The following is a 235,295-nucleotide window of genomic DNA, read 5'->3' on the forward strand; positions in this document are numbered from 1 at the left end:
CCTCCCTTGAATCTTCCTATAGCCCTGAAGATGGACCTTTGCTAACCCTTAATGCTAATGGTTGTGATATTGAATTCATGATCGACACTGTGTCATTGCTTCCCACTAATCTTGTAAATGCCTTTGACTTTCAAATCTCAGACAATGTTGAAACCCTAGAAGATTTTGATGGTTCCCCTAACTATTACGCACACACTGTCCTTCTGAGAGTGGTGTGGAAAAGTTGTATCTTGCTCTCTTTTCACATTTTTGTTACTGATAGGTTACTATCAGTAGAGATCTCCTCTGTCCTCTACATATTACTATTGAATGTCACGACAAAGGTATCCTAATTCAGGATCCACACCATTTTGTTCAATGCGTCAACTCCAAACCAAAGCTCCCTCAATGGTGGTCTCTTGGTTTGGATCCTCACTCTTTTAAATCTCCTTTACATAATCTCCCTCACCTCCACATTACTTTAGTTTATACCCTCTCTGGGACTGACCACAGCCTTTAACAATACTTTTTGAACAAGTTGATCAAACCACCCATAATATTCAGATGCTCAAAGTTTGTGAGAAGATTTGTAGCTCGGGTGCTTGTTGTTGTGGTTCTGTTCGCCGAGCTGAGAATTTGTGTTGCAGACATTTTGTCCCCTGTCTAGGTGACATCCTCAGTGCTTGGGAGCCTCCTGTGAAGCGCTTCTGTGATGTTTCTACTGGCATTTATAGTGGTTTGTCTCTGCCGCTTCCGGTTGTCAGTTCCAGCTGTCCGCTGCAGTGACCGGTATATTGGGTCCAGGTCGATGTGTTTGTTGATAGAATCTGTGGATGAGTACCATGCCTCTAGGAATTCCCTGGCTGTTCTCTGTTTGGCTTGTCCTATAACAGTAGTGTTCTCCCAGTCGAACTCATGTTTCTTGTCATCTGCGTGTGTGGCTACTAAGGATAGCTGGTCATGTCGTTTTGTGGCTAGTTGGTGTTCATGGATACGGATCGTTAGCTGTCTTCCTGTTTGTCCTATGTAGTGTTTTGTGCAGTCCTTGCATGGGATTTTGTACACCACGTTGGCTTTGTTCATACTGGGTATTGGGTCCTTTGTCCTGGTGAGTTATTGTCTGAGAGTGGCTGTTAGTTTGTGTGCTGTTATGAGTCGTAGTGGTCGTAGTAGTCTGGCTGTCAGCTCAGAAATGTTCTTGATGTATGGTAACATGGCTAGTCCCGGCATGGTGGCACAGTGGTTAGCACTCCTGCCTCACAGCGCCAGAGATGCGGGTTCAATTCCCGCCTCCACTGTGTGGAGTTTGCACATTCTCCACGTGTCTGTGTGCATTTCCTCCGGGTGCTCCAGTTTCCTCCCACAGTCCAAAAATGTGCAGGTTAGGTGAATTGGCCATGCTAAATTGCCCGTAGTCTTAGGTGAAGGAGTAAAGGTAGGGGAATGGGTCTGGGTGAGTTGCACTTCAGCGGGTCAGTGTAGACTTGTTTGGGCCGAAGGGCCTCTTTCCCCACTAAGTAATCTAATCTAAAAATGTCCTCATTCTGTTGTCTTTCCCTTCGGCATCTGTTGATCAAATTGTGGGGGTATCCGTTTTTGGCGAATACATTGTAGAGGTATAGAGGAAGAAGAACACCTCTACAGTGTATTCGCCAAAAAGAAGGGCTCATGCCCGAAACATCGATTCTCCTGCTCCTTGGATGCTGCCTGACCTGCTGTGCTTTTCCAGCAACACATTTTCAGCTCTGATCTCCAGCATCTGCAGTCCTCACTTTCTCCTTCCTAGAATTCCACCCATCTTTATTCCTATTAAACCTAATTCCACTACCTCCTCTAAACCCCAATATCCCATGAAGCTAGAAACTAAAGCTGGTGTTTAACCTGTTATTGACTCTTTCTTACAGCAAGGCATCCTAGTCACATGCCATTCTCCCATCAGTACACCCATTTTTCTGAATCCTGAACCTGAACGTCCTGAATGACGACTTGATCAAGATCTTCGTGAAGTAAATAAAATTGTTGAGCCCTTTCACCATCTCTTTGCCAATCCTGCTACTATCCTCAGCCAAGTCCCAGCAAATGCCAAGATTTTTACTACGGTTGATCTCAAAAATGCATTGTTTTGCATTCCGTTGCATCCAGATAACCAGTACCTTTTTGCCTTCACTTTTAAGGGCCATCAATGTACATGGACCTGCCTACCTCAAGAGTTTGTTCATTTGCCCACACCTTTTTCAGAGACCCTTCACACCCAACTTGAATCACTTGAATTTCCTGGAGGCTCTCCCATAGTTCAATACATTGATGACCTCCTTCTCGGTAGCCTTGATGAATCTTCCACACTGACTCCACTACGTTACTGAACCATCTCCATCAATGTGGAGATGTTGTACCCCCCAGTAAGGTTAAGACAAATCAGAAAGAAGTCAAATTCCTAGGTACTCTTATCTCTGAATCTGATCGATGCTTGACACCTGAATGTATTGATCCTATTCTTTCTATTGCTCCTCCAACCACTCCTAAACACGAGGTTGTTTTTAGGTCTTGTCAATTATTGCCGACAATGGATTCCCAATTGTGCCCTTCTAACTTGGAAATTATCTCCCTTGTCCTCGTCTAATGCCCCTCAACAATATGACCTCACTCCTGAACAACTACAAGCCTTTACAGAACTTAAAGCATCCTCTCTTCAGTTTCTGCGTTCGGCCAACCTTTGAATGATCATCACTTCCTCCTTTATGTTGCTATCCTTGAAAACAGTGCTACAGCTGTTTGCAACCAGCAACATGGCTCCTTATGGTGCGCTGTTGCCTATTATTCCACCAAACTTGACCCTGTTCCTCAAGGTATGCCTTTTTGCACCCAGGTTCTCCCAGCCATCCATACCATAGTATTGGCTGCCTCCAATATAAGGACTGCAGATGTTGAAGATCAGAGTCGAGAGTGTGGTGCTGGAAAAGCACAGCAGGTCAGGCAGCATCTAAGCAGCAGGAGAATTGACATTTCGGGCATAATTCTGATGAAGGGCTTATGCCTGAAATGTCGATTCTCCTGCTCCTTGGATGCTGCCTGACCTGCTTTGCCTTTCCAACACCACACTCTTGACTCTGTCTCCAATGTAACTTTACATCAAACCGTGGAAGTCTGTACCTCCCATTCTGCGGTATCTTTGCTTACCTCTGAACATACTCAACACATCGCTGTGGCCCGTCTCAGTCACAATGAGATCTCGTTGCTTCAGAATCTGCTTCTCTCTTTTAAATATTGCTCTAACGTTAACCCTGCCTCATTTTTGCAGAAGGGACCTCTTGAATTCCCCCAATCCTCCCTATGACTGTGTTGTTATAAATGACCTTGTAACTAGGCCACGTCCTGATCTTACAGATCAGGCTCTTGTTAACCTAAATTTTATGCTTTTTGTTGATGGCTCTTCTTCTGTCTCTCCAGACGGCAAACGCAAGTCAGGATGTGCGATTGTCACTTTGTCTCAAATGATAGAAGCTTATTACATAGCTCCACCCTCTTCTGCCCAACAAGCCGAGCTCCTTGCTCTCACCCATGCCTGTATACTTGCTGAAGGGAAGTCAGCTAATATCTACACTGACTCTCGCTACACCTTTGGATGTGCCCATGATTTTGGTCAACTCTGGCAACAGTGCAGCTTTCTTACCTCATCAGGAACCCCTATCCTCAATGCTACCTACATTGCTAACCTCCTCTGCGCTATTCAACTTCCCTCTCAATTGGCAATTATGAAATGTTCCGCTCACTCCTCTGATGCTTCTGATGTCATGAAAGGCAACCATGCTGCTGACACGGCTGTTAAGAAGGCAGCTTTTGAACAAAGAGATATGGTCACTCAAATGATGAACAGGAAACCAAAGGAAGATCCTCCTTTTTCCTTCTCTGATACCCCGACCATGCCTGACCTAGCGCGAATATGGACCCATCAGGGGGATGATTCTAATGAGGGAAAATAAGATGGATGAACCACGTTGTTATGTAAGTACTTTTACTGAACTTTGGGTTACGCTGGTAGGACAGATATGTCTGCTGGATTCATTTTTGCCTATTCTAGTTGATTATGTTCATACACGTGTATGTAGGTATGGAGGGAATGGTGAACAGAATTCTCCAAACTTGGTGAAATCCCCCCTGCAAAAAAAAGCAAAACAAGCAGCTGCAAATTGCCTAATTTGTCAAAAGCATAATCCAGGAAAGGAGTAAAGTGTCCACCTGATGAAACTCCCTTACCAAGTGCACCTTTTGATACCATTGTTATAAGTATTGCTTAGTGATAATTGATGTATTTAGGAGATGGATTGAAGCTTATCCCTGAACTGCAAAAACTACCTGTAAAGTTCTACTAAGGGAAATGATACCTGGGTTTGGTATACCAGTAATGGTCTCTTCCAATAAGCCCCCACTTCTGTGCGGAGCTAAACAAAGAACTACGTAGAGATGGAGTATGAATCAGAGATTCCAATTGTGCCAACTGTCCCCAAGCAGTGGGAATCGAAGATAGAGCCAATGATACTTTTAAAAAGCCAGCTAAGCAAGTTGGTAGAGGAAATGGGCCTTAATTGGCTGCAAGTACTCCCAATTGCCCTTTTTAATATGACAACCATGACCCAGAAATAGACGGGATTATCAGTGGCTGAACTAGTATATGGGAAGCTCCTAAGGACTCCCTGGTCTGCACCATTGATGGTCCAACATTCTATTGATGTGCATGTCATGGCAGAACAAATGCACAGGTACCTGATTAAACTAACCAAAGCATTGCAGTCTTATCATCAACAGGTCAAAGAAGCCTATCGGGTACCAGGGAATGAAGAAGAAAGAGCTCCAATGTTTAAAGACATCAGCCCTGATGAATACATACCATTGAAAGACTTTAATTCGGAAAAATTGGGCCCTTGCTGGAAAGGTCTTTATCAAGTTCTTCCGACAACGTAGACTGCAGTAAAAGTAGAAGGACGTTCAATATGGGTCTACAAAGGACATTGCAAGCATGTATCACCCTGGTATTAGTATGAGTGCAATCATCCGATGAAAACCCAATCCAAGTACATGCGCCCAGACGTAATCTGCCCATCTGTAATATTTCAGACTGGCTAAACCTCCAATGTGATTGTATAGACGGAATTTGTGTCAATGCTAATGAATCAAATGGAGAAGTGACGAAGGTGGTATGTACATTTGTTGGTATGAACAATGTCACAGGAATTAATTTTAACAATCTAAATGCTACTTTGGAGGATGCCACATGCAGAAACAATGAGACCGTTAAAATGCCATTGATGACTCTTCCCCCTATACCGACGACAATATCATCACCTACTACCATCACTATCATTGACGTTGGTACTACCTCTCATGACAAGACAACCCCGATGATCACGAAACAGCAGAAATTAACAACACTCACTCTGCTAACCACTACCCATTTTGTTACCTCTACTGTGATTCTGAACACTACCCGGATACCGTGAGAACACTAACGTGTTCCACTTGTTACCCCAATGCCACTTGCAGAAACAAAACCAACAATTTAGGTGTAGAATGCCAATGTAATCACAGCTACACTGGCAACGGCATTGGTGCTTCGGGATGCTCCAATGACGATGATTGTATTATTTTCCCCACTGCTTCTCCTAAAGATAGAATTTGTCAACTCCATGTAACTCGTACCAATACTGTTGGAAGCTATGAATGCAGCTGCTTAGCTGAAACTCGTTTAAGCTATTCATATTGCACCTCCAAACATCACTTTTGACATTATTGTCACCCTCACAACACATCTATGCCAATTGTCATGAGATGGCATGATTCCATAACTTCATCCAATCCATCAACTGAAAATTGTTATTTTGAAATGTTTGTCTGTTCCTCTCCCAAAATGAACCATACGAATTGCAGTATTGAACACACAGTATCAAAATCACAGAACCCTGCAGCATCTATTGATCTTAAACTGTCAACCTATATCTTCTCAACAGAACCTTCTCCTATCCGAACTATCACTACTGGCAGAAATACTTTTTGTACATGTTCTGCAATCAGTAGCTACTTTAGTTAACAAGACAAGCTGGAAAGGTGAAAAAAGACCAAAAGTAATATGCACCCCTAATCCCCCTTCTTTTGCCAATGGTTTCTTTATTCAAGCTGAACACCCCAATCGATGTGTTGTCTGCTCACTCTTCCATCATTCTGATATACAATGTATGAATAAGACTCACTCACTTATGCAACTCCTCACCTGCGATGACAAAACCCATTTGGTAGAAGCGTGTCTCTATGTGAAGTGCACTAACAAACCTAAAGAATTCAACTTTAATGTTGTTCCACTGTTAGAATGGTGCATTATAAGAACTTCTGGTACCCACAACATGGGGCAAGTGAAGTATGTACTTTGTAAAAATGTTATAAAAGACACTGGTTGTACTCCTACTCTCCACTTGGATAACTGAACTTTTGATAACACCCACTGTTTACAAGATTCACCCTTGCTCTGAGTGGACTCATCATTCACCCACAGATTTGCATCCTCAGCCTTCATTGGCAATGCAAAAACAAGGCTGACCCATATTTACCCAATGACTGGTATGGGCTTTGTACTTTAGTGCTTTTTACCCTCCACCATAAAATACCTAAGGTATGGAATGGAAAGCCCACAAATATGTGAATCGTTATGGGACAAAAATTAGGGAAAAACAAAATGAGACTTGCATAACTTCTTTCATCAACAAACCTGGTGGTCCAGACTGATGGGAAGCCTTATTCCTGGTTGGATGTTGAGATGGTCCTAGATCAGATAGGTGACCTTGCATACAACATTGAAAACCTTCCCAACTCAACTGCTAACGCATTGAAACTAATGAACAAAGAACTCCAGGAGACCCAGATGATGATGCTTTAGAATCAATTAGTGCTAGATTTTCTCCTTGTTAAAGAAGGAGGTGCTTGTTCTGTCATTGGTCTACAATGCTGCACTTACATAGATGACTTCTCTAAAGTAATTGTATCTATGACACAGGTATCATTAACTAAACGGGTTAAGACACAGGGGAGATACCTGCCCCACCATCGTCCGACTCGTGGAAGGAGTCCTATCTGCTGGCTATGGTCACTGTGCAGATGGTTCATGTGGAACGCATTTTAATCCTCGGTCTCATCCGAAGAATATACATTGTTGTCCACTTATACATGAAATGGACTGTGCATTGCTTTTAGCCTAAGCCAAAGAGGAATCTTGTTAATCAATCTTTGTTCACTCCTGTACCTCCATGTTTGAACTTTTATGTCTAAATCAGGTATCTTTCCAACTCTGCTCCTCTGGACGATGACTCGCCAGAAGGGGCGCTTGACTTCTTAAAAATATAAATGGACTGAATGGACTAATTGTCCTTGTATACGCTGTATTGTTATTGTGAAATGATAAAAGGAGGGAATGAAAAAGCTGGTAGCCTTACACATCTGCTAAGAGATGCGAGAAAGCACTTGACCATGGTGGGGGGGGGTCAGAATTCTTCTTCAGAAGAATTAAGGACGTCTGTTCTTAGTGTCAATGAATCGGTGTAAATAAAGTGATAACATTTATTCACTTGTGGAATGTGTGGCAGTACTTCCTTCTCACCTTGGGGGCTGAAGGCGTGCATATTTTACAGTTGGATATCAGATAACTAAATTTCTGGCTAATATTGAAAACTCTAAACAAAACTCATACTCAATAGGAAAAGAACTTGTAAATTAATAAGCTAAGTGGAATATTCACATAATAGAACAATCCTGATACATTTTCATGTATACCATACTAAGCAGATTTTAATTTATGAAGCTCAGCTCCCTAATGTTGACTGTTCTGGAACATGAATATCTCATTACCAATACAAGCTAGGAAAACACGAAGGCTGAAACTGACACCTAAGAAAGTTGGAAGATGTTATGTGTGAGAGGGAGAAAACATTCTTCTGTAAATTACATTCACAGACTGAAGGGCTCAAGGGTCACTGAAAGAGAGAGTAAGACAGGACAGAAACTGGTGGAAAGATGAACTCTTTGCGATCTGATTTGAATGAACATTAACTTGTCAGGGATTGAATATTTGTGTGTTGTTCCCTCGAGCTCAAGATCTGGAAATGTTATGAATTTAATTTTCATTCTGGGAATCCAAGATGAATTTTAAATAAAAGGTTATTTTGTAGGACAATGGAACTGGTCATGTTGGCTGAGCAAGGTTACCTCATGACCTTTTCCACATAGTTTAGACTAGTCTTCTGTTATGATGCACTAGCCAAAGTAATTGACCATTTGGGTAAAAACAATGACTGTAGATGCTGGAAACCAGAGTCTAGATTAGAATGGTGCTGGAAAAGCACAGCTCTAATTGACTATTTGGCCTGGCTTGATCAAGATTTTGCATTTTGATGTGCATGCAGCTTAATTAGGTTAAAAACAATGAGTGCAGATGCTGGAAACCAGATTCTAGATTAGTGGTGCTGGAAGAGCACAGCAGTTCAGGCAGCATCCAAGCTGCTCCTTGGATGCTGCCTGAACTGCTGTGCTTTTCCTGCACCACTAATCCAGAATGCAGCTTAATTAGTTAAGCATAGTCAGATCTGTCAATGATTTCTCTTCCTCTGCAAACTTTTGCCATTTATTGCTGCTTATCTGATTAAGGACATGTGGCATTTTAAAATTATAATACCAAATTCTGTATAAAGACAGCTTGTTTGCAAAAATAAGGAGTAGCCTGAGAGAGAGCTCTTAGGGGTAAGAGCTAACCTGCTAATGGTTTTAGCACCTTAGTTCAAGCCTGGCTTATTGGTATCTATGTTATAGTGTAACATTGACGTCATTGGTAAATAAAGGTAATAATTTGTATTCCAGACTACTACAGAGTATGATCCCCAGGAAGAACCAAGAGAGGCTTACAGGTTGGGTCCATCAGGGATTCCCTGAGTCATCTCGAATTGGTACTTTAACAAGGCCAGGTCATTTGAGTATATTTAAGACTGCAATAGATAGATTCTGGAGTATCAACAGTTATGGAGAGAAAACAGGAGAACAGGATTGAGAAACTTATCAGCCATGATCGAATGGCAGAGCAGACTCAATGGAATTAACGGCCTACTTTCTGCTCTTATGATCTTCAGCTCTCCCTTCACCTGTACCCATCTTCTGGGTATTTCTTAATAAGTATTATCCATGGTTAGCCTTCACTTGTCTCAACCCAAAATTCATTTTCTTTTAGTTGTTTTTAACCACTTTGTTTTAAAGTGAGTTTCTGGATTGAATATGTGTCGGCACCATATCATTCAAAGTATTTTCTTGCTCTTACGGCCTCAATAACCATTTTGTCAAGTACATGTACATGTCTGAAACCTTTCTTCAGTGCATTTTCACCCCACATTCACCCATGTTTAATATTTCAGATGTAACAATCACCGCTGCAAATTTACACCAGCATCCCAAGATCATGCCACACATTTGGGACGCTATGGGCTCTATTGGCTAACTGATTTCAGGTTATTTCTGGCTCAGTTTCTCCTTCCATAATCTTTTTCAGAAGCATGACAATGATACACTCATCATACCATTGTATATTTCTACATTTCCAGTATAGATCCCACCACCTACGATCCTAACTTATTCATTCATAAGTCACATTCTAAAATATTCCAGTGCCATAGTGACAATACATATTTAAGATTGCTTCTTTCCAGCTTTCAACATAAAGCCAATTAAACTTCAACTTCCATGATATCTTGCTTTAGGCACCACTGTTGACTTTTGGGGGAGGGGAGGAGTCATGATCACAGTCACCCAATTGAGGCAGTTGAAAATTTGTAACCATTATCTGATAATTATTAAGTTTGTTAAGAAGCAGAAGTTGATATAATAAATTAATCAGCAAAATTAATTTTAAAAAAAGTGTAACAATTGGGATGACTCACTGATGCCAGAGAACAGGCCAAAGTCATGGAATGTGCTGATCTTGTTAAGTTGTGAAGGAAACTTCCTGCTTTTTACCTGAAGCTTTAGGAACTTTTTTCTGGGTCATGTTCCATCTGGAGAAGACGACTTTCTGAAGACTGCTTGATGAGGTTGCTCAATGAGGGCTACTTGATGAGGACTATCCTCTGCCCCTAAGCATTTATTGATATCCAACATTTCCAAGGGCAGGTAGCTGACAATATATCAATCTGTTCTCTGAATCCATTTTGTCAAAGACAATGATGTCAGATGTCATGTTGTCTGCTTGGCCACCTTCATTTGAGGTTAGTTTTATTCGTTCTCAGAACAAAACATTATTTTCAAAAACATTGTACTCAAAATAGTATGGTACCCAACAAATCTTTTATTTATGTGATACACACTAGTTGCTACAGTAACACAATTAATTGAGATCTCATGCCACATATGAAATGCTAATAATTAAATACTAGGAATACCCATGTTTAAAGAGAACCCACATTTTCAACAACTATCAACATTTTGGGGGTTCCCATTGATCAGAAACTGAACTGGACAAGCCACCTAAGTAGTGTGGCCACAACAGTAGGTCAGACATGAGGTAAGTAGCTCACCTTCTCATGTCTTAAAGCCCAATATCATTTATAAGGCACAAGCCAGAAGTGTGATGCAATTCTCTGCACTTGCCTGATTGAGTGCAACTTCAATACTTTGGTTCTGAAGGAAGAGAGGATGGTTCAACTGCAAATGTTTTGAGGTCTATAACATCATCCTGTTGAGTCAACTTGATTAATTCTCCTGGCCAAAATTGCGGTTGACCTTGTGACAGTGAGAAGAACATTAGTTTTTCTCACTCAGGGTGAGATTGATGGAGTCACCTACAAACATGATGTGTTTGTCCAATTGAATTGACATCATTGGTTTCCCTGACAAAGTGCCTGTAAGTCAGGCTGCCTACTAACAGGCCTTCAACTGCAAGGCCGTGGTCGTCTCTGGATAAAAAGGTGCGTTTGTTTCATCAAACTCATGTGAAGACACCAAACCATAAATCTGATAAGCAGACTGGGTTGAGCTCTTGACTGAGACAAGTTTCATAGCTGTAGAAGCACAAATAATGATGCCAGTCTCACTGTCAACAGGGACCCAAATAGTATGATGCTTGAAGAATACATCTGAATAGGGTGACTAATGGGTTTGTACAATGAGTACAGCTAATTCCAATACAATATCAGCAGATTCCTCATTCCTTTCAACCAAGCGTCTACAACACTATTAATGTTGTCATCATCATTCAAGATAACAACTATCTTAAAAAGCTTTAGCCATGTTTTGGTGGTCTTTTTCTAACAAGAAGTTAGTTATTGGGAAAATGCTTACTGATCGGCTCACTTGCTTAAATGTAACATCAATGCAACATTTCCTGATGACAATGGCAAGGCTGAGATCTTAAAGGTTAATGTCAACATGGAACCTGTTCATGGTTAAAGCTTAGATGATAGTTGCCAAGCTCTAAGAAGTGGGCACCCTTAGCCTACAAACCGTACTGGAGGCAAATTATCAACTGCATTGAAGTGAGCAATGCTCATGAATACATGGAGTTGCATGATACAATGGGACAATTCACCACCTATTCCAGTGTCAGGTCCATAGTTTTAAAAAAAATTTTGGCAGAGACCTCAAGATGTCTCATCTTTTTCTGTACCTCTGAATTCACAGAGACTGATTTTTAATTCTACCATGCAAAACTATGGAAGGGGACAAGAATCTATGTGTAAATTAAGTTTAGACACCAAGGCTCAAATTAATTGACTGTCTTGATTTTGTATAAACACCAAGCTCAGTGCCATCAATGCTACAATACACTGCAATAATGTGAACTAACTAGAGGCTAATGTTTGTACTAGTGCCATACTTACGAATTTACAATGAAGAGCATAAAAACGTTCCAATACTGGTACAAGTGTAAGCTGTCTTCAGATTGCATACACCACAATCACGATACCGAGTGTTGTTAAAAGTTTAATGCAACCACCAAAAAAGCAAATTAAAAACATCAATAATAATAACGATACAAGATGTACTTATTGGGGAACCCGGGGTTCCTAGCCACTTGTGGGCAATAAACTTATGGTGCCAGCTCTATTTCCTTCCTAAAGTTGTTCTTTAAGATTCTTTAACGAAGCTTTTTAAGAGTAAGCCCCGATTTGTCCTTTTGAAGTTGTCAAAATAAATGTTCCAGATTTCCCTCGTCAATAAATTAAATGAGTACGTTGTTGAGATTTAGGTTTTACCTTTCGGCTGGGGATAAAGATCATGTTTTAGAAATTCATCATTAGTGTTCGAGTTTGACGTTATGTTTTCACAGGAATATACTGGTTTATAGTAATTGGTTGGGGGGGGGGGGGGGCAATGGGAACCAGACCTGAACTGAACACCTAACGTCCACCTCATCCGGCCACAAATTTCCATTATCACCCAACACGTCCATTTATTCTTTTCCCGTGCGTCAGCCATTGGCATCATCGCGTAACAAGCCGGCCCTCAAAGCTTAAAGTTTTCACCTTTACACGATTTATCGTGATTATGTTTCAGTGTACAGTGACCAAAACACTGCGCTTATTCCTAACTGTAAAATAATCGAAAATTGTGAAAAACTTCAACAGGTGAGACAGCATCTAGGACAGAAAAAGAGGTTAGCATTTCGGGCCTGAGGCCTGCCGCCCCCTACTCCCTTGAATGGGTTCAGTCGCAGCTGCGAACATGTTCAATTCCACGATCAAACACTTTTTGTTGAACATTTTCAGCGGCGGGTCTGGTGCCTGATGACGAAGGCTATTCCACGTGTGGGCTGACTGTTTTGGCGGTTAGGCGGCCGCGCGCGCCAATAACGGCCGCCCTCGTTCGAATTCAAACCGTCTCCAGCCCGAGCAACGAGACAGCCAGCTGGAAGGATTCTCGCGCCTTCACAGCGGGCGGTGGGGGGGAAAAAAATCCCTTTGATCGAGGAAGGGGGGCGGGAACATCCTGTTGCTCTGGGACCGGGGGGGGAGGGAGGGAGGGGTAGAACTGGGGTGGCGGCGCAAGCGCGTGGATTAAAACCCCGCCCCCTTTGGGCTTTGGATGTTGAGTACCCGCGGACGTTGTTGGACTGGGCCTAAACGGTAAAAAGTGGCTGGCCGGTAGAATCCAGTCCGTTATTTAGAGACTCATTATTGCTGCACGTATCTACATTTTCAATGTAGGGTGAGTATTCCCCGAGCTGCTTCAAGGTTTTTGATCGGGTTTCACTGGCACTCGATGTATTAACCTGCTTTATTCCACCTCAGTCAATCTGTTGAAAAAGTTTTGCGTTGCATCCCCTTGTTTCTGAAGTTGCGCATTAGATGGCAAAAGTAACTGCATTTGCAATTTGTTGAAACTTTTCATATTCACGTTTAGGATCTGGAGTGCACGTTGTGTTGCATAAATAAATTCAGTACGAATCTTCAAAAGGGATTCTGAATTCTTGAGAGGAGACAAACATTGTGGAGAGAGAGAGAGAGAGATGGAAGGGGCTGGGGACTGACTAAATTCCTCTTACAAAGAGCAGCATAGTGTCACTGAACTTGCTCCTCACAATTCTATTTACAGTATATGGCGTGCAGTAGACATGCTGAAATTGAAGGAATGTATAAAAATTGTGTTCATTGATGAATCCTTAATTGTGAAAGTAATGCTGCATGATTCAAATATCACTTTTTAACATTTAAACTCCCTAATAGTTTTTAAGCAGTAGGATGTGTAGTTTCAACCTCTGGTGTAAAATTCCATCAACACATTACTCTTAACTACACCATGCAAAGTATGTTGCCTTTTTAAAAAATTTTGATATGGTAGATGTCAAATTATGGGAGGTTAAGAATTAGACTTAATGCTACTGATAACAGCCACAACTTGTATTTATGGAATTCGATAGTACTGAGGAGAACCCTCAGAATACTTAATTTTCACCAACAAAAATTATTGTAAGAATCTACATGTTTCACTTCCCAGCACTTGGCTTGTAGTCTTGAATGTTATGGCATTTCAAGTTTTCATCCAAGTACTTTTAACAGTTGTGAAATTTCTTGCTACAACTACTCTCATAGACAGTGTGTTTCACATTCTTACCGTACTCTAGGTGAAAAGATTTTGCCTCAAGCTGAGCTGATCCAGCACCTCTCTTGTTGCTAAATTACACTATTCTAGGTATGTCCTGGTGAATCTCTAAAGCTCCTCTAGTGCAATCACATCCTTCCTGTAGCCTGCGACCACAACTGTACTCAGTACTTGAAATGTGACCTAACTAAAGATATATACGAGTGTTCTATAAGCAGCTCTTAACTACTCGATTATACTACCTTGTTGCCTTCTGGGGGACCTGTGGACAAGCACTCATGATACCTCTGAGCTTCCAAATGTCCTGCCATTCATTCCATAATCCCATGTCATGTTACTGTTTACAAAGTGCATCATTTCACATTCATCAGGGTTAAATTCCATCTGCCACTAATCTGCCTTCTGTCCTGTAACCTAAGACCACCTTCTTAACTGTTAACCACCTGGTTAATTTTCATGTCATCCACAAACTAACTTATCTCCCCATGTTTTTCTTTAATGTTGTTTTTCTTCATACATATGGTACAAACAATGTGAGACCCAGCATAGGTCCCTGTGGTCCCACTGGATGCTGGTCCTCAGTCACTAACAGCTGCTTACCATCTTCAATATCAGTTGTCTTATTCTCAGCTTCTCACCTGTTCACCTCCTCAAAATTATTACCTCATTTGTTGGGCATGACCTCCCTCCCTCAAAGTAGTTACAGTACTGGCTAACTCTGATCAAACTATACGTGTTTAAATAGAGATTAGTTCTCCCCTTCAGAACTTTCTCAAATAGTTTTTCTTCTACTGTGAGACTAACTGCTCTGTAATTCCCTGGCTTATCTCAAACATCACTCATGAAAAGTGGAACCACATGAGTTACCTTCCAGTCCTCTGGTACCTCCTCTGTGGCTGGAGGCTAATTAAAAATTTGGGTCAGGGCTGCTGTAATTTCTTCCCTTGTCTCTAACAGCAGCATGAGATATAACCTGGTATTTGTCCATCTTTAAACCTGCTATAACCTCCAATAATGTTTTGCTGCTTATGTCAGACTGCTCCAGACCTCTCAGTTCTTAATCCTGAATTTTGTACCAACATTCTAATTCTCCTGAATAAAGCCTGATGTGAACTACTCATCTAACACTCTACCAGTGTCTTCTTGCTCCACACACTGATCGCTCCTTTGGCCCCTAATCAGTCCTCCTCTTTCTCTGCTTATCCACTTTCCCTTGATCTACCAATAGAAAGTTTAGGGAGAATCCCAAGATATTGTTATCAGTGTTTTTTTTTCATGCTTTGAGTTACTTTCTCTCCCCATCCCTATGCATTCTATGCAGCACTAGTGCCTTTTTGATTTGCTACCTTTGTGCTGTTAAGTCTCTTTCCTTTCTTGTTCAGTCAGAGATGTACAGCATGGAAACAGACCCTTCGGTCCAACCCAATTTAGTCCCACCTGCCAGCACCCAGCCCATATCCCTCCAAACCCTTCCTATTCATATACCCATCCAAATGCCTCTTAAATGTTGCAATTGTACCAGCCTCCACCATTTCCTCTGGCAGCTCATTCCATACACTTACCACCCTGTGTGTGAAACTGTTGCCCCTTAGGTCTCTTTTATATCTTTCCCCTCTCACCCTAAACCTATGCTCTCTAGTTCTGGACTCCCTGACCCCAGGGAAAAGACTTTGTCTACTTACCCTATCCATGCCCCTCATAATTTTGTAAACCTCTATAATGTCACCCCTCAGCCTCCGATGCTCCAGGGAAAACAGCCCCGGGGGACGGCACGGTGGCTCTGTGGTTAGCACTGCTGCCTCTCAGCGCCAGGGACCCGGGTTCAATTCCTGGTGCGGGCGACTGTCTGCGTGGAATTTGCAAATTCTCCCAGTGTCTGCGTGGGTTTAATCCAGGTGCTCTGATTTTCTCCCCACAGTCCAAAGACATGCAGGTTAGTTGAATTGGCTGTGATAAATTACCCATAGTGTTGGGTGCATTAGTCAGGGAGAAAGGACTGCAGATGCTGGAGATCAGAGCTGAAAATGTGTTGCTGGAAAAGCGCAGCAGGTCAGGCAGCAACCAAGACAGCATTCCTGAAGAAGGGCTCATGCCCGAAATGTCGATTCTTCTGCTCCTTGGAGGCTGCCTGCGCTTTTTCAGCAACACATTTTCAGCTCTGCATTAGTCAGGGGTAAATATAGTTTAGGGAATGGGTCTGGGTGGGTTGCTCTTCAGAGGGTTGGTGTGGACTTGTTGGGCCGAAAGACCTGTTTCCACACTGTAGGGAATCTAATCTTTAAAAAAAAAAGCCTGTTCAGCCTCTCCCTATTGTTCAAATCCTCCAACTCTGGCAACATCCTTGTAAATCTTTACTGAGCCCTTTCAAATTTCACAACATCTTTCCGATATGAAGGAGACCAGAATTGCACGCAGCATTCCAACAGTGGCCTAACCAATGTCCTGTACAGCTGCAATATGACCTCCCAACTCTTGTACTCAATACTCTGACCAATAAAGGAAAGCATACCAAACGCCACCTTCACTATCCTATCTACAGTTAGTAAGTTTGCAGATGATACCAAAATTGGAGGTGTAGTGGACACTTTCAAGGAGCTATGAACCTGCACTCCAAGGTCTCTGTTCAGCAACACTCCCGAGGACCTTACCATTAAGTGTATGCGTCCTGTTAAGATTTGTTTTCCCAAAATGCAGCACCTCGCATTTATCTGAATTAAACTCCATCTGCCACTTCTCAGCCCATTCGCTGTCCACAACACCTCTAATTTTGGTGTCATCTGCAAGCTTACTAACTGTACCTCTTATGCTTGCATCCAAATCATTTATGTTAATGACAAAAAGTAGTGGACCCAGTACCGATCCTTGTGGCACTCCACTGGTCACAGGTTGCAGTCTGAAAAACAACTCTCCACCACCACCCTCTGTCTTCTATCTTTTGAGCCAGTTCTGTATCCAAATGGCTAGTACTCCTTGTGTTCCGTGAGATCTACCTTGCTAATCAGTCTCCCATAGGGAACCTTGTCAAATGCCTTACTGAAGTCCATATCGATCACGTCTACTACTCTGCCCTCATCAATCCTCTTTGTTACTTCCTCAAAAAACTCAATCAAGTTTGTGAGACATGATTACCCATGTTGACTATCCCTAATCAGTCCTTGCCTTTCCAAATACATGTACATCCTGTCCCTCAGGATTCCCTCCAACAACTTGCCCACCACCGATGTCAAGCTCACTAGTCTATAGTTCCCTGGCTTGTCCTTACCACACTTGTTAAATAGTGGCACCACGTTAGCCAACCTCCAATCTTCTGGCACCTCACCTGTGACTATCTATGATACAAATATCTCAGCAAGAGGCCCAGCAATCACTTCTCTAGCTTCCCACAGAGTTCTGGGGTACACCTGATCAGGTCCTGGGGATTTATCCACCTTTGTGTTTCAAGACATCCAGCACTTTCTCCCCTGTAATTTGGACATTTTGCAAGGTGTCACTATCTACTTCCCTACAGTGTATATCTTCCATATCCTTTTCCACAGTAAATACTGATGCAAAATATTCATTTAGTATCTCCCCCATTTTCTGTGGCTCCACACAAAGGCTGCCTTGCTGATATTTGAGGGGCCCTATTCTCTCCCTAATTACCCTTTTGTCCTTAATATATTTGTAAAAACCCTTTGGATTCTCCTTACCCCTATTTGCCAAAGTTATCTCATGTCCCCTTTTTGCCCTCCTTATTTCCCTCTTAACTATACTCCTACTGCCTTTATACTCTTCTAAGGGTTCACTTGATCTATCCTGTCTATACCTTACACATTCTTCCTTCTTTTTCTTAACCAAACCCTCAATTTCTTTAGTCATCCAGCATTCCCAATACCTACTAACCTTTCCTTTCACCCTGACAGGAATATACTTTCTGTGGATTCTTGTTCTCTAATTTCTGAAGGCTTCCCATTTCCAGCCGTCCCTTTACCTGCGAAGTCTGCCTCCAATCAGCTTTTGCAAGTTCTTGTCTAATACTGTCAAAATTGGTGTTTCTCCAAATAGAACTTCAGCTTTTAGATCTGGTCTATTCTTTTCTATCGCTATTTTAAATCCAGTAGAATTATGGTCACTGGACCCAAAGTGCTCCCCCACTGACACCTCAGTCACCTGCCCTGCCTTACTTCCCAAGAGGAGGTCAGGTTTTGCATCTTCTCTCGTAGGTACATCCATATACTGAATCAGAAAATGTTCTTGTACACACTTAACAAATTCCTCCCCATCTAAACCCTTAACACAATGGCAGTTCCAGTCTATGTTTGGAAAGTTAAAATCCCCCTACCGTAATCACCCTATTATTCTTACAGATAGCTGAGATCTCCTTACAAGTTTGTTTCTCAATTTCCCTCTGACTATTAGGAGGTCTATAATACAATCCTAATAAGGTAATCATCCCTTTCTTATTTCTCAGTTCCACCCAAGTAACTTCCCTGGATGTATTTCCAGGAATATCTTCCCTCAGCACAGCTGTAATGCTATCCCTTATCAAAAATGCCACTCCCCCTCCTCTCTTGCCTCCCTTTCTCTCCTTCCTGTTGCATTTGTATTCTGGAGCATTAAGCTGCCAGTCCTGTCCATCCCTGAGCCATGTCTCTGTAATTGCTATGATATCCCAGTCCCATGTTCCTAACCATACCCTGAGTTCATCTGCGTTCCCTGTTAAGCCCCTTGTATTGAAATAAATGCAGTTTAATTTATTAGTCCTACCTTGTCCCTGCGTGCCCTGACTGCTTGACTCTCTTCTGTTCTCAACTGTATCAGTCTCAGATTGACCTCTTTCCTCACAATCTCCCTAAATCCCATCCCCCCACCTTACTGGTTTAAATCCTCCCAAGCACCTCTAGCAAATTTCCCTGCCAGTATATTAGTCCCCTTCCAATTTAAGTGCAATCCATCCTCCTTGTAGAAGTCACTTCTACCCCAAAAGAGATTCCAAAGATCCAAAAATATGAATCCTTCTCCCATACACCAGCTCCTCAGCAGTGCGTCCATCTGCTCTATCCTCCTGTTCCTGCCCTCACTAGCGAGTAGCACCAGGAGTATTCCAGATATTACTACTCTCGAGGACCTCCCTTTTTAAATTCCTGCATAATAGTCGAATCTCCCTTTGGACACTCAACCTTTTCCCTTCCTATGTCATTGGTTCCAGTGTGGACAATGACATCTTGCTGGTCCCTCTTCCTCTGTGAGAACATTCTGCATCCTCTCTGAGACATCCTTGATCCTGGCACTAGGGAAGCAACACACTGTTCTGATTTTTTGCTGTTGGCCACAGAAACGTCTGTCTATACCTCGGACTAGAGAATCTCCTAACACAATTGATCTCTTGGAACCCGATGTACCCCTCGTTGCATTAGAGCCGGTCTCAATACCAGATACTTGGCTGTTCGTGCTACATTCCCCTGAGAATCCATCACCCCCTACATTTTCCAAAACAGCATCCTTGTTTGAAATGGGTATAGCCACAGAAGGCTCCTGCACTACCTCTCTTACCTTTCCTGGAGTTAACCTATCTATGTGATGGTGTCTGAGACTTTTCCCCCTTCCTATACTTGCCGTCCATCACATACTGTTGTTGTTGTCAATTCCTCATTGCTTCCAACTGTCTGTCCAACCGATCCATTCGATCTGATAAGATCCTTAACCAACAGCATTTATGGCAGATATAATCTGCTATAACCCTTAAACTCTCTTTTAAACTCACTCCCACATCTGACAAGAAGCACATATCACTCTACGAAAGGCCATTTTTGCTTCTTCACAATCTACAGACCCAGAAAATAACACCGTCTTATTCCTCTAAAAACTCTGCCCCAGGTGAAATTAATAGTTATGGTTTATATTTTAAGTTTGATCAAGAGACATATCTCCAAAAACATATAATCAAGAAAGAACCCATCTACTCACTACTGCAGACTTTCTGCAGATCACTCTTAAAACAACAATTAACTTCGCTGCTTCTGTGCTGTGAACTTCACCCAACAGTTCCTCCAAGATCAATTGTGAATTTCACTGTTTAATTTTCCCAGATGCACTCTGATGTCCAGCGATACATGAATTGAAACAGCAAAGGCAGTGCCAGTTTCTTTCCCTCTTTCTCTCCTGCACTGACCTCATCATGTGCTTCCTTTGTCTGTCCTTGTCCCTTTTTAAAACTGCTGTTGTTTTGACTTTTTTTTATTCTCCAAAGTTCCAAAACAATGCAACAGCATATAAAACAGTAATTGTTGCTCCTGAAATTTGAGGAAATCACCTCCAGCGCCTAAAATACTTCAAAAAAGGAGCAGCTGTTACAGCCAGAAAGTTTTCCCATCCTGAATATTTATAGATAGTCAGGGTCCTCTGAGCTTGTGACGACTATATTTCATTCTCTTGCCAATTTCATTTTGAATGCCTCAGCGATCAGCTGTAGATGTATCCGAAGTGGCTGTTCCCAGTCTAATTTGGTCAGATTCTGCTTTATTTTAATGCAGTCTTAAAAGTCCTACCACCAAATGCAAAACATCCTTCTCTCTTTTTTTAAAACAACCTTTTAAAATGTACGGTGTTGAAGTAGCTTGTATTAAAATGCTGTCCCACTACCGCCTTGAAGACTTTTCTGACCTTGTTCTCTGGAATTCACGTTAGCATTGAATTGTCCCTTGTTGACCTTCTCCATGTTGATGTAAAAGCTCTCCCAAATATATTTCAAGCAATAGGCCCCCTGTAAGCTCTTGATGCTATGGATATCCCAATTAATGTTGGGGAAGTTGAAATCCTGAACATAATTACACTATTATTGTTTTTACATATCTCACTAAATTGCATATCTGTTCCTCTATTGCTGGCTAAGTGGGGCTAAAACACATGTCAAGCAGTGTGACTGAACCCTTTTTTAAAAAAAGTTTTAAATTGTACCCTCAGTCTCATTTGAAAACCCTTCCAAAATTATCATCCCTCCTTACTACAGTAGCTGACTCATTGATAATGTGACACTACCTCATTTATACCCTACCCTGTCCTGCTTGAAGATCCGATATCCTGAAATGTTGAGTCGTCAGCTCTTCTCCCTCAACCAAGTCTGTGATGGCAATGCCACTACAATTCCACATCCTTAACTAATCTGTCTTTCATATAATACTCTTAGTGTTGATACTAAGAACTTAAGAACTAGGAACAGGAGTAGGCCGTCAGGCCCTTCGAGCCTGCTCTGCCATTCAGTAAGATCATGGCTGACCTTTTCGTGGCCTCAGCTCCACTTACCTGCTCTCTCACCATAACCCTTAATTTTTTGAACAGTAAAAGGAATTATTTTGGCTTTAAAAACATTAACTGAGGAAGCCTTAACCACTTAGCAGGGAATTCTATCAAGTCGCAGTCTTCTAGGTGAAGACATTCCTTCTCAATTCGGTCCTAAATCTGCTCCCCCTGATCTTGAGGCTGTGCCCTCTTGTCCTAGTTTTATGTAGAAGTAGAGAGGCTGTTTCTGCTACTATCTGATCTATTCCCTTCATAATTTTATGTTTCTAAAAAATCCCCCCCCCCCGATTCTAAATTCCCATGAATATAATCCTAGTGTACTCGATCTCTCCTCATAAGCCAACTCCCTCAACTCCAGAATCAATCTAGTCCACCTCCTCGGGTGGCAGTACATCCTTTCTCAAGGAGACCAAACCTGCACATGCTACTCCAGGTATGGCCTCACCAGAAGTCCACAGCCGCAACATAATTTCTCCGCTTTTAAATTCAATCCCTTCAGCAATGAAGGTCAAATTTCCATATGCTTTCTTAATAACCTGTTATACCTGCAAACCAACCTTCTGTGATTCATACGTAAGGGCATCCAGGTCCCTCTGCACAGCAACATGCTACAATTTCTTACCATTTAAGTAATGTCCTTTTTACTGTTACTCCTACTAAAATGGATGACTTCACATTTATTAACATTGTACTCCATTTGCCAGACCTTTACCCTGTTCAAAGTTTCAGTCCTCTGCACACTTTGCTCTGCCACTCATCTTAGTGTCATTGGCAAACTTTGACACACTGCATGTGGTTTCCCCCAACTCCAAATCATTTATGTAAATTATGAATAATTGTGGTCCCATCACTGATCTTTGAGGCACATCGCTAGTTGCTGCCAACCAGAATGCGATTGCTGTCCACCATTTATTTCCACTCTTTGGTGAACCAACAGAAAGCAATCCTCTATCCATGCTAATATGTTGCCCGTAATGCCTTGTATCTTTATCTTAAGGCCATCCAGCCTCCCTTTATTTCCTTGAAACTTAGCATGAGCTCCTTCTGTCCTTGTCACTTTCCTAGAATAGGCTGTATTTGTATTAGGAAAAAAACTTTGTGTAAACTCTTCAACATGATGCTGTCACAAGTTATTCATTGTGTTTTGCTTCAACTGAGGTGGGAAATGGGGTGACAGCATTGGCGTAGATATTGTCGTCCTGTTTCCCGCCTCAGTCGAAGCAAAATGCTCAGAGACACAGTATAGTTTTACCTACTTCATCTTTATTCCAGGCCCTGGAGGGAGGGAGAACAATTGTCCATGAGTTCTCCGTCTTCTCTCTCAAGCAGCAGTTTCTTAATTAATTATATCGTCATTTTACAAGGAGGAGCATTCAGATAAGGCAACATACATGTTGATTGGGTAACCATTACAATCAGCAAGTGTCAGTAGTAAAGATTAAGCCATCTGTTGTTACACAATGAATAATTGGCTTCACATAATAAATACTTTTCACCTTGTTAACCCATTACCCTTTCCTACAGCACCCCATTGTTAACTACAAGTTCTAATCTGATCTGAGTCATGCTCAGCGGAACCTCTTATTTCACAAAACTCAAACTTGACTCTTTCCCTACCTGCTCATACACTATACACATTCCCACAACAAAGTAAGACTCCCCAAACGACTATTCTAAAAATATTGGTATTAACCAAGGTCTTGGAAGTGGGAATGTTGAAAAAAATGAAGTGTGGCATTTATGTAGATACCTCCGTACATTACAGCCAATGAATGATTGACTGAAATTTAGTTGTAGGCATGCAATTTGTGAGCAGCATGCTGTCTTCACAAGATTGTTGTAATATTCAGGTCATTTTCACTCGGGAAACAAATGAAAATGAAGTAATTACTTAAAGCATGAGAATAAATTTGGCTGGTTAAAGTCATGAACCTATCGTGAGTGAGGTATAATGCATGCTGTATGTGGCTATTGTAATGTTTGTTATATCTATCTCCTATTGGTAACCTGCACTTGCAGAGTGTCTGTCTGTATGAAGAATTTCAATTGTATTCCAAATTGTTAGGTTTTCAGGCAACACAACTACTGATGGGATGTGAGGAAGATAGAAGGTTGTGTTTATAGAAATGGGCAAGATAAATGAAATTTTAAGTTCACGCCTGCATTTGTGGGAAATGGGAGGGAAGTAAATGAGAAATCAACCTCCTCAAAACTATTTGCTTCAATAATCTGCATTGTGTGTAATATGTTCTATTATGCTGAATTTGTTTTGTATTGTATGGGCAATTGGTCTTTTTTTTTTGTCTTAGAACTGATTTCTTTCTTGTAAATGTTGGACCGGCCATAACGGCATGTGGCACTTGTTGCATCATTAAGTCTGAAGGTTGAGAGTTGGAGACTCATATAACCAAGGTGTATAGTTTGTTATTGCTAGGGAATTCAGATTTTCTAAATGGTGTTAGCCGGAGTTTGGCTTCAGTTCTGTAAAGGTTAAATTTTTGAGGTCAGCAAATAATTTGGAAAAGTGACTGAAATACATCACTTTCTGAAAATGTGCCTAGTCCTGTACCTCTGATGTTTATTGAAGTGTTTTAAGTTGAGTTTATGACAGAAAAACAAGTGATACATCACTGGTAATCTGGTTTGAGTTCATTTCAGAAGAATCCAGTTTTTGTTTCAGCAGGAAAAATAAGGATTTCAGTCTAGGAGAGCAAACTTTAACCGATCTGCTAGACTGAAATGAAGTGTCCATGTGATGAGAGTTTGTGTAAGAGATGTTCAAGTTGTCAGAACTGGAAAGAAGGCTCTGGTCATTTCAGCATCTGAAAGAGGAAAACTGTTAAGAGATCATGTGGGTCGGAGTAGAAAACACTGTGGTGGCACAGTGGCTTAATGGTTAGCACAGCCTCTCAGTGCCACAGACCCACGTTCGATTCCAGCCTCCGGCAACTCTATATGGAGTTTGCGCATACTCCTGTGTGTGTGCGTGGGTTTCCTCTTCATGCTCTGGTTTCCTCCCACAGTCCAAAGGTTAGGTGAATTGGCTGTGCTAAATTGCTTACTCATGGAGTGCTTCAGAGAACATCTCCGGGGCACCCACACCAACCAGCCCCACCGTCATGTGGTTGAACACTTCACTTCCCCCTCCTACTGTGCCAAGGACAGCAGGTCCTGGGTCTCCTCCATCGCCACTCCCTAACCACCTGACACCTGGAGGAAGAATGTCTCATCTTCTGCCTCAGGACCCTCCAACGCCCTGGCATCAAAGTGGATTTCACCAGTTTCCTCATTTTCCCTCCCCCGACCTTATCCCCAGTTCCAAACTTCCAGCTCAGCACTGCCTTCATGACCTGGTACTACCTGCCTGTCTTCCTTCCGACCTATCCGCTCCACCCTCCCCTCCGACCTATTGTCGTTAGCCCCACCTTCATCCACCCATTGCCCCCTCAGCTACCTTCACCGCCCTCCTCCCATTTATCTCTTCACCCCGAAGCTCCCAGCCTCATTGCTGATGAAGGGCTTTTGCTTGAAACGCTGATTTCCTGCTCCTCCGGTGCTGCTTGACCTGCTGTGCTTTTCCAGCACCCCACACTCGACTCAGTGCCAAATTGTCCAGAGTGGTCAGGGATGTGTAGGCTAGGTGCATTAGGGAAAATGTAGAGTATTAGGGGAATGGGTCTGAGTGGGTTACTCTTCGGAGGTTTGATGTGGACTCATTGGGCCAAATGGCCAGTTTCCACACAGTTGGGATTCTATGAAATGCTGCTGATCTGTACTATAGATTCCTGCGCATCAGTGAGAATCAAATATGTCATCAGGTTACAGACTGGAGAGAATAAGAATAATGAGACAGTGGCTTTTCACAGTCCAGATGTTAACAGGAATAGCTTGTGTACAAGGTAGAGAGGGAACAACATTCTTTAAACTTTAACCAAGAGAACTTTTATTTTAGCCAATATGTAGAAAACCCAATAAATGAGAGGGTGGTTATGTCCTAATACTCAGCAATAGGCCTAGGCTGATGGTAGACTGGTGCTTGAGATCCTTACAGACTTGAAGCAACTGCAACACGCCAACTTCTGTGAACAACCAAAATTTTATTAGACAAGTTCAGTGCAAGCTTTCTGGAGAAGTCCTTTAATAGACTTCATAATGCTTGCGAAGCCATGTCAAGGGATTTTTCTGAACAAAGGAAACAGTCTGTCCTTGTACAAAATCTTTACATCGCAGCCAGTAATGCCCACAAGATAACCCCCAACCATTCCCTCACAGTCACATGCCACTCAATGCAGTGACCTAATCATCTCCAGAAACAATGTAATTTAAGTCATCCCTTAATGGTCAAATCTATTGTGAATCATTTTTTAAAATTATAGGGAGCAATCAAAATTCCAACTCCAATGTTTATTGATTTTTTTTTTGAATAGGAGATGATGACAATGTAAATTCACTCTGAATAACTAAGAAATGGCTGTGCAAATGGCTCTGAATGGCAAGAGGTGGAAATGTAAATTCCTCATTCTACCTGTAAGACAGACTTTTCCCCCCCAGCCTCAGGACATCCAATTTCCTGCAGGTCAGCAGATCAAATTAGCCCTGAACATCTCTCGAGTCTTTGGAGATGGTGACTAAACTTAGTGAGATTTAGGATTATTATGGAAAGGTGTAATATGGGGGTTATGAATATAAATTTCTGAACAAGGGAAGGCTAATTTTACCAAAATGATATGATTTGGCACAAGTGGACTGCAAATAGCTACTTGTACACTAAAAACTGTCAGTAGTGGGAGACATTCAAGGAGCAAATAGTGAGCATGCCGGGCAGTGCTCTTTCCTATAAAGACAAAGGGCATAGGCTGAAGACTCCAGGATGTCAAGAGGCTGAAAGGTTGGCATTAAGAAAAGGGAAGCTTATGGCAGGTAGAAGGCCTAATAGAATCTGTAAAGTTCTTATACTGTAGGGGGAGCTTGCAAAAATTAGGAAAGCAAAAATGAAGCATTGGCTGGTAGAATGAAGGGAAACCTGAAGGGATGTTTTTTGAATTCCATAAAGAGCAAGAGAATGATTAGGAACCTTTTAAAGGCCATAGAGGTAATCTTTTATGTGCACATTAAGTTTTGCATCAGTCTTCACAATGAAAACTGACATCGGTATAGACATCAGGGTGGAGGACTGTGCAATGTTAGAAATCAACACTCTGGAAGTACGAGCTGATATATGCCTCAAGTGGATAATTAGGCTCCTGCTAAATGTATCCCATGCTGTACAGGGAAGCAGTGGAGATGATGTCGGGCCCTGGCAGTAATTTTCAAATCCCCTCTGGCCACAGGTGAGTTGGCAGAGGGCTGTGAATTTTGTCCTATTATTTTATTTTAAATAGAAAGGGAGTAAGGGGTCAGTGAGGAAATTGCAGGCCAATCAGTCTTGGTGGTGGGTAAGTTACAAAAGGAAGTCTGTTGAATAGTATACATGTGCTCTTGGAAAAAGACAGATTAATCGGGCGTAGTCAGTATGGATTTAAGGGAGTCCTGTTTGACAACTTAAGTCAGCTTTTTTGAAAAAGTAACCAAGAATGTTAATCAGCATTTCTCGTGTATGTAGACTTCAGCAAGGCTTTTCATAAGGTTCTTTATGCAGACCAGTCAAGAATTAACCCGTGGGATTCAAGGTAGTGTGCCTGGTTGGATCTGAAATTAGATGAGGTAGGAAGTAGAGGGAGTTGGTAGAGGGATTTTTCTTAGACTTAGAAGTCTATTTCCAGTGGGGTGCAGCAGGGCTTAGTGCTTGTTTATGCTTGATCATTTATGATTTGGACTTAACCTCTGCATTTATGATCAATAATGACACACCAGTTGGTAGTGTGGGAGGATAGTTAATAGCAGCAGAGGATATCAATTAACTCGTCATTTGGGCAGAGCAGTGGCAAATATAATCCAACCTTGAGAAATGAAGTATTAACTTGGGGAAGTCTAACAAGGCAAAGAATTATATTGAATGATATACCTGACAAAGTACTGAAAATCAAAACGACTTTGTACATATGTACAGACCCATGAAGCTACCAGAGTGGTAGAAAAGCTTGTTCAGAAGTCAAGAGGTAATTGCCTTTATTCACTGAGGCATAGAATACAAGGGCATGGTGGTTATTCTAAAACTGCCTTGGGCTGTAACTGGAGTTCTGTATGCTGTTCTGACCACAACATTGTTGGTAGGATGAGATTGCATGAGAGAGGGTGCAGAGATTACCAGAATGCCACCTAGACTGAGTCTGTGCTGAGGGAAGATCGGATAGGCTGGTGGTGTTTTCCTCTTTGGAGCCGTAAAGTTTGTGAGGGCACCTGGGAGAGGTGCACAAGATTGAGGGGCTTAAGGTGGATTAAAAAAACAGGGACGTTACCTTTTGCATTAGTAGAGGGGTCAGTAGCCAGAGAGTATAGATTTTAAGGTTAAGGAAGGCTAAGAGGACAATTGACGAGACATTCAGTCACTGAGGGTGGTGAAAGTCTGGAACTCCTTGCCAGAAAGGATGGTTGAGTTAGAATCTCTCTATGGTATTCAGATAGTCACCTTCGCCTCTAAGACTGCAGACCATGAGCTCAAAAATGGGATTTAGTGTAAGTCAGATCTTTGTGTCTAGACTGACAATGAGGTTGAATGGACTGCTTTTGAGTTATAAATGTTTGAATTTACATTTAAAGTAGGAATGATATTCCTCTGGATGGAGTAAGTTGTTGCAATGAGGGGAAAAGACAAGATGATGAAGCCTGAGGCACGTGTTGCCAGAGGATTTTTTTTAAACAAAAACTAATTCCCTAAAAATACTAATAATGAATGTATCAAGGTTTACATCAGATACTTGCATGAAAGGCAATTAATATAAACTGCTGTAATTAATTAGTGCAGGTAGCAAAAGAATGATTGATCCTCTTTTTTTTAATTTTGAGTCGATTATTCCAGCATTTGTATAAAATGCAACCACTTCTTTGAGGTTATTTTGCCAAGTACAATGCTGTGACTTTGATTCTTGCAGTCAGTTTTTGAAAGTTGTATGGAATAACTGAACACAACAATATGAAGTTATTCTTGTTGCCTAGTCTTTTGAACCTTGATTGTGATTGACCAGGGGTCCAACTTGCTTCATTTCGTTTTAAAACGAAACAAAAACTTAATTTGAAGTTGAGTCAGTCATTTCAGCCTCTGGCTTGCTCAGTCATTCAACAAGATCATGGCTGGCCACTTATTTCACCCCGATTTCTCATTCTATTCCTATTAATTTTTTGGCCCCTCAGGGAATTTGAAGAGTTATTAATCTTGGCTTTTTTGAGTACCCACCACTGAACATTTGCAGCTCTGAATAAAGAAGTCTGAAGATTTGCAACCCTTTGAGTGAAGGAATATGTCTTCAATTACCTGTTTGCGTTATCCTAAAACTTGAGCCCTAGTTCAAATATTTCCATTAGGCAACTAGCTCTTCAATATCTCGTCTGTCAATGTTTCTAAGATATCTGGTATATCATTGACATTTTAGAGTCCTTGCACAGGAGATGGTAGTTTGGCTCAACGAATCCAAGATGGTGATCTGTTGACTAATCTGTTCTAATCTCCACTCTATCTTGTAGCCCCCTAGGTTTACATCTCATGTGCCCATCTGGTTTCCTTTTGAAATAATGCATTATCTTCTCCTTCCACCTGTTTTAGGCAATGTATTTAGGTCATTCAATATTTGTAACTTAAAAAGTTGTTCTGCTTTTTATTATGCTCCACATTTTATGAACTTATTATGCTGTTACTGTGCAGTTACAATACGATTGGTGTTTGTCACGTACTTGATGCAGCCCTTAAGCCAAACACACTGGGTAATATGGGCATATGAATTTCAGCGTTCCTGTGTGGAAACCTGTCCAAGGTCTTCTGAAAGCCCAAATAGATCACGTACACTTGCTCACCATTATCTATGTAGTTTGTTACCTCAAAGAATTCTAACAGATTTGTCAGACATGACCACTTCTTGGTGAAACCTTCTGACTCTGCCCTATTTTACCATGCACTTTCAAGTAAACTCTTTTGTTTGTTTTTAATTTACTTTTATTTTGTCAATCAATATGTTCAGAGATGTTATGACACACCACTGATGTAGACAGGACTTGAACATATGTCAGGGTTAGGGACAAGAAGGGCCTTCCAGCCTATGCACCTGGTATTCCCAGGCGCACTCCCATCCAACTACTAACCAGGCTAAAGTGTGCTTAGCTTCCAAGGTCAGACTAGAATGGTCATACTTTGCAATATAATCCATTGTAATGGACTCTCAAATCTTAGTAATGGCTGAGGTCAGGCTAATCAACCAATAGTTTAATGTCTCTGTCTCCCTCCCGTAGATTGCATTCGCCATTCTCCAGTTGCTGGCACCCTTTCTGACTCCATTTGATTCCTGAAAGTTTAGCACGAAATCCTCTACAATCTTCTTCAGAACTTCTGGAGTGTCATCCATCTGGTTCAAGTGATGTACCCACCTGATCTTTCCGCTTCCCCAGTACCTTCTCCTTAGTGGTGGTCCTCGGCCGCTCTATTGTTATGAAGTTCTAGTGTCTTCCCTGTGAATTCTAATGCCAAGTATCTATTAAGTTCTTCTGCTACTTCTTTGTTCCTCATTCATTCCTTCTCCAGTCTCATTTTCCACCAGTCCAATATCCCCTCTTCCTTCCTTCTCTTTTACTTTATATATAATTTTTTTTAAAAAAAGCCTTGCAATTTTCTTTTATATTACTGGCAATGACAGCTATACAGTGGTCCAGGCATTTAACTGAGATATGACCCAGAAGTAACCTGCCTGGTATTAATATTTTCCTAATCAACTTGTTCAGAAGTGCTGCTTCCCAACTTTTGGAGTAGGTAGGACTTGAACCCAGGCTTCCTGGCCTGAACAGCTATCTCTATCATTTCCCTATGAGCCCAATAAGCCTGGTTTTAAATTTTATAGCAGGCAGGTTAACTGTTAATGGTCATTCATGATTATCTGGTCCATTCTCCATCAGCCTCTCTACCAATTAGAATCTATTTGCCAACCAATCAGCGCACTTTCTCCATGTAATATAAATGTTGGTTTTTCTCCTTAATGAGTGCAACAAAAGCTTTGTCACATAGGTTATTCAAAGTTTTTCTAGCAATAAATCAAATTTGTAGTACTGTAATGACTTATCCATGTATTACCAAATGTGTATTCAAGGTGATCTGTGCTTCAATCCTAAAAGGAATTTGTGTTGGTATTGTTCATATTTTGAATATGACGTTTTTTTCCTCTCTTAATCTAAAGCCTTTTTTTTTAAACTAACAATTTATCTGTAAAATGGCACATCAAATAGTATGGCAGTTCTAAAGAAATGCATATCGCAGCGCTTGAATCATTGATGTTCCGACTTGAATATGTATTTTGTGGCAGAACCAAGTTTGAACCGGAATAGTCATGATGTATTCAAGTTGCTTGTTTTACTAAAATTTATTTACTTAAATCTTTTTTGTAGCTGTAGATCAAACGCTTGTAAAATGGAAAGTGTCAGAAATCTGGAGGATGAAACATTTCCAAGCTTTCTGTTGCAATCTGAGAGGGGCAATAGCAGCGAAATGCTAGAAAATGTCACTGTCTCATCAAATTTTGGACTGCCTATGGCTGCTTCAACAGTTGCTAAAGATAAATCTGATTCCGGGAAGAGGTGAGCTACATAACTTTGTGCATTTATTTTTTCTTCATTCAGAGAATTCTAATCGAAGAGCTGACAACACTCCAGTAAAAATGCTCCTGACATTCCAGAAGATTTGGGAACTTTTGAGTCTTGTCATTGATGAATCTTTGGCTATCATTTCAGGTGGCTCACAAAGTGGATTGCAGCACATTCAAGAAGATGCTTAAGATTTGTAGGAGAGCTATATTTCTTGGTAGAACTTGTCCTGAGGTCAAGGCTGAGGGTACCAAGTATTGAGTTGACACAGTGGAACCTTAGTCTTTTGAGTCAATGCTGTGTGAAATAATGCACAGGATGGCAACACCTTTTTTGGGAATTAAATGCTGCAAGTGTGATTCCGATTAACTTTTTACCTTTTGAGATTGTGCAATAGCAGTTTAAGCAAATTTAATTTTTATTTTGTAATTTCTTGTAGACCACCAGATGTTCAATCTTCATACTTGGAAGAAGGAAGGTTTTCTACAGTAGATGCACATCCATCTAATGTTTCGAACTCTGAAACCTGTCAAAAGTTTGCACTTAGTTTTAAAGATGAGTTGTAAGTATTTGGTAATTTTCCAGTTTTGGGAAACATTAACTGTAGAAGATGATGTTGTGTTGATGATAGAGAAACAGTTAGGTTTTTAAGGGCTATCTTAAAATGAGAGTAGAGATGTTTAGTAATGGGATGCCAGAGCTTGGAGCATATTTTAAATGTTTAAAGGATCTGGTGAATTGAAATCTAACATCTCAAGATAGGAGAGATGGAAAGTTGGGAACGTCAGGAGCTGGAAAATTTCCAAATGAGATTGAGGGTGTATTAGCAAGCCCTTTTAGAAAATCTCTTAATCAGGTAGAGTCAGTGATTTTTTAAAAAAAAAATTATTTTATTATTGAAAGGAACATCAAAAAGTTGTTAGTCCTCCTTTTTGAGGATATAGCATGCACGGTGAATAAAGGGGACCAAAATAGAGGTGGTGTATTTTGAAAATTCATTCCGTCAATAAGGTGTACATTAACTTATCTTGTGTAGTAACTTTTTAAATTGTTTTGGTAGTTACATGTTAGAATGAATTGACTGACAGGAGATGAATTCAAGATGTTTTGATTATTTTAAGTTGGCAAATTTTAATAACTAGAATGCTGGAACCTCAACTACTGCATTTTCTGTTAAAGTTCTATCTTTTTTTTTCTCAACATGTTTAATGACTCATACAGTTATGATTGTCTCCTGTCAACTCTGAGAGAGGCCAATATTTCCCTTATTCTTAAAGGGAAGGTCCCGGAGGTCTGTGCTTCATACAGGCCCATTTCGCTTTTAAATGTGGACTTTAAAATCCTCTCTTGCGTTAAGGTTGGAGACTGTTACCTTCTATTGTTAGAGGATCAGATGGGCTTCATTAAGGGCCTTAGATCCTCCAATAATGTTAGGAGGCTGCTTAATGTAATTCAAGCATGTCAACAAAAGTCAATATAGGGATTGGTGATTTCTCTAGATACAGAGAAGGCATTTGGCAGAGTTGACTAACCATACTTTTTCTATACTCTGGAGTGGTTTGGCTTCGGTCAAGTCTTTGAGGTGTGTAAAGGTTCTCTACAGTGAACCTCTCACTGTGGTTATCGCCAATGGGGTGCAATCCAGCAATTTTAACACTTACGTTTTAGGGACAGCCAGCAGAGCTGTCCCCTTTCGCCACTTTTTTACATTGGTGATTGAACCATTGGTGGAGGCCAGTCATCGGGATCCCAGTATATCTGCTCCAGAAGTGGGGTCAAAATTATCTAAGATTACGTGGATGATGTCCTAATCTCGTCTTTTTTTTGTCAAATCCAGCAGTTTCAGTGTCTTGCCTGATACAATGCATCAGTGCATCTGGCACCTTTTTCGGGGTATAAGTTTAATCTTGCAAAATCAGAGGCTATGCCTATGGGTGGCCTTATGAATGTGCTAGGTCTTGATGGTGAATATCGATTCCCATTTAAGTGGTCATAGTGGGGTTTGTACATTTGGGCATATTTATACTACAGTTCTGGATTTGCTGTTCAAAGCTAATTTTGTTCAATTAATTCACAAAATTAAACAAGACCTTCAAAGATGGGAGGCGCTTAATAAGATTCATATTCTTTCCCTTTTTGTTATACCCTATATTGATGCTCCCCCTGATTTTCAATAAGCAAACATTCAGGAGACTGAATGGCTGGCTGGTTTAGCTCTTTTATTTGGCATTGTCAGCATCCCCCTCATTAAATTAGCTAAACGGCAAATGCCTCTCAGACTGGGGGAAGTGGATCTCCCAGACATTAAAAGCTACCAACTATGCTCACATCTATCCCACGTGAGTGATTTGGGCTTGTGGGAACCCTCCTTTCAATATGATTAGATATCGAAACCTCCCAGACAAAGTGCCCCCTTACTAGCTTGCTGTTTTTGGACAAAATGAGGATAGTTAGGGAATATTGCCATAACATAATAGTTGAAAATGTGTTGCTGGAAAAGCGCAGCAGGTCAGGCAGCATCCAAGGAGCAGGAGAATCGATGTTTCTGCCATGAGCCCTTCTTCAGGAATGCCTGAAGAAGGGCTCATGCCCGAAACGTTGATTCTCCTGCTCCTTGGATGCTGCCTGACCTGCGCTTTTCCAGTAACACATTTTCAGCTCTGATCGCCAGCATCTGCAGTCCTCACTTTGTTCGAGAAGATTATAACCTAATAGTTATCAATACTGTTGAAATATGGAGGGCAATTCAGCAGAGGGAAGGCAATATTGGTAAAACATCTTCTCTTACACCTATAATGGGTATGCTGGGTTTTCAACCGGGGATGATAAATTCAGGATTCAAACATTCGGCACTAGGGGTGTGTCTTGCATGGATGATTTACTTGAGGGTGACACAATGAAGTTCTTTGATCAGTTAGCACGGAAATAAGAGCTATCTAATAGGGACCTCATTGGCTTTGTTTTTAAGTTCGGGATTTTATTTGAAAAAGACTAAAATTTGACTAAACCCTACAAATCTGACAGAGGAGGGAGCTCCGTGCTAAGAGTACACTTTCAGTCAACACTTTACCTCATCATTTGGGGGGTGCCCCCTCAGACAAGTTAGATAGACTCTGCAGGGTGTGGGGGAAGTGAGCTGGGTGTTGAGGTCTCAGAGGCGTGGGAGGATATTTGGGAAAACACAAGAAAGATATCAATTTGCAATAGGACCCATGCTTTACAGCTTGAAGGTTCTCCACAGGGTCCACTTGGCTCTGGACTGTTTGTTAAAATTTAAGCCAGGAGTATTTTCAAAATGTCCCAAGTGCACGGTTTGTACAGGCACTTTTATCCATTGTCTCTGGTCCTGTGGTAGGCTTCAAATATACCGAAGTGCTGTGGTGGGTGCAATGGAAAGGATTTTGGCTATAAGGGTAGAGAAGGACCCTATCTCTCCTCCTCTCAGCTTGCCTGTTGTGTTCCCTGCAGGTGCACATAAGAAGAAAAAAAACTTTTCAACATCCTCAGTTTCTGTGCAAGAAAGAATATCTTGCTAGATTGGGTATTCCTGCCCCCACCTGGCAGGTTGGCAGCAGACTTGTTATGGACCATATCCCCTTTGATTTTCTCACAAGTATGGTACACCACAAAACTGCGAATTTGTTTAAGATTTGGCAGTCCTTTTTGGAATACCTGGACACAGGTATTTGAGGCGGAACTGTGAATGCGTGAGCATTTTGTTTGGCTGAGTTGAGTTATGACTATCTATTAGTTTGTTGGTTATTATTTATTTAGTTAAATAGTTAGATGGTTTTTTATTATTCTATTTCTGTCTGGTGGGTTTGGGTTTTTTACTATTTTTGTGTTCTTTCTTTGTATTTGTAATATTTGTATTTCAATAAAAACATACTTTTTAAAAAAAATCTATTTTTGCAGGGAACATGTTGATGACTTCCTTGATGCTCACTGTATTCCTGATGTGATGGAAAAGTTCTTGGATGAATTTGGTTCTTTGCCTTCAAAAGGAAATCTGCAACACGCGTTACCAGGGCAGTATAACAATGGACAAGATAGCAAATTGGAAACATTTTCTGTTGGCAAGCTGGATGGTATGCATGTGCACGAATTCTGAATATCTCAAAGTTAGCCATCAGATTTTAGTTTGACAAACTAATAAGTGCATACAGTTCTCTTGAAAATAAGTATTGGATTTAAATGATCAAAAAATTAGTTGAAGTTGACTGTGCCACTGTAATAGTTTTGGATCTGAATTAAAAGAGAAATGTATTTTGGTCAATTTCAAATGAACTTTATTAATTGCGTATTGGAAATCCACACTTCTAAGTGGGCAACAATATAACTAACTAAACATTTGTGTGAATATGTGGCATGAGAATCATTTTTTTAAAATGTTGAGATTAAAGTCAGGAAGTGGAGAATAAAAATTGCTTCACCACTGTCTTTATCAAAAGAAATCTGTTGTCATTGTAGGTGATTTTTCCCCACCAACACAATTGCCACTATAACTGTTGAAGTGGCCTGCGAAGTTACCTGTACTAACTAAGGTACAGTTGTATACAAGTGCTTCAGTAACTATTGGCATTGTGAAACACTGCTAGGCAGGTTGCAAGCACCTAAAGATGATGATCCACTGCTATCTCTTGGAGCAAGTGGAGACAGCTGTTGCAAACCATTGTTGCCAGCTGATTCAAAATACTGGTTATTTGTTAAGCATTTTTTTTCTTTTAAATGAACTGCTTCCTTTTTTTTTCGCAGAGATCTCCCCTCTGGATTGTTTGACTGATAATGAGAAAACAAATAAGGTATTTGCAATCAAAGTTGAGTGTTTTGTTCAGCTAAACTTAATTCAAACCGAAGTTGATATGTGTCTTGCAGGTAATAATTTCCAAGTTTGTCTAGGGCCCCACCAATCAGTCCTACAGCACAAAAACAGACCCTTCAGTCCAAATTGTCCATGCTGACTAGGTTTCCCAAACTAAACTAGTTCCATTTGCCTGTGTTTGGCCCATATCCCTCTGTAACAATCCAAATATCTTTTAAATGTTGAAACTGTACCTGCATCCAACATTACTTCTGGCAGTTTATTCCACATATGAACCACCCTCTGTGGAAAAAGTTGCTCCCCCTCAGCTCCCTTTTAAATCTTTCTCTTCTCTCCTTTCAAAAAAAATTAGTGCCTCTAGTTTTGAACTCTCCTAACTTAAGGTGAATAGCAAAATATATTTTCCCTATCTATGTCCTGCATGATTTTATAAACTTCCTATAATGTCAACCTTTGACATTCCAGTGAAATAACTCTGAAAGAAATAGGAGGGTGGAGCTGATTTTAATGCATGAGTTCTTTGGGCACTTGAACTTGTTTTGGGGAAATGGCCTATCAGAAAGGTGCTTCTTGCTGTTAACCTCCAGTAGATATAAACCTACACCGCACAATCTTTAATCGTAAGAATTCACTCATTCCAGGTATTAGTCTCCTAAACATTCTCTGAACTACTTCTAATGCATTTACATGCTTCCTTTAAAATATGATGACCAGTACTGTAAGGCTACTTTTTGATTCCTGGAGTACAGAGGAGGTTCACCAAGCTGTTGCCTGGAATGGAACAATTGAGTAAAAAGGAGAGACTAGATAGGTTGGGATTGCTCTCTTTAGAGCAGAGAACGCTGAAGGAGTAAGATTGAGGCAATGGATGAGATGAATAGGGAACAACTATGCCCAATGGTTGAGGGGTCAAATCACAAGAAGACATCTTTAGGATAAGAGGCAGGAGAGTCAGTGGGGATTTTGGGGGATAAAACTGATTCACTCAGTGAGTGGTGGGAATCTGCAATGCACTGTCTGAGAAGGTGGTGGAGGCTGGACACTTTGGAACCTTTTTTTTTTGACAAATATTTGGGCGAGTACATCAAATGTCATAATAATATTCAAGGATATGGGACAAGTGCAAGAAATTGTGATTAGCACACCTTTAGCAGTAATAATGGTGTAGATTCGTTGGACCGTTGCCTATGCTGTATGAATGTATGTAGTTCTGTGATGTGGTGTCATCTGTGCCCTTTCATAACTAAAGCATAATCTCCTTATTTAAAAACTTGAAGCAAAGCAAATGTGAGAAGTAGTTGGTGCCTATTTTACTTAAACCCAAAAGCTTTGATTTGTGATTATAAATAAGAGATTAGTTTCCACACAGGCATCCTTCTGTGGTTCCAACTCTTTTTTTTTTTGTTGTTTTTTAAAAATATCCTAAGAACTTGAAAGTTGTTTACTTTACTCTAGTGGTTCTGATGGACTCCTTGACGCCTCTGCTTTAAAATCTCTTTCCAAAATAAAACTGACAAAATAACCTCAAAGTTACGATCTTTACAGTGTTTAACTAGAGGAAATGATATCTCACGAGTGTAGGTATCAGACTTTCAACGTGGGAATTTATGTATGGTGACCAGAGATTCAATTAATGTTTCCAAGTGTAACTACCATGAAAGACTTGGGACAGGCTGAACATTGATAGAGAACTTTTTTCATTAGGTAAGCCAGCTGTGCTTGAAGTTGATACAGAACTGGATCAGATGGATCAAGAATACTGAGAGAATGGTTATCATGTTTTAGCATTTGTTCTCTCTTATTGACCTTTTCATTTGTCATTGTTTTATTTCAATTCATCAGATCCATGCATAGCCTGGATTTTGTATTTCTATGTTGAAAGCTAAGAGCAGGACATAATTTTAGTTTCTTTTTATTTTGAGTGGTATTAGGTTGTCTGGAAAGCTGTTTACATTTTATGTGACTGCAAATAAAACCACACTAGCAACAGTTCTGCACTTTAGGGCTAGGAAGAGGAGAAAATAATGGTCTGTGGCCCATCAACAATGTGTTCTATGATACAGCGAGACAAACAGGGAAAAAAAAATGCTGCCTTCAGAAAGTCATAAGATTGATAAGCACAGGTTTCTTTCCAAGGAAGAACCGGGTCAGAGTGAAAAGGCTTGTAAGAATAGTGCAGTTAGCGTTCTCCAAAGTAATCAAAGCTAAGGAGCGAATAAATTGATAGACATTTTTAAAGGGTTTAAGATGAGACATTAACCAAAAATAGCATTGAGTGAATGCAAAAGTTTGCAAGAAAGGTGAAGTGTAGTTGTGCCTATTATATATAGAACACTAGTGGAAGTTGGATGCAACTTCCGTTGAGGTGTTTTGTATTTCTAAGTTTTATCGAGTGCAAGAGCTTGGTATCTATTTCTGACACTTATAAGAAAATAGTTGTGTAGTGTAAAATAGTTTTGTACACTCTTTGTGTAATAAACTTCATTGATCCTTTGGTAGTACAATGGCAATCTTGTATGGAATATGTTCAGTGACTGACCAGCATAGTAAACAAATAGAATAAGTTGTTTTTTTTTCCCTCACTATAAAGCTGGTTTTCAATGCTGCAATCTGACTAGCTGGGTCAATAATAACAGTATACTTGATGAAATGTTAATGGCTTTACGTGCATCTAATTTGGCTATTTAAAACATGGGTTTGCGTGTTCAATGAGCAAGATAGCCAGTTTGTCAGAGCAAATTGTGCAACATTTCACACTTGTATCTTATCCTGAATTTGTAATAGTTGACTTTTATGTCATTAGGTTGATGGCACAAAGGACCCTGGAACCATCCCTGCTACAAAACAAATGGATGATGATTTGGGAATAAGACGATACAGCGACAGTCTAGCTAGTTTGTTGGAAGATGAAAGGCTGTTGTCACTGGCTAGTTTAGAAGACCAGTCCTCAGGTACAGTGTTTTCCTGATTTCCTGTGGCAATGTTCATCTTGTACTTAAAGTACACTGTAAAAAGTATGGGTCATTTAACAAAAGGGCACATGAGCCTAGTGTTTACTCCTGCGTTTTAAGTTTGTCGCGTCCAAAGTAATTTTTGTTCACTGCACCAGGAAGTTTTTTTGAATGGCATAACTTTACTTTCATTGTATTTAAATAAATTCCTTTTTTTACTTAAAGTAAAATACTGTGGAATCTTGCAAAAGGCAAGATATCCAATTGTGGATTAGTGGTGCTGGAAGAGCACAGCAGTTCAGGCAGCATCCAAAGAGCTTCGAAATCGACATTTCGGGCAAAAGCCCTTCATCAGGAATCTAGCGGAGGAAGAGGTGGGGAGTGGTGCCAGTGTAATTACGGAAGATTAACTGCTCTATGTAGCCAACAAAGAGACGGGCAAAGCTGGGGCCCATACGTGTGCCCATGGCTACCCCTTTGGTCTGGAGGAAGTGGGAGGATTCAAAGGAGAAATTGTGAAGGGTGAGGACCAGTTCAGCCAAATGAATGAGTGTCGGTGGAAGGGTACTGTTGGGGGCGTCTGGAGAGGAAAAAACGGAGGGCTTGGAGGCCCTGGTCATGGCGGATGGAGGTGTAGAGGGATTGGATATCCATGGTGAAGATGAGGCGTTGGGGGCCAGGGAAACGGAAGTCTTGGAGGAGGTGGAGGGCGTGGGTGGTGTCTCGAACGTATGTGGGGAGTTCCTGGACTGGGAGGATAGGACAGTGTCGAGGTAGGTAGAAATGAGTTCAGTGGGGCAGGAGCATGCTGAGACAATGGGTCGGCCAGGGTGGTCAGGCTTGTGGATCTTGGGGAGGAGGTAGAACCGGGCAGTGCGGGGTTCCCGGACTATGAGGTTGGAAGCTGTGGGTGGGAGATCTCCTGAGGTGATGAGGTTCTGTATGGTCTGGGAGATGATGGTTTGGTGATGGGGGGGTGGGGTCATGGTCGAGGGGACAGTAGGAAGAGATGTCCTCGAATTGACGTTTGGCGTCAGCGATGTAGAGGTCAGTGCTCCAGACTACCACTGCGCCCCCTTTATCCGCTGGCTTGATGGTGAGGTTGGGATTGGAGCAGAGGGATTGGAGGGCTGCGCGTTGTGAGGGTGAGAGGTTGGAGTAGGGGAGGGAGGTAGACAGGTTGAAGCGGTTAATGTCCTGGCGGCAGTTGGAAATGAAGAGGTCGAGGGCTGATAATAGGCCAGCGCGGGGTGTCCAGGTGGATGCAGTGTGTTGGAGGTGGACGAAGGGGTCCTCTGAAGATGGGCGGGAGTCCTGATTGTGAAAGTAAGCTCGGAGGCGGAGGCGACAGAAGAATTGTTCGACGTCACAGCATGTATTAAATTCATTGATGTGTGGACGGAGTGGGGGTGGAAGGGAGTCCTTTGCTGAGGACTGATCGTTCGTCCTCAGTGAGGGGGAGGTCTGGGGGAGGATGGTGAAAACTCGGCAGGGCTGGGATCTGGTGTGGGTGTAGAGCTGGGAGTGGGGGGCGGAACCTGTAACTGGAGTGGGTGTGATGGTGGGGGGAATGGGGGTGGAGTCATGAGCAGGGGTAGTGTTCCCCTCTGGGTTCTGGGGGTGTGGGGATAGTGACATTGGGGTCTGTGGGGGGCATGTCAGCAGAACACAGGTGAGTGGCGCTGGTGGGGGCGGAAGTGGTGGTGACCAAGGCAGTAGGGGTGGCGGAAGTCACTGAGCATGTGGCATCAGCGATGTGAAGGGTGGAAATGATGTCACGTGTGATGCATGAGGAATTGAGGGGTGGGAGTGGCCATGATGGGGGTGGAAGTGACATCATCAATCAGCGTGGGGCTGGTAGCTGCATGGCTAATGGCGGAATAGATTCAGAGGCCAGGGGAATCTTCTGGAATGTTTGAGGAGTGCTGGTTATGGAGGTGGGTGGATAAAAGTTTGTTGTACTTACAGTTTTTGATGTTTGAGATGGAATTGAAATACTGTTTGTTGAGAGTATGATTTCTCCTGAGGATGTAGTACAGAGTGGGTCCTTTGCAATTCTGAGAGAGTGTGGCCCTCAGCTGAGGCAGGGCTGACTGGAGAGAGGTTAGGTGCCGGCGCATTGCTGCAAGCGTGGAGCGGAGGATCTTGAAGGAGAACTGTTGCTGGTGTTTTTGAATCTGTAGTCTGTACTGTTTGCCCTGTTCGGGTCCGAAATCTGCTGGTTTAAAGGTGGTCCGGAGTCCGTGTGGGATGAGTTGGTTACCGAGGCAGGCACTGAGGAAGCAAATGTGGCTGTGGTACTGAGTTTGTTTCACGACATGGTTGAAGAGCTTCAGGGCAGAGGAAATGACCTGGTAGTTACAGTGGGAGAGCGACTCCCTGAGATTCTTGTAGAGAGAGGAGGAAAACTTCTTCAAGGCAGGGATCCTTGCAAGAGGATTCGCAGTCGGGTTAAAATCGATGAGGTAAAAACAATGACTGCAGATGCTGGATACCAGATTCTGGATTAGTGGTGCTGGAAGAGCACAGCAGTTCAGGCAGCATCCAAGGAGCTTCGAAATCAACGTTTCAGGCAAAAGCCCTTCATCAGGATATCATCAGATATCCAGTTGGCCTATCAGACCTCCAGTATTTGATGAAAAATTTTTGTTTTGTTTAGTCCTATTTACGTAAGTAGCTTTGCAATGATGGTTTTTTTTTCTATGCGTGAATACAGTTCCTGTTTGTTTGAACATGCTTCCACCATATTTTTAAGATAGTATTTTGTAGGTTATAATAACTCAGTGCATGACTACAAGGCTCTTTCTCATCACTTTGGCTCTTTCGCTAATTATTTTTAAATCTAATGACCCCCAAGATCGTGACCCTTTTGCCAATGGTAACAGTTTGACTGTAATTCATCACAACTATTCATGATTCTTGTTCTGCCTGCTGATTTAAATATTCATGTTTTATAATCTTTCATTACATTAAAGCTGCTGTATAAACATAGTTCCAAAAATTAATAATACCTCCATTCTAACAGATGATGATGAGTTTGCTGCTGAAGTATTTGGTGATGAGAGGCTGGAAGCTTATTTCAAACAGTTGGTCCCACCAGGAGCACAGAGGGGTCACACTGAAGGACAAGAACTCCCTGAAGTCCATGCTGCATTTCAAGTAACCAGTAATAATCCAACCAGATGGCACCAGGTAATTTCAAGTCCTGTCAGTGTATTGCACATTTAGTCTCTAAGGTTTGATTATTACAATACAAATAAAAGTCTAATTTTCATGATGCCTTTTGACAGCAACCTTTTCTATTATGCTTCTATGAATCGATAGAAACACTTGCCTCTAAACAACTGCGGTTTTTATCAGCAATCACATCAGTCTTTACTCTGTCATGCTTCCACACTGGTGTTTTTGACATAGTGTCAGTACATCGTTGCACTCTTCAATGTACTGGTTCTGTAAACGTTTGGGTGCAAACGATGTATTGTTTATGTTGCTAAGTTGCTTTCTGTGCACATAAGGATTCTTAATAATCCAACTCTTCAGCACAATTGCCTGTGTGTTTAGTCTTTTAAATAGTGAGCTAAAATGTATGGATTTCTAAGTAACTACTTGAGCTTAACTGTGATAAGATGTGTAATCGGTCCTACAATAGCGCGTGATCAATCACGTAGCTAAGTGGAATAACTTCTGTATTGCACAGGTTACAACATCTTGAATAGAAATCCCATATGCAATTTGAAACTTTTTTTCACTGCGTTAGGGAATGAATTGCTTGGTGCATCTAAGTTTACTGGGCTATCCTTAATGAAATATTGTTTTTAAATACCACTAATGCATTACAGTTAACTAATAAAATCTTGTATTTTGCTTTTGAGATTAAACCTCAAGGGGTATACTATCATTGAACATCATTGCATCATGTTGGTGGACTATTGCTAATGCCACAATTGAACTAGTTAGGATCCTGTACTAGACTGCCCGTATCTGTTTCAGTCTGATTCTGGAGAATACCTTTTTATTTTGAAAGCAGATGATGTGTGGTATTCAGGAAACTGGAAGTGGGTCTGGGTGGAATACTATTGGGAGCATTAGTGTGGACCCATTAGCTGAATGGCCAGCTTCTGCACTGTAGGGATTCTATGGTTCTCTCAGAAAAGTAGATTAAACATAGTGCCATTCTGAGCCCCCAAAGCCTCCAGAACTTATCTTGACCCCTGACACCAACACTTGGTTCTCTTAATACCTGGGCTGAAAATGTGTTGCTAGAAAAGCGCTGGGCACACTTTCCTCATTCTTGAAGGGCTCATGCCCGAAACATCGATTCTCCTGTTCCTTGGATGCTGCCTGACCTGCTGCGCTTTTCCAGCAACACATTTTCAGCTCTGATCTCTAGCATCTGCAGTCCTCACTTTCTCCTCTCTTAATATCTGCAACTAGTTTCTGAGCTCTAATAGCATACAGCAATCTAACTACTCTTGACTTCTCAAATCCCTTCGTCAGAACCAATATCCGGTTTTCTTGCCAGTAGCATTGCTAAAACTAGCACTGCTTAACATAGTCTCTACATCTGAATCTTAAAGTATAGAAAGGTCCTTTGGCCTATTGTATCTGTCCCAGCCATCAAACACCTTTCTGGTATATTTTTCTTTAAAGTTGAATACTGTAGAATTTCAAGTGATCTATATATTTAAGTGTTTTAGTTACTGCCTCTACCAGCTTTTCAGGCAGTGTTGTGACCCACAGGGGTAGCAGTCTATTAATGAAGGTATTGTTATTCCTGGAGTCATGACAAATGTTAGTTTTCTTAAGGTACATGTAGTACTCCAGTTTATCTGACTTTCAGACCAAGATGAATAAAACACTGACCGGAATTCTGTCCTAACGAAATATAAGTAAAGAGCTATAACCATTGGCGTATGAATCTCCTAATTAAAATTAATCTCTCAAACTCCATCTCATGAACAAACAAAAAGGGAAAACAGGTTATTGATGGAGGTAGAGAAAACTGGGAAATTGGTTCAATGGTTTTTGCTTTATGGCTCCATGATAAGATTCTTTTTCTGGCTCACTGAACCCTAGCTGTTCGGTTGTCTTTCTGTGGAAGCTTCCAATGATTTGTAAGAAGTGCATAGTGCCTTTTGTACTGAGGAAATGTCTCTGATTTATGAGTTGAGAAATCACAACTCTCAGCAACTGCACAAAAGGTAGCTGGTTTTCTTCAAAATTTTTAAATTTGATTTGTTTTTACTGCAGAGAATGGCCAACCTTTGAGAACATCAGCACAATACACAATTGTCTTTCTCTGTCTCCAACTTGATTCCAGTTTCACCCTGCTGACTAAGCAAGCCCTGTACTCCTGATTAATTGCATGTTGCAGTAACTCATAGCCACGAAAGCAGTTCACAATAGCTATTTAATTCCTTGCTGTACAATTATGTATCCATCTTGGTGATTCCTGTTTTTTAAAAAAACATTGTTTCTTCTTTGTAATCTCCCTTTTTTAATGACACAAACAAAAATATCTCCTACCGCCAAGCCAATTTTGGAATTAGTTTGCCAAATTTCCTTGGATCCCATGGGGTTTTAACTTCTTGGGTCTCCTTGTTAAAAGCCTTACTAAAGTCCCTATAGCCTGCATCCAATGCATTACACTCACCCACACATTTTAGATACCTCTCAAAACTTTGGAAACTACTTTGTCTGGCATCATCCCCTGATAAAACCATGCCGATTTATTCTTGATTAATTCGTGTCTCTCTGAGGCAGTTGCTTCTGTCCATCAGAACTTTTTTCCCAATAGTCTTTCTAAAGCTAATGTTACACCTACTGGCCTCTCGTTCCCTTGTTTATTTTTACCATCCTTCTTGAATGGTGCCAGGTCAGCTGCACTCCATTCCCTTTTTATCTAAAAGGTTGGAAATTAATGTTAGAGACTCCTGAAGTCTCTATTCTTGCCTCCCACAACAACCTGTGGTTCATCGCATTTGGGCATGGGGACTTAACCAGTTAAGGACCCAATTTAAACTGCGAATACCTCTTACCTCTCAATTATAATTTGTCCAAGTATATTTTCATGCTCTTCCCTGATTCTTATACCTAAACTGTTATGTGAACTATTAATTTTTAAAGATTCAACTTTGTGCCCCCTCGCCCCACTCTTTGTTTGGCTATCTTCTATATGCATTTTGATTTTTTTTAACTTGGTAGTGTATTTTGTTCTGCACCCTCCTTTCTTTGCTGATTTTTGTAAACTCCTGGACTTTGTACGTGCATTGAGGGCTTCTGATGTTTTGAGTTCTCCATCTGCAAAAAGCTTTCCTTTTTATTTTACCTCCTCAGTCCTGTACGTCCCTCTGTCTGTAGTTCTCTGGAATCTTTGTCCCACTTTTCTTCTTTTAGAAGAGCATTTGGCCCTCCACTTTTATTATCTCCTTTTTTGAAAGTCTCCCAATACCTGCTCCTTCTCCACTTTTGGCCAGATCCTATTTTCAGTTTGAAATCAACCTGATGTCAAATCAACACTTTTTTTTTCTAGTCCATCTTTGACCATTTCTATAACCTACCTTTTTAAAATCTTGTTCTGTTATGGTCGCTATCACTGAAATGCTCTGTCACTGACTTTTTTAATTTGTGTAAAATTAGCACTGCCCCACTACTTGGACCTTCTGCAGGTTGGATACATCTAATATTTCTGCTCCCTTTTAAGCCATTCACACTTCATCGATATTGAGAAAGTTAAAATCTCCTACTATTATTACCCCATTACTTTCACACTTCAGAAATCTATATATCTGCTCTTCTGTATCTCCTGTTTGGGAGTCTATTGTGTGTACCCAACAATTTTGCCCTCAAGTTTTTTTTGTTGGCAAGTTCTACCTAATGGCCTCAACTGAGGAGCCTGCTAAGACACTATCCTTTCTTTATTGTAGTTATTAATAACGCCCTCCCTCTCTCACTTGAAGAGAATATTGAAGAGTCCTGTTGCTCCCTCAACCATCTATCCAGGATTTAAGCAACACAATAGCCCAGTGGTTAGCACTCCTGCCTTACAGCACCGGGAGCCACCGCGTCTGGTGACTGTGCAGACTCCACACAGGCGTTCTCCCCATGTCTGCATGGGTTTCCTCTGTGTGCGCCAGTTTCCTCCCCGCAGTCCAAGGGTGTGCAGGTTAGGTGAATTGGCCAAACTAAATTGCCCGTAGTGTTCGGGGTTGTGTAGATGAGGTGCATTCATCGGGACTAAATGTATGGGAATGGGTTTGGGTGGGTTATTCTTTTGGAGGGTCAGTGTGGACTTGTTGGGCCGAAGGTACTGTTTCCACGCTGTAGGGATTCTATGATACGTCAGTGTGTTAATCAATACTCAATACATTTTCTTATTCTCAAGACTCCCTTTATTTTGACATAACAGTTTAGCAAGGAAAGATAATATTTATGTCTTGATTACATATGCTTTGCTCTGGGTGTAAGTTTGCTCGCTGAGCTGAAGGGTTTGTTTTCAGACATTGTCACCATACTAGGTAACATGATCAGTGAGTCTCTGGTGAAGCACTGGTGGTATGGCCTGCTTTTTATTTGTGTTTAGGTTTCCCTGGGTTTGTGATTCTACATCCAGAACTTAACCTGAGCTACAGATCTTCTCAGAACTCACTAATATGCTTTGCTGCCAGACTAGCTTTATTTTTCTTCTACATTTGTCTATGCATCACCCACTCTTGTATGTCTGTTCTGTTTCATTTCAGCTGGCAAACTAATTTAAAGCCCCACCAACAGCGCAAGTTGACTGAAACATCCCCCTAAAAACCATAAGCTATTGTGGTTCAAGGACTGACCTTGTGAATTAGTAACCTCAAGCCCTCCTGCACCAGCTATGCGTTCATCTACTCTACCTGTCTTCCTATGCTGTCTAGCATGTGGCACTGGGAATAATCCAAAGATGACAACTTTTGATTTTAGTTTTCAATCTAAATTCTTGATGTAGAACCTCCTCCTTCTGTCTGTCATTAGTCGTATGACCTCTGCAGTCCTCACTTTTTTTTCCCTCTTGAATATTATCCCCACCTTTGAATGCCTTGCAACAGTTCAGAAACATCTTGGCCCTGGCCTCAGGGGGATATAGTATTGTGGAGTTACATCAGAAACCCCTGTCTGGGCACTTTGCTATGGAGTGTCCTACAAATATATAGCTGTTCCTTTTGTCTATTCTCCCCTTGTGTTGCTGAGTTCTGACCTCATGCTTCAGAGGAACTTTCACTGAGCATTTTTCAGTGTAAAACAAAATCTGTACTTGAGTGTGATGCACTCTGGGATTTTCCTGACTCCGTGACTCCCTATATTGTGACTAACAGTCACTCACTGCTTCCTGACTACATGTTTTTAAGTTATAGCACCATGTGATCTAATTGCGTGCTACCAGTATAACACAGCCTTGTGGATACAATAAAGTGTCTCCACTAGTGTGAATGCTCCTGAACCTGGAGATGTGGTCGGCCAGACTGCTGGAGTCACTGGTTCGCAGGCTGTGCAACACATTCTGCTTTAACTTGCTACTAATTAGTTTACTGCTTCATGCTAATGTCACTTTTATAAGTCTGTTCAGGTCTGACATGTTTCCTGTTGCGATTTTAACTGCTGTTGAGCTTTCTCTGGGCCTTGCCTTCAGGCTTTTATGGCGAATCTCTGATATCATTCACTCTATTCCTCTCTGTCTGGCTACTATTCAAGTCACCAGTAGCATGTAGACTAGAAAAACCTTATTCTGATTCCTATTGAGTTCCACTTGGGTCATGCTATCGTCACCTTTTTGGCTATGTGGCTTGGTATCTTTTTTTAAATTATCTGGTGTTCCAGTAATGTGTCATGTAGTTCAAAGTCTTCGAACTTTATGGTTTGTGAGTGAAAATTGTGATGATGCTGCTCCTTTTTAACAAGGTTATGTTGTTCTTGTTTTTTTTTGTTCAGAATGCCTTAAAATTTGAGTTTGAAAGGTTTTAGGGCTAGTTTGATTGTACTTAACAAATACTGCCTTAGGCAAAAGGCTTTCAAATATTAAAAAAAACACTTATTTTTAAATGAAAATAGAGTGGTTAGTTCTCCCTGCTCAACTTTTTCTCTGGTTTGTTTTGGTTTGCAAGCAGTCTTTTTTGGCTGCTGATCCAAGAAACAGTTACATGGATGGCTTGGTCCCACTGTCCCTCTGTCCCCCGGTGTTTAATTTTAGGTTTTGTGTCAAGGGGTGTTTTTGGGGCTATTGCAAGTCTTCGGAACAGCATCGTTAAGTTGGGTTTCAGATAGCTTAAGTTATTGAGTTGTTGGTGTTTCATTCAGTAATGTTGTAAGTAAATTCTGTTTTGTTTAGAATGAAGTTGTTTGACCAGCTGCGTCCCTCCTGGAATATCCCTGTTAGACCTGCTTAAAATAACCAGCAAAGTTAGGTTCTGGGCTAATTTCTTCAAATGTTTTGAGGTGATCTGGCCTGGTCCATACCAGAATGAACTATATTGCTGAACATAATTGTAAAACCATTTTTGGTTTAAAATGATACTTTTGAAGGTCTATTGGTCATGTTCTAGGGTAATTTTCAAATGCCTCCTGTTCGACAAGAAGCTACAGGAATGGATTCAGCGCCATCAAGTGGTCCAGATACAGAAGATGAGTTGGAGGCTGCCCAACAGAGTGCTTTGCAAGGACACTTTTCTCGGTCAACAAGGCAATTGGTATGTATATTGTACTTATTACAGAGAAGGAAAATTATTTGTGTTTGCAAACTTTTTTTTTTAAAATGTGCAATATCTATGAACTTGTCCAATCTTTTAATTACATTGACTTTTGCAAGTCAACAGCCACTGCATTTAGTCGATTTATCCACAGGACTTTGATATAACAGTACTAGTCTACAGCTTTAGATACCCTTTTTTAAAGTCAGATATAGTTTTTACAAATCTTTTGGGTTCGGTCTAGTGGCTCAGTGGTCAGCACTGCTGCCTCACAGTACCAGGGAGCCAGGTTTGATTTTACCCTTGGGTGACTGTGTGAAGTTTATTGTCCTTGCTATGTCTGTGGGTTTTCTCCCTGGGTGCTCCATTTGTGGGGAGTGAAAATGGCTTTTTCCCACACAGTAGGGGTTGTTTGCAATAGCGATCCCATTTTAATGAGTTAACAATTCCATAATATTGTGGTTAGTATATTGAAGTTGATGAAAAATGTAGCTAGTATATAGGACAAAGGTGAAAGTTGGCACAATCGCAACTCTGTTCTGGTGTTTATGTTTAAGTGTACAATAATGATCGAAAGACTGACTTTATCTTTACCTGTAGCATAAAAATTAAATGCACTATAGTGAGTTGCATGTGATTTTTGTTGTAGTGTTTCCCTATTTGAGCTATAAGGGGAGAGGCTGAGTATGCTGAGACTATTTTCCCTGGAGTGCCAGGCTGAAGGGTGACATTTTTATAAAAGTTTATAAAATCATGAGGGGCATGGATAGGATAAATAGACAAGGTCTTTTCCCTGATGTGGGGGAGTCCAGAACTAGAGGGCGTAGGTTCAGGGTGAGAGAAGAGAGATATAAAAGAGACCTAAGGGGCACCTTTTTCACGCAAAGGGTGATGCATGTATGGAATGCGCTGCCAGAGGAAGTGGTGGAGGCTGGTACAATTGTAATGTTTAAAAGGCATCTGGATGGGTATATGACTATGCAGGGTTTAGAGGAACTGAGGACTAGATCAGATTAGGATATTTGGTCGGCATGGATGAGTTGGACTGAAGGGATTGTTTCTGTGCTGTACATCTGACTCCAAAAATCCATTGAATAAATGCCATTGGTTTCTCAACTTTACCAGCAAAGAATTACAGTTCAGGAATAACCTGGTTTTGAAATGGAATCTAGGCTATTTCAGCTCCACACGTGTAAAATGCTACAATTAGCATCATATTACCTGAGTTTCCCAACTGTGAATGTTCTCTAGTACCTAGTGGAATGAGGCATATGTGACACTGAGAACCATCTGGACCCTGGGTGTTTGTATCTCACTTTCAAGAGAACGTTGTTGAGCAAAGTGCATTAATTATGGCTTAGAAAGGGTGGAAGCTGGGAAGTTGTTTCCATTAGGCGGTGAGACTAGGACCTGTGGGCACAGCCTTAAAATTAGAGGGGGTTAATTTAGAATTGAAATGAGGAGGCATTTCTTCAACCAGAGTGTGGTGGGCCTGTGGAACTCATTGCCATGGAGTGCAGTGGAGGTCGGGACATTGGGTGTCTTCAAGATTGATTATTTCTTGATCTCACAAGGAATTAAGGGCAATGGGGCTATTGCGGGTAAGTGGAATTGAAACTCCTATCAGCCATGATTAAATGGCGGAGGGGACTTGATGAGCCGAATGGTCTTGTTTCCACTCCTATGTCTTCATGTGAACTTGTTTACTTGCCCAGGAAAAGCTGAATGCTGTAGCTTTATTTCACGAGTTTGTATATCAACTTGTCCCAAAAGATGTGGGTGTTCTTGTGCACTGATTATTGAATGCAAGCATGCAGGTGCTTCAGGCAGTTAGGACAGCAAATGATATGTTGTAGCAACTAGGAAAAAGTGACAACTGCAGATGCTGGAGACGAAAGCCAGAAGATATGGCACTGGAAAAGCATGGTATATCAGGCAGTATCCGAGGAGCAACAGTTTTGATGTTTCAGGCATAAGCCCTTCATCAGGAGTATTGGCCCAAATGAAATGTTGGCCTTCAATGCAAAATGGTTTGAGTACAGAAGTAGTGAAGTCTTAATGCACCTGTACAGGACATAGACGAGGCTGTGGTCTCAACAAAGAAAAGATATAACTTCTGTAGAGGGAATTGAGCCAACGTTCACTGACTGATTCCTGTGATGGCAGGTTCCTCCTCAAGGTAGTTGTGTCCATTGGGTCTGTATTCACTGGAGTTTTCAAGAATGGTAGAAGATCTCATTGAAACATAAAACTGAGAGTATTGTGTCCAGCCCTGTCAAAGATGTTTCTGCTTACCAAACTATCCAGCACAACTGGTTTTGCAATATGTAGTAGATCAGATTCTGGGTAATCCAAGATGGCGGATGGGAAAATGTTCCGGCTGTAACAGCTGCTCTTTTGTTTTATTGCTTTATTTTTGAGGTATTAAGTGTTGGAGATAATTTCCTAGAATCCCAGGAGCAGCAATTACTGTTTTATATGCTGTTGCATTGTTTTGGAACTTTTGGAGGAAAAAAAGTCAACAACAGCAGTTATTTAAAAGGGAGAGGGACAGACAAAGGAAGCACATGAGGTCAGTGCAGGAGGGAGAAAGCAAAAGATACCCACATCGCTAACTGACAGAATTGACAGTTACTGCCTTTGCTGTTGAATTCATGTATCCCTGGACATTGGAGCGCATCTGGGAATATTTTTAAAGTGAAATTAACAACTGATCTTGGAGGAACCTGTCTGGGAGAGGTCACAGCACAGAAGCAGATAAGTGGCTATAAGTAGAACTTAAATTAATACTTACAGCTTATATTTTAACTTGGAACAGTGTTTATTAGAGGAATCAGACAGTTTTCTGCGTCTGTAGACTGAAAGAACCAAAAATGGTCCTTAGTAGAGTGTGGGAGTTTAGGGACAGTTTACGGGTTACTGAGGATTATATCTGCAATAAATTCTGATGGTTGCAAATCCTAACTGGTCGAATGGATTGGTTGGAGATGCAGTTAGAGGCAATGTGGAATTTACAAGAGCAAGGGGGTGGGATAGATGACAGGGGGAGGGGTGGGAGTCTCAGATACAGTCACATAGATGGTCTCACTCCAGGAAAAGTAAGAGAGGTAGGCAGGTGGTGCAGGAGTCATCTGTGGCTATCCCTATTTTAAACAAGTGTGCTGTTTTGCTCAACGTAGGGGGTGATGGATTCTCAGGCGAACATAGCACAAGCAGCCAAGTTTCTGGTATTGAGACTGGCTCGAATGCAATGAGAGGTACGTTGGGTTCCAGGCATTCATTTGTGTTAGGGGACTCTCTCTAGGCTGAGGTACAGACAGACGTTTCTGTAGCCAGCAGGAAAAATGAGAATGGCATGTTGCTTCCCTGGTGCCAGGATCAAGGATGTCTCAGCGAGGGTGCAGAATGCTCTCAAGGGGGAGAGGTGCCAGCAGGAGGTCATTGTCCACATTGGAACCAACGACGTAAGAAGGGAAAAGGTTGAGATTCTGAAGGGAGATTACAGGGAGTTAGGCAGAAAATTAAAAAGGAGGTCCTCAAGGGTAGTAATATTTGGATTACTCCCAGTGCTACGAGCTAGTGAGGGCAGGAATAGGAGGGTTGAGTAGATGAATGCATGGCTGAGGAGCTGGTGTACACGACAAGGATTCAAGTTTTTGGATCATTGGAATCTCCCTTTGGGTAGAAGTGATCTGTGTGGAAGGAGGGATTTCACCTAAATTGGAAGAGGATTAATACACTGGCAGGGAGATTTCCTAGAACTGTTCGGGAGGATTTAAACTAGTAAGGTGAAGGGGTGGGACCCAGGGAGACAGTGAGGAGAGATTTCGATCTGAGACTGGTACTATTGAGAACAAAGGCAAGTCATACAGTCAGGGTAGGCAGGGACAATGCAGAGACAAGTTAGTGCTGATAAATTAAACTGCATTTATTTCAATACAAGGGGCCTACCAGGGAAGGCAGCTGAACTCAGGGCATGGTTAGGAACGTGGGACTGGGATATCATAGCAATTACAGAAACATGGCTCAGGGATGGACAGGACTGGCAGCTTAATGTTCCAGGGTACAAATGCCACAGGAAAGATAGAAAGGGAGGCAAGAGAGGAGGGGGAGTGGTGCTTTTGATAAGGGATAGCATTATAGCTGTGCTGAGGGAGGATATTCCCAGAAATACATCCAGGGAAGTTATTTGGGTGGAACTGAGAAATAAGAAAGGGATGATCACCTTATTGGGATTGTATTATAGACGTCCCAATAGTCAGAGGGAATTTGAGAAACAAACTTGTAAGGAGATCTCGGCTATCTGTAAGAATAGTAGGGTGGTTATGGCAGGGGATTTTAACTTTCCAAACATTGACTGGGACTGCCATAAGTCTTAAAGGCTTAGATGGAGAGGAATTTCTTAAGTGCGTACAAGACAATTTTCTGATTCAGTATGTGGATGTACCTACTAAAGAAGGTGCAAAACTTGACCTACTCTTGGGAAATATGGCAGGGCAAGTGACTGTGGTATCAGTGAGGAGCATTTTGGGGCCAGCATCCATAATTCTAATTGTTTTAAAATAGTGATGGAAAAGATTAGACCAGATCTAAAAGTTAAAAGGCTAATTTTAATAGTATTTAGGCAAGAATTTCAAAAGCTGACTGGAGGCAGATGTTCGCAGGTAAAGGGGCAGCTGGAATATGGAAAACCTTCAGAAATGAGATAACTAGTATCCAGAGAAAGTGTCACCCTGTCAGGGTGAAAGGAAAGGCGGGTAGGTTTAGGGAATGCTGGATGACTAAAGAAATTGAGGGTTTGGTTAAGAAAAAGAAGGAAGCATAGGTCAGGTATAGACAGGATAGATCGAGTGAATCCTTAGAGTATAAAGGCAGTAGGAGTATAGTTGGGAAATCAGGAGGGCAAAAAGGCGACATGAGATAGCTTTAGCAAATAGAATTAAGGAGAATCCAAAAGGTTTTTACAAATATACTAAGGACAAAAGGGTAACTGGGGAGAGAATAGGGCCCCTCAAATATCAGCAAGGCAGCCTTTGTGGAGCCGCAGAAAATGGGGAGGTACTAAATGAGTATTTTACATCAGTATTTACTGTGGAAAAAGGTCATGGAAGATATATAATGTAGGGAATTAGATGGTGACATCTTGAAAAATGTCCATATTACAGAGGAGGAAGTGAAACGCATAAAGGTGGATACATCCCCAGGACCTGATCAGGTATATTCTGGATTAGTGGTGCTGGAAGAGCACAGCAGTTCAGGCAGCAGCGAAATCGACGTTTTGGGCAAAAGCCCTTAGAACTCTGTGGGAAGCTAGGGAAGTGATTGCTGGGCCTCTTGCTGAGATATTTGTATCATCAATAGTCACAGGTGAGGTGCTGGAAGATTGGAGGTTGGCTAATGTGGTGCCATTCTTTTTAAGAAAGGTGGTAAGAACAAGCCAGGGAATTATAGACCAGTGAGCCTGATGTCAGTGGTGGGCAAGTTGTTGGAGAGAATCCTGAGGGACAGGATGTACATGTATTTGGAAAGGCAAGGACTGATTAGGGATAGGGTCAAGATTAGAGTGGTGCTGGAAAAGCACAGGGGAGGCAGCATTGGAGTAGCAGGAAAATCAACGTTTCGGGCAAAAGCCCTTCATCACAGACTCACTACCACAGCCACATCTGCCTCCTCAGTGCTTGCTTTTTGTCATTTACATAAATGATTTGGATGCAAGCATAAGAGATTTAGTTAGTAAGTTTGCAGATGACACCAAAATTGGAGGTGTAGTGGACAGCAAAGAAGGTTACCTCAGATTACAACAGGATCTGGACCAGATGGGCCAATGGGCTGAGAAGTGGCAGATGGAGTTTAATTCCGATAAATGCAAGGTGCTCCATTTTGGGAAATCAAATCTTAGCAGGACTTATACACTTCATGGTAAGGTCCTAGGGAGTGTTGCTGAACAAAGAGACCTTGGAGTGCAGGTTCATACTCCTTGAAAGTGGAGTCGCAGGTAGATAGGATAGTGAAGAAGGCGTTTGGTATGCTTTCCTTTATTGGTCAGTATTGAGTACAGGAGTTGGGAGGTCATGTTGCGGCTGTACAGGACATTGGTTAGGCCACTGTTGGAATATTATGTGCAGTTCTGGTCTCCTTCCTATCGGAAAGATGTTGAAAGGGTTCCGAAAAGATTTACAAGGACGTTGCCAGGGTTAGAGAATTTGAGCTGTAGGAAGAGGTTGAATAGGCTGGGGCTGTTTATTTTGTGGGTCTGAAGTAATTTGTTTATTTTGTTTGATATTTCTCTGAAACGCAAACCACACTAGTTCTAAATTGTTATTTAAAAACCTTTTTTCTTTTAACCCCTTAGGAAAATTCTTTGGTGTTTCCTAAGTTCCACTTGTCACTATGACCATGTAGTCTGTTATGGGCTAACCTCAAATTGAACAAACATTTCTTTGAACTGCTGTTACTGCATGGAGTGCAGGCATGACCTTGTCAGTTTTTCAGCCAGGTCAGCTTGCCTGCTGTTTAATAGCTGTTGCTCTGTTCTGAATGTAAGTTACAATCCCAAAAAAACTTGGGTATTTTTAAGTTGTATTCTAAAATGAATGAGCTATAAACCAAATATTTGCAAACTTACTGTCTTAATTAAGGTAAGTTGCTTTAACACAACCAAGATTGGACTTCATTTTTTTTTTAATTGCATACTATATATTACAGAATGAATTTGTTTCATGAACAATCTAAGAATTTTCAATATGCATTATCAAGTTGTTATCTTCAATTTACAATGCAGCTTGGAGAGAGCAATCATCCCAGCTTTCGACCAGGATTGGAAGGCGGCAGTTCTGATGAGTCCATTGGACCACTTGATGAATTAAATGACATTGGATTTGAATTTAGAAGAGGAGCAGAGGGTCAGGTCATAAACTCACCAGTTGGGGGTAAGTACTGTATTAACATATGAAAGATTGCAATGTAATCAATTTTCAATCAGATGATACCCAGCCAAAACTGTGGGAGCTTTGTGCTGGCTGTCACTTTTTATTTTTTAAAAACTTGTTTCTGCAACACTTGTTTGCCTAATATTTTCTTCAAAAAAGAATTTTAGCTTGAGAAATATTTCTTGTACTGAAAATCTTAACTTCATGATTCACTAGCAAACCAGAACCTTGAGTCATAGAGCTGTACAGAATGGCAACAGATCCTTTGGTCCAACTCATCCTTGCTGACAAGGTATCCTAAATTAATCCAGTCAGATTTTGCCATTTGGCCTGTATACCTGTTGAACCCTTCCTATTCATATACTATCCAAATGCTTTTTAAATGTTGTAAATGGACTAGCCTCCGCCACTTCCTCTGCCAGCTCTTTCCAAATACTCACCCCACGCTCTGCATGACAAAATTGCTCGTTGGGTCCCTTTTTAAAATCTTTTCCCTCTTATCTTAAACCTGTGCCTTCTAGTTTTGGACTCCTCTCTCCATTCCAGTGTAAAGATCTTGTCAATTCACCCTGTTCATGCCCCTCGTGGTTTTGTTTACCTCTCTGCCTCTGAAGCTCCAAGAGAAAATAGCCCAAGCCTGTTCAGCCTCTCCCGCCTCTCCCTGTCTGCTTGGATTTCCTCAGTGTGCTCCGGTAACCTCCAACAGTCCAAAAAATGTGCAGGTTAGGTGAATTGGCCATGCTAAATTGGTGTTAGGTGAAGAGGTAAATGTAGGGGAATGGGTCTGGGTGGGTTGCTTTTTGGCGGGTCGGTGTGGACTTGTTGGGCCAAAGGGCCTGTGTCCACACTGCAAGTAACCTAATCTATCGCTCAAAGTCTCCAACTTTGCCAACATCCTTGTCAATCTTTTCTGAACCTTTTTCATGTTTCACAACATGCTTCCAAAGGAGGGAGATGAGAACTGCATGCAGTTTTTCAATTGTGGCCTAACCAATGTCCTGTCCAGCAACATGACCTCAACTCCGATACTCAATGCTCTGACCAATAAAGGAAAGTGGACAAAACACCACCTCCACTATCCTACTTAACTGTGACTCCACTTTCAAGGAACTGTGAGCATGCACTCCAAGGTCTCTTTGTTCAGCGTCACACCCTAGGACCTTACCATTTAAGTGTATAAGTCCTGCTAATATTTACCTTTCTAAAATGCAGCACCTCACATTTACCTAAATTTAAACTCCATCTGCCACTCCTTGACCCATCTGATCAAGCTCCCATTGGACTCTGAGGTAACCTTTGCTGTCCACTGCACCTCCAATTTTTGGTGTCATCCGCAAGCTTAGTGACCATATCTCTTTTATGTTAATATCCAAATCATTTGTATAAATGATGAAACGCAAGTGGACCCAGTACCGATCCTTGTGGCACGCTGCATGTCACAGGCCTTCAGTCTGAAAGGCAACCCTCCGCCACCATTACCCTCTGCCTTTTACCTTCAAGCCAGTTCTGCATGCAAATGGATAGTTCTCCCTGTATTCAAGCAATTTAACCTTGCTAATGAGCACTTGAACATTTTATTCAAGATGCCTTTTAAAAGCCTGATACATGGTTAAATGAGACATGGCATGTTCTGTGGAACTAAGTTTCATGTTTGAAAACCTTTTGCCTCCAGTTGATCAAAGGGCTCTTCTATTTCTGGATAAATTTGAGATGTAAATGTTTATTCTTTAGCATTTTCTTGTGTTCAAGTTGTGCTTCATGTGGAAAGTTAGTATAAAGAGGTCTTACCATTTGTTCTAGTTTTGGCATTGTTCACTGATCTGCCCCATGATTTTAGATTTTATGACCAGCTCTATTCTCTCAGGCTTGGCATGTCCCAATTCCCTCAGGCTTGGGGCTCAATGGTCTTGTCCTTTCTGTAACATTTGGCAATCCTGAAGCAGGGTACAGCTAGCACTGAGCTGCCCTTGAGTTGGTGAATCGCTGGGCAGGAGCAGCTCCTGCAATTTTGAGCAGGTTCATACCACAATACAAAATCACTGCTTATCTTAATGTCGCAATGATGACAGTCATCTGACAGCACCCAAGTGTGAAATTGTTTGTGGAAGTGTAGGTAATTAATAAATATTTGGACCTGGAACTTAGAATTGTTTGAATGGGCTTAACAATAGTTAGGGGCTTGTTTTGGAGTTCAGACTCGAAAGGCTGAATGGCCTTTTTCTGTGTCTTAGACCATATCAAATACTACTGTCTCCAAAATAGGAAGTTTTGAGTCTCTGGTTTTGAAGGGAACTTGAGTCCAGGAGTTAAGTTTGCAATTGTATATTGGCTTGGGATTAGACAGCAGTAACGTACTATGTCCCCTGAACTCTGTGTTGAAGGCTTATCAGAATACTCTTTGAGAAGATGGGATTGTCTAGAGATTGAGGGGACTGCGCTTATTTTGCACTTAGACTCCCTAGGGTTGAAATGAGGAAGGATGAGAAGTTGATCCCACTCTGGTTGAGGACATTTATCACAGATTTCCAAACAACAGTCTCTCCACCCCCCCCTCACCCAATGGTTGGTGGCAATTCTCAACATCAGGGACCGGCCATTTTTGGCCACTCAAGTCTACAACAACCCTCCCATTCAGATCCATCCTATCTCTGTAGCCCTTTGTTTTTCAGTGCTGAGCCACCTGGCCTGCACATTCTTGGACTCTATATAGGACAATTTAGCAAGGGGTGTCTGTTTGACCAGCTTATCTTTGAGAAGAAACTGCAGTGCCTGACGAAAACCCATTTACGCACTCAGAACTCCACATGTAGTTGCCTGAGGCTGGGGTCAAACCTGGCTTTCTTCCAATGTGGGGCAAGTGGTAGCAGCTGAGTCACCTTGCTGCCCAGAGCTGAGGTAATCTTTACCATCCCTCCTAGTTTATACTGGAGCATCTTCCATACCTAACTCAGGTGTACAAAAGGAATGGGATGAGGGCATTCAGCCCTTTTTTTTTTTTTGTTCCCCCACCCTAACTTGTTCATGGCCAAAACTACATTGTTGACCATCCCTACTCACCGTCCTGGAGCTGAGAGCCATGCTTGGCCATTTCAGAGGGCAGTTAAGACTCAACAGCAGTGGATCTGGAGTTGTGTGTAGGCCAGACTGGGTGAGGACAGCAGATTTCCCTTTCTCCTTCCCTGAAGGGCATTAGTGAACCAGGGCTTTTATGATTACTGGTCCTCCTCCATTTTTCTTTATTTTCTCTCTTCATTTTTCTTCTTCATTTTTTGTCTTTTTTTCTTCTTCTTTCTTTTCTTTTTTTCTTTTTTTTCTTCTTCGCCTTTTTTCTTTTTTTTTCTTTTTTTCTTCTTTCTGCTTTTTCTTTTTTCTTCTTTTCTTTTCTTCTCCCCTCCCCTCCCCTCCCCTCCCCTCCACCACCAGGCTGCCCCACCACCAGGCTGCCATTTTTGTTTCACTTGAATTAGCATGGCACACTTACCCCAGCTCAATGCTGACTGACGGTAGTATGTTAATGTTGTATCAGACATTGATAAGGCTGCATTTGGAGTAATGCATACAATTTTGATAGCCCTGCTCAAGGCAACATGTTATTAATTGGAAATATTCATACGAATGTTAACAAGTCTGGATGGTTTCACATACAGGGAGAATCTGGATAGACTAACTTTTTTTTTCCTTCACAGCAAAAGAGGCTGAGGAGTGATATTCATATAGGTTTAGAAATCCATGAGAGGCATAGATAAGGTGAATAGTGAAGGCCTGTACCCAGGGTAGGTGAATCCAAAAGTAGTGTTAAGGTGAGAGGGAAAAGATTTAAAAGAGATGTGAGGGGCAGTGTTTTGGCACACCGGTTAGTTCGTTTGTGGAATGAACTGTCAAGGGAAGTATTACATTCAGGTACAGTTGTAACATTTAAACGTCAAGAACTTCAATATTCAAAGCTGTACCCAAAGGTAGAAAAGGTATAAACTCGGAAATGTGGCTAATGCAGTTTGGGAAACCTGGTTGGCATGGACGAGTTAGGCTGTATGGCCTGTTTCCGTATTGTATGACTCTGACTCTAGTTCATTGGGCTCTGATTTTGTGTTTTAGCTTAGGCAAATAAAATCCAATTGATTCTGATTTATAGTGCTTAAATGTTCATGCCATATTCTTTGCCTCCACATATTGAGGTACCAGTCCAATGATTAAGTTTGTTTTGCTGGGCACCTACAGAAAGTTGGTTTAGGTCATAAATTTTAAATCTTCCATTTTCAAATGCTGTCCTTCAGAGGTTCACGTTCCATATTGTTGAAACAGGGCTGAGAAAATTTGGTTACAACTTTTTCTATTGGTATCACTTTATTGGAGTCACTTCTAATGACTCCTGTCGTAATAATGTTGGAGGAAGCATTAAGCAGAAAACTTGTAACAGTAGCAATAAGGGTACAGCTGTTATTATGGGCAATGTTAACCTGCAAATTGAATAATTCAAATTGATAACAATATTCTTAGAGGGTTGAATCCCAAAGTGTGTCTGGGATGATTTTCTGGATCTCTAAGTTGAGGAATCAATTAGAGAACCGGCCATCCTCTACTGGATATTGTGTTGAGAAAGGAATAATTGACAATCTAGTTGTGCAAGACCCTTTGGGAAAGAGTGGTCATATGATCAAATTCTTTATTATGATAGTGAGTCATGTAGTTGATGCAGACTCCAGAATCCTGAAGATTAAAAAGGAAACTATGATGGTAATCCAGGGTTGTGCTGGTTATAATAAATTGGCGAGTACTTGACAGTGGCTAGGTGGAGTTAGATGTATTCTTTAAGGCTCCAGGCATGAAAGGGTTTGAGAAGAAAGTGGGATGAAGCAGACTCCACAAATGCTCTGTCCTCCCAAAGTAACTTGCTGTTGTATGTTCCAAAAGGAAAGGTTTTGATGCCATCGTAGTTGGGAAGGGTGAGTAGTTGGTACAGTCTGAACCAGTCACAGATGTCACCACTCTTTCGCATCCATCCTTCAGCAGGAAAACTTGCTGAAACTTTGTCCCTCTATCACAGTGCTACTCAGATTGGATTTTGATTATGGTGCTTTCCATGTATCCATCACTATTTGTACATGTACAGACAAATTTTCAAATACGCTTTAATTGTTTTAAAATGTATACAAACGCCATGTAATGAGTGCAATCTTGGACAATTATAGCTTAATAGTCAGATCCGTTGCAGATCTTCTTTGTACACATTGTTTGTTTGCATCATGAATTTTGTACTAAGTATAACTTTGTAACTGTTTCAGGTGGTGGAGGGGATGGGAGTAGTGGAAATGAAGAAGATGGCAATATTGGTGCATCAGCTCGTCTTTCTAATTCTGCAACCTATGGTGATCGATGGGGATGTAAAATGGTGGATAGAAATGTAGCTGGTGAAGAAGGAAGCCATGATAGTACAGTGACTGTTCTGTCTAATACTGCAACAGTTGAAAATTTGCAAGGCCTCAGAATGATGGACAGGAATGTTGCTGGGCAAGATGAACCACACACTGTGCTACCATCACAAGGAGATAGGGAATTTGCTGATCAAAATGAGGTAAGAAAGCAAAATAAGACAAACTTCGTTTTTGATCTGCTTTTCAATTGTTTGCACTCTTATACTGCATCTATGGATTTGAGTTGCATTAATTATGTAACCAGAATTTCAGAATGCTTTTCATTTACATGCTGCTTTGAATATTGGAGTTATCTTGTCTTTTTAGACAGAGGGTCGGTTGGACCCTGTAGGCAATGGCAAAGTCATCACTGCAGTCCCTGGAATACCTCTTAATTTACCTTCTAGAAGAAGTTCAACTTATCACCAGGAAACTTTAGTAAGTGAAGTTCCTTTTTAAAAAAAAATGATGGTTCAAATTTTTAAATCACTTTTTTTTTTCGTTTTGGACTTGCTACCTACCTGAAATAATATCAATATTTGATAACAAGGGGTAGGGGGTGATAACTCATGGCCGCTCTTTTAGATACACCTTGAGCCAGAGAGAATTTATGCAAGACAGTGGAATAGTTGTGGGGGTGGGGTATCTTGGCCACTGGTGTCTCTTGCAGTAAAAGAGAGACTCTAAGCCTTTTCTTTGCTTGTCATAGACGAGTTATGTGAAGAACTAAAATAAAACTTGATTAGGTCAGTTTGGGATGCTGGATTTTTAATATAAGCAGTACATGAAAAGCTGTACAGCAGAAGTCCTTCTGCAGCCCCTAGCTCAGCTGATTGAGGAAACCCTTGAGCACGGAAGAACAGGATTGTTACTGCAGGCTCGTTGAAGAATGTTATTGTTTGTGTTTTGGTGCTTCTGCTTCTGTTTTCAATCAGCTGGCGGCAGAGGAATAAGCAGATGCTTATGGAGCTTTATACTTTGTATGCTGTAAATATTTGTCTATGCTGTAGTTAGGATGATAGTGGAATTAATTGCACACTTTTTACAGAAAGTTGCACTGCTTAGTGATGCTTGCAAAAACAAAAGCTATATCTTGTACTCCATATTCTTCGTGAGCAATCAATGGATGTCCAGCTTCATTATTGCATAAATTAAGATTTTTTTTCTAGTACGCATGCTTTCAGTTTGAGCACTTTTTGCTAAAACTTTTAGCATTCCAAGAAAAACACTCCGTTTTGTTCTTTACTTGTTAATCTAAAGTTCAGTTTGAAGTTTATAATACAATTTCCTTGTTTTTATTCTTATTCTACCAGATTATCTTCCAAGTTTTGACTTCCCATTGTTATAATCTGATCATTTCTGAATGGATTTTCTTAGGTATTTTACAGTGAAAAGCCACTGTCTCCATTTTAGTATAGTTTAAAAATAACAAAAAACTAGAATTTTGTTTCAATTCTTTCCTCTATCAACAAATCTCATTTAAAATTCATTTTTCATTAAGTAACCAGTTTTATTCCAGAAGCAGTAACAAAACACTTAATTGATCATATGATAAAATTCATTGGTTCATTGCTCAAACCAAATGTCAGAAACTCTTCCAAATGTCATGTGGGCTTGAATTTTTTGATCATGTACTTAGTTGTTTGACTGTACTTGTGTACATCAATATTGCTACAATATGACTGTGCACAACCGTTGGTCAATTTCCTTCACTATAGTATCTGACACTTGTCTGAGGAAGAGGGACAGAAAGGAAGTGGTTGAAGTTTGAGAGGGACTTAGCTGAAGCTTGCTTTGAGCTGTGGAAAATGGGCAGATGAATGTCGGGAAAGTTGCTTGAGAAACCAGTCCAGATGTCTCTTGTATGGTGAGAGTAGTATTAGCATTGAGGGGAGGTGTTTGTGATGGGTGGGGCAAGGCAAATACGTGTGGTAATGAGTTGGCTTTAAATTGAAACATGGATTTTGTTTATTTTACAAGATTAAAATTCCCCTGAGCAGGTGATTTTTAAAATTGGTGATCATTACACGATTTCACAACAGCTTGATTGTTCTGTTTCTTTTAACACAAGCTGCTGCTGACGACAGTCCAAATGTCATCTTCAGCTCTCAGTTCTCTGTTTACAGCTCCTTAGCAGAAATGATGAAAGCTCAGTGAGGGTTCTAACAATGTTTACATCTCTAAAGTTAGTCTTTACATTGTGCCATGACCTCAACTACTTAAAGCACATTCCCTTTTAAGATCAGTAATGAATTAGTATGCTGCAAAATTTGAAAGCCTTGGAACTAAAAAAAAAGTCTGACATAATTTCACCAAGGATCCTTGGAAAAGTGGCGCTGACCACAATGTCTGGGTAGATTGAACTAAACTAGGAGAAGCATAAATGCAATGGGTTAAAATTATTGCTGCTCAGTTCTGTTAAATTGCTTGCAGGAAACCCTCATAATTTAGTATAAATGATGTACTGAATGATAAGCATTGATGTAGATGTTATGGAAATATTAGATTGCTTTTAATTTAGAGAAATGGTTCATATGTAACTAATTTTATTTGGCTAAAAGTTAACTGCCATTATAATGGTTTCCTTTTTAAAAATCTGAGATATTGAGCCGTAGGTGGTCTAATTTTCTGTTTTGTTTCCACAGGAAACTGTGAATGCCAGTGTACGTAATGAAATGAAGCTGGATTCTGTGTATTTTCGTGCTGTGAGTGGTAATGTCACCACAGATGACCAGTTACTTTCTACTGTCGAAGGCACACCCTTCCGTCTTTCACACATTGCCTGCACACCTTCTGGAAATGGTCCATCTCGCAAATCCGTAATGCCTTGTGGTGACATAATGGGCCACACAGCAGCTAGAGGAAGTGGTGATGCTGATGAGTCGTTAAGTGGTGATTTGGGTCCACCTCTTGCTGCTGCCTACTTATCACCTGTGTATCCAGTTGGAAGTGCAAGTGAGATGTGGCGTGACTCTTCAAAAAGCTCTCCTTTTCATAAGCAGCAGAAAGCTGATTGGAGCACTGGATGTTCTCAATGGGATAATGAGAAAGGTACCTCCGTAAAGTCGCAAATTCAGGAGTACTTAGTCATGTATTGTGTGACAGCTCAATCTACAGTTGTTCTGCAGCTGACTTCTAATCTAAAAGATAACCTCTGGCTAAGGAAGGAGACTGAAGGCAAGAAGCGACAGGCTAGTTAACTTAATATCACTATTGGTTGGTTTAGTAAAAAGACGTTGAAATTAGTGAGTTTTGAGCAGATTTGTAGCTCAGGTTGAGGTTCTGCATGTAAGTTTCCTTGCTGAGCTGAAAGGTTTATTGAGCCTCTGGATGAAGCTCTGCTGGTGATTCCTGCTTTCTATTTATATGTTTTGGTATCTTTGGGTTGGTGATGTCATTTCCTATGAGAAAAAGAACAGATCCTGTTACCTAGTATGGTGACGAACCTTCCAGCTCAGTGAGCAAACCTACATCCAAATGTTGAAACTATTTATTGGAGGTGCTATAAAAGAGCATTTACAAGTTCAATTTGGTAGAGGCAACATGGTTGTGTGAAAGGGAATTCACATGAAACAGTTATTATGATTACAAAGAGCTGGTGGGTGTTCTGTGCTTAGACTTAGATGGTATTTAATGAGGTGTGCAGCAAGGATAATAGTGGAAAGTTTAAGCTTGGCATGTAATGGGTAACATTGCCATGGATAGAAAATTGCCCAGCAAACAGGAAACCTGGGTGAATGTCCTTTTCTGGTCGTATACCCCAGGGATCAGTTCTGGATCTACAACGTTTTTCCAATTTCTATAAATGACTTGAATGAAGGGAATAAAGGCAAGAGTGCTAAATTTGCTGATGATAAAAATAAGGGGGAAAGTGAGTTCAGTAGCAAGAATCTGGCAATGGTATGTAATGTGGGAAATGTGAAATTGCAAACTTTGGTCAGGGAGAAAGTGTATCATTTAAATAGGGAGAATTAATCTTTCTGTAGCTGAAACGCTATATATTCTGCATTCTGTTCCATTACCCTGATGTACTTGGGTCAAGGTATGATTTGTCTGGTTAGTATGCAGAAGCAATACTTTTCATTCCATCTTGGTACATGTGACGATAATTAAATCGAGCAGGTGCACAATGCTTTTTTTTGCTCCTCCCTGCTTTTTTCATTTGACCTGTGGATTAAGTTGACAGTCCAGACTTGAGGTCATTCCTGCAATCTCTTTTTTTTTGTTTTGGAGCTTCTCTCAGGACTCCAGTTTTACTTAAAATATGTTGGATTAACAAGTATATATTACATTCTTGACTTCCAGCTCCTGACACTGAGTATCAAAAATGTCTTTTCTATAGATTGCAAATGTCGAATGTGTCCAGTAGATATAAATATTTGCATGGTACCTTCAAGAAAGAAGATGGAAAGAAAACCGGAATGAAGACTCCTGTTGAGTGTATATTTTTTTTTCTTTGCAGGGCAGAGACAAAGTGTGGTTTATCAAAATGAAGAAGGGAACTGGGTGACAGATCTGGCTTATTATTATTCACTGGATAAAGAACAGGATCACTTCAGCCTACCAACTGATTTAGTCAATAGTATTCAAGAAGAAACTTTCATAACTGGCAGTAAGATTTTAGTTACTCAATAACATTTTAAAGAAATAGTTTGAAGTTTGCTTGGCTGAAGAAAATTTCATTGTTTTTAATGGTTTTTACATGAAACTTTGCAGACAAAGCTATTGCATTGATTGAAGAAGATCAAGAGGAGTTTGAGGAAGAAAATAAGTTCATTAAGGTCTGAGAAAATTTTGTTGTCTGTCCTAGTGTACTTTTTTAATGAAAAGAGATCTTGATATGAAAGTGAATGTATTTTTTTTGAAGGTGTTCATTCCAAAAAAAAGCTTGAAATTTGTTGTAGAACATAGGATACTGCATTATTTCTTTTAGATAAGATTTTAAAATTTGTGAAGTAAAATTGAATTTCACTTTTTTAGTTTTCATAGTTAAATCTATTTTGTTTAACATTGCAAAAATATTATTTGCACCAATTTTCTCAGACTTGAACACAAGATAGTTTTAGACTGCAGTGATTAGAGGATTCATGATGCTTCTGCATTCATCGAATCCCTACAGTGTGGGAACAGGTCCTTTTTGGCTCAACAAATCCACACTGACCCTCTGAAGAGTAACCCACCCAGACCAGTTCCCCAACCCTATTACTCTACATTAAGCCCTGACTAGTGCACCAAACCGACACGTTCCTGAACACAATTGGCAATTTAGCTTGGCCAATTCACCTAACCTAACCTGCACATCTTTGGATTGTGGGAGGAAATTGGAGCACCTGGAAGAAACCCATGCAGACACTGGGAGAAGGAGGCTGGAATCGAACCTGGGTCCCTGTCTCTGTGAGGCCGGATGCTAACCGCTGAACCACCATGTTGCCCATCTGAGAAGCAAAGCACAGAATCTAGTTGATAACTGACTTTTTTTTAAAAACACTTTATTAGCTCATTTACATATCTAGCAATGAACAAGACTTTATTCTCTGGGCCATTTGGCACGATAGTCAACTTTATTAATTCACTAGTTTTACTGTTTAATTGTCAAACATATAATACATCTGCACTACTCAATGCAATTTTCAGCAAGTCCATACAATAGTAGTTCACATTTAATGAAATCATGTGTCATGTTATGATACTGCCAATCCTGTTGGCACTCAATTGTACTTTCCTCATTCAGATTTCAAGAATGACTGCATGAGCAAGTCATCAGCAATTTCATCCCTTTTTTCTTTTAAACAACAAAACGAGTGTTTTTTTTTGTATGTGGATGTCTTGCCACCTTGACATCATTCCAAAAATTGCCAGATGTTGTGGGTTGGATAAAAAAAAAACTATGCGTTTACCTCCAAAATTAGTAGGCTTATTAGAGGTGGGTGAAGGATAATTTCACAAGGTTTGGAGGTGTCAGGAAAAGTTAGGATTTTGTAGGGACCCATTGAAAATGATGGGAAAACAGTGATTGGGAATATGAATAATCTGGAAAAATAGGCAGTCAAGCGGAGAATATAAGTAACTGTTAAATTGACAAAACTTCATTGGATGTAAATAGTGCATATTTATGTGCTGGAGGTTAGGTCATTGCCCCATAACTTGGTTTCAAAAACATGCAGATCTTGAGGGAGTTCAAGGCAATTGGGATAAACAGCAAAGTATGACAGCACCATCCACTTAGCTGTTTTCTTATTAAGTGGTGAGCTGGTTTTGAGAGCTGAATGCCTGTTACCCATAATTTGTAAATTTATTTTTTTTCTGAATCACCTTTTTTTTTGTTTTTGACCAAAGGGACTTTTCTCCAAAATAATTGACTAGTGTCAAATGGATAATTACATGTTTCTGAATCAAATTGAAGCATAGTTTTGTTTTTTAAAGACTACTGTTTAAAGCCCCTTTATGTACAAAAGTGGATTTGAAGTCACCAACAACCAAATGTTAGACAGAAATGTCACATTTATAATTCTCCATTTACCTGCCCTCATTGGTATGTCTTAATTCGTGATTCAGTTAAAATGAATTTTGAAGTCTTTTTTGCTACTGTAGTAACTAAACAATGAAAAGATTGTTCTTGTCTTTAGTTTGCCTTGACTTTGTTAAAACGTTTCAGCCAAACAAGATAAGAATCCTGCCCTAGGTAATGACTATGTTGTGAGACTAATTAGTAAAAACTCAACAATACCACATTTTTTGTTAATGATTTATCATGCAGGTCATTCACCACAAGTAATACACACTTTTTAATTTTTAGTGCAGTGGATGTCATTGTAGTCCCACAGGACCATAGGCTGCTTTCAAAAAAAGAGCAATGACTGATGACAGAATTTAACCTGAAGTCCACCACCCCTCTGGTGAAGGGGCGAAGTTGAGCTGTCTTCTTCACCAGTTCGTTTCTATTGCTAATGCTGGAGAAAATCAGAATGTTACCGATTTTTAAATTCGCCTTCTGACCATCCCAGACGCATTAAGTACTTTTCACATACAAATGGGTTAAACTAAGCTCCTGAAGATTAATTTTGAAATAACTTAAAGTTGCCAAGTGCATTGTTTGCTGTTAAGCAAATTGATTTTCATAAAGTGAGTGGAAACATTATGCAGTTTAGATAATGTGCAGTTTTGCTAACTGCATTGAATGTGGATCTATAAATATCTTTCCAGGTTTGAGTTATTTATGGTGTTTTAAAAGTCCGTTTTTATTCAGCACCACCATCTCAATTCTTGGAACAATAATTTCAACTATAGTGACTTGTGGTCTACCAGCAAATAGAAATATCAATGAAACTGCATTGTGAAATGAGTGACTTGCTAAATGTTTTGCTTTTTTTAATTCATAGTGAACTTCAGTTACTGCCTCAATTTTAAATTTACATTTACATTTGACATTCTACTCATCGCTCAAAGTTACCAAATAGAAATGCCAGCACTTATTTTGTATAGGACGATAAAATGGATGCCACCCTTACGGATGGATCGCTTGGAAATGATTCCTGGCAGCTGCCAGCTAATAGCTACTTGATGTTGAGAGCATCGCAGGCAGAATCTGATTTTATGCAAGGCAGTCAGAGTTATCTCCGTCTCACTCTGGGAGAATTCTTCAGTGAAAGATCAGAGGCTCTTGGATGTCTTGGAGAACAAAAGAGTGGCATAAAACGGGTTAGTTGAAGATTGAAGTAGATATATTTTATTTCTTAAACAATTTTTTTTTAAAACCAGTGCATCAGTTGAGAATCTGAATCTTTTGAGTAGCTCAGATCCTCCAAAGTGAGGATTTAAAAATTAGTGTACAATAAATTTCACTTTTCTGTAAAATTTTATTGGTATTAATACAGACTATTCCTAAATCTGTTAGCCTTCATTTGGATATTCCATAACATCACCAGAACGCAGAGCACCTGTTGTTTTATTTGAACCTGATGTTTCGAAAGACCACAGTGAAACCTCTGAGCTTTGCAATGACAATGCACTTCATTCAGGTAAACTAAAACCTAAACTTGTTTGTTTGCATCAAAATTAACTATTCCTTAATAAATGTGAATGTGACCAAAATAAGTGCTTTGCTAATTTGATGAAAGAGACTTTGTTTTGCAATTATATTAAATTTTGTCCTTGAATTAAGAAACCCCCTCAACCAGGAAGATCAAGGTATGTTTTGCTTTTATAATCTGGAATGTACTGCTCGAGATGTTGAACAAGATTGAAAACTCCCTTCAAAAAGGAATTGGAAGCATATTTCAAAAGGAAACCTTCCTAGGATTATAGGCAAAGAGCAGCAGACTGAGAGTAATTGGATATGGTTCTTTTTCAGAGTGGGAATGGGAACAGTGGAGTAACTTGGTCATTATTTTAATCTTTCAGTCTTCCCTGGAACCAGGGGAGGTGACATAAGACTGAAGAATTGCAAAAATTATGGTTTATTCCTAAAATTACAGATCGGTCAGTTGAACTTCAGTGGAATGGAAGCTTGAAGTTATTTGTAACAAAATAAATCACATGGAAAATGGGGAGCTTTATTGATAGGGGCACTTTACAGAGGAACCTTGATTATCTGAACGAGATGGGCCGGCACTTTCATTTGGATAATTGATTATACTGTTGATTGATTGATTCGCTCGCTCGCTCACTCACTCACTCACTCACTCACTCGCTCGCTCAGTTTTCTATGAAGTCTGCTCCCCGTTCAGGAGACTAGGCAAAAGCACACTGCGTGCGAGATCCTGCCCCCCCCCAAAATGCTTGGGCAGCCAGACTGTACGCCAACAGTAAGACTGCTGCTGCCTTGTGGGGTAAGTCTCCAATTAGCACCTGTGCATGCACAGCCAGACAGACACAACGTTTTGACAGATTCCACCTTTGCCCTGGACAGGGCAATGTTGGAGAAATTACCTGGGGAAGGTGGGGGGTGCAGTTTAGGGTTCACCCCTGTGTAAAAGTCCAGGGAAAATATCGAATGTTTCTATCAGAACCTTGAGATCCCCTTTGGATAATCCAATATTTGGATAATCGAGGTTCCTCTGTATACAGGAGCAAGGAGATGATATTGAACTGTGTAGGGCAGTCAGCTGAGAGTATTGTGTACAGTTGTGGGTGCCACCTCTTTAGCAAGGTCGTAAATGCATTGGAGTGCAGAAATAACTTTCCCTGTGGGAGAGAAGGCTGAGAGGAGATTTAAAGAAGGTTTGTAAAATCGCAAGTGGAATAGATAAGGAGATGTTTTTCCCAGTTGTAAAAGGAGCAACAATGAGGGCACAGACTTAGTGATATGCCAGAGTAGTAAGAATGCAACAAAAACTGAGAAATAGGGGCAAGCATGCCAAATGCATTTTTTAAACCGCCTGTCCATATGTGATGCAAACTTCAAAGAATTATGTACCTGCACCACTAGGTTCCTGTGTTCAAAAGCACCACTCAAGGCCCTACCATTAGTTATGTAAACTTTACTCTTGCATTTTGGTACAGCAAACAATACTTTGCATTTATCCAGACTGAATTCTGTCTGCCATTTTTCAGCCCATTGACCAATTTGATGAAGATATCTTTGTAAGCTTAAAAAACCTTCTTCACTGTCTACTATGCCACCAATTTTGGTGTATTGTGCAAACTTGCAAGCGATGCCTTTTTATATTCTCATCCAAATCCCTTACATAAATGACAAACAGAAGTCCCCTAACAATCTTGTATGTTCAAACAAGCTCATCTGTCATTCTTTTCAAGCCCCAAACTATTCAGCCTCTCCTCAAGATGGTCCCACCAATACTGGTATCAGCATAATGAGCCTTCTCTAGACTGCCACCAATGCCTGTATACCTTTCCTTTAGATAAGGGGTTCAATCATGAATTCACAGTATTCCAACTGCGATCTGCCTAGTTTCAGCAAAACCTACTTAGGTCGTTTGTGACATTGATTATCTGTAATTTCTCTTCCTAACTACCAATGCCCCTACCATACCCATTCCAATCTATCTCCCTCTGAACTGACTGCACTCAGCTCAGATCCCATCCTAACTTTGCAATCAAGCATGCGAGCAAAGGTGGTATTGCCTGGCACGCTGACCTCTATGTTGCACAGGCAAAGCATCAGCTGTCGGGAACCACCTCCGATCTTGTCCAGAACATGACCCCACCATCAAATACCAGGCAATTGTATCTGCTAATCTCCTTTTCATCTGGTGATGTCTACCTCCAAGGTCATAGTACCTAAATCCTCCAGTGGCTATTTCAACTTCCTTCCCAAAAATCCCCAAATAGGATATAGTTTGTTTCTGCCTACACCTGTCCCACAGAACTAATTTCTTCCTTCCTTGACTCAACTTTTTCTCTCTCCCCACTTAGATCAGCATTTCTTCTGAAAACAAATGCTGGAGATCACAGCAGCAGACTCTAACCACCACCTCTTTGCCATAGACGTACAATGTCCTTTGTATATGTTCATTCCCCATCAGATGGCCTCAGTGCTCTCTCTTTCTTCCTGGAGAAAGACCTGAATCATCACCCTCTACCATTACCCTCTTTTGCTTAGCTGAGCTCGTCCTCACTTTGAACAACATCTCTATTAACTCCTTTGATCTGAAAGAAAGGAGCAGAGTGGGTATGGGTACCTGAATGGACCCTAATTATGCCTGTCTCTTTAATTGGGTAATTGGAACATTCCTTTTTCCAGTCCTGCTTTGGCCCTACCACAACATTTTTTTCCCCTAGCACACTGATGAGCACATTGGTGCTGCTTCCTTCTCTCATCCAAAACTGGCAAAGTTTTTGTCTAATTTCCACTCTGCCCTCTCAAGAACATAGGAAGTAGTCAATTCAGACCAGTCTGCCATTTAACATGATCATGGCTGATCTTATTCTGGTCACTCCTTGATCTGGTCCAACATTGACTTCCCTTGCATTCCTCAACGTCTGTTTCCAATTCTGGGGATAGGCTGGCCACCAATATCCACTATAAACCTACTGATCCCCACAGTTACTTTGACCAAGCATCCTCACACCCTTCTTCCTTTTAAGCATTCTGTTCTGTTCTCTCAGGTTTTCTGTCTCCATCGCATCTGTTAACAAGGGAATCTCCGATATGCTCACCTTCTTCCTCAATCAAGGATTTTCCAGCACTGTAGTCGACAGGGACAATGTGCGAAATGGGACAAACATATTCACCCCCACTTTTCCTTCCCACACCGGCAATAGGGTCCCCTTGGTATTCACTCACTGCTCCACTAGTAGCCACCTCCAAAGGATCATTAGCTGTCATTTCTGCCACCTCCAGTGGGATGCTACCATCAGACATCTTCCCCTCCCTTGTCAGCTTTCCACAGGTCTGTTTTGGGCCTGGTGCACTCCTGTTCACTCCCAGTACCTTTTCACATTCCTATGGCACCTTTTCCATGCAATCATACAAGGTGTAACACCTGTCTATTTATTTCCTCCCTCTTCAGTATCAAAGGCCCCAGACAAACCTACCAGTTCAAACAGTGATTTTACTTGCAAGTCACTCAGTCTGGCCCTTTAACACTGGGGAGACAAAATGCAGACGAGGTAACTGCTTTGCAGAAGACCCACGTTTTTTTTGTCCATAAAAATAACCCTGAACTTCCTGTTGCCTATCATTTCAATGCACCACAATGTTCCTTGGCCACCATCTCTCTCTTGGGCTTGCTGCAGTGCTATAGTGAAGCTTTGTTCAAGCTGGAAGAACAACGTCTCATTTTCCAGTTGGTGACTCTGAAGCATTCGGGGACTTGGTATTAAATTCGACAATTTTCGGGCCTAAGTATCTTCTCCTGTGTCCTTATCCCAGCCCATCCAACACCAGATCTTGTCATCACACAGGTTGCTATCATAGCCACCCCATTGTCAGTGACTAATGGTTCCAGTCTGCAGCTATTGACTCCCCAGGCTGACCATGCATTTGTTTGTCCAACTGTTGTTTTCACTCTTGCGTGAGACTTCTTGGGGCTTCATTTCCATCCATTGCTTATACTTCCATTCTCTTCGTCCCCACTGCCCCACTCTTAAGCATAGATGCAAACCTTTTCTTGGCTGCAATCAGTTCTGAACAAATGTCATTGGATATGAAACATTAACTCTGCATTCTCTCTGTAGATGCTGCCAGATATGCTGAGTTTTCACAATTTTTTTGTTTCCAATTTCCAGTAGTTCCTTGAAAGTGGGAGTTGCAGGTCAATAAGGTAGTCAAGAAAGCATTTGATATGCTTGTCTTTATTGGTCAGTATATTAAGTACAGGAGTTGGGATTTCCTATTGCAGCTCTACAGGACATTGGTTGAGTCGCTTTGGGAATACTACAATCCATTCTGGTCTCCCTGCTATAGGAAGGATGTTGTGAAACTTGAAAGGGTTCAGAAGAGATTTGCAAGGATTTTGCCAGGGTTGGGGGCTTTGAAATATAGTGAGAGGTTAATAGGCTGGGGCTATCCTCCCTGGAGCATGGAAGGCTGAGGGGGTGACCTTTTTATAGAGGCTTAAAAAATCATGAGGGGCATAGATAGTTTGGGTAAATAGATAGTCTTTTCTTTGGGGTTTGGAGAGTCAAATACTCGGGGCACAGGTTTAAGATGAGAGGGAAAAGGTTTTAAAAGGGGCCTAGGAAGAGGCAACCTTTTGACACAGACGGTAGTGCATATATGGAATGAACTGAATAGACAAACAGATTTACCGTTTCATTGGTCTTTGGAACTTCAAAGGAGAGTTACTGGACTTGAATTATTACCTCCGTTCTGTTGTCCCACAGATGTTGCCCGAAGTGTTGAGTTTCTCCCACACTTTATTTTAGATCTCCAGCATCTGCTTTTGCTTTTATATGGCTAATCTGATTTGTCTCCATTCTGTCTGCTCCAAAACTTCCTATGGTCAAGAATGTTCCTGTTTCTGCCTTCAAAGTATTCAATGACCCTGCTTCCACTGCTGTCTGGGGTAGTAAGTTCTAAAGACATGAACCCTCTGAGTGAAATATGTTCATATCAACTTGTTTTAAGTGGGAAATTCCTTTATTTTAAAATGCTGACCTTGAGTTCTGGTCTCCCTCAAAAGAAAGCATCCTTTCAGAATGCATCATCCAGATTTCCCTCAAGAATTCATGGGGAATGGTAGGACCTTGAGTGTAGTGGAACAGAGGGACCTTGGAGTTCAGGTGCACTGTTCTCTGAAAGTGGATTTTCTGCTAGTCAGTGCAATGAAGAAGGCTGTTGGCACACTGGCCTTCATTGGTCAGGGTATTGAGTATAGAAGTTGGGAAGTTATGTTGCAGTTGTATAGGATGTTGTTGAGGCCACACTTGAAGTAATGTGTTCAGTTTTGACCACCTTTCTACAAGAAGAATGTTTTTCAGCTGGAAAGAGTGCAAAAGATGTTACTAGAACTCAACAGATTGAGTTACATGGAGAGGTTGGACAAGCTGTCTTCTTTCTTTGGAGTGTAGGAGACTGAGGTGGCTATCTTTAGGAATGTTTAAGATCATGAGAGGAATGGATAGGGTGAATGCATTCAGTTTTTTTTTTTCTCCCAGGGATGGGAATTGAGGACTAGACCACATCAGTTTAAGGATAGAGGGGAAAAAAAATAAGAGGGAGCCTGAGGGGCAACTTGTTTATGCAGAGGGTGATACACCTGGAATGAGTCACCTGTGGAAGTGGTTGTACATGAACAACATTTAAAAGGCATTTGGGCAAATACATGGATTCTAAAGGATTAGAAGGATATGGACCAAGTGCAGAGAAATGGGATGTGTGTTGATGGACATTTTGGTCAGCATGGACTAGTTTGGGCCAAAGGATCTGACTCTGCTGTAGGACTCCATGACTCTATATGTTTTAGTGACATCACCTAAATTCCAGTCGATTCAGACCCATCCTGACTGATCTTTCCTTGTAAGCTTAACTCCTTCAACACTGGTATCAGTCAAGTGAACCTCCTCTGAGGTGCTTGAATTATGTTTCAGGCTTTCCTTTAGAGACCAAAATTGTATATCAGTCTGACCAATGGTCTATATAGCCAAAAAGTTATTGTTTAGGGTAAATTCAATTCATAATTACTTGTTTGTTGTTTATTCAACATTTTTGAACTTGGTAGCATATCTGTTTTCTCTAACTGAGAAACACCCATGGCTTGGAAAAACTAACCCGTTCGTTTTTAGTTTTGTCAGTACTGCTGGGTTGTAACTGAAGATAGATCTGTCAAGTAGTTGTTTCTGAGAGAGGCAGGCGACAGTTTTAAAACTGTTTAAAAATAGGTTACTTTGGTGTCTAAGTTTAGTGATACTCCAGACCAGAAGTGTTTGCTTCAAACCCTGAAGGAGTTACCTGAATGAGTCTGCCTGTTCCTTGATTCTTTATAACTGAGGTTGTCACTACTAGGAATTGAAGCCACCGTTAAGTCAAACCCCATGTGGGATAGTGAAGGATGTTCTCTCTGGTGTTCGATACTGGAATAGGATACTTTTGGCATTGGGTTTTTACCATGATTTGAAGTCTTCAAGCATATTAATGCAAATAATTTGATTTATTCTGTTTCACTGTTAAAACGAAATCTGCACCATTGTGTGCTTGTCAGTGAGACTACCTTGTTAAAAACCAAAAAGTGAAGTATGATCTACCAAGTTGGTTTCATTCTGAAATCTGACTTGTCCACTGACAACGTCAGCTGGGTTCATGAGGTGAGGGAACTCTCTCTTTTGTACAATGTATGATTAGGTGGAGGAACGTACTGACTAGAATGTGTAAAGACATTGAAAAAGAAGTTAACAGTTTATTTGAAAGTAAATGTTCAGAGTTATGGGGTAAAGGAAAAAGAATGGTATAAACTGAAATGTTTATGCAGGCTTAAGCTTAAGTTTACTTCTACACTGCGACGCTTTTGAGTCCTTTCCTCTACAATTAAATTTAAATTATAAAATATCAAGAAGTTTGTTTATGCACAGCAGAACTGAGATGCACAGATCAAGAGACTATTGCAGAAATTTCAACTATGTTTCCAACTGATAAGCAAACTGGAAATGACAAATTTCAAATTGACAAGGAACCAAGTTCAAGAATTCACGTGAATGAAAGCAAGGTCAGTACATTTTTATTATTTGCATCATATGTTAAATGAATGAGATTTAAATTTTCAAGTTTTGCTCATTGCCAATTAAACTCATTAAGCTAGTTATGATGGTTATTAGTGACCATAATATCACAGAACTCTTCTTAGAGATGGAGTGTGACATTGTTTATTCTGAGACTTGGATCCTGAATCTGCTAAGAGGAAACATAAATAGTTTGAGGTGAGTTGGCTATGATAGTAATGTTCCCCAATCTTTGAAGGGATGATGGAAAGGCAGTGCAGACATTCAAAGAGCACAAGGATGAACTGTAACAAATGTTAATTTCTATCTGGTACAGAAGTAAAATAGAAAAGATGGTCAAGTCCTGGCCTAGATGGGAAATTAGAGAGCAAGTATTAGTCCCAAGGAAAGATATGGGATACAAATTGTTTAGAAAAAAGAACAGATCTAGGAGTGATTTAGAATTCAGGAGAAAGTGAGGACTGCAGATGCTGGAGTATCAGAGTTGAGTGTGGTGCTAGAAAAGCACAGTAGGTCAGGCAGCATTTGAGGAGCGGAAGAATCAACGTTTCTGGCATAAGCCCTTCATCAGGAATGAGGCCTGTGGGTCGGGGCTGAGAGATCAATGGGAGGGGGTGGGGTGGAGTGGAGGTAGCTGAGAGAGCGATTTAGGTGGATGAAGGTGAGGGAGAATGTGATGGGTCAGAGGGCGGAGTGATGGGCAGGTCTGGAAGGCAGTGCTGAGTTGGAGGCTTGGGACTGGGATAATATGGGGAGGGGGGCCGGGAGGGATGGAAGGAAAATGAGGAAGCTGTTGAAGTCCACGTTTATCCCGTGTGGTTACAGGATCTCAAGGCGGAATATGAGATGTTCTTCCTCCAGGCGTTGGGTGGTAACAGTTTGGTGGTGGAGGAGACCCAGGACCTGCATGTTCTTGACTGAGTGGGAGGGGGAGTTAGTGTTCAGCCACGGGGCGGTGGGCTTGGTTGCGGGTGTCCCAGAGATGTTCTCTGAAATGATGCACAAGAAGGTGACCTGTCTCCCCGATGTAGAGGAGACCACACTGGGTATAATGGATTTAGAATTCAGCCAAGGAGGACAGGAGGATTGATTCACCAGAAGGGGAAAATAGAGTACAAGAGTAAGCTTGTGGGCAATGTGGAAAGTTTCAGATCGTTTATGTAACTGAGATTGTAGACAAATGTAAGTTCCTTCCAGTCAGAAAAAGTACTAGCCAACCAAATGTACACTTCAGTTTAACTTCACAAAAGAGGGCACAAGTAAGATGCTAGAAATGTTGGCAACGCTGGTTAGTGAGAGGGAGAAACTGAAGAAAAATCATAATTATTAATGGGGAAATGGTTGGAGAAATTGTTGAGATTGAAATCCCCAAGACCTGATAATATACATCCAAGAGTACTAAGTAGCCCTAGAAATTGTTGGTCATCTTCCAAGATTCAGTAGACTGGAAGACTTATTACAGATTGGAGGGTAGTTAATATGATCTCCATATTGAAGAAGGGAGTCAGAGAGAAATTGGGAATTATCAATTTAGTTCACCTGAAGATGGTGGTGGGGAAAATGTTAGTGTCCGTTATATTTTAAAAAAAGCAAGCACTTAACTGTGTCCAATCTTGTCACTTGTAACATGAATTTACAAAGAAATTTTGATCTTCAAATGTAGTGTAATTCTTCGGGGATGCATCTGGCCAATGGATGAAATTTATTTGGACTCTGAGAAGACTTTCGACCAAGTCCTTTATAAGAGATGAATGTGTAAAATTTTAACTGTGTGGGATTGTGGGTAGCATATTGAGGTAGATTAAGGACTAGTTGGCAGAAGGAAACTTTGGGAATAAACTGATCTCTTTCTGACCAGTGAGGTTTAAGAGGAATCAATACTAGGACCACAGCTATTCACAACATCCATTCAAGATTTTATGAAGGGATGAAATGTCATGTATCTCCAAGCTTATAGATGGCTTAAAACTGGGTGGGAGAGTGAGCTGTCGGGAGATTGCAAAGATATTTCGGTGAGATTTGGACAAGTTGGGTGTTTGGGCAAATGTATGGCAGATGCAGTATAATGTGAATAAATGAGGTTATTTATTTGGCAGTAAAAGAGCAGGAAGGCAGATTATCATCTGGTCATAGATTGAGAGGAGGATGTGCAATGAGACCTGGTCTCTTACACCATTATTACAGATAAGCATGCAGCAGCAGCTGGCTGGTAAGAAGGCAAATTATATGTTGGCCTCTGTAGTAAGTAGATTAGAGTGCAAGAGCAGGGATGTCTCACTGCAATTGTACAGCCTCTAGTGAGATCAAATCTAGACGTTTGTGTGCACTTTGGACTCTTAGCTGAGAAAGGTGTTCTGGTATGGAGAAAGGTGCAAAAAAGGTTCACCAGACGGAATCCTGGAATCGCAAGACTGACTGACTTATAAAGATTGACTGGATCAGTTAGATTTCTAGTCATAGAGTTCAGAATAAAATGGGGGTGATCCCATGGAAATCTCAAATTCTACAGGAGTAGACCAAATAGGTGCAGGAAGAATGTTCCCAATGGTGAGGGCAGTCCAGAACCAGGACTGTACAGATACTATAGCCCATTTAGGATTGAGACCAGAAGAAATTCCCATAGGCTTGCTGCATTCACCTCTTCACCCAGAGTGGTGAGCATGTGGAATTTGCTACCACGAGTCTTTGCATTTGAGGCCAAAATATTTTAATTTCAGGTCGGAGTTGGATTTATAGGAATGAAAGGTTATGAAGGAGAGAGAATTGGATGATCAGCTATAATCACGATGAATAGTGCAATGGCATGGCATTGACTGGGAGAAAGTGAGGACTGCAGATACTGGAGATCAGAGCTGAAAAATGTGTTGCTGAAAAAGCGCAGCAGGTCAGACAGCATCCAAGGAGTAGGAGAATCGACGTTTCAGGCATAAGCTCTTCTTCAGGAATGAGGAAGGTGTGCCAAGCAGGCTAAGATAAAAGGTAGAGCGGAGGGGCATTGGGAATGCGATAGGCGGAAGGAGGTTAAGGTGAGGGTGATAGGCCGGAGAGGGGGTGGGGGCAGAGAGGTCGGGAAGAAGATCGCAAGTCAAGAAGGTGGCACTGAGTCAGAGGGTTGGGGTGAGATAAGGTGGGGGCAGGGGAAATGAGGAAGCTGGAAAAATCTGCATTCGTCCCTTGTGGTTGGAGGGTTCCTCGGAGGAAGATGAGTCGTTCTTCCCCCAGGTGTCGTGTTGCCATGGTCTGGCGATGGAGGCCAAGGACCTGCATGTCCTTGGCAGAGTGGGAGGGGGAGTTAGTGTTCAACCACAGGGCGGTTGGGTTGGTTGGTGCGGGTGTCCCAGAGGTGTTCTCTGAAATGTTCTGCAAGTAGGTGGCCTGTCTCCCCAATGTAGAGGAGGCCACATCGGGTGCAGCAAATGTGTGTGGAGTTGCAGGTGAATTTGTGACGGATATGGAAGGATCCCTTGGGGCCTTGGAGTGAAGTGAGGGGGGAGGTGTGGGCGCAAGTTTTGCACTTCTTGTGGTTGTAGGGGAAGGTGCCAGGAGTGGAGGTTGGTTTGGTGGGGGTGTGTACCTGGCGAGGGAGTTGCGGAGGGAGTGAGTTGTGCGGAATGCTGATAGGGGAGCGGAGGGAAATATATCCTTGGTGATGGGGTCTGTTTGGAGGTGGCGGAAATGACGGAGGATGATATGATGTATCTGGAGGTTGGTGGGGTGGTAGGTGAGGACCACTGGGGTTCTGCCCTGGTGGCGATTGGAGGGGCGGGGTTCAAGGGCAAGTGGAGGAGATGCGGTGGAGAGCATCGTCAACCACGTCTGAGGGGAAATTGCAGTCTTTGAAGAAGGAGGCCATATGGGTTGTTCGGTATTGGAATTGGTCCTCCTGGGAGCAGATGTGATGGAGGTGAAGGAATTGGGAAAATGGGATGGCATTTTTACAGGGGGCAGGGTGGTAGGAGGTGTAATCAAGGTAGCTGTGGGAGTCGGTCGGTTTATAGTAAATGTCCGTGTTGAGTCGGTCGCCTGAGATAGAAATGGAGAGGTCTAGGAAGGGGAGGGAGGAGTCTGAGACGGTCCAGGTAAATTTTGAGGTCTGGGCGGAACGTGTTAGTAAAGTGGATGAACTGTTCAACCTCCTTGTGTGAGCACAAGGTAGCGCCGATACAGTCGTAGATGTAGCGGAAGAAAAGGTGGGGTGTGGTGCCAGTGTAGCTGCGGAAGATGGACTGTTCCATGTATCCGACAAAGAAGCAGGCATAGCTGGAGTCCATGCACGTGCCCATGGCTACTCCTTTGGAGGAAGTGGGAGGATTGGAAAGAGAAGTTGCTCAGAGTGAGGACCAGTTCAGTCAGTGGAAGGGTACTGGTTGGTTCGGCGGGAAAGGAAGAAGCGGAGGGTTTTGAGACCTCCGTGATGGGGGAGGGAGGTGTATAGGGACTGGATGTCCATGGTGAAGATAAGGCGTTGGGGGCTGGGGAAGCGAAAATCATGGAGGTGGAGGGCGTGGGTGGTGTCCCAAACGTAGGTAGGGAGTTCTTGGACTAAGGGGGACAGGACCGTGTTGAGGTCCAACCACAAGGGATGAATGCAGATTTCTCCAGCTTCCTCATTTCCCCTCCCCCCACCTTTTATCTCAGTCCCAACCCTCGGACTCAGCACTGCCTTCTTGACCTGCAATCTTCTTCCCGACCCCTCTGCCCCCACCCCCTCTCCGGCCTATCACCCTCACCTTAACCTCCTTCCACCTATCGCATACCCAACACCCCTCCCCCAAGTCCCTCCTCCCTACTTTTTATGTTAGCCTGCTTGGCACACCTTCCTCATGGCATTGAATGGTCTACTCCTTCCTACTCCTAGTTTGACTATTTATACTTCCATGTTCCTATGACCTGCTGAGTAAAGGCTTGCAGGCAGAACAACATTGAAGTATTTCCTTTTAAATTGTACAGTTAACATGTAACTCAAATTGTTTCCTTCTTTTTGTAGGATATGCAATATATGAGTTCACCTGTGAAAGTTGAAGAACCTAGAGCGTGCAATGGCACAGATTCTGTTTTAAGTATAAGTACAATTGCTTCTGCCATAGCTGATGCTTCTGTGAGTGCCGATCCATCTCAGTTAGCTGCAATGATTTTGGAACTTTCTAATAAGAACAGGAAGAAAAGTGAGCCTGCAGCTATAAGCACAAAACCAAATGTGGAATTGCAGGACCAGAAAAGTAATATGAAGGATTTGGGTGTTATGGTGGAGAAGGTTTGTGAAAGATCTGAGACCAATGAAAGTCAAGTCCTAAAATCTGAATTTAAACAAACATCCGAATCTGTTTCTACTTGTAGTTCAGATTCTGTTGGTTCTTCTGAAAATTCCGGGAATCCTCCCAGCATGTCAAATTCATTTTCAGAAAAATCTTCCTTGAGTAGCACCAGTAAGGAAGAAAGTAAGAAAGCCGTGCTTTCAAATGAAGAGTTGTGCCAAAACAATCCAAAGAATGGCAGTAGCTATTGCAAATCAAAAAATACTTGCCAATCCGTTAAAGATAGGAACCGACCACATGGTCAAAATGATAGCACAGAAACCTGTACACCTGAATCAAGTAGATTTCAAGGTCACAAAGATGGCTATAGCCAGTACACCAATGCAAAGTGGATGACAAAAGAGGGATTTGTGAACAACAGAGCTTTTTCAAGTGGAAATGCAATGACTGAGGTGCCAAATATAAACTGTACTGTTTCTGTGATAGAGAAACATGAAGAATCTCCTTCAACTATTTCGGAGAAACTTTCTGTGCAGAAGAGAGAGATTGAAGCTGACTTGGATAAATCTCTTCATAAAGCAAAGGCTGAAAGTGTGTCAGAGATGAAACAAAAAGATGTTAAAAAGATGTTTTCAGAAACTTCTTATGAGAGAGTGTTAAGAATAGAAAATCAAGATTTGAAAATCCCTGTTTCTCCAGAACTCACTGCTGTTCATGGTGCGACAGTGAATAATTCCAGTTTGCATCATCCAAAATTGCAGACCATTGAACCAGTGGAGCAAACATTTACAGAATCCATAAATGAAGACAATAAAGAGATGGAAGTAATTTCAAAGCTGCAAGGAGAGAGAGATGAACAAGCGAGCTGCAATTTCAAAAATCAGGAAGTGTGTGTCAACTTTCAACAATATGATCAGTCATCAGTTGCACCAAAAAACAGCACTGCTGGTAAGCAATCACTGAACAATGCAGTGTTCTTTCCTTTTAAATGATACTACTTTTGGTTTGTTTTTTTTTTAAAGTGATCTTTTTTTTGGGCTGCCTTTTAAAAACTATGTATTTGGGAAGTGTAGATTTTTAGATAAACCTAGATCCTATCCAGTCTTATTCACAAAGTCCTATTTGCTTTAGTAGCCTTATGTCTACCAATGCAGAGTTCTTAGTGATGGTCACGTTAAAGTTCCCAATCTTGCTTTCAAATTCCTCCATGGTCCTGTTCCTCCTAATTTCTACAGTCTCCTGCATGCTGCAACATGCTGTGATCTTCTGATTTTGGCGTCTTGTGAATACCCAAATTTACCAGTCCAACATTGGCCATGCCTTCAATTGGTTGGGCTTCAAGCTTGAGTGTATAGACTTTCTTTCCTGACTTTGTGATGGTTTTTTAAAACTTGTCTTTCTGACAGCCACTTATCAAGCTACAGATCAAAAAACTATCGTTCTTATAATCTTGCTGAAAATGATAAAAGATGTTATATAAATTGAAATTGGTTAAATTGCTTGGGAATATAATTTACAATAGTGTATGATTCCAGCCTGATGATTTAAGACTGGGCAAGATCTCAGAGTGAAACCTGATTAGATTGATAAGTTTAAAATTTTTTTGTAGTTCATTACTGTGGTGGTTAGTTATTGAACATGTTCTCACAGGTGTCAATGTTTTTAAGGAGTTTAAAAAAAAGTGCAAGTTTATTACAGAAAATAAAGATGTAAAAGCTCTGTGATATTTAGAAAGATCTTAATATAAACAACAAAGCCAAGTTTGAATTAACTTTATTTTAACAGATATTCGATCCCAAAGAAATGTTACTGCTATCTTAACTCTTAATTTCTTTCTTAACTGAGACTTTGCAGCTTTGATAGCAGAGAATCTCCTTAGGATATAAATCTCTTTCCAGATCTGACTGCTTGAAAATATCTAAATCAACACTTTTTTTCAGCTTGGAAACTTCATGAGCTAAAATCTTTCTGCTAGGGTGAAATGTTTCTCTTGAACTGAACTGAAACAGAGTGACCCTGTTCAGTTTTTGTTTGCCATAAAACTTTAACTTTATAACGAGTTCATCAACTAACAGCACTGATATATTTTGTGACTTAATTCAAGTGCTACATCTTGTTCAAAATAATGTCTATAGTTCACTGTTCCAAACTAGTTTCTGAACCTTCAGATTTAAAAAAGGGCTCTCTGAACTGAAACCGCATCTTACTTCAATTTCAAAATCCAAATTGCCAGTGATGATCTCGTGTCTAGTTTTAACATAATATCAAATGTGTCATGATGTGTTCAGAAATTTTCTGACCATGCAAATTCTTAAGACAAAAATACTTTCAAGTAAGTTTCTTTCTGTAAATAATTACAGTGAGCAACATGTTTAGCAAAATATAAGAAACTTTGTAAATTTAATTACTTCTGAATTCATTGGAAGAGACAAATAATACACCAATTTATCTCTTGCAGTTCAGTGCATTGGTGCTTTTTAGTCCCATCAGTATTATAAGTATTTGAATGTATTAAATATATAACTCTTTAAACTGAAATTCATAGTTTTCTGTTCATCACAGATCACACCTGTGCAGCAGATCAACTAAATTTGAGGCCATTAACTCACTCATCACCAGGCCAAGTATCAGATATCCCAGCTCCCACAAGGTAAATATTTCCTGTTTCACACAAAGCGAGTGCAATAGTGGCTGCCTAACATTTTTCAATTGTTGTTTAAGAACCCATCTGATTCAGTGATGTCCTTAAGGGAAGAAAATCTGTCATCTTTTACCTGCTCTTCTGGCCTGCATGTGACTCCTGATCCATCGATGTGGTTAACTGTTAACCGCCTTCCGAAGTTGCTACATATGCCAATCAGTGACAATTGGGGAGTGTATCAAATACTGGCCTTGCTGCATCACATGTAAGAATGAAGAAAAAAAGTCCCAGTGTAATTTTCATGAATTTTGTCCCAGTTAAAAGTGGTGTCCTTCCTCCTCCGCATGTGAGGGTACTAGTGAGAGTGGGTCAGCAGCTAATCAACTTGAAAGACCCAAAACAGACAGTGAGCAAAATTAACGTCATTTACAAAATGCCGTGCAAGGACTGTAACAAACATTACACTGGACAAACAGGCAGAAAACTAGCCACCAGGATACATGAACACCAATTAGCCACAAAAAGACATGACCCTGTCACTAGTATCCTCACATATGGATGAGGAAGGATACCACATCAACTGGGACAACACATCCATTCTAGGACAAGCCAACCAAAGACATGCGTGAGGATTCCTAGAAGCATGGCATTCCAACCGGAATTCTTATCAACAAACACACTAAGTTAGACCCCATCTACCACCCCCTGACAAAAAGAACAGGAAGTGACATCTCCACAGGAAATAACATCACCAACCCAAACATATAAATAGAAAGCAAGAATTTTCAGCATTGCTTCGCCTGAGGCCCACTGAAGATGTTACCTAGTAGGATAACAAAGCTTCTGGAAATGAACCTTGCAGCTCAGCGAGCAAACCTACATCGTAAACCTCAACCTGAGTGACAAATCGTCTCAAAACTCGCTGTGAGCAGAAGGTGTCAGATTCCTCTCCAAATTGTCTTTCAAGTAGTACAGCCAATGATTCAAACATTATGCTAACTTGCCAAGTTAATGCTCCAACACACCTTCGATTGCACTTTCCAAATCCGCGACCTCCCCATCTACAATCACTGGTAGCAGATGCACAGCATCACCGTGACTTTGCTGGTTCCCCTCCAAGTTACACACCAACTGGACATGGAACTGTATTGTCATTCTTTCATTGGGCCAATACTGGAACTCTCTTAACAGCACTAGTGTACCTACATCCCAAAAACTGCAGTTCAAGAAGCCAACTCACCACCTCATTCTTCATGACAATAACTGCTGGCCCATATCCCATGAAAAAAATCAAGAATACCTACAATTGTATTTTTTTCTAATTAATTAGAATTGAGCCTTGTGAATATTTCAGGCAAATGCTATGTGACCTTATTACAAGACTATTTGCACAAGGTAAGATATCTTGGTGCAATTATTTAGTGTCTTGGTTAGATCCTACCAAGATTGTTGTGTATAGTGTTGGTTCCCTTATACTTCAGAGGGAGCGCAACAAAGCTTCCCCAAGCTGAACCTGGGACAGAAAAGTTGTGGTATAAGGAAATATTTTAAAACCGCCTGAGCCTTTTGTTTCTCATCCTCCTCAACTCAATCAAACATAGAAAATCCTTTACTGGGTTGACATGCTGAATGTTGGAAGGAAATTTCACTTGACTGGGAATGTCTAGAGCCAGGGACCCATTCTTAGGGTAATGGCAGGACTGAGATACGAAGGCTTTTTTTTTATTGCTCTGAGGAATCTTTTGCAAACTTCTACCTTTTTAGAGGGCTGTGGAATTTCATTGATTTAGGTACATTTAAGGCTGAGATTGATAGATGTTGTCATCTTTAAAGTTTAAAAAGCAATAATTTGTGGGAAGAATAGAAAAATTGTGCTGAAGTAGATGAGTCACAAACTCATTGCCTACTCCTGAATCTACCACGTATTTCTATCTTGAGCAAAATCAGTTGCTCATCATAATAGCCTGAGAAGTAACTAGAAGGTAAATTTTATGCAATCTGTTGAATGTTTGCTCCCTTAATGGTTTGACCATGAAAACACTAGAGAATTCAAGTCCTAGAGAGCAGTGGCCCTACTTAATTTATGATTTGAAATCTGATCTCCTCTGAGTCGGCAAGTGATGTGCATCTGGTAACTGCCTGCCAAGGTGTTAACTATACTGATGTAGGTTACAATACATTGTCTACGCATGTTCTTTACCAAGGTTCTGAAGAAAAGAAAAAAGTGAGTACTGGAGGTCTTTGAGAATTGAAGGAACCATAGATCTTGGGGCCCTTCGAAAGGACAAAAGAAATATGAGGGGAATCAAGTATCATAATTCTTCTAATATCTATTTGGTATCTTAAAATCAACTATATAGTCAGCACTTTCTATTTATATAAAATAAATCTTGCCTTTTCCAGCAGTTCCTCCTCATTGACACACTCCAGTGCAAACCTTACTAGATTGAGCTATATTTCTGGAATTGATGCAACACTACAAAACAGCACTGCCATCGGAAGTCCAGTGAATTCAGAGGTAGGAGAAAGTTGCATAAACTTCCACTTAACACATTTGTCTCAACTGAAATAGTACCTTTTATTTTTATATAAACAATTTTAACTTAGTAAAATATATCTGGATACTTTATAGGAATGATACTGCAAACAAAATTGACACTGAGCCATGAGATTTGATGAGAGCTGCCCAAAATTGGTGAAGTTTCCAGGGGGGGCAAGTTTCAGATCTTGGAAAATAGAGGCTGGAGAGGCATTTTGCAAATCCTGAAAAAAATTAAAATTGAAATGCATGAGAAGTCAATTGGAAATGTGCATGTATTTGGGCAAAAGTTGGGATGACTGGAGTCTTTTTTAAAAAAAAAACTAGATGAACGCTGAAATTTTTGATCATGCAATGCCTTGATTTTATAACTCTTTCCAAGAGCAGGTTTGTGAATATGCTGTGATGGACAAATGGGTGTGAGTTAGCACATGGGTAACAATTTTGGGTGAGCTTGGGTTCATCAAGAGTACCAAGTCGAAGCCAAGCCAGGTAAGCATTAGAATAATTCCATTTAGGGATATAGAGGTACAGGAATGATTATTTCAGCCGGAGAAGGTCTGAGGCAAGGTTGAGAGGGAATATTAGGGTTACAAGTGAACTTAGCCTAACATAGAAGCGCTACTTGTAACTTATTACAGGTGGCTGTTGTCGAAGACATTTCACAAGCCAAGAATCTGGAGGTCTCAACTCCTGATTGTTACACGCACATTCAATTATAGTCATTCGCTTGTAGAAACAATTAGCAAATTTGTTGCAAAACCTGATTGCCATGGAGGAAAAATAACTTAGGAATAAATAATCAATGAAATAGTATCTGAAAAGTAAAGTAAACTTGTGTTACTTAGTTCTGTTTTTTTTTGCTCAGTCCAAATCACCAGGCAGATGCCAGCTATATTGTATCAGGATCTAGTGAAAGACTTATCATTTTCTCCATCCAGGAACTGAGATGTCCTCTGATTTGGGTACAGCTTGAAACTAACTCTTTCAGAGCCATTAACTTAAACAAAATTTGCATCCTGACGTCAACCCACCATTAGTATTGAAAGATTGTGTGCTCCAGGACTTGCCTGGCATCTGCCTGTCAATGTGAAAAATGGCCCAAGTTTATTCTGTCAAAGGTTTGCATCTAAACTGGTCAATTACACTGGTTTTTGAAAGCGATAGAAATAATTGTTGGCTGTTATCAAGCAGTACTTGCTTTGCAATAACTTACTGACTCTGTTTAGGTTTCACCACGATCATTTCAGGTTCTGACTTCATTCCAATCTTGATTCAAATATAAATAAATAAAGCCAAACTCCCAGAGGTTAAGGTTAACCCTTTATATCCAAACTATATTTTATTGAAATATGGTGTCAGGGAACTTTGTCAAAAGTGGAATCTGGATGGGGCTGAAGCCTTCAATAGTTGGTGTCATACCTAGCTTAAAGGAAGATGGTGGTTGGTGATAGTCAGCCACATCCTTCCAAGGATGTCTTGTTAAGGAAATGTTGGGTAGACTGTTGCTGATTTAAAGTTTAAAAATCTCAACACCAGATTATCATTCAGCAGGATTATTTGAAAGTACAAGTTATCAGAGCACTGTTCCTTCATCAGGTAGCTGTGGAACAGGATCATACGACAGAATTAATAGCAAAAGATTAGTGTCATGCAAGTTAGACCAAGGAAAGAGAGTGGATGTGGTCTGTTTGGATTTCCAGAAGCCCTTTGACAAGTGCTGCACAGGATGCTGCTAAATAAGATAAGAGCCCATGGTGTTAGGGGCAAGGTACTGGCATAGATAGAGAATTACTGGACTGGCAGAGGGCAGTGTGGGGATAAATTGTTGTTTTTAGGATGCTGACTACTGATTTGAGGACATCTGCAGTTGTCAGTGTTGAGACCACAATTATTCAATTTCACACACACAGACCAAGTCCGAAACTATGAAAGCAACCACCCCAACACACGCACACAAAGTTGCATCAGGACACTATTCAAAAGGGCCACAACACACTGCAGCACACCAGAACTACAAAAAGAGGAAGAGGAACACTTATACAAAGTATTCGCCAAAAACGGATACCCTCGCAATTTCATCAACAGATGCCTAAGGGAGAGACAACGGAACGAGGACATGCCGCAACCCAAAGGACTAGCCACACTACCATACATCAGGAGCACTTCTGAACTGACAGCCAGACTACTGCGACCACTAGGACTCATAACAGCACACAAACCAACAGCCACGCTCAGACAACAACTCACCAGAACAAAGGACCCGATACCCAACATGAGCGAAACCAATGTAGTGTACAAAATCCCATGCAAGGACTGCAGAAAACACTACATAGGACAAACAGGAAAACAGTTAACGATCCGTATACACAAACACCAACTAGCCACGAAACGACATGACCAGCTATCCTTAGTAGCCACACACACAGATTACAAGCAACATGAATTCGACTGGGACAACACTACCATTATAGGGCAAGCCAAACAGAACAGCCAGGGAATTCCTAGAGGCATGGCACTCATCCACAGACTCTATCAACAAACACATCGACCTTGACCCAATATACCAGCCACTACAGTGGACAGCTCGAACTGACAACCGGAAGCGGCAGAGACAGGCCATTATAAATGCCGGAGGAAACAGCACAGAAGTGCTTCACAGGAGGCTCCCAAGCACTGAGGATGTCACCTAGACAGGGGACGAAACGTTTGCAAGACAAATTCCCAGCTCGGCGAACAGAACCACAACATTATTCAATTTCAATTTTGTAGATCACACAAAGGTAGATGGAGGGACATGTAGTGCTGTGGAAAGCTGGAAGGCTGCAGAAAGAGTTGGGCAGGCTCGGAAAGTGGGCAAAGAAGTAACAGATGGGACACAATGTAGGAAATTAAGATTATGCACTTAGGGAGAATAGAGATATTAACTATTTTCTGGATGGGGTAAGACTTCTGAAGTCTAAAGTGGAGAGGTTTAATCAAAGTTCAGGATTCATTTAGGTTAACATTTGGGCCGCACTGTGGTTAGCACTGTTGCTTCACAGCGCCAGAGACCCGGGTTCAATTCCCGCCTCAGGCAACTGTGTGGAGTTTGCACATTCTCCCCGTGTCTGTGTGGGTTTCCTCCGGGTGCTCCAGTTTCCTCCCACAGTCAAAAAATGTGCAGGTGAGGTGAATTGGCCATGCTAAATTGCCTGTAGTGTTAGGTGAAAGGGTAAATGTAGGAGGATGGGTCAGGGTGGGTTGCTCTTCGGAGGGTAGGTGTGAACTTGTTGGGCCAAAGTGCCTGTTTCTACACTAAGTAATCTAATCAAACATCCAGGTTTGTTTGGCAGTTAGGAAAGTAAATTCTAGATTAGAGTGGTGCTGGGAAAACATAACAGTTCAGGCAGCATCTGAGGAGCAGGAAAAATGTTGATATTTCCTGTTCCTCAGATGCTGCCTGAACTGCTGAGCTTTCCCAGCACCACACTCATCTAGAATCTGGTTTCCAGCATCTGCAGTCCTTGTTTTTACCTAGTTAGGAAAGCAAATGCAATGTTAACATTCATCTCAAGAGGTCTATAACAGCAATGATGTACTGCTGAGGCTGCATAAAGCTTTGGTCCAGTAACTAAGGAAGGATGTACGGGCCTTAGCAGTGGTCTAGAGGACAATGCTCTTTGGGGATGAAGTGCTTATCCAATGAGGAGTGGTTGAGGACTCTGTGTCTGTACCTGATGGAGTTGAGAAGGATAGAGGGGGAAATCTCATTAAAACTTAGAATACAAACAGGCCTGGATAGAATGGATGTGGACAAAATGTTTTTGAGGAATTCATCAGCAGTACCCTTGGCCCAACTGTCTTCAATGCTCTTCCCTCCATGAAGTAAGAAGTGGGGATTTTTGTTGATGACAGTAAAATATTCACCATTTGCCATTCTGATGCATACCTGGACAACATCCAGGTTTGGCTTTGTGCCACAAAATTTTCAGGCAGTGACCATCTTCAAGCAGGTATTTAACCATTTGACTCTGACATCGAACAACATTACCATGTCTGAATCCCTGACTATTAATCTCTTGGGATCGCCATTAACCAGAAACTGCACTGGGTTAGCCAAACAAATACTATGCTTAAAAAGTGCAAGTCAGAAGCTACGAATTCTGCTGAGTTATTCCTGTCTTCCCAATGCCTGCACACCATCTGCAAAGTGTAAATGAGTATTTTGGAAAGATCTCTTGTTTAGATGTATTCTGTTCCAACAACACTCCCAGAATGTTGCCACCACTTGCTGCAAAGTAGACTGCTTGATGAGCACCCCATTCACCAACTCGTGCTCGCAATGATGCACGGTGGTAGTGTGTAATCTGTAAAATTCACTGCACAAAGGCTACTTGGATTTTTCTACCTAAAGATGAGGGTGGCAGCTGCACAGGAACACACACCTACATGTTCTTTCAAAGCCGCAAACCATTCTAACTTAGAGATTTTGTTTGTCTTTCTTTCACTGTCGCAGCATCATCATCTTTGAACCTTTTGCAAGTGGTACATGTATTCCTCCATGCCAGTAACTGCAGTGGGTGGAAGAAGGTAGCTCACCACTACCTCCAAAGTAGTAAGGGATGACTCCCACATCCTATTTATAACAATAAAAGAAAGCCATGAACCAATGGCATTAATCTTGGAACACTAATATGGCCCACTTGGAGTCATAGAGATGTATAGCATGGAAACAGACCCTTCAGTTCAGTAGGAAGATCTGAATTCCAGATAATGGATTAACTTCTTACTGTTGAAGTTTTGTTCGTTAAACTTCAGTGGTATAACAAATAGTACGTTGGTAAACTAAGTTAGTCAGAAAACTGTGGTCAGTGCAATTTAATATTTTGCGTTCAGATCATTTTAACCCAAGCAAGATCATGACACTTTTTAAATCATTTAGCAAATATTACTGATTATCTCCGATTTAGCCTTCCAAATGTGGATTGTTAACGGCTGTTGGTCTGGTACAATAAACAATTTAACAAGGCCAATGGACTTAATCTTTACCTTGTAAGATGGAAATTGTTTGTCACTTTAAAAAATACCAATATAATTCTGAAGGTGATATTGCAGTTTGTTTTCAATGTGGTACGTCAGGCTGAATATACTGGTTCTGGAAGGAAATGTAGTAATATTCAAGCAACACCCTAAGCTTGACAGTCTTCTCAAAAGTAGCCTGCTTGATCCACAACCATTCACTTCATCCATCACTGACTCTCAGCAGCAGTGTATCATCAAGGACAAGGGCAGTAGCTATGTGGGAGCATCTACTGATCTACTCACCATCTTGACTTGGAAATATATTACCTTTCCTTCAATGTTGCTTGGTCAAAATCCTGGAACTCCCTCCCTTGTGGAATTGAGGGTATACCTAGAGCACATGAAATGCATCCATTCAAGAAGACAGCTTGTCACCGTCATCTGAAGGGTAGTGAAAAACGAACAAAACAAAAACTACTGGCTCATCCAGCAGTGCCCACATCCTATGAAAGAATGTATTTTTTTAAACTGCAGGTTAGTTCAACCCTTTATTGATGTGAACTACCTATTCAGAGTTGGCTAATGTATTTCCTTGATTTTAGAGTATTAATAATTCATCAGACTGAGACGTTTCAGGTAGATAAATTATTTCCTATGGTAGGGGAATCTGAAACCAGGCAGAATGGCTGAACATTGGATCCAGGCTTTCTGGGCCTGTAACCACTTCACACAATGGGTAGTGAAATCTCTCAACAGTAGATTGCTGGCTCCTGAAACCTAGGCACAATCTATCTTGTTCTATTGTGTATTGTATTTGTACACTAATACAGTCTTCTGAGCAATCTTTACAAAAAAACTGTTCTGCCAATACTTTGCAATTTAATTTATGTTGTGGTGTAAATGTAATTTCTTTTTCCACAGAATGACAAAACCATTGAGCTAAGCACAACAATTATTCGATCCAGTCCCACACCAACACCAGATCAAACTATTGTTAATTCAAGTGATTTGACATTTTCAAGCTCACTGGAAGGACCTAAAAGTTGTGAGCAAGATTTGGAAGAAAGAAAGTTGGATTATGATAAACAGCCAAGCGATCAGACCAAAAGCCCTGAGAGTCAAGATGGAAAAGCACGTGGTTCGCAAACAACTGATAATCTAACTTCTCCACAATCTGAGAAGGCAAAGATTCAACCAAGTAAGCAGCAGTTGGATGTTTTCCTTTCAGCATCAGGCAAGCCAATGGCATCTGAAAATCCATCTACACTACAAAACGCTGATCATGTTTGTCTATCTTGGCAGGACAAGATTAACAGAATACATTGTGCAGAATCATTGAATGCTCCCTCTGCGACTAGTAGTGGATTAAGCGTTCTCCCACCATTAAATACTGATTATAGATATACACCTATTTCGAGCTTTAAACCTCCAGCAACATCTTCAGAGGTGCCCATGGCAGGTTCAGCATTACTTACTGGGCATTCATTGGCCCAGCAGTATCTGGGAGCACTGACTTCCACTGCCAATTGTTTAAATGTGCCTTTGACTTCATGCTACTTGGGCAACACTTTGTCGTCTAATATGCATAGTCTTGCAGCTGGTTTACCTGGTGCTCGTGTACTCATGGAGAACATTCGTGCATTTGGAACTCCACTTGATCCCAAATTAGGGACAAGAATGCTTAACTCGGCGCAGTTTTACAGTGCACAAACTGTACCCTTGGATTCTAATTTCATAACGCATCCTGTTAGTTACCAACCTTCTAGAATAGACATGTTTGATCAGTGGTCAGGTGGACTTCATCTGAAAGATATTGGTAAGTAATTTGTTCCAAGGCTGTTGAGATGAAACTGCTAAACATTCATATGTGTTGCCTTGAAAAAGAAAACATAATAACATATAGAATTCAGATCTTTACACACTGTAGAAAAGTAGCTACATTCACACTTCCAATTGCCATTGGTTTATATTCTCAGGAACCACATGCTCACTACCAACAGGAAAGTGTTACCTCATTATGTTAGGTGCAATACATTACATTACATGCAAATGGTACAAAACCTACAACATTTGTGGTCCATTTTCTGCAACTATAGATTTTGCTCATCTATTACCTGTTGCTAAACTGGAGTCTGTGTCCCTCGCTCTACATGAAATGATATAGTATTAAGTTTCCAAACTGAGACAATATAGAAGTTTTCGTTCTTCAATTTTTGTGAAGATCAAGGTATTTGCATAGGTTGGTAAATTTTGGGAATGAAATATTTGACTGTATTTTTCTAGTATATTAGATTAGATTAGATTAGATTACTTAGTGTGGAAACAGGCCCTTCGGCCCAACAAGTCCACACCGCCCCACCGAAGCGTACCTACCCATACCCCTACATCTACATCGACCCCTTTACCTAACACTACGGGCAATTTAGCATGGCCAATTCACCTGACCTGCACATCTTTGGACTGTGGGAGGAAACTGGAGCACCCGGAGGAAACCCACGCAGACACGGGGAGAACGTGCAAACTCCACACAGTCAGTCGCCTGAGGCGGGAATTGAACCCGGGTCTCCGGTGCTGTGAGGCAGCAGTGCTAACCACTGTGCCACCGTGCCACCCACAATATCTCATGTGGCAAGCAAATTTAAACAGAAGAAATAATTAGACAATAGGTGCAGGAGTAGGCCATTCTGCCCTTCGAGCCTGCACCACCATTCAATCTGATCCTGACTGATAATCCTCAATCAGTATCCTGTTCCTGCCTTATCTCCATAACCCTTGATTCCACTATCTTTGAGAGCTCTATCCAACTCTTTCTTAAATGAATCCAGAGACTGGGCCTCCACTGCCCTCTGGGGCAGAGCATTCCACATAGCCACCATTCTCTGGGTGAAGAAGTTTCTCCTCATCTCTGTCCTAAATGGTCGACCCCGTATTTTTACGCTGTGTCCTCTGGTTCAGCACTCACCCATCAGCAGAAACATGCTTCCTGCCGCCAGTGTCCAAACCTTTTAATAATCTTATGTCTCAATCAGATCCCCTCAGTCTTCTAAACTCAAGGGTATACAAGCCCAGTCGCTCCAGTCTTTCAGTGTAAGGTAATCCTGCCACTTCAGGAATTGACCTCGTGAACCTACGCTGCACTCCCTCAATAGCCAGAATGTCTTTCCTCAAATTTGGAGACCAGAACTGCACACAATACTCCAGGTGCGGTCTCACCAGGGCCCTGTACAGCTGCAGAAGAACCTCTTTGCTTCTATACTCAATTCCTCTTGTTATGAAGGCCAGCATGCTATTAGCCTTCTTCACTACCTGCTGTACCTGCATGCTTACCTTCATTGACTGGCGTACAAGAACACCCAGATCTCTTTGTACTGCCCTTTTACCTAAATTGATTCCATTTAGGTAGTAATCTGCCTTCCTGTTCTTGCCACCAAAGTGGATAACCATTCTTTTATCCACATTAAACTGCATCTGCCATGCATGTGACCACTCAACTTGTCCAGGTCACCCTGTAATCTCCTAACATCATCACATTTCACCCTGCCACCCAGCTTAGTATCATTAATTGAGCTTCGATATTAACTTTCAACGTTCAAACTTTAATTGCATTTGCTAGGCATTTCCCATGCTGGTCTTCAATGTAATTCAAATATAGACCATAGAACGTTACAGTGCAGTACAGGCCCTTCGGCCCTCAATATTGCATTGGTTTCACAGATCAATCTAAAGCCTGTTTTAACCTACACTATTCCATTTTCATCCAGGTTGTTCCAATGACCATTTAAATGTCATGAGTCCACTACTTTTGCAGGCAGGGCATTTGACACCCCTGCTATTCTGAGTAAAGAATACACCTCTGCATCTGTCCTAAATCTATCACCCCTCAATTTAAAGCTATGCTCCCTTGTGCTAGCCATCACCATCTGATGAAAAAGGCTCTAACTATCCACCCTATCTAATCCTCTGACATCTTGAATGCCTCTAAGTTACCTCTTAACCTTATTTCTAACAAAAATGGCCTCAAGTCCCTCAGCCTTTCCTCATAAGACCTTCCCTCCATCCCAGGCAACATCCTGGTAAATGTCCTCTACACCCTTTCCAATGCCTCCACAACTGTACTATAATGCAATGACCAGAACCGGACGCAATACTCCAAATGCGGCCACACCAGAATTTTGTACAGTTGCAGCATGACCTCGTGGCTCCGAAACTCAATCCCTCTAAGAAAAGCTAATACACCATATGCCGCCTTAACAACCCTATCAACCTGGGTTGCAACTTTCATGATACCATGTTACCTCAATGAAAAATTATTTTAAGTGGCAAATACTGACTGTGGCAGTCACCTGCCTTACAAATCAGTGGTTTTCTGCCTTGATAGTCAATTCTTGCATTCAGTGAATGTAGAACAGAACCGCACAGTAACAGGCCTATTAGCCTACCAAGTCTGTGTCAACCAAAATGGCATTCTAAACTAATCCCATCTGTCTGCCCATAATCCATAGCCCTCTATTAACTGGCTGATCGTGTCTGTCTAAATGTCTCTCGAACTTGACTAACATAGCTGCTTCTACCACCTCCCCAGCACCATGTACCAGGCACCAATCATCTTCTGCAAAAGTAAAACTAAATCTTTGCTCACAGATTTCTTATACATCTTTCACCTCTCACCTATGTCCTGTAGCATTTGACATTTCCACCCTGGAAAACATATTCCTTACCATGTCCACCCTATCAACAAATCTGATAATTTTATATACTTCTGTCAGGTTGCCCCACAGCTTTTAGTGAAAAGTAATCCAGGTTTGTCCATTCTCTCTCTCTTTTTGAGGTAATACACACCAATCTAGGCAACATCTTTGTAAATCTCTCTTGCATCCTCTACAAAACCTCCACAACCTTCCTATACTGGGGCAACCAGAACTGCACACAATACTGCAAATGTGGCCAAACCGAAGTCTTATACAACTAGCAACATGACTTGTCAACTTTTATATTCAGTGACTTAACCAAATGAAGGCACATAGCTTCTTTACCACTAGATTCACTTGTGTTGCCACTAACCGGGAGCTGTTGACTTAGCACATAGAAAAGTACAGCACAGAACAGCACGATGTTGTGCTGAGGATTATTCCTAATTTAAAATAACCTAACCTACGCACCCCTCAATTCACTGCTGTCCATGCCTATGTCCAGTAGTCGTTTGAAAGACCCTAAGACTCTGCTTCCACCACCGCTGCTGGCAATGATTTCCATGCATTCTTAACACTCTGCATAAAGAACCTACCTCTGACCTCCTCTATACTTTCCTCCTAATATCTTAAAACGATGACCCCTCGTGCCAGTCAATCCTGCCCTGTGGAAAGGTCTCTGGCTATTGACACTATCCAAGGCACTCATTACCTTAATGCCACCTGTCAGGTCACCTCTCATCCTCCTTCTCTCCAGCGAGAAAAGTCTGAGCTTAGTCAACCTCTCTTCGAAAGACTAGCCTTCCAGTCCAGGCACCATCCTGGTAAACTTTCTTTGCACCCTCTCCAAAGCCTCCCTATCTATCTTATAATAGGGTGACCAGAACTGGACACAATATTCCAAGTGTGGTCTCACCAGGGTCTTGTAGAGCTGCAGCAAAACCTCGCGGCTCTTAAACTCAATCCCCCTGTTAATGAAAGCCAAAACACCATATGCTTTATTAACAATCCTATCCACTTGGGTGGCAACTTTGAGGGATCTATGTACTTGAACACCAAGATCCATCTGTTCCTCCACACTGCCAAGAATGCTATCTTAATCCAATATTCAGCAATCAAGTTCGATCTTCCAAAATGCATCACTTCGTATTTGGGGACTTACACCCCAAATCTCTCTATATCAATGCTCCTGAAGGTCCTGCCATTTACTGTATACGTTGCTCTTGCGTTTGCCCTCCCAAAATGCATCACCTAATGTCTGGATTAAACTCTGTCTGCCAACTTTCCAACTGGTCTATGTCCTGCTGTATCCTTTTGACCTTCTCCTTATTCACAAGTCTAATTTTAGTAAGTTTGCAGATGACAAATCAAGCCACTGAAATTGTCAATGAAGTATGTATTAAACACATGGTCCCAGCACTGATCCTTATGGAACACCACTGGTCAGATTCCCAGTTAGAAAAGCATCTCTCTACTCTTCTGGTAACCAAGCCAATTTTGTATCTAATTTGCGAACTTAACAACTTATCACAGACCCAATGTGCCTTTAATCTTCTGGAGCAGCCTAACCTTCTCAAATACCTTAGTCCATGTAGACAGCACCTACTGCAATACCCTGATCAATCACCTTTATCATGTCTTCAAAAAACTCAATCCACTTTGAACCGAGACCATCTCCACCTAAGTCCATGCTGACTATTCCTAATAAGTCTATTCTTTTTCAAATGTAATTAAATTCTGTCTGTAAGAACCAAATCCAATAATTTCCCTGATGCAAGGCTCACTGGCCTGTAATTTTCTGGAGTCTTTGTCTCCCTTGAAAGAAAGCGTTGGCTTTTCTCTAGCCTTCTGGGACACCGCCTGTGGCTAAAGAGAATACAAGGATCTTCGTCAAGATCCACAATCTCCTCACCTGCCTCCCTTTTGCCTGAGAGACATTCCATCAGGCCCAGAGGATCTTAATATTTTTCAAGACGTCCAACAACACCGCCACCTTTAAATATCGATATGTCCTGAATATCAACATTATCCTTGTGTTACACGCATCCATGTCTTTCTGCTCAATGAATGCTCATTCAGGACCCCACCTGCTTTATCTGGCTCTGCTTACAATTTCCTCCTTTTTGTTCTTGAATGGATCTACTCTTTGTTTAGCTACCCTCCTGTTCCATATAATAAACATGAAAAGCTTTGGGGTTCTCCTTTTAATTTTCCTTAAGAATATTTCATGACCCTTTTTAGCCATCCAAATCACTTTTTGTTTTTAAGTTCTTTCCTGCTTCTTTTGTATTTCTCAAAAGCCTTGTCTGATTTCTGGTTTCAAACATATGCTGCTTTTACTTTTTAATTTGACTAAAACCTTTTCAATATCTCAGGTTATCTAGGGTTCTCAATTCTTGCCATTCTTCCCTTTCATGTTCACAGGAGCATGCTGGCCCTGAACTCTAATCAGTTGGCCTTTTTTTTAAAAAGAAGTTCCACATGTCAGCTGTAGACTTTTTTTTCTCAAACAGCTGCCCCCAGTCTAATTTCTTTGACTTGCTTGATCCAAAGGAATGCAAAGCACTACTTTTTGTTTAGTTGACTTAGTCTGGAGATTAGGAGAAAGTGAGGACTGCAGATGCTGGAGACCAGAGTTTAAAAGTGTGGTGCTGGAAAAGCACAGCAGGCCAGGCAATTTTTGCTGTGTTTTTCCAGAATGCTGCCTGGCCTGCTGTGATTTTCCAGCACCACACTCTTCAACTCTTAGTCTGGAGATTGCTGAAAAAGTGATGGTTGATCTTAATATTTTGTTGGTTCAGATTTTGTTTTTGGCAGGATTTACATGCTCAATCTTACACTGGCCACCTTCTCCAGAATTATTCACAAGGGGGTGTGGCTGTTGACCCATAGCTGGGAATTTCATTTGTGAGTTTAAAGTTCCATAGCTTGCCCACAAACTTATGGGTTTTCCAGCTGCATATTTGGAGCCTAAATAATAATCTCCTGAGTTTTTCAGAATTTCTTTAGTTTGAAGCCATGGTATGCCCAGTTTCTACCTCAGCATCCCCCCTCCAACAATCTTGTGCTGGTCCTCTAAATCCTGTGCACTGTCAAATACAGTCTGTCTCTGTTCTGCTTGTATGTGCCACATGTTGAAACTTCCCCATCAAAAATAATGATGCTGAACTAGTGGATTTTTTTCCCCATTGACATTCAGGCCAACTTGTACATATGAGCCTGGGTTAACTAGGAGAAAAATTGGTACTGTTTAGTAAGGTAATTCAATGCTATATCTCAGCACTTCTTGCCAAGACAAAATGCTGAGAAATAAGAATTCGATTCATGATATATTGGCTCAACAACATAATCAATGATTTGACTGGATTGGATCAAGGCATCGCTTTTTAGTAAGTTAGAGCAAGGAGGAGAAATAATAGTTTGATATGATATATTCAAAGGTCCCACTATATTATTTCCTCTCGAAGGGTAGCTATATGAAATCAGCCAGATTATTTCTTTTCTGTTTTACAGGTTATTTCAGTACTCTTATGAAGTATGTATTTATTTTTGTATAGTTTGTGCTTTTTATTTCTTAACGCAGTGCTGTTCTTTGATTTTTTTTTTTAAAAAAAACCTTTTGTTAGGTCAAGTGCTGGTCCCAGAGGAATTGAAGTTTCCAAACTCCTGTTGTGTTGGAATAGCATCACAAACATCTCTCAGTATGTTTAATCCAACTGAACGATGGATGCAAGTCTCTATTGGGATTGTTAGTGTCTTGGTGAATGGAGAGAAGGTTTGTATTATTTTAACATTGCATTCAAAGCTGGAGTCAAATCCTGAGGCTGAGAGGAGAAGAGACCTTGGCTATTCACCCTATCCATGCCCCTCATAACTTTTTAACTTCTATAAGATCTCCCCTCAGTCGCCAACCCTCCAGCTTATTCCACCTCTTCCTTTTAGCTCAAACTGTCCAACCCTGCCAACATTTTTATGTATTTTCTGATACCTTTCAAATTTCACAACATCCTTCCAATAGAAGGGAGATCATAACCGAACACTGTATTCTAAAAGTGACCTCAACCATGTCCTGTACAGCTGCAACATGACCTTCCAACTCCTATACTTCATCCTCTGTCCAGTAAAGGAAAGCATATGAAATGCTGCCTTCACTATCCTATCTATCTGTGACTCCACTTTCAAGGAACTATGAACCTGCTCTCCAAGGTCTCTTTGTTCAGCAACGCTCCCTAGGACCTTACCATTAAGTGCATAAGTTCTGCTAAGATTTACTTTCCCAAAACAGATCTCCTTAACTTTATCTGCCACTCCTCACCTGATCAAGGTTGAAGTATTTAGAACATTTGATTTCCTGTCATTTCTTCCAGTTCATGTCACTTCTGCACTTAATTCCTGTACCAGAATATATGAACTGTACATTATCACAACTGTGGTTTTTTTTTATTAATTGTTAAATTCTTTTTGTCATTGTTGGAAATGCAGGTCCATTTTAAGTGTTAACCAGAAATATCTCTAAAAAGGTTAATTTAGAACATGTTATTGCATATTGTAGGTAGGACTTGAACCTAGGTCTCTTGGCTTAGAGGTAGGGATACTATCTTTGTACCACCCGAGATTAAGGGTCAGCAAGGTTTTTTCTGTCTCCTGCTCTACTATAGACACTTTCTAAAGCAACCTGTTGCGAGATGTTGTGAGAAACCTCTGGAGTAAGTGGGACTTCAACCCAGGTTTTCAGACCCTGTGGGTATGACAGTACCACTGCAGCATAAAAGTCCAAGATTAACCAGTCCAGCTGATTTGATTCAAAGCAGGTGATGTTAATTGGCACTGAATTTACTCCAGTAGGGTCTTGAACTCTGGATACAGAAAGGGCAAGGCAAGAATTGGTAACTAGGATTGAAATAGAATTGTCGGGAAAAAGTGAGAATTGCAGATGCTGGAGTGTCAGTGATCAAGCAATACACTTTTTAAAAAAAAAAAGCACTGCCGATCAAGCAGCATCTGAAGAGCAAGAGAATTGACGTTGGAGCATAACCTTCAGGACTGGGAAGGAGGGGTGAAAAATGGGTGGGGTTGTGGGGATATGTTGGGGTGGCAATAGATAGCCCAGGTTAGAAATTGATGGTGACAGGTCAGTGGGAAATGTGGAATGGATAGATGGGAAGGTAGATGGACAGGTAGGTCAAGTCAAGAGGGCAGAACGGAGTCAGAGGGTTGAATCTAGGGTGGGGAGAGGGGAGAGTTTGGAAACTGGTGCATTCAGCGTTCATGCCATGTGGTTGTAGGCTCCTGAGGCAGAATATGTGGTGTTCCTCTACTGCCTACATAACCAGTTTGCTGGTTATGTAGGCAGTCGAGGAGGCCAAGAATGGACATATCTTTGGGGGAGTGGGAAGGCCATCTCTCTGCTCCATACTTAACACCAACCTATCACCATCACTTCCTACCCTTCCTTAGCCTCCCAACCCCACACACACTGAATAGTGGTCCCACTTGTCCACGCTGACCTAATTTCGTTCCATTTGCCAGCAGTTGGCCCATACCTCTCTAAGGCAAAAGTGAGGACTGCAGATGCTGGAAACCAGAGTTTAGATCAGGAGCAGGAAAATCTACGTTTTGGGCAAAAGCCCTTCATCAGAAATATCTATTCGTGATGAAGGGCTTTTGCCCAAAACATCGATTTTTTTTATTTTTTCCCCCTGCTCCTCGGATGCTGCCTGACCTGCTGTGCTTTTCCCGCACCACTCTGAGCTAAATCTATACCCTTCTAAACCTTTCCTATTCATCTACCTATCCAAATGTCTTTTTAAAAATGTTGCAATTGTATCAGCCTCCACGACTTCCTCTGGCAGCCCATTCCATATGCTCACCATCCTCTGTGTGAGAAAGTTGCCCCTTAGGTCTCTTTTATATCTTCCCCTCTCGCCTTAAACCTATGTCCTCTAGTTCTGGACTCTCCCACCCCAGAGGAAAAGACCCTGTCGATTTATCCTATCCACGCCCCTTATGATTTTATAAACCTCTCAACCTCCGACGCTTCACGAAACTGGCCCTAGCCTATTCAGCTTTTCCCTATAGCTCACATCCTCCAACCCTGGCAACATCCTTGTAAATATTTTTTGGAACCCTTTCAAATTTCCCAACATCCTTTCAATAGGAGGGAGACCAGAATTGCATACAATCCTCCAAAAGAGGCCGAACCAATGTCCTGCACAGCTGCAACATGACCTCCAAACTCCTATACTGCATGCTCTGACCAATAAGGAAAGCACACCAAACGCCGCCTTCACTATCCTATCTACCTGAGACTCCACTTTCAAGGAACTATGAACCTGCACTTCAAGGTCTCTTTTGTTCAGCTTACCATTAAGTCTAAATGTCCTGCCCTAATTTGCCTTTTCAAAATATAGCGCCTCACATTTATCTAAATTAAACTCCATCTGCCACTCCTCAGCCCATTGGCCCATCTGATCAAGATCCTATTGTACTGAAGTAACCTTTTTGCTGTCCACTACACCTCCAATTTTAGTGTCATCTGCAAACTTGCTAACTATACCTCTTATGCTCACAACTGAATTATTTCTGTAAATGACGAAAGCAGTGGATCCAGCACTGATCCTTGTGGCACAGGCTTCCAGTCTGAAAAGCAACCCTCCACCACCACCCTCTGTCTTCTACCATTTGAGCCAGTTCTGAACCCAAATAACTAGTTCTCCATGTATTCCATGAGATCTAACTTTGCTAACCAGTCTACCATAAGGAACACCGTTGAATGTCTTACTGAAGTCCACATAGGTCACCTCCACTGCTCTGCCCTCATCAATCCTCTTTGCTTCTTCAAAAAACTCAAGTTAGAGATTTGATTTTCCCATGCACAAAGCCATGCTGACTATCTCTAATCAGTCCTTGCCTTTCTAAAGACATGTAAATCCTGTTCCTCAAGATTCCCTCCAACTTGCCCACCACTGATATCAAGTTCACTGGTCTATAGTTCCCTGGCTTTTCATTTCTATCTTTTCTTAAATAGTGGCACCACATCAGCCAACCTCTCGTCTTCAGGCACCTCACCTATGACTATCTATGATCGAAATATCTCCGCAAAGGGCCCAACAATCACGTCCCTCGCTTTCCACGGAGTTCAAAGGTACACCTTATTAGGCCCTGGGGACTTAGCCACCTTTTTATGAATTTTAAGACATGGACCTTTTTTTTTTCAAGGTGTCACCATGTATTTCCCCACATTCTGTACTTGCCATATCTTTCTCCACAGTAAATATTGATACAATATACTTCCCCCATCTCCTGTGGTTCCACACTCAGCATGGCAGCCTGATCTTTGACAGGCCCTATTCTCTCCCTAGTTACCCACTTGTCCTCAACATATTTATAAAAACCTGTTGGATTCTCCTTAGCGCTATTTGCTAAAGCTATTTCATGTCCCTTTTCTTTTGCCCTCCTGATTTCCTTCTCTAGTATACTCCTACTGCCTTTATACTCTTGTAAGGATTCATGTGATCTCTGTCTGTACCTTCAACTTGCTTTCTCCTTTTTCTTAATCAAATCTCAATTTCTCTAGTCATCCAGCATTCCCTACACCTATCAGCCTTTCCTTTCACTCTAACAGGAACATAATGTCTGTGTACTCTCATTTTTTTTTTTGAAGGCTTCCCATTTTCTGACTGCAAACATTCGTCCCCAATCAACTTTTTAAAATTCTTGCCAAATACCGTCAAAATTGGCCTTCCTCCAATTTAAACCTTCATCTTTTAGATCCTGTCTGTCCTTTCCATCTGTATTTTAAAACTAACAGAATTGTGGTCACTGGCCCCAAAGTGCTCCCCAACTGACACCTCAGTCACTTGCCCTGCCTTATTTCCCAAGCGTAGGTCAAGTTGTGCACCTTCTCAAGTAGGTACATTCACATATTGAATCAGAGAATTTTCTTTTCACACACTTAACAAATTCCTCTCCATCTAAACCCTTAACATTGGTAGTTCCAGTCCATGTTTGGAAAGTTAAAATCCCTACCATAACCATCCTATTATTCTTACAGATAACTGCGATCTCCTTACAAGTTTGTTTCTCAATTTCCCTCTGACTATTAGGGGGTCTTTAATACAATCCCAATAAGGTGATCATCCCTTTCTTATTTCTCAGTTCCACCCAAATACCTTCCTTGGATATATTCCCAGGAGTATCCTCCCTAAGTACAGCAGTAATACTATCCCTTATGAAAAATGTCACTCCCCCTCCTGTCTTGTTCTGCTTTTATATCCTTTCTTTAGCATTTGTATCCTGGAATGTTTAAGCTGCCAGTCCTATCCATCTCTGAGCCATGTTTCTGTAATTGCAATGATATCCCAGTCCCATGTTCCTAACCATACCCTGAGTTCATTTGCCTTCTCTGGTCGGCCTCTTGTATTGAAATAAATGCAGTTTAATTTATCTCGTTCTCTGCTTTGGTCCTGCCTGCCCTGACTATTTTGTTTGACTTCCACCTTTTCATCAACTTTACTCACCAATGCTTTGCCTTTCCTCCCTATCTGAGTTTCTGCCCACACCCCCCCCCCCCCCCAACCTCCAAACTTAGTAGTTTAAATCTTCCCTTGCAACTCTAGCAAATCTTGCCAGCATATTCGTCGTCTTCCAATTCCGGTGTAGTCCGTCCTTGTACGGGTCACTTCTGCCCCAGGAGAGATTGTAATGATCCAAAAATGTGAACCCTCCTCCCTTGCACTAGCTCCTCAGCCACGCATTCATCTGCTCCATCCTCCTTTTCCTACCCTCACTCGCTCATAGCACAGGGAGTAATCCAGGTATAACTACCTATAAGGGCCACCTCTTTAAATTTCTGCCTAACTTTATATATTCTCCCTTCAGAATCTTATTCTTTTCTTATCCTACCTCGTTAATTCCAATGTGTACAATGGCTTCCTGTTGCTTCCACTCCCTTAAGAATAATCTGCACACTCTGCGAGAGATCCTTGATCCTGGCACCAGGGAGTCAACACACCATTCTGATTTCTCGCTGTCGGCTGCAGAGACGTCTGTCCTCTGACTGGTGTCCCCTATCGCAATCGATCACTTGGAACCTACGTACCCCTCGTTACATTAGAGCCAGTCTCTGTACCAGAAACTTGACTGTTCATGCTACGTTCCCTTGAGTCCATCACCCCTTATATTTTCCAAAACAGCGTTATTGTTTTCGGTGGGGATAGCCACAGGAGACTCCTGCAGAGCGTCCTTCTCTGACCTTTGCTGGCAGGAACATATCTACCTGACTGTATATCTGCGGCTTTTCTCCCTTACTGCAATCCATCACACCCCCTAGCTCCTGTAAATTCCTCATTGCCTTTAACTGCTGCTTCAACTAATCCATTCGATCTGGTAAGATTTGAAACCAAACTCGCTTCCTGCAGACATAATTATTCATAACATGGAAATTCTCCCTAATCTCAAGGTCTTATGCCTGAAATGTCGATTCTCCTGCTCCTCAGATGCTGCCTGACTTGCTGTGCTTTTCCAACAGCACACATTTTGACTGATCTTCAGCATCTGCAGTCCTCACTTTCTGCAGGAAGAGCACATCACTATACTTAACACCATATCTGCACCTTAATCTCCAGAAAATAGCAGTCTTACTGCTCTTACAAAAAAATTGCTCCAGGCTAACTTAGTACCTATGTTTTATATTTTTTAATTTTATTCAAATGCTCTATATCAAATATATAACCAAAAAAGAATCCACTCTATTCACCTTTTTAGAAAAATAAAGGCAGCAAGGCTACACTTAAAACTCATGCACTTGTCTGCTCCTGTGCTGTGAGCTGTCCCATACACGTTCCTCCAGGGTCAGCTGTGAGTTTTGCTATTTGTTAATTTTTCTTAGACACACTTTGATATCCAGAAATACTTTAACTCAAACAGCAAAGGCAGTCGCTGTGCAGATTCACTGCTGTCAGAAAGCAGTGTCGGTTTCACACTCTCACCATGTGGCTGCTGCGTTTGTTTTCATCCTTCTTTGTAAAGTACTGTACTGTTGTTTTGATCTTTGTTCCCAAAAGTTCCAAAACAACTCTAACAATGATTACTCCTCCTGGAATTTGAGGAAACTACCTCCAACAATATTTCTCAGCCCCATTTCCCCTCCCCAATCTGAAAGAAGGGTTAGTCAAAACATCGACTCTCTTGCTCCTCAGATGCTGCCTGACCTGCTTTTTTTCCCCCAGCACCATGCTTTATCTACTCTGAAATAGAATCCTTGTAATTCTCAGACTTTTTTTGATGCTGGGAATTGTGGAAAACTGCATTTTTTTTTTGGAAAGTTAGCTCAGCTTATGAGGTCATCCAAAAGGATCGGGAGAGTAGCAGGGAGAAGTTGAGAGTTGGGACAGCTAAGCTTTGTTAGCTATAAAATAAATAGGCAAAATTTTATAAAACTTGCAATATTTCATGTCTCAAGTGATGATCTTTAGAAATGAAATTGGAGGAAAGTGTGAGAGGACTGGCGTCTCTTGAAAGTGCTAATGTTAGTTTTGCAGTACTGGCTTCAGTACTTTCTTTCCAAGAAAAACTATGTTTAGATTTTTGTTGACTAAATGTTCTGTTCAAGGAACATTTAGCTTTAATTACCAATTCAAGTTCAATAAGATCTGCATGTACATAAATATGTTCCCACCTGGTGTCTTGGTAATACTGCAAGCTAGCTCAGCCAAAACACAGTTGCTGGGTTGTGCACACATTTAATACCAAATACTGATTGCAGTGCCACTTGTACTGTCAGGTAACGTAAGCAGTTCTTAAGTGGACTTTGCAACTTCTTAACTTTTGGAAGTTTTCAATGTTTTGTAATTCTAACTAGATGCTGTTCAAGAAGTGAACCAAATACACTTAAAAGCGACGCAAAATGTACGAGGTAAAAACAATTACTGCAGGTGCTGGAAACCAGATTCTGGATTAGTGGTGCTGGAAGAGCACAGCAGTTCAGGCAGCATCCAAGGAGCAATGAAATTGACGTTTCGGGCAAAAGCACTTGCCTGAAACGTCGATTTCGCTGCTCCTTGGATGCTGCCTGAACTGCTGTGCTCTTCCAGCACCACTAATCCAGCAATGCAAAATGTGTTTGTTTTTTCACCACAAATTATTTGGCTAATTCAGTTAAATCAGATGAAATCTGAATTGGAACAGTTGTGATAAGTTATCTTTTCTCCTTCTATACTTTTTAAGCAAGCTGTGTAATATTGAGTTCAATGTCTTCAAATTGTGAACTTCCATTCCTTCCCTTTTGTTTTCTTTTAGCTTGACTTGTTAAATTCCAGGTTCTCTTCCACCCCATCCCCCTGAATCCCACTGGGACTGTCTTCAAATTTGGCAGCTAGACATTTCATTGTTCTGCCATTCTCACATTGTGATCACTTATCTGAACAATCAACATCTTTTCTCAGCCAGCACTCTACACCCCATTCCGTCCCCCCACCCCACCCAACTACAGCATAACTGTTGCCTCCTCCACATTTCAGCTGTGAAGAGTCATCTAGACTCAACATTGGATTTCTGTCTCTCAGTGAATGCTGCCTGATCTGCTGTGAACACTAGCGCTTTTTGCTTTCAGTAAAAAGGTACCTGATATTTTAAATTGGGAACGTTGTGCATGAAGAAAGGAATAATGCTAAATCTATATAAATCTTGGCTTAGGCTATATTTGGGAAATTGCATCAATTTAGGTGCATCTTAATTTAGAAGGACCAAAGAAGAAATATGGTAAAAATAATGACTGCAGATGCTGGAAAGCAAATACTCGATTAATGGTGCTGGAAGAGCACAGCAGTTCAGGCAGCATCCAACGAGCAGCGAAATCGACGTTTCGGGCAAAAGCCCTTCATGTTGAAGGGCTTTTACCCGAAACGTCGATTTCGCTGCTCGTTGGATGCTGCCTGAACTGCTGTGCTCTTCCAGCACCATTAATCCAAAGAAGAAATATGCTGACATAATGAGGTAACTTGTCAAGAATGATTAAAGAAACTGGGATTTGATCACAATCTTGATAGGAAGAGTGGTCCCACTGTTTTGAGAGCAATTATAATTTAAAATGACCAATTGAAACACTAAGATGGCTAATTTGCTTGTTTTATTACTGCTATCTAGGGCATAGTTGCTGGGTTTCATGAGTGTTGCTTTTTTTTCTTGCCTAAACATAATTGCCCTTTAACAATGCATAAAAAGATTATTCATTGCAATACAAACTTCAAGTACATGCATTTTATGCCCCACTCCTTCGCAAATTAAGATGGACAACATAGACAGTTCTGCATAGATATTGCAAATGGCAAAAATGAACAAAATCCGTTAATCACCAAACTGAAAAACCAAAGGACTGCGAATGTTGAAATTGGAAATCTGAAAGGTTACTGGATGCAAAATGTTAACTTTGCTTTCTTTCCACAGATGCTGCCAGACCTGCTGAGTTTTTCCAGCAGTTTGATTTTTGTTTCTGTCAATAATCAAGGTAGAATGAGGTGACATTCTCATTTCTTTTGGTTTTTGACAATATATTGTCAACTGGAGAAGATTCATCAATTTGATAGCCAATCAGTTAGACCTAAGTCTTTGTTTGGTTGAGAAATTCCTCTTTTCAGAAACTTTGATTTTATTTTTCCTATTCAGGATGAAAGAGACCTATCTTCAGTTGCGTACTTTTAAAGGTCTGACTGCATATGCCCCTCTTTCTTCTAACCGGCTGCAACCTAACTGTCCAAAAGCTGCTGTTAGGTAGTTTTTCAAGCCAAAGCTGCTTGATGCCTACGTGTCCCATGAAAATAACATCCAGTTCCTCCAAAGGTCAAATGTGCAAGTGAACACAATACAGTTTTGCTTTCAACCTTTTTTAAGTTGTAAAAGAAAAGAAATCAATTGATTCGTTCTCTGTAACACAGCAGTGTCCAAACTTCCATTTACCTCATTATAATCCAAATCAAATCTCTAGCCCTTGCAGAATGAAATTGGGTAAATAAAGAAAAACTGTTTCGACTGACTGTGTAAGTAACTTGAGATGATATGTTCATAACACCACACAATGTTACAAAGAGATTGAGACTTTATTCTTTACTCAGATGTTAGAAAATTAATATCTTAATCAGAAATAGGTTTGGAATCCAAATCCATGATGCTGTTAGTTGGGTACTTCATGCAAGTTTGATATTCAAAATAAGTAGATAACTTGTCCACAAAGTCAAAACAGATTTGTTGGTTAAATAGACATCATTTGTACCATTAAAATTGAATGAACACTCTAATTTCAATATAATCGCAAATAGTTCAACCAAGGCTCAATATTTTAATTTTGTTACTTCATATTTTAATCATTTGCATCTTTCAGATGGATGCATTTGCTCACCAGTGCTGGATATTCAAGAACAAAACCATCATTGGCCCCCATGTTACTGAAGATTTAAAACTGATGTTCCTTCCACGGCACTCGGGAATTTTTCAGTGCATCATTTGTGTCTCCTCCTATCCAGTCTCATCAGATGCCAATACAATTGTCAGAGCAGAAGCACTTGCTAGGAGAGTAGTTATTACAGCTGTGGCCGAAGACCCATTGATTGAGGTAAATGACTCCCCACCCAAGTTGTGTAATATATCCATGCATCATTTAAGGCCCTGTTGATCATCTGTTGTTAAATCTTGTTGTTCATTCATAGCTCAGTACATTTAATTTTGTAGTGTGAAGAAACTGAGTATCTCTAGGTGTAATATTTAGCTCATTTTGTTATTTTTGACTCTGATGAGCTTTTCTGGAGATTTAGCTTAAGGGGAGGGTAGACAACCATGACTCTCAATCATTCAATCATATTTAATCTCAGGTTTTCTAGTACTGTATAATGTTTCGTGGAATAGTGGACAGTTTATTTGTCTCTGAATGAGAAGCTCCAGATTAGAGTTCTGCCTAATAGCATTCATAACGCAGCCACATTTTCACCTGCAATTCTTCTAAAGTATGCCAAGCCAGTGGTAACAGTAGGAGAGGTTTCTTAGTCAGCCATATGATAGAAAGATGATTGGAGCCTTTGCCACCATTGTTCATTGCTACAGACTTCGACCAATATGTACATTGCAATTTTGGCTTGGTGTGAGCGATAATGTTGCTTATGGTAAGCATTCAGTTTTCTGAATAAAAAGGCTCATGCCCTTTTGAAGTAAATTTAATCTGTCAGTAAGTCAAACTCGTTATAATGAATAATGGGCTTGGATCTGTCATGGTTCTTGTGAAGTAAATTTCAATGATCTTTCAATGTGCTTTTCTTAATTTTAATGTGTAATGCTTATTCAGTTGTGACATATACTTCAATATCTTGTACACAAAATATTGTGTACTGAGTGGATAGTGTTGTAAGTGTACAAGTTAAATTCAGCCTTCAAGAAGCCTTGAATGGGAGATTTCTCTAGTTCAAATGTTAGCTGAGCCCTAAGGATTGAATGTTGAAGTCAGCTGATCAGGATACATGGTGAACTCATATTTGTTGTATGTTCTGTCTACTTCTAGGTTTTGGCGGGGAAAAACAGAAGCTTGGACTTCGGTGACTTGGTGCCTGGCAGTGACAAAGCACTATCTCTCAAACTAATCAACAGGACTCATGCCACTGTTCCGATTCGACTTGTCATCAGTGCAGTAAGTTTTCATTTATCTTGAGTGATTACTTGAGCAAATTGTAATCATTTATCAGTCCTTCAATCAATCACATTGCACTCTTTCTCAACACCATGAGACCAAATCTTTATTCATGTTGCAGAGTGTTGACTTCAAGTACCTCCTTGTACCTTTACAAAATGAACATATGAAGTTTTTAAAATTTGTTTTTCCACAAAGTGCGGGCACAGCTGGGAAGACCAGAAATCTTTGTGTATTTCTAATTGTCCTTTAATCTGGTGGTGACTCACTGCAGTCTTTGTGCTCTATGCCCACCCACAGTGCTGTTAAGGAGGAAGTTATGGGTTTTCAATCTTGTGATGAGGAAAGAACATCTATATAGTGCCAAGATATGATGTGACTTGGAGAGAAATTTGGAGATTGCAGTGTTCCCTGCTGCCCTTCTAAATGGTGTAAATCTATTGTTTTGAGTACTATAAAGGAGGACTTCGTAACATTGATCAAGGTTTGAATGCTCAAAAATGGTGGAGGGGATACCACCCATGCAAGCTATTTTGTCCTGCGTGAAGTCAAACTTCTTGTGTTGTTAGAGGTAATTAAGTGGAGCTTATTCCATTCCACTCCTGATTTGTGCCTTGTTAACATCTGAGAAATTGTAAGTGGTACTGCATGATATGCAATTATGAACAAATATCCTTATTTCTAACCTTGAGTTGAAGGGAAAGTCATTGTTGAAGCAGTTGACCCTGCAGTGATTTCATGAGATTGAGATTGAAACCTTAAGTAGCCATAGCCTTAAAGTTAAATAGGACTCTAACCAATGACAGTTTATAGTTTTAGTTCTTGTAAGGTGCTTCAACTATCTTCCAAAACATCTTGTTAATTAAAATCCTAAAAGTGTCTTCTGGCATGAACAGAATGAGAACCTGTTGGAGCACAGTCGGGCATTTGGCCTTCAAATCTGCTCTGCCATTTGTTGAGATAATTGGTTGATTTGATTATCCTCCAATCCATGTTCTTGTCTTGTCCCCACAAACCTTATTCCTTCACTGATTTAAAAATCTTATCTCAGCCTTGTATATACTTCACTCAAGACTCTATAGTCCATTGTGGTAAAGCATTCCATAGATTCATTACCTGCTTGATGACTACTTCTTCTGAGATTATGCCCTTCAAGACTCTCCTACAAGGGGGAAGCAACCTTTCCTTACCTCGACCTGGGGGACAACTTATTCCGACAGAATAGTTTGTGTGTGGGATGAATTGCCAGAGTAAGTGCTAGATGCAGGTACAGTTACAACATTTAAAAGACATTTGGATAAGTAGATAGGAAAGGTTTGGAGGGATATGGGCCAAACACCGGCAAGTGGGCCGAGCTTAATTTGGAATAAATGATTGGCATGGACTAGTTAGACTGAAGGGTGTACGCTGTGTATGACTATTCTGTCAAATCCCCTAAGGATCTTCTATGTTTCAATAAGATTGTGTCTCATTGTTCTAAACTTCATTGAGTACAGGTCCAATCTACTCAATCAATCCTTGTAAACTCCATATCTGGGGTAAACAGTGAATATTCAATTGACAACCTCCAAAATATCTTCCCTCAAAGAGTGTAAAACTGTTGACATTATTGCAGTTGTATCTGACTAGTGCCTTGTGCAGTTTCAGCAAGCCCCTCCAAACTCTTTTTTTTTTTATATATATATATATATATATATATACTTCATTCCCTTTGAAATAAAAGCCTTCCCTATTACTAGCTGAACTTGGATGATTTGTTTTGTGATTCTTATGCTTGAGGACTCCTAAATCACAGAGTGCTGCAGGTTTTTTCATTTAAATAATCCGCTCCCCTCAAGTGTATAACCTGCATTCGCTTCGCCGCTCCACCTCTTTTCCTTCTCCCCCAAAGCCCTCCCCCCCCCCCCCCTCCCCACCAAGTTAGTGCTCACTCATTTGACCCCATATCTCTCTGCAGCATCTTGGTGTCATCTGCACATTCCAGTTTATTTTCATCATCTGGAAGCTTAGTAATAGCATGTTCACTTCCATCACCCAAATCATTAATACATATTGTAAATAATTATGCTGCCAGCAGTGATCCCTATGGCACTGCAGTGCACCATCCGGTGCCCCCTAGATGTATAGACAATCTTTTTCATTCCATTTTACTTAAGTTACTTTATCCATCTTGTGTTGGTATGCAATGATTATGAATATATTTTTCTTCTACATAGAATGCTGCTGCATGGAGATGTTTTACATTTTGCAAGCCTGATGCATTAGCAGAAACTGCACTGCGGACTGAAAGTACCTCACCATTAGTGGCCCCATCAGTCATGAATCATGTGATGCAAGCCAGCTATGAAGGAGAGGTAATGAGAAATTGTGTTCTTGGTTGAATGTGTTCTGTTATGTTGATTTTAAATCAGGGCAGGACTTTGACATTTAACAAAATCATAGGGAATGTTGCTGAACAAAGAGACCTTGCATTGCAGGTTCATAGCCTCAAACTCACTCTCAAGGAACTATCGGAAGAAGCTGTAGCTATTTTCACTGGAGGCTGAAGGTTGACCTTAGAGGGTTATAAAATGATGAGGAACAGGGATAGGGTGAATAATCAAGGTTTTTTCCCCTGGGATGGGTGAGTACAAAACTAAAGTGAGAAGGGAAAGACGTAAAAGGGATGTTAGGGGCAACTTTATCACACAGAGTGGTCTGTGTATTAAATGAGCTGCCAGAGGAGGTGGTGGTGGCATCTGGATGGGTGCCTGAATAGCAAAGGTTTAGAGGGATAATACCCCAATGGGACTGATCAGTTTAGGATCTGGTTGGCATGTATAAGTTGGAACGAAGGGTCTGCTTCTGTGCTGAACATCTCTATGACTGCATTTGTAGTTTTTATTCCTGTCACCATAATTTGGAAGTATGCACTGTAACTAAGTGTAAGGAAATTTAAATATATTTATAATTTTATAAATTGTTCAATGATCAACTCTCTGCTTAATTTGAAGCCATGTTTGGAGACATTTTCAGTTACTCCAACTTGATCTTGGTGTTGAATCTGTTGGTTGTTATAAAATATACATATATGTCGAACCACAAAGCAAAATTTGTATTACTGTGGCTAGATATACTGTTGCTTGCTACAAAACAAGTAGTTCATGTTGCCATAGATACTTTTACATAACCATTGAATGGCATTAGTGACACTTCAATCCAAACTGTCAAGATTATAATTTAGATGAACTATGAAAAGTGTGCTGCAGAATGCCAGCACCAATGATCATACAACAGCAATTGCTTTTATGTTTCTGTTAGAATGTTATTGTCTCTTGTGGATATTAAATGGAATGTTCTGTCTGCCCATGGATGATACCCACAATCTGCAAGAAGCACTGAAATGATGACTGTGATCCCTGGTATTTTTTTTGGAAAAAAGCTGACCAGGAAGTATTAAAATTGCAGATTCTGGTCAACCAAAACTGTCATGACTACTGGCTTCACTCAGAGTGCCATTTACTATTTCGAGGTGGGAGTAACTATGACTTTAACGAGGTCTTGTAAGAGAAGCAAGTTCATTACCTCCAGTTTTGCACATTTTGCTATTACAGTCTTTTTTTTTAAAAAGGTTCCCTACAGTATGGAAACAGGCCCTTCGGTCCAATAAGTCCACACCAACCCACCAAAGAATAACCCACCCAGACCTATTCCCCTATGCTATATTTACCCCTGACTAATGCTCCTACCACTATGGGCAATTTAGTATGGCCAGTACATCTGACCTGCACATCTTTGGATTTTGGAAGGAAACCAGAGTACCCGGAGGAAACCCACGCAGACACTGGGAGAATGTACTAACTCCATACATGGTCGCCCGAGGGGGAATTGAATCCAGGTCTCTCTGGTGCTGAGAGACAGCAATGCTAACCATTGAGCCACTGTGCCACCCATGCTTTGCTAGTCACAGTCTTAGAACTGCTGTTGTTGCCGGCCTTGTTGGCTTCATTAATAACAGCAGTAGTGGTCTTACCACTGGCTAATTGACTCTCAAAATGAGCTGGCTGATGATTCACTTGGATTGGAAAACTGTATCAATGTTTGAAACAAACTTTGAGGGACCAGGTTGCCTGCAAAACTGGATGAGATGTGTCCTGAATAAACCACTTCCTTGCAAGTGTGTATGTAACAGCTTTCTGCACTAAATGTCATTAGTACATTGGATCCAGTTCTGCTATTGTTGGGCCTCATATGGTTTCCTTGGGCACACAAACCTGTGAAGGAACCAAGATCCATACAATGTTTTTAGAATTTCCTTTTGCACCTGCCCACTTAACTGGAGCCCAATTTGCATTCCGTCATAATCCTTCCATAACAAGAATTACAAACATGTTAATGTGGGACGTGACACTAAGCATGAAAGTTGTAGAGGAACTCTGCACCAGACCTCAAATGTGACAACCTATTGTTGGGCCTCAAACAGACAGATGGATATTTTCCCCACATCAAGCAATATATATATTCTCTGAAGTGATTACAGGTGTGTTAGTGATTAAAGATTTGCTTAAGTATAAGATAATTTCCCCCCCCCCCCCCCCCTTTGGTTTATTTTCCAGTGTGTCTTGTACAATATTACAAATTTTAAATTTGTCCCTTTTTTTTTAAACAGGATCCAGAAAGTTTTATTTTGTGGGTTAATTTTCATGCACCACAAAAATACATCCGCAATGCAGGTATTTATATATTTTGCAGTTTTTTGGACGTGTTTTAACTAGCTAAATTCCAGATCTTTTTCCTTCAATTAATTATCTATAGCAATGACTTGGTTGAAGGGAAAGATTCATTTGTTGATTACTGAAAGATAAATGGTAAAGGAAAGTTTGAGGGAGGATGCAAAGGATATAGACAGGACAAGTGAGTGAGCATTATATGCAGATGGTGTTTAAAACGAAAATTTGATGTTATCCACTTTGAGAGGAAGATTAGAAAAGCATAACATTTTTAAGTGAAGAGCGATTGCAGAATGCTATGGTACTGAGGAATCTAGGTGTGCTACACTTGTAGCATCGAGTGTGTGGTGCTGGAAAGGCACAGCAGGTCAGGAAGGTCCCCATTCCTGATGGAGGGCTTATGCCCCAAATATTTGTTCTCCTGCTTGTTGGATACTGCCTGACCTGCAGTGCTTTTCCAGCAACACACACACTCAACTCTGACCTCCAACATCTGCAATCCTCACTTTTTACTGCACTTAAATTTACCATTTATGGTACATTTTAAGAGTAACAAATAATTATAAATGTTGGTCTGGGTTGCAAGCAGAATGGAGTACTGAAATAGTCTAGTTTTATTTTGACGAATGCCTCCTTCATTAAGGGCACCTAAGCAAAGCATGGTTTGAAGGGGAGGTCATGCTTGATAAATCTGTTAGAGTTTTTTTGAAGTGGTAACGAGCAGGCTAGACCAAGTAGAGCCATTGGATATTGTCTGTCTGGACTTCCAGAATGCCCTTGATAAGGTACCATGCAGGAGGCTGCTGCGTAACAGAAGGGCCCATGGTGCCAGAGGGCAGATACCAGCATGGATAGAAGACTGGCTGTTTGCCAGAAGATAGCATGTGGGAATAAAAGGGTCCTTCTCAGGATGGAGGCTGGTGACTAGTGTTCCATAAGGGTCTATGTTGTGACCACAATTATTCACTTTATGCATGAATGATCCTGATGATAAAGGAACTGAGGGCATTTTGGCTAGGTTTGTAGATGATACAAAAATAGGTGGAGGGGCAGGTAGTATTGAGGTGGGGAGACTGCAGAAAAGTTTAGACCGGCTAGGAGAGCAGGCAAAGAAGTGGCAGATGAAAAACAACGTGGGGAAAGTGTGAAGTCATGCACTTTGAGAGGATGAATAGAGGCATGAATCATTTTCTAAATTGGAGAAAATTCTGAAATCTAAATGGGAAGGGACTTGGGAGTTCTCGTCCACGTTTCTCTTAAGGTAAACTTGCAAACTGAGTAGTTAGAATGCACTAGCAATGTTGTCATTAATCTTGAAGATGAGAATACAAAAGCAGGGATTCACTTCTGAAGCTTTAGTATTTAAGCAATTTTGGGCCCCATACCTCAGGAAAGATGTATTAGCCCTCGAATGGGTTCGGAGGAGGTTCACAAGAATGATCTCAGCAATGAAAGGTTTAACATATGAAGAACGTTTGAGGACTCTGGGTTTATACTTGATGTAGTTTACAAGGATGATTGAAACTTAAGAATACTGAATGGACTGGACAGAGTAGATACTGGGAAGATGTTTCCATTAGGAGAGATGAGTACGCAAGGGCACAGCCTTAAAGTAAAGGGAAAATCCTTAGAATGGCGATAAGGCGAAACCTCTTTAGCCAGTGGTGAATCTGTGGAATTCATTGCCACAGAAGACTGTGGAGGCTGGGTCATTCTCTATATTTAAGACAGAGATAGATGAGTTCTTGATTGCCGAGAGGGTCGAAGGTTATGGAGAGAAAGTGGGAGATGGGGTTTAGATGAGCTTAGATTCCCTACGTGTGGAAACAGGCCCTTCGGCCCATCAAGATCACACCGACCCTCTGAAGAGTAATCCACCCAGACTCATTTCCCTTTGACTAATGCACCTAACACTATGGGCAATTTAGAATGGCCAGTTCACCTGACCTGCACATCTTTGGACTGTAGGAGGAAACCAAGCAGCCGGAGGAAACACACGCAGACGTTGGGAGAATGTAAAAACTTCATGAGACAGTCACACAAGGCTGGAATTGAACCTCGGTCCCTGGTGCTGTGAGGCAGCAGTGCTAACCACTGAGCCACCATGCTGCCCTTATTGAAAAATCTATTAGCCATGATTTTAATGGTGGAGTAGACTCAATAGGCCATATGGTCTAATTTCTGCACCTGCGCCTTATGGTCTTATGGACCAACAAATTTACCCCTGTAAGAGTTCTAACAAGTGAGGTCTGCTAAGGGCTGTCACATTTCATGGTTTTGTCCTGCTGCAATATACTCATAGGATACTGTAGATAGTTACAAACATGATATTAAGGTCCTAGCTGCCAATCATCTCATCTGGAAATAATGAACTGACAAGATTGGAAATTGGCAAGGCCACCTGTGGGCTGGTGCACACCGCCAAAATAGTCATTGCCATGGCAACAGATCCCTTCTGACACAATAACCATAGCATGGTAGAATGTAACATTTGAGTTTGGGGAACTGGGGCAGAAACAACTGTGCAAAGCTTGAATTTCAGAGGAATGAAGGCAGCGCTAGCTGGAGTGAACTATGAAAGGTTCAGCAGCATAGATAGTTGAGGAACAATGACAGATATTCAAGAGAATAGTTCATTGCTCACAGTAGCTTTGTATTCCATTGAAGGAAGAGGATATGCCACCTATCATTAACCACAAAAGTTAAGGGTAAAGATTGTTAGTAAGCCAGAGGATTGGCAGGTTTTTAAAAACTAGCAGATGACGACAAAAAATGGTGAAGAAGAAAGTAAGTTGAAGATATACTTGCAAGTAATATCAAGATGGACAGCAAGAGCCTCTTTGAATGTTGAGAAAGGAAGAGAGAAGCAAAAGTGAACATAAGTCCCTTAAAAGAAGAATAATGGGGAGCCAGGAAGTGATAGATGAGTTGAATAACTACTTTACATTAATCTTCACAGTAGAAGATAGTACTAAAATTACTAAATAATCAAGCAATAAATAGAGGACAGGAAATAACTTCCTTGTCTATCACTTATGGAAGTGCAAAGAAAACTAATGGGGCTCAAGACCCTCCAATCTCCTGGACCTAATGGGATACATTGTTGGATATTAAAGGAAGAATTAGCTTGTGGATGTGCTGGTGTTGCACTTCTCAGAATTTAAGGATCCTTAGAAGTCCCAGAGGATTGGAAAGTTGCCAATGCAGCACCCTTCTTAAAAAGTGAAGGGTAAAAAAAAGCACTGTGAATTATGGACCAGTTAGTTTATGTCTGATTTTGGGAAAATGTTAGAATATACTTCAAAAGATATAATAACAGAGCATCATGAAATAGATAATGTGATCAAACAGACTCAACAAGGCTTCATGAAGGGGAAATTATACCCGATGACAAAGTTTACTCAAATTCTTTGAGGGGATAACTAACAGGACAAAGGAATTTGTGAATGTCATGTTCTGAAAACCCAAATACATGTTTGATCACGTACCACACGTTATGTCGAACACCATGGGCTCTTAAGTAGCCTAATGTATTGGCGTGGGTAGAGGATTTGTGAACTAATAGACTTAGTTGGGATATGGATGACATTTTCAGGATGGCAGTCTCTAATTAGTGGTGTGCCACAGAGATTAGTGCTGGGTCTACAACTTATCTTAATGACTTGGATGAGGAAACTGAATGTCTGTCCCTTAAGGGAAGGGAAATGATGAGGATGATAGAGTGTACAGAGGATTTCGGTGGGTTAGGCAAGTGGTCAGAACATTGGCAGATAGCCTCTCTTTTCCCTATTATATGCTATGTACTCCAGAGGAATGTATACAGGAGGTGAATATTATTTAAATAGAGAAAGGTGCAGGACAGAGGGTTTTTGGGGTCCTCGTGCATGAATTACAAAAAGCTGGCATTTAAGTTTAGCAGTAGTAGTGAAGGCAAATGAAATGTTGGCGTTTCTGTTTCGAAGAATAGAGCGTAAAAATAAGCTTTCCCAAAGGGCAGAGGTCAGACCAAGCTGAAATATGAATACTTCGCTCCCTTTTATATCCCGTGTCAGTATGTTCTTCCTTAGCCTATAGAAGATTAGCTAGGTTGATACCAGGTACGGAGCGACTGTCTTATGAGGGGAGGTGAAATAGGTTGGGCTTGTACTTGTTGGAATTTAGAATGAGAAGAAATTTTGTTGAAACATGTAAAATTGATGTGGAAATGTTTTTCCTTGAGGAATAGTGCTGGACCAGTGGGTATGATCTCAGAATAAGAAATCATTCATTTAAGACAGGCAAGGAAGAATTTTGAGGTTAGTGAATTTAAAGTTCTTTACCACAGAGAGCTGTTGAGCTGGGCCATTAAATACATCCAAGCTTGAGATAGATTTTGAATCATTAAGGGGATCGAGGGTTATACAATAAGGTGGCAAAGTGGAATTTAGGATTATTGTGTCATTTGAATGGCAGAGCAGACTTTGTGGGTTGAAGAATTCACGTCTGCTTCTTTGTCTTAGACTTTATGCTAGTGCTCATTGTTTTAGATTTGAGGACGCTTGGTTCCTTTCGGTGTTAACACTTGCCAGTCTTTCACCATTTAGGGAATAGTCTGCAGCTACCTTCCTGTAACCCAAGTGAAATGACCCTATTGAATCATATTACATTCCACCTGTTGTGCTGTTCCTACTGATACAGGCTTTTTCATCCTTCTTGCCAACTTGCATTTCCTGCAGGTTTAGTAATGTTTGCAAACTTAAATCTTGCAGTTGACCCCCACATCCAAATTGAGAATCTAAATTGTTAATAGTTGGCCAATAAGCATTGATTTTTGTGGTACCCCAGTAGTCATGGCCTACCAACCTGGGAATTACCCATTTATTCCTATACTTTGTATTCTGTCTGTTAATCTATTATCAATGTGCGAACAGATAAGCTTATACGTTTTAATTTTGTTCACTAATTTGTGAAGAACTTGCTTAAAAACCTTCTAGAAATCCAAATGCTTTGCACCTTATTGATTTGAGTATTAATTTTCTGAGCAAAACTTGTCAGGTTTGTTGAGCATGATTTCCCATTCACTTATCCATGTTGACTGTCAAATCTGACAATTTTCTAAATATTCAGTGATCACCTTTTTTTTTGTCATAGTTGACATTGAACTAATGGTCTGTTCCTTGTTTTCTCCCTCCTATCTTTCTTAAACTGTGGTGTTACTTTAGCAATTTTCAAATCTGCAGGCACCATTGGAGAATTAATAGAATGAATGGAATGATCACCAATGCTTATGAATGTTAGTGGTGGAAAAGGAATTAAATTTCAGGTAGCTAGCGCAGGTCCATTTTCATCCCCTTTTAAAATCTAGTATCTCTGTTTCATCACAGAAATCTTGAACTATAAACTGTTATGAACTTCAATGCTATGATCTTTAGACCCTTTAGGTACAGCTGAGGACTACTTTGCAAGAGTTGACATAGAGGTTGACACCCCTGGCCCCTGTACTGTTATTAACAGTGTACCACTCTGCGCAAGAGTTGGATTTGCCAGAATACATGCTCCCAAAGACCTACAGGTAGGTTATCACAAGCACTTGAAGACACACACACAATTTATTCTGTGTTTCCAAACAAATTTGTGGCTGGAAATAATACATAATGGAGCCTGGCAAAGAAAAGGGTCAACTCCTGTTTTGTTTGATTTTCCAATTCCACCATCACTGTACACCACTACAGATTGTTGATTCTTGAGGGGAGAAGAAAATCCAAATGCTTGAATACTGTGAAATTTTAATAATTTTTGTATGCTAGAGAATGAAGTAATTGTCTGCACTATCAAATGAAACACTGATGTATTGTGAAGAACCTTTGTGTAGGGTTCAGTTCTGTGCTTCTTTTTTTTTTACAATTTATATAGATATTTTAGATGAGGGGAGTGATGGCATGCTAAGCGAACTCGCAGATGACTCTGGTTAGGAAAGTATGATGTGGAGATGACAGGGAGTTTACGAAACGATATAGATTGTGCAAAAAACTGCAAGATTGTATACAATATGGGGGAAATGTGAGGTTTCTCACTTTTGGGAAAAGTAACAAAACTGAATTTTGAGGTGCCAAGATCTCTTGTACTGGTGCACGAATTTGCCAAGATGAATTTGATTCCGCAGGAGTTTAGATTACTTAGTGTGGAAGCAGGCCCTTCAGCCCAACAAGTCCACACCGCCCCGCCGAAGCGTAACCCACCCATACCCCTACATCTACATCTACCCCTTACCTAACACTATGGGCAATTTAGCATAGCCAATTCACCTGACCTGCACATTTTTGGACTGTGGGAGGAAACCGGAGCACCCGGAGGAAACCCACGCAGACACGGGGAGAACGTGCAAACTCCACACAGTCAGTCGCCTGAGGCGGGAATTGAACCCGGGTCTCCGGCGCTGTGAGGCAGCAGTGCTAATCACTGTGCCACCATGCCGCCCACCTGCCACCATGCTGCCCACTAGAGAAACGGGTGCTTTGATTGTGGTGAAGAAGATCCTTAATGCTGTTGACAAGATGACTGGCTAGAATGGTTCCTCTTTTGTAATATTTTAGGGTCATCCTTTTGGGACAGATGAGTTTTTTTTTAGGGTTATGTGACCTGGAATTCTTCGGTCTCAAAGCCACAGATGATGTCTTCAGATATTTTCAAGGTGGAAATAATTTTGTCTACTTCTGCTCCTAATTCTTAAGTTTAGATGTTCAAATAATGGCTGAGAATTGAAGTTGGGTAACCAGCAGTTGACACATTAAATGGATGCTATCAACATCTGCTGTATATAAAGAGTCAGCAAAAAAAAGGTTTTCAAGTTTTTTGTGCACGTCTGTGTTTAAACTCAATATTTTATGCAAATATTGAAACTTGTGACTAACGTCTTCCATTGTTCGTATAATATGCATTGAAATAAGTATCTGTTGCATGTGCTTAGAGCTTTGTCATTATATTTTACATTTAGATGCTCGTAATGTGTGCTCAGCCCGGAATGATAGCTAAGCAAATTCTACCTCTCAAAAATGCAGGAAATATCGATGCACAACTCAAGATTCAGGTATGTTTTAAAAACTTCATGAGTCCTCTATATAATACATAATTTTATATTCTTATTATTATATAAATCTATGCACTATTATTGTGAAATGTTCTTTTTTCCAGTAATCATTTCAGTAGCAAATACAATGGCAAAAAGTGAAAAGAGGGCCTATTATGAACTTGGCTTACAATGTCATGCAAGGCACACTTTACTTTTAAAAATACTGCGTGGGGGTTATTAAACTGGCATTGTTCATTTTGGTCTCTGGATGTGAGAAATGTTGGACATTGTCATTTGTTGTCCAATCCTAGTTAGAATGATGTCGTGTGAGTCCCTTTGCACCATTGCAGCCCTTATGGTACTGAGTTTTCTGTGATGGACTCAAGATTAATTGGTGACACAGTGAGAAAGAAGGCGCAAATAGATGTTTATGTCAGGATATTGTTACTTGACACAGCAATAATGCTATAAGAGCATAATTGGTCGGTCTTTCTCTGTATTGGGGGTGTTAGGTCAAGAGATGCTGTTGTGTATCCTTTTGCACCTGTAGTGGCTCAGTGGTAGTTTGGGCTAGGTGATAGAGGTTTAGATGTTGAGTCTCTTGGTCCGGTGCTGATTTGGGTAAACTGCTCTGTCCTGGATTGTGGTGTGTTTTTATCAGCAGAAATCCAAGTAAGTACTAAGGATTCAGTTACATTTCAGATTTAAGATGACTTTTCCGAGAACAGCCACAAAATTTACTTGCTCGACTGAAGGCACTTAAAAATGGCCAAGTCTATTTTCTTTTGGATGTAGAAACTCATTTTCCTGGGGCACTGTTTGGTTTTTGCTCATTTGTTTTGTAATCACTGAATGAAGTGATGTTGCAATACATGTCTAGCAACTCTTGATTGAAATTAAAAGTTAATGATTTTGTTGGAAAGCAAACTACTTTCATATAAATATAAATTGACCCATAACTAGAAGGAAATTTGCATTGCATTGTTTGCCTTAACAGTTTTGTTCTGAAGCACCTTTCTTTTGGGAACATTTTGAGCAGTTTCAACCTGGTCCATTCACAGTACTTGAGTCTTATGGTGCATTGTTAGTGTAGCTATCTCTGTGCCAGAAAACCTGAGTTGAAGACTCGCCTATCATAGGATCAAAGAATCTCTACAGTGTGGAAACTGGGCATTCAGCCCAGCAAGTTCACGTTGATTCTCCATAGAGCATCCTACCCTATCCCTGCAACTCTGCATTTCTCACGGTCAATGCACATAATGTTCACATTCCTGAATACTGTGGGCAATTTAGCATGGCCAATCCATCTAACCTGCAACTGTGGAAAGAAACTGGAGCACCTGAAAGAAACCCACGCAGACACCGGGAGAATGTGCCAACTTCACATAGTCACTTGCCTGAGGCTGGAATTGAACCCAGATCCCTGCTGCTGTGAGGCAGTACTGCTAACCACTGAGCTACCATACTGCCACTGTGTGGAGATGTCAATGTGCTGATTTTTTAAAAAATGTTTGTATCCTCTGTATTAACCAAGCAGACAACAGTTGTTTCCTTTTTAATATTAACTATTCTATTTGTGTATAATTCACTACTGAATTTGGAGCTTTTCATTTGCTTAGTTAATGGATACCTAATGTTGAATTTTCAATTCAAAATTTATTTTAGACTGCAGAATCGTGTTTTTTGGCAAAGCCAGAAAATCTTTTAATTCGACCTGGAGAAGAACTGGAAGTTGTGGTTTCATTTATTCCTCCAGTAGATGCCCAAAGTATGATACAAAGGTATAATGTTAATGTTACCCTTTCAGTTTTGCAATACCTACAACACTAATGTCCGTCCTTGGACACTGCCTTTCGCTGAGCACTACCTTACTAATGTGGTCAACATTGTTTCCAGTACATTTTCCATTGAACCTGACTTTATTTTTCCACCTGTGCAACTATTTACCTCTGATTTGTTAGTGATGATCCCTTGTGTATGTCTAAGTTATCAGCAGATTATTATTTTCTTCCTCTCACCTTAAGGCTCCAACTTGTTCATAATTCTATTACTTGACAATGCCATGGTATAAGTTGTGCTCAGTTATCACTCCTACTCCTGCCCTCATTTTCCCACTACTCATGAAAGTTATTCTTGTCTTCATCTTAAAGTCTTGTCTTTGTTTTACAATCTTCACCTTTCTAAATCCTATGCAAGAATTGTCAAACTTAATTTCACTGGCTCCCTCTCTTAAGCTATCAAAAACCCAGATCATCAGATACCCCTTCAAACTAAGGTGACCCTCCTAATCTTAGTGGTTCAGCATCCTTTTGCCTTAATGCCATCTTTGAAATACCTTGATGTCCCTTTATTTCAAAGGCACTGTAATAATTAGTTTTTAACAAATCCCTTGCCCAGCAATGATTGCTATGTTTTGCAGTATTGTTCTTGTTAACATGGCCAAGAATAAAACATAAGTTAATAAACAATAGGGCCCTTAAACTACCTTCACTGTAAGTAAGATTTATGGTTAATGTTTCAATGGGGTCTATGGGAAAAGTGGGGTTGGGGCAGACCAGCAAAAAAAAATCACGATCACTCAAAAATCACCCAAAAGTCTAAAGCTAACTGTACACAGTCTGTATATATGTAAATCAGGCAAAAATAGAAATTGCTGAAAATGCTTAGCAGCTCTGGCAGCACCTGTGGAGAAAGCAGAGTTCATGTTTTGGGTCAAGTGACTGTCTTCCTCAGAACTCATGAAGAGTCACCTAGATTCAAAATGTTAGCTTGCTTTCTGTCCGTTGATGCTGCCTGACCTGTGATCTCCACAAGTTCAGGTGTAGACTTCTCCACCTGTACAAATCCCATTTTCCCAGTATTGGTTCCACTGCCCCAGGAACTGGAATCCATTTTTCTGGCACCTGTATTTAAGCCATATATTCGTCTCTCAAACCTTGTTTTTGCTTTGCCAATTTGCAGATTGCTCAAATGATCAGATTATTATGTTTGAGAGGTTCTGTTTTATTGATTTGGTGCCAAATTCCTCATTGGCTGTGTTGGGTGGAATAGACTGGGGAAAGGGGTTGAACAGCAAAGATGTCTAATGAACAATGGCAGACATTTAAGAACGCAGTTTGTGACTGCCAGAGATCCTGCCTATTGAGGGAGGATTCTAGCAAGGGACCATGGTTAACTCAAGCTTTTTTTTTCCAATTTGATACTGTGGAAAGATTTAATAGTAAGCCAGAGGATTGGAATTTTTTAAAAAAAATTGAAAGATGGCCAAAAATACTGAAGTAGGAGAAAACAAACTTAGGGTAAATTAGCAAGAATACAACACTAGATAGTTCAAGCTTTTTCAAATATAGAAAAGGGAAGAGAAGTACCAATGTAAACACAAGTCCCTGGAGATTGAAGGTAGAGAAATAATGATGTGGAACCATCACTGAATTCCCCCAATCGGGAAAAGACAGGAAAGTGGAGTTGACAATGATTGGGTCAGCTGTCAAGGGCTGAATTGCTTACTTCTGCTGCTGTATCTTGTCATATGGTCTAAATAATGAGATGTTAAGAAATAAACTAGTAATCATTTTGAGAGTTTAATTTTAATGATTGGATTAATGTTGTAGATGCTTGCTGATCCATATTGGTTCCTGGTCAACAAAGCCTTCAATTAAAAATTGTTATCGTTTCTGTTTAAATCTCATTCTTATTTTCAAATTTGTCCTTGAGGTTCCCCTCTACATTTTTAATTGCCTCCAGTAACACAATCTTCTCAGGTTTCTAAGCTCCGCTAATTCTGTCCTTTTTTTTTTGTGTACTCCCAACTGTATTTGCTCTATTGTTGGTGACTGTGCCTTCGGATGTCTTCCCCACCCCCGCCTTTTGCAATGTTTCCTTCTGTTTCCTGACCTGTCTATCATCCTTTTTCCACACACTTCTATCTAAGGAGAAAGTGAGGACTGTAGATGCTGGAGATCAGAGTTGAGTGTGCAGTGCTAGAAAAACACAGCAGGTCAGGCAGCATCCGAGGAGCAGGAGAATCGACGTTTCGGACATAAGCCATTCATCAGCAATGAGGCTTGTGGGCTGCGGTGATGAGATACATGGGAGGGGCATGGGGTTGGGTGGAAAGTAGCTGATAATGCGATTTAGTAGATGGTGGGGAGGAGGGTGGAGTGGATAGATGGGAAAGGTGATGGGCAGGTGAAGAAACCGGTGCCAAGTTGGAAGAGGCTTGGGACTGGGATAATGTGGGGGGGAGGGGAAATGAGGAAACTGGTGAAATCCACATTGATCCTGTGAGGTTGGAGGGTCCCAAGGTGGAGTATAAGGTGTTCTTCCTCCAGGCGTCAGGTGGTAAGGGTTTGGCGAAGCCCAAGCCCTGCATGTCCTTGGTGGAGTGGGAGAGGGAGTTGAAATGTTCAACCACAGGGCGCTAGGGTTGGTTGGTGCGGTTGACCCGGAGATGTTCTCTGAAACAATCCGCAAGTTGGCATCCTGTCTCCCCGCTGTGGCCTCCCCTCCATTGGGTGCAACGGATACAGTAGATGATATTGGTGGAGGTACAGGAACATTTCTGTTGGATGCGGAAGAATCCTTGCGGGCTTAAGGCGGAGGTGTGGGGGGATGGTATGGGTGGAAATTTTGCACTTCCTGCAGTGGTAGGGGAAGGTGCTGGGAGTGGGGGTGAATAGATCTGATGTGGGAGTTTTGAATGGAATGGTCTGTCCGGAATGCTGATAGGGGAGGGGAGGGAAATGTTGCTGTGGTGGTGGGGTCTGTTTGTAGGTGGCAGAAGGGGCAGAGGGTGATGCAGTATATACGTAGACTAATGTATACCTCTGTATACAACACCTCATCCTGTGACACTTGTGCCACTTCCACTCCTATCAGCATTCCAGAGAGACCATTCCCTCCACGACTCCCTCGTCAGATCCATTCCCAGTACCTTCCCCTGCCACTGCAGGAAGTGCAATAGTTGTACATGCGCGTGCGCGCACACACCTCCACCTCTACCAATGGGATCTTCTCTCTCTCTTGCACTCATTGCGGTCTCCTCTACATCGGGGAGACAGGATGCCAACTTGCAGAACATTTTGGAGAACACCTCTGGGTCAACCACATCAACCAGTCCCACTGCTCCATTGCCAAACACTTCAATTCCCCCTTCCACGCTGCCAAGGACATGTAGGACCTGCGCCGCCTCTATCGCCAAACCCTTACCATCTGATGCCTGGAGGAAGAATACCTCCTATTCCGTGTTCGGACTCTGCAACCACATGGGATCAATGTGGATTTCACCAGTTTCTTGCCCTCCTGCCCCCCCACCTTATCCCAGTCCCAAGCCTCCATCTTGGCACTGCCCTCTGGACCTGTCCATCACCTCTCCCATCGATCTGCTTTCCCTCCTCTCTGACTCTTCACCTTCGCCTCCACCTTCATTTACCTATCTCATTCTCAGCTTCCTTCTGCTCAACCCCATCCCCCTTCCATTTATCTCTCTGGCCAACAAGCCTCATCCCTGATGAAGGGCTTAGGCCTGAAACATTTAATTCTCCTGCTACTGTGATGCTGCCTGACCTGCGTGCTTTTCCAGCACTACACTCTTGACCTCTTTATTGAAGCCTTGGTTATCTGTTCTGATATTTCCTTGAGAGGCAGACACTGCATAGATGTCAAATGTGTCTCAGTCATTCCTTCACTTTTTTTTAAATAGAGGCTTTTTTGAAAATGTTTTCAAGAAATTTTTACTTTCGGTCATTAATGAGCGAATTGCAGCAATTGATGATGTGAAGGGTATCTTTTTAATACTAAGTCGGTCCAATGAATTATCTTCCTTTTTCTAGCCACTTGATTATCCTTGTCCAGCCATTTGGTCCTCAGTATCAAGTTGCTTTAAAAGGATTGCTTGGGAAACCTGAATCAGTCCAATCTATCACTTCATCTTCAAATTCTTCAATTGGAGTGCCACCAATTCTCTCCAACAAGCAATTCATGTCGTGGGGCGGAGTTTCTCTCGGAAGGGCTGTGTAAGTACAGTTGCCATTGGCAACTAAAATTATTATAAGATGCTGTTAATATTGAATTCCATGAAGAACGGGACTACTGGCACTTGAGTATCTTCTTTTTAACTTGATTTGTTTATAACTTTTCACGAAAAACTAGTTATTTCAAAATAAAATCTGTTATTAATTTTTTTTAGCTGAGCCATTTAGAATGGTCCATTTATATAATTCATGTATTTAAGGAAATAGTATAACAAAAAAATACAAATATAAATAGCATAAAATGTCAAAACAACTGTTAAGCACACTTTGTTATAAAACCATGCTTGATATTGGAAGCCTTTTATTTAATGGACAAAAGCTCTATTGAATGAGTTTGAAAAGACAACAGCATTTTTAAACTAATTAATTGAATAACAACTTCTCAGTTGGCTGAACATTTGCATTTAGTGTTCTACAAATTCCAAATCTATTAAAAACCAGAAATGGACAATCTAAAATAAAGCATCAGATGATCACTTTGCAGGAATATGAATGACCCCATCTTGGGACACATTTTGTCAAATTCCTGGCACCATGTATATTTAGCTGGGTGTGGGGTAAGCCATTTGATGCAGTCAACCTTGCTAATAGTGCATAGTTGAGAAAGGAACTTTTTCATCCATAATTATCAAGTCTAATCTTTTGGACCTGGAGTCAGCTTGCTATGACCATGTTTGAGTAACTGCCACTTTGGTGAGCGGACCCATTTGATGAGCCACCAAACCCTTCTTTGAGAGAAATTCTTTCCGCCAGGAAAATGCTGAATGTTCCTGAGGGATTTGCTCTTGCGCTCTCTATCCATCCATACTGCAAACTTGAGCTACATGTTCTGTCCATCAGTAAATCTCAATCAACCCAGCAGCTGCTGACTCCAGGAAACCAAATAACTACACTCATTAAGATCTTCCATTCACCATCTTACTGAGCCTAGGAAGATCCTGGAGTCCAGTTTGATTCTTTTTGGATGGTTTCAATCCGCCAAACCAATATAAACTAACCCTTTTACCAGTGTGCGTGAGAGAGAGAAATCTTGAATGCTGTGTGGGGGGCAGAGAGTTATTATTTGTATCTGGATAGTGTTAAGCACAATAAATACTGCTCTTTGCTGTATTTAAAAAATGCACCCCAAGGTTTCTCTGGATTTTTCTAGTCGTAGATGTAAATGTCATTTTGCTTGTGTTTATAGGTAAGTGACACAGATTAAGTAGTGTGATTTCAGTTTATTTTGCCCGAAACACCTATTTTCCTGCTCCTTGGACGCTGCCTGACCTGCTGTGCTTTTCCAGCACCACACTCTCAACTCCAACCTCGAGCGTCTGCAGTCCTCACTTTTGCCTGATTCAGTTTATTTGACAGTCTTATCAGTTTAATTAACAGCTCAGTCTAGAACTTGCAGGTAACTAAGAATGCAGCCTGCTTCTAGCTGGTTTCTGCTGGACTAAAAATGGTGGTTGGTCAGGTAGTTTCATTTTGACCTTTTTGGTTCATTAGCATACTGGAGGGTTCTGGAAGGAATGATACTGCAATAAAAATTCAATGTTCTCAAATTAGCAAGCAACTTTTATATAAAAAAAATTGTGATGAGACCAAAAGTGGGAAAAGAGGGGAGTCATTGTTATTGCCCTTACTTAATTGACTCAACTTGAATAAACCAGAGCAATGTTTTGCTTCCTGCTAACAGTGAGGCAACTGCAAAGTGCTTAACATGGTTAAAATATGCCTTGGAACATGGGATTTAGCTTGTTTGGATAAATCATTGTGGAGATAAACAAAGATAGGCCTTCTGATCCAGAGAACAGTGATGTGGTTGACTGTGTCATATGCTGATAAGAGGCTAAGGAAGGGATATTTCAGGATAATTAGCAATCTCCAAAATCACAAGGGTTAAGACACAGCAGGAGGCCATTTGTCCTATTGTGTCTAAACTGGCTGTTTGTGATGAGCATTACAATTTAGTACCATTGTCCAACTTTTTTCCTTGCACCTTGGTGACTATTTAAATAGAAATAATGCCCATTTGAATGTGTCAATTCAACTACATTTCCAAGTAGTATATTCCAGACCAGAATAATGTGTTCTTTTACCTCTCATCACGTTTGCTGCTTTTGCATATCTTTTTAATTCTATACTGTCTCTTTCTTGATCCTGGTATGAGTGTATGAATAGTTCCTGTCTATCTACTCGGTATTTCTCTGGTTCTTTTCTGTTTGATACCTGTCATAGTACATTTTTTAAAAAAATCTTGTGCTTTGAAGCTTGGTTTGTTTGTCCTACCTTTTTGCCTTTTGAGGAAATATACTTTGACTACACCTGAACCATGTCATCTTAGAAGTCGCCCATTGTTCATGTAGAGCTTTTCCCACCAACCTTTCCATTTCTAAATCTGCCTTGCCTAGCTGTGTTTCTGTCCCATTGAATTTTTCTCTCCAATTCTTTTTTTTTTAAATTTGGGATTGACCATTTGTCACTTTCAAGCATTCTAAACCTTTAAAGGACGATGGAAAACATTTAGGAGATTTGATCATTGATACTTGATCTACTTACCGTATATACTTGTGTAAAAGTCAAATTTTTTAGACTATTTTTAAAAGTTTAACTTGTAGGTCTGACTAATACACGGGTACGAGTTTTGAGGGGCTGAAATTCATGTTGCAGTTCAAAATACTGTATTAGCAGAAATCTATTTGATTTCATCACTAATCCCAAGTAAAGAAGAAAAACATTTCGGTAAAGGTAAAAGCAAGAGAAACCGGAATGAATTACTGGTAGTAAATTTTATTCATTCATACCAGTATGAAAATTTTAACATGTCAAAGGTTCATTGAAATCCTGCAAAATCACACTGCTCAACATCGTCATGGTCTGGTATAATGGCACACTTAAAATGAAACCTTTTATTAAATTCTGAATGTGTAAGTGTCTTGAACTTTTCCGCCACATTCTTGCATGAGTAACAAAAAGATGGGGTACTGGGCTAATGGTCGGATACTTGGTAGTGTGGATGAGCAGAGGGATCTTGGTGTTCATGTACACAGATCTCTGAAAGTTGCCACCCAGGTAAATAGTGCGGTGAAGAAGGTATATGGCGTACTGGCTTTTATCGGTAGAGGAATTGAGTTCCGGAGTCCTGAGGTCATGTTGCAGTTGTATAAGACTCTGGTACGGCCGCATCTGGAGTATTGTGTGCAGTTTTAGTCGCCATACTATAGGAAGGATGTGGAGGCACTGGAACGGGTGCAGAAGAGGTTTACCAGGATGTTGCCTGGTATGGTAGGAAGATCGTATGAGGAAAGGCTGAGGCACTTGGGGCTGTTTTCATTGGAGAAAAGAAGGTTTAGGGGTGACTTGATAGAGGTGTACAAGATGATTAGGGGTTTAGATAGGGTTGACCGTGAGAACCTTTTTCCACGTATGGAGTCAGCTGTTACGAGGGGGCATAGCTTTAAATTAAGGGGTGGTAGGTATAGGACAGATGTTAAGGGTAGATTCTTTACTCAGCGAGTCGCGAGTTCATGGAATGCCCTGCCAGTAGCAGTGGTGGACTCTCCCTCTTTATGGGCATTTAAACGGGCATTGGATAGGTATATGGAGGATAGTGGGCTAGTGTAGGTTAGGTGGGCTTGGATCGGCGCAACATCGAGGGCCGAAGGGCCTGTACTGCGCTGTATTTTTCTAAGTTCTATTTTCCTCCCATTTACTCCCTTTTGTTATGAACCTCAGCAACATTAACAAATTTTGTCAAAGAAGTATGTAGCTAATATATGAATAAAAAATAACTTTTCAACGGTATTAACTTTTGGACGTATAGTGAACAAAGTGCGATAAGTACTGATAGACTTAGACTTAGTACTGGTCTGAATGCATGAATGAATCTAAACCCAGCAGGCTAAGTAGAGTTATGAATGAGTAGAGATTCTGTAGTAAACAAAGAGCAATGAGTAGTTACTGGTATGAATGAATGAATGATTTTAAGTAGGTTGATGAGAACATGCAGTTTCCTTTTGTAGGAAGTTTATAATGTTAAGTTATAGTAGGGTCGACTTTACACGAGATATATGGAAAATATAAGACCTTTTGGCCAAAAATAAGGGGTCAGCCTTTACACTAGTCTATATGGTAGTCCATCTGGATTAATGGTGCTGGAAGAGCACAGCAGTTCAGGCAGCATCCAAGCGAAGCTCCTTGGATGCTGCCTGAACTGCTGTGCTCTTCACCACTAATCCAGAATCTGGTTTCCAGCATCTGCAGTCATTGTTTTTACCTATATGGTAGTCCATCTCCTTTCCAAGAACAAAGTCCAATAGTGCATCCTTTCTTGTTGGACTGCATTGTTACATAGGATGTATTATGGAGTAATATAGCCCTTTGGTCCAACCAATCCATACCAAACATAATCCCAAACTGAATTAGTCCCACCTGCCTGTCCTGGCATGCACCCTCCAAACCTTTCCTATTCATGTACCTATCCAAATGTCTTTTAAGTGTCATAATTGTATCCACATTAGCCTCTTTCTCAGGAAGTCTTTATCACATGTGAACCACCCGCTGTAAAAAAATTTTTAAATCTCTTTCCCCTCTCCTTTTTAAAAATGTGTCCCCTAGTCTTGAAGTTCCCCCCACCTAGGGAAAAGACAGTTACCATTAACTCTATCCATACCCCTCATTATTTAATAAGGTATTTTCGGATCACTTCTCGACCTCCTACACTCCAGTGAAAAAGGTCCCAGCCTATCCAGCCTTTCCTTATAACTCTTCTGAACCCTCTCAAGGTTGGTAATATCCTTTCTATACTGGGCCACCTGAACAGGACACAGTATTCCAGAAGATGCCTGACCAATGTCCTGTACAACTTCAACATGACTTCCCAACTCCTATAGTCAAAGGGCAGAGCAATAAAGGCAAGCATATCAAACGCCTTTTTAATTACCCTGTCTACAGTAATGCAAACTTCAAATAATTGTGCATCTGCATCCTGGGGTCCGTTTTTCCTACAACACTACCCAAGGTCCTACTACTATTATTGTATAAGCCCTACCATTGTTTTGTACCAAAATGCAATATTGGTACAAATGCACTTATCCAAATTGAACTGTTTCTGCGTTTTTCTGCCCATTAACCCATTTGATCAAGATCCCTTGGTAATCTTAGAAAACCTTCTTCACTGTCTGCTGTGCCACCAATTTCTGTGTCATCTGCAAACTTGCTAATCATGTATTCTATTCTCATTCAAATCATTCGTATAAATGACAGACAAAAGAGGACCATGAACCAATCCCTGTGGAACACAGCTGGTTACAGGGCTCTAGTACAAAAAGCAACCCATCATCATTACTCTGTCTCTTACCCTTAAGTCAATTATGTATCCAATTGGCAAGCTCACCCTGAGTCCCATGTGACTTCACTTTGCTAAATTAGTCTACCATGCGGAACCTTGTCGAAAGCTTTAAAATCCAAATATACAACGTTATGCTGCTCTGCGTCATCAATATTTTTGGTAACTTCCTCAAAAAACTTAATTTTAAGAGACTCTATTTACCTCACACAAAACCATACTGACTATCCTTAATCAATTTTTGCCTCTTAATGTCCACAAATCCTGTCTTTTATGATCACCTCGAACAATTTACCTACAGCCGAAGTCAGACTCAAGTCTTGACTTCCCCGATTTCTCCGTACACCCTCTCTTAAACAAAGGTATAAAATTAACTACCCTTCAGTCATCAGGCACAGCACGTATCGTTATAGATGATGCAAATCTTTCTGCAAGGGTTCTCATAATTTCTTATCTATCTTCCCACAAGATTCTGGAATACATTAGATCAGGTCCTAGAGATTTATCCATCTTTTATATTCTCTAAGACCACCTTCTGAACGACCACCTATTGTAAATGAACAGTTTTTAAAACATCCAAGTTTATTTCTTGCAAACTATTCACTTAATATCTCTCTTTCCTCTTGGGGTTCAATGCAAAGATGACCTTGTTGATCTTTAAGTGGCCCTACCCCCTCTTATGTCCAGCAGTAGATGTGGTTCAGCTGTTGGGTATCATTTTGTACATAATCCTAACTAAAGTGTTATGGATTAAGCCAGACCACTCAACATTCTAAAGCAGGCAGTCCAGAACATAACTTGTTTCAGTAAGTGTACAGTGAAAATTGCCTGGAGTAAGTTAGCTAGGTTGACCACTAGATTTTAAAACAGACAAAAAATTACTCTCAAAATTACACAATGAAACACTAAGAACAGAAGTGAAGAATCCAGAGAGAACTCTGGTCTATCCAAACTAGACTTAATTATGCCATTCCGAATACACACACCAGTTTTAACAAGCAAACCTCCTTAAAAACCAGTATAAATGAATGGAACAGGTGCTTACAGATTGAAGTTAAAAGGGGGGGGGGGGGGGGGAGAGAGAGAGAGAGAGAGAGAAAGAGACTTTGTTTTCACAAACTCACTGTTGAACTCCCAACCAGTTCTGGACTGAATGAAACTGCTCAGCTACAGAGTGGATCGCTCCCCTTTCATTATACAGGTCACTTCTTCTAAAATGTGACCATTTTGGCGTGAAATGTCATCTGCTTACATATAAACAAAAGACCTCTCAAAATCCTATCTGTCTTGGTACCAAACAAGACTGATTTGAGCCTGGCCTGGTTTATTACTCCACTGAAAAAAAATCAAGGACTGAGTCTCCTTGAGCCAAGTAACAGCTTATAGAAAAAAAAGGGAGTAGCTTTGTGACAAAATAATTACCCTGGAACTAATTAAATATCAGTTAGGCAGTGTTTATTCACACATAGGCCTCTGTTCTTTGTAGGCAAGAGGAATATGTCCACATGTAGCTGTTTCTCCAGTGGAAGAAAAATGCAGCAAAGACGGACAATCTCTGCATCCTGCAGCCAACTCTTAATTGGAGTCGACCTACCTAGTTTGAATCTATCAGACAGCTAACATTCCCTGCTACATCTCCATGACAACTGTCTTTGAGCCATCACCACTACCACCTTTTTATGCTATACAAATTGTTGCTTTGTTTCCAAAGATTTTCTTAATTGTGCATTTCTGTCCTGACAAGTACAAGATGTATAAAGTTTTGCCGAACTGATTTTGTCAAAGAAATACTAAACCAGAATTCTATTTCTGCCTGTTAAACTTAAGTATTTTTGATACTCTTTCGTTAGTCATAAGCTCCCATGCTAGTGTGGCTGCTGTCTGGTAGCAGCTGTTATATGGTAGTTCAATTTATTTGCCGCATTGGACATAGCAAATACGTTAGCTGTAAATTACCATGATACATACTTCAAGCCTGAAACTACTGGAAAAGACATTTCTTGTTTATAATTAATTCTGCAGTTGTGGAATGGCAGCATATAGAACATAGAAAGGAACAGCACAGTACAGGCCCTTCAGTTTGTTACTGTGATCCAGATGATAAAACCAAACTCTTTATAAACCAGAGAACATCTGTCCATTTCCCATTACAAGTTTTTCTTGGTATAAAATCTTTTTAGTGTGACATTGTCAACAAGCCTGAGGACTTCACACACTATTTGACTTGGACGTCATTGAAAGTAAGGCTCAGTTCTGGTATCAAAGTGGATATGTTCTATTAGACAATCTAAAGTGACAGTGACAGAAAAGTGAATCTGCCAAAAAGACTTGCAAAACGTAACCTTGTTTCTAAGTTAATTGACTCATACCTGTAAGTAGTCTTGTCCTCCTAATATTAATGGCTAAAACAAATGTCATGCTGCATTGATGTTGCTATATTGCTATCAGTGTTGATAATATGACGCTTGAGGTTGTTTTGAGTTCATATGTCTAGTCTCTATCAGCAACTGCAATTTGTCACTTAATGCTGAAATCAATTACTGCAATCCAAAAGTTGCAGCTGTTACATCTAAACTGAGGAAAAGATAGAAACAACAGCAACCTGACTGAACACCAAACTGCAACTCATTGGTTCACAGGGTTGGCTCTTGACCACATTTCCTTTTGATACTTTTAGGAATGGGCAATGTAGACAGCCCACAATAACACCACTCTCCCTGACCAGAATAGAGATGATTGGTAATTCTGCAACTGACTTGGGCTTCACTATCTTTCACAGGGAATAAAGTGTAGTAGTTTGTTACACATGTCTCCGAACTGCAGCAAAAGGGAACACACGTTTTAAAAGTAGGGTCTGTAAATGGACATGGCTTTAATAGTTTCAGTAAATAGAGAGTAAATTTATTTGCTGCTTGCCATAAAATACACTATTCATTGCAAATCGGAACCTGCGTTAGTTTCCATAGTATATGACTGACTCTGTTACCTTCATCTCTTTAGCTGAAATGTTGATGTCAGTTGCTCCTCCAGAGTACACTCATTAGGAAGAAATCAACATGATAAATTTGAGACCAAATGTTTTGCTCTTTTTTTCCACACACTGTCTTGTGGGTGCATTTCCACAAGCTAGTTTTAATTCAGCTATTCATTTAAGAAGGCTCAAACAATAAAATACTAAACTGATAATTTAAACTTCATTGCATGTGGCAACCAAAATAAAGCCTCTCAAGCAAGGTAGGGCTCACAGTTCCAACTTGGTTTTTATTCAATTAATGATAGAATTAAGCTAAATTTACAGCTAACAGTGTATATCTCTGGATAGCTATGGTTTGTTCTTTGTGCAGTGTTCTTCTCCAGAGTTCTGCCTTTGAAGATTTCTGGAGTTGAATTCTTATACAGTGTTCTCTCTTTCATGTTTTTGGTGTGACATCATTGTTATTTAGATTCTTTCATCAAAACATCGAGTCCTACACTGGAGCTATCAAGTTTGTCGCTTACTGCCTTATCAAAAGTAGCTTCCCTGTTCCTTGTCACATTTTGCATTGACTGTCTGTTTGAAGATACAGCAGTTAACTTGTGAAATTCTTCTGCAAGGCAGTCATTTGTCCTTGTGGCATAATGCAGCTGTTTTGTCAGCCATTGCATTAAACTGTTTTGTTCATGTAACTCTGACTGTTGGCCAGCTAGTGATGTCCATGTCCCATGACAAAATGGATTTTTTTTTTTTTAAAAACTCCTACATCTCCAACACATGGCTAATTGTGAAGTTTTTGTATACCAGCTTGTACTTGTCCCTTAACAGTTTATTCATAAAATATTCAAACCAACTTAAAATATTTTCACTTCTTTTTGGTCTTACAGTCAACAGAAGCTAATTCTCAGAAATAATTCTTCATCTGTTGTACAACAGTTACGACTGTTGATCAAAGGTCAAGATCAAGACTGCTTTCAGGTAAAATATTGCATTAACATGTGACCTGCATATGGACACCTCCAGGAATTTTTGTTCCAGCAAGAAGAATTTCTAATGGCTTCACAACTTGGTTTTTGCTTCAATAATATGTCACAGACATGGATGAGGAAAGTATAAGTACTACAGCCATATTGGCAGTTGACACCATACAGTCTGCAGAGGGATAGAGATGAGTTAAGCAATTGGGAATAAATTGGCAGCTGGATTATATTGTGGGGAAATGTAAGCTTATACTTTGGCAGAAAGAATCGCGGAGCTGAATGTTGTTCAAATAGACGGACAGCAGAAAAGTACAGAACAGAGGGATTTGGAATTCCTTGTCCGTGAATCACAAAAGCCGACGTCCAAATCCATTACGTAACAGAGAAAGCAAATGGCGTGTTAACCTTTATTTCAAAGGGAATGGAGTATTAAAATATGGTTATCATCCTCAAACTGTGCAAGACACTTGTCAGACTGTAACTAGAATATGTGAACAATTTTGGGCTTCTTATCACAGTAAATTTAATTGCTTTGGAGGCAGTCCTGAGAAGGTCAGTAGTGATTTTGGATATGGGCAGACCTATGACGAAAGATTGAGTAGGTTGGGCTGATACTCATCTGAGTTTAGAGTTGAGTGATGACCATACTGAAATATAAAAGTTTGTTGAAGGACTTGAAAAGATAAATACAGAAAGATTGTTTTTTTTTCTCCCCTTTGTTGGGTGTTGATGACAAGATAGCATAATCATGGAAGAACTGGATCAGGAGGAATTTCTTCTGGGGGTAGTGAACTTGTGGGAATGAATCTGGGATTATGGGGAAAGCAGAGTTGAGTATTATCAGACTGGGCATATTCTCATTGAAGCAGACTCAGTGGTTTTACAGACTACCTCTGCTCCCATGCTTTTGTTCTTTATTCTTTGTTCTTGTGTATCTTGGCGTTTGCTCCAAGAGAGTAGGTTGCTTTTTGGTCATACTGTAGCCCATCTTTATTTAAAGTTGCCTTTAATGACCTGTTAGTACATCTGCCTATGTGCTTTGAATTGTCTGTTAACGATGAAAGTGAACAAGGTTATTTTGTACTCATGGGTCTCACAGGCAAGGGCAGTATTTGTTTCCCATCCCAAACTTGGTGGCTGTGGGATTGTAGTCACATGTAAGCTGTACTGACTAAGGCTAGCAGATTACTTCATTAAAGGCCTTCACTTTTTATCAACAATAGATGTTGTGGTTACCGTTATTAAGACCAACTTTATATTCCAGACTTTTTAATCAAATTTAACTTCCACCAGTTGTCTCAAAGGGATTTGAATTCATGTCTTCAGGACGTTTAGTCTGAGTTTCTGAATCACTGCGCTATGGCTGTTTTCAGTTATGCCATCATCTTCCCAGTGCAACACTGATCTTTGCTTTTAAAAGTTTACCCATTTGCAGAGTGGAAGCAATGACTGGTAGAATTGCAATTTATTATCCGAAATTGCGGAAATTAATGCAGGCTGATCAAAGACTGCCTCACAGTTTAAGTGTTCTCCATTGGTTTGGTTTTATTAATAAATATGTTGGAGCAAGCAATCGATGTTGCTATAAAAGCAGCCTAGTTTCTTAACATTTGAACACTTGATTTTGCAATGACTTTTAAAAGGTATATTTTGTGACTTAATAGAAATCCTAATATATTTTTGATTTGTTTGTACAGTAGTTCCCCTGTACCTGTAGTGGATGTGTTCCAAGACCTACCGTGAAAGCCTGAGACCTTAGATAGGAGTAAACCTATTCATTTAAATGGGAAATTTACCTTCTGGGCAGCCCCCTGGTTTTGGAACGTTCCCTGTAATATGTTCGAGCTGCAGTAAATTGTGGGTAATTGAAATTATAAAAAACTATTCCACAGATTCAGCAGTCGTCCTGTAATTTAGAAAATATTAGTCAAGGCACTTAGATGTAGGTTTGCTTGTTGAGCTGGAATGTTTGTTTTCAGATGTTTCATCACCATACTAGGTAACATCTTTAAGTGAGTCTCCAAATGAAGCACTGATGGTGTAGCCCGTTTTCTATCTTTATGTTTGTTTTTTTCTTGGGTTGGTGATGTCATTTCCTGTGGTGATGTCATTTCTTATGGTGATGCCATTTCCTGTCCTTTCCCTCAGGGAGGGATAAATGTGATCCAAGTCACTGAACGTTGATAGAGTTCCAGTTGGAATGCCATGCATCTAGGAATTCTCGTGTGTCTCTGTTTGGTTTGTCCTAGGATGGATGTGTTGTTACAGTCGAAGTAGTGTCCTTCATTATCTGTATGTAAGGATATTAGTGAGAGAGGGTCATGTCATCTTGTGGCTAGTTGATGTTCATGTATCCTGGTGGCTAGCTTTCTGCCTGTTTGCCCAATGCAGTGTTTGTCACAGTTCTTGCAAGGTATTTTGCTTGTTGTCTGTATAGGGTCTTTCAAGTTCATTAGCTGCTGTTTGTGTTGGTGGGTTTGTGGGCTACCATGATGCCAAGGGGTCTGAGTAGTCTGGCAGATCATTTCCAAGATGCCTTTGATGTAGGGGAGAGTGGCTAGGGTTTCTGGATGTGTTTTGTCTGCTTGTTCAGGTTTGTTATTCAGAAATCGGCAGACTGTGTTCATTGGGTACATTGGATACATTGCATAGGTGTTATAGGAATTATACTAATGTCGCTCACAAAATAACTTGCAAGAACTGGTAACAAATACTACATTGGACAGGCAGAAAACTAGCCACCAGGATGCATGAACATCAACTAGCCACAAAAAGACATGACCCACTCTCACTAGTATTCTTACATACAGATGAGGAAGCACACCACTTCATCTGGAACAACACATCCATTCTAGGACAAGCCAAATAGAGATGCGCGCGAGAATGCCTAGAAGCATGGTATTCCAACTGGAACTCTATTAACAAACCCATTGATTTGGATGCCATTTGCCACCCCTGAGAAAAAGAACAGGAAATGACATCATCAACCCAAGGAAACTCAAACCTATAAATAGAAAGTGGGCTTTCATTCGGAGGCTCACTGAAGATGTTACCTGGTGACGAATGTTTGAAAATGAACCTCCTAGCTCAGCGAGCAAACCTACATCCAGAACTTCTACCTGAGCTACAAATCTTCTCAAAACTTGCTATTAGTCAAGGCATTCTCTAATTTTTGAAATCAAAATTTTAATAACTAACTAACCTTTATAGTTACAGAGCACTTTTGGTCCTGAAGAAAGACGAAGTGGTAGTCGGGAGTTGATGGTTTGCCCGAAAGAAGATGTCTGTGTTCATCTTTTGTTTGCACCTACAAGGGTTGCTTGCATGTTGGCAAGGCTTGAAATTAAGCAATCTGGAATGCGTTCAGGTCAACCAGGAGTAAAATTCACTGTATGTATATGATTGTTTGCTTGAAATAAATTGTAATTAATGTTGTAAAACAGATCTGTTCTGCCACTTAAATTTGGCCTTTCCATTTGAAAGATGCATGTTGCCTTTTAATTAGTTTCCCTTCAAGGTCATTGAAAACTGCATGTGGAAAGCTGTCAAACCCCCACAAGATCTTGACCTTGAAAGAGGTGAAAATACTACTCAACGCAGTAAAACTAGAGACATTTCCTTGATCTTTTAAATGGCATAGCATACCAATACCTCTAATGTGTCATCTTACTGTATTTTACCTACAAGCTGCAAAGTGACCTCACAAAATGTTTTTCTTTGTGAATGATCAGGAAGAGAAGCTGTAGAAACCTTTCCCTATAATGAGATGTTAATGCAATATTGTTGAGTTCTATTTAATAGTTTAGATTAGAGTGGTGCTGGAAAAGCACAGCAGGTCACGCAGCATCCAGGGAGCAAGAAAATCGATGTTTCGGGCAAAAGCCCTTAATCTGGAATGGAGGCAGGGAGCTGGGGAGAAGGTAGCAAAGAGTACAATGGGTGGATGGAGGTGGGGATGAAGGTGATAGGTCAGAGATTGGGGGGAGTGGATAGGTGGGAAGAGAGATTAGCAGGTAGGACAGGTCATGAGGACTGTGCTGAGCTGGAAGTTAGGAACTGGGGTAAGGTGGGGGGAGGGGAAATGAGGAAACTGCTGATGCCCTGGAGTTGAAGTGTTCCGAAGCAGAAGATGAGGCATTCTTCCTCCAGGCATCGGGTGGTGAGGGAGTGGCGGTGAGGAGGCGCAGGACCTGCATGTCCTCTGAAGGGAGTTGAAATGTTGGGCCATGGGGCAGTGGGGTTGATTGGTGCGGGTGTCCCAGAGATGTTCCGTAAAGCGCTCTGTGAGGAGGCGGCTGGTCTCCCCAATGTAAAGGAGAGCATCAGGAGCAATGGATACAATAAATGACGTTGTTGGATGTGCATTTGAAACTTTGGCTGTGGAAGGCTCCTTTGGGGCCTTGGATGGAGGTGAGGGAGGTGGTGTGGGCACAGGTTTTGCAATTCCTGCATTGGCAAGGGAAGGTGCCAGGACGGGTGGATGGGTTGTTGGAGGCATGGACCTGACCAGGTAGTCGGGGGAGGGAACGGTCTTTGCGGAAAGCGGTGGGAGGGAAATATACTCTGGTGGGGTCTGTTTGGAGGTTGTGCAAATGTCATCGGATGATGCAGTTTATGTGAAGGTTTGTAGGATGGTAAGTGAGGACCGGGGGGTTCTGCCCTTGTTATGGTTCTAGGGGTGAAGTTTGAGGGCGGAGATGTGGAATGTGGATGAGATGCGTTGGAGGGCATCTTCAACCATGTGGGAAGGGAAATTGCGGTCTCTAAAGAAGGAGGCCATCTGGTGTGTTCTGTGGTGGAACTAGTCCTCCTGGGAGCAGATACGGTGGAGGAATTGGGAATACAGGGGTGGCATTTTTGCCTGAGGTAGGGTGGGAAGAGGTGTACTCCAGGCCACTATGGGAGTCGGTGGGTTTGTAAAAAAAAAAATGTCAGTTGTCATTAATGGAGATGGCAAGGTCCAGAAAGTGGAGGGAGGTGTCAGAGATGGTTCCGGTGAATTTAAGGTCGGGATGGAATGTGTTGGTGAAGTTTATGAACTGTTCAACCACCTTGCGGGAGCATGGGATGGAGCCGATGCAGTCATCAATGTTGCGGAGGAATAGTTTAATAGTTCTTAAAACTGTAACTATGAATTTATTTTCATCGTCAATTTGATCCTCTAGTGAGTGGTATTGACCGTAATCTTGGTCACCTCTTTAGCAACTCTACTTTAATCCATTTCTGAACTCATTTTGCTGAGGATTTTAAAAGAAGCAGCATGAACTAGAAATAAGTATGTTAGTGTATGTGAACAAAGCAATAATTGTAACAGTTCGCTAAGCTGCTTTGAATTACTGAATTGTAACTTGAGCTTAGTAAATGACCTTTTTGAATCATAACTTTGTCTGCATTATATCATGTGGCACAAAAAGGACAACATTGCAATTGTACAGCTGATTCAGTAAGTGATAAGTTGAAATTTGATTGTGCTTTGTATCCAAGCTATCTAAAACATTATAATATTTTTAAAAACTGTTTTCCAGATTCCGCTTTCAGGCTATGGAGGAACAAGTAACATTATATTGGAAGATGTTGATAAACAATCGGATGGTTATGTAATGAATTTAAATGGTATTACACCTGACAAAGTGACCCAACTAACTTTCCGTATGAGAAATACAGGCTCTCGGGCTGCATATGTTCAGGCAGCTTGTTTCTCAGATTTACAAATGACTACTTTTATGACCACCAATGCTGTACATGTTTCTCCAGCACAATTTGTTCTCAAGGAACGGACTCAAGAGGTAAGGTAGTTATGAATTAAGAAGGTTGTTCTTTACTATAAGTTGTAATTCATGTAACTAATGAGGTCACTGTCGAGTTTTCACAAAAACAATTTTAAATAAAGCTAACTACAGGTGCTGAAAATCTGAAACACACAAATTTCCAGTAGTATCTGGAGAGAAAGCAGAGGTAATGTTGAGTCCAGTGACTTTTTCAGAGTGTGATAAATGTAAGGCATACAACTGGAATTCATCCATTCAGTACTTGAAGGGGGATCGTAATTGTTTCTCTTTTTTTTTTGTTTTCAAAACTTCAGGGGATAGCTCTTCAAATTTATTTGAGCTTTTGAACTTACTCTCAACTGTAATTTGATCCTATATCTAATGATAAGAAGTTTGGTTAACTGCTGACTATCCCAGATAGTTGCAATGATTTTCAGTATAATTGTTTTCTTTTAGCTATTTGGGCAGGTAACTGTAGCATTGCAGATGCCAAGTTACCCTAAAAATGCAGGCTCTCTCAGACTGTAACACACAATCCTAATTGTGATTTAAGGCTTTTATTTTGGAAACTTTTTTTTATCCAGTACTTTATTTTTCATATTTTATACTTTTGATGGTTTTGAACTGGCACAATTGATACTGATTTTAGAACCTTTAAATTCTTGTATGCTGACAATATAGATATATTTCAATTCTGTCTTTACAGTTGTGCTAAAACTGTTGAGCACAAGCATCATCATTTGAAAGAGGATTGCTTGACTTCAGTATCAAAATTAGAAGCAGCCTGTTTTTGAGGAATTTACATTATGGATAGAAGGAGTTCCCTTTGTATATGAATGTACAACTAGCTGAAAGAGGGAAATTTTCTTTCATACTGTAAACATTATCTTACAGCTGTGCATGCTTTTTAAAGTTCAACCTTCAATCTTAGCCCTTAAAACTTTACTGAAATAGTTTTAGCTGTATTCTGTCTTATTACTTGAATTTTGGCTGCTTTGGATGGCCTCCATGCAAGGACTTGACTGTTCATATTTGACTGCAGAAAGGTCTGAGCTTCAATCATCTTGGATGAAGTTAGTAATTTTTCTGCATGGCTAATACTTTTTTCGGTCAGCTCATTCAGAGCATTGTTTCCTGCTGAAGGCATAACATGACTAAAGGAAAACAATGAAGACAGTAATGGCCAGAAAAGTATTGAGTACTCTCATATATGGTTAAGATTATACAGACAAATAAAGACAGTTTACATGTCTTAGTCAAGTTTAGCTTGTGAAATACTAGATAAATAGTGATTTATTAGGCTAATATGCACCATACTTGCTATAGTCTCAAGAATTAATTTGGACTTAGAAATAAGTTTGATTAAAGGGGCAAAAGCAGAGCTAAACAGGATTGATTTGGAATAAGAAGAAAATGTTGTGAAGAAATGACCTGTACAATCGGTTACCTTCAAGGTGCAAATGGTTTGTGTACAGTCAAGATACATTCCCTCTAATGGAAAAGGTTGGACAGAATGAATCCACTGTTCCATGAATGCTGAAGGAGGTAGAAATTAGCATTAAGAAGAAAAGGTGTGCTTATGTCAGGATTAAGATGGAAAATACAATTGAAAACTAACAAGAATACAGTTTAGAGGGTAGGTGAGAAATGCAAATAATAGCAGCAAAGAGAAACAGAAAAGACCAACAGTTAACATAAATGGCAATCCCAAAGTCGTCATCCGTAGGCATATAAATAGTAAGAGTGGTTATAGGAGGATTGGGGCTGATCAGAGGCCAAAAAAGAAATTTTCTACATAGAGCTGGGGTATGCCTGAAGTGTTAAATGAATACTTTGCATCTGTCTTTACCAAATAGGAAGATGTTGTCCATAGCATGGATTTCAGAGGAGGAAACTGTCATTGAGAGGGAGCAAAAATTAATAAGGATGAAGTCTTTAGATAGTTGACAAGGCGCTGAAACCAGATGAGGTGCATCTAAGAAAAATGAAATTGTGAGGGCACCTGCCATAATTTTTCAGTCTTCCCTGGAGTAGGAGGTGCCGCCTAAACACTGGAACTCCCAACATATAGCCTTGGTCAAAAAAGGTTCTCTGGACAATCCCAGAACAAGAGGTACTGATTTAAAGTGATGTGCAAACAAAGCAAGGATGTGGGTAATCCCAGTGAATGCAATGCTTGACGATGTAGCAAAAGCAAGTTCAGTTGTAAGAGTTCAAGAAAGCATTGGATGATTATTTGGGGCGAAGTGGTATACAGTCGTATGGGGGTGGGAAACAAACAAGAGAGTTGGTCCTGGAGTGCAGGAATAGCTCAAATAGTGGGATTAGCATGGAAAGTCCTGTAAATGGACCTCAAAGGTGGGAATGGAATGAGAGGTGGTAAGTAGTAGAGAGTAAAATCTCCAAAGGAAATGTCAGTAACTAGCTTAGTGGATGGCGCTTTGTTTGTTGGCAGGTATCATGTTTATTGATCTGGTCTGGTCCAGGTTGACTTGATAAGTACTAGAGTTGCATTTTCTCTACAAATGGAGATTAATTTGGCAGACAAAAGGCAGCACCACCCTTGTCAGCAACAACTCTTTTTTTTTGTTCTTTCCTCTGCTACCAACTCTTCCTATTTTTAAGTAAAGAACAGAAATAGTGGTAATGTCAATGGACTAGTAATCCAGAATCTCAGGCTAATGTTCAGAGGGTGTGGATTTGAATCCCATGGTAGGTGGTGAAATTTTAATAAAAATCTGGAAAAAAGAAAACTAATGGTTACCATGTAACTACTGAAAATGTTTTTTTTTAAATCCATCTGGTTCACTAATGTCCTCCTTTTTTTTAAATCCAAGAATGAAATCTGGCATCCTTACCTGGCCAAGACTACAAATGATTCCAGATCCACGGTGGTTGAGACTTAGCTGCTCTCTGGGCAATTAGACAATAGTTGCATAGCTGCATATGGGCAATGCCCATATTCCATGGGCACACTTAAAACTGCAATAATTTGTTTTTAGATTTTAACTTGAAGCATTAACTATGGTCTCTTTCCATAGATGCATGAACTGGTCAGTAATTCTAGGTTTAATCATATGTTGCCAATATGAAGGAAATTGTTTTTTTATTAATGTTGCATATCTTTTGGTTTTGATGTGCCTGTATGTATTTTTTTTTTCTTCAGACAATTACTGTGACCTGCCAGTCCAATTTAAGAGAATACCGAAACTGTAAAACGGATCCAACATTGCTTTGTAGAATTTGTTTCTTTTGGGGAGATGAGGTGGCAAGGCAGCAACTAAGAAGGTATGTGAGATTTTACAATTTCAATATACCTATACATGTCTAAATGTTTTTTCAATTTAAGCAGTATATTTAGTTGGTTGTTTCCTTATGCTTGTGACAAGTTAGAAAAAGTCTGTGATAGTAGTTTCAATGATATTTGGTATTTGTGAATCTGACCTACAATCAAGAAGTTTCATCTAGAATTCTATTCTGTGTGTCCACTGACTGATATACAATGGTTTTTGGGCTTAAAGTACAGACAGAGTCAGCCAAAAGAGACCAAATTAATTCAAAAGTTCTAATTGTTTCTCAATAGGATGTAAGTAATGCCCATTTCCCCAATATTAAATGACTGATTAAATCACGATAGTGTTTTTTTTTAGGCTGAATGATGCGCAAATGTAATGTTTGCATTATCATATGGGGAATGATGAACTGACAGTGAGAAGTGGTAGAGAGTGAAGATTTAAAACTAAATCAACAGATCACAAAAATAAAAGGATAAAACCAAAGATTCCATCTGTGTGCATATAGCATTTGAAATAAACCTAAGAGTGAAAATTTTAAAAAAAGTACAATCTGGCCATTACAGAGACATGGTTGATACATATTGAATTGTACAGGGCATCTGTACAGAAAAATCAGATGGCCAAAAGTGGCCTGGATGAAGAGTTCAGTGTGTTTCTTAGAACAGTTTTGGATCCAATCTCAAACAATCAGAACAGCCTGTGCCAGATTTGACCTTGAGAGATCTGATTGCATTAGCTAAGGAATTCTGTGAATGTGCTGCTAAGTAGCAGTGATCATAATACGATTGACTTCGACATGTAGTTTGAGGGAGAGAAGAATGAGTAATTAAACTTGGAGAAGCGCAGTTATTAAGCATGAAAACAGAGCTAACTGCGGTTAACTGGTAAATTGGGTTAAAGGATAGTTCAATAGGCATAAGTGGCAGACATTTAAAGAGATAGCTGAAACTACACTGAATAGATTCATTCTAAAGTGGGCAAGAGGCCTAAGGGGTGGACCCACTATCCATAGCTACTAATCAAAATAATATATTTTTTTTAAAAAATGATGTCAGATGAGTGGCAGGTCAGAAGGTTAGACAGAATAAAGAGCAAAAACAATGGCAAAGAGTTTGGATGAAATTTAGCTAGGAATATAGAAATACATATAAAGATAAAAGCATTAAATATTTTCGAGTATGAGTTAAATATAGTTCTTAGAGTGAAAGGAGCTAAAGGGCATTGAGAAAGTGGGAATACAGTACTGAGTAGAATAGATTAGTGGTGCTGGAAGAGCACAGCAGTTCAGGCAACATCCAAGTAGCTTCGAAATCGATGTTTCTGGCAAAAGCCCTTCATCAGGAATAAAGGCAGTGAGCCTGAAGCGTGGAGAGATAAGCTAGAGGAGGGTGGGGGTGGGGAGAAAGTAGCATAGATTACAATGGGTGAGTGGGGGACGGGATGAAGGTGATAGGTCAAGGAGGAGAGGGTGGAGTGGATAGGTGGAAAAGAAGATAGGCAGGTAGGACAAGTCCGGACAAGTCATGGGGACAGTTACTGAGCTGGCAGTTTAGAACTAGGGTGAGGTGGGGGAAGGGAAATGAGGAAACTGTTGAAGTCCACATTGATGCCTTTTTACTGAGTAGAATGATCAAGCCTGCTCTGCCATTCAATATGATCATAGTTGAAGGGCTGAATGACCTATTCTTTCTCCAGTTTTCTTTGTTTAGATAGTAAGCGTTTCAATGTATAATTTTCCAAGTATTTTCGGAAGTTGAAGAGCATGTTGGTCCTGGAAGAATTAAAGGAAACCAAGGCAATAATGGATGAATTGAGTAGTTTTTTTAAAATTTAAGACTTCACCAAAGGGAATATAAATAACATCCCACAAATAACTGTATATGAAAGGAGGGAGGAGCTCAGGAAAATTAGAATCACCCAGGGAAGTGGTACCACAGGAATTGTCGTTATGAGGACATGTCAAAGTCTAAGTATTCTACAGTTAATATCTTGCCTCCTGTCTCCCATCTGCAAAACAACTCAGGAATGTGATGGAATACTCTTGATTTAGCTGGCTAGCTGGCCCTCGAGCAACACAGTAGCTCAACACTGCACAGGATGTAGTGGTCTACTTGATTGGTACCCAGTCCATCACCTTCAGCATTCACTTCCTTCCCCATCTATGTGCAGTGGTGGCAGTGAATGTCATCTATGCTGTGTATTGCTGCAGCTCATCTAGGTCCATTTGAGATCACCTTCCAAAATGTGACCTCTACCTCAAAGTGCAAGGGCAGCAGATGCATCAGAATACCACAACCTGCAGGATTTCCTCAAGCCCCACACAATGTTCATTTGGAAGGATTGATTGCACAATATTGTGGAAAATACTCATGATGGAGAAGGTAACTTGCTAGCATAGATGGAGTCCAATATGCTGTCTACTGCACCGCAGAGCCTGACCTCAAGTCATCTAAAAGGAAACAAGGATTTAAATGGGTCTTCTGGCTGCCAAGTGGTAACAGGTAGTATGCCATGGGATCAGTGCTGAGCTTCAACCTTTTAGAATGTGCTTTTTAAGAAGCTAAGGTGCAGTTCCTAAGTTTGCTGATGAGACAAAACTAGGTAAGAAAGTGAGTTGTGAAGAGGACATAATGTGCCTACAAAGAAAAATAACTTGGTTAAGTGAGTAGACAGGATTCCAGAAAATGGAATATATGTGGGAAAATGTGAAATTTGTCCATCTTGGAAGGAAGCATTTTTTTTTAAAGAAGCTTTTTATCTAAATGCACAGGGATCTGGATTTGCTAGTGTATGAATTACAAAAGGCTAGTCTATGGGTACAGCAAATAATAGGGAAGTTAATACAGTGTTATAATTTATGGCAATGAGAATTGAATAAAAAACTGTGCTCCATTATTTGGAGCCTTGGTGAGACCACATCTGAGGTCATGTAAGGAAGGATGTAAATTGTGTTGGAAGCAGTTCAGAGAATGTTTTACTGGACTAATACTGGAATGGACAGATTCTTATGAGGCAGGGTTGGATAGGTTTGGTCTTTTATCTGCTGGACTTTATTGTCCTGGAGACTTAATTGAAAAATGTAAGATACTGAGCGTTCCTCACTGGGTAGAGTTGATGAGGATGCTTTATCTTGTAGGAATATCTGGACGTGGAAGCCACTTTAATGAAAGGTTTACAAATTGAAGGTACTTATAAGGCAAAATCTTCCTTCTTTAATGGGGCAAGTCTCTAGAGCTCTGCTTCCATTGCTTTTTTGAAGAAGGATATGTTTGAACATTTTAAAGATGAAGGTGGCTAATTTTTGGAAGCAATGGATAAAGGTTATTGGGGATAGCGAGAAATCATCATACCATTATTAAATGGCAGAGTGTATTTGAGGGACCAGTCTACTTGTACCCTAGATTGATTGTGTGTGAGGCCAGGTTGTTTTGAGTTTGAAGTTACAGCAAACTGAAAACAACCTCATTTATTAACTGTATTTCTTGGAAGTGTTTTGCTCCCCTAACAATGTGCTTTGTTCAATAGTATCCTTAATGTAAAAATAATTTAATAGCAATTTTAAGCTTAAAATGCAAATATACTAAATTAGGGCAATTGTTTTGCAGATATTTGTTATTTTGGTTATGAACCTAAATGACTTCCCTTTTGTCTTTTCTTTTCTACCCCTCTCTAACTCATTACCTTAGGGCTCTTAGCCGGAATCGACATACCCCTAAGCAACTAGTTTGCAATGACAGTCCACTTCGAAAGATGAATTTCAATCAAACATTTCCTGGTGAAGAGTTGATATTAGAGAAAGGTATTAATTGCTTGTTTATTAATTAATTATTTAATATGCAGATTTTTCAATTTAATGGACTGTACTGTACTAAATACTGTAGTCTTGACTACATGATAACATTTGAAAGGAACTTCGAGCTCAGATAATATTGGGTTCCGTAAAAATAAATATTGTCAGTTGCAACAAATTTTTACACCAGACATTGGTTGAGGTATGTAGCAGAGCCAAGGAATGCTAGGGATCCTGATGAATCCTGCTAGACCAAAATCTTTTCAGACCATGTTGAAGACTTCAGTAAGTAAGATTGAGACAGAGGAGCAGAAATGGGCCTGATGCCTCTTTTTGAGCCTACTCTGCCATTGAATAAGTTATTGGTTGAACTTGTACTTAGACTCTTTCTCATTAAATGCCAATATTCCTTGGCACTTAATATTCAGGGAAAAATATACTGTCCACTTTTATCTCGAGTATTTCAACCCCGGAGCATGTTCTTCCCTAGGGTGTTGAGAATTCCAAAGTTTTACAACATCCATTCCTGAATCACTAACCCCTTACCCTGTGGCTGTCATTCTAAATTATAGAGTCAAAAAAAACTTTGATCCCAGCATCCATCCTGTCAATTTCCTTTCATTTAATACCATCATCTTCCCAAGCACAGTTAGGAATAAGCAATAAATGTTGGGTGCAAAGTCTACATCTCATTGTTCTAAGTGCTAGGGCTTGGTCTCCTCTCTCTCATTGGATGATTTCCCATCCCAGAAATCAGTCTGATTTGAGCTTTGCTGCAGTCCTTTGCAGACATGTATACCTTTTTCCTTTCGTTAAGGAGACCAAACCTACTTAACCCTAGGCAAGTGTAGCTTTTCCAACACCTGATTATAAAGGGGTGGGTGGCAGTAAAGAAAAAAGATTCTGGAATATTCTAGTATAAAAACCCTTGTAAGAAAAGCTGTAAATGTTATTTGCTTGTTTAAGTGTTTGCTGTACTTGCATGTTAACTTGCTGCAGTTCATTGATCAGGACATTCAGGTCCCTCTGAACATAGTACCAGTCTGTAGCCTTTTAAAGTTATTCTGCATTTATATTTCTCTTATCAAAGCGAATAATGTAAAATTTCTTAATATATATGATTCACCAAACCTGTCTGTCTGTTTGAAGGTTCCTAACAAATTCTTTCTATCTCTCTCTCCACTCGATCATGTTTGAATCAATAGATCTGGATATAGTACAATCAGGCAGTTGATCGCTGCTCTTAAATCAATCAGATTATAAATAGATGAGTACTGAGCCTTGCAGAATTAGAAATTTCTGACAACACACACGAATTCTATTTGTTCCAATCGTTTAACAACAAATTATTCTGGATGCCAAAGATCTAAAATAAAATCAGTGCTAAAGAAATATATTCAATGGCAATAGATTCTTTGAAGATCCATTATCAGAGTTGAATGTTTACTCTTCCTCTCACCTGAGATGTTTCCAGATCTGCTGAGTTTCTCCAACACTTAACATTCATGTTCCTTTTTGTAAATTTAGTCCTCAAATTGTGCTAATACCATACCCCGATCCCATGTCTCCTAATTAGGTTTAGTTGTTACTTCATACAATACTGAGTATTGTTCTGTCCCTGGCTGTCTGCAATTACAAATAAGCTTGTCCCACTCCTCTATCTTTAGTTTATGCTCTTGCAATTTCTTTTGTCCTCTGATAATTATCCAATTCCCCTCTAAAAGCCATGATTGAATCTGCATCCGTCCCATTTTCATGCATTGTATTCCAAGTCATGATCATATTTGCTTAGAAAAGTTTCTCGTCACCTCTGATTTAGTGCAACACAGCTGTGGCTGCACTGCTGCCTCAGCATCAGGGAGCCAGTTCGATTCCAGCCTTGGGTGACTGTGTGGAGTTTACATGTTAGAACATAGAACATAGAAGAATACAGCGCAGTACAGGTCCTTCGGCCCTCGATGTTGCGCCGATCAAAGCCCACCTAACCTACACTAACCCACTATCCTCCATATACCTATCCAATGCCCGCTTAAATACCCATAAAGAGGGAGAGTCCACTACTGCTATTGGCAGGGCATTCCATGATCTTACAACTCGCTGAGTGAAGAACCTACCCCTAACATCAGTCCTATATCTACCCCCCCTTAATTTAAAGCTATGCCCCCTTGTAATAGCTGACTCCATACGTGGAAAAAGGTTCTCACTGTCAACCCTATCTAACCCCCTAATCATCTTGTACACCTCTATCAAGTCACCCCTAAACCTTCTTTTCTCCAATGAAAACAACCCCAAGTGCCTCAGCCTTTCCTCATAGGATCTTCCTACCATACCAGGCAACATCCTGGTAAACTTCCTCTGCACCCGTTCCAGTGCCTCCACATCCTTCCTATAGTATGGCGACCAAAACTGCACACAATATTCCAGATGCGGCCGCACCAGAGTCTTATACAACTGCAGCCTGACCTCAGGACTCCGGAACTCAATTCCTCTACCAATAAAAGCCAGTACGCCATATGCCTTCTTCACAGCACTATTTACCTGGGTGGCAACTTTCAGAGATCTGTGTACATGGACACCAAGATCCCTCTGCTCTTCCACACTACCAAGTAGTCTACCATTAGCCCAGTAATCCATCTTTTTATTACTCTTACCAAAGTGAATCACCTCACACTTAGCTACATTGAACTCCATTTGCCACCTTTCTGCCCAGCTCTGCAGCTTCTCTATATCCCGCTGTAACCTGCCATATCCTTTCTCACTGTCTACAACTCCTCCGACTTTCATATCATCCGCAAACTTGCTCACCCAACCTTCTAACCCTTCCTCCAGGTCATTTATAAAAATGACAAACAGCAATGGTCCCAAAACAGATCCTTGCGGAACACCGCTCGTGATGGCACTCCAAGATGAACCTTTGCCATCAACTACTACCCTCTGTCTTCTTCCAGCCAGCCAATTCCTAATCCAAACCTCCAACTCACCCTCAATGCCATATCTCTGTATTTTCTGCAGTAGCCTACCATGGGGGACCTTATCAAACGCCTTACTAAAATCCATATATACCACATCTACCGCTTTCCCCTCATCTACCTCCTTAGTCACCTTCTCAAAGAATTCAATAAGGTTTGTGAGGCACGACCTGCCCTTCACAAAACCATGCTGACTATCCTTGATCACATCATTCTTATCCAGATGTGCATAAATCCTATCCCTTACAATTCTCTCTAAGACTTTGCCCACAACAGAAGTGAGACTCACTGGCCTATAGTTACTAGGATTATCCCTACTCCCCTTCTTGAACAAGGGAACCACGTTTGCTAGCCTCCAGTCCTCTGGCACTACTCCTGTAGACAAAGAGGACACAAAAATCAAGGCCAATGGCTCTGCAATCTCCTCCCTTGCTTCCCAGAGAATCCTAGGATAAATGCCATCAGGCCCAGGGGACTTATCTATTTTCACCCTTGCCAGGATTTCCAACACCTCTTCTCTACATATCTCAAAGCCATCCATTCTACTTATTCGTGCCTCGGTATTCATATCGACAACAATGTCCTGTTCCTGAGTGAATACTGACGAAAAGTATTCATTCAGTGCCTCCCCAATCTCTTTAGCCTCCACACGCAACTTCCCATTAAGATCCTTGATTGGACCTATTCCTTCCCTAGTCATTCTTTTATTCCTAACATACCTATAGAAAGCCTTGGGGTTTTCCCTAATCCTACCAACTAAGGACCTTTCATGTCCCCTCCTTGCTGCTGTTAGCTCTCTCTTCAGGTCCTTCCGGGCTACCTTATAACTCTCAATCGCCCCTATTGAACCTTCACTCCTCATCTTTACAAAGGTCGCCCTCTTCCATTTAACAAGGGATTCCAACTCCTTATTAAACCACGGCTCCCTCACACGACTCTTTCCTCCCTGCCTGGTAGGTACGTACTTATCAAGGACACTCTCAATAGTTGCTCCTTGAACAAGTTCCACATATCAATTACGCTCTTGCCTTGGAATCTACTTTTCCAATCCACACATGTTCTTCCTGTGTCTGTGTGGATTTCCTCTGGATGCTTCAGTTTCATCCCAGAGACCAAAGATGTGCAGGTTAGGTAGATTGGTTATGCTAAATTGCCCATAGTGTCCAGGAATATTCAGGTTAGGTGAGTTGGCCATGAGAAATGCAGGAATACAGGGGTGGGTCTTGCTGGGATGCAGTCAGAGGATCAGTGTGGATTCCTTGGGTTGAATGGCTTGCTTCCACACTGTAGGGATTCTATGATTCCTCTTGCCTTGAACCTTGAAAAGGTTCCAAGGTTCTTGCCCTTTCCAACAATGTGAACAGTTCTGTAACACCAGCTGTTCTGTTCCGATCCCTCGAGGCTTTCAGCAATTGTATTAAATCTGTTACCTTTTTTCCTTTGCAAGGAGATGCACCCAGGTTTGAGTTATTTATCCACATAACTGAAGCTTTTCAGACTGGAATCCATTCTAAGATCTAATCTAATCATTTGGGTCCAAATCATTATTTCCTAAAGATTCGCCATAACTTCCTTGCTTCCATACTGTATGCCTCTAATACCCAGGATTCTATGTACCTTGATGACTTTCTCAACCTGTGTTGCCCTTTAGTGATTTGACTAGGTCTACCTACTCCTTTACCCCTTTTGCAATTTAGTCTTTTCTATTGCTCCTTCTTAACCTCCTAAGTCTATCACTTAAACACTCACCCTGCAATAAGTTCCATATACTATGTGTACATCCATTCCAGTGGGGATGTGTGTCCTTTCGAAGTTGAGCACTGCTGTTCCGACAGTTCATGGTACTTCCAAGGTTTGTTGAATTTAAGCTCTGAACACTAGTCTAGGTCTTTAATATGGATAATACTGCCTGCTTATGTCTTATCAAAATGTTTTTGATAAACTTATCAAATGTTTTTGAAAATTCAAAGAGGCTACCTCAACGTATAACCTCTAAAACCATTAACCGATTTGCCAAGTTCAATTTCCCCTCCACAAATCCAAGTGGACTCTGTTGAAGTATATTTCAAGTTAATAAGTTACCTATTGCCAAATCCCTGTGGTTTTAATATTTTAAGTGTAACAGTGACTGATACAGATCACTCCATGGTTTGTTCAGGGTTAGAACGTAACTCTTGGCATTCCCTCATTCGAAGGAGAAATTCCATCCTCTATTGACATCATTAGTGGGCGGCACAGTGGTTAGCACTGCTGCCTCACAGTGCCAGACACCAGGGTTCAATTCCCCCCTCAGGTGGGTGACTGACTGTGTGGAGTTTGCACATTCTCCCCGTGTCTGCGTGGGTTTCCTCTAGGTGCCCTGGTTTCCTCCCACAGTCCAAAAATGTGCAGGTTAGGTGAATTGGTCGTGCTAAATTGCCCGTAGTGTTAGGTGCAGGGGTAAATGTAGGGGAATGGGTCTGGGTGGGTGCACTTTGGAGGGTCGGTGTGGACTTGTTGGGCCGAAGGGCCTCTGTCCAGACTGTAAGTAAACTAATCTAATGTAATCAACCATACTACCCACCAAGATAATAAAAATTTGAACGCACTCTTATTCTGTTTTTGTATTCACTTGTGGGACATGGGCATGGCTAGCTTGTTAGCTGTTATTGCCCATCCCTAGTTGCCCTTGAGAAGGTGATGGTGAGCTACCACCTTGAACCACTGTAGTCCACATGTTGTAGGTTGACCCACCGAGCAAGGAGGAGAAAGGAAGCACTGCAGATGCTAGAGAATTGGAGTCGAAAAGGGTGCCACTGGGAAAAGCATAGCATATCCGGAAGCATCCAAAAAGGAGAGTTATCCAGCGCCATCCTTTTCAGATGATGAGTGGTTTGGAAGGGAACTTGTATGTCCTCATGTATCTGCTACCCTTGTCCTTCCAGCTGGAAGTGGTTGTGGGTTTGGAAGGTGCTGACTAAGGATCTTTTGAATTTCTGCAGTGCAGCTTGCACATAGTGCACACTGCTGCTACTGAGCATCAGTGATTGGAGTACATGCTTGTGCTGCTTTGTCCTGGATGGTGTCCATCCAGAGAAGCTTAATTGTGCATGACTCACAGCAAAGAAACATCCCCATGAACAATATTATTGTAGGAGGGGAATAAACTAACAATGGTTAACTAAGGAAGTTGAGGATAGTACCAAATTGAAAGCAAAATATACAAAATGGCAAAGATTAGTAGCAAACCAGAGAATTTGGAGAATTCTAAAAGCTAAAAAGTTGTACACAAGAAATTATGTACAACAGGCAGAGAGCATACATACTAAATAATCAATTTGATGGGGTAGGGCAGAAAGATTAAGCACAGTAATCATCATTAGTCTTATTTCCGGAGTACTTTTTCCCTAAAGACTGACAATTTCCCTGAAGCAGACTGGTTGCAAAATAGGATTTTAAAATTATTAGCTACAGATTTGGTGGATGCATTAGTTGTAATCTACTAATAAGCCTTAGATTTGAGAAAGGTCTTGGGAGGTTGGAAAGCTACCAATGTTGCGCCCTTATGCAAAAAGGGGAGAGAATTAGAAAATGGGTAACTAGAGGTCAGTTAGCTTGATGCCTGTCATCAGGACTATGTAGTGTGTATGATATATGATGTAACAGCAGAACATTTTGAAATGTATAATAAAAACAAAAAGAATCATGGCTTCATCAAAAGGATATCGTGCTCGACAAATTTACTGTTGCTGTTTTGAGAAAGATAATGGGAAACAAGTAGATTTAATATTTGCGTTTCCTAGAGACATTTGATAAGCATACTTAAGATAAACCATGGTTTTGAGGGCAGTACACTATCCTGCTGAGTGAATGCCAAGAATTATGTTCTAACCCTGGGCAAACCAAAGAGTGATCTGCACCACAGTCAGTGTTACTCTTAAAATATTAAAACCTTACAGATTTGGCAATAGTAATTTTCTTGTATTAATTGGCTAATCCTCTATCCAGAGTGTAGAGTGTTGCTGGAAAAACACAACAGGTCAGGCAGCATCCAAGAAGCAGAAGAATCGGCATTTTGGGCATACGCCCTTCGTCAGGAATGAGGCTTGTGGGCCAAGGGTGCTGAGAGATAAATGGGAGGGTGTTGGTAACTGAAAATACAATAGGTAGATGCATTCTCAGCTCTTATGTTCTCAGCCCCCCCCCCCGCCCCATTTATCTCTTAGCGCCCCAGCCCACAAGCCTCGTTCCTGATGAAGGGCTTATGGCCGAAACATCGTTTCTCCTGCTCCTCGTATGCTGTCTGACCTGCTGTGCTTTTCCAGCAACACACTCAACTCTGATCTCTATCTGCAGCCCATACTTTCTCCCAATCCTCTATCCATACTTGTCTACTTATTGGAGGAGTTCAGGGGAGATGTTAGAGGTAGGTTCTTTACGCAGAGTGGTGGGTGCTGGTAGTTGAGTCTGATACATTAGGGACATTTAAGTGACCCTTGGATAGGTAAGTGGAAAATCGTACAGTGAAGGGTATGTGAGTTAGTCTAATCTTAGAGTAGGATAAAAAGCTGGCACAACATCAAGGGCTGAAGGGCCTCTACTGTTCTATGTTCTATGTTCTAAAGTTGGGATAAAGAGGGTACTTTCAAGATGGCAACCTGTGGAGTTAATACAATTCCATAGGGATCAGTGCTGGGGCCATAATTCTATTCCAATTTATCTTAATGTCTTGGATGAGGGAGGTGAATGTGCACTTGCCAAATTAAGAGGTGACACAGAAGTAGATAGGAAAGCCAGTGGTGAAGAAGACCTGAGTCTACAGAAGGATATAGACAATTTGGGTGAGTGGGCAAAAACTTAGCAAATTTAATGTAATGTAGGAAAGTATGAGGTTATGCACTTCAGGAAGGAGGGAATATTAGGCTGTAGAAAGCTGCAGCACAGATTTTGGAGTCGTAATGCAAGGATCAGCAAGAGTAATAGGGAGGGCAAATAGAACATTGGCCTTTATTCCAAAGACCAAGGACTGTTAAAATAGGGAAGTGCTCCTAAAAACTATACAAAGCAATCGACCACAGCCAGAATGCTGTGACTCGTTTTGGACCCTTTATCTCAGGAAAGATGTAGTGGCATTGGAAACAATACAGAGAAGGTTCACTAGGTTGATTCCAGGCATGGAGGAATTTTTTAATATGAGAAGTTGAGTTGGTTGCATCTATACTCAATGGAGTTTAGAAAAAAAAGAGGTGATCTTCTTGAAACATACACGATTCTTGAAGCTTCGCACAGATATGGAAAGATTGTGGTCCCTTATGCAAGAGATTAGGACCATACGGCATACTCCCAGATTAAGGGGTCACCCATTTAAATTTGATGAGGAATTTTTTTCCCTGAACAGGTAATCATGGAATTTTACAAGAGTGGGCTGTCCAAGCTGGTTACGTATATTCCAGGCTGAGACTGACAGTTTTATTCAGAATCAAAAAGTGTGGTTCAGCAAAAGCACAGCCTATCAGGCAGCATCCTGATGAAGAGCTAATGCTTGCAACATTGACTCTCCTGCTCTTTGAATGCTGCCTGACCGGCTGTGGTTTTCCAGCACCCCACATTTTGACTCTGATCTCCAGCATCTGTAGTCCTCACTTTCTCATAGTTTTATTCAGCAAGGGCATCAGGATTAAAGGCAGGAAGGTGGAGTTGAGGGTTATCAACTCAGCCAATGATCTCATTGATAGACAGAACAGAGATTTTTTGGCTACTTGTGCTCCAGGATCTCATGGTTTTCCATTGTACTATCGTGGATAGATCACAAGTTACCTTTTAATTCTGCTGCTTTTTCAGAAATCTCACAGGTAATCAAGAACTGAAGCAATGCTTAAATGTTTTGCATGTACCAACCAAAGTAACAACCCTCAAGTAAGCACGTTAAGCCGTAACTCAGCTTCACTAATTAATGGTGGAACCAGCAACAATCTCACCAACAGTGAATGTCTCTGGAAGTATCCAGGGTTTGATCCTTGTGCCGTGTTCTTTGGCATTCTGCTACTGAGTTATTGTTGAATTTTGTACAGTTTCTCTGTTTCATGTCCATAGTGTGACATTATTGATTTCCTCTAGATTCTTTCATCCCCAATATTGATTACAAGACTGCCTCTGTAACTTGCCTTATCAGAAGTAGCTCCTCTGTTCATTTGTTATTGTTCAGTGTTAGTTGTCTGTTTTAAAACCGCTTGATCTGCAATTATTCCCTTCAGGATATATTCTCTCTGCAGGCTGTCTTAATTGCCCATTTGTCACTAGGCAGCAGTGTTATCACCTCTCTCTCCCAGGAAATGGCTTGTTTATGTTCTTTCGACTTTTTTTTCCCAGGGATCATGTTGCTTTTAATTCCCTTTTTATAGCAGTTTCTCCTTGACCATTTCGTTTCCATAAACCGTTTAATCCAGAAAAAAAGATTGTTGCTGATTCTTTGAATCTATGAACTTGAAGTTGTGAAGTTTACATTGTGTCAGTACCTTGTTTAATTGCACACCACCATTCACAGCTGAATGTGGCAGGACTGAGCTGAGTTGAGGTTGGTGGTTGTTTCCCTAAGCTTGCAGTTTGATATGTAAATAATCCAGTGTCATAGCTTCACCACATTGACATCTAATTTCTAGATATGGCTGGTGCAGTTCGTAAGATGCCTTCCTTCACTCAATGCCATTTCATGACTTTACAAATTGTGGTCGAATATAATTCTACTGAAGCTGATGTCCCAGAGTGTCATGCAGATGCCCACTTTTGAGTTTCTAGCTCAGTTTGAAATTTTTTTCATTATCCATAAGATGTGTGTATGGCTGGCTCAGCCAGCCTTTATTACCATCCCTCATTGCCCTTGAACTGAGTGGCTTGCTGGATCTTTTTCAGAAGGTAGTGAAAATTCATCCACATTGATTTGGATCTGGAGTCCCACTAGATCAGGTCAGGATAGAAAATTCCTTTTGTTAATATTAATAATTCAGGCATTTCTTTGACAACATTTCACAGTTGTTACATGGTTGCTATTAGATCAGCTTTTTGTCCCAGCTTATGGTAAATCACATTTCACCATCTGCCTTGTTAGAAATGAAACCCAGATTCCCAAAAAAATTAGCTTGGGATTCTGCATTACTAGTTCATAAGAAATAGGAGCAGGAGTTGGTTTATCTGGCCCGTTGAGCTTGCTCTGCCATTCAAGAAGATCATGGCTGACTAAGCCCCGCTTTACAACCTGCTGACCATAGCTGTTAATTCCTCTACTGTTCAGAAATCTGTCTTTGCCTGAAAAATATTCAATGAGGCAACCTTAGCTGCTTCACTGGGCAGGGAATTCCACAGATTCACCACCCTTTGGGGAAGAAGCATCTCCTCAACTCAATCTGAAATCTGCTCCTCCTTATTTTGAGGGTATGCCCCCTAGTTCTAGTTCACCCGCCAGTGGAAACAGCGTCTGTGCTTCTATCTTATCTATTCCCTTCATAACTTTATATCTTTCTATCAGCTCCCTCCCTGTTCTTCTAAATTCCAATGAGTATAGTGCCTGTCTATTGAATCTTCATAAGTCAACCCTCTCGATTGTGGAATGAACCTAGTGAACCACCTCTGGACTCCCTCCAGTACTGTATATCCCCTTCAAGTAAGGAGATCAAAACAGTTGCATTACCACTATGCCACCAACTCTCTTTTTATACTATATATAAATTGGTAGTGCCACACACCATTGGACAGCATTCTCAGTGTGAAGGAATTTCTACTGATAGTCAGTACGACCAATATAGTCATAGACAGGAGACAGGTTGACATGTTGGTTTTCTCACCACCTGCTGCTAAACTAATCTCCATTATATCCTTTATGGCTGGGTTGGTTCTTGAATCTTCTCTGTCGGCTGCAGAGCCACTCTTCAACCCCTCACAACCAATATACCTCAAAACTAAACCTACACTTCTAGTACCTTAGCTAATTTAAATCTGGTCTAAGAGGTCTGTTGGCTTCTGTCAGCATGGGCACTGATGAAAACACACTGGGATGGATATGAGTTTGATCAGAACGCCTTTCCTTTTTTTTTCTTTTTCAATTTGTGATGGTTGTTTAGACCTTGGCATACTTGTATCCTAATGTTCTTAGTATAGTCAACGCTAATGCAAAGATTCCGTTTAATGATCTAACTTGGAAATCATTTACTTATTTTGAGTAAACTAACTTCACAATCAGTTATCAAAATAAAATATTACAACTATTTGATTTCTTTTCATAGTCTATGATATCCCAAAGAGAACAAATGACATCAAGATATTCTATGCAAATCTGAAAAAGGTGACACTCTCTGTTACTGGAAGCTCTACAACTGAAATCACTCATTCAGAAGTTTTGGATTCATTTTCATCATCTCATAGTATGAGTGTTGAATCAGAAAGGTATTTATAAGTATTATTTTACAAATTTAAATTTGATTTTAATGTATGAGTTTCATTATTTATGAAACTGAAATTCTAATCATAATGAGTTAAAAGTTGAACTCCAAGATCAATGGTTAACTGGTTGAATGGCAGAACACACTTGACTGATTGCATGATTTACTCTTCCTATTCTGAGGGAAATAACTTTTTGATTTATGTTTGAATATTCTTAAATGTTTTATCTAGAAAGTATGTTGAACTTTTTTATTTAGAAGAAACAGATGGCAAGTTTAAGGAAAAACCTTAGAATAACATTTGTCTAATATAACTTTGTAGCGTACTCGGAAGCACAGAAAGGAATCCATCAAATACATCATTAGATGTTCTTCCAGTGAGAGGTCCACACGGTTCTCCATTATCTTTGAATGCTTCTAATCAAATGTTGAAGGAGTCGCCTAAACAAAAATTGTCATGGAGTATTCGGCCTGAATATTTAATTCTTACTGTGCCATCAGCTGGTGAGTAGCATTGCATTGCAGTTTCTATTATGTTGATGTAGGAAATGAGAAGCACTAGGTATGTTCGGACATGCTTTCCTCTAGATAAATTGCAAATGGAAAAGCACCACAAAACTCCTTGACAAAAGCCAAATACTGCAAATATTTGTACTCTTAGACAAGCAGAAAACAGATGATACACTTGATATGCTGATTTTCTTTATCCATCCTTTCCTGCTCCACTTGAGTGTTAACTAAAATATCACTTCACTTTAAGTTGTCAGTGGGAACTGATGTGGTTGACTTGTGCCACAGACTGATGTTTGTAGGAGCATGGACAGAATCTAGCAAATCAGTAAGATATTCCCGCTTCAGGCGACTAACTGTGTGGAGTTTGCACGTCCTCCCCGTGTCTGCGTGGGTTTCCTCCGGGTGCTCTGGTTTCTTCCCACAGTCCAGAGATGTGCAGGTCAGGTGAATTGGCCATGCTAAATTGCCCGTAGTGTTAGGTAAGGGGTAAATGTAGGGGTATGGGTGGGTTGCGCTTCGGCGGGGCGGTGTGGACTTGTTGGGCCGAAGGGCCTGTTTCCACACTGTAAGTAATCTAATCTAATCTAAACAAATTCTCATAACTCCCCATGCAAGGTGAAGCCACAAGAGAGACCCATATATATCTGCTACTGGGAGTGGCTATCAGGTGTTAGCAGTGAAACCTTTGGAATTTGATTTTCATGATCATGATTGGTGATGTTCTAATTTTGTTTGCATGATTTATAGATGGATCAGCGCAAACTGGACGTGTACAGATTATAAATCATTCCCCTAGGTCTTTGCCTTTTGAGATGTCTTGGCCAGCGCACTCCTTAACAGTAACACCCCAACATGGAGTTGTTGATCCAGAGTATGTATAACCTTGTATTAATAGTTTATGATCCTTGCAATTGGGTATACTTAAGTTGTTACTTTGTGATTCAGAACTGAATCCATATGGTTTTCATTTTAACTTCACTAACCTTTGAATTTTTAATTAATAACTATAAATGAAATAGAATTAGGATTTATTGTCATGTGGACTCAAGTAGAGAGATACAGGAGTACAGTGAAATGTTTTATAATGTAGCTGTTCACGGTGCCATTTTAGGGTGCAAGGTACTGAGATGCAGAATCTTTGGTTAAAAGTATAAAAATAAAGAAATAAGCATAAAAGTTCACCAGGACAGCCTGTTCTGCTATAATGCAATAGTTCTGTACTTGTGCAATCCCGTGTTATAGGAAAATCACATAATAGCAGCACCATTAAAACTAATGGGGTCAGAATTGCATTATAACCAACACATGCATTAAACGTTTGCACTTCAGAAACTGTGTCCCCAGTTTGCCTATCATGTTATGGTGAATTCAGATTAATGAAATGCACGTTATAGCAGAACAACCTGTATAGTGTTTTAGCCATGGGCCTGCAGTCGCTCCATACTGTGCCTTACCATAAGGGCTCAATTTCCATACTGCTGTCTCTCAACTGATCACCATATTTTCTCTTGTGCTCTCACTCATGCTCTCCCGAACACACTCATCCACACTGGGCTTGACACCTGCATTGTTGCACTGCTGTCTCACTGCTGACTGCCATCCCCTCTCTCTCCCCCGCATTGGGCTCCATCTCTCAATCTCATTGCTATCTTGCTGCTAACTGCCATCTGTACTCAATAACCACCTGGCCAGAGACCCACTCTAGTGCTGCTCTGGGCCCCAGCCGCTAAAACCCCTGCTCTCGGCCCCCAACTGATGCTATCTGTGCTGCTGCCTCCATGACTGAGCTCCCTCCAGAAGGTAAGGAGAGAAAAAAAAAGTTTTAAATACTTAAAGAAAAATGCAAGAAAAGAAAGAAAAACTGTCAGTAGGCAAACTCTGGCTCAAGAACCCAATTCCACCAGCTTAGATCAGGCTTTTGTCATGTTGCACATCATAGCCAACCAAGCATTGATTGCCCACAAACTTGTCAAATCTTTGAGCAGCAGTTTGTGACTACTAGAGATCCTTTTCAGCATGGTGCTGTCTATAGAGGGGTTTGCAACCTGTGTACGTGGAGCAAGACCATTGTTTTAATTCTGATCAATCCTTTCATCTGAGTTACTGGCTCAGTTTTTTTTAAAGTTAATTCTTAAGATTTGGCTAGCATTTATTGTCGTGAAGGTAGTGGTGGTGAACTAACTTCTCTAGCCATTGCAGTCTGCTTACTTTGGAGTTGCCCAAAATGTTGTAAAGGGGGGGGTGTTCTAGGATTTTGACTACTAATGGGACAGCAGTATACTTCCAAGTCAGGTTAGTAATTTTAATTGGATGATTTTGGGTCAACACAAGGTAGGTTTTTAGCAAAAAAAAAGTTTCCTGATTCAATCCTGCTTCTAACCCACCTGTTCCCAGCTTTAACTGAAGCCAGATATCAGGTTGAAATATTAATGATGAGACTGCAGTCTTCATTGTCATTCTACTTTTTAATTTGTACTACTGGCTAGGTAATTTCATCTCTTAAATGGAGGAAGATTTTATTTGTTCAGGAGTGTGTTTTCACACCAGCTTCTTGAATCTAGGTGCATATTAGAAGAGCCACTGCAATCAGGCCCAAATCCCTCCTAACATGTTTTCTGCTGCCTCTTAACTTGCTGATTCTACACCTGATAAAATTTCACTTGCACATGAATGCACCACAGACTTAAGTTAACTAGAATGGCAGTTTCGTATTGGTTCTCTTGTTTGGCATTCCAAACATGTTCCTTAAAGGCATGCTAAATAAGAACCACTTAACCAGAAGACCCTCCCCTCCCTGAACGTTGTCACTGCCTGGCAAGATCTAATTAAAAGTTGCTGGCTGTCTTGAAACTGGCTAAAATATCCAGTTGTTAATTCCTTGTCAATATGCCACCTAGCTTTCTCCCGAACCATTGTTCACAAAGGGGAGCTATGAGGATGGGGTAACCCAAGTGTGTTAATGAAGTGGCATTTCCTTTCTTAAAAAGCTGAGCATGTACAGTTTTATAGTAATATGAATGGAGACGTTGCTCCTAATTTACAAATTGTACTAAAATGAAGACGACACTATTAGAAGGTGCTTAACCACACATAATCCGTTGTCCTTCTACTGATAAGGAGCTTGAATTTTCACTGGGAGTCCTTGCATTTAAGATACTGAACAATATGCCCTTTTCTATGGTCATTTCAATTGCTTATAAAAAGAACTCTTGCCATTATATGGGTAAGGGGGCAACGTATTTAAAACATTACTTTTGATGCTGTTTAGATGGTGTCATAATACAGGAAAGAAAGGGGTCATCTGGCCCATTGCATTTATATTAGCTGTCTTAAAAAAGCCATCCAGTTATTTCTGTTCCTCTTCACAGATGTAAACTTCTGCATTTTGTTTTCCATTTCCCCTTTTAAAAGTGCTGTTGGATCTATTTTTCACATTGATTCATAATGAATTTTTTTCCTTAGTTCTGGAAGCTAAAACTTTTGGAGAGAAGCAGCCAGTTGAACGGAGATTGTAGCATAAAATCAGAGTATTCTAAGAGGTGATGTATTTGATCTGCTGTAGGAGCAGGGTACAGTCCTTTTGAAAGGTTATGAATTCATTAGGCATCTTTTCAGGACAAGAGGCGATTAGTTTTTTAGAGCTGCCTTTTGAGGGAAGTGGAGGTAAGATCTTTGAGCAAGGAATTAGTTTTTTAAATCTTTGTGCTCAGTGGTCACTTTTAATCCACTTGTTAGGGTGAGTTGCTGAGAAATTTGTAGGAACGATCTCAACTCTACCTACTATTTAAACTGTAGTTGCAGGTGTGCTTCGCTGGTAATTCTTTTAAGTCATTCATCTCATTTAATTCTATCCATTGGTGTGGAGAATGGAGATTGAAGATTATTTGCTGCTTTTTAACATTAAAATTTATTCTGTTTTTTAAAAGTTGTGAAACCTTGTAACTATATTCTCCCAAGTAAATACTGGATCGTAACAATATTTTGAGATTCCTTCTGCAACCAGAACCAAGTTTGGGACTCTGATCTGTTACAAGATGTGCCTTTTTAAGAAACATTTGTCCTATCATGACTTTTGAAAGCAAGTGTTGTAAACTTGAAGTTGCACGGTCTGCTCTGAATCCTGATGTGAAATTGCCATTGTTGGACTGGGGTGGGCAAAATTAAAAAAAGTCACGACACCAGGCGTTGTGATTTTTAACTTTGCTCTGATCCCATCAATGTAGCTAGCTTTGTTTTATTTTTAAAAAGTCGATGATAAAAGCAGCATGAAAGGGTGGGGTCAAGCTCCCACAGTGGTGGGATTTTAGTTTAATTTTCAGTAGCTGTTGAGATTTGGAAGATGTGAGACATCTCTCCACACTACAGCAAAACACTTGTTCTCTCTAGAATTTTCTCCTGATGTTCTTTCCTCCTGGACTGGAGAAATGTTGTGTGTGAGACAGTCTGTTTTGCTGAATTTGCCTTTTTCCAAGGGTGTGTTTATGGGATGTTACTGTATTAGAACAGTTGCTGTTTAGTAGTTAACAGAATAATAGATTATTTCAGTTTTCCAGCAGTGTTATTCAAATTCTTAGTTCTTTTGTTTGTGTTTTAACTATAGTGAAAGAATAAAATGTATTTTGTTTCAAGCCTGGTAATCAGGCTAATTAAATTGTATCTGGAACACAACACCTTACACTTGTCTTTTAAAAATAAGAAACGTTCTTGGGGTTTCGGCTATCATCTTAATATATTTTGAGGGGGATTTGGTCTGGCCCATATCTGATTCTAGATCTGATAAGTGCTTTCTAAATTCTAACCAGTTGTTGCATTATGTTGTCCCTGAACTAAACTCAGTTGGTTTTACTGTGAGCAGCATCTATCCATCCTCCTTAGCACAAAGCTGGTCAGTTCATCTTCATTTCCTGCTTTGTGTAGTTTTGTTCTGAACAATGTTTTCAATAGGTGTTGCCTTTTTTTAAGGGTAGTTTGGATGCATTTATTTGTATTATCCTCATATTTAATCAATCTATTGTATCTCGTCCAGTGCCATTTGTCTGCATTGAGAGATTTCAGCAGCTACTGATTTTTTTTGTTCTTGCTTACAAGGAAAGTTTCTTGAATATTGTTAATTAACTATGTTCACTTCAACTTGGAATAAATATTTAACTTTTACAGTGTAGTTCAGAATTATCTATAATGCTTTTGGAAGAATGTTGGAGAAATACAAGACTACTAAAGACTCCTGCATAGTGTCCAACTCCTAAAACACAGATGCATTCAGACTGTCTGTTGACAAATTATTTACTTAGATAAGAGTACTCAATGATGCTTAAAATTTGAAGACTGAACAGAGGCATATCAGTGGTACGTGGTTGATTGATATTGCTTCTCGTACTTAAATAGCACCACTATCACTGTAAATACAGAATTTATAAACTGATTTTGCTAGCTATAATGAAAAATGATGTTTGTCTTTATTTTAATCAGGAGCCATTTATTAATTCTTGTGAGTCCAAATCCTTCTCTCATTGCTAAGCCTTCTGCTGTACCATGGAGTGGTAAGATCTATGTGCAATGTGACAACATACAGCAGGTAAGTAATATATAATTTAGTTTGCAATTATTTGGCTTTTTAAAATTTTGGATTAATTTGACAGGAAATACTTTATCCTGAAGAATCATTTTTGCTCAGATTAAGGTTCCTTCCCAAATAGGTTGACCAGTAGAGAAACAGTCTCGAGTACGACTCAAATCCATTAATTAATTGCATGCAATAGATTTTAAACTTTCTTTTTACCTCCACTTTGTGTCGCAGCGAATAAAATTGGAAAAACAGGTACACAATCCTTTATTCAAAATCCTTGGGGCCGGTGGTTTTTCGGATTTCTGAATTTTTCAGATTTCGGAACAAATGACGTTTTCACTGTGAAATAAAAATTACCTAACAGCAGACATGCGTGTGAAATAATACAAGCGCTGAGACACAATTGATGCCTGCCAGTGCTGGACCATGTAGCCACATTACATGGTTTGAATGGGTATGGAGTTGGATCTACTGTTTGCATGCCAAAATGACGCCCCACACTCCACGAAAAAGATTTTGGAGCCTTCCAGAATTTGGAATTTCGGATAAAGAATTGTGTGCCTGTACAAGAATTCTTCAGTAAAATAACTTATTGGTGAGTTCGGGTAACTAAAATTTTCTTGCAACTAGGAGCATTTTGTTTCAAAAATAAAGCAGTTAAATATTGGTGTGCTTGCAGTCTTAATTCTGAACGCTATACCTTCAGTGTGCATTCTGCCATCTCTTCCAGTCTAAACCATTGATTTGAGGTAGAATTAGGTTTATGGTTAAATTTAAAAAAGAGATTGCTGCTATAATTCTAAGTTTCTGGCCTCATTTGTTCCTTCAGATTGCTTTTTTTTCTTGCCCTACCTTAACCGATCTGCAACCGAAGCAACATTTATTGGCAATTTTCTTAACTTGGGATTCTGTCACAACTTCACCCAACACTATTAACACATGCTACCCTTACAACATCGTGTATTAGGTTCCCCTTGTGTTATCAACTCTATTTTTATATCAACTTCTAGTGCAAGTTAATTAGAAAAAACGGACAAAAGCCAGCCAGAGAACGAAGTAATTCTGAAGAATTAAACCACATTTATTTCAATGCTGAATCCATGTCATGTTTGTCATTTTATATAAATAATTTGGATGAGAATATAGCAAGCATTGTTATAAAGTTTGCAGGTGACACCAAGATTAGTGATATTGTGGACAGTGAAGGATATCCAGAATTACCAAGAGATCTTGATCAATTGGGTCATTGGGTTGAAGAGTGGCAAATGGATTTTAATTTGATTAATTGCAAGGTATTACATTTTGGTAAAACAAAGACAACACTTATACAATTAAAAGGTAAGGCCTTGAGCAGTGTTGTAGAACAGAGACACCCTAGCTGTTTAGGAACATAACTCTTTGAAGTCTACAATGATTACCGAGGCATTTAGTATGCTTGCCTTTATTGTTCAGATCTTTGAATATAGGAATTGGGACATTATGTTGAGGTTGTACAGGACATTGGTGAGGAGACAGTGAGGACTGCAGATGCTGAAGATCAGAGTTGAGTGGAGTGCTGGAAAAGCACAGTCGGTCAGGCAGTATGCGAGGAGCAGGAGAATCGATGTTTCGGGCATACAGGAATTGGTGAGGCCTCTTCTGGAATACTCTGCCCAGTTCTATTCACCCAGTTATAGGTAGGATATTAATAAATTGGAGAGGGTCCAGTATATTACCAGGAATGCAGGTTTTGAGTTGAATGGATAGGCTCTGACTTTTTTTCACTTCAACGTAGGAGGTTGTGAGGTGACTTGGAGGTTTATAAAATCATGAACAGCATAAATTAGGTGAATGGTAAATTCTTTTTCCTAGAGTTGGGGGTATCACAACTAGGGGACATACTTTTAAGGTGAGAAGAGAAAGATTTAAAGACATGAGGGGGTAATTTCTTTTACACAGAAAGTAGTTTGTGTGTGGGATGAACTTCCTGTGGAATTAGTGGCTGTGGTTACAGTTAAACACTTAAAAGACATTTGGATAAGTACATGATTGAGATGTTTGGAGGGATATGGGCCAAATGCAAGCAGGTGGGTCTAGTTTGCGATTATGGGTAAGCATAGACTGATTGGGCCGAAGGGTCTGTTTCTGGGCTTTATGACTCCGACTCTGCAACAGTTCAGAATTCTCATCCTTGGTTGTCAGTGTAATACTTTGTGCATTAAAGATTGTCCAGCTAATGTTCAGTTGTACAATCACATCTAATGTTAATTAAAGCTTTGAAAGCGCAGGCTGGTTGGGTACTGTCAGTACTTCACTTGTTGCACACTTTCACAGTACTACTATGCAGTTACTTAGAGCATGCTGCCATCAAGCCAAAAAGATGTTCTATCAAACAAATGAACAGTATGGTATATAAATTTCAATGTCAGTGTAATGCCAAGTATGTTGGACATATATTTCAAAGATAGTAGGTTATATCAAACATGAGCTATTCACAACAAGCAAGATATTGACTATACACTACCAGCCCACTCTTGGGAAAACTTGTAATAGTGTCTTCAAATGCAGAATTACATATGGATAGAATTTGTTGGATGCAAAAAATTACATTGACTATCATTTTGGGATTGTCACTTGGGCTTGTGGTGTGGTATGCTTACGCCTTCTGAAAACTGTATGTATTAATACACAGGGTTCTGTTCTTTTCAGATAGTCAGTCAGAACATTTATTCGCTCTGCATCTGTTTCAGGTCAACAAATGGGTGACAGCTGTTTGGTCAGGGCATTGCACTGAGTAATAAAATTCTTGGTTTAAAATTCAGACAAAGCCTAGTTGTTAACTATCCTTTGGCATTAATAGATGCATTCACAACTGCACACCTCTACCAATCAGTGCACTAGACAATCAGTCAACACTCTAGCATTGGATCTTTTATCCCCCTTCAGTTTGCCACCCTTAGTGAAATGTGCTGATGTGTGCAAGATGAATAGCTTCAATAAAAATCTGACTTATTTTTTTCAGTAAGACTCCAATCATAAAGGATTTGATAACCCCAAAAAGCCAACATCAGCATACGATTATGAGTGGTATGAGTCTGCCTGTGATGATATCCAGTACTTTTTTGTTTGTTTAATAGGCAATGAATGTCCTCATGGAATGAGGCTATATGTTACTTTATTTGTCTGTTTTTTGAGAGAGAGACAACAAATTTTGCTCAGTTTTGAAATGCAGAAATCATTGTAGGAGGGGTTGCCACATTCATAATCAATACTAAATTGCATTAATCATTCTTCAAATGAGTTAATAGAAACCAAGATTTTTTTTTATTTATTATAGCATTATCTGCTGTACCTTAGCCATTGCATTGTGATAATACATTTTCTGTTTCTTTAGTTAATTAAAGTACAAATCCGTGAAGATGTTATAATGGATACTTCCACACCTGTATTAAGTCCATCTGCTGTGCTAGATACGGAACTTTGGACACCTAACCTTAATTTAGCAAAGCCTCTATTAAAATCTCCTCCTACCAAACTGAAGATAAAGAACAGAACTGTGCACTTTCCCTTAACAGCAGCTGGGTCTACCTCAGGTAAAAAACCAACAATAGGTGTGCTGCTGCTGTTGATTTTATGTGCCGTTCCAAATAAACTACCAACTAACACCAGAAGATCTTTTGTATAGAATCATAGTATTGGTTATTAATCATGTGGTGCAGAGGTTGAGATGTCCTTAGTGTCAGTGTAGACCTGATGGGCTGAATGGCCTCTGTGCAGTAGGGATTCTATGATTCTAGCTCACTTTGACTTCATTCTAATGAGTTTATATCTTAAATAACCTGTAGAATAGTCTTCTCTCTAACACTTGTGCAACCATCCTCCTCTTTATCTGAATCTCTCTGACTTCTAAACAGTCAAAACATCTCCTCCTGAGCTTTGATGGCTTATAAACTTCTAACAACAGCATAGCTGCTCTTATTGACTATTTCCCCTGTATTAGTCTGCTTCTGTGTGTAATTTGCCAGTTGTGACAGTGATGAATTACAGTTTAATGTGCAGTGCATCACCTTGTTAGAAGAAAACTGAGAGCGGGATGCTTGTTTGTTTCATCTCAAATGGATTAGGGCATTTCTTTATATATTATTCACCTTTCCTGCTGAATCAGACAGCATCCTATTGGAGGAAAACCAGGAAAATGCTAGTATGCTGTTGTTCACAACCTCAGCACATGGATGCACTTAGAATAAATTAAATATTCTCTGAACTCTAGTTACTATTGTAATGTGGGAAGTGCAACTGCCATTTATGTGGAATAAGCTCCCACTGTGCAATGGGAGATGTCTCCAGGTCACCTGTTTTTGGCATTGGTTGAAAGAAATGTCAGCCAGGTCAGTCAGTGTGCTCCCCTGTTAATGTTTGAATCATGGCACTGGATACTTTGTCCCAGTGAGAGAGGTTAGGGCTCCCAATAAGCATCACCTCTGAATAACAATTCCTTAAAGAGAGCGTCTCACCTCTCCAGCACTGAACTATAGTGGCAGCCTCAATTTAATGTTCGAGTCCGCAATGGGGTTTGAACCAGCCCCTTCCCCATGTAGTGTAAGCAGAGTGGATCATGAAGAGGGCTGCTCAGTTGTGAAGAAAGCTGCTGAAACAGACTTCTTTTCCTATTCCAAGAGTGAAACGGTTGAGTCAAACTCTGCTGCAATGTATCAGTCTGAAGCTAGGCACTCTGTCTGATCTCTCAATCCTGTCCTATTGCTGATTGCTGCAGGAATTGTGTGGGACATGGATGTAGGTTTGTTTGCTGAGCTGGAAGGTTCATTTCCAGACGTTTCGTTATCCTACTAGGTAACATCTTCAGTGGGGCTCAGGCGAAACAATGCTGAAAATTTCTGCTTTCTATTTATATGTTTGAGTTTCTTTGGGTTGGTGATGTTATTTCTTGTGGTGATATTTCCTGTGGTGAAGTGCGTCTGTCTGTTAGTTAGTTAAAAAATACCATGCAAGGACTGTAACAAACACTACATTGGACAAACAGGCAGAAAACTAGCCACCAGGATACATGAACACCAACTAGTCAGAAAAAGACATGACCCTCTCACTGGTATCCTCACATACAGATGAGGAAGGACATCACTTCGACTGGGACAACACATTCATCCCAGGACAAGCCAAACAAAGACATGCACGAGAATTTCTAGAAGCATGGCATTCCAACAGGAACTCTATCAACAAACACATCGAATAAGACCCCATCTACCTCCCCCTGAGAAAAGGAACAGGAAATGATTTCACAGGAAATTACATCACCAAACCAAAGAAACCCAAACATATAAATAGAAAGCAGAAATTTTCAGCATTGCTTCTCCTGAGCTCACTGAATATGTAACCTAGCAGGGTAACGAAACATCTGGAAATGAACCTTCCAGCTCAGTGAGCAAACCTACATCCAAAGCCTCAATCTGATCTACAAATCTTCTCAAAACTCACTGTGTGAGACATCTTAACATGAGTGCTGTTGCACATTAGCAGACAGTCCTTGGCAGAAAGTAGACCTAGATTCAGTGGCAAGAAACACCAATGACTGGGGATCTCTGTACCACTGCAGTCGTCATCTGTCACTGCACCTATTGTCATCACATGAGTATATTTTGCCTAGATTGTTTTGTGGGCTTATTTTGAATTGTGTTTTGTCTGGTTCTTCTACTCTGACCTTACTGTTACGGGTAGTCCTGCCAGGACTCAAGAACCCTGACTGCTCTCAGGATCATCAGAGTATTCGAGCCTTTCTACCAAAGGAAAGTGGTAATCTGGTAATCTTAACGAGGTAATCTGTGGAAAGGAATCTAAGTTGTAGGAGGGATGTGATTGCAGAGGAAATTTGCTAGAATGTTGCATGAACTGGAGAGTTCTATTTATGAAGAAAGATGAGATTGAGGGGGGACATGATTGAGATGTATGAATTGAGGGGCATAGTCAGTAGACAGGAAGAGACTTTACTTCCTTTGGCGAGATCAATGACCAGGGTCCAAAGATTTAAGGTAAAGGAGAGGCTTGACCTAGAGGGTGGTGGGAATCTAGAACTCACTGGCTGGAAGGATGAAAGAGGCAGCAGTACTCAGAACATTTAATAAGTATTTGGATGTGCACTTGTGATACCAAAGCATTTCAAGGCTATGGGCCAAGTGCTGGAAAATGAGATTAGAATATCTTGGTGGTTGTTTCTGACAGACTCGCTGGACTGAAGGGCCTTTTTTCTGTGCTGTTGACTGCTTACTCTAAATCATTTTTAGAAGAACAGCAAGTCCCTGAAGTAGTTGATTTGCCCCAGTCGTTGCTAACTTAAGAGGGAGAAGGTGCCTAGAAGCAAGTTAGTTTAGATAGAAGCAGGTTGATGTAGAGGAGAGGTCTTTAACAGCAGATGTACTCTTTTAAACTGTTCATGCAGGGTTAGAGAAAATATTGTTTTGAAGAAAGCCTTGCAGTTCTGACTCTGGAGTTGTCAGAGAAAGACATTCTAACCAAGATATTGGAGCCACGCAGTTATAGGACCCATGTTGAGTACTAATTGAGCTCAGTGAACTTGTTTAATGGTCTCAGGAAGAGACATTAACTATATGAAATAGCATTTGTTGAATGCAGAAACTTGCAGTGCTCACTGAACAAGCAGCTTTAGCACAAAGTCAGAGCAGACCCTTCACTGAGGTTTCTGTCTGTTGTTGGGGCAAAACATTTTTAATCTTTCTGATACATGATGATGCCACATCAAATAGTTCTTCGTCTTTTTTTCTTTTGTGTAATAACCTTATGTCCTTTTATCACAAGTATATTGGTAGCCTCTTATGAATATGTTCAAGTGACTGATCACCCCCATAAACAATAAGAAAAATGACACTCACTTAAAGCTAGATCTCACTCCAGAATCTGTTCCATATTATTCTGTTAGGATCATAACAAATGCTAAACTTTGTTTTGAAATAATATCATTCTTTTGTTAATATAAACACAGAATCATTGTTGGAAATTGAAAATGGTGGGGAAGATACTGTGCAGTGGTTTTTATCCTCGTTTGCACCTCCATATGTAAAGGTGAGTGGCATAATCACAGCCTCTCCGATATATAAACTGTAAGAAGACTTTGCTTATTTTCTTAAATTGTGTTCATGAAGATATTTGTCCCACTGATCATAAATAGTTTAGTTATAATTGTCTTCCTTATTGTTGCTAAAACTTGAGGGATTTTAAAGAACAATGTTTATTCACCTTGAATGCCAGTCAGTGTAAATCTTGAATCACATGCTCAGTTGTCCATGAGTATAAAACTACCTTTTCAGGTACAATGAGGCACCTACATCCTAATTTACTGTTGATCAATGCTATCAGTTGTAAATTTCTTCGAGTTTTTCCACCAAGGCCAAAAGACGTAAATGGCAGTCTTTCATCAGTGATTCCTACTTGATTGCAGTGCAGGACAACTTGACAGCACACAATCTATGGGGAAGTGTGGCAGTTGCTGGATTTTTGAATGTAACTGGTCCTCTGCAGACTCCCAAATCTGCAGTCGGGTTCATTGCCATTGCAACCACCTAATTTGGGCAGCAGCTTTTCACTTTATATTACACTGATATTCTAATGTAGAACTTGAAATACAAGCTTAGACTGCTTGCTTATGCTGCTGCTTACAAACATCAACTGAGATCAATTGACTCTAGACCAATGAGAAACTTGGGACCTTGTTTTTCTGACTTAGTGTTGCATTATATATTGTACTGACCCACCAAGCCATTGCATGTAATTGAACTTAACAGCCACAGAAGGTTCACTGTCTGGGGAAAAAAAAATTAATACACCCCTTACCTGGCCACTTTCAGGAGCTCCAATCAGATTAAATCACAGACAGGCAGGTACTTAGTTACTATTGTTGTAGTCCCCATGCTTTGAAAAATCAAGATCTGTTGATCAATCCAGTGCCTGGAAAGTGACTACTTATGACATGTCAGGAGGTCCAGAGGGGCAATATGTGCAGCCTGTCAAGCAAGCCTTGGTTTGGAAGAGGATGTTGGTTTGTTTCTGCCTATGTTGCAGGTAGAGCTGTCCATGGGGCACTGTGCTTTCCCTGTAATACACAGCCAGTCTTCAGCTAGGCTTACCATAAGGGGAGATATCATTTGAGGACTTCAATTCTTGGTGAGAAGCTGTCCTTGCCCTCACCTTCCCCTGATTTAATACAGGGGAGTGATCTTGAGGTTGAGTTGGGGAGTCAGGAGGGTGGTTCTGCTTGCACCTTCTTGTTAAATTAAACATCAGCTCAGACTCCACCCCCTTACTTCCCACCCAATTCCTGCGATGTTAAATTTATGGCTCAAGGTACGCTACTGTTGAATGGCACTCACGTACAACTTTACCTGTACTCATGGGTATTGCTGCATTTTTTTTTAACAAAAAGAACAAATCTGTCTACCTTTTTTAAAAGCTATTGTTAAGCTTAAGGAAACATGAAAATACACTTTAGTGAATGATTGCTACCAGTAGTGTTGCCATGCACCATGCTGTAATTCTGTTTTGTTGCACAATGTTGAATGTATAGTTTTTTTGCCAAATGAGTGCCTGATGATAACTTTGTAAAACTTAATTTTTTTTATATATCCAACAGTGGGTGGATGAGAGTGGAGACATTTACAGAGCAACCTACACCGTTTTTAGGTGCTCTAGATTATCTGGAACACTGCAAGGACTCAGTAAAGAGAAGGTACAATCCAATACAAGAACCAAGAAATTATACAATCTTTTTAATGATGCCTGTATTTGGTAGTGTGCTGTATTACAGTAGGCAAACTTAATATTCCTTCTCTTTTTCCTCCTTTCTCCCTCTCTTATTTTGTCACCACAAGGAAGTCTGTTATTGGAGCATGAGTGGCAGCCCATAGATTTCAGTTGGCAGTCTGCAGACAGTTCTTTAGAAAAGGGAGATGTCTAAGCTACTATAAATGTCCAAATCAGGAGCAGGGAGTAGGCCCTTCATATCCTCAAACCTGCTTTGCTATTTAATAAAGTCATGATTGATCTAATTTAACCTCAATTTAACATTCCTGATAATCCTGATTTTTTTTTTGTAAACAAGGGGATGAAAAGGTTAACTATCTCTGCCTCAAAAATATTCAAAAACTGTGCTTCTAATATCTTAAGCAAAAGTTTCAAAGATTCATGAACCTCAAAAAAATTCACTTCATTTCTGTTTCACATGGATAGCTATTGATTTTTCTTTTTAAAAACCGTAACCCTCCCCAGTTTGAGGTTCTCCCCAAAAGAAAAGACATCCTCGCCGCATCTCCCCTGTCAAGACCCCTCAGGGATGTTCTGTTTCAATCAGGTTGCATGTTGTAAAGGAGATGTGTGAGGAAAGCTTTTTTAAAACAAAGTACCTAGAATGTGCTGCTAGGGGAGATAGTAGAAACAGGTGCGATAGTAATGTTTGAGAGGCATTTCGACAAGCAGGGAATAAAGGCATACAGATCATTTTCAGAGAACTGGGATTAATTTAGAATGGCATCATGATCACGCAGACATGTTGACTGAAGGACCTGTTCTGTGCTATACTGTTCTATATTCTTAGAACAGTGTGGGTTCAATTGCATCATGATTAATGATGGGTGAGGTCCTGGAGGATTGAAGGGGAGTGAATGTTGTGCTTTTATTTAACAATGGCTCCAAACAGAAATCTGGGAACTATAGATGAGTAAGTCTGTGGTAGGTAAGCTACTTAAGATTGAGATAAGATATACCTGCATTTGAAAAGACCAGATTTGATTAGGATTAGTCAGCATGGCTTTGCGTGTGGGAGATCATTCCTTACAAATTTGTTAGAGTTCTTTTGAAGTGGGCAGGGTGGTGGATGTAGTCTATATGGATTTCAGAAGGCCTTTGGTAAGGTTCCACACAGTAGGCTGCTCTGGAAGGTGAGATTGCATGGAATCCAGGGGGATCGAGCAAATTGGATACACAATTGGCTAAATGGTAGGAAGCAGAAGGTAATAGTGGAAGGATGATTATTGGATTGGAGGCCTGAGACTAGTGGAGTGCCTCAATGGTCAGTGCTGGTGATTATCAGTGATTTAGATGAGAATGTACAAGGCATGATTAGCAAGTTTATAGATGACATTAAAATAGGAGGTATTGTGGACAGTGAGGAAGGTTATCAGAAATTGCTGCAGGACCTTGATCAGTTGAGGAAGTGGGTTGGGAAATGGCAGATGGAGTTTAATATAGGTAAGTTTAAGGTCTTCCATTTTGGAAAGTCAAATCAAAGCAGAAGTTTCATGGTGAATGATAAGTCCTTAAGGAGTGTAGTGGAACAGAGGGACCTTGGAGTTTAGGTGCTCTGTTCTCTGAAAGTGGATTCACAGGTAGACAGGGCAATGAAGAAGGCGTTTGGCACACTGGCTTTCATCAGTCAGGGCATTGAGTATATAAATTGAGAAGTTATGTTGCCGTTGTCTAGAATGTTGGTGAGGCAGCACTTAGAGTATTGTGTTCAGTTTTAGTCACCTTGCTACAGGAAGGATGTTATTGAACTGGAAGGAGTGCAGAAGAAATTTCCAAGATTGTTGCCAGGACTCAACAGACTGAGGTATATGGAGAGGTTGGATAAGCTAGGAGTTTTAGAGTGTAGGAGACTGAGGGGTCATCTTATAGAAATGTATAAATTGAGGGGCAGGGTGAATGCACTCAGTCTTTTTCCCAGGGTGGGGAATCAAGGACTAGAGGGTATCCGTTTTAAGGTAAGGGGGGGAAGATTGGAAGGGAACCAGAGGGGCAACTTTTTAGAGGTTGTGACACCTTTGGAATGAGCTGCCAGCAGAAGTGGTTGATACGGGTACATTCACAACATTTAAAAGAAAAAACAAATATGTGGATAGGGAAGGTTTTGAAGGATATTGAACAAGTGTAGGGAAATGGGGTTGGGGTTGGTGTTGGTGGACATTTTGGTCGGCATGGACCATTTTGGGCTAAAGGGCCTGTCTCTGTGCTGTAGGACTCTGACTCTAATTCCCATGGTGATTGATGTTACCATGAAGGATTCTCCTTCTCAACCTCTCCCCTGGCTCAGGTTTGGTGACCTTCTGGTGAAACCACCACCAGTCAGGTCTCTCTGAGAGCAGCCTTGCGGTCTGGCAAGACTATGGCGAATGTACCTGAGCACTAACACAGCAAAGAATGATGACGGTCCAGCACCAATTCCCTACCTTCTCATTGCAACAATGGACGCAAAATTGCAATGATTATTTATTTCTTGAATATATATTTGATATTAAAAAAATTCAAATATGTTGCTTCTGTGAGCAGCAATTGTACAAAATGTTTTGGCCTGGTTATTCTGATGAACAATAAAAGCCATGATAGTGTTTCACCATCCTTGCTTGTAGTCTATCCACCTTCTCACAATATGCTATGTCTATTGCATTGCACTAATCGTTCCAATGTCTGAGTAGGCTTTTTATGAATAATTGAAATGTTCCAAATTACCCTTTAAGGAAAGAAGGTGTTTTCCTTGATCAGTTTCTATATAGCTCATAAGAGATTTTATCTACACTTTTCTCTATGTATTGTTGCTAGACAAATGTGAATGTTAAAGGATGAACAACTTTTTTTGATTGTGGAATGCAATTGGATTGGTTTCCACAATAATAAATTGTTATTGAATGGATATTACAGCATCTGAAGGTCAGACATGAAGAAGGACTCAGTGGTATTCAGGTTGTCATTTTTTTCTGATGGGAGAAGTGCTTTTGAAATGGAGCCCCAATATTCCATGAGTTGTCACAAACAAGAAATATGACTGACTTAATCACTTGGATGGTTTTGATGTGTGACTACGATGTATCTAACGTAAAAGAAGCTACTGCCAGGTTTACCAATGATCAAGAAAACAAAACTTATTTATTAATGATCTATTTTGCCACAAGGATAACTTTCCTATAATGTGCCAAATTAAACTGTCTTAGGGGACTAAATATTCCGTAATGGGAAGAATAAGATAAATAAGTTTTCCACGAATATCGTGGATAGAAAATATTGGTAGAAAGGAACTAAGGTAGATCAAGAGCCAAAATCAAAGAGAAAATTAGGTGAAATTTCAGTTGGCAGTTAGTTAGACCTTGGTCTTGGGTTAAATTGTAAGTTTTCTTTTGTAGGGTCTTTTGAGTGTTACTTCCTTCTCAATGAATGAGAACACACCATCTGGCTTGCAGTCTTTTTTGGAGATCTGAGAGCCCAGTTGCTCTCAATTCTGTACCAAAAACTTATGCAAAACTAATCCTAAGCTTACTGGGTGGTTCCTTTGTTTGCCACCCATGAAAACCTGGGTGTCAGCACCTCTCTCAAGTATCAAGAATAGTTACACAAGCATGTAACTTTAGCCAAAAATAATGTGCAGAACCTCCATATTTTCACTTTTGCTTCAATTTTATTTAAAATAAAATGAGTACATCTCTGCAACAGCAGAGTCCAGTTTATATTTGAAATGAAATGTGTAGTCCTTATACCACATATTTAAATGGAATAACTTCTGATCTCTTGAAGTTGCCAGTTATGTTTATGCCTCGAGATAAAGGTGATTATTCTCAGTTCTGGGATTTGGAATGTCGTCTGGCTGCTGAACCACACAGGAAACACAAGATTCAGTTTCAACTTCATGGAGCGGTGAGTGTTGACTATAGTTTCAACTTCATTTTGCAATCTTCGTTTTCCTTGTTTAAAAACTTAACATTGAGCAGTTGAATCACCTTTTTGAGTTAATGTTCCCATTTCCAATTTTTGAATGGGAGAGTACTATGAGTATGTGTTAAGTTTAGGCAGTTATGTAAAGCTTAAAATTTAACAAAGATGAACATGTTCCACTGTTCTAAGGAAATGAATAGAGAATGGGTATGTATCCTTTCTTCCTAACACTGGGTCTTTGTTTGCACTATATTACACAATGGATGGATACGTAATCTTTTAAAAGCAGGACTGCAGCCAATAAAAGTTATGAAACAAATTGATTTGTGGCCTTATAAATTAGGTACATTTTGAATACAGACCAAACACTTGCTAAGCAATGAATGCTATGGCAAAAATGCATTTGTAAGATTGATTGACTAAATGGTTATATGTTGAGAATGTGAAAATTGATGAGAATCTCACGAAAGTAGAGTCAGCGTCATGGGACATCAGTCATTTGTCTTCTCAAATATCAAGACTGCATTCTTGGTTATCAGCCTACTGTTAGGACATGCAACATATTGGAGGTGATCATACATTCATTATACTTTCTTTTTAAATTATTGTATGTTCATTACTTTGAAACACTTCCAAATAACCAAAAACAATTTCATACTATTTCCACCTGCCCTTGGTCCTATATAGAATGGTCAGCCTAGTGTAATGAGCTGTCTGAGAGATTATAGTTAGTGTAAAAGAAAGTGAGGACTGCAGATGCTGAAGATCAGAGCTGAAAAATGTGTTGCTGGAAAAGCGCAGCAGGTCAGGCAGCATCCAAGGAGCAGGAGAATCGACGTTTCGGGCATGAGCCCTTCTTCAGGAATGAGGAAAGTGTGTCACGCGGGCTAAGATATATAGTTAGTGTGTCAAACTGAGGTGTACTAGATGGTGCCAAGAAAATATATTTGTTGAATTTATGTTTTAAGAACTATTGCAGAAAGAAACTATTGATTTAAATATCACATCCAGGGCAGCACCCTGGATGAAAATTTGTGTTCCAGAACTAGCTGAATCTCGAGTCAAACTGCTCCAGTGCAACTACAACACTGGCATTTATAACATTTTGTGGAAGTTGCCCTTTTGTAACCTGTTCCTACAAAGCAGGACAAAAGTCCAACCACTAACTTAGCATTGATATACTTTAAATCATCAAAAGGAGGGACTTTGGTGATACAAATATCACTTGATCTCAATGACAAAGGGTCCACTTTGCTTGAGATTTCATGAACTTGATGCAAATATGACATGAGCTGAATTCCAGAGGTGAGTGTGACTGCTCTTTTGTGATTTCCTGATGAAGGGTTCCTGCCCAAAACACCAATTTTCCTGCTCCTTGGATGCTGCTTGACTTGCTGTGCTTTTCCTGCACTACACTAATCTTGGGACTCTAATCTCCATCATCTGCCATATAAGGAGTCTTGGTGAAATTTAAGTAAATGGAAATCAGGGTAAAATATCTCTGCTGAGAGACTTTACCAGCACCAAAGAAGCTAGCCATCTTGGCTCCAGGAAATCACTGGAGGAGTTCTTTGGTGTTCAGTTCCATTTGTATTTCTTTAGATACTGGAGCAGACCATTTCTGAAAGTGGCAAAATCAAGGGCATGTAACAGCTATGCCAAAAAGAGCCAGGCAATAATCATCTCCCAACAAAAGAAATCCTACAATCTATCCTTGACATTGCCACCACTAAATATCCCATAAGCAACATCCTGTGCTCAATGTCGACAAGAAACTGAACTGGACTTGCCATATAAATAGTGTGCGGCTGCAAGAGCTGGTCAGAGACTGGAAATTCTGTGGCACCTGATTCACCGAAATCCGTCTGCTATCTACAGGCCGAAGTCAAGTGATGGAATGCTTTTCACTTTCTTGGATAATATAGCTCCAACAATACACTAAGCTTGAAGCCATTTGGCAAATAAAAGTTGACTTTATTAGCACACTATCCATCACCTTTTTAATGTTCAGTCCCTCTGCCACCAATGCATTGTAACCATAATATGCACTGTTATGAAGGTAAGGTGTGTATTGTACCTTTAAGAAAGTGAATGCTGTTCTGAACTGAGAGATTACAAGCACCTCTGATATGACTAGATGGCAACCCCAGAGTGTATTGGAAAATTAAAAATATGTAAAATTTGGCTATGAAATGGATACCTGAGTTTTGGTTGCTGTTTTGACAAAAATTCAAATTTTAACCAGTTTAAATTATGCCCTAGGATACTAAAACGCAATTGAGTTTGGTTCCATGTTGGCAAAACAAATTCAATGAGACACTCTGATGTTGGGGGTATAAAAAGTGAGCACTTTTTGAAAATTGGACAGAGCACTGCCATAGAGACAAACACTTAGAGATCTGACATCTTGCTTTTCAAGAGGTTAGGAAACTCTCTCTCTATCGAAGGTACCTTTTTCATATGAGACATACTTGCAGAAAAAAAGACGCGACAACCCAGGGAGATCCTCAGCTGGAAGAAAGACACAAGACAACAGCAGCTATGTGGTTTTGAAGTTAAATTGATGTAATTTTAAAAAGTGTCTTATTGGAACAGTATATTGTTAGAGTTGGAGGCCGATAGTAAGCAGTTAAGAGAAAAGGAGGCTTAGTTGTGAATAGTTGTTTAATTATCACATTTAGAGTTTTTTAAAAAATGCTATTTTCTTTAAATAGTGGAATTTGTGAGTTCTCTTTCATTCGTATATTTTAACAGATTACAAGGTGAGGTGAGCTTTTCTGGTTGTTTTGGTTTAATTAACAGAGGGATTCACCTCTGTGTCACAACAGTTCCATCTACATGATTCACTGCAACAATTTGCCAAGGCTGTTTATCACCAGTGATGAAGGTAGCATGCTGGCTTGCAAATATTTCTGTTTCTTCATTACTGGATCAAAATCCTATAATTGCCTGCTGAACATAATGTTTGAGAGCTCCTTCACCTTGTGGACTTCAATTGAAAAAGACAGCTCACTACTACCTTGAGGCAGTAAAGAATTGTTAATAAATGCTGGCATTTCTAACACCAGCAATCTGAGTGATATAAAATCAATGGATATTAGACCTGAATGCAATAATGAATTTGATACTGCTCCTCCACTCACCTTTAACAATGTGATATGATTGCTGACATTGAAAAGTAATGAACGCAAATCATCATCTCTTTAGGGCACAAAAGCTGAGGGGAGCTCCAAGGAAACAGATTCAGCCACAAAACTGATAAAAACTGAAACGGCGATGAAAACGAGGAAGTCTGTATCAGGAAGATTGGCCAGAACTGGGTTAGTAAAAAAATAAATAAATAAACAAGTAATGAATTTCAAGAACGAGAAGCAGGAGTGGACCAGATAGCCCTTCAAGCCTACTCTACCGTTCAGTATGATCATGGCTGATCATTTACCTTAAATTCACTACTTTTTCTCTTGCTCCTAATATCATCTTGATTCCACGAGAGACCAAAGGCCTGTCTATCTCAGCCTTAAATATATATGACAGTTTATTATCTACAGCTTTTTTGGGTATACAATTTCATGAATTCTCAACCCTTTAACTGAAGAAATTAATTTTCATCTCATTTCAAAATAATTGGCACCTTCTCCTCAAACACTGCTGTCAGATTCTAGATTCTCCAGCTAGGAGGGAAAATTATCACTATCTAGTCCAGTCCCTTAAATCGGTGAAAAACTGCCTTGGGCACTTGCAACTTTTTTTCCTGTTGTGTTATGAACTTCCTATTCTTTCCTGCAGTCAAAGGTGTTGAAACCTTGCTGAGTTACAGTTGCTTAAGCCACAAGTATGCTCGACAGTGTGAGAGATTATATATTGACATTACAGCCAATTCTGATATTGTCCTTACCTGACCACAGTTTTCATATCGCCACACTTCCCTCTTCCACACCATCCTTTTGAGTTGAATTAAACTTCACTGGTATTACTAGAGATCTATAAACTTTTGCATTGCAGACCATTGAAATAGCTTGATTGATCTTGAAAACTTTGTTGATCCAATTTCCAAATTGACAGGATCAAAACAACATTAACCATTCTAGTTTGAAAGGACGAACCAATAAGTAAAGTGATCGCTAATAATTTTGTATTAAATTTTGGGTTAATAGACTGATGGCCCGAGGCCTCAAGAATGAATGTTTTCATTTTGGTATTAAAAACTACATAGATTCTAATTTTGTTTCCACTGGAATTTACAGTGGAGAGTGACTGAAGTATCTAAGATTCCAAATGATCTGACAAGGTGGACATAAACCCCTGAAGCAGGCTCAGATTACTGTCCTGAAAATGCAACTCCTTACTTTTTAAACTGGGATTAGGTGAATATTTTTCTCTCTCAACATTGCGCAACTTTGGAACTTTGCCTCATAAGGCAATGAAAGTGGGGTCTTTCAGTATTTTTAAGGCAGAAGTCAATTTTTGTTGGGCAAGAGAATGAAACATTATTGAGTAGTGATGGAAATGTGCAATTTAAGTAGCAAACTGATCAGCCAGAGTCTTATTGAATGGTAGAGCGCGTTCAAGCAGCCAACTGGCATACCACTACTTCCAATTCATATGTATGTTCTCAAATAATTTCTTAGTGCAGACCAAGAGAAGCTGCCGCAATCTTTGATTTTCTGTGATTGCGTGTTAACGTGAGGTTCCTATTATTGTTTGTAGCAACTATGGCTGTTCCAGAGAAAATTATACTTGAGCAAAGACTGAGCTAATCCATGTGTCCCTCTCTAGACAGTAATGGACATAGTCTTGGCTTGATCTGGAGTTGGTAAGGATTATGCAAGATTAAACTATCCATTTCAAACTCATCTGATGAGGAAGTAAAGCTAGGTTGTGATTGTGATTACAGCTGCTGTTTGTCTAGATACCTATTTTGTGGTTGTTGAAACTAATAACCTGGCTTGCAAATTGATCTTTCAGCCAATCTAAAATTAAGTTTGTTGTTTTCAGACAAGAACAGCCACCTTTCAAAGGTGTATTTGCTCCTGAGGATTTATACTCCTTTCCAGCTACGCCTGTTGGAGAATCAAGCACATTAAAGATTAATTTGCGTAATAGTTCATCGGTTGCGCACATGGTAAGTTCCTTCTGCTCAACAAGTTTAAAGACTATATTGAGCCAGTTTCTAAAATTTTCATTCCAAAAATTAATATATAATTTACACTTATTACAGAACAGCATTATGACATACAAAATCAGAAGAATCCTCGCACAAGGCTTTACAAATTATTTTTCTTTTATCTTTGATTATTGTCTAATAGCAGATGTTTAGAAACCCAATACTGAAGCACACTTCCTGGGTTTCCAAGTTTCTTTTCAACAAATCTAGACATGCAGCTGAAATAATTTTGCTTCTTGGATTGTTCCTGAAGTATAGGTTACATGAAAAAAAAGTATTTTCCTTTTTAGATTTAACTTCCAAAACTTGACAATGAATCTGATCCTTTGCAATGGTAGTGATGGTTTATTTTTAGAAAAGCTTTCCAAATTTGCAACTCTTGTACTTTTTTTTTTCTGTATCTTGTTTGCTGTAAGGGGCCAGAATGTTGACATGTCAGATCTCAGTGCCATTCTTTACTTTTGTGTACAAGCTATTCTTGGTAACTGGGTTTCCTCAAAATTGTCTACAATTCTCCTTTAACTCTGACTCCAGGAAAAACTTCATGCAAGTCACTAAACCAAACATTTCAAAACTTCTCCTGTTTTTCAGTTTGCTAAAAAGTAGTTATACTTTTGTTGTCTTCTCCATTGCTACCTTCTCTTTAAATTCCCCCTCAGTTGCTCTCATCGCCCCTGCTTCCAATTAGAACTGTAAGAAATGTGTGGGTTTTCTTTTCATTTATGTATCAGCTGCCTTCCTCCCTTTCATTTTCACACTAGCCAAATTTTCCAAACTAAGCTCATCTTGCTGCAGTTTCTGTACCTTCACCATCTAGACTATATGACTTGCCACCTCCTGACTCTGCCCTATTCAGACAAAATTGTTACCACCCAACTTTTCTTCCCAGGCCCCTCTGCTAACTTGCAAAAAGTCCTGTGCTTTCTACATCCTTGTTTCAATTTGGAAGTTCTCATTCTGTTTTTAAAGCGATTTGTTTTCATGTCTCCATTTCTTGGCAACTTTACTCCTACAATATTCAACATTTTCTTCATCCTCCTCGTCAAAGATTTTTGTAAGGTGGGGTGGGGGCGGGGGGTGCTGTTGAAGAGTACAAGGAGAAAGCCTTTGGTCACCTATGTGGATGTTGTCACCTCTGACTTTTATCAATTTTTGATACGACTGAGAGATCCCTTGAATTTTCTACAAGGTTAAAGGTAACATTAAAAATGATGATTTATTACTGTTGAGTTTACATGGTGACATTGTATTGAGTATATTTGTATGGTCAACAAAGATAACTGATACTGAGCTATTATTTCAACCATTTAATTATCCATTCTGGGAAAGGCTAGGCTTAAAATTAGCAAGATGATAGAGGAATTCTCTGTCTTAACTTAAAAACTATTCTAACTTCCAGTAATGCTTGTCTTTAATAAAACAAAAGTCCTCAAGGAGGGTTTGTTTACTTTATCACACCAGACACAGCAGATGGAGCAACAATTTGTAACAATATGGCACCTCTTTTAAAGTAGTGAACAAAAGACAGTACACCACAAAGGAAGATGATTGTCTATCATCTCATTCAAAGAACATAACTGCAAAATTTCCTCAGGATCCTAGGTTCAACCATCTAAAGCATCTTCATCAATGACTGCTTGTCCTTCATAGGTGATCAGGGCAAGAATGTTTGCTGCTGATTGTACAGTGTCCAGCGCCATTCACCACTCTTCAGATATTGAACCATCCATGTCCAAAAGCAAAACCTCTAAACAACTTCTGGGCCTGGGCCAACAGTAGTAAATGTAAATGACCATCTCTAACAAGAAAATCCAACCATCATCTCTTGACTTTCAGTAGTATTACTAGCACTTAACCCTCACTATTAACATTTCAAGGGTTGCCATTGACCAGAAATTTACTAGACCAACTACACAAATACTATCGCTGCAAGAGCCGGCCAGAGTTTGGGAATTCCACAGTGACTAACTTGCTTCCTGACTCCCCAAAGCCTGTTCACTATCTACAAGACACCAGTCAGGAGTATGCTGAAATACTCTATACTTGCCTGGATGAGTGTCGTTCCAACACTAAAGAAACTTAATACATCCAAGCAAAGGCAGCATGCTTGATATGTCAATTTGGCCTGTTCATCATTCACCACTCCTATTGTCATACATTGGCAGAAATGTGTACCATCTGCAAGATACACTGCAACAACTCCAAACCAGTGGTCTTCACAACCTAGAAGAACAGAGCAATAGATCCATAGGGACACTATCTGCAAGTTCCCTTCCAAACACCATACCATCTAACTTGGAACTGTATTACTGTTCCTTTAGTGGTTATGGCGTTCCACTATTTTCACCTAAACACAATTTATATACCTGCAGTGGATCAAGAAGATAGCTCATCGCTAACCTTTAAAGGGCAATTTGGGATGGGCAACACATGCTTTGTCACTGATGTCAACATCCCATGGATGATTTCTCTTTTTAAAAGCCCACTGCACTTCACAGAAGAATTGAGTAATATTAGGTTCCAAGCTGTCACTATATTGAATGCTCAAATGTTTTGAGCCAGAGTCAAATTTTATGATTCTGTAGTTGGAATATCTTGGAATGTATGCATGTTACATCTGCGTTATACAGCAGAAAGCATGGTTTGATGGATGCAGCTGCTAGTAGTTATTTCAAACCATTGACTGCTTTGTGAGCAAAAAACTTAGATATCTGCATTCATGGGGTTGTGTGTTATTTTTAACTTGACCCAAGCTACTACTAAATATAATCTTGCGTTTTGCTGTTGGCTGCAGGTTTCTTTAACTTGCTGTTTGGGTTGAACCATCATTATTGTGCAAAAATAGTATCCAAACAAGGCCAAGCTGATGTGTAGGACAAGTTTGTCTTAAAGCTCCTAAGCTTGCCTGCTGTTTCTTTAAGGAACTATGAACTTACAAGGCCCACTTAACAACTCATCATCAGATGGGGAGCACATCTATGATTTTCATGTGTCTCCAGGAAGACCAGAAATAAATGGCTCTGGGGGGAGTGAACTGGCTTTGTGGTAATCTTACTGGGCCAATAGTAGGATTATGAGTTAATCCTTTCAGGACATGGTTTCAAATTCCACCGTGTGAGATGGCGAAAATTGAATTCGATAAATAAATATCTGGAATTATAAGTGTGTGTAATGGGAACAGTTTTTGATTATTGTTTTTAAAAACCCTTCTGGTTCACCATTGTCCTTTTTTTTTATGAATGAAATTGCCATCCTTACCTGATTTTTAAATTCAGACATGAAATGTGCGATGCAGGCTAAGGAGAGCACAATTACTGTTACCAGGCTGCAGGTTATTGCTGCTAGACTGGGTCTGAGGCAAGTGTTAAGGAACGAACAAGATGGAAAAGTCTCATCCTTAGCAATCCACCTGTCAGAGGTGGAATCCATTCATGACGCTATCAGCAGAAGTGTCCACTGCCCAGTCTTGGTGATTAAGCTCTGACTTCACATTCAAGGTAATCATATGTTGTGTGGCAACAACTGTGCTACCTGTGTCAGACATTGAACAGATCTAGCATTCAAAATAAGCATTTTTGAGGTGCTGTGGGCCATCAGACCTCAACCCCCAGTATCTGCAACCTCATGAGCCAGCATTTTCCCGACTCTATCATTTGTCATCAAATACATGTAAGTTGACACCTCAATTTTACAGCACAATATTACTTGAAAGTCAAACAGCAGAAGTGGCATGCAACAGTTAAATGATCCCACAGCCCCCAAAATAAACTCTTCAAATCTGCATTCCAATCATGAATAATAATGGCCATATGAACAACTTGCTGGAGGAGAGAATCCACAAATATCCCAATTCTCAATGATTGGGTAGCTGAGCACATCATGCAAAGTGATGGAAGGTGTAATTGACAGTGCTATCAAGTAGAAATTGCATGATAATTGCTGACTGCTTCATTTGGCTTCTGCTCATGCCCTCATTATAGACTTAGTCCAAATGTAGACAAAAGAGCTGAGGGGAGGTGAGTGACTCTTTCATTCTAAGGACATAAGTGACACTGTGTGGCATCAGGAATATCCATCAAAACTGGAATCAATGGGAATTGGGAATGGAGGAGCTCTCTGACTGCCAACACCCTTAGCTATCTTACTTTGTGCTAGGTACAAATCCAATCTGCAATTATCTTAACCCCAGGTCATCACTGCAGGGCTTCCTGAGAGTGTCCTAGTCCCAATCATTCTCCGCTTCTTCACCAATGATCTTCCCTCCATCAGAAGGTCAGAAGTGAGCATGTTCACTACAGTGCTTAAAAATGTGTTGCTGAAAAAGCGCAGCAGGTCAGGCAGCATCAAAGGAACAGGAGAATCGACGTTTCGGGCATAAGCCTTTCACCCTCCTCATTCCTGAAGAAGGGCTTATGCCCAAAACGTCGATTCTCCTGTTCCTTTGATGCTACCTGACCTGCTGCGCTTTTCCAGCAACACATTTTTCAGCTCTGATCTCCAGTATCTGCAGTCCTCACTTTTCTCCATGTTCACTACAGTGTTTAGTTATGACGCCTCCGTTTACTGAAGCAGACTGCATCCATATGCAGTGGGACCCGGAAAACATCTGGGTTGACTGAGTTGTTGCCACGTAGCCACCAGGAAATGATCACCTCCAACAAGAGAGAATCTAATCATTGTCCCCTTAATTAGTATTGTTACTGTTGAATTCTCTTCTTATCGACAACCTGGGAGATACCATTGATCAGAAACTAATCTGAATCAACTATATATGTACTACGGCTAGTGAGTAACTTGCTACCTGTCTGCCAAATACTGTCTGTCATTTACAAAGCACAGACCAAAGTGTGATCAAAATACTTTTCACTTGCCTGTTGAGTTCTGCTCCAGCATCACTCAAGAAGCTTCATACCATCCAAGGCAAAACAGCCCATTTAGTTGGCAACCCACCTGCAATATGCACTGTAGTAACTCACCAAGGCTTTACTTTCCACACCACCTAGAGGGAAACTTGCAGGTGATGATGTTGTTCTCATATATCTGCTGCTCTTGTCCTTCTAAGTCTCTCAGCATCCTGATTTGGAACCAGTGTGTCCCTGTGTTCCAGGGTAATAGTTCAAGAATGCATCTTCTCCAGGCCACTTAGTTGGCTAGGCCTGTATTTATTGCCCAGCCCAATATCCATATTATACAAAAGAATGAAGATAATAAAAGACAGCAATTTACTAAGTGGAATCAGTTTAAGTTAAACCTCCTGAGAAGGTCTTTTACTTGATCAGTGATCTTGGTAGCCAGATCAGAACTGCTTTTAAGCAGCGCACTTGAATTGTTGTTTTTTGGGCTACAACATTTTTCTATCAGATTTTCTGACTTTGAGGCTGACCAGTATCTTTACGTATTAAGCATGTTTTCTTAGATCATTCATGTCTGCAGCATCTGTTCCATTTTCAATTCCAGCAATTTCCTTCTTTATGATTTATGTATATGTGATGACAAGTACCCATTATCCTTTTTAAGATAGTTCAACACCAGTTTGCAAAATTTGAAGTGAATTGTTCATTGTTTCAGCTTGCATTCTTGCATTGTTGTACCTTGAGGTGTTTGTTGAACAGAGAAACCAAGGAATTAAAGTATATGGTTCTTTTGAAATTGGTGTCACAGGGTAGTGTTGAAGGTGTTTGGTGCCCAGTGCCCTTGCCTTCATTGGTCAGAGTATTGAATATAGGAGTTGGGATGTCATGTTGCAGCTGCATAGGACATTAGCGAGGCCACTTTTGGAGTACAGCCTACAGTTCTGGTTGCCCTGTTATAGGAAGGATATTATTAAATTGGAAAGGGTGCGAAAAGATTTACAAGGATATTACTGGGACTGGAGAGTTCTACACAGGTTGTACCATACAAAGTAGCAGAACAGAGCAGAATAGTGTTACAGCAGAGAAAATTCAGAGAGAAATCAGAATTAACATTTGAGAGGTCTTTTCACAAGTCTGATAACAGCGAGGAAGAAGCTGTTCTTGAATCTGGTTTGTATGTGTATTCAAACTTTTTTACCCTCTGCCAATGGAAGGGAGCAAACTGGAGTGGGAGGGGTCTTTAATTATATTGGTTACTTTCCCAAGGCAGCAGAAAGTGTTGAACTGAGTCAGTGGCTGGAACCTGGTTTGCGTGATGGACTGAGCTGTGTTCATGACTCCCTGTAGTTTCTTGCAGTCTTCAGAAGAGTAGTTGCTATGCTATGTTGTGATGCATCTAGATAGGATGTTTTCTGTGGTGCATCTATAAAAGAATTGATCAGAGTTATTGCAGACATGCTGAATTTCCTTAGCCTCCTGAGAAAGTAGAGATGTTGGTGTGCTTTCTTGACTGTTGCATTGATGTGGGTAGACCAGGAGAGATTGGTGATCATTACTCCCAGGAACTTGACATTTGAACATCTCCATCTCAGCACGATTGATGCAGATAGTAGCGTGCTCTCCATTCTCCTTCCTGAGGCCAATGACTAGCTCCTTCATTTTGCTGACGTTCATGGAGAATTTATATCTTTATACCATGCCGCTAATCACTCAATCACTTTCCTGTATTCTGTCTTGTCATTGTAGATCCAACCTACAATGGTGATGTCAGCAAACTTGTAAATGGAGTTGGGGTGGAATTTGGCTACATAGTCTAGAGTGCATGCAGAGTATAGTAGAGAGCTGAGGATACATCCTTGCCAGACACTGATGTTGAGGATTATGGTGGAGGAGGTGTTGCCGATTCTTGATTGCAGTCTGAGTCAGGAAGTGGGAGCTGTGATCTAGGTCTCAGTTTACAATTGATCCTTTACAATTCATCCACTGGTTCAACAGATGCTTTCTCCCTGGACCATCTGGATTACTAAACTGAGACTGTGATCTAGGTCTCAGTTTAGAGATGGGTTTGTCTGGTATTGAAGGCAATCCTGTAGTCAATAAGTAGGGGTCTGATGTAGGTTATCCATCATACATGATAGATGTATAATGGATAACCGACATCAGACCCCGACTTATTGACTACAGGATTGCCTTCAACACCAGACAAACTCATCTCTAAACTGAGACCTAGATCACAGTCTCAGTTTAGTAATCCAGATGGTCCAGGGAGAAAGCATCTGTTGAACCAGTAGATGAATTGTAAAGGATCAAGGCAATTTGGTAGGCTGGAGTTGTGAGCCATGACTCCCCTCTCAAAGCACTTCATGGTTATGAAGGACCGAGCCATTGGGTGGTAGCCATTGAGGCATACTGCATGATTTTTCTTTGGCACCAGGATGATGGTCTTGAAGCAGGTGAGGACTTCAGATCTTAATAATGAGAGGTTAAGCATGTCTGTGAATACTCCCTCCATCTGGTCCACACAAGATCTGATTTCACAGCCGGGAACACTATCCAGGCCAGTAGCTTTCCATAGGTTCGTGCTCAAGAAGGTCGATCTAACATCTGTGGCAGTGACTGTGGGTACAGGTGGATTTGAGCCTGTTTTGGGTCAGTGATAGTATTTCACTGTTCAAAGCAAGTGTAGAATGCATTGACCTCATTGTGTAGGGATGTACTGTTGCCCACAATACTGTTCAATCTCACTGTAGCATGTAACGTGAGATAAGCTTCCCACAAATAACTGATAGTTAGTATGGATCTCAAACTTAGCTTGGTATTGCTTCTTGTTTTCTCTGGCTTTACAAAGATGATACCTGGACTCCCTCTATAGGTCAGGGTTGTCTGACTTGTACACCTTGGACCTGTACTTCAGTAAGGAATGGATCTCCCGGTTTATCCAGTTGGGGAGTGTTCGTTTTAACCCATTTACTCATGAAGTCTGTGACATACTCGTTTAGGTTGGCCACTGTTTCTTGAATGTGGCCCAGTCCACTGATGCCAAGCAGTCCCTCAGAAGCCTTTCCATTGCTTCAGACCAATGCTGCACTATTTTGTGTACGGAGGGCCGTCATGCTTCAACTTATGCTTGTAAGCCAGAAGGAGGAGCACGTCATTGTGATCTGATTTTCCAAAATTCAGGTCTGGGGGATGGAGGTCTAGGATCTTTGATAGTTGTATAGCAATGGTCAAGAATGTTCGGGCCAGGAGATGTGTTGGTTGTATTTTGGTAGTGTGTTCTTGAAGTTGGACTGGATGAAGTCACCAGCTACGATGAACAAGGCCTCTGGGTATTCTGTCCCAAAACTTTGTAGCATTGTGTATTTAATCAAGTGCACTCTTCACTTCTGTGCAGGGTGATGTGTAGGCCACTGTCAGGATAGATGAGGTGAACTTGCGCAGCAGGTGGTAGGGATGGCACTTAAGATATTCAAACTCTGTGAGAAGATTTGTAGCTCGGGTGCTCGTTGTTGTGGTTCTGTTTGCCGAGCTGGGAATTTGTGTTGCAGACATTTCGTCCCCTGTCTAGGTGACATCCTCAGTGCTTGGGAGCCTCCTGTGAAGCGCTTCTGTGATGTTTCCTCAGGCATTTGTAGTGGTTTGAATTCAAACAATGAGAACCCGAGCTACAAATCTTCTCTCAGACTTTGAACACCTACGGGCAAGAGACGCTAAGACAAGCCAGGAAATGGGAATCCTGTGCCAACCGCCTAAACCTCAATCTCTGAAAGTTGCCACCCAGGTAAATAGTGCAGTGAAGAAGGCATATGGCGTACTGGCTTTTATCGGTAGAGGAATTGAGTTCTGGAGTCCTGAGGTCATGTTGCAGTTGTATAAGACTCTGGTGCAGCCGCATCTGGAGTATTGTGTGCAGTTTTAGTCGCCATACTATAGGAAGGATGTGGAGGCACTGGAACGGGTGCAGAAGAGGTTTACCAGGATGTTGCCTGATATGGTAGGAAGATCGTATGAGGAAAGGCTGAGGCACTTGGGGCTGTTTTCATTGGAGAAAAGAAGGTTTAGGGGTGACTTGATAGAGGTGTACAAGATAATTAGGGGTTTATATAGGGTTGACCATGAGAACCTTTTTCCACGTATGGAGTCAGCTATTACGAGGGGGCATAGATTTAAATTAAGGGGTGGTAGGTAAAGGACAGATGTTCGGGGTAGATTCTTTCCTCAGCGAGTTGAGTTCATGGAATGCCCTGCCAGTAGCAGTGGTGGACACTCCCTCTTTATGGGCATTTAAATGGGCATTGGATAGGTATATGGAGGATAGTGGGCTAGTGTAGGATCGGTGGGCTTGGATCGACGCAACATCGAGGGCTGAAGGGCCTGTACTGCGCTGTATTGTTCTATGTTCTATGTTCTAAACGCCACATACGAACAACTCCAGTTACTGCATGAATGCCGAAAGAATAGAATCCTTCACCACGTGTCCAATACAGACCACCAGTCAACAACCCACAAGCCAGGGACACAACCAGACCAAACGGATTCAGGATGATCCAGGTAACGATTACAGATGCTCACAACAGACTTCACAAATACAGATAAGAAATTGCGTGCCAAAAATCGTTAATTTCAAAAACCACCAATCCGGAATGGACCCGGACCATAGAACAGGCCGTCACTATAGGACAGAACAGGACAACACACCGCAAAAAACTGGCACTAAAAGAAAAAAATGGCCAAACTAACACCCAACAGAGGACACCACAACACACACCTGGGTTAGAAACCTCTCCCACAGACAGCTCACAGACACGGAAAGAACAATACTGGCCAAGGGACTCAACTATAACCACAGGGACGCCAAGACAGCAGACTTCCTAGCAGCACTAGAATGCACACTCAGGAACAATGGACTGACAGAAGAGACACAACAAACAGTGAGACAAAGTATTATACCTCTGATAACAAGGAAAAGACAAACACACCACCTCAACACCCAGGAGAGGGAAGCACTAAAATCACTAAGAAACGATAAGAACATAATCATACTGCCAGCAGACAAAGGTAGAATGACGGTCATCCTGGACAAAGCAGACGACATCCAAAAAGCGCAACAACTACTTGCAGATACCAACACCTACCAAAGGGGGAGTTTGACCCCATCCCACAGCTCACCAATAGGATAAACAACACATTGAGGAACCTACAAAAAAACAGACAGATAACCAGGTTTGACCTACAAAGAATGAAACCTGAAAGAAACAACAACCCCAGATTCTATGTACTACCTAAAGTGCACAAACCAGACATCCCACTCAGTCCCATAGTATTAGTACCAGGGACACCATCACACAAACTGGCTAAAGAACTACAACAGAAACTGAAACACCTGATCAGCGGATCCAGACACTCTACAATCAACACAGGAATTCTTGGACATCATCAGAAATATACACATAGACAAGGAAGAAACCATGGTCTCATTCAATGTAACGGCACTGTTCACCTCTATCGACAAAACCCTAGCCAGAGAAACAATAGCCAACCTGCTGGACATACAGAACAGACAACAGGACATTGAACCTATCAACAAAGATGGCATACTCAAACTACTGGACTTGTGCCTCACAACACACTTCACATTCAACAACCAAATATATGAACAAATCAACGGCACACCCATGGGCTCACCCATCTCTGGACTCATAGCAGAAACGGTAATGCAAAGATTAGAACAAACAGTCTTACTGCAAATTCAACCCAAACTCTGGGTCAGATATGTGGATGACACATTTTGTAATCATTAAAAACACAAATAGAAAACACACACCGGATCATCAACGCCACACTCACAGGAATCCGATTCACTAGAGAGGAAGAAAAGGACAACCAACTCCCATTCCTAGACATGATGGTACAGAGAACACCGAATGGAAAATTCACCACAAAGGTATACAGGAAAGCCACACACACAGACCAAATCCTAAACTACAAAAGCGACCACCCCAACACACACAAGAAGTTGCATCAAGACACTATTCAAAAGGGCCACAACACACTGCAGTACACCAGAACTACAAAAAGAGGAAGAAGAACACCTATACAATGTATTCGCCAAAAACTGATACCCGCGCAATTTCATCAACAGATGCCTAAGGGAAAGACAATGGAACGAGGACATACCGCAACCCAAAGGATTAGCCACACTACCATACATCAAGAGCATTTCCGAACTGACAGCCAGACTACTGCGACCACTAGGACTCATAACAGCACACAAACCAACAGCCACTCTCAGACAACAACTCACCAGGACGAAGGACCCGATACCCAGCATGAGCAAAACCAATGTAGTGTACAAAATCCCATGCAAGGACTGCACAAAACACTACATAGGACAAACAGGACGACAGCTAATGATCCGCATCCATGAACACCAACTAGCCACGAAACGACATGACCAACTATCCTTAGTAGCCACACACTCAGATGACAAGCAACGTGAATTCAACTGGGACAACACTACTATTACAGGACAAGTCAAACAGAACAGCCAGGGAATTCCGAGAGGCATGGTATTCATCCACCGATTCAATCAATAAGCACATCGACCTGGACCCAATATACCGGCCATTGCAGCGGACAGCTGGAACTAACAACCGGAAGCGGCAGATTCAAACCACTACAAATGCCGGAGGAAAGATCACAGAAGCGCTTCACAGGAGGCTCCAAGCACTGAGGATGTCACCTAGAGAGGGGATGAAACGTCTGCACCACAAATTCCCAGCTCAGCGAACAGAACCACAACAACTTAAGATATTCTAGGTCCGGGACGCAGTAATCCACCAGGGTTTCCAAGTCTGAGCACCAGGAGGTGGTGGTTAGGAGGCAGACACCACTGCCTCTTGCCTTGCTAGAGGATGCCGAATAGTCTATTCTGTGAACTGAGAAACCTTCCAGTTGTATGACAGGTGTAGCAGGAGTGAGCCATGTCTCTGTAAAAACTGAGCAAATTGCAGTCTCTTGGTCCCCTTTTGGAAGATGAGATTAGCTTTAGGTTCATCCATTTTGTCCTCAATTGTCTGGATGTTTGTCTGGAAATCCTGAAGTCTGTCTCAGCTGACGTCCAATATATCTCCCATGTTTTCTGGGTAGATGGCTGCTCTTCAATCCTGGGTGTCGGTGAAGGAACTCTGGAAGGCAAATGTGTGCTCCTGATGGGGTTCTGGGCACCAGTCACAGCCTTGAGCATTCTGGAAGGATCTTAGTTGGGCCTCTTTGATGTCATATTATGGTGTTTCTTGTTCCTGCGCTAGTCAGGCCTTGGTTTGATTTAGGTTTCCACGACATTACTGCCATCAAGCCTCCGAGAGTTAGGAAGGCCTCCTGGCTTGCAGTTTTAGCATCTTTAATGTGTTCCTGAGGTGGCTCTGGGGTGTCTTGTAGTCGGTCTGGTCAGGCCTCCTCAATATTGGGTCACTGTGGGGTCAGATCTTCTTCCAGCTGGTTCAACTGTTCAGGCCTTGGTTCTGGGTTTCCATGAGGTGGTCGGACTTGCAGGAAACCCATAGGCCCTTGGTTCCCCTGGGCTTGCAACTCTGACATCAGTAATTCAAGCCTTGTCTGTCATTGAATCTTTAAATCTGATAGTGGGTTTAAGAGAACATTGTTATTAATTCTGAAGACGTGGACATAGAATTGAGGTTGAGAAGAGCAGAACAATTACAAGTTATGTAAGAATAATATTTGCTGTAGACAGCTCACAAAATAGTGCCACACTCTGGCACCATCTTTGAATGTTTTCACCATCTCCCCTGTATACTATAACATACTGGTAAAGGGGTAGATAAAAATCCACCTCAGGAAAGATATTATTTCATGGAAATCAGTTCAGCGAAGGTTCACTTCAATGTTCCCCGGTATGGAGAGATTGTCGAATGAGTGTTAAGGCAAAACAAGGGTTGGGACTCCTTATTCTAAATGCCAGTGAGTAGAGGTGGTATCATTGAAACATATAGGATTCTTAGGGGGCTTGACAGGGTGAAAGGATGTTTCGCCTTGTGGGAGAGCCTAGGATCAGAGGGCACTGCCTCAGAATAAAGGGACACAAATTTAAGACTGCACGAAGGAGGAATTTCTTGAGGTTTGAGTCTTTAGAAATCCTTGCCACAAGCTTTGGGGACAGTGCCCTCATGTACATCTAAGACTGAGAAAGATAAGTAAGCGTTACTGGGAAAGGGCTGGAAAGTGTACATGAGTAATGTTTGATCAACCATGATCTTATTGAATGGCGAAGCAGGCTTGCGAGGCCAAACAGCCTACACCTGATCATTTTTTAAGAATCAAGTGGATGAAATAGAGTTGACACAGTCAGGAGATTAACCCGATTTTATGCACAATTGTTGACCATTCAAGTTATCTGCTCGTGCTGTAATGTAGATTTTGTTAGAATGATTGCAGGGATGAAAGACTTCAGTTCTAAAAATGGATTGGAGAAGTAAGGAATATTTCTTTTGGAGAGGAGAAGACTGAGAGGGGAGATTGATATATATTTTCAAAATGGTTTGGAAAGATTATGATGTGGTGCAAGTGTTAGAGTGGAGTGTACAAAGTTTAAAAAAACACACAACACTGGGTTATAGTCCAACAGATTTATTTGAAACCAAAAGCTTAGATAGGGAGAAATTGTGCCCACTTATAATAGGATCAAGAGCAAGAGGGCACAGATTTGAACTAATTAGCAAAAGAGACAAATCATTTAGAGGCTTTTTCATGTGCAAATGGTTGAGGTGCATTGCTTGGGAGTGTAGTGGAGGTAGGATCAATTCAAGCGTTAACAAAGAATTTGGACAGAGTGGATAAATATACTTACAGGGTTTATAGGTTAGAGGTAGGAATGGCACTTGTTCATTTGGAGAGCCAGTCCAAATAGCTGCCTTTTTTTGTATTGTCACAATACAGTGATTCTTTGTTCAGCACTTGTCATCGATTTAACAGTAAAGAAACCAGATCCTGTATCCATTTGTTTGTGAATAATTTGTATGTATATACATGTGAATATACAGTAATTTTTTGCACAATTATTCTCCTGCACATAGTGCATAAATTGTTGGCACTAGTTAAAGATTGTTGAAAACCACAAGCCCCAGCAACCACGCCCCACCCCACCACCACTGCTGCATACTTTCCATACTTATGGGCTGGGATTTTTTTCAATGTTTCGGGCAGGAGTCCTTCGTCGGCAATGAGGCTGGAAACCTCTGGGGTGGAGAGGTAAATGGGAGGGAGTGGGGCTGGGGAGAAGGTAGTTGAGAGTGCAATAGGTGAATAGAGGAAGGGGTAAAGGTGATAAGTCGGAGAGGGTAAAAAGGTAAAAAATCGTTCAAACATGCTGATTATTTGAGATGATTTGCAGTGATGCATGTCTCTAATGAATATTCTCTTGCTTTATGTTGTAAATTAAAATCGTGATCAACACTTATTCAAACATGTTTGGATTAATAGCTGATTTGAGCTGCTGGATATAAACTGTAATATTTAAAAAAAGAAATATTTTGTCATGGGCATGTGTTTGTGTTGCTTGTTGCTGTACTAATGCTCTTGGTGTTGATTTGCAGCTGAAGTTTGTAAATCCCAGGGAGCCATTTTATATCAAGCATTCCAATTATTCATTGCGGTGAGTGATCAATAAAAATCTTAAGCAACAAGGAGGCAATATCTTGAGAATGGAATTAGTGCATGATCTTATAAACATCAAGATTGCAGCATTATACAAGGGATTTGAATCCTTAAATTTGTTCCTTTCTCTTGTGATTATGCTAAATATTCATCCAGCTGGAGTTCACTGTCAGGAAAAAAATATAGATTCTTTACACTTGGATAATAAAAAGAATATATTCATATGTGGTAATTCTCTTCATTCATGTATGTTTTAATGAAAGCTATTGAGGAAGTGAAGTGCAAGATTGAGTGTATCAATGTGGAACATAAAGACAGACTTAAAATACTGCAGCTTTGCTAATTATCTTAAATTTGATTTCATAATCCTGATCATGACCAAAAATCATACTGCATAGAACTAAAAGGAAGTATATATTGTACTAAAATTGTGCAAGAAAGGTATGTATAATTGATTTTCAGTTCTGGAATATACAAGCATATGAAGTAGGAGCAGGAATGGACAATTTGTCCCCTTGAGTATTTGCTTGCGTTTGAAATTCCGCATTCCAATCTACACACAGTAACCTTTGTAGGCATTAAATGATCAAACATGTCTAAGTGATTTCTTTCATTAGCATACTGAAGCCTACCTTAGCAATTCACTAGTTAAGATTTGCAAATGGTACTGCCTAGGAATCAGGTGTGATCCTCCCTGTCTGCTTATAAAAAAACATTATGCTTAAAATGTGATGAACATTGGATTTGAATTGATTAGGATAACTTGAGGGCTTGTAAGGTGCACGATGGAAACCCAGTTTATTCTTTCCATCTTCAAACCTCAATAATCTATGGCCCAGAAAATTAATTGCATCTTTTCTCAATCTTAAATTTAGATTTTCAGAAATTTTCTGATTGTGCTGTACTTTAGATATAATAACTTTCCAATCAGTAAATACTTGCCCAGTCCTAATTTCTTTCTCTTGGCAAAGCTTGTTTCCTCCATTATTTAGTAATGTGGTAATTGTGATGAGTTATGCTTCAGTTTCTTCTGTGCTTCCTTTTAAAGTGCTTCATCTGGTGAAACAAATTTACCTGGAACACTAACATTTGGAGAAGTAGAAGAATAATACAGAATGTTAAGGACAGGAATATAAGAACAAGAGGAGGCCATAAAGCCCCTCAAATCTGTTTGGCACATACCTGATCTGTGTGTTTATTCTATGCCCAACAAAGTTCTATCAACTTCTTCAGTTTTGACCAATTTATTTCATCCTCAACTTCAACACTTCTTTGGTATGAAAATTCTGGATTTCAGTTACTCTTTTGTATGAGGTGCTTCTGACACCATCCGTGAATGACTCAACGTGAATTTGAATGTTATTGCTCCCTTATACTGGACCTCTCTCTTCTTACCTCCATCCCACCACCTTCTAATTGAGGGAATACATGCCTTTTCTCTGCATTGAGCTTTATAATTTGTTGCTTTCACTCTTAGTATCATTCTAATCTGCCCATCACCAAATCACCTACGTGAGGTCATATCTTTACTGGGATGTGATGCAGATAATTAAGTGCTGTATTCTGAAATGGGACTAATCAAAGTTTTGATATAACTTCTGCCGTACAGTTTATTCTTAGATTCACTGAGCCAAATAGGTTCTTCCTATATTGTACAAATCAAGAGTTCTAAATTTAAACTTGAACCTTCAAAATGGACGCCGTTCATCTGGTTATTGTTTCACCTCCCCTCACCCCCCAACTTTCAGTCCCAAATGTAAATGATACTGCTAGTCCCTTTCCTTGAAAGATACCATTTCCATGTGAAACTTGGGAATGGACAAGTACTGCATCTTTTGGTGAGGGGGAAGTTGATTTCAAGTTTTGTTCATGTTTTTACTTCATGAACTTATTTCTTTGTTTAGTGCTCAACACTACATCAACCTACCTGTCCGGTTCAAACCAGAGTCAGACGGCAGATTCGAGGCACTGCTCGTGATACAAACCGATACATGTGGAAGTCTCCCAATTCGACTTATTGGTGACGCTATTAGAAAGGAGTAAATGAAAATCAATTTTGTTAAATTAAATGTCTGGTTGTACTTTAAGATCTGTCTTCAAGAAGAAACTGTTCCACAGGAAACAGCATTATGTAAAATTGTACAGTAAATGGAAAATGTATCTTTCATGTACAAATTTGCGAATTATGCATTTTATAAATGAAGATATTTAGGCACTGGTGCCATTTAACATCAGCATAATGTCATTCGTAAAGAGGGAAAGTATTTTAGTACGCATCTGTAGTATACAAAATAACAAAACCAATTTGCTGCGGCAAGGAGCTGTAAAAGTTTCTGCCTCTTCCTTCATTATTATATAACTTGAAGTATTTTGCACAAGCTTCATTTTTGTGGCTGTTTTATGTACATTTGAAATAGTTCTTGCTGTATATTTGAAATAAAGTTAGTATGGGCAATTAATTTATCAAGATATCTCCATGTTTTTCTTAAATCCACATACTGCAGGTGCCGTAACTTAAAGGATTTTATTGCTGTACTTGAAGCAGTCAATAAAATGGAGCTAAAAACTGAAAAGTTTCTTCCTATTAATGTAAAAGCAAAGTGCTGGAGAAATTTAAACAAACATGTCTACATTTGTGGCGAGTGAAACAAAGTTTTAAGTCTGATATAACTTTTTGAAACTAAGAATTAATTGCTTAGTCACACAGAACTTGCACATTACAAAAGAAGCTGAAGGTTTTTTTTTGTCTTGCACTGAAGACTAAGATGCAGACTTGGAAAAAGGCGCATCAAATTAGCACTGTGTATATTGCACAGATGTGTGAAAGAGTCAATGCTTACCACTTTTTTTTTACTTCTGAACAACAGTCAGTGTAGCTTTAGACTACCCTGGAAGGGAAGACATCTAAAAAAATTGAACTACGTGTGAAGCTAGCTGTGTCTCACTGCTACCTCACAATAATACAAATGGTTTTCTCCACTAACAGGATGCTGCCTTGGAATCAAAAAGGTATTTTGCATATAACACATGAGTATTTTGGCGAATTTCAGTATTGGGGGTGATGCCAGCTATTTAAGCCATAGGTCCCAATGACTGGAAGACTGTCAAACAACACTGTCTTCTAGATCATTTGCAATGGGCTGTATGCTGATCGTGTTAAACCAACCTGAGCATCCAACTATCAGAGTAGAGCATTTGGTATGATTCAGCTATTGGACATGATGTATTAAATAAACTTTGCTAAGAATTACACAGGAAATCCATTTAAGGTTATATTTCGGTTTGCAATATCATGTGTGCTGGCAACTACTTACATTAATATCGCACCTTGTTTTATGAAGGCGCAGAAATTTGCACATACACTGCATCTTTTTCATTGGGAAGTTTCAAAAAAAGACTTGTAGAGACTGGCAATCAGCTGTATTCCCATGGCAACACCTTGACCAATCAGTTTTCAGACCAGGCAGTGGAATTAAGATTGATGATTAATTGTTGCTGTTGCATGACCATGCAAATGAAGACCCAATCAATCAGCACCCTTTTTTTTCATGCTGTTTAAATTGGTATCCAAATTTTCAAATCTTTGCATCCTAGTTCTGATAACTGCAAGATGACCTTCAACATTACTAAAAGTAGTGCAATTATGTGCAATTTTTAAATGGAATATTGTTTCTACAGTAATGCACTAGTTTGATTTTCTGATATTGGCAGATTTTGAAGAGGCTCAATTCTTAGTATTCATTCTCTTTGACATAACTAATGACTTTCTGGTATGTAGGTGAAAGTGAGGACTGCGAATGCTGGAGATTAGATTCAAGATGAGAGTGGTGCTGGAAAAACAGCAAGTCGGGCAGCATCCGAGGAGCAGAAATATCAATGTTTCGGGCAGGAGTCCGTTGGCAATGAGGCTGGAAACCTCTGGGGTGGAGAGATAAATGGGAGGGAGTGGGGCTGGGGGAAAAGGTAGTTGAGAGTGCAATAGGTGAATAGAGGAAGGGGTAAAGGTGATAAGTCGGAGAGGGTGGAGCGGATAGGTAGGAAGGAAGATTGACAGGTCATAAGGACGGCGCTGAGCTGGAAGTTTGGAACTGGGGTAAAGTGGGGGGGGGAGGGGAAATGAGGAAACTGGTGAAGTCCACATTGATGTCCTGGGGTTGAAGAGTTCTGAAGCGGAAGATGAGGTGTTATTCATCCAGGTGTCAGGTGGGGGGAGTGGCTGTGGAGGAGACCCAGGACCTGCTTACTCTCAGCAGAGTGGGAGGGGGTGTTAAAATGTTCGGCCACAGGGCAGTGGGGATGATTTGTGCAGGTGTCCCGGAGATGTTCCCTAAAGCGCTCTGCAAGAAGGTGTGGGCGCAGGATTTGCAATTCCTGCAGTGGCAGGGGAGGGTGGATTGTTGGGGGACGTGGACCTGACCAGGTGGTCACAGAGGGAACTGTCTTTGTGGAATGTGGATGGGGTGGAGAGGTGCTCTGCAAGAAGGCGCCTGCTGTGTTTTTCAAGCACCACTCTCATCTTGAATCTAATCTCCAGCATTCACAGTCCTCACTTTCACCTACCTAGCAGAAAGTCATTGGTTATACTGTCAAGGTGCCCAGACTCCAGAGCAACTGATACAATACATGGTATTAGTGGGAGTGCAGGTGAAACTTTGGATGTGGAAGGTTCCTTTGGGGCCTTGGATGGAGGCGGGGGGAGGTGTGGACGCAGGATTTGCAATTCCTGCGGTGGTAGAGGAAGGTGGCAGGAGGGGAGGGTGGATTGTTGGGGGATGTGGACCTGACCAGGTAGTCACAGAGGGAACTGTCTTTGTGGAAAGGGAAATATATCCCTGGTGGTATGGTCAGTTTGTAGGTGGTGGAAATGTTGGCAATTAATGTGGAAGTTGGTGGGGTGGAAAGTGAGGACCGGGGGTTCTGTCTTTGTTGTGTTTGGAGAGGTGGGTTTTGATGGCGGAGGTGCGGGACGTGGATGAGATGCGTTGGAGGGCATCTTCAACCATGTGGAAGGTGAAAGGGGAAATTACGGTCTTTAAAGAAGGAGGCCATCTGGTGTGCTCTGTGGTGGAATTGATCCTCCTGGGAGAAGATACGGTGGAGATGGAGGAATTGGGAATACAGGATAGCATTTTTGCAGGAGGTCGCGTGGGAGGAGGTGGATTGATTTTTAAAAATGTCGGTATTGAGTCGGTCATCATTGGTGGAAATGGAGAGGTCAAGGAAGGGAAGGGAGGTGTCTAGAGATGGTGTATATGTGAATTTAAGGTCGGGATGGAATGTGTTGGTGAAACTGATGAACTACTCAACCTCCTCGTGGGAGCACGAGGTGGCGCAGATGGGCTCATCAATGTAGCGGAGGAAAATTGTAACTACAGAAGATGGATTGTTCTATGTAGCCGACAAAGAGATAGGCAAAGCTGGGGCCCATGCGGGTAGGTAGATCTACTCAGCTTTGAGCTTCAGGACCTCTTCACTAAGGTTAGTGACATATGCCTATTCCAAGTGCAATCCACCTCAACGTGGCCTGAAATGTAACATTAGATCATGTCCCTAGTATGTTTCAAAAAACTTTTTCTCCATGAACTGTGGTTTACTTCCCCTCCCTACAGAGGGTTTGGAAAGATCCTTTTCACATTTTCCGAATGTTGTTTGGTACTTCAATCAAGACTTTTTTTTCTCTCGTCCAGTCAGGAGCCTTTCCTGATGGGTGTCATGGGAGATCCCAATTCTTTTTTGATTTTAAAAGCAGTTGTAGTTTGATCTATTAGAATCATGTGGGGAAGCAGTAGTCACTGAATTGCTCTGTGAACCAGATTAATTGTAACATTTTTTGGCCTGGGAAGCAGTTTACTTGCCTGTCTTATTACGAAGATGGAAAAATGGCAAAACATAAAATAGCTTCTTGAATTTTGTGCCAAGGCTTCCCTCCCATTATCAGATTGCCATAATTTGAATCTTCAGGAATTAAGCTGATGAGCAACTCTATCGATTTATCAGTCCTCAACTTGAATGCTGTATTAATTGTCAAACTCTTCAATTCCTTGAAACATTTTCCATCTTCCCCACACTGGAATCACCACTGGGGTCCAAACTGAATCTTGAACATGAGTGATTTGTTTAATCAGGATTGACTGTCAAATGTTTTAATGCGCTTAGTTCAAAGCAAACTGTTCTAGTTGACATTAAAAATGCATGCAATTCAATTTTGTATTTAAGTAGTGTAGAGTAGACTATGTCACAAGTCATTATCTAAATTAAGTGGCAAGTTTTACCACATCTAACTCATTAAATATTCATTATAAAAGAAAGGTTGTGGTTTCCTGAGACAGTTAGCTATGTTGTACAGTTCAGAGAGCCAATTTTAATAGCATATAGTTGGAACTTTTTATATTTGGATTATTTCTCATTTGTGCAAAACTACCACTTCCTCAATATTTGTTTCCTGTAATAACCTATGCAGCTCAATTTATGAATCTTAATTTAGAGTCATATTATTTAGTTTGTCATCCTCAGTTATTGCATTTCTGTTATCCAAACTCTTCTATTGTTTTCACAAGAATTGAAATATATTCCAAGAGGAAAAATGGTATAAAGGGGAGAGGAAAAACATCCATGGCTGAGCAAGGAAATTAAAGATAACATAAAAACACAAACTAAGGAATAGCACCTATTGCAAATACCAGCAGCAGGCTTGAAGTTTAGAGAACGCTTAAAGATCAACAAAAGGCTACTAAAACAAAAGCAATGGTAAATTGTTTGAGGGTTACAAGATAGCCAGGAAGGAAGTGAAAAATGGACTTAGGAGAGCTAGAAGGGAGCATGAAAAAGCTTTATCGGGTAGGATTAAGGGAAACCCTAAGATATTCTACACTGATGTGAGGAATGAGGATGACCAGAGTGAGGGTAGGTCTGATCAGGGGTCGTGGAGGGAACTTGCACCTGGAGTTGGAGGAAGTAAGGGAGGTCCTTAACGAAGACTTTAATTCAGTATTCACTACAGAGAAGGACCTTGACGAATCTGAGGACAGCATGAAATAAACTGATATGCCAGAACAGGTTGATATTAGGAAAGGCAATGTACTGAAAATTTTGAAAAACATAACAATAGGTAAATCCCCAGGGTCAGACAGGATATAGCCTAGGTTACTACAGGAAATGAGGGACAAGATTGCTGTGCCTTTGGTGATCTTTGCATCCTCACTGTCCACTGGAGTAGTGCCAGATGATTGGAAGGGGCAAATGTTATTCTCTTGTCCAGGAAACGGAATAGGGATAATCCTGACAATTACAGACTAGTCAGTTTTATTTCAGAGGTGGGCAAAGTATTGGAGAGAATTCTGAGAGAGAGGATTTATGACTACTTAGAAAACTATAGTCAGCATAGCTTTGTGACGGGCAGGTCGTGCCTCACAAACCTTATTGATTTCTTTAAAGATCTGACAAAATAAGTTGATGAAGGTAGAGCAGTGGATGTGGCGTACATGGATTTTAGCAAGGCGTTTGATAAGATTCCCCATGGTAGGCTTATTCAGAAAGTAGGGAAATTACAGGGAAATCTGGCTGTCTGGATACAGAATTGACTGGCCCATAGAAGACAAGGATGTGGTGGTAGATAGAAAGTATTCAGCCTGGACCTCTGTGACCCATGGTGTTCTTCAGGGATTGGTTCTGGGACCTCTGCTCTTTGTGATTTTTATAAATGACTTGGATGAGGAAGTGGAAGGGTGGGTTAGTATGTTTGCCGATGACACAAAGGTTGGTGGAGTTGTGGGTAGTGCAGGGCTGTTGTAGGTTGTAACAGAACATTGACAGGATGCAGAACTGAGCTGATAAGTGGCAATGGAGTTCAACCTGGAAAAGTGAAGTGATTCACTTTGGAAGGTCAAATTTGAAAGCAGAATACAGGGTTAAAGGCAGGATTCTTGGCAGTGTGGAGGAAGAGGAATCTTGGGGTCCACGCCAATAGATAGGGTTGTTACAAAGGTGTATGTTGTGTTGTCTTTCATTAGCCCGGGGTTTGAGTTATGCTGCAGCTCTATACAGCCCTGTTTAGACCAACTTTCGCTGCTCATTGGATGCTGCCTGAGGTGTACGAGATGTTGAGAGGCATAGATAGAGTGCATAGCTAGAGTCATTTTCCCATGGTGGAATTGTCTAGCATGTGGGAGCATAATTTTAAGGTTAATTGGAGGAAGGTTTAAGGGAGATGTCGGAGGTAGGTTCTTTACACAAAGAGTAATGGGTGTTAGGAATGCACTGTCAGAAGTGGTAGTAGAGTCAGATATGTTAGGGACATTTAAGCGACTCTTGGATGGCACATGGAAGACAGTACAATGAAGCGTATATAGGTTAGTCTGATCTTAGAGTAGGATAAATGGACGGCACAATATCAAGGGCTAAAGGGTTTGTACTGTGTTGTACTGTTCTATGTTCTAAATTATGAAGAAAACTAATGCAAAATATAAAAACAGATAGCAAAAGCTTCTGTAAGTTTCTATACTATTTTGTGCCTTTGGAATAGAATAGACTTTATCAAGTATCCAATTGCTTGCCAAACAGCAAGTTTCTTCTACTGTAGTAAAATAAGAACCAATTCCTACAAGATAAGTAACAAGAAAATGCAACGAAGAATCTCCCCATTTTCCCTCATTCTTTTTACTCACCCAACCCCCACATTCATTGTTAAGTCATATTGCAATGTTTGTATTTTGAGTTAGCTTACCCAAGTAAAGAAAAACACAATTAAGGAAACTTGGCTCAAACTAACTAACGTTGAGTATCAGAGTTGGGAGGTCATGTTGCAGCTGTATAGAACATTGGCTAGGCCACTTCAGAACTGAATGCAATATTCCAGATCTCCTTGCTGTAGGAAAGATGCTGTTAAACTTGAAAGGGTTCAGAAAAGATTTACAAGGGTTGGAGGGTTTGAGCTATAGGGAGAAGCTGAATAGGCTGGGGCTATTTTCCCTGGAGCATCAGAGGCTAGGGGGTGACCTTATAGAAATTAATAAAATCATGAGTGGCAAGGAATGGGAGAGTAGCCAAGTTTTTTTTCCCCTAGTGTGGGAAAGTCTAAAACTACAGGGCATAGGTTTAAGGTGAGAGGGGAAAGATTTGAAAAGGACTTAAGGAGGGGAGCGTGTGTATGGAGTGAGCTACCAGCGGAAGTGGTGAAGGCTGGTACAATTACAACATTTAAAAGGCATGGGTATATGAATAAGAAGGGTTGAGAGGGATATGGGCCAAACGGGACAAGATTTAATTTAGAATATCTGGTCGGCAAAGAGTCTGTTTCCATTCTGTATAGCTCTATGACTAACTAAATTTGCTCTTAAATAAAGACCTTCTCTATCCCTGTTTAAACTTGGATGTAATTAGAATTTAAGCAGCAAATTTCAGTTAAATGTTAAATACAAAATCAGATTTTTAGAAAGAGATTGAGTTTCCTTCCTCAAACAAGTTCTAGAACACAAGTTACTTCTCACCATCTTTGCTCACAGGCAAAGCTTCTCCTGCGCTGTACGTTCTCAATTGCTTTCACTTAATTTGTACTGTCACTTTTATAGCCAGAGCATTTCTACTAATGGCTTATTTTCCTTCCCCTGGAGTATCCTAACTATGTCTTTGGCTCATTCTTCATTTCATCTTGAGGGACATCACCTGGAGAGACAGGGAGTGAACAGCATGTGAGCTAACTGAGCTTAGCTTTGCTGAGTGGGTTAATTTTATTGAAAAGTTGAAGTTTGCTGCCTGTTAGTTGTAAATTCAAGGGGAAAGTTGCAAATATAATACCCAAATTATTTCATTGCCTTTCAAATTTAATAGTGTGTATATGGGTTTCCTGTTTTCTTTTAAACTGGCATTTAGACCAGAGTGATTAAATTACTACCATTGGAAACTGAATTTGTCTCTTCAGCCTCCTAGAAAACTGGTTGCCTGGTGATTACTGGATTAGAGTGGTGCTGGAAAAGCACAGCTGGTCAAGCAGCATCCAAGGAGGATTTAGCTTAGATTCCCTACAGTGTGGAAACAGGCCCTTCGGCTCAACTAGTCCACACCTACCCTCCGAAGAGTAACCCACCCAGACCCATTTCCCTCCAACTAATGCACCGAACAGTATGGGTAATTTAGCATGGCCAATTCACCTGACTTGCACATCTTTGGACTGTGGGAGGAAACCGGAGCACCCGGAGGAAACCCACACAGACATGGGGAGAATGTGCAAACTCCACACAGACAGTCACCCAAGGCTGTAATCGAACCTGGGACCTCGGTGCTGTGAGGCAGCACTGCTAACACTGAGCAACCATGCTGCCTGACTCCACTCTAATCTAGACTCTGATTAGAGTCTAGCACCACTCTAATCTAGACTCTGATTTCCAGCATCTGCAATCCTCACTTTTGCCTCCCTGGTGACTACATTTTATAAATGGCTTTAAAAGTTGTTAATGATGTATTAAAAATAAATTTAATCATATTCAGGAGTGAATATGGGATTGAAGCCTATAAAGTCCAAGATAGCATTGAAGTTTATCACTTGTTGGGGAGGAGGGGGGATTTCTTGTTGCTGCTGAGCTTCTCTTCAACTATTTCTCCTCTTCTGAAAATGAATGGCCTTGTGTATCTATAATGGTGGATTTCACTTCAGGCATTCAGTGCTGTTTGTAGCCAGTTCAATGGGTCTGGTCATTGTTGCTACCATGTAGTAATGGAAGGTCTACACTCTTAGGAGTGAACATTAACTGGTTTTATTAAGTGCAACTCTTTAGAAGGTGCAGTCTGAGGACACACCTGCAGACACCGATCCCAATTACATATATTTTAACATCACTACTATATAGTTCCTTTTGTATGTTGCTCAGTAACTACATTTAGAATTAGGTATAATTAATATTTTACATATCCCTGTAAATTACAGTTTATAGCAATGCATAAGTTCTGGTTCTGTTCTTCTCCAGCTGGGTTTCGTGGAATGAAAGAAAAGTGATCACTATCCTCAACATTTTGTCTCTAGGTCTATCTAGAGTATCTGACAGCTGATTGTAAGTCATAGCTGAGACATTGATTAGATTAGATTAGATTCCCTACAATGCGGAAACAGGCCCTTCAGCCTAACAAATTCACACTAATTCTCTGAAGAGTAATCCACCCAGACCCATTTCCCTCTGACTAATGCACGAATTTAGCATGGCCAATTCACCTGACCCTCACATCTTTGGACTGTGGGAGGAAACCAGAGCACACGGAGGAAATCCATGCAGACATGGGGAGAATGTGCAAAACTCCACACAGACAGTTGCCCGAGGCTGGAATTGAACCTGGATCTCCACAGCCACTGTGCTGCCTCTTTATGAGTGCTTATTATGTTGACTTAATCTTTAAAATAAGTAGGTGCTGTGAGGAAGATTGGGAAAGGAAGACAAATACCAACACATCTAACAGTATTCACATTGCTGCTCAAGATGCAAAGGATCCATATAGAGGTGTTATATTCAGTTATTACCAGAACTGATCTGTGTAACAGTTACATGCAACAACCAGTCTCATCAACTAAGCTATAGTCGATTCAACATGAACCTACCAATGCACACATAGGTTACCTATGTATTGTTTTACCAATAAGACTATATACATACAACATAACTATGAAATTTTGCATACAAACTGACTCTAATATCTGTAAATAGATTCAGTTCAGATTTGTGGGATTACTACATCACATCCTGTGTAATGAGAGTAATTGACAACAGCTCAAGATGCACATCTTTAAAGATACATATACATCATATAACAACTTGGGGTGGTTCTGTAGTTAGCACTGCTACCTCACAGCATCAGACACCCAGTTTAAATTCCGCCCTCAGGAATTTGCACATTCTTCCCATGTCTGCATGGGTTTCTTCCAGGTGCCCCAGTTTCCTTCCACAGTCCAAAAATCTGTGGATTGGCCATGCTAAGTTGCCCATAGTGTCCAGGGATGTGCAGGCTAGATGGATTAGCCATGGGAAGTGGAGGGCTACAGGGATAGGGTATGTAGGTGTGTGGGTCTGGGTGGGATGCTTTATTGGAGCGTTATTGCGGATTTGATGGCCTGCTTCTACACACTAGGGATTTTATGATTTCTATGATCATATCATATAATATAAAATTAACATATATACATATAAGTTTACATTTAAAGAATCAAACTCCATAACTGCAAAAGAAAATAACATTGAGCTGAACTTTCCCAACTGTTCCTGCGCTATTTCTGGTTGGATCCCAGAAGGTTTCTTGCCATGGCTCATGGTGACTTCTTTCATGCAATCAATCAGCCACAGTTCATCTCAATAATTATGCATCTGGGGTTCATGGCACCATCCTGTTCAATTAGTCATAGAGTCATAGAGATGTACAGCATGGAAACAGACCCTTCGGTCCAACCTGTCCATGCCGACCAGATATCCCAACCCAATCTAGTCCCACCTGACAGCACCCGACCCATATCCCTCCAAACCTTTCTTATTCATATACCCATCCAAATGCCTCTTAAATGTTGCAATTGTACCAGCTTCCACCACTTCCTCTAGCAGCTCATTCCATACCCGTACCACCCTCTGCCCCTTAGGTCTCTTTTATATCTTTGCCCTCTCACCTTAAACCTCGACCCCAGGGAAAAGACTTTGCCTATTTACTCTAGAAGACTGAGAGGGGATCTGATTGAAACGTATAGGATTATGAAAGGATTGGACACTCTGGCAGGAGGAAACATATTTCCGCTGATGGGGGAGTGCCGAACCAGAGGACACAACTTAAAAATACGGGGTAGACCATTTAGGACAGGGATGAGGAGAAACTACTTCACCCAGAGAGTGGTGGCTGTGTGGAATGCTCTGCCCCAGAGGGCAGTGGAGGCCCAGTCTCTGGATTCATTTAAGAAAGAATTGGATAGAGCTCTTAAAGATAGTGGAGTCAAGGGTTATGGAGATAAGGCTGGAACAGGATACTGATTGGGAAAGATCAGCCATGATCATATTGAATGGCGGTGCAGGCTCGAAGGGCTGAATGGCCTACTCCTGCATCTATTGTCTATTGTCTATTGTCTATGCCTGTCATAATTTTGTAAACCTCTATAAGGTCACCCCTTAGCCTCCAACACTCCAGGGAAAACAGACCCAGCCTGTTCAGCCTCTCCCTATAGCTCAAATCCTCCAACCCTGGCAACATCCTTGTAAATCTTTTCTGAACCCTTTCAAGTTTCACAACATCTTTCCGATAGGAAGGAGACCAGAATTGCACACAATATTCCAACAATGGCCTAACCAATGTCCTGTACAGCCACAACATGACCTCCCAACTCCTGTACTCAATACTCTAACCAATAAAGGAAAGCATACTAAACGCCGCCTTCACTATACTATCTACCTGTGACTCCACTTTCAAGGAGCTATGAATTTGCACTCCAAGGTCTCTTTGTTCAGCAACACTCCCTAGGACCTTACCATTAAGTGTATAAGTCCTGCTAAGATTTGTTTTCCCAAAATGCAGCACCTCACATTTATCTGAATTAAACTCCATCTGCCACTTCTCAGCCTATAGGCCCATCTGGTCAAGATCCTGTTGTAATCGGAGGTAACCCTCTTCGCTGTCCACTACACCTCCAATTTTGGTGTCATCTGCAAACTTACTACTGTACCTCTTATGCTTGCATCCAAATCATTTATGTAAATGACAGAAAGTAGAGGACCCAGCACCGATCCTTGTGGCACTCCACTGGTCACGGGCCTCCAGTCTGAAAAACAACCCTCCACCACCACCCTCTGTCTTCTACCTTTGAGCCAGTTCTGTATCCAAATGGCTAGTTCTCCCTGTGTTCCATGAGATCTAACCTTGCTAACCAGTCTCCCATGGGAAATCTTGTTGAACGCCTTACTGAAGTCCATATAGATCACATCTACTGCTCTGCCCTCATCAATCCTCTTTGTTACTTCTTCAAAAAACTCAATCAAGTTTGTGAGACATGATTTCCCACGCACAAGGCAATGTTGACTATCCCTAATCAGTCCTTGCCTTTCCAAATACATGTACATCCTGTCCCTCAGGATTCCCTCTAGCAAAATGCCCACCACGAGATCAAGCTCACTGGTCTATAGTTCCCTGGCTTGTCCTTACCACCCTTCTTAAACAGTGGCACCACGTTTGCCAACCTCCAGTCTCCTGGCATCTCACCTGTGACTATCGATGATACAAATATCTCAGCAAGAGGCCCAGCAATCACTTCTCTAGTTTCCCACAGAATTATCAGGGACACCTGTTCAGGTCCTGGGGATTTACCCACTTTTATGCGTTTCAAGACATCCAGCACTTCCTCCTCTGTTATATGCACATTTTGCAAGACGTCACCATCTATTTCCCTACAGTCTATATCTTCCATATCATTTTCCACAGTACATACTGATACAAAATACTCATTTAGTATCTCCCCCATTTTCTGCAGCTCCACACAAAGGCTGCCTTGCTGATCTTTGAGGGGCTCTATTCTCTAGGAGAAAGTGAGGACTGCAGATGCTGGAGATCAGAGTTGCTGGAAAAGTGCAGCAGGTCAGGCAGCATCCAAGGAGCAGGAGAATCGATGTTTCGGGCATAAGCCCTTCTTCAGGATTCTTCAGAAACGTCGATTCTCCTGCTCCTTGGATGCTGCCTGACCTGCTGCGCTTTTCCAGCAACACATTTTTTCAGGCTCTATTCTCTCCCTAGTTACCCTTTTGTTCTTAATGTATTTGTATATCCAAAGAGTATAAACTCTTTGGATTCTCCTTAATTCTATTTGCCAACGCTATCTCATGTCCCCTTTTTTGCCCTCCTGATTTCTCTCTAGTATATTCCTACTTCCGTTATACTCTTCTAAGGATTCACTCAATCTATGCTGTCTATACCTTACTCTTTTTTTCTGAACCAAACCCTCAATTTCTTTAGTCATCCAGCATTCCCAATACCTAACAGCCTTTCACCCTGACAGGAATATACTTTTTCTGGATTCTCGTTATCTCATTTCTGAAGGCTTCCCATTTTCCAGCTGTCCCTTTACCTGCGAACATCTGCCCCCAATCAGCTTTCGAAAGTTCTTGCCTAATACTGTCAAAATTGGCCTTTCTCCAATTTAGAACTTCAACTTTTAGATCTGGTCTATCCTTTTCCATCATTATTTTAAATAACAGACACTTGAGCGTTTGCTGCTGCCATGACCTTCTGCTGTTCACATTCATCAAGTCAGTCTTCAGTCTCAGATCTAACTTGTCCAGCAATAACATCAGCTGGAATCATAACACACAAAGCTTTCACCCACCTCCTTCTACTAACCCTTCCTAGCCTGTGCTTCCTACACATTCACTGGGAACAGAAGACTGTTAGAGACCAGGCACTTGTTCGGCCCCAAGCAGATGATATGGATGTCAGCCATTAATAAGTTTGTGCAAATGCACAGGTACAAGCAGTAGGCAGGATTGTCAGAGACAATAATCTGGATTAAAAGTTGTACTGATGTGAAGATGCCGGCATTGGACTGGTTGGAAAAAGTTAAAAATCACATAACACCAGGTTATAATCCAACAGGTTTATTTGAAAGTACAAGTAAATTGGATGTTATCTGGTATTGTGTGATTTTTAACAAAAGTTGCACACAAGTCCATGAATATTAATTGTACCATATTCAATATTCTTCAGTATATGTGTGTGATAGTCTCCAAACAATGGGTGTTCAGTCTATTTTTGTGAAGGGGTTTATTATTTAAATAGGTCAGTTTTTTCAGAGCCAGAAGAGGGAGGCAAAAAGCAGGAAACTATAGGTCAGTTCACCCATCATAACTCTCAATTTCCTGGTATATTAAAAATGTCTTCTTTTAAAAATACTTTCAGTGATCCAGGCTCCACAACTCTCCTGGGTAGATAAATCCAGGTATTCAGTATCCTCTTGGAGAATAAAATCTTTCACATCACAATTTTAAATGAATGCCCCATTGTTCTATAACTATATCTCCTACTTGAGATTCTCCCACTGGTTGAAACATTTTGGAAAAAGACCAATTTATTCCTACTCTTTGTTTCCTGTTTCTCAACTGTTCTCAATCCATGTTAATACACTACACTCAATCTTGTACATTTTAATTTTATATGCTTCTCTATTATTTGGGTCCTTATTAAAATGCCTTCTGAAAGTCCAAATAAATCTTATCCATTAGCTACCTCTTACCAAGTCTACTAGCTACATTCTTGAAAAATTCCAGTAGGTTTGTCAAGCATAATTTCCCTTTCATAATTCCTTACTGACTGTCTTATCCTGTCACCATTTTCCAAGTGCTACACTATTAACTTTTTTTCTGATGAACTGTAGCATTTTCCCCAGAACTGATGACAAACTAGCTGGTCTATAATTTCTGCTTTTTTCTCTATCTCCTTGTTTAAATAGTGTGGTTACATTAGCAACCATCCAATCTGTAGGAACTATTCCAGAGTCTACAGAATCTTGAAAGATGATCACCAATGCATCCACTATTTCTAGAACTACTTCCTTAATTACTCTGGGATGGGTTTATCAGCCTTTAATTCCAACAATTGCCCCTACACTATTTCCCTACTAATACTGATTTCCTTCAGTTCCTCCCTCTCACTATGTTGTTTTTCATAGAGTCATGGAGTTATACAGCATGGAAACAAACCCTTTGGTTCAACTCATTCATGCTGATCAGATTACCCAGATGAATCTCGTCCCATTTGCCAGCATTTGGACTATATCCTTTTAAACTCTTCCTATTCATGTATCCATTAAGACGCCATTTAAATGTTGTAATTGTACCAGTTTCCACGACTTCCTCTGGCAGCTTATTCCGTATACACACAAGCCTCTGTGTGGAAACGTTGCCCCTTAAGTCTCTTCTAAATATTTCCCCACTCACCTTAAACCAATGCAGTTTTGGATTCTGCCACCCTGGGAAAAGAACTTGGCTATTTACCCTATTCAAGCTCCTCATGATTTTATAAACTTCTATAAGGTCACCCCTCAGCCTCAAATGCTCCAGAGAAAATAGCCCCAGTCTATTCAGCTTCTCCCTGTAGTTCATACCCTCCAACCCTGGCAATATCCTTGTGAATCTTTTCTGAGCTCGACTGAATTTAACAACATCCTTCTTATAGCAGAGAGACCAGCATTAAATGCAATATTCTAGAAGTGGCCTAATCAATGTCCTGCACAGCCACAACATGACCTCCCAACACCTCTACTCAATGCTCTGATCAATAAAGGCAAACATATCAAATGCCTTATTCATTTTCCTTTCTAACTGTGACTCCACTTTCATGGAACTATGAACCTGCACTCCAAGGTCTCTTTGTTCAGCAACACTCCCCAGGACCTTACCATTAAGTGTATAAGTCCTGCCCTGATTTGCCTTTCCAAAATGCAGCACATATATCTAAATTAAACTCCATCTGCCATTCTTTGGCCCATCAGCCCATCTGATCAAGGTCACGTTGGTCCCGTTATACTCTGAGGTAACTTTCCTAGTTGTCCACTACAGCACCAACTTTGGTGTCATCTGCAAACTTACTAACTATATCTCCTATGCTGATATGCAAATCATTTACATAAATGATTAAAAGTTGTGGACCCAGCACCGATCCTTGTGGCACACTGCCTGTCACAGGCCTCCAATCTGAAAGGCAACCCTCCACCACCACTACCCTCTGCTCCCAACTTCGAGGCAGTTCTGTATTGAAATGGCTTGTTCTCCCTGTATTCGGGGTGATTTAACCTTGCTACCCAGTCTACCACGTGGAACCTTGTCAAAAGCCTTACTGAAATCCATATAGACCACATCTACTGCTCTGCCTTCATCGTTACTTCATCACAAAACTCAAGTTGGTGAGTCAAGATTTCTCACATACAAAGCCATGTTGACTATCTGTAATCAGTTATTGTCTTTCCAAATACATGTAAAACCTGTCTCTCAGAATCTCCTCCAACATCCTGTCCATCACTGATGTCAGGCGTAGTGGTAAATTAATTATTTGTAGCCTGCAGACTATGTGCACCGAGATGTACACTTCATACTTGTGTACACTTTGCCACTGTGCTTCCTTCTGTAACCTTTAGTCAGAGAGCTCTTTTGTAACACTTCTAATGATGTATCTGCTAATATGAGCTCAATTATTCTGTCAGTGAGCACTGCTCCTGTAAAGTTGCAACTGTACCCCTTGGCTCTGCAAGATTGTTGAGTGAAAGGTATGAATCCTGGAAGGTATATTCCAAAGTCAAAATTTACACATTATTGATCTTTGAGTATTGACCAATTTTATTTCTGGATTTTTAGGATTATCGTCAGGCATACTTGATATTTTCAGTGAAAGCCTTCACTGTCTATCATAATTTAAATTTTAATATCTTGCATGTCTACTTCTTTGTTTCAACAAACACAAGTGAACAAGTTTCGGAACATTATAAACTCAACAGGTTTGTTGCCTTCTGGCCATCCTTTGGTTTTTGCAGGCTTATTATTATCTTCTGAAGTGGGTTGGCTATTTGCTCATTTCATTGCCTACTACCTTAGCTGGTCATAGTTGTTGGTTGGTTGTTGTTGACTACAATGGAGTTGCTGTTATGTTGATCAGTTTTACCCAGACTTCAAGAGTTCTGCCCATGAAGCAGTTTGTCTGCTTGAAGGATCAAATTATAGACTGAAAAGAAACTTTCTCCTAGGATAAATTTTAGATGTTAGGAACTGTTCGTAATTGTTACTGACTTGATTTTTGCTGTATTGACAGAGTTGAAATTTACATACTTTTCAGTCAAATCTTCTAAGAAGAAGAAAATTTACAGCCCAGGGACAGGCCCTACGGCCCTCCAAGCCTGAGCCAATCCAAATGTACTGTCTAAACCTGTCGGTCAATTCCTAAGCATCTGTCTCCCTCTGCTCCCTAACTACTCATGCATTTGTCCAGATGCATTTTAAAAGAATCTACTGTGCCTGCCTCTACCACCTCTGCTGGCAACGCGTTCCAAACGCCCACCACCCTTTGTGTGAAGTACTTACCGCGTGTATCCCCCTTAAACTTTCCACCTCTTACCTTGAAACCATGACCTCTCGTTATTGAATCCTTCACCCTGGGAAAAAGCTTGTCTCTATCCACCCTGTCTATACTCTTCATGATTTTGAAACCTCAATCAGGTCCCCCCTCAATCTTTTTTCTAATGAAAATAAACCTAACCTACTCAACCTTTCTTCATAGTTAGCACCTTCCATACCAGGCAACATCCTTGTAAACCTTTTCTGCACCCTCTCCAAAGCTTCCACATCCTTTTAGTAATGTGGCAACCAGAACTGTACACAGTATTCTAAATGCAGCTGAACCAATATCTTGTACAATTTTAACATGACTTGCCAGCTCTTACTCTCAATACCCTGTCCAATGAAGGCAAGCATACTATATGCCTTCTTGACCACTCTATCCACCTGTGCAGCAACCTTCAGGGTACAATGGACCTGCACTCCCAGATCTCTCTGCCCATCAACTTTTCCCAAGGCTCTTCCCTTCATTGTATAATTCACTCTAGAATTACTCTTGCCTAAATGCATCGCCTCACATTTTTCTGGATTGAAAACCATCTGCCACATTTCTGCCCAACTCTCCATTGAACATAGAACATTACAGCACAGTACAGGCCCTTCGGCCCTCGATGTTACACTGACCTGTCATACCAATCTGAAGCCCATCTAACCTATACTATTCCATGTACGTCCATATGCTTGTCCAATGATGACTTAAATGTACTTAAAGTTGGTGAATCTACTACCGTTGCAGGCAAAGCATTCCATACCCTTACTACTCTCAAGGTAAAGAAAATTCCTCTGACATCTGTCCTATATCTATCACCTATATCTATCACCCCTCAATTTAAAGCTATGCCCCTCATGCTCGCCATCACCATACTTGGAAAAAGGCTTTCCCTGCCCACCCTATCTAACCCTCTGATTATCTTATATGTCTTTATTAAGTCACCTCTCAACCTTCTTCTCTCTAACAAAAACAGCCTCAAGTCCCTCAGCCTTTCCTCATAAGACCTTCCCTCCATACCAGGCAACGTCCTAGTAAATCTCCTCTGCAGCTTTTCCATAGCTTCCACATCCTTCTTATAATGCGGTGACCAGAACTGTACACAATACCAGAGTTTTGTACAGCTGCAGCATAACTTCATGGTTCCGGAACTCGATCCCTCTATTAATAAAAGCTAAAACACCGTATGCCTTCTTAACAACCCTGTCAACCTGGGTGGCAACTTTCATGGATCTGTGTACATGGACATCGAGATCTCTCTGCTCATCTACACTACCAAGAATCTTACCATTAGCCCAGTACTTTGCATTCCGGTTACTGCGACCAAAATGAATCACCTCACACTTGTCCACATTGAACTCCATTTGCCACCTCTCAGCCCAGCTCTGCAGCTTATCTATGTCTCTCTGTAACCCACAACATCCTTCATCACTATCCACAACTCCACTGACCTTAGTGTCGTCTGCAAATTTACTAATCCACCCTTCTACGCCCTCAACCAGGTCATTTATAAAAATGACGAACAGCAGTGGACCCAACACTGACCTTTGCGGTACACCATTAGTAACTGGACTCCAGGATGAACATTTCCCATCAACCACCACCCTCTGTCTTCTTTCAAAAAGCCAATTATTGATCCAAACTGCTATATCTCCCACAATCCCATTCCTCCGCATTTTGTACAATAGCCTACTGTGGGGAATCTTATTGAACGCCTTGCTGAAATCCATATACACTACATCAACCGGTTTACTCTCATCTACCTGTTGGGTCACTTTCTCAAAGAACTCAATAAGGTTTGTGAGGCAAGGCCTACCCTTCACAAAACCGTGCTGACTATCCAGTCTATCTATATACTCCTGTATTCTCTGACAGTCACTTATGCTTTCTGCTACTCCACCAATCTTCGTGTCATCTGCAAACTTGCTGATCATACCAACAGTGCCCTCTTCCAGATCATTTATGTATATTGCAAACAACAGTGGCCCCAACACTGACCCCTGTTGAACACCACTAGTCACCTTTCTCCATTTCAAGAAACTCCCTTCAACTACTACTCTCTGTCTCCTGTTGCTCAACCAGTTCTTTATCCACCTAGCTAGAACACCCTCCACACCATGTGACTTCACTTTCTCCACTAGTCTACCATGGGGAACCTTCTCAAACGCCTTACTAATGTCCATGTATATGACATCAACGGCCCTTCCTTCATCTATCAACTTGGTCACTTCCTCAAAGAACTCTATTAAATTGGTATGGCATGATCTCCCCTGCACAAAACCTTGTTGCCTATCACTGATAAGTCCATTCTTTTCTAAATATAAACATATCTTATCCCTCAGTACCTACTCCAGCAACGTTCCCACCACTGACGTCAGGCTCACTGGTCTGTAGTTACCCAGAATATCCCTACTACCCTTCTTGTACAGGGGGTCAACATGAGCAACCCTCCAGTCTTCTGGCACCTCACCTGTAATTATGGATGCCACAAAGATATCTGTCAGGGCCCCAGCTATTTCCTCTCTTGCCTCCCTCAGCAACCTGGGATAGATCCCATCCAGTCCTGGGGATTTGTCCACCGTAATAATCTCTAGCCTATCCAACACATCTTCCCTACTTATGTCAACATGATCCAGACCAATCAAACTTCTATCTCTAATCTCAACATTCATCATGTTCCTCTCCTCAGTGAACAATGATGCAAAGTAATCATTCAGAATCTCACCCATTTGCTCAGGTTCGGCACACAGCCTTCCTTCGTTAACCTTTAGTGGACCAATCCTTTTCCTAGTTACCCGCTTGCTTCTTATATAAGAATAAAATGCTTTGGGATTCTCCTTAATTCTGCTCGCTAAAGCTATTTCATGACCCCATTTAGCCCGCTTGATTCCTCGTTTAAGACTTGTCCTACTCTTCCAGTATTCTTCCAGGGCCCGTACTGTTCTTAGCTGCCTAGACCTTGTGTATGCTTCCCTTTTCCTCTTGGCTAATTGCACAATTTCTCCTGTCATCCATGGTTCACGAACCTTGCCCTCCCTATCCTTTGCCTTCAACGGGACATGCCTATCCTGCACTATCTTTAACCTATCTTTGAAAGCCTCCCACATCTCAAATGTGGACTTCCCTTCAAATAGCTGTGTCCAATCCACATTTCTGAGCTCCTGCCTAATTTTGATATAATTGGCCTTGGCCCAGTTTAGTACTCTTCCCTTAGGACCACTCTCTTCTTTATCTACGAGTATTGTAAAACTTACAGAATTGTGGTCACTGTTCCCAAAGAAATCCTCCACCTCAACTTCTACCACCTGACCTGGCTCGTTCCCCAGTACCAGGTCCAATATTGCCCCTTCCCTCATCGGACTATTGGCATACTGCTCTAGAAAACTCTCCTGGACACTTCTTATAAATTCGACCCCATCCAGACCTCTGATGTTAAGTGTATCCCAGTCAATGTTGGGAAAATTAAAATCTCCCATCACCACTACCCTATTGCCTCTACATCTTTCTATAATCTGTTTCCCTATTTGTTCTTCTACCTCACACTCACTGTTGGGAGGCCTGTAATACAGCCCCAATAGTGTAACTGCACCCTTCTTATTCCTCAGCTCCACCCATAATGCCTCACTACCCAAGACCTCCATAGTGTGCTCCTTTAGCATCAGCCGTGATATTGTCCTTGACCAGCAATGCAACTCCACCCCCCCACTTTTACTTCCTCCCTGTCCTGTCTGAAGCGTCTATATCTGGAATACTTAATTGCCAATCATCATGCCCTTCCTTCAACTCAGTCTCTGTGATTGCAGTAACGTCATACTCCCAGGCACCAATCCAAGCCCTAAGTTAATCTGCCTTGCACACTATACTCCGTGCATTAAAGTAGATGCATGTCAGGCCACCAGTTTTTTTTGCGCTCATCTGCTCTCTGCCTACTCTTCCCTTTATTAATGCTATCGTCATAATTCTTAGAGTCTCCAGTTTCCACCTCACTGCCTACTTGTTTTCTCTTCTGGTGCCCAGTCCCCTGCCACATTAGTTTAAAACCTCTCCAACAGCAGAAGCAAAAACTCTCCCAAGGACATTGGTTCTGGTCTGTTTCAGATGTAGACCGTCCATTTTGTAATTGTCTCACCTTCCCCAGAACCGGTCCCAATGTTCATCAAATCTGAACCCCTCCCTCCTATATCATCTCTCAAACCACGTGTTCATCCTGCCTATTTTTTCATTTCTACGCTGGCTAGCATGTGGCACTGGTAGTAATCCCGAGATCACTATCTTTGACGTCCTCCTCTTTAACTTCTCTCCTAGCTCCCTGAATTCTTCTTTCAGGACCTCATCTCGTTTTCTCCTTATATCGTTGGTGCCTCTATGCACCAAGACAACTGGCTGTTCACCCTCCCCTTGTAGAATGCTCAGCAGCTGATTGGTGACATCCCTGACCTGAGCACCTGGGAGGCAATATATCATCCAGGAGTCCTGTGTTCGGCCACAGAACTGCCTATCTACTTCCCTCACAATAGAATCCCCTATGACTATGGCCCCACGAGTCTTTTTCCCGCCCTTCTGAAGAGCAGTGCCTGCCATAGTGCCATGATCCTGGCAATTGCTGCCCTCCTCTGGTGAGCCATCTCCCCCAAATGTATCTAAAACGGTATACCTGTTTTGGAGGGAGATGACCGCAGGGGACACCTGCACTGCCTTCCTACTCGTTTTCTGTCTTTTGGTCATCCATTCAAAACCACAGTTTCACCATCGTGACTTTTTGATGTAACGTACTGATCATATGATGCACATTCGTAAAATAATAATGTGGGCTCTTTATTAGAAGACTAAACTATATGCACACACTGTTAACTGGGAAACTACATACATCCATCTGACCTTGAACTAATACTGCTATATACTGAGTTCAGAATCACGAAATTTCTACAAAATTTTGGTGGTAGTGACTGACAGCAGTTTAAGATATGTACCCTTAACGGTACATGCATTTGTATCACAACATTCACCTCCTGCATTCCCATTGATGCAAAGCACCCCGCTACCAAACAACCATATATTACATATTCCCTATCAAGTCCTGCCTTCCAGTTCATTATCATACAACTGAGAAGGTGCAATGCCACCCAACAATCAAACAGGCAACAGGCAAATGTGTTGTAAAATAATCATTTGATGTGATTCAACTAAAGGACTTATTAAAATATCACAATTTGTTACTGTAATGGAAAATTTATAAATTTAACATTTACTGTGAAATCTGAAAGAGAATGCCTTTCTAAATTTAATGCTGTGCTGAGCTTTGCAAACAATACTTTGCTGAGTTCTGCAGCCAGGAGACAGCTTGGCTTTGTTTGAATTCAATTTGACCTTGCGACAGTGGAATTCAGCGAAAGCGTAAGAACAGTTATGTCCACGACCAGGGGATGAGAAAATAAACAACTTGAGTTTTCCCAGTCTTTGCCCTTGAGAGTGTGATAAGAATGGTATAAGAAGAGTATCTGAATTATGCTCAAGTGCCCCTTACATGAGGCATCAGAGGAGCAGGTGAATCATTGTTTCGAGCATAGGTTCTTCATCAGGAAAGAAGCTGTAAAAGTGACAGGTATTGGGTCAATTCTGTAGAATTTGAAATTAGCCCTTTTCTTTGCTCTTGCTAACAGTTGAGTTGAGTCGATTTAATTTCTATGACAGTTACACATCTGTGTGCATACTCCTCAGAATGCGTTATTATTTTTCTGACCACTCTTCTGTGGTGCAATCCCTGTAGCTTCAGAGGGAGGCTGAGGCAAGCAGTTCAGAATCTACTCTGACAGCTGAGATTCCTAGCCAATGTTATTAAGTCTTTAGAGCCTGTCACTTTTACAGCTTTTTTTCTGATGAAGAACCTATGCTCAAAACAATGATTCTCCCGCTCCTCAGATGCTGCCTGACCAACTGTGCTTTTCCAGCACCACTCTTGACTCTGATCTCCAGCATCTGCAGTCCTCACTTTCTCCCAGCCTGTCACTCTGCAGCACCCCTGCCTTCAACTACCACTTTGAATCTAATAATGGTTTTATTTTCTATGAATTAATTAGATTTTCAGAAGATGGTTCACCAGAACAATTCTTGCGATGGCCGGGGTGATGTATATAGAGAGACTTGATTGGTTAGGATTGCATTCACTAGAATTTAGAAGAATAACGGGAGATCTCATAGAACCTACTCAATTCTAACAGGATTAGACAGAATAGATGTAGGAAAATTGTTCTTGATGGCCAAAACCAGCAGTCACAGTCTAAGGATAAGAACTTTTAGGACAGAGGTGAGGAGAAATATGTTCATCCAGAGAGTGGTGAGTCCAAAACATTGAAGACTTTTTAGACAGAGTTTGATATAGCTCTTCAGATTAAAGGGAAACAGCACTTAGTAGGAGGATCAGCCATGATCATGTTGAATAGAGACAAAACAAATTGCAGATGCTGGAATCCAAAGTAGATAAGCAGGAGGCTGGAAGAACACTGAAAGCCAGGTAGCATCAGGAGGTTACACACTTCCGCCAACCCCAACTAGACCCCACCACCAACAAATCTTCCTCTTCCCATCCCTCTCTGCCTTCTGCAAGGTCCATTCCCTTCACTACTACTTGGTTTGTGCCACCCTCTCCACGCCTGTAAGGGCCAGCCTGACCTCCTGGTCACTGCCCATTTCCATTCCCTTCCCACACCTTCTTCGACATGTTCATCCTCAGTCTTCTTCATTGCCACAATGAATCAGACCACAAGTTGGAGGAACAACACCTCACCTTCCATCTGGGCACCCTACAGCTGCAGTTAAGTACATTGAGTTCTCCAATTTCAAATAACCTCCTCACCCATCCGACTCCCATTCCATGCCCACCTCCTCCACTCCAATCAACCCTTCCTTTCAGCTACCAATTCATTCCTCCTATAGTCCAACCAGGTTGTACCCACCATCTGTACTCACCTATCACTATGTCACCACTCTGCCCCTCTCCCCACCAATAACCCTTCCTGCCATTCTTTACCTGCACCCCCCCCCACCCCTAACCCCATTCCTGAAGAACAGCTATACCTGAAACGTCGACATCTCCTCCTCCTGATGCTGCCTGGCTTGCTGTGTTCTTTCAGCCTCCATAATCATGTTAAATGGCAGAGCAGGTCCAAAAGGCTGAATGACCTACTCCTGCTCTTATATTTTATCTTTCTATCATAACTGTTGTAAGCCAAATTCACGTTGAACTTTGGACAAATTCTACTGTCCATTTTATCATCATGTTTTATCTTTTTCTGTGTCAATTCCATGGACATCCTGTAGTAACCTGGTAATTGAAGAGGATTAGAAAGTAAATGCATGAATGGCTAGACAAAATAGCATTTGATAAGACTAGGCTATTTAATAAGAGTATTGGAGGTAGTAAATTAGCATGGATAAAGGATTAGCTAATGAACAGAAGACAGAGTTGGGGTAACATGGGATAGAGGAGAAATTTTCAGAATGGCAAACTATAACAAGTGGAGTATCACAAGGATCAGTGCTGGGGCCACAATTACTTACAAGATATTAATGATATTTGGAGTTTAATTTAGATTGTAATTTAATTTAGATGAATATGAGGTGTTGCATTTTGGTAAGGCAAACCAGGGCAGGATTTGTATAGTTATAGAACCTTGGGGAGTGCTAGCGAACAAAGAAACTTAGTGATGCAGATGCATAGTTCCTTGAAAGTGGAGTCACAGGTAAACAGGATGATGAAGAAGACGTTTGGCATGCTTGCCTTCATTGGTCAGTGCACTGAGTATAGGAATTTCGATGTCATGTTGTAGCTGTACAGGACATTCGTGAGGCCACTTTAGAGTACTGCATTCAGTTCTGGTCTCCCCTGCAGTAGAAATGATGTTGTGAAACTTGAAAGGGTTCGGAAATCATTTACAAGGATGTTGCCGGGATTGAAGGTTTGAGCTATAGGAAGAGGCTGAATAGGCTGGAGCTTCTTTCCTTGGAGCATGAGAGGTTGAGGGGGTCATCTTATAGAGGTTTATAAAATCATGAGGGTCATAGTTATGATGAATAGCCAAAGTCTTTTCCCAGGGTAGGGGAGTCCGAAACTAGAGGGCATAGGTTTAAGGTGAGAGAGGAAAGTATTAAAAGGGACCTGAGGAGCAACCTTTTCATGCAGACAGTTGTGCATATATGGAACGGCTGCTAGAGGAGGTGGGTAAGTACATGAATAGGAAGGATTTAGAGGGATATGGGCCAAATGGGACTAGATAAGTTTAGGACATTTGGTCGGCGTGGATGAGTTGAACTGAAGGGAATGTTCCTTGCTGTATATCTCTATGACTCTATGACTTGAATGAGAAAAGTGAATGTACATTAGCCAAGTTTTCAAATGCACAAAATTAGGCTGAAAGGCAAGTGGTGAGGATGGAGACAGGTTAAGTATGTGGGTAAAACTTTAGCCGATGGAATACCATGTGGGAAAATGCAAACTTGCGCATTTTGGCAAGTACAATAGAGGAACTGAATACTATTTACATGGAGAAAGACTGCAGCAAGTTATAGAGCAGAAGCATTTGGGAGTCCTTGTGTATGAATCACAAAGGCAAAAATCCAAGTTCTATGAGTAATAGAAACAGCAAATGGAATGTTGGTCTTTATTTCAAAAGGAGTGGAGCAGGAAGGTTAAGAGGCTTTGCTAAAACTACATAAGGCACTAGTCAGACTACTGCTGGAACACTGTGAACAGGTTTGGCTCACTTATCTAAGGAAGGATGTACTAAGGAAGCATTCGAGGAAGTCCAGAGAAGGTTCCCTTGGCTGTTTCCAAGTATGGCGGGGGGGAACTGTTTTATGAGCAGAGCTTAAGTCAGTTGGATCTGTATTCATTAAACTTTAGGATAATTAAATGTATCTTATTGAAATATACAAGATTCAAAGGGCATTTGACACAGTAAATGCAGAAAGGCAGAAAGGGTACAGAAAAAATGTATAAGCATGTTGCTGGGACTGGAGGATTTGAGTTATAATGAGAGGATGAATATTTTGGAACTTTTTTGTAGACAGAACATTAGTGTTTTGCAAAGTAGTCACCCAATATATGCTTCATTTCTTCAAAGTTGAGGAGACCACATTGTGAGCAGCGAATACAGTAGACTAGATTGAGTGAAGTGCAGGTAAAGCATGGTTTCATGTGGAAAGTGTGTTTGCGCTCTTGGATACTGAGGAGGGAGGAAGTAAAAGAGGAAGATGTTACACATTCTGCAGTTGCAAGGGAAGGTGACATGTGGCTGTGGGAGAGTGCTCGGAGTGAAGGAGGAGTGGACCAGAGTGTCCTGCAGGGAACAATCCTTGCAGATACCTGAGAGAGAAGGGGAGGGGATTTTGAGGTTGCATCCTTCTGGAGGTGGTGGAAATGCAGCTAATGATCCTCTTGATATGGATGCTGGTGGGATGGTATGTAGGGTCAAGGTAAGAAAGAGGTTGAAGGCTGAAGTGCAGGAGTTGAGTTTGATGTGGCTGAGGACAGTGCTGGGGAATCTTGGTTGAGGAAGAAAGTGGACATTTTGGAAACCCCATTGTCTCAAGTTGGCACCATGTGAACAGGTACAGAGAAACTGGGAGAATGGAATAGAGACTTTACAGGAAGCGGGGTGTCAGGAGGTATATCAAGGTAACGATAGGAGTTGGTTAGTTTGTATTGGATATTTGGGGCCAGCTTATCTCCAGAAATAGAAACGGAGAAGTCGAGGAAGAGAAGGGAGGAGTCAGAGATGGACCAGGTGAAGATGAGAGAAATTGGAAGTGATAAACTTTTTCCAGTTCTGGATGAGAGAGGAAAGCATCACCAATATTAGTGATATACTGGAGAAGGAGTTGTGGGTATGGGCGGAATAGGACTGGATCAAGGCATGTTCCAGTTACCCCCCCAAAAAAACAGGCATAACTGGGTCCCAAATTGGTACCATCGCCACCCTTTTGACCTGAAGAAGTGAGAGGAATTAAAAGAGAAGTTGTTCAGAGTGAGGATGAGCTAGGCCAGGCAGAGGAAGATGGTGGTTGATGGGGGTTTCAGGTCTTTTTTCCAGGAAGAAGCAGAGCAGCCTGAGGCCATACTGATGGGGGAACGGATATGTAAAGGAATTGCATCTCCATGGTAAAAAGGGGACTGCTGGACCCCATAAACTGGAAATTTTGAAACTGATGTAAAATGTCACAGGAATTGTGCATGTAAGTGGGAAAGGACTGGACAAGGTGGGAAAAAAAGCAACTTGAGGTAGGAAGAAGTGAGTCTGGTGGTGTAGGAACAGCCAGAAACAATGGGTGCAAAGGAACTCCTGTTTGTGAAATTTGGGAAGGAGATAGATGTGAGCTGTGCAGGTTTGGGAGACAATGAGCTTGGAGGCAGCGGTGTGGGGGATGAGATCACCAGATGAAATGAGTTTAATGACCACTGTGAACACAACGGCCTGAACTTCCATGGTGTGGTCATGGTCCAGTGGGAGGTAGGAAGAGGAATGTAAGAGCTGGTGCACAGCTTTTGCAATGTAGAGATCAATTTGCCAGACAACAACAGCACCACCCTTGTCAATAGGCTTAATTACAATCAGATTTGAATCTGACAACACGGAGTCCAGTCAGTTCTTGGGGAGTTAGGTTGGAATGGGTGAGTGAGGCAGAGAAATTGAGGTGACCTATGTCACACTGGCAGTTCTCAATGAAGAGGTCGTGTGCAGGTAAAAGGCCAGAAAGAGGGGTCCAAATGAAGGGAGAGTTTTGGAGGTGAGTGAAGAAGTCTGAGGGACAGGGAGAGGACCCTTGTTCAAAGAAATGGGCATGGACTGGAAGGCGACAGAAGAAGAATTGAACGTCAAGTCACGCCTGAAATTCATTAAGGTGGGGTTGCAATGGGATAAAACTGAGAAAGCTCAACATCAGAGAGCGGAAGGTCAGAAGAGATAGTAAATGCATGACAAAATCTCTGAGTTGTTGCATCCTGTGTTCCTTGATGCCTGAAAAGAAAAAGTTTCTTGTTAGCATGTCAAATGAGCCAGACAATGAAATGGAACTGGGGTGTTGCACAGCTCTGAGCCAGTGTGAAGCACTGCTGTCAGAAGGAGAGGTCAAGAGCTTGCATATGACAATACATGGCAGTGTGGATCTCAGGGTGTTTGTGGAATGTTGAACATAACCTTTGATCCTGGGTGGATTCAAAACACGAAGGTTAAACCTTGAATTGAAATCCACGTGGGGTGAGTCTGAGCCAGAGGCAGTCACTGGGGAATGTGATGTGGCTGTGGAAATGAGTTTTAGGACCGTTCCCTCTAGGACATCCTGGTCCACTCCTCCTTCATTCCCAACACGTCCCCAATGCCCCACAGCACCTTCCCTTGCAACAGCAGAAAGTGTAACATCTGTATGTTTACTTCTTCCCTCCTCAGTATCCAAAGGCCCAAACACACATTCCAGGTGGAGCAGTGCTTTACTTGCACATCACTCAATCTAGTCTACTGCATTTGCTGCTCACAATGTAGTCTCCTCTATATTGGGGAAACAAAGCATAGATTGAGTGACCACTTAGAGTCATAGAGATGTACAGCATGGAAACAGACCCTACAATCCAACCCGTCCATGCTGACCAGATATCCCAACCCAATCTAGTCCGACCTGCCAGCAGCTGGCTCATATCCCTCCAAACCCTTCCTATTCATATACCCATCCAAATGCCTCTTAAATGTTGCAATTGTAGCAGTCTCCACCACTTCACAGAACTTCACTATGTTTGTCTGTAAAAAAGACTCAACACACCACCCTGTTCCCTCTCTAACATCTGTCTCAGACTTGATGCAGTGCTCCAGCAAAATCAGCGCAAGCTGGAAGAACAGCACATTATTTTCCACTTGGGAACTCTATAACCTCTGGGCTCAATATCAAGTTCAACAATTTTATGGCTTGAGGGACCTGCTCCCATGGCCTTACCCCAACCTCACACATCTTGCCTTGTTATCATATGGTCTGCTATTTTACACACTATCTGTTGTTACCCACTAACAGTCTCCATTTGCAGCCATTCATTTTCCTAGACTGATAGTTATCCACTCCTTTGTCTGTCCAACTGGTCTTCTCTTTCTTTGGGCTCTATCTCCACCTAGTGTTTACTCCTTACTCACCCCTCCCCCCACAATCCTGTCATCTACATAAAAACCAACTTTTTCCTAGCTACCATCAGTTCTGAAGAAGGGTTACTGGACCAGAAACATTAACACTGATTTCTTTCCACAGATACTGCCAGACCAGCTGAAATTTTTTCAAGAAATTTCTGTTTTTGTTTCTGATTTCCAGCAACTGCAGTTTTTATGGGATGGCGTTTTTACAGGGGGCAGGGTGGGAGGAGGTGTAGTCTAGGTAGCTGTGGAGTCGGTTGGTTTATAATAAATGTATAAATGTCTGTGTCGATTCGGTCAGCCGAGATGGAAATGGAAAGGTCTAGGAAGGGGAGGGAGGAGTCTGAGACGGTCCAGGTGAATTTGAGGTCGGGGTGGAAGGTGTTGGTAAAGTGGATGAACTGTTCAACCTCCTTGTGGGAGCACGAGGGAGCGCCGATACAGTCATCGGTGTAGCGGAGGAAAAGGTGGGGGGTGGGGCCAGTGTAGCTGCGGAAGGTGGACTGTTCCACATATCTGCACGTAGGATTTGTGGAACAGTCCATCTTCTGCACGTAGGATATGTGGAACAGTCCGTCTTCTGCACGTCACCCTGTAAAAACGCCATCCCATATTCCCAATTCCTTCGTCTCCGCCGCATCTGCTCTCAGGAGGACCAGTTCCAAAACTGTACCACCCAGATGGCCTCCTTCTTCAAGGACCGCAATTTTCCCCCCACACGTAGTCAACAATGCCCTCCACCGCATCTCTTCCACTTCCCACTCCTCTGCCCTTGAGCCCCACCCCTCCAACCGCCACCAGGACAGAACCCCACTGGTCCTCACCTACCACCCCACCAACCTCCATGTCCAACGTATCATCCGCCGTCATTTCCGCCACCTCCAAACCGACCCCACCACCAGGGACATATTTCCCTCCCCTCCCCTATCAACGTTCCGAAAAGACCACTCCCTCCGTGACTCCCTCATCAGGTCCACACCCCCCACCAACCCAACCTCCACTCCCGGCACCTTCCCCTGCAACCGCAAGAAATGCAAAACTTGCACCCTCACCTCCCCCCTTACCTCGGTCCAAGGCCCCAAGGGACACTTCCATATCCGCCACAAATTCACCTGCACCTCCACACACATCATCTATTGCATCCGCTGCACCCGATGTGGCCTCCTTTATATTGGGGAGACAGGCCGTCTACTTGCGGAACGTTTCAGAGAACACCTCTGGGACACCCGGACCAACCAACCCAACCACCCCGTAGCCCAACACTTCAATTCCCCCTTCCACTCCACCAAGGACATGCAGGTCTTTGGACTCCTCCATCGCCAGACCATAGCAACACGACGGTTGGAGGAAGAGCGCCTCATCTTCCGCCTGGGAACCCTCCAACCACAAGGGATGAACTCAGATTTCTCCAGTTTCCTCATTTCCCCTCCCCCACCTTGTCTCAGTCAAATCCCTCGAACTTAGCACCGCCTTCCTAACCTGCAATCTTCTTCCTGACCTCTCCGCTCCCACCCCACTCCAGTCTATCACCCTCACCTTGACCTCCCTCCACCTATCGCATTCCCAATGCCCCTCCCCCAAGTCCCTCCTCCCTACCTTTTATCTTAGCCTACTGGACACACTTTCCTCATTCCTGAAGAAGGGCTGATGCCCGAAACGTCGATTTTCCTGTTCCTTGGATGCATCCTGACCTCTGCGCTTTTCCAGCAACACATTTTCAGCTCTGATCTCCAGCATCTGCAGTCCTCGTTTTCTCCTCGAAGATTTAAATCTACTGTGGCTCAAGATAAGAAAAATCCAGGATCTTAACTGGGACTAACTGACACACTGTATGGACTAATGCATGCTTGAGGATTTGGAAACACGAGGCTACGGCAGGTGAGGACCTAGAAATGATCATTATCACTAAAGTAGTAGTGTTGGGCAAGCTAATGGAGCTAAAGATAGACAAGTCTCTTGAATTGAATTGAATTTATTGTCACGTGTACCGAGGAACAGTGAAAAGCTTTGTCTTGCAAGCAATACAGGCAGATCACAGAGTTAAGTAGCATAGATAGGTAAATAACAGGTAAACAGCAGCAAAAACAAAAACACAGGTACAGGCGAATGTTAAGAATTTGTGAGTCTATTCAGTATTCTAACAACAGCAGGGTAGAAACTGTTTCGAAACCGGCTAGTGCATGTGTTCAGGCTTCTAAACTTTCTCCTCAATGGTAGAGGTTGTAGAAAAGCATTGCCAGGGTGGGATGGATCTTTGAGAATGCTGACAGCCTTTCCTTGACAGCAGGCCTGGTAGATAGATTCTATAGTTGGGAGGTTGGCCTTTGTGATTGAGTTCACCACTCTCTGTAACCGTCTCCGATCTAGAATGGTATAGTAGCCAGACCAGGTAACAATACATTCAGACAGAATGCTCTTGATGGCACACCTATAAAAGTTGGCAAGGGTATTCGCTGTCATGCCAAATTTCTTCAGCTGCCTGAGGAAGAGATCAACTGGCAGAGATCTTCTCATACATCTTCAACGTCTCACTGCCTGTTTCAAGAGGGCCAACATCATCCCTGTACCTAAGAAGGCTCAAGCAGCATGTCTCAATGACTTTGTAACTAGTGCGTCCACTTGAAGCGTCCAAGAAAGCTTGTTGTGGATGACCACTCCCAGGAGCTTGACACTCTCCACTCATTCCACCTCTTTTCTGTTAATGTGTAGGGGGGCATAAGTAACATCAATAAAATCAATAATGAGTTCCTTGGTTTTGCCGGCATTGAGAGCTAGGTTGTTCTCAGAGCACCATTTTTCCAGGTCTTCCACTGTAGCCTGTAATCTGTTTCATTGCCATCTGAGATTCGACCGACTATCATCAGTGAACGTGTAAATGGCATTAGTCTGGTATTTGATGGTGCAGTCATGGGTATAAATGCGAATACAGTAGGGGACTGAGTATGCATTCCTGGGGGGCTCCAGTGTTGAGGATGAAATATTGTCCCGAACCTTCACTGATTGTGGCCTGTGTGTCAGGAAACCGAGGATGTAGTTGCACAGAGTGGGGCTTAATCCGAGATCACTAAGTATAGTAATCAGTCTCGAGGGGATAATAGTGTTGAAGTCAATGAGTAGAATTGTTACGTAGCTGTTCTTGGTGTCAAGATGTTCTAGGTAGGAGTGAAGGGCAAGTGATATTGCATCTGACGTGGATCTGTTAGTCCGATAGGCAAATTGGAGTGGGTCAAGAGTAGCGGGGAGGCTGGAGTTGATTAATGCCATGATCAGCCTTTCAAAGCACTTCATGACCACCAAAGGTAGGGCCAATGGCTGGTAGTCATTGAGACATGTTGCTTGAGCCTTCTTAGGTACAGGGATGATGTTGGCCCTCTTGAAACAGGCAGTGAGACGTTGAAGATGTATGAGAAGATCTCTGCCAGTTGATCTGCACATACTGTGA

General features: G+C 40.9%; 1 protein-coding gene across 5 annotated transcripts; it reads left to right on the forward strand.

The window, feature by feature from the left end:
• Positions 1–13,056: 13,056 nt before the first annotated feature.
• On the forward strand, positions 13,057–203,129 carry cep192 (centrosomal protein 192). Of its 5 annotated transcripts, none has more exons than XM_072569797.1 (47): positions 13,057–13,200; positions 30,895–31,083; positions 31,529–31,651; positions 35,005–35,177; positions 35,845–35,891; positions 38,715–38,862; positions 41,888–42,054; positions 48,432–48,575; positions 55,357–55,504; positions 60,787–61,076; positions 61,243–61,353; positions 63,561–63,966; positions 65,378–65,527; positions 65,632–65,696; positions 68,398–68,613; positions 68,810–68,933; positions 75,886–76,019; positions 81,020–82,235; positions 83,850–83,937; positions 86,332–86,446; positions 92,393–93,287; positions 99,786–99,934; positions 109,535–109,765; positions 110,702–110,827; positions 113,044–113,181; positions 115,476–115,539; positions 120,948–121,087; positions 122,510–122,602; positions 124,250–124,365; positions 128,416–128,598; positions 137,810–137,900; positions 141,113–141,292; positions 143,428–143,688; positions 146,837–146,958; positions 150,653–150,765; positions 161,981–162,140; positions 162,459–162,640; positions 163,397–163,520; positions 168,119–168,224; positions 171,589–171,787; positions 175,207–175,286; positions 176,851–176,946; positions 180,777–180,896; positions 184,122–184,234; positions 185,910–186,036; positions 200,543–200,601; positions 202,508–203,129. In XM_072569797.1, the coding sequence occupies exons 2-47, from the start codon at positions 30,917–30,919 to the stop codon at positions 202,644–202,646; spliced, it is 8,439 nt and encodes a 2,812-aa protein (XP_072425898.1). In that variant the 5' UTR covers positions 13,057–13,200; positions 30,895–30,916; the 3' UTR covers positions 202,647–203,129. The 5 variants fall into 5 exon arrangements, with proteins under 5 accessions (XP_072425898.1, XP_072425902.1, XP_072425900.1 ...); XM_072569801.1 differs by having other exon boundaries at positions 92,393–92,669; XM_072569799.1 differs by having other exon boundaries at positions 86,335–86,446.
• The last annotated feature ends 32,166 nt before the right edge of the window (positions 203,130–235,295 follow it).

Source organism: Chiloscyllium punctatum, chromosome 5 (genome assembly GCF_047496795.1).
Source record: "Chiloscyllium punctatum isolate Juve2018m chromosome 5, sChiPun1.3, whole genome shotgun sequence".
NCBI lineage: Eukaryota > Metazoa > Chordata > Chondrichthyes > Orectolobiformes > Hemiscylliidae > Chiloscyllium > Chiloscyllium punctatum.

Excerpts from the sequence above, each read along its gene's own strand:
- cep192 (XM_072569797.1), top strand. The coding sequence starts at position 30,917 with ATGGAAAGTGTCAGAAATCTGGAGGATGAAACATTTCCAAGCTTTCTG. Across the intron at positions 141,293-143,427 it reads AACCAGGAGTAAAATTCACT|ATTCCGCTTTCAGGCTATGG; the intron begins GTATGTATATGA and ends ACTGTTTTCCAG. Across the intron at positions 176,947-180,776 it reads AAGGACTCAGTAAAGAGAAG|TTGCCAGTTATGTTTATGCC; the intron begins GTACAATCCAAT and ends GATCTCTTGAAG.